The sequence below is a fragment of the Heterodontus francisci genome, chromosome 17, assembly GCF_036365525.1.
Source record: "Heterodontus francisci isolate sHetFra1 chromosome 17, sHetFra1.hap1, whole genome shotgun sequence".
Taxonomy (NCBI): Eukaryota; Metazoa; Chordata; class Chondrichthyes; order Heterodontiformes; family Heterodontidae; genus Heterodontus; species Heterodontus francisci.
Window position 1 is genome coordinate 27,720,165 of NC_090387.1, and position 288,358 is coordinate 28,008,522.

The 288,358-nt window shown below is 42.2% G+C and overlaps 1 protein-coding gene across 6 annotated transcripts; it reads right to left on the minus strand.

Moving 5' to 3' along the window:
* Positions 1-35,232: 35,232 nt before the first annotated feature.
* Positions 35,233-147,631, minus strand: vps9d1 (VPS9 domain containing 1). Of its 6 annotated transcripts, XR_010976659.1 has the most exons (16): positions 147,516-147,631; positions 137,512-137,584; positions 137,252-137,344; positions 134,026-134,185; positions 132,442-132,553; positions 120,219-120,281; positions 118,513-118,565; positions 112,412-112,499; positions 111,866-111,951; positions 107,068-107,660; positions 93,885-94,014; positions 88,144-88,349; positions 84,841-84,925; positions 59,107-59,211; positions 40,174-40,324; positions 35,233-39,305 (listed from the first exon to the last, which is right to left on the minus strand). XR_010976659.1 is itself a non-coding variant. In XM_068049192.1 (15 exons), the coding sequence occupies exons 1-15, from the start codon at positions 147,606-147,608 to the stop codon at positions 40,243-40,245; spliced, it is 2,022 nt and encodes a 673-aa protein (XP_067905293.1). In that variant the 5' UTR covers positions 147,609-147,631; the 3' UTR covers positions 35,233-40,242. The 6 variants fall into 6 exon arrangements, 4 of the variants coding, with proteins under 4 accessions (XP_067905293.1, XP_067905296.1, XP_067905294.1 ...); XM_068049192.1 differs by having other exon boundaries at positions 35,233-40,324; XR_010976660.1 differs by lacking the exons at positions 35,233-39,305; positions 84,841-84,925 and having other exon boundaries at positions 40,239-40,324.
* Between the last annotated feature and the right edge of the window lie 140,727 nt (positions 147,632-288,358).

The window sequence follows — 288,358 nt, forward strand, 5'->3', positions numbered from 1 at the left end:
CAAGGTGCCCTATCAAAATTGAAGTCAATGAGAATCAGGGAGAAAACACTCCACTGGCTGGTGTTATACCTGTCACAAAGGAAGATGGTTGTTGGAGGCCAATCATCTCAGCTCCAGGACATCACTGTAGGAGCTCCTCAGGGCAGTGTCCGAGGCCCAACCATTTTTAACTGCTTCATAATTGATCTTCCTCTATCATAAGGTCAGAAGTGGGGATGTTTGCTGATGATTGCATAGTGTTTAGTCACAATTCTTCAGACAATGAAGCAGGCTGTGCCAGCATACAGCAAGACCTGGACAACATTCAGGCTTGGACTGATAAATGGCAAGTAACATTTATGTCACACAAATTGCCAACCACTGACCATCCCCAAGGCCTTTTACGCGTATGTCAGAAATATGAGGATGACTAGGGGGACCATAGGTCCGGTCAAGGATAATAGCGGGAGACTGTGTGTTGAGCCGGAAGAGATAAGTGAGGTTTTGAATGAGTACTTCTCTTCGGTATTTACGAATGAGAAGGGGTGTATTACTGAAGAGGACGGTGGGAAGCAGACTGGTAAGCTCGAGGAAGTGCTCGTTAGGAGGGAAGATGTGTTGGGGTTTTTGAATAACTTGAAGATAGACAAGTCTCCCGGGCCTGACGGGGTATATCCAAGGATGTTATGGGAAGCAAGGGATGAAATTGCAGAGCCGCTGGCAATGATCTTTTCATCTTCTCTGCTGACGGGGGTGGTACCAGGTGATTGGAGGGTGGCAAATGTTGTGCCCCTGTTCAAGAAAGGGAATAGGAACAACCCTGGGAATTACAGGCCAGTTAGTCTTACTTCGGTGGTAGGCAAGTTGATGGAAAAGGTGCTGAGGGATAGGATTTCTGAGCATCTGGAAAGACACTGCTTGATTCGGGACAGTCAGCACGGTTTTGTGAGGGGTAGGTCTTGCCTCACAAGCCTGATTGAATTCTTTGAGCAGGTGACCAAGCAAGTGGATGAGGGTAAACCAGTGGATGTGGTGTACATGGATTTTAGTAAGGCATTTGATAAGGTCCCCCATGGTAGACTTATGGAGAAAGTCAGGAGGCATGGGATAGTGGGGAATGTGGCCAGTTGGATTAAGAATTGGCTAACTGATAGAAGGCAGAGAGTGGTCTTAGATGGTAAATACTCAGCCTGGAGCCCAGTTACCAGTGGCGTGCCGCAGGGATCAGTTCTGGGTCCTCTCCTGTTTGTGATTTTTATTAACGACTTGGATGAGGAAGTCGAAGGGTGGGTCAGTAAATTTGCAGATGATACAAAGGTTGGTGGAGTTGTGGATACCGAGGAGGGCTATTGTCGTCTGCAAAGGGACTTGGATAGGTTGCAGTGCTGGGCTGAAAAGTGGCAGATGGAGTTTAACCCTGAAAAGTGTGAGGTCGTCCATTTTGGAAGGACAAACATGAATGCAAAATACTGGGTTAACGGTAGGGTTCTTGGGCATGTGGAGGAGCAGAGAGACCTTGGGGTCTATGTGCATAGATCATTGAAAGTTGCAACTCAAGTGGATAGGGCTGTGAAGAAGGCATATGGGGTGTTAGCGTTCATTAGCAGAGGGATTGAATTTAAGAGCCGTGAGGTGATGATGCAGCTGTACAGGACCTTGGTAAGGCCTCATTTGGAGTACTGTGTGCAGTTCTGGTCGCCTCATTTTAGGAAGGATGTGGAAGCCTTGGAGAGGGTGCAGAGGAGATTTACCAGGATGTTGCCTGGAATGGAGAATAAGTCTTACGAGGAAAGGCTGAACATTCTAGGCCTCTTCTCATTAGAAAGGAGAAGGATGAGGGGTGACATGATAGAGGTTTATAAGATGATCAGGGGAATAGATAGGGTAGACAGTCAGAAACTTTTTCCCCGGGTGGAGCAAAGCGTTACAAGGGGTCATAAATTTAAGGTGAAGGGTGGGAGATATAAGGGGGATGTCAGGGGAAGGTTCTTTACCCAGAGAGTGGTCGAGGCATGGAATGCCTTGCCCGGGGAAGTTGTTGAGTCAGAAACTTTAGGGACTTTCAAAAGGCTTTTGGATAGGTATATGGATAAAGGAGAATGATGGGGTATAGATTAAATTGTCCTTGACAGAGGACAAAGGATCGGCACAACATTGTGGGCCGAAGGGCCTGTTCTGTGCTGTATGTTCTATGTTCTATGTTCTATATCTCCAATAAAAAAGAATCTAACCATCTTCCTTGACATTCAATGGCATTACTATCACTGAATTCCCCACCATCAACATCCTGGGGGTCACCATTGACCAGAAACTTAATTTGATTTGCCACATAAATACTGTGGTTTTGGTCGGCCCCAACCCTGGCATTAAAGTCCCCCAGCAGGAATAGGTGTTCGGTGTTGGGGATGCTACTAATGATATTATGGAGTTCCTCACAGAACTGGTCTTTAACTTCAGGTGGGGAGCAGAGTGTTGGAGCATAGATGCTGAGTAGGTGTACTAGACCAGAGGTGGTGAACAGTCGGATGGACAGTATGCGTTCCGAGCCATTTGAGGGTTGCTCTATCATGTTGAGCAAAGAGTTTCTGATGGTGAAGCCCACTCCGTGCTGTCTTGGGTCTTCAGGATCCCTACCCTGCCAGAAGAAGGTGTAGTCTTGCTTTCTTAGAGATCCGCTCGCAGGGAGGCGTGTCTCATGAAGTGCTGCAATGTCCACATTGAGTCTACTGAGCTCGTTGTTGATGATGGTGGTCTTCCAAGAATCGTTGATTTGTGTAAAGTCTTCCGACAGGCCAGGACACATAGTTCTGACGTTCCAGCTTGCAAAACGAAGGGCTGGTACCTTCTTTCCTTTTTTGGTCGTGCTGTTTGGTACGGTGTTACAGTCCACTTGTCGGGCAATGACCCTGAACTCCAAGAACCCATTGAAGCAGGTGGACTGTGGCGGGACAGAACCTTACTGACCGGGGGCTGCCCGGTTTGAGGCAGGCGGTAGCTGTCCAGTGAGATGCGATGACCTCTCCCACTGACAAAGGCAACTCGTGGCGCCCAATCTCTATGCCAATTGAGCTGGACTTATAACCTGTAACTGCTGCCTTCCGTGTTGATTTGGTCGGTGTGAGGCGACTATGGAGTGAACTCTCCATGGCGCATGTCTGGGCGGATGTATGGAGGTTGTGAGTTGCCCAAGCGTCAAAACCCACCTCTCGGCCTTCCTGGTGGGGTCCAAAGGAGTGCAGAGCACGACGATGAATGAGAATGGACAGAGACTGCTTGAGTTGTGTACCTATCATAACCTCTGCATCACCAACTCATTCTTTCACACTAAACCCTGTCACCAGGTTTCTTGGAGGCACCCAAGATCACGTCGTTGGCACCAGCTGGACCTCATCATCACAAGGCGGGCCTCTTTAAACAGTGTTCAAATCATACGCAGCTTCCACAGTGCAGACTGCGACACCGACCACTCCCTGGTGTGCAGCAAGGTTAGCCTCAAACCAAAGAAGCTGCATCACTCCAAGCAGAAGAGCCGCCCGCACATTAACACGAGCAGAATTTCTCATCCACAGCTGTTACGCAAGTTTCTAAATTCACTTGAAAAAGCCCTCCAAAACACTCCCACAGGGGATGCAGGGACCAAGTGGGCCCACATCAGAGATGCCATCTATGACTCAGCAATGACCACCTATGGCAATTGTGTGAAGCGGAATGTAGACTGGTTTCAATCTCACTTTGAAGAGCTGGAACCTGTCATAGCCACTAAGCGCATTGCACTGCTGAACTACAAGAAAGCCGCCAGCGAGTTAACATCCATAGCACTTAAAGCTGCCAGAAGCGCTACACAAAGAACAGCCAGGCGCTGCGCAAATGACTACTGGCAACACCTGGCAGTCATATTCAGCTGGCCTCTGACACAGGAAATATCAGAGGGATGTATGATGGCATTAAGAGAGCTTTTGGGCCAACCGTCAAGAAGATTGCCCCCCTCAAATCTAAATCAGGGGACACAATCACTGACCAACGCAAGCAAATGGACCACTGGGTGGAGCACTACCTAGAACTGTATTCCAGGGAAAATGTTGTCACTGAGACCGCCCCCAATGCAACCCTGTCTCTGCCAGTCATGGATGAGCTGGACGTGCAGCCAACAAAATCGGAACTCAGTGATGCCATTGATTCTCTAGCCAACGGAAAAGCCTCTGGTAAGGACGGCATTACCCCTGAAATCATCAAGAGTGCAAAGCCTGCTCTACTTTCAGCTCTGCACGAACTGCTTTGCCTGTGGTGGGATGAGGGAGCAGTACCACAGGACATGTGCGATGCCAATATCATCACCCTCTATAAGAACAAGGGTGACCGCGGTGACTGCAACAACTACCGTGGAATCTCCCTGCTCAGCATAGTGGGGAAAGTCTTCGCTCCTGTCACTTTAAACAGGCTCCAGAAGCTGGCGGAGCGTGTCTACCCTGAGGCACAGTGTGGCTTTCGAGCAGAGAGATCCACCATTGACATGCTGTTCTCCCTTCGCCAGCTACAGGAGAAATGCCGTGAACAACAGATGCCCCTCTACGTTGCTTTCATTGATCTCACCAAAGCCTTTGACCTCGTCAGCAGAAGTGCTCTCTTCAGACTACTAGAAAAGATTGGATGCCCACCAAAGCTATGAAGTATCATCACCTCATTCCATGACAATATGAAAGGCACAATTCAGCATAGCGGCACCTCATCAGACCCCTTTCCAATCCTGAGTGGCGTGAAACAGGGCTGTGTTCTCGCACCTACACTGTTTGGGATCTTCTTCTCCCTGCTGCTCTCACATGCATTCAAGTTCTCAGAAGAAGGAATTTTCCTCCACACAAGATCAGATCGCAGGTTGTTCAACCTTGCCCGTCTAAAAGCGAAGACCAAAGTACAGAAAGTCCTCATCAGGGAACTCCTCTTTGCTGACGATGCTGCATTAACATCTCACACTGAAAAGTGTCTGCAGAGACTCATCGACAGGTTTGCGGCTGCCTGCAATGAATTTGGCCTAACCATCAGCCTCAAGAAAATGAACATCATGGGACAGGACGTCAGAAATGCCCCATCTATCAATATTGGCGACCACACTCTGGAAGTGGTTCAAGAGTTCACCTACCTAGGCTCAACTATCACCAGTAACCTGTCTCTCGATGCAGAATTAAACAAGCGCATGGGAAAGGCTTCCACTGCTATGTCCAGACTGGCCAAGAGAGTCTGGGAAAATGGCGCACTGACACAGAACACAAAAGTCCGAGTGTATCAAGCCTGTGTCCTCAGTACCTTGCTCTACGGCAGCGAGTCCTGGACAACGTATGTCAGCCAAGAGCAACGTCTCAACTCATTCCATCTTCGCTGCCTCCGGAAAATCCTTGGCATCAGGTGGCAGGACTGTATCTCCAACACAGAAGTCCTTGTGGTGGCCAACATCCACAGCATATACACCCTACTAAGCCAGTGGCACCTGAGATGGCTTGGCCATGTGAGCCGCATGGAAGATGGCAGGATCCCCAAGGACACATTGTACAGCGAGCTCGTCACTGGTACCAGACCCACCGGCCGTCCATGTCTCCACTTTAAAGATGTCTGCAAACGCGACATGAAGTCCTGTGACATTGATCACAAGTCGTGGGAGTCAGTTGCCAGCGATCGCCAGAGCTGGCGGGCAACCATAAAGGCAGGGCTAAAGTGTGACGAGTCAAAGAGACTTAGCAGTTGGCAGGAAAAAAGACAGAAGTGCAAGGAGAGAGCCAACTGTGTAACATCCCCGATAACCAATTTTATCTGCAGCACCTGTGGAAGAGTCTGTCACTCTAGAATTGGCCTTTATAGCCACTCCAGGCGCTGCTGCACAAAACACTGACCACCTCCAGACGCTTACCCATTGTCTCTTGAGACAAGGAGGCCAAAGAAGAAGAAGAAGACTGTGGTTACAAGAGTCGCTCAAAGGCTGGGAATTCTGCCGCGAGTAACGCACCTCCTGACTCCCCCGAGCCTTTCCACCAGCTACAAGGCACAAGTCAGTAATTGAATATTCCCTTCTTGCCTGGATGAGTGCAGTTCCACCAATACACAAGAAGCTCAACACTATCCATGACAAAAATTAGCTGCTCGATTGGCACCCCATCCACCAACTTAAACATTCACTCGCTCCACCACTGGTGCACAGTGGCAGCAGTGTGTACCATCTACAAGATAGACTGAAGTAACTCGCCAAGCTTCCTTCAACAACACCTTCTGAACCTGTGACCTCTCCAGTCCAGAAGAATAAGGGGAGCAATATGGGAACATCACCATCTGCAAGTTCCACTCCAAGTCAGACACCATCCTGACTTGGAAATATATTGCTGCTCCTTCACTCTTGATGGTTCAAAATCCTGGAACTCCCTCCCCTACAGCACTGTGGGTGTATCTACACCGCATGAACTGCCGCGGTTCAAGAAGGAGGCTCACCACCACCTTCTCAAGGATAATTAGGGATGGGCAATATATGTTGGCCTTGCCAGTGATGCTCACATCACATGAGTGAATAAAAAGGAGTGTCTATTTCAAGGAGTTTGAAGTATAAGAGTATATAAAGTCTTACTGCAATTAAATAGGGCTTTTCTGAGAACATACCTGGAGTACTGGGTACAGTTTCAGTCTCCTTACACTTGGAAGAACGTACTTGCCTTAGAGGAGGTGCAACAAAAGTTCACTAGATTGATTCCTGGGATGAGCGCATTGCCCTATGAGGAGAGATAGAGTAGAATGGGTTATATTCTCTGGAGTTTAGAAGAATAAGAGGTAATCTGATTGAAACACATAAAATTCTTAGATGAATTGGCAGGATAGGCGCTGAAACGCTGTTTCCTCTGGCTGGAGACTCTAGAACTAGAGGTCATAGTCTCAGGATAAGGGTTTGGCCATTATGCACTGAGATGAAGAGAGATCTGTTCATCAGAGGGTTGTGAATCTTATGAATTCTTGACCTTAGAGGACTATGGACGCTCAGTCATTGAATATATTCAAGACGAAGATCGATAGATTTTTGGACCCTAAGGAACTCAAGGGGAATTCTCACATTGTAGATCTGCTATTGTACATCTCCGGAAGAAACACACAGCACGAGCTTCTGGATTGTTGCTGTAAACTGAAACTTTATTATCGACTTCCTCTCGTGGCTCATTGCGCATGCTATACCAAGCTTGTACGGTGGCCTCAAATGAACAGTATATATCAAATGAAGAATAAATGAACAAACACCACATTCCTCCCCTTCTTAGTAAATGAGAGTTTCAATAGTTTTCTCACATTGTTCTGTTTGGACATTACTTCAGTTTGTAACATAATCACTTAAGTATGGCGGACGCTTCCATTCACGATACTGATGTGTGACATCAGGTCTTGTTGCATTTAACCATTTGCTTCATCTGAAGTCTCAATGTCTGGATCAAATGTAATGCTTGTGAATGGTGTTTGCAACACTTTGAAGAATGACGTGTTTTGTATGATGATTTGCAAATCACACTTAGCAGTGATTAGTGATCCATTTGTGTTGGTCACAACAAATGGCTGGATGTCAGAGGGGGTTGTTTGCTTTCCAACATAACCATCAACTTTTACAAGCACTTTGATCTTTCTGTCCTCGATCACGCTCGCATACTTGTTGTTCATTAGCTTTGCAGGGTAGCTCAGAAAGACATGCGCACAGAGGATGTGCGATGATGAGCAGAGCTGGAGGCTTTCCAGTGGCCAAGTGAGGAGTAATTGTGAAGAAAATGATACAGTTCCTGCTTCCACAATTAGCTGTCAGTATTTGTTGTATGTACCATTATTTTTCGAGGTAAGCATGAATCTCTCAGCTTCTCCATTAGCCCTTGGCCAACAGGGTGTGATTTTTCAGTGAGTGAAGCCCAGGTTGTTCGCGAATGTACTGAACTCATCGTTATTAAATGTGGGTCCATTGTCGCTTCTCACCATTTGAAGAAATCCAAACAAAGTGAAAATCTGGTCCATCTTTGGGATGACTGCTTTTGCTGAGGTAGATATAACAATTTCTACAACTGGGAATCTGCTGTAGTCGTCTGTGACAACAAGCAAGTGCTCGTCAGTGGGCAAGTCTGCAAAGTCTATGCTAACTTCTGTCCACGCGCCTGCAGGTAGCTCAGACATGTTGAGAGGATCCCACAGGTTTGACATTATGGTTGCTTGACAAGGCAAACACTGATTGATTTTGTGATCCACCATGCAATCGATTTCCGGGAACCATACCTTTTCCTGAAGAATTTGCTTGGTTTTGACAATTTCCTGGTGACCCTCATGAGTTATTTCTTCAACACATTCTCTCAATGACAGTCAAATGACAATGCAGTTGTCGCATAACACGAGATCAGAAATGGTTGCAACTATGAGCTCATCTCGAATATTGTGAAGACCTTGAAGCGTGTGAGAAACTTTGTTTGCAGACACTCTCTCAATTACGTCTTTCCAGTTTTGTGATTCTGTAGCTGTCATACATAGTTGCCATGCTTCATCTTGTTTTGTTGCCACTTTGATGTCAGGTAATTTTAGCGACTTTGTCAATGCGTTTACGGTCACATAATTGAGATGTTGATTGGCAGTCTGTTCTTTGCGACTAATAGAACTGATTATTGGTAAAGGACAACACAAAAGGTAGTCCGCTGGGTTAAGCTTGCCCGGCTGATACTTAACACGGAACTCGTGCTTATGTAGTTTGAGTATCCAACACTCCATTTGAGCTTGGTATGTGGATTGTTGAACACGCTCACTAGTGGCCTATGATCGATTATAACTTCAAACTTACTTCCATACAAGTAGAGATGAAAGTGTAGGATGCTCCATGTGATTGAAGTGCTCGCTCTCTGTTGTGAATATCGTTGTTCTACGGGCTTTAACGATCTGCTTGCCATCGTGACGATTGATGCGTGACCTGCTTTGTCTTTCAGCACGAGAACTGCATCTAAGCCCACCGGGCTTGCATCTATGACTAGCTGGGTGGTTTCCTCAGGGTCGAAGTAGGCATTTGTACAACTTGTTGACAACTATTGTTTGATCTGGTGTACAGCTTGTTTGTGCGATTTAGTTCACTCCCACTTGGTGGTCTCTTCTGTCAGATCGTGTAGGGGAGCAGGAAGTCTAACAAGGTCAGAAATGAAACGATTACCGTATGTGATGAGCCCAAGCAGACTCCAGACTTCAAGCACGTTTGTAGAATCTGCAGCTGTTGCAATGGCTTCGACTTTCTGTGGATCAGGTGATAATGCTTCACTGCTGAATACATGATCAAAAAATCCGATTCTACTTTCATTTAACAGGCACTTGTCTTTGTTCAGTGTGAGTTTCAATTCTCTGAGATGTTGTATGCATGCATGTAGGCATGTCTTGAATTCACTATCAGTACGACCTTAGATGAGAATGCCATTGCTGCTATTGAGCATGCCCTCAAGTCCTTGCAGTGCAGACTGAATCATGTGCTGAAATATCTCAGCTGCTGAGTTGACTCCAAAGTTGAGCCTCATGTAACGAAAGAGAGTGCAGAACACTGTAAGATACCTTGATTCTTCTGCAAGCTCAATTTGATAGTAGCATTAAGGTCAAGTTTAGCAAAACATTTGGCACCATTCATTTGCTCTATGATATCATCAATTGTCAGTGTTAAATGTCTTTCTTGTTGTATTGCTTGGTTTGGTGACCGCATATCAATGCAGATTTTGATCTTGTTCTTGCTCTTGGGTTTCTTGATGACTTGTGTAGGCGAGATCCAAAGGGTAGGTTCATCCCTACCATTCTCAATGATGGCGAGTGCAAGCAAGCACTGAAGTTCTTTCTCTGTCTGTTTTCTGGTGTGGAATGGTAATCGTCTATGTTGACACATCTTGGGATCTACATGCAGCTTGTATATAGCATCCTTCAGTTTGCCGATACCTGTGAAGCAGTCAACGTTGTTGGTATATATTGGAACTGCGTGTGTGATGGCACTCAAACACAGATCTGTTGCTGTGTGGAAATTGATGAGCGTGTCACTTTCTCCAGATATGATACAGAAGCCAGCATTTGTTCTGGTGTCTTTGAATGTTTCTGGAATTTCAAAAGTCCCAAGAACTTTCAATAGCTTGTTCCTGTTGTAGGGGAAGATTTTTGTATTCCTTGGTTTGCAAAGGATGGGGCAGCCCTGAAGTTTGTTGAATATTTTATCTCCCATGACATTGGAGCATCTACTTTCGAGCAGCCAATGGTCACTGTCACACATGGCTGGTTGCTGTGTCTGAAGGAGAGCACAGAAGTATATTCAGGGTCATCTATCTTTACATTGGCTACATTCTCTCTCCCTTTTGGTGTGATATGCATATGTGGCATCCTTTTAGTAGGAGTGGTCTTACCAGTTAATTTTACTGATGTATGGCAAATGCAAGCAAAATGGTTGAGTTTCCCACAAGCTTTACACTGCTTGTCAGCAGTAGGGCATACTGTCTAGTGTGGATAAGCACCATCCCAGTGGAAGCATTGCTTGGACAATTCATGATCCTGTTTGCGAGATTGCTGTTGTTGCGTGGCAGGTGGTTGCCTGGTATATGAATGGTGAGCATTGTTCACAGGAGTTGAGCTTGAAGTGTGGCAGTTGCTGTTGGCAGCCTCAACTTCAGCAGCTCTGGACTCTGAAAGGGACAATGATCTTGCTAACTCCAACAGCTCTGACAGCTTTCTATCTTTCTCAAGTGGTTTTCTGCGTATTTGACTATTCAGGCAACCTTCAAATATTTGTGTTCTGATTTCCCGCTCGACATGTTCGACATCACCAAAGTTACATTTGCTTGTCAGTTGTCTCAATCATGTACAATATTGATCAATTGTCTCATTTGCTTATTGCTTGGTTCACTGGAAAATAATTGCTTCATATATTGTATTCTTCTTGGGCATGAAATAAGTTTTCAGTGCATTTTTTTGCTGAGTTGTAGTCATCTTAAGCAAGCATAAGTGTCTCAAAAATATTTTCCAATTCTTCACCTCCATAGTGGAGAAGTAAGTCCTTTTTACTCTTATCATTAGTGATTCCAAAGCCCAACATTGTGTCTTCAGATCGTTGCAGCCACTTCTGCCAATGAGGGAACACAGATGAGGGCTCGGAGTGCACATCAAAATGTGATAGGTTAGGCATAGCTGTCGCCAGCATACAAACATATGACCATACGAATTAGGAGCAGGAGTAGGCTACTCAACACTTCAAGCCTGCTCCGCCATTCAATAAGTTTATGGCTGAACTGATTACTCCACATTTCCACCTACCCCCAATTACCTTCCACCCCTTGCTTATCAAGAATCTATCTACCTCTGCCTTAAAAATATTCAAAGACTGCTTCCACCGCCTTTTGAAGAAGAGAATTCCAAAGACTCACGACCCTTGAAAGAAAAAAATTTCTCCTCATCTCTGTCTTGAATGGGCGAACCCTTATTTTTAAACAGTGACCCCGTTCTAGATTCTCCCATAAGGGGAAACATCATTTCCACATCCACCCTGTCAAGATCTATCAGGATCTTATATGTTTCAATCAAGTCGCCTCTTAATCTTCTAAATTCCAGCGGATATAAGCCTAACCTGTGCAATCTTTCCTCATAAGACAGCCCGCCGATTCCAGGTATTAGTCAAGTAAACCTTTTCTGTACTGCCTCCAATACATTTACATCCTTCCTTAAATAAGGAGACCAGTACTGTACACAGTAATCCAGATGTGGTCTCACCAATGCCCTGTATAGTTGAAGCATAACCTCCCTACTTTTGTATTCAATTCCCTTTGCGATAAACGATAACATTCTATTAGCTTTCCTAATTACGTGCTGTACCTGCATACTTATCTTTTGCAATTCATGCACTAGGACACCCGATCTCTCTGCATCGCAGAACTCTGCAATCTCTCACCATTTAGATAATATGCTTCTTTTTTATTCTTTCTGCCAATGTGGACAATTTTTCATTTTCCCACATTATACTCCATTTACCAGGTCTTTGCCCACTCACTTAACCTATCTATATCCCTTTGTAGCCCCCTTATGTCCCCATCATAAGTTACTTTCCTACCTATCTTTGTGTCATCAGCAAATTTAGCAACCATGCCTTTGGTCCCTTCATCTAAGTAATTTATATAAATTGTAAAAAGTTGAGGCCCCAGTACAGATCCCTGTGGCACACCACTCATTACATCTTGCCAACCAGAAAATGACCCATTTATGTCTACTCTCTGTTTCCTGTTAGCTAACCAATCTTCTATCCATGCCAATATGTTACCCCCTACACCATGAGCTTTTATTTTCTGCAATAATCTTTGATGTGGCACCTTATCAAATGCCTTCTGGAAATCTAAATACAATACATCCACTGGTTCCCCTTAAACCACAGCATATGTAACTCCCTCAAACAACTCCAATAAATTGGTTAAACATAATTTCCCTTTCACAAAACCATGATGATTCTGCCTGATTACCTTGAATTTTCCTAAATGCCCTGCTATATACCGTCTTTAATAATAGCTTCGAACATTTTCCCTCAGACAGATGTTAAACTAACTAGCCTGTAGTTTCCTGCTTTCAGTCTGCCTCCCTTTTTGATTAAAGGAGTTACATTCACTATTTTCCAATCTAACGGAACCTTCTTGAGCATCAGAGCAGTGATAGTACATGATCAAGGATCCGGGATAGCGTTTCGCAGATACTATCACACAGATGTCCTCAAAAGTAATAATGGCAGGTGGAAAAAAACAAATACACATTTTGTGGGTGCTACAAATCCTGCAATATATACTTCTCAAAGGCTTAAGCAGACCAAACGACCCTTGCATTGGTGTATGAAACAAAATGGCTGTCCTGCATTAGCTGCACAAAGATACAATTAAAAGGCCTGCTGTGCACAAACCCCAACACTCCATATTTTACAATCTGCATTACTTGGAGTTCACGACTGAAAGCACAGCGAATTATACCTGGCTATAATGTAAATTGCAGATTCCGTCCTCATAGCCATTGTAAGATCTCACATTGTAGATCTACGATTGTAAATCTCAGGAAGAAACACATGACACTACCTTCTGGATTGCTGCTGTAAACCTTTATTATCAACTCCCTCTAGTGGTACACTGTCCATGTTACACCAAGCATGTACAGTGGCCGCAAATGAACAATACCCTACAGATACAAGACTCAGGCGGGAAAGTGGAGTTGAGGTTGAAGATCGACCACGGCCCTATTGAATGCTGCAGCAGACTCAATGGGCTGCATGGCCTACTCTTGCTTCTATTTATGTTTTTATGAAATTTGTGAGCTTGTTTTTTTACCTCACCAAAGCTGGATACTAACTTGTTCCTGTCTAGTTGGTAAGTGGGATTTTCCACTGCTGTTTCTGAAACTGCCTCTCTTGGGAATTTTTGTGCATGTGCATTTCTGAGATAAGAATGTTGAGCTATTGATACATTTTTGGACTTGACTCTATATTTTGGCATAATTTAGATCCTCTGCTGAACGCAGGGCCTCTTGCTGAAGAATATTTCCACAGGCACTACCACCATTCTGGTACCTGAAATTCTCCATTTCTAAGCCTACACAAGGGGCGGAATTTTAAATTGATAGTCCCTGTCCAAATGCAGGACCTGTAGTGGGTCAGGAACCCACTTGCTGCAGGAACGGGTTTTGCCGTGGCTGTTTAACTCAGCCAAAGCAATAGAATCCTGCTTCTGTGTTTTCTGCCCAATCAGAGAGGGCAGGCGAGATCACGTGAAGGATCTGAAAATGAAAGCTCTCTATTTAGAGGGACCATGGCAGGGGTCTGACAGACTGCAGGAAATTTTGCTGGGGAATGAATCTGAAAGCTGCATAACAGAAAGAAGATGTGGGAAAGCTTCCCCCTCCTCCTCCTCCTATCCCCCAGTTCTCAGACTCATCACTGGAGGTCATGCTGGATGCAGTCAGAGCCAGGAAAAAAGTCCTCTTCCTTGAGGATGGGAGAAAACCAACCAGCCTTACGAAGCAGGTGCAGCTTGAGATAGCAGCAGGAGCATGGTGCCAAAGGCATGGATACAGTGCCATAAAATATCTAATGACCTCATCAGGACTGGCAAGGTGAGTCTCACACCACTCTCAGGTGGCTGCCATCACTCCATCACTAGCATTCTCCTGCACAGCACTCCTCTAATCGACACACCTTGCAGTTACACGCATTCCTTTCTCTCCAGCCACCTCCTCAACTCTCCATCTCAACAGACAGCATTCACAATCATCCTATTGCCCTCTCGCACCCATCCCTCACAGTCACCCTCAAATGTTCTCATTCCATCCTCAACAGTCATTCCACTTCTCACATTCATAACTCTCTGCTGCCTTCTCTCGTTACAGGAGAAGAGAACCCACAAGTTCAGGGAGAGGCAAACCGGGTGGGGGTGGTATACCTGTATCCATGGCCACCGTGATGACATTGGAGGAGGACACCCTAGAGATTGGCAGGGTGGCACAAGCACAGGACATTGGTGATGGAGAGATTGGGGAGGCCCAGGGACCTGGTGACAACACTAGATGATATACTGCCACTTGGCACTTTAACAGTCACTCCTGTTGAATCGATGTCCCCAATACCTAACTGTCATGATAGGCACAATGCTGAGTTTGCACCCTGTTTCTCTTTTTCAGCACTAACTCACGTCTTTCATCTCTCACAGGTCCTGGAGGGTGAGCACTTGGAGGATGCACTGTCACATGACTCCTGCAAACCCTCCACCAGCCGAAATACACATGCCTTGGTGGCTCCAGATTCTCAGTTAGATAGGTTGTCACGTTGTGAGGAGAACATCACATGTGAGCTGGAGCAGGTACTGAAGACAGGGACAGCAGTGGAGAGTCCCGGTCAGAGGGTACAGGGCATTTCCAGCTCTAATCAGCTGGACCTAGAAACTGACCCTCGGAGGTCATCCATGAAAAGGGAACTTGAGGAGCAGCAATAGGAAATGTGTATGCTTCTATTAGCATTTCCAGAGGCAGTGCGCACCCTCAGAGAGAGATTGGAGGAGTCTATTGCTAGTGTGGGTGCCATGATGTCTCAGGCCTTTGCCCTGATGACCACCTCCATGGAAAGAGTGGCTACTTGCACAGAAAATCAGACATGGCTGGTCACCAAGTGCATGCTGGCCCAGACCAATGGCCTGCACATAGGATGGAGCAAAACTTTGCCTTGGTGGCTAAACGCCAGCCACACTGACAGGCAGCCAAGTGCTCTCCCGCTCTTGTCTAGCAGAGAAGTGCAGGTGGGCACTGAGAGGGAAGATGGAGAAAGGGCACATGGCAGTGAGGGCTCTTCTCAAGGCGCCTCCACTTCTCAGCCCTTGTGCCACCTCCCTCTCCCCAGACAGAGCCCACAAGCTGCCTCGTGCCCCAATGGCCGAGTCTGCCCTGAAGAGGTGCAGGTGGGGCAGTCTTTGGCAGGGCCCTCTTGGGCTCCAAAACCCAGAGAACGTCCTCTACGGGCATCTCATGCCTCAGAGTAGGGGAACAAGCAGCCTGCCTCTAGCTCAACATAAGCCACAGGGGTAGCACTACATAGAGGAAATAGAAAGCGCAAAAGGAAGACATAAGAATATAGGAAATAGGAGCACGAGAAGACTAAATAGTCCCTCTAGCCTGCTCCACCATTCAATACTTTCATGGCTGATCTTTTGCCTCAACTCCACTTTCCTGCCTGCTCCCCATAGCCCTTGATTCTCAGTCCTAAATAATTGACCACCTATTCTGAATTTATGTCTGTGTTCTCGGTTCTCCAACCAAGGGAAACAATCTTTCAGTGTCTATTCTGTCAAGCCCTTCAGAATCTTGTATATTTAATTCTTCCAAACTCCAGAGAGTACAGGCCCAATTTACTCAGACTCATGCAACAACACTCTCATCCCAGGAACCAATCAAGTGAACCTTCGCTGTAACGTCTCCAATGCAAGAATATCCTTCCTTTGACATGGAGACCAATACTGCACATAGTACTCCAAGTATGGTCTCACCAAAGCCCTGTACTATTGTAGCAAGACTTCCTTACTCATGTCCTCCAATCCCCTTGCAATAAAGGCCAACATGCCATTTGCCTTGCAAATTGCTTGCCGTACCTGCAAGCTAACTCTTTGTGTTCCTTGTACGAATACATCCAAGTCACTCCTAAGATCAACATTTACACGTTTCACACCCTTTAAAATATTCTGCTTTTCTATTCTTACTACCAAAATGAAGAACCACACGCTTTCCCACATTATACTCCCTCTGCCATTTTGTTGCCCACTCACTTAATCTCTTTGCAGCCTCTTTGTGTCCTCCTCACAGCTTCCACAAGGGGATTCACTTGGGTGCTTATAATGCCACAAAAGGTTTTATTTTTGTACTAAAATCTTGGACTTCTATGTGTTTTAAAAAACTGAAAAAAGGATCTTCAGTGGACATATAGGATATCTGCAAATAGTTGGAATTTCTGCAATGATTTGAAAGGAAATTCATACCGAAAGTTGAACTTTATGGGTGTTTTGAAAAGAACTTGTACAAGGACAGGAAAGCAGGAACTTTCAAGGAAACCACAGGGGTTTGACCTTCCTCATAGCAGTTTTTTTTGAATGACAAGAAAGACTGTGTCTCGACATGTGACTATGTTCAGGAAGATTTTTTCACTTTCTCTTCCCTTCTCTCTTTGGCCTCCTTATCTTGAGAGACAATGGGTAAGTGCCTGGAGGTGGTCAGTGGTTTGTGGAGCAGTGCCTGGAGTGGCTATAAAGGCCAATTCTAGAGTGACAGACTCTTCCACAGGTGCTGCAGATAAAATTAGTTGTTGGGGCTGTTACACAGTTGGCTCTCTCCTTGCGCTTCTGTCTTTTTTCCTGCCAACTGCTAAGTCTCGTCGACTCGCCACATTTTAGCCTCACGTTTATGGCTGTCCGCCAGCTCTGGTGATCACTGGCAACTGACTCCCACGACATGTGATCAATGTCACAGGACGTCATGTTGCGTTTGCAGACATCTTTAAAGCGGAGACATGGATGGCCGGTGGGTCTGATACCAGTGACGAGCTCGCTGTACAATGTGTCCTTGGGGATCCTGCCATCTTCCATGAGGCTCACATGGCCAAGCCATCTCAAGCACCGCTGGCTCAGTAGGGTGTATATGCTGGGGATGTTGGCCGCCTCGAGGACTTCTGTGTTGGAGATATGGTCCTGCCACCTGATGCCTAGTATTCTCTGGAGGCAGCGAAGATGGAATGAATTGAGATGTTGCTCTTGGCTGACATTCGTGATCCAGGCCTTGCTGCTGTAGAGCGAGGTACTGAGGACACAGGCTTGATACACTTGGACTTTTGTGTTCTGTGTCAGTGCGCCATTTTCCCACACTCTCTTGGCCAGTCTGGACATAGCAGAGGAAGCCTTTCCCATGCGCTTGTTTAATTCTGCATCGAGAGACAGGTTACTGGTGATAGTTGAGCCTAGGTAGGTGAACTCTTGAACCACTTCCAGAGTGAGGTCGCCGATATTGATAGATGGGGCATTTCTGACGTCCTGTCCCATGATGTTCGTTTTCTTGAGGCTGATGGTTAGGCCAAATTCATTTCAGGCAGCCGCAAACCTGTCGATGAGTCTCTGCAGACATTTTTTAGTGTGAGATGTTAATGCAGCATCGTCAGCAAAGAGGAGTTCACTGATGAGGACTTTCTGTACTTTGGTCTTCGCTTTTAGACGGGCAAGGTTGAACAACCTGCCATCTGATCTTGTGTGGAGGAAAATTCCTTCTTCTGAGAACTTGAATGCATGTGAGAACAGCAGGGAGAAGAAGATCCCAAACAGTGTAGGTGCGAGAACACAGCCCTGTTTCACGCCACTCAGGATTGGAAAGGGGTCTGATGAGGTGCCGCTATGCTGAATTGTGCCTTTCATATTGTCATGGAATGAGGTGATGATACTTCGTAGCTTTGGTGGGCATCCAATCTTTTCTAGTAGTCTGAAGAGACCACGTCTGCTGACGAGGTCAAAGGCTTTGGTGAGATCAATGAAAGCAACGTAGAGGGGCATCTGTTGTTCACGGCATTTCTCCTGTAGCTGGCGAAGGGAGAACAGCATGTCAATGGTGGATCTCTCTGCTCGAAAGCCACACTGTGCCTCAGGGTAGACACGCTCGGCCAGCTTCTGGAGCCTGTTTAAAGTGACACGAGCGAAGACTTTCCCCACTATGCTGAGCAGGGAGATTCCACGGTAGTTGTTGCAGTCACCGCGGTCACCCTTGTTCTTATGGAGGGTGATGATATTGGGAGAGAGTGAGAGAGAGAGAGAGAGAGTGAGTGAGTGAGTGAGTGAGTGAGTGAGTGAGTGAGTGAGTGAGTGAGTGAGTGAGTGAGTGAGTGAGTGAGTGAGTGAGTGAGTGAGTGAGAGAGAGAGAGATCTCATTAGTTGTTAATACCTCTTATTTCTTTTCGAATAAATTGTTAATGTTGTTGTTTAAAGAAACCTGGTTTGGTGTGCTTTATTCTGGGGGACAAATAGAGTGTCTAATTTGGCTATTCTTTGGTAGGTGAAAAACTTTCTTGATATGCTGTGATCCATGGTGAAGCTGGACTGAATTAACAGTGCATTACTCCCACCTTGGTCGTAACAATAACAATGTTAGTGTATTAATAATGACCTTTAACTCAATGAATGGATGACTTCATGTCTACTTCTTATGCTAATGGCCTCCACTTTGTTGCATCCCCCATTCACCCTGCCTTCCAGTGAATGGCATGCTCAGCTTTGATGTGGAGGAATGGGTGTTAGTGTTATACTTGGCTGGTTGACTGTTGGATTTAGGTTTGTTGGGTGTGGGGGTGTGGTGGGGTCACAGGATTTAAGATAGAACTCTCAGATGGCTGCATGCATACACATTAAGTGATGTGTGAGTCTGTTGCAGACTTCTCTGGCACCCAGCTGTGCAGTTGCGGGAATCATGGGCCCCTCTAGCTCCTGCTCCTCAGAGGTCCAGGCATAGGCTGTGCCTATGCTGCAGTGAAGGCTGACAGCAAAGGAGTTGAAATGCACATGAGTATACTTCAATGCACTTGAAAGTAACTCCAAAATGTTGCACTTGACTCTCAAAGCAGTGATTTAATCCTGTAAGCACAAGCCTTTCACTGTTACTAACCACAAGCTTGCTTATTTCAGTCTTTGAAGCCTTCCCAGCATGTCAACTTTAGTAAGCAATCACTCCCTGCTGTGCTCTTGTCTCTTGCACCCTGGCAAGATGCAGAGAGATCGTTGAACCCGTGTGCTGGTTGTTAAAGTCAGAATGCAGGATTAAAGACATACTTAGTCGGGTCTTTGAATATTTTAATGAGTTTCCCGACAGCTGCACAGGGGTTCTCTGCTCACTTCTGAACCCGCTCGGATGAAACACGGAAGTGGACAGGATGATATCTGGTTCCCAACCAGACCCCGCTTTTTGGGGAATTAAATCCAGTGCGCACACTGCCTCCCCTTGCCCGTTAAAATTCCTCCCAGTGTGTCCCATGGGATTAGACTGGGTAGCATTACAGGTTTAGTCAAAGCTGCCCTCACCTAACATGAATACATACACAGCAGGTCACTGGGTAACAATCAGACCTGGAAGCCTCTCCCTAACTTGGGAACACACCAACAAACTGAAGGTCAGAAAACAAACATGGGATTTTCTGAGTTCCTATGCCACAGCACACTTTATTACTAAACCAGTAGGGGATCACTTAGTTCAGATTTTCCTACAGCTAAGCAAGCTAGTATTCAATTGGTGGGGAAGGCTTTGAGCCAACCAGACTGATCATAAGGAATTTTATGGGTCAGCTCAATTAAATTTTTTGGGTAGGCCCCAATGGGAAGAAAAATGTAGGTACACCCATATTACACACATCAAAGGGCCACCTTAAGATCATTTTTTTTGTAAATGGTAAACCTTGGAGATTCAAAGATACTTCTAGGGATTAGAGGAGATAGGAGAGGACGGTGCATTTACTGCATAGTCGGTCATGCTGTACCCAGTCTTACCCAACAACAGATGTGTAGAGAACAAAGCACACTTGCCTTGACATGCCAGAAGCGATCTGCCTCAGCAGGCTACGATTCATGATAAAAATATGCAGTTTCTGGAGCCAGACCCTCAGACCCATTCAAGGACGAGAGATTGGGACAAAAATGAAACAATGTCTTTGTTAACCTTTTTATCAGATTCTTTATTTCCAATCACACCGCACACACAGTTAAGTTGGCAATGGCCAAATGTTTTTACAAACTGCAGGAATGTACATTACAGCCTGGGATGCACAAGGTACTACTTCGAAGCACATTGTGACACTCTCTAATTAGATGTCTCGAATTGGTTGTGTCTACTGAAACTGTTTTCTGTTACATGTTAAAGGAATTGTGATTTCATCCCACAAAACAGACTATGATTGTGGAAGCTACCAATTTTGGTTACATAGATTCCTTTAAGGGTCAGGAATAATTGAGGAGGTAGGAGGCAGAGTAATGATAATGGGTATGCACTCAAATTGACAGCATGTGAATTGTGGTGTTCCCCAGGGATCCCTACTGGGGCCTCAGCTTTTCACTAAATTTATAAATGACTGCGATGAAGGAATAAGGAGTCAGCCATCCATGTTTGCTGACAGCACCAAGTTAGGGGGCACAGTAAAGACTGCAGCTGGGAGCAGAAAGTTGCAAAGGGGCATCAATAGTTTAAGTGAGTGGGCAGAGCTGTGGCTGATGAAGTTCAATGTGGAGAAGTCTGAGGCCTCAACTTTGAACCTTAGAAAGATAGATCAGAGTATTTTTTAAATGGCGAGAAGCTAGGAACTGTGGAGAAGTAGAGAGATTTATGGGTTCAAGTACAGAAATGATTAAAGGTTAGTTGACAGGTACAGAAAAATAATTTAAAAAGCCAATGGAATGTTGGGCTTTATCTCGATGGGGCTAGAATACAAAGGGGTGGCGTACTGGTATTGTCACTGGACTAGTAACCCAGAGACCCAGGTATTGCTCTGGGGACATGGGTTCGAATCCCACCACAGCAGAAGGTGGAATTTGAATTCAATTAATAAATCTGGAATTTAAAGCTAGTCTAATGATGGCCATGAAACCATGGTCGATTTTTGTAAAAAATCCATCTGGTTCATTAATGTCCTTTAGGGAAGGAAATCTGCTGTCCTTACCTGGTCTGGCCTACATGTGACTCCAGATCCACAGCAATGTGGTTGACTCTTACATGCCCTCAAAACGGCCTAGCAAGCCACTCAGTTTAAGGGCAATTAGGGATGGACAATAAATGCTGGCCTGGCCTGCGACGCCCACATCCCATGAAAGAATAAAAAAATAAAGTTATTTTAGAGTTCAATAAAGCTCTGGTTCAACCCGGTTTAGGGTACTGCATTCAGTATCAGGAACTGCATCTCAGGAAGGATATGTTGGCTTTGGAAGGAATGCAGTTCTGATTCGCCACAGTCATACTGGAACTAAAATGATAAAATTATGCAGACTAGTTCCAGAGAATAGGCTTATATTCCCTTGAGTATAGAAGATTAAGGGAGGGATGCAACTGAGGTGTTTCAGATAATTAAAGGAGTTTATTGGGTAGACATAAAGAAACTACTAGGGGCAACATTTTAAAGTAAAATGTTATATAAATTAGAGCTAGAATGTTCCGAGGTGATGTCAGGAAGCCTTCTTCACACAAAGGGTAGTGGAAATCTGGAACTCTCCTCCCCAAAAGCTGTTGAGGCCAGGTCAATTGAAAATTTCAAAACTGAGATTGATAGATTTTGTTCAGTATGGATTTTTAAGGGATACAGAACCAAGGTGGATAGATGGGGTTAAGATATTATTTACACACAGCCACAACAGAAGTATTTTTGAAAAGATGTGCGATAACGTCATGCTAAGGTTTATTGTCACGCATGAGCCAGAGTCAGCTGAGGCTGTACAATATCACAGAAGTCGCTTCCAGAGATGGGGAACATTTTATAAACCACAAACGATACAAAACAGAGAAGCAAATGGTTTTGTGGTTTGGACAACATATTCTATGACCATGATTAGTCTGAGCTTCTACCACAAAAAAACAGTTAAAAAATAAAATAAACAGAACATCTCACCAGTAACAGTGGTTTCAAAGAATCATTTTGGGGTAAAACTTACATAAGGAGACAGAAGGGTCTATTACTGCAGAATCAGAATTATTCCAATTATAATTTTGTTTTATAAAATAAGCCAGGCTTTACTTGACTTTATTTTGACTCATTTTGAATAGGTACATACAATAATAATAATGATGGTGCTTTCTTATGAATAATGCTTTTTATAATTCTTATTTCAGAAACTAGCTTTAAGTAACAAAGACACAATTTCAATAATCCAAAAGGAAATTTGGTCAAATTGCAATTCATGTTACCAAGCTTAAACCATGGCATTGCAAAACAAATCAAGTTTCTGCAAAACGGATGAGTTGACATGTTGTATTAAAATAAGGAATTCACGGGTATATCATCACTTTTCCACTATCGGTGAGATTGAGTCTTATGTCATTTTTTAAATGGCAAATGAAATATTTTTAAGTTTTGAAGATGATTAGGGATCAAAGTTGCCTGTATTACACACATCACAAATAATCGAATTAAATCAGTCTGTCTCCGACTAATATATAAATAGAGAATAAGGGACTGAAAGATCTATGCTAAACTGTGTATGTGAATGTTTTTTGATTACTCAGTCTTCTGTACATGATGCAGCGTGGCATGTTTACTCAATTGTTGATGGCATTTTGACAATCCAACCGAATGCATTGTCTGCCTGCCTGTCACTTGCCATGTTTGCAATTATCAGGGGCACTACATGCTTTCATAGCCATCAGATCTGGTCAGCATCTTGCACTAATAAAGTGCTTTTTTTAGGTTTCAGGCCAGGACCCTCAGGTGAATCAAATTAAGATACTCTCAACTGTATTTTACTGTAACCTTCCAAATACTTTTACTCGTAGCACAAAGATTTTTTAAACATGAACTATAAAAGCATAAATAGGATTCCAGATTCTTGTGTGCACAGAAGAATGTCTAAACTTGTTCTGCATTAAGCTAACTCACACCTCGTCCAGGCCACTCTCACTTCAGCAGATGCAAGCACTCCAGCTCCAAAGCAAAGCAGGGAAGTGTTTTTCAGTGTAAATTAACTGTGAATAATCACTAGCTACAAGACAGACAGTATTTATTATTGAGCAAAATAGCATGACAACTGTAATGTTTCTAACCATTTTTGAATACTGTTTCGTTTTGACAGTAGACAAATAATTGTTTAAATCTACACAAAGATATGTGTGGTAAAAGAGTCATCAAAGGCCAAGAGCCTTTCAAATCCATAATTCAAGCTAAAATTCATTCAAATTTGCTTTAACTACAAAATAGTTGACAACAAAATTTTATTCAGTGATCAGGATTTCACAACAAAGGACTTGGAAGTTTATTTTTCAGCACAATTTCTTTCTTCCAATTGTACATTCAATTTCAAGTATGGCCCAGGTTTGTGAGAAATCTTGAAATACATAAAATATTTTATGTGCAGATTTGAATGTGTAAGGATTCCATCTTGCAACTTATATTTGGTTGATGGAGTAATATAGCAGAAAAATACATAGGGTGTGAATTTCTGCAGGAGATCAGCTGTGGAAATCCCCCCTCATAGTATGAGGTTTGTAGATGAATATCTTTGGAATCCAGAGCCTTTTTGAGCCTGACCCAGCACCTTCCCAAGGCCTCCTCTCTTGTCACCCACTAGGTGAAGAACAAAGGTTTGATAACTTGATCCGTTCAGAAGGAAAAGCTAAGGTTCAGAATGGGGAGCGAGCTATATACAGAGACTGCTGGAATTCATTCCCACATTTCTAATATGTGAGATATAGAAAGGTGAGGTCATAAATCCAAGTGCTCTCCACTTGGATTCTTGAATTAAACATGGGGGAGGAGAAGAAATATCTGCTTGTGTATTTTTTTTTAAATTTTCGTAGTGTCATGGTCCTGTAGTTTTTTTTCTCCGGGGAATATGCAGTTTGCCTTTAAGGCTTGCAAAGGATCAGTACTGCTTTAAGAAGCAGCAAGCCTCAGGAGTTATAGAAAATGCATTTTTGGTTTCAGTTGGATACACCGATATGGAGAGGGAACCAACCAGCTTCAGAAAATGTATCTTGGTTACCCAGCAACAGCCATTCGGAGACTGTGATTCAAAGGATGCATTCTCGTTACAGCCACTTGGACTGAGTATCACGCGATACATTTGTTACAATTCAATTTTGAACTGGCTTTTTAGTTGGAGTCAGTTTGTTCTAACAGAGAACAGAGAGAGACAGCTAATGTTAGCACCTGAAAGAAGAGCTCTCAACCATTTAAACTGAAGGGAATTTGGTCTGTTTAATTATTATCTCTCAAAATTCTAAAATAAGTCAAGCCAAAACAGAGATCTCTGGAACGTTAAACTGAAGGAAGGGAAATTAGACTGTGACAATCTTTTATCCCTCAAAAACTCTAAAGTCAATTTGATTCATTTCAAAAGTGTTTGCAAGTCGCTAATTGTTGAAATTCGCTGAAGGAAGGAAAGCATCACTTACTGCTGGAATTAAACTACCGTCTGTTCTACTGTGGAAGAACCTTTCTCTCCCCATCGGACTGTGAGGACTTCAAGCAACATTGGACTGTAAATTTGTAAGGACTCTAATTTTTTTCTATTTTAATTGTTGTTTATATCTTCATAGTGTTTAAGAATTTAGTTTTTCTGATTAAACAGTTAATTTGTTGATTTAAAGACACCTGGTTTGGTTAACTTCATTCGGGGGTTAATAGATGATACAATTTGGCTGGGTCTTTCTTTAATTTGGAAAGTTTAAAATGATATGTTAGGCGATCTGTGGAGCAACGGGATTGGATTATCAGTGTGTTACTCCCACCACAATCAGAATCGTATATTTTGATTGGGGGCTTTGACTGGAGTGATCGTAACAATAGGATGTGGGCGTCACTGGCAAAGCTAGCATTTGTTGCTAATCCCTAATTGCCCTTGCCAACTGAGTGGCTTGCTAGGCCATTTCAGAGGGCAGTTAGGAGTCAACCACATTTGTGTGGGTCTGAAGTCACATGTAAGTCAGACCAGGTAAGGACGGCAGATTTCCTTCCCTGAAGGACATAGAATCACAGAATTGTTACAGCGCAGAAGGAGGCCATTCTGCCCATCATGTCTGCACCAGCTCTTCAAATGAGCGATTCACTTTGCTCCATTCCCCCACCTTATCCCCATAACCCTGCACATTTTTACTTTTCATATAATTGTCCAATTCCCTTTTGAATGCTTCAATTAAACCCCTATCTACTCTGTCCAGACCTCTCACGATTTTGCATACCTCAATCAAATTTCCTCTCAGCCTTCTCTTCTCCAAGAAAAACAGTCCTAACTTCTCCAATCTATCTTCATAACTGAAGTTCCTCATCCCTGGAACCATTCTCACAAATCTTTTGTGCACTCTCTCCAATGCCTTCCCATCTTTACCAAAGTGTAGCGTCCAGAACTGGATGCAATACTCCAGTTGAGGCTGAATGAGCGTGGTATGCTCATTAGTGAACCAGATGAGTTTTTATGACGATCGATGATAGTTTCATGGCACCATTACCGAGACTAGCTTTTAATTCCCAATTTCAAATTTTTGTTAATTAAATTTAATAATTGAATTTAAATTCCACCAGCTGCCAAGATGGGATTTGAACCAATGTCCCCAGGGCATTAGCCTGTGCCTCTGGATTACTGGTTATATATAGATCATAAATTTACAATGCATGGCAAACAAATGTTTAGCCTTCAAGTCAACCTATAATCTGTTGCTGTTTTTGCAGCGTCTGGCCATTTTGATGAGGTGTAGGGTTGATATTTGGAAGAATGAGATAAAAAGGGGTGCCTTCTTTGGAACTTGTTTTGTAATCTGCCATGTTTGTCCACCGGGAAGTAAACAAAGTAGACCAAACTAATAAAGCAGTAGTGCAAATGAATCTATTTCTACAGTACCAAACCACCCAGATCAGATAAAAGCTAAGAGATAGGATGTTGGGCAGAAATTAACAACTACCATCTATACCTACTTAGGACATCCTCAGAGCAAATGGCAATGGAATTGCCATATACTCCAAATATATGTGGGTTTTTGAACCAGTGATGATTAATTAATGAAACTAAGGCAGAAAATAGGCATCAACAAAGGTTAAATTGGGACAAAAATTCCTATGAAGACAATAGGGCAAATTCAGCACGACTATCCTCTTGGAGGGGAGTTGTGTGAGAAGCACATGATTCAGAGAAAAGGCTATAAAAATGTAGCTGTGTCTTCCTGTCTGGAAAAGCTGTACTTCAGGAACATAGCCTTGCTGAATTTGTCCTCATTACAGCACCAAAATCAAGAGTCAAAAAATCAAACCATAATTATTTCTGGGGTTATAATAGCATGGCGTTCAGAAGTGGTAGCCTTTGGTAATTGAAACATTCTAAACTAACACAAAAGCAACATTGTTATTTTTGTGGCTTTACAAGTTGTGGGAGATGAAATAATCAATATTTTTTGAAAAATAAATGCTGAAAATGTTCCAAGTTTAAATATTAAAAGCAAAATAGGCTTTTGACTAAATGTTTCCTCCTTCCAGATTAAAAGAAAAATATTCAAATTAGCTAGCCAAAGACCAAACTAAAACTAGAACTAACTTCTTAAAATTAAAGCTGTGCTGTAATTAATAATTCTGAAGAGAAAATATTTGCAGGAGTACAGGGAAAAGGCAGGGGAGTGGGACTAGATGAGTTGCTGTAGTAGAGAGCTGGCACAGACACGAGGGGCCAAATGGTCTCCATTCTCTGATCCTAACAGGGGTAGGATTCATCTTGGGCACTACCGCCGAGGAACAATATGGAGTCAGCAGCCTGTCCATTGGAAAAGAAAGACAGGCAGAGTGTGGAATAGGTTATCTGTTTGAACTGAGAGCTGCTGAGTCTGGTGAGAAGGAGTTTTAAGTGTTAACTGCTAAATTGAAGAAAAAAAATCCGGATAGAAATTAACTACAAATTACTCCTTGAGTTAAGAGAAGTTAAGTTTTATTTCAGTCTTAAACCAGGAGTATACAAGCTCTTTCTGGGAGCAGCTGCTGCTAGTTACTTAGGAGCTGGCTTAAACTGGTTTTCAGAAACTTGAATCAATTGTTTGTCAGCAAGTATACAAACAGGGCTTCCTTAGTGCACTTTTGTTTGCATAGAGTGTGTTGCTCCTTTTTTCAGCTTCCAAGAGCTGGCTCTTACTTCAGTACAGGGTAAGAAGCTGATTGGTGAGTAACTGGTACGTTATTCTACTTATTCTAATTGTAATAAATAGTTTTTCAAGTTATGGCATGACAGGTCAGCTCAGCCAAGTGGAATGTACATCCTGCAGTATGTGGGAAGTCATGGATGCACCATGTGTCCTAGAAGAACACATCTGCAGGAAGTGATACCAGCTGCAGAAGCTTGAGCTCTGGGTTTTGGAACTCGAGCGGCAGCTAGTCACTGTTGTGCATCCGCAAGGCAGAGAACTACATGGATATCATGTTTCGGGAGGTGGTCACACCGCAGGTTAGGAGCATGCAGGCAGAGAGCAAATGGGTGACTGCCAAGCAGTTTGAGAACCAGGCAGGCAGTGCCAGTGTCCCCTGAGTCTATCTTGCTTGCTAATCAGTTTTCCATTTTGGATACAAGTGAGGGCGATGGTTCCTCTGGGGAGTGCAGCCAGAGTAAAATCTGTGGTACCACGGATGGCTCAGTTGCACAGGAGGGAAGGAAAAAAAGTGGAAGAGCAATAGTGATAGGGGATTCGATTGTCAAGGGATCAGACAGGCATTTCTGTGACTGTAAATGTGACTCCAGGATGGTGTTGCTTCCCTGGTGCCAGGGTCAAGGATGTCACGAGGTGGCTGCAGAATATCCTTCTGGAGGAGGGTGAACAACCAGAGGTCGTGATCCACATTGGAACCAATGACATCAGAAGGAAGAGTGTTGAGGTCCTGAAAGCAGATTTTAGGAGTTAGGAAGGAAACTAAAAAGCAGGACCTCCAGAGCAGTAATCTCCAGATTACTCCCAGTGCCACGTGCTATTGAGCATAGGAATAGGAGGATTGATTGATTGAACACATGGCTGGAGGGAGGGCATCAGATTTGTGAGGCATTGGGACCAGTTCTGGGGCAGATGGGACCTGTACAGGATGGACAGGCTACACCTTAACAGGACTGAAGCTAGTCTCCTTGCAGGGAGATTTGCTAGTGCTTCTGGGGAGTTTAAACTAGCTTGTGAGGGGGATAGGAATCTGAGGGGTAAATCAAATTGGAAGGAAGTAAAGCTGGTAACAGAAGGTAGAAAAATAGTAAGCAACATTAGAAGGCAGGCGAAACAAAAGTAAGCATCATCTAGGCTTAGAATGCAGCATCTTGTTAAGAAGACAAGGTTAAGGCCACTCGAGCTGAACGCATGCAGCATTCACAACAAGGTAGATGATTTAAAGGTACAGATAAAGGTAAATGATCTAATTGCCATTCTGGAAATTTGGCTATAGGATGACTAAGACTGGAAACTGAATACTCGAGGATATTCAACATTTACAAAGGACAGACCTAGAAAAAGGAGGTGGGGTTGCACCGATCATAAGGGATGGGGTCAATACATTAGTAAGGGAGGATCTCGATGGAAGAACAAAATGTGGAATGTGTTTGGGTGAAGCTAAGAAACAGGAAGGGGCAGCAAACATTGGTAGAAGGAGTTTATAGGCCACCAAACAGTAGTGGTAATGTGGGGCATGGTATTAATCAGGAGATGAGAGAAGCATGTAGCATGGGTAATACAGTAATCATGAGTGACTTCCATCTGCATATAGGTGGGTAAACCTAATGAACACTGATGCAGTGGAGGACGAGTTTCTGGAGTGTGATGGATGGTTTTCTAGAGCAGTGTGTTGAGAAACCGACTAGAGAACAGGCTAATTTAGATCTAGTATTATGCAATGTGAAAGGGTTCTAGTATTATGTAATGAGAGGGTTAATGAATAATCCTGTTGTAAAAGAACCTTTTAGGGATGAGTGACCATATATGATAAAATGTTATTGTTTGAAAGTGAGGTAGATCAATCTGAAGCCAGGGTGTTAAATGTGAACAAAGGAAACTATGAAGGTATGAGGGGCAAATTGGCTGAGGTGGATTGGGAAAAAAGAAAAGGCAGTCAACCGTCAGCAATGATCATATTGAATGGCCTACTCCTGTTCCTATTTCGCTACTGCTCACAGCAAATCTAACCCTCAAAGAGGCTAGTCTAGAATACTTCTAGCACTGAAAAAACAAGGATAAAAATCCATCTGGTTCACTAATGTCATGCTAGGCCCCCAGCTGCCAAAATGAGGCACATTAATTTTGTCATGAACACTGATTTTAACCTGTTACTGGAGTGAAAAAAGGACTTGTTAAATGGATCAGTTGTGGCTGGAAAATATATTTGCATATTAACAGATGGTGATTGGAAGGACAAAGGATCATTCCCTGACACATTGAACTCACAATGGACCTTGATCACCAGGTATTGTGTGTAAGAGGAGCATTCCAGAGACGGATCAGGTGATACAAGCCAAGATGTGGTCAGACCAGTCAGTCACATGACTAACCTGCTTGGCAACCTGTTTTTGTTTTTCTGGATTGTACACAGTTTGAACGAGAAAGTCTGTTTGTTTCTGAACTGAAGAGCTTTCCTGTCTACTTCGATCTCTTACTCAAGCCTCTGAATCCACTGAAGACACATGAACCCCAAGAGAGCAAAGTCTCCTACAGCGAATAAGGTTTAAGAAGAATACTGGGCCCCAACGAAAAGCAAGATCTACCTACAATCAAGGACTGTACAGTGAGCTCGAAGAACTGTAACAAAAACCCTCTTCAGATATTGCCTCAAACTTTTCCACTTTATTTTTCTTCTACTCTTTCTGTCTCTATTTACATGTGTATTGCATATGTGTGTCGTGTATTGGTAGGCATTAACTGAATTAGAGTTTGTTTAATAAATATCAATTTCTGCTTTAAACTTAAGAAAGCCTGTTTGTGCTGGTTTCTTTGCCTTACAATTGGAAAGCGGTGAACAAAGATTCACCAAGAGGGAGCTTAAAAACAGTGTGTTTAAAGTTAAACTCTGTTATGGTAAGACCAGGTGAAGGATGAGAGGGACCCCTAGACACCTTTCTCACCAGGTTGCAACAATGTCCATTATGTAAGGAAATATTATCCTGAATTGGTCTGGCCTTACCACTCCAGACCCACTGTCATATGGCTGACTCTTCATGTCCTCTGAGATGGCCTAGCAAGCCACTCTGTTGTATTAAACTGCTACAAAGTCAATAAGGAATGAAACTGGATGGACCACCCGGCATCAACCTAGGCACCAGAAATGACAACTGCAAACCAGCCCTGTCGACCATGCAAAGTCCTCCTTAATAACATCTAGGGGCTTGTGCCAAAGTTGGGAGAGTTGTCCCACAGACTCATCAAGCAGCTGCCTGAAAGTCCTATTCATGGAATCATCTCTTACAGACATTGCCATCAAAGGGTATGTCCTGTCCCACCGCCAGGACAGACTCAGCAGAGATGGCAGCACAGTGGTATACAGTCAGGAGGGAGTTGCCCTGGTAGTTCAACATTTACTCCGGACCCCATGAAGTCTCATGGCATCAGGTCAACATGGGCAAGGAAACCTCCTGCTGATTACCACATACCGCACTCCCCCACCCGCTGATGAATCAGGACTCCATGTTGAACACCACTTGGAAGTTGCACTGAGGGAGGCAAAGGCACAATGTAGTCTGGGTGGGGGACTTCAATGTCAATCACCAAGAGTGGCTCAGCAGCTCCACGACTGACTGAGCAGGCCAAGTCCTAAGGGACACAGCTGTTTGACTGGATCTGCAGCAGGTGGTGAGTGAAGAACATACTTGACCTTGTCCTCATCAATCTGCCTGTCATAGATGCATCTGTCCATGACAGTATCGGTAGGATCGACCACTGCATTGTCCTTGCAGAAACAAAGTCCCATTTTCACATTGAGGATACCCTCCATTGTTTTGTGTGGCACTATCACCATGATAAATGGGGTAGTCTTTGAACAGACCTCTTAACTCAAAACTGGGCATCCATCAGGCGCTGTGGGCCATCAGCAGCAGCAGAATTGTACTCAACCACAATCTGTAGCTTCATGGCCTGGCGCATCCCCCACCCTACCATTACCATCATGCCGGGGAATCAACCCTGGTTCAGAGTGCAGGAAGGCATGCCAGGAGCAGCACCAGGCATACCTCAATGAGGTGTCAACCTGATGAAGCTACAACCCAGGACTACTTTCGTGCCAAACAGCGTAAGCAGCATGCAATAGAAAGAGCTAAGTGATCCCACAACCAAAAGATCAGATCTAAGCTCTGCTATCCTGCCACATCCAGTTGTGAAAGGTGGTGGACAATTCAGCAATTAACAGGATTAGGTGACTCCATAAACATCCCCATCCTCAATGATGAGGGGGGCCCAGCACATCAGTGCAAAAAGATAAGACTGAAGCATTTGCAACAATCTTCAGCCAGAAGTGTCGAGTGGATGTCTCTGACTCCTCCTGAAGTTCCTAGCATCACAGATGGCAGCCTTCAGCCAATTTGATTTCACTACACGTGATGTCAACAACAGCAGGCGCTGGATACTGCAAAGGCTATGGGCCCTGACAACATTCCGGCAACAGAACTGAAGACCTGTGCTCCAGAACTTGCAGCACCCCTAGCTGAGCTGTTCCAGTACAGCTACAACATTGGCATCTACCTGGCAATGTGGAAAATTGCCCAGGTATGTCCTGTACACAAAGCAGGACAAATCCAACCTGGCCAATTACCGCCCCATCAGTCTACTCTCAATCATCAGTAAAGTGATGGAAGGTGTCTTAGTGTTATCAAGCAGCATTTGCTTAGCAATAACATGCTCAGTGACGCTCTGGGTTCTGCCAGGGCCACTCAGATCCTGACCTCATTACAGCCTTGGTTCAAACATGGACAAGAGCTGAACTCCAGAGGTGCAGTGAGTGACTACCCTTGACATCAAAGCAACATTTGAAGAGTATGGCATCAAGGAGCCCTAGCAAAACTAAAAATTCTCCACTGGTTGGAGTCATACCTAGCGCAAAGGAAGATGGTTGTGGTTATTAATCATCTTGGCTCCAGGACATCACTGCAGGAGTTCCTCAGGGTAGTGTCTCAGGCCCAACCATCTGCAGCTGCTTCATCAATGACCTTCATCATAAGGTCAGAAGTGGGGATGTTTGCTGTATGCACCATTTGTGACTCCCTCAGTCAGTGTAGAAATACAATAAAACCTGGACAATATCCAGGCTTGGGCTAATAAGTGGCAAGTAACATTCATGCCACACAAGTGCCAGGAATTGACCATCTCCCCTTGACATTTAATGGCATTACAATTGCTGAATCCCCCACTATCAACATACTGGAGGTTACCATTGAGCAGAAACTGAACTGGAGTAGCCATATAAATACCATAGCTACAAGAGCAGGTCAGAGGCCAGGAATCCTGTGGCAAGTAATTCACCTCCTGACTCCCCAGAGTAAAGGCCTGTTCAGGTCAGGGAAAATAAACCCAACCCGAACCTGACAAAAACACATCGGACCTGAGCCTGACCCAGCCCAAGTCCCTCCATTTCTTTTTCCTGCACCCGACCACCAGAATGTTCCCTTTACCTACCTTGCGACTTAAGCTGCAGCATGAGTGTGATGACGTCATAGAGACGCTCACTGCGCAGACTCAGTTTCCCTCCTTGATGTCCCGGACTCCCAGCTCAAGTAGGATTTTTCCTTTAAACACTTACCACCAATACTTACTTTGTGCATCTGAACTGGACTGACCCGAACCCGACACGTCATTGGGTCCCGTCAGATAGCAGGCCTTTATCCCAGAGCCTGTCCACCATCTACAAGGCACAAGTCAGGAGTGTGATGGAATACTCTCCACTTGCCTGGATGGCAGCAGCTCCAACAACACAAGAAGCTCAACAGCATCCAGGACAAAGCAGCCTGATAGGCACCCCATCTACAAACATTCACTCCTTTCACCACCGACATAGTGGCAGCAGTGTGCACCATCTACAAGATGCACTGTAGCAACTCACCAGGGCTCCTTTGAAAACACCTACCAAACCCTGACCTCTACCCCCTAGAAAGATAAGGGCAGCAGATGCATGGGAACAGCACTTGCAAGTTCCCCTCCAAGCCACACACCATCCTGACTTGGAACTATATTGCCATTCCTCCAGTCGCTGGGTCAAAATCCTGAAACTCCCTTCCTAACAGCACTGTTGATGTACCTACTCCACATGGACTGCAGCAGTTCACAAGAAGGAGGCTCACCACCACCTTCTCAAAAGCAATTAGTGATGGGCAATAATTGCTGTCCGAGCCAGCGATGCCCACATCCCATGAATGAATTAATAAAGCTTACCAAGTCACTCAGTTGTGGTCAAGAAGGTAGCCTTCATATGGGCAAGTAGAGATGGACAATAAATGCTGGCCTTGCTAGCAACACCCACATCCCATGAATGAATTGTGCTCTTTCAAAAGCTGGGGGGGGGGGGGTGGGGGGTGGGGAAGGGTTCTTCATCAGCAACCCAATCAAATTTTAACTGGTGGATGTCGGAAAGTACTCAGAATTCAGTAGCTGACCCTGCCAAGACACTAACAACCGTATATGTAAAGGCTGACATACCTACTTGGTGGGAGAATGTGCTACAGACTGAAGCAGCAGGAAGTCAAGACCTAGAGCTATGCAAGGATACATGCAGCAATGGTCAGCTGTGCTATGGACTCTGCTTCCACCTCCTTCTTGTCATCCTACTATGTTGAGGATGCCCTGGAATGTCCATTCAATCACCACCGGCTATTAAATGATACTTGATGCTGGCTGCTCCATCATTTGTCTGTAGATTCAGTTTCATTTCTCTACACCCGGTTTCCTTCCAATTTAGCCAGAATTGAGTGATGTTGTGCAGATACTTAATACACTTTTAACAGATTATCCCTTCATAAATCTCAGCAGAGACCTTGACCCATGTACATTAAACTAATAACTCTTATGTATATCACACCCCATGCCCCAAATTTTCCATGAGCAATAGCGTGGGGGATCTACTTAATTTCTAAAATGTATTTTAATGACTAATCCATCATTATTTCACACATTCATGCAATTAGTTTCTGTAATCTCTGGTACAGCAGATTTATAACATGCTGTAACTATAAGGATCTTTAACATGCTCAATTATTTTTTCAACTCCCCTAGATTTCCCTTTTTATTTACACAAAGAACTCCTCAATCTGCCCATACATACATATGGGTATTAATTGGCATCTGGATTGGTGAGACTCACCAGAAGAGAAGCCCTCACCCTGAAGTTCATTTGGATAAGCACAACACTTATCTGTATACCCTGCCAAATAGATCTACCCCTCTGATTTCTACCAGTCTACCTACCATTCTAGCATTACTATTATGTCTCACTCATATGGTTCCCCAAATACTGCTGATATAGATATAATAGCAGCATCATATTTCCAATTTCCCTTCCTGTAGGGAAATGCCAGGAAGTTGTAAACAGAAACCAAGCAACACAAAGCAGGTCACAAGTTAAATACATGGGAATTCACTCTGAAGCTTAATACACCAAAACGATCATACACTGGATCAGCAAGTGCTCTGAAGAGACATTTTGGCCAGCTGACCAACACTCCCTGCTCCTTTCATTTAGGCTAGATTCTACTGGTAATCTGAGTATTAGACATGTGAACAAAAATTGTCGAGGGTTTTCCAAGACTACTGAATTTCACACAGAATATGCATTTCAAGGATATCTTGGAGTGTTGTGGCATTTCAAAATCATAGCAAGCACCAATTTAAAAAGATGCTTTAATAAGACTAAATTATAGGTGGTATCAATTACCCTAAGAAATTTTATTTCTCAAAAACAGTTTTGATTTATAACTTTACCATTATAAAACACAGCTTAAAATTCAAAGAAAAATACGAGAGCCGGGTTTAAAGTGACTTTTCAATGAAGAAAGTTCAAAGCCAGGATCTGCCCATCACCAACTTTATTTTTACTTCTCAAGAGAACGAGATCACAATCCGTAGATGCACCTGTGTCTATTAATACATTCATACCATTACATAAATACGTATCTAATTCAGGCAGAACATTCATGTTTTTGTTTTTACAGAAGAATTAGCAATTTCATTTGTTTGAGCATATTCCGTAAATAAGCTTAAATATCATTGAAAAATCACTGAGGTTACATTCCAAACGTCCATAATTTATTGGACAGTTACCATAGAATTCCACCACTAAAGTAAATTAATCTAATCAGCACAACTCCCCTGTGAACACATGCAAGCTTTTCTCATCACTGAAGATCCATGGACCACAGCACAGGGGGGAAAAACAAAACCTTTTAGCAACAGGCTAAAAAGATTCAATGCTTTGTACAAATATATGCAGTTTTATTGATCCTATAACTTTACTTTCTCATCTTTATCCAATACCATTATTGATCTAAAGATCCATTTGAAAATAGTGTTTCAAATACTTGTCAGAAATCAAAATAGATACAGACCTTCCCTTTTATGAACTGGAATTTTAAAAGTAATCTAAAAGCAGATTTCACAATTAGCATGCCACATGGAAACTTAACTGTTTTAAAAGTTGAATTGTGAAAAAAAAGAATTTCTCTTCTGGCTTTATTTTAGTTAAGTCAGATCAGACATAGATTGAAAAGATTATCAGGTTTGCACTTCAAAAATCACAGTAATTTAATTGTCTATTTGCACTTATTCCGTGAACTTTCAAATACTATACAAGGATCTAAAATTTAACTTAAAAAAACTCTTTCCAACATAGCAAACCTATAACTACCTTGAGTGACTAACATGATACAGTTGCCACCTAACATCAATCGCCATAGCAATTTGCCCAATTTTACTTTAGATCTCATGTTGCTTTCAATGACCTCATTTACAAGGTTTTACTACTACTGACACTTACTTTTGAAACTTTTTTTGATGTATAAAATGATCAACTTCATATCATCTATTTACTTTATCTTGCATCAGAAAGGGTATCTGCTTCAAAATATACATTCAAAAATAAAACATTCATATTGTCAATAAAAGTGAATTGATTCAACTCAAATAACCAGGACAAGCAATTAGTTTATAAAACAAAGTTTTGTACATTCTTCAGAATACAAAAATCAAAGATTATCAGAGCACAACATTAAGCGGGACTGGAATGGAAGCAGGGTATTGAACTTCTCTTCTTAGGGATATCCACAGTATGCTTTACTGGAATTACTCTGGGCTCTGCTAAAAACAAATTTTCCTGACATCTTATTGCAAGCAATTAACATTAACATGAATTACTTAGCTTTCGGGAGCAATACTTTGGTTTAGTGCCAGCATTCCCAGCTCTGAGTAAAAGGATGAAGGGTTCTCGGCCTTCATTCCAGATAGCCCCAGTGAATGGAGCCTAGAGTGTTATCTTTTAATAATGGGTTGATCCCCAGGAAAATACTCAAATCCAAACAGAGTGAACACGAGCTCAGTGGTAGTATTCTCATTCACATTATACAGCCCTAGTGAGTGAAGACTGCAGCATCGGCTCTCAATACTGGGAGATGTGCAGCAGGGGTATCTGTGTCCGATAGGTGATGGTGCCCACACCCCATTGCAAAGGATAGTAGGGTTCTTTAGGTTTGGTTGCAGCCCACCTAGGAGAAGGTAATTTGAAGACAAAAACTGAGGGAAACAATGGGAAATCACCTTAACTACTCTTCCTTACTAAGTGGTTCAATAATGTGACGTGCGAGTTTTGATTTAGGACCAGCCGAGAGCAGAGCAAAATAGATGGCTGAACTGAGCTTTCCTGATCAATTAATTATGTAACTGCAAATTTTAATAGCAATGATTAAATCTAGTGGGATTCAGAAAACAGTTGCATTCAGTTCCAAATGTCAGTGGAATTTAATGTTCCTTAAATTACCATAAAATATCTCTGATGTCTGAAGTAATTTAAACATTACAATTCTTTCTGAATTAATTTGTGGAGGTATAGTACGGCAGCAGTCATTTATCAAACTAGTCCACAATCGACTGAAGATCACAGCAAATCACAAATCAATATTTCAGCAGTCCTTCTAATTGGCAACTGAGAATCTTCAGTAAGTTTCGAACTTTCACAAATGAAAATAAATAGAAAATATTTATTCGATTGAGTTTTTAAAATACATCTTCAAAGAGGTTACAGTGACATTCAGATGCTGTTGCCTCAACTTTGCTTTCATGAGATTTTGCACAAGCTTCCTTTGGTAGGGAGGAATAATTTGTTACAGATTACTGTTGATGCGACTCAATTTTCCAAAAAATCTCATCAAATTTTCCTCCTCCAAACTGGAGGGAATGGCTAACGCTGAGGAAGAATGCAACATAACACTGGAAGACATTAGAAAGCTTGCAGACTGGTCAGTTAAGTGGCAAATAGATTTTAACAGACAAATGTGCAGTGATGCACTTTGGTAGGAAAAACAGGAACATAACCTATACCTTAGAAAATAAGCTGAATTGAGTAGAACAGCAAAAGGATACAGGTGAACAAATCATTAAAAGCAGCATCTCAGATCAACAAAGCAATGAAAAATGCTGAAACGCACGAGGATTTATTTTTAGGGGTTTAAAAGTAGTGAAGCTATGTTGAACTTGTATAGGATCCTGGTCCAGCCACACTTAGAGTTTGGTCTTCATATTATAAAAAGGATGTAAATGCACTGGAAAAGGTACAAAAAAGATTTACAAGGATAGTGCCAGAACTGAAAGATTACAGCTATCATGAAAGGTTGAGCAGGTGGATTCTTTTTCTTTAGAAAAATATTAGAGGAGACCAGACAGGTTTTTAAAACTATGGATGGGTCGGATAAGGTAGATGTGGAAACAATGTTTCCACTTGTGGGAGAATTCAAAACTCAGGGCCATAAATACAAGATAGTTACCAGTAAATCTATTGGAGGAAATAAGGAGAAAGTTCTTCACTCAGAGAGTGGTTAGTATGTGGAACTCGTTACCAGAGGAAGTGGTTCAGATAAATAGCTTGGATGCTTTCAATAGGAAGCTAGAAGAGTACATGAGAAAAGGGAACAGAAAGATATGCTGAAAGGTTGAGATGAGGTAGATGGATGGCAAAGACTTGTGTAGAATATTCGCACCAGCACAGACTCGTTGGGCCGAATGGCTCGTTTCTATGCTCTATGTAATCTCCCTGTGCTGTCAAGATGCCACCTATGAGCGATGGACAACCTAAGAAACAGCCAGGTTTGAAGGCCAGTTTTTGACCCCAAGTTAGCAGGTAACTTTTTAACTGCATTCTTCTTTTCTAGGAAGCAGACACAGTTTGGAAAATATGCTAAGATTTCATTTTCATACTAAAATCAACTTATGGATTCCAAAGTAATCTAATTCCATTTCATGTTCTATAATATAACTGTGTATTTAGTGAGTCAAAGCAAAGAAAACCTTGATTCAATACGGATTTTTCTCTGGTCTTTACTGTACTCGTAACATCTAGTCATATAAACATACAAAACATTCAATGTTTTAAAAATTACAGGAATCAACTACATGGAACCTTTTTAAACAATCCAGCCAGTAGTATTTGTTGAATGGGTAAATATAGCAGTGCTGAATCTGAATGTAAGTGGCTGGTTCGGTGTAAGGGAAGGCAAAAGGGTATAATTAAAAGTAGTTTCTCCTGTATGGATCCCGTAATGCTTGGTTTAAAAAGAGATTGCTGCCTTTCTTTTATGGATCTGATAAAGGATTACGAAGCAAAACCTTTCTTTTCTATTTTCAAACGCTAAAAGACCTGCCAATGTTTTTCATTTTGATTTCCAGCAGTTGTTATTTTTTCTGAAAGCTTATTGGAAACATGGTCAGCAGTTGAGTGGCTACTCCATGCAGCCCATCATACCATTTAAATAAAACAAATCCATAAACATCACCATAGCACAATCATGTGCGAAAAAACAGAGGGTAATCAACTCACAACTTCCAGAGGATTCCCAGCATAGTGTCAGCTGTGTGCCTCCAACAGTTGATTCACCAGAATCTGGGTTCTAATAGCAGCAGAATGATATTTGACAATTACTTTTCCTTTTCCCATACATGCGCTTTAAATTTTTTTTCCAGAGAAGTTACAATAAATTATTTCTACGTTGGCAAACAGCATCTACTTTGCATTGGTTTTTACACACACACATATATATATATATATATATATATATTACCAACGTAGAAATAATTTATTGTATATATATATAAAAATTGTACAAGATAAAACATGAAAAAAATCATCAGAAACTTAAAGCAGGCATTAATCACAGGAACAACATTTGAAATCTTTATGATCTTAGTAAATGTCTTCCATTTACTTAGGTGTGTACTCTAAGTTTTGGAAAGCAGCATTGGAAGACACAGTGCGAGAAGGCTGGTTTACAGTTCCTGTTAAAAATGTTATTTCCTTCCATTTTAAATAACTTTGACAAAATACAGAATAACCAAATCTACCAACTTCAAACTTAAATCATTATAGAAACCACTTTTTAAAAGACTTAGTTTAAATATATTAAAATACAGTGGAGGATCGAACTCAAGAACAAATCTAAACTCCACAGAAAATGCAATATCTGCACTGGTGCAGGATAGGTGCGCACTTGTGTAGCTCTTCCCAGTGTGTGTGATGGTGTTCTCCAACATTTGCATTGGATATTGAATTTTCTTAGCTTCCCTTAGTGCAGTCTTACAATACGACCCTCAGTCACAATATTTTACCCTAACAATCCTGTATACAGAGATTAATTTTATAGTGAGATTATTCTGTGCAACACCAAGATGATTGCCCCAAATATTATAATGCTTTAACTTATTTTTTATATCTATGAAAAACAGTGCCTTGAATCCAGTGAATTTAATATAAAAATAAACCTTTAGTAAATGTAACAAGAAGCCATTCTTGAAGATTCATAGTGATTGTATGGATGTAAACTATAGGATTCATCCTTTAGATAAAGATTCCACGTATGAGACAGCACTCTGCATAGATGTCAAGCAGTAGCCTTCCTCACCAATTAAATACCTAAAGAAAGAAAAATTGGCATGAGCATTCTTTATGATCATTTATCTGAAACAGCATGAGACAGTAGAATTTCCCAGTGCGAAAGATAGATCCTTTAAAGTTTTCAATTGTTACAACAGGATGAAAAAGACACACCTAGGTGTGTAACCATGGAGTACATTTTTCCCAGAGCCTCATCAGGGACTGTTAATGAACATTTCATTTTCTGCAGTACATGGAGATATTAGGTAATAAAAAGATAGTCAAGACCTTCACAAGCCAAAATAGCAAAGATGAATGATTTATTATACTACAGGAGTGTCCAAATAATGACCATGGACCATAACTGATCCATAGGCCATAAGAATATGACCCTTGCAATTTAAACAGTTCTATATGTACTTATATTTCTTATTTATTGGTTTGAATTTCATGAGCCTGGATTTTAAAAAACTCATTAAATGCTAAATTATAACACCAGAATCTATTGGTAATCATAGCTTGAAATATATGTAAATTAATATGAACATTGATTTAAACTTAGTGTGCGGTCCACAAGGAATATGTACTCAAATGATTTACAAAGCCAAAAAAACTTGGACATCCATTATCAGTGTAAGCAACATACATTCTACTTGCTTTGAGAAATGTACAGTATATTAATATTTTACTTCAGCTGTAGTTAACTAGGAAGCTCAGTAGGAACTGGAGAATGCTGTGAAATAGATCCCTCTTCATCATTCTTCTTAAGATATGTTTTCCCTCCCAAAACTGACAGCGATTAAAATGCTGGCTGTGTTGCAAGAACCCAGTCGCTGCAGGATATGGGCATAGTGGCAGACAGTTCCTCAGGGCAAACTGTGACCTATATTATGTGGTGACTGTTAGATTTTAGGAAGTTACAACTGAGAAAAGGAGCAGTTCATTTGAAAGTAACATAATGAGCTGTACAAGTCTTTATGAGAAAGTAATAAAAAGTGACATTCAAACTTTACAGAATGCTTTTTAGATGCTGAACACCGATCAGTATTTAATTGTAGATTTTTTTCTGAAAAATGTTTAGGAAAGTCAACCACGCCAGCATTATTTTTCCTATTATATCGCACAGTAAAGTTTCTCTTTAATATGGTATGTCGCCGTTTAATTTCAAATTGAAGGAGATGGAGTTCATCAATGTTAATTATCCGCATAATCATAAACTCGAAAATCCATAACTTTGGAAGCAATTTTCATATGCCAAGTATATTTTTACAAGTTCAGATTTAATGAAGTGTCTGAACATTTATGATCATTAATAAGCAATCATTTTGTAAAACAATTATTTATTTTGTCGGTTATTAATTTGCTCAAATTGATTCGGTCAGTTATTTAAAATGTGTTTTTATTGTCATGATTTTGGTCCTCGTCTTGTGAAGCAGAATGAGTGTAACCAGGCTTCTGAGACAAAGTCAAGGCAACACTTTTGTATTCTCCACTGAACTCTCACTATTTGGGTGTGAAGGTGAGAAGTAGATTCTTGGGGGAAAAAAGTGCATAATTTCATCTAAAATCATTAAAATATTACATTTGTATCTTCAGTTTCTACCACCTATGGGGAAAGAATGAATGAAACACCCATCTGAACATATGCTACCATACAGCACATTGCATGCTAGGGAGTTGTTTTAATATATATTTCTGCACGTCTTCTCACAGCTTAACTTTCATCCAATATATAATGCATTCTCCTCTTTTGCTTACCTCCAGTTTACCCACTGTGGGCTGCTTCAACAATCTCCTTCATGTATCACTTGCCCCAACCCACCATTGTTCCTTTGGACTCTGCCGAGAGATCAGCAATCACCACTGTTCTCTGCATATCCCTCCAGAATAACCATTTGCACATTAACAGGCACTTGCCATGTACAATCTAATTATCTAGAATATGTGGTACCTAAACAGACCATTTAGCCCAACTAGCCCCTGCCGGTTTGTGCTCTATTTTTGAGTCTTCTCCCGTTGTTCCTTATCTAACTCTATTGTAGCTGACTGTATTGAAATCCTGGTTTTGGATGATGACATTTTAGCCTTACTGAAGCCTCTCCAGCTGACTGCACTTCTTACCACCTCCCCTGTTGAGAACATCATGGTTGGTCATCATCACCAAGTTGCACCTTGCACTCTCCTCTACTTCTTTAACATCTCTTTTGTCAAGCATTTGACTGCTCCACCCCTCTCGCCTATCCTTTAAAATCCTTGTTGTCTACTGTCCCTCAGCCCATTCCTCAATCTCTACACTGAGCGACTCATCATCCTCATTGATTTCAATCTCCATCACAACTGAACTCACCACCCTCATGCTCTCCCTGAAACTCCCCCTTCATAAAAACTCTTTCACCCATATCCATAGTCCTTTAACCTTTGCCATCTGCTGTGGTCTTGATGACAGACAAGGCTATCGCTAACCACTTCCTTTCATCCCTCAGCACACATATCTTCCTACCTCCTTCCAGTCCCACCTGCTTCTGCTTCAGTCTCTGAAGAGGAAAACTCTCCCAAGTCGCTTACACCTGCACTTTCCTACAAATCCCAAATGCCTCGTCCCCAGAAAACCCTTCACTGCCATCCATCCTGGCCACCAACCACCACCCCACCCCCTCCCCCCTCCCCGACTATGGCTCCCTCAAGTCCAAAGGGCACAAGCTAGAGTGAATCTAGCACACAACAAGCTTTACCTTTCATTGCTAGATCTGGTTGGTCTACATCAAGCTCTCCTGGTTCTCACTCTCTTCTCCAACTATTGACTCTAGGATCATGCTGAAGAGCAACGATAACCCTGGGCTCTTATTATTTACTACCAGCTCCTTAAATTCCTCTCCTCGGTCCTCTCCACCACAATTCTAATGATATGTGCAAAGACCTCATGGATTCCTTCATCACCAAAATAAAACTCTGCTCAGGAAACTTTGTTGCCTTCCTACTTTTCCCTGGTCCATCAAGCCAAATCTTCCTACAAACGACCCCCACCCTAACCATGAACTCCCAGCTTTTTCTAATTTCTTTCAACTTCCCCATGCCTTCTCCAAGCTCATTTGACCTATGACATCTTCTCTCCTTTGATGTCCTATTCCCACAAAATTACTGATCATCAAACTTCCCCTACTGGCCACTTATATTGTAAATTATTCTCTACCCTCAGGTACTGTCCACTCACCTTTCAAAACCAGCCATTAACATCCAGCCCCCACCCCCCCACCAACCCCATCAACAAAGTCATCATCAACTACTGTCCTTGCTGCCATCTCCTCCAGCTAAACATTGGTCCGGGCCACTAACTTTACTCTTTTCACCAATGTACCCTCCAACTATTTTTGTAGTACGTGGGTGATTTGCTTAAGTGCGTGGGCCCTTTAACCTTTATGTGTGGCCCCACACGCGCGCTAACTTAAGGACTTATGCCTGGCTTGTGCGGGAACGTTTGGGTTAATGCGCAGCCAGGCACCTTAGAGGGAACGTTGCTTATTGCCTCTCCTAGATCATTGTTTAAGGCTAACCAAGAACGTCTGCAACCTTAGCTCTAATTCGACCGAACTGGGCTTCTGATTATCCTCTCCACCACAAAGATTCCTTCTACTTTTTCCTCTGTAACATCACCTACCCCAGCCCATTTATTATTGTAACCCTCATTCATGCCTTTATCACTTTGAGACAATGACTCACTGTTGTATTGCTCTCCTGGCTAGTACTCCAACCTCCACCATTCATAAACTTAAGCTCAGTTAAGACTTTGCTGTTCTATATCCTATTTTGCACCAAGTCTCATTTGTCTGTTTCTATGAGCTACATTGGCTTTTGGTTCCTTCAAATTCAATTTCATATTTGGTGTTTAAATTTCTCCATGACCTCATCCTTCCCTATATCTGTAAAATTCTTAAACCCTTAACTCCCCTTGAACTCTGTCATTAAGACTCTGGTCTCCTATGCATCCCTCCCACCCCCTGCCTTCTCGTGTCACTCCAGCTTCCAATTTTCCTTCAGACCTTTGTGATGGAAATCCCATGTCAAGTGGAAAATATTAATTTCGTAGTATGGAAGTTTGCCTGAGACTTTTACTGGACACTATTACAAATAACTAAAGATGGCCACCCACAAACTTGCACATGAAAAGCCAAAGGCTGACTGGAGACAGAGGATTACCCAGTCTAGCCAGAACAATGGGGGTGCTCTCTGATTAAATTACCTGGAATGGTTTTGTCAATGTTGATCGTCAAAAACCATCAACACCCATTGACTCAGAAATAGCCAAACCCCCCTACCAAGTATGTCTGAACAGCCTTGAACTTCAAAGATCATTCCAGAAGGTGCTGTTTCAAACAAAGAGATGGTCACATGCCATGACTGCCTGTGTAACTCCGGGTTTGTGAATTGTGCCTCAGAAAGCAGACAGTAACTGAACTCCAAAGAAGGAACTCTCCCTCTCTAGCAAAGTCTCAGGGGAGCCTCGGTTACAGCTAAACCTCAAGTCTACAGATCCTCACAGCCAGCAACAAATAGGATGGATAAAGCCTCTCTTCGGTCTTCTGGAACGAGAGAAGCAAGCCTGAATTGTGCACGTGGCCCAGCGAGGACTTCAAGATTTCAATCTCAACTAAGGACACTGGGAATACACTTCTGTATTTAAATTCCATTTTCATTAAGGACTCTACTCCAACCTCTCAAGTCTGTTTTTTCCCATCTGTATCTTTGTGTGTGTGTGTGTGTCTCTTGTATGGATGTATCGCGTATTTTAGTAATTTTAACCGGTTTAGAGTGATAAGGTTAATAAACTTACATCTTTCTTGTTTAAACTCAAGAAAACCTGTCTGATTGGTTCATTTGCAAGTATGTATTAGAGTAACAATAGCAGGTCCTCACTGAGTTGGTAAGTTAAATCGGTGTTAAAAGGATAAACCCTGTTGCGGAGAGGGAGTGAAAGGGGAGCCCGAGACCCGTTCCTCACCTGGTTGCAACACCTTCCTTAAAACCCAACTTCTGGTCAATCTCCTAATATTACCACCTTTAGCTTTTCTTTATGCCTCTGTGTTTGCCTTTGGGTATTTTTCTATGTTAAATACACCACATAAATGCAAGTTGCTGCTGCTGTTATTGAGGATAAAGTTATCAGAAAGTTATCTCACCCTTTGCTTAAACAAGCGATGATCCATTTATTACCAGAATGGTAAGCAAAAAAAAAACTGTACAAAAAGTAAATAAAAATGCTAATCGAGGCAACAGAAACATTTTGTGTGTTACTTAACTGACAAAAATAGAATCAATCTTGCAAAAGTGTTTAATGGGATACTAGCACAAATTAGACAGGATTACCACAGGAAAGAAATCACGACACTAACCAAGCTAACTCACAAAAAAAACACATTATTTCAATTTCTGACATAAAGATAGGCAGGCAATAGCTTTGATGTCCAATACCTGGGATTTTATGAGTGTTTTTCCCTCACTCAGCATCTCTTTTTGCTCTCTCTCTCACCCAAAGTACAAAATTTACTGAAAATCACTGGCACAACTGCATATCCTATTACATCATAGAAATGTAGTGAACAAGCCTTTGAACATCAAATATCATTTTTTCTTTTTAAAAACCTTTACATTATGTGAAGGTTACCTTTTGGAAAAAAAGGCAGGTTAAGACCTGTAAAAAGTATAGATTTTAGATTAATCATATTAGATTTCTCCTAGCTCAGGGTCAACATTTGCTTCCCAGCAGCTAACTCGCATTCTTATGCTTACTTGCATCATTGCTCTTTTGTGTATAGATAATTTTCAATTAACCACAAGTACAATCTCAGCAAAAACATTCAACTACACAGCACCTCTGCACATTGTTAGAGGATAACTTCATGAGGTCCCTGTTAAGCAGCATGCTTATAACAAAGGCATAACAATGCGCGGGATTGGAATTAGCCAGCTGTCATCAGAAAGAAAAAAAGTGATTCATGTACATTCACAATAGAGTGGTTGAGGAGGAAGGGGAAAGTATATATGTCTCCAATGTTTAATGTTCAATATGTTTAAACTTTGGACGTATTTATAATGTGCACTCGACAGTCTCTCAAATGGAGGATGAAATGGGCAATTAAAAAAAACAAAGAAAAATTAAGACCAAACTAAAACAACCACAACTAAATGGATCAATGTGCCCTCGTGGAACAAGTGGTGTGTCCAGAAGAATCAGCATTTCTTCTATTTCACAGGTGATTGAACTCCAGATGTTGTAGCAGTCAAACAGTTAAAGATCTTCCAACTGACATGATAAATGTGGTTTGCAAACACTGGAAACTTTAACATTGCGTGAGCTTATGGAATAATTAGTTCAAGATCCAAAGACATATTCTAATTTCAGCCATGTACTGTCATTTGATTTTTTTTTATTGCAATTTTGTTTTGCTCATTTTCTTCATTTTTTTTGGCACATGCACAAGTTCAAAGGGAGTAAAGGACCAAACTCCATGAGAGACAACTGTGACTGAGAAAACTATTATGTGGTTCAGTGGCTAAGCCGCATGAAGACTTGGATTTTACTTTATTTATGCAGTGTTATGCCAAAACTAAATATAGTTCGGGTGTCTAATTTCTATTTAATTGGGGAAGAAACAGAAATTAATGCACACAAGTATTGAAAATGTCAATACAGTTTGTGTTTTTCATGTTATAAGAACAAACAGTAGCTGGATAACAGTTATTAATTTCCTTCCATAGGGAAGAAAAATGACAAGGTAGCTTTTGTTTGGTATTTTGCTTGGTGTCAAATTTGACCCTGAGATGAGCTTCTGACCACATATTCGTGCCACCTCCAAGACCGCCTATTTTCACCGCATAACATTGCTCAACCTCACACCTATCTTAACTCATCTGCTGCTAAACCCTTATTCATGTCTTCATTACCTATTGACTTGACTATTCCAATGCATTCCTGGTTGGTCTCCCACATTCTACTCTCTGTAAATTTGAGGTCATCCAAAACTCTGCTGTCCATGTCCTAACTACCACCAAGTCCTGTTCCCCTATCATCCTTGTGCTCGCTGACCTACATTGGCTCCCGGTCAAGCAATGTTTTGATTCAAAAATTTTCATGCTTGCTTTCAAATCCCTCCATGGACTTGCTCCTCCCTATCTCTGTAACCTCCTCCAGCCCCACAACCCTCCTAGCTATCTCCCAGACATCCTCTCATTCTGGCCTCTTGTGCATCTCTGATTTTAATCGCTCCACCATAGATGGCCGTGCCTTCAGTTGCCTCAGCCCCAAGCTCAGGAATACCCTCCCTGCACCTCTCCGCCTCACTTTCTTTCTTTAAGACACTTATTTAACACCTACCTCTTTGACCAAGTTTTTGGTCACCTGACCTAATATCTCCTTTTGTGGCTCAGTGTCATATTTTGTTTTATAATGCTCCTATGAAGCGCCTTGGGAGGTTTTATTATGCTAAAGGTGCTATAAATATAGGTTGTTGCTGTTTTATGGACTATCTCTTGGAGATATTCAGCACAGGTTGGCTTTTGTAGATTATACTGCAATTTGGCACTGCTGACATCTCAGCAGAACACTGGCACCAACAGTGCAGTATAAAAAGAGCACAACAACTTTCACTCCAACAGTCTCCTTGGGGGACTGCCTCCATTCACTATTCTCCATGAATTCTAACTTCTGCAAAACTCTGTCACACACAGCCTGTCTTGCAGTCAGCCCTAATCAGTCCTATCCTTGCGAACCTACACTGAATCCCTATCTTCTAACATATTCCGTTCAAAATCTTTGTCCTCATCTTTAAATTCCTCCATAGGCTTATCTCATTTCGTCTTTGCATCCTCCTCCAGCCTATACCATCTGCCTGAGTACTCAATTCTTCTGAGTTTGGCCTTTTGTGCATCACCTTTCATTGGAGACAGAGCTTCAGCCACCTGGGGGTCCACTAAATGTGCTTCCTGTATTTTATGGAATTCCTTCCCCTAACTTCTCTACTTTCCTCTTCGATAAAAATTTCCCCCAAACCCTTCTCTTTGATCAATTTTTTGTTCATCTTACCTAATCTCTCCCTTCCTGGCACAGTGTGCACATTTCTTATGCCATGAAGTTGGGATGTTTTTTACATTAAAAGACACTGTATGAATGCAAATTGTCATTTTATTAAAGCACCAATCAATTCAATTGAATTGGGAACAAATGTAAATTCATCACATTTTGTAAAATGTAGGTTCCGATAATTTGAGATAAAACCAATAATTGCAAAACTACAAAGGACAGCCTGGTCTACAGGTCAATGTGTTTTCAGGAGCTTTTATGAGGGCTTTTGTTACGACCAGGTAAGAAAGGGGTCTAAGGGTTCCCTCTCAGCCTTCACCTGGTCTTACCATAACAAGGTTTAATTTTAACCACACTGGGTTTTTGTTTAGCTCTCCCTTAGAGAATCCTTGTTCACTAACTTCCAGTTATGAGGCAAATAAACTAGCCAAACATATTTTTCTTAGGTTTAAAGAAAAAAGGTCGAATTTAATTAAACTTAAAATCTAATTCGGTTAACGCGTACGGATACGTGACAGGCACATGCTAGTATGCATACACGATACACATTTGCAGATAGAAACAGAAAAGAGAGGAAATAAAGAGGAAAAGTTTGAGGCACTATCTAAAGATGGTTTTGGTTACTGCTCAAGATCTCTGTAAAGTCCTTGATTGTAGGTCGGTCTTGCTTTTTGTTGGGGCCCAGTATTCTTCTTAAACCTTGTTCGAGGTAGGAGACTTTTCTCTCTTGAACTTCATGTGTCCTCAGTGGGTCCAGAGGCTTGTGAGAAAGAGATGGAAGCAGACAGAAGAGGTCTTCTCACTCCAGGAGCAAACCGTCTTTCCTGAGTTCAAAAACTCTGTTGCTAGTTCAAAAAACCCTGCACCAGCCAGTTAGTCATGTGACCAGCTTGTTTAGCCAGTCCTGGCTTTTGTGGATTGTGTCACCTTAGCAGGCTCTGGAATACTCTTCATTACACCTTCAATGTCTGGTGATCAAAATCAATTGTGGGTTGAATGTGTTAGGGAATGGTCCTTTGTCTCCACAAGCACCGTCTGTTAGTATGCAAATGTTTTTCAGCTAAGGGTCTGTCAGCCCTTGTAGCAGGCCTTCTCTTCTTCCCGACAACAGTTTAAGATCAATGTTCATATGACAAAATTAATATGCCTCATTCTTGGCAGGTAGGGGCCTGCATGACAACTTCGCTCAGCTAATTTGCTTATTTCTTCAGACAGAACTCAAATTTTTAATGCTATTTAACGAATGTCTACGCCAAACAATCACCCTCACTGTTGCACAATGCTTTTTAAAAAGAAAAATCCAACATTGCAGTTGTAATGGTTGCATCCACAGTAAAAGTACGTAGTTATGGTAGCATTAATTCTCACTTAAAATATCAGATCTCTGCAAACTTCGATCGGGTTGCAGAAATTCAGATGTCAAATGGGATCTCTAATGTATCTTCAGAAATCTACACAATAAATGAGTTCTACAGACAACTGCCAGTGAAGTTGCTTCTCTATAAAATCAGGCAATATGGTCGCAAAATGGAGATAATTAAGATACAATTCTGATATATTGAAGTATTTGCATATTTTGAGATTTCTTTGCCCATTTTTACATAGTATTTGAACAGTTATGTTTAATGGTTGTATTGAAAGGAAAGTGCACTCATAAAAGTTTTTAAAAAAGGCACCAAAGATTAAATGCTAATAGATGACGCTTTGAAGCTATTTCCCCAAATATTGTAAACAATAAGCAATCAGTAACCAATAAATACCTCACACCCGTTGGGGAGGTCCCCATTCCTGGGCACTCAGCAGAGATTGTTATCATAAAAAAGGGAGACCACAACCCAGACAATGAGGGTTTAAAAAGAGAGAGACATGGGGCTGGATTTTTCAACAAAAATCTCTTCAAAGAGAATGCAGAAAGGAAGCTCAGATTTATTTTAAGTAAACCAAAAGAACTTAATAAGGGGGAGAACTGTAACATGTTCATTATTTTGTATTATTATGCATAGACCAAACTGATCAACCAATACTGATCAAACTAAATGAATGTAATCATAATTGTTGCTCTGCATATTTACTTGCGATGAATAAAACATTGCCTCTTAACAAGTGTTTTCTCAATCGGCCTTTGAAAAGGTTGCGGCTGCAACTGTAGGGGGCCACAGAAATGAACATCCAGTTCGGATCATGAGGTCTGGACTCGTGTCACAGAATAACAGAATTATTACAGCACAGGAGGCCATTCGGCTCATCATGTCTAAACCAGCTCTCCGGATGAGAAATTCACCTAGTGTCATTCCCCTGTCTTCTCCCTGTAACCCTGCACATTCTTCCTTTTTAGATAACAATCCAATTCCCTTCTGAATGCCTCAATTGAACCTGCCTCCACCACACTTTCAGGCAGCACATTTCAGAAGCTTTTGCTTCTTTTGCCAATTACTTTAAATCTGTGCCCTCTTGTTCTCGATCCCTTCACAAGTGGGAACAGTTTCTCCCTATCTACTCTGTCCAGACTCCAAATGATTAAGAATACCTCTATCAAATCATCTCGAAGGAAAACAGTCCCAACTTCTCCAATTTATCTTCATAACTGTAGTTTTTCATTCCTGGAACCATTCTCGTGAATCTTTTCTGCACTCTCCCCCTGTGTACAATTTAAGGCTCTTTGTTGAAAGAATTTGGATATAAAGAATAATGATGATTTTAAAATTGGCACACTTAAATAATGATGAAAGTGATACAGAAACAAACTATCTTACATTGCAGAAAAGACTGAGGATTGGGGTTATACAGTATTTTAAAATATTGGTGAGACATACTTCATATAAACATAAACAAGACACATAACGTGGGCTGTGAGCAAAGAACAGGAAAAACCCCCACAAAATTAACATAAAAGCAAAATACTGCGGATGCTGGAAATCTGAAACAAAAACAAGAAATGCTGGAATCACTCAGCAGGTCTGGCAGCATCTGTGGAAAGAGAAGCAGAGTTAAGGTTTCGGGTCAGTGACCCTTCTTCGGAACTGACAAATATTAGAAAGGTCACAGATTATAAACAAGTGAGGTGGGGGTGGGGCAAGAGATAACAAAGGAGAAGGTGCAGATTGGACCAGGCCACATAGCTGACCAAAAGGTCACGGAGCAAAGGCAAACAATATATTGATGGTGTGTTGAAAGACAAAGCATTAGTACAGATTAGGTGTGAATACACTGAATATTGAACAGCAGCAAGTGCAAACCTGAAGAAAAACAACCTGAAAAAAACAGTGGATAAGCAAACTGAACAAACTAAGATGAAATGAAATAAATGCCAAAAAAGATTGTAAGAAATGTAAAAAGGAATGTAAAAAAAAGGAAGAAAAAATAACTAAAAATGAAAGTAAAATGGGGGGCTGTCATGCTCTGAAATTATTGAACTCAATGTTCAGTCCGGCAGGCTGTAGTGTGCCTAATCAGTAGATGAGATGCTGTTCCTCGAGCTTGCGTTGATGTTCACTGGAACACTGCAGCAATCCCAGGACAGAGATGTGAGCATGAGAGGAGGGGGGAGTGTTGAAATGGCAAGCAACCGGAAGCTCAGGGTCCTGCTTGCGGACTGAGCGGAGATGTTCCGCAAAGCGGTCACCCAGTCAGCGCTTGGTCTCCCCAATGTAGAGGAGACCACACTGTGAGCAGCGAATACAGTATACTACATTGAAAGAAGTACAAGTAAATCGCTGCTTCACCTGAAAGGAGTGTTTGGGGCCTGGGATAGTGAGGAGAGAGGAGGTAAATGGGCAGGTATTACACCTCCTGCGATTGCAGGGAAAGGTGCCCTGGGACGGGGACGAGGTGGTGGGGGTAATGGAGGAGTGGACCAGGGTGTCGCGGAGGGAACGATCTCTTCGGAATGCTGACAGGGGAAGGGAGGGGAAGATGCGACTGGTAGTGGCATCACGCTGGAGGTGGCGAAAATGGCGGAGGATGATCCTTTGGATATGGAGGCTGGTGGGATGAAAAGTGAGGACAAGGGGAACCCTGTCACGGTTCTGGGAGGGAGGGGAAGGGGTGAGGGTAGAGGTGCGGGGAATGGGTCGGACACGGTTGAGGGCCCTGTCAACCACAGTGGGGGGAAATCCTCGGTTGAGGAAAAAGGAGGTCATACCAGAAGCACCGTCATGGAAGGTAGCATCATCAGAGCAGATGCGTCGGAGACGGAGAAACTGGGAGAATGGAATGGAGTCCTTACAGGAGGTAGGGTGTGAAGAAGTGTAGTCGAGGTAGCTGTGGGAGGGTCAGTGGGCTTATAATGGATATTGGTAGACAACCTATCCCCAGAGATGGAGACAGAGAAGTCGAGGAAGGGAAGGGAAGTGTCAGAGATGGACCATGTAAAGGTGAGAGAAGGGTGGAAATTGGAAGCAAAGTTGATAAAGTTTTCTAGTTCGGGGCGGGAGCAGGAAACGGCACCGATACAGTCATCAATGTACCGGAAAAAGAGTTGGGGGAGGGGGCCTGAGTAGGACTGGAACAAAGAATGCTCGACATATCCCACAAAAAGACAGGCATAACTAGGACCCATGCGGGTACCCATAGCGACACCTTTTACTTGAAGGAAGTGCATGGAGTTGAAGGAGAAGTTGTTCAATGTGAGAACAAGTTCAGCCAGGCGGAGGAGGGTGGTGGTGGATGGGGACTGGTTGGGCCTCTGTTCCAGGAAGAAGCAGAGAGCCCTCAAACCATCCTGGTGGGGGATGGAGGTGTAGAGCGATTGGACGTCCATAGTGAAGAGGAGGCGGTTGGGACCAGGAAACTGGAAATTGTCAAAATGACGTAGGGCGTCAGAAGAGTCACGGATGTAGGTGGGAAGAGACTGGACCAGCGGAGAAAAGACAGAGTCTAGATAGGAAGAAATAAGTTCAGTGGGGCAGGAGCAGGCTGACACAATGGGTCTGCCGGGACAGTCCCGTTTGTGGATTTTGGGAAGGAGGTAGAAGCGGGCTGTCCGGGGTTGTGGGACTATGTGGGACAAAATTAACATGCCTGGAGTACAATGAGAAATTAGAAATCTCCCCCACATCAAAAAGGCTACATTAGGGCTTACATGGGCGAAGGTATGGCCAGGAAGGTGGGGTTAAGGAACTGGAGCATGGACACAATGGTAGAGTTGGAGAAATACAGACCTCTCTGAGGGTTGTAAGGCTGGAGGAGGTTACAGAAATAGGCAGGGTGAGACCATGGAGAAACTCAAATATGATGATGATAATTTTTTTTAAAAATCGATATGTTTGGGAACTGGGAGCCAATGTAGGTCAGCAAGGACAGACGTGATGGGAAAATGTGACTTGGTGTGAGTCAGGATAAGGGCAGCAGAGTTTTGCATGAGCTCAAGTTTATGGAGGATGGAAGGTGGAAGGTTGGAGGCTGGCCTGGACAGAATTAGAACAGTTGAGTCTGGAGGTAATAAAAGCACGGATAAGGGTTTTGGCAGCAGATGGATTGAGATAGGGGTAAAGACAGGTGAAAACGTGACGCATCATGTTGTCGGTAGCTTTTGTTGTCTGCAAACTTTGAACCTCCGTACTGAAAGTTGGGCTACAATGCATTGCAACAGCCCCATCAGATTAAACTATTCATGAAAGGGCATAAATGTGACATTTGGCTTGCATTATCATATTAAAATGTATTTAAAAGTACGACACAAATTGTACACATTATATTTTAAAATTATAATAAATCCATAATGGCACAAAAAATATAAATTATACACCACAGGTACCCTCAACAAATAAAAAAACTCTTGGAAACTCTCAGCTGGTATCATCACTCAATTCATTTTGTAAGTACAGATATTAAAACTAGCATCTTCATCTTGGCTCTGTAATGATTCTTTCACTTGGAATAATGTCTTCTGATTCTTATATCCTGGTTTTGCATAATATATCTTACTACCTAGAAAACTTAAGTCATGCATGTAAAGGAGTAGAACATCCTGAGGTGTACACAAATTGCGGCTGAACCAGACAACTAAAGATCTAGGGTAAGTTGCTGTGGACACAGTTGAAGAGGTGTGGATTAAATTAGGCTTTTAAAGTTGGGGAGGTAGTGAAGAAAAACTGTAGCAAAGTAAGGATATGGAAAGCTTCTGTCTGCCACTTAAAAACCTACGCTACTCAATATTTTGTAGACATTTATAACACATTAAATATTTCTGCAGTCAAATCGTAGACACGGATTGGTTTAAATTTAGATTCAAGATAGCAGTAATTGTTTATGAAGCAATGTATAGTAGAAACGCTCCAAATATACAAATATGGATTACTGTGAACACTGTGCCCTTTATAATACACGAGAATCTCACCCATGTTGGAAGAGCTTCTTACCATGCCACTGAATAGTATTTCCATTCATTCAGGACCTTGTGGCATACAAATGCCAATATTGTGGTGGAAGTTTATATTCGTTGCAAATTTGATGGATGGCTGCTTGTTTCCAGCTCAGCTGTCATTCTTAGTCATTAATGGAATATTGCTGTCTTTGATCTTTGCCAGTTTCAAACCCAGACTCCAAAGTTACTGATTTTAAGTTTCCCTGACAGTTGTGCTTCCCTTCCCTTAAAATAACATTTTCATGTGTCATAACACATAAATCCATCAAGTAGATTAACACTTTCCACCTGGGCCCCGAGTACTGTTCAAACTAGCTGGAAAATTGCATCCCCTCCTCAATTTTCATGATGCATTTTGGATTTAAAATTATATTTACATTTGCAAGTGATAAATCACAAATATTGTTAAAAGGTTTCTTGGAAGATTAAAACAATTAAAGAAAAATAAACAATTATGAACATACGAACTAGGAGCAGGAGTAGCTATTCGGGCCCTCGAACCTGCTGCACTATTCCATAAGATCATAGCTGATCTGTTTGTGGACACAACTCCACTTTCCCACCTACCCCCAATACCCTTTGACTCCCTTGTTTGCCAAGAATCTGTCTACCACCGCCTTAAAAACGTAGGGGAGGCGGTGACGTAGTGGTGATGTCACTAGTCTAGTAATCCAGAGCCCAGGCTGATGCTCTGGGGGCATGGGTTTGAATTCCCAATTTGATGATGGTGAAATTTGAATTCAATTAATAAATCTGGAATTAAAAGCTAGTCTAATGGTGACCATGAAATCACTGTAGATTGTTGTAAAAACCCATCTGGTTCATTAATGTACTTTCAGGAAGGAAATCTGCCATCCTTACGTGGTCTGGCCTACATGTGACTCCAGACCCACAGCAATGTGGTTGACTCTTAAAATGCCCTCTGAAACAGCCTCGCAAGCCACTCAGTTCAAGGGCAATTAGGGATGGGCAATAAATGCTGGCCTAGCCAGCGAAACCCATATCCCACAAACAAATAAAAAAAAATTCAATGACCCTGCCTCCACCGCTCTGCAGGGAAGAGAGTTCCACAGACTTATGACCCTCAGAGAAAAAATTTCTCCTCATCTCTGTCTTAAATTGGAGACCCTTTATTTTTAAGCTGTGCCCCCTTGTTTTAGTCTCTCCCACAAGGGGAAATATCTTTTCAACATCAACCCTGTCAAGTCCCTTCAGGATTTTGTATGTTTCAACAAGATCACCTCTCATCCTTCTAAACTCCAATGAATACAGACTCAACCTGTCCAACCTTTCCTCATAATATTCATTGATCACTGCACCTTTAAAAAAGGACATAAGCTTCAAAATAAATCCATACATATTTCAATAGTTAATTCACAAATTTGTCTTATTTTGAACCATATGCACCATTATGCTGACATCCAACATGCAACATTGTACTGTTCTATTTGAGAGTACACAACTTTCCACAATAATCAATCATAGAAATTTATGGCACAGAAGCTGAACATGATCTATCCAGCCTAATCCCACTTTCCAGCTCTTGGTCCATAGCCTTGTAATTATGTCACTTCAAGTGCATATCTAAGTACTTTTTAAATGTGATAAGGTTTTCTGCCTGTACCACCCTGACAAAAGGTCATTGATATGAATTGTTTCTCTCTCCATAGATGCTGCCAGATCTGCTGAATATTTCCAAGATTTTTTGTTTTTATCACTATGCCTAGTCTGTGCTCGGCACCAAATTTTGGCTAAACAAAATAAAAGCCCACATTTCAGCCTATAAATGCCACCCCTTCATAGTTTATACATGATTTCCTTTATTAATATGCAATCTTTGGTTCAATATTGATCACTTTGTCAAAGAACTCATAAGAAAAAGTTTCAATATTAAAGAAAGCACTCCCCTCCAAATCACATAATAGATTGAACAGGAGCAGACTGCAGCAGAGATCACGACCAGACAAAAACTATTATTGCCAGATTCTGCTTTGTGCTGCTAAATCAGTTTTCAATTGAGTTGGCTAATTCACCATAATTATATGATCAGAAAAATCTAAGCAAATATCAACCATTACAACTGTAGTTCATTTTTGATCTTCAAAATTATCCCCACCAGAAATGACATGGTTCTGACAGTCATTTTATTTCAGGTTATCAAACCAAAGTGTTGCAGAAGTTCACAAATCAGGATCACGACAGCACTTCTGATAGGTCTTCCTTTTTCCTCAACCGAGGATTCACCCCTAATGTGGTTGACAGGGCTCTCATCCGTGTCCGGCCCATTTCCCGCACCTCTACCCTCACCCCTTCCTCCCAGAAACACGACAGGGTTCCCCTTGTCCTCACTTTCCACCCCACCAGTCTCCACATCCAAAGGATCATCCTCTGCCATTTCCTCCACCTCCAGAGTGATGCCACTACCAAACGCATCTCCCCCTCCCCTCCCAGCAACATTCCAAAAGGATCGTTCCCTCCATGACTCCCTGGTCCACTCCTCCATTACTCCATCACCTCGTCCCCTTCCCACGGCACCTTCCCCTGCAATCGCAGGAAGTGTAACAACTGCCCATTTACCTCCTCTCTCCTCACTATCCAAGGCCCCAAACACTCTTTTCAGGTGAAGCAGCGACTTACTTTTACTTCTTTCAATTTAGTATACTGTATTCGCTGCTCGCAATGTGGTCTCCTCTACATTGGGGACATCAAACGCAGACTGGGTGACTGCTTTGCGGAACACCTCCGCTCAGTCCGAAAGCATGACCCGAGCTTCCAGTTACTAGCCATTTCAACACTCCCCCTGCTCTCATGCCCAGTTCTCTGTCGTGGGATTGCTGCAGTGTTCCAGTGAACATCAATACAAGCTTGAGAAACAGCATCTCATTTACCGATTAGGCATGCTACAGCCTGCCGGACTGAACATTGAGTTCAATCATTTCAGAGCATGATGGGCCTCCCCTTTCTATTTTTAGTTATTTTTTCTTTTTCTATGTGTTTATTTTATTTTAGTTTGTATAGTTTGTTTATACTGTGCCTACCCACTGTTTTCTCATGTTTGGCCAGGCTGTTCAGTTTTCTGTCAATTAGCACCCTCTCTATACTAACACTTTGTCTTTCACCACACAGCATTAACATACCGTTTGCCTTTGCTCCATGACTTTCTGGTCAATTATTCTCTGTGACCTTGTCCTATCAACACCTTCTCTTGTTTTATCTCTTGTCCGGCCCCCGCTTTACTTGCTTAAAACCTATTACATTTCTAGCCTCTGCCAGTTCTGATGAAGGGTCACTGACCTGAAACGTTAACTCTGTTTCTCTCTCCACAGATGCTGCCAGACCAACTGAGTATTTCCAGTATTTCTTGTTTTTATTTCAGTGAGGTTGATGTTCTATTCCCGATAGACAGGCGGTTTCCGCCGGGTACTCCAGTTTCCTCCCACAGCCAAAGTCTTGCAGATTGATAGGTAAATTTGCCATTGTAAATTGCCCCTAGTGTAGGTAGGTGGTAGGAGAATTGAGGGAAGGTGGGGATGTGGTAGGGAATATGGGATTAATGTAGGATTAGTATAAATGGGTGGTTCATGGTCAGTTCAGGTGGGCCGAAGGGCCTGTTTCAGTGCTGTATCTAAGACTCCATGAAGCGTTCTTATTTTGGATTAAAATGTTCCTATTTTAAGAATGCATCTCCCTTTGAACAACAAACACATCTGAGTGTAAAATGGGCTTGCAATTGTCTAATTTCTTCTGAGCATGAATTTCTTCACTCCTGACATTTACCTGATGTTGGTATGTTTCTAACTTTGCACTTTAAAAAAATCAGCTACCTTGTATGTTCCAAAATTTTCATAGCGCCACCATTAGGCAGAAATTAAGTTTCATTTTACACTTAACCTTTTTAACTCAAAATATACAACACATCATACAAGGGAAAACATCATAACAGATTCCTTTCCTTAGCAGATGGAAACACGAAAAACGAAACAGCACTATCTTCTAGTTATAGCACTGGCATTTTGTGTGTGCACAGGTCAGGAACATTGGAATTTAAACCAGGTAGTTAAACTCCATGTAGGTTTTCTGTTTAAATTGTGCTAAAAAGTAAAAGTTTGGCACTGTTGATTTGGTTGAGTCAACAAATAGCTGAGCCATATAGACCAGCGAGGTCCCAGGTTTGATCCGTAAGCAGTGCTGTATTAGCTGGTCTCAGCCAGGCTGCAGGGGTGCTATAATTACTCTCAATGCTGCTGAATTAAGAGAAGGGAAAATTGCAAAACTTTCTCTACATTTACAGACTTCAGGTTAGTTGGAAACAACAGACAGTTAGATATTTTTAAAATCATATTGCCTTTTAACATTACTGCAGTTCTTTAATGAGGATCTTACCCTTCATGAATAAATTCTTCCAGAGCTGCACATTCTGATACGAGCTGTGTTAAGTTGCTCTTCAGCACCACATAAGACAAAATGGGCAGAAGATCATCGGCACCACTACAAGAAGTCACAAAACACAATCAGAATAAATAACTGACATTAAACAGGTCAATCAGAAGAATTTTCACAAATATTAAACCTAATGGTTTGGAGTCAATTCTCTTGCATGCCTTTTAAATAAACCCTTCCCTACAACTTTTTAAGTGTTATTTATGAGGAACCCAGCAGTGGTCAAAGATATTTAGTTTAGTTATACAGCACTGAAACAGGCCCTTCGGCCCACCGAGTCTGTGCCGACCATCAACCACCCATTTATACTAATCCTACACTAATCCCATATTCCTACCATATACCCACCTGTCTCTATGTTTCCCTACCACCTACCTATACTAGGGGCAATTTTTTTTAAATGGCCAATTAACCTATCAACCTGCAAGTCTTTGGCATGTGGGAGGAAACTGGAGCACCCGGAGGAAACCCACGCAGACACAGGGAGAACTTGCAAACTCCACACAGGCAGTACCCAGAATTGAACCCGGGTCACTGGAGCTGTGAGGCTGCGGTGCTAACCACTGCGCCACTGTGCCGCCCCATATTTCTCCACATCCAACCCTGATCCCACCCTCTACCCCCCGCAACCACACACACACACACACACACACACCTGTTAATTTTATGTACAAAAGGAGTTAGTATCTTCAACTTGTTAGCAGACTAAGGGGTTGGGAGAAGAACAGAGAGAAATATACCAAAATGGTTGAGATTCCATACATAGCAGATCGAAATTGCTATCGAAATCCCCAGTTTAATCACTTTATTTTCTGATTGCAGGAAGGTATTCAGCAGTTCCAATTTTTTGGGGAATGCGAGATGAGTTGGACCATTTCTGTCCAAATTATAGCAGTTGCAAGTGACAATAGTTGTTACAGCTTGCCGTGCATTAAGATTGCACCGACACATTTATGAAACTAACACACCTCGAAGATTATTGTTGTACTTCTGTTCATTGTATCTATTTTTAAATCATAGGCTTCCTGAATTGCGAGACTGGTTTATCAAGAGAGTAACTGATCTGTACAGACCAGGAAGATTTCTGGTTCAATCCCTGACTGTATCCATCAAGGTCTTGCCCTTCCAATGACTGATAATACTGTCGGGGGCAGGGGTTGTTGTTAGAGTGCTATTATCAATACATTTGTAGACATTCCTTTCATAACAATGGATTTATCTCAACTGCCCGTGCTAAGTTAGCTGTTCTTAGCGAAATACAGGTTGCCTCAGAATGCAACTGAGTAAAGCTCTTCTGTGAATATACGGCCACACGACTGACATATGAGGAAATAAATATGAGGTACCCCATCTAATATAAAAGTACAAACTTTAGCTGCACAAGCTGTCAGAATATCACATACTCTTCATCCCACTGCTTTGAAAGCTCTTTGAAGAGGTGGTCAATGTCAGGCTGTTATCTTTCTGTGTTTTTGCTATCAAATATTTGGTCACACTCTGCAATTTCCACCATATTGTATGTTCTGATACCTGTGTAAGCAAAGTGTGCAGCGAAAGAAACATGAATGTTGCTAACCTCTGTTGTAATCTTTGCCTTTATGCATGGTTAGAGAGAAGATAGACACAGTCCTTAAACAGATGAGCTGTTTTCCAAACTTGTTTTGAGTTGCTATGTTTTTGAATTTAAATACATTTGTCATTGTTGATTCTTAACACTGCACAGAAATTTAGAATATTTCCTTAATGCCAATGTTGTCTATTGGTGGAATAGTTGAGATAAGTCCACCAGTGTGAGAAGATTGTTATAATTGTACCACTAACTGACTGCCACCCTCCCCATTTCCAAAACCGTTAGTCATTGGGAGTTGGGGGTGGGAGTGGCGGTGGGGAAGAGCTGGTAAAATGCGGTGGGGCCTCCTCAGCGTCAGGGGTCGTGGCGGGCCGCTCCTGCATGTATGTACAGGCCCCCCTGCCATCATCCACGACGTCGAGGAGGTGGTAAAATTCAGCCCATTAGGTCAGATAACCAACAGCTTGGTCCAAAAAGTAGGTTTTAAGGAGCACATAAAGGTGGAGAAGCAGACAGATTTAGGGAGGGAATTCAAGAGCTTAGGGCCTTGGCAGATGGAAGCACGGCCGCCAAGGGTGGAGCGATGAAAATCGGCAAATCTCAGGAGGCCAGAAATGGCACTGCAGAGTTTTCTCAGGGAACTATAAAGCTGGAGGACATCAGAAAGACAGGGATTGGCGAGGCCGAGGAGGGGTTTGAAAACAAGGATGATAATTTTAAAATCAAGGCATTGCTTAACCGGGAGCCTACGTGGGTCAGTGAGCACGTGGAAGATGTAAATGTGAGAAACTTAACATTACACGATGATAGGCTAAAATGCAGGAACATATACACAGGTTTGTGGGGAAAAATGTCAAGATCCCATAATGCTGTCAAGATTGGTTCAAGATTGCCTAATTTTCCAGACATCTCCTATGAGCCGACATTAGGGATAGTCTATAAGTCTATAACCCATGGTAGGCTCCTATGGCAACATGGTGATCTCTAACGAAAGCCAGATTAAGATTGAGTTAGTTAAGTTTATATAAAATTCATCAGAATATCAGTTCAACAGGGTATCACTTTTAAAAAAAAAAGCGAAATATCTTCCATTTTAGACTATCTGCATCAAATATTTAAGAGCTGGCCAAAAGCTTTCAAGCTTTTGAATGTCAGTCTTCTGTATTCCAAGAACATATCTACTGTAGGTAGAAATTAATGCTCTGCCCCTTTCAAAAGTCAAACTGTCAGTTTCATACTTAACTGTTTGTTAAATTTGACTGTTCATCAGAAATGCAGATGTGATCTTTGAGGAACAACCAAATATAGACAGACATTCAAATATAGCAAAGGGATCAAGTAAGTATTGGTTATTATAAGTATGGTTTCCTTCATTCTAACCTTTTGCAGAACTCGCTGAAATAGAAAGAATGGAGAGAAATCTTGCATTGTGTCTCCCAGCAAAATAAGAGACCAAAATGGAGGGCAATATGTAGAGAATAACGTGGATTTTCACAAATTTCTTCAAAATGACACATGACTTCTCAACATACAGAAACTGATACGTAGAAGAAAAAAAGAATGCTGTTTAACAAACCAGACTTATTCTGTGTTTAGACTGCCACAGATGTACTTAAAAATTTATGGAAGCTTGATCAAGGGCTGTTAAAGGTTAGATAGGACTCCCTTGCTGAAGAACTGTGCCAAGTAATCTAATAGCCATTTACTACAATTATTGTAGCAGCCAAAGTATTTAGACATACAAGCACAGATGCTTGATAAGCAAACATTGAGAAACAATGACAACAATAACTATGCGTGACAGAGGGTGAAGGTTTTACATTTCTATTTTAATTTGTGGTTAGCGAGTTACTCACGCACATTCTCATTCTCGTTGTATCAAGCAAGCAGAGGTTTGTTTGTTTGAGCAAGTACCGATTCAAGTTTTATACAATGAGAAATCAATTTATACATCTCAAATAATAACAACTCAAAATATCCATGGATAGTGTAGGGATGCACCAGTTCTGCACAAAAACTGGAGAACTTTTCCCAAGTGTTCTAATTTGATCAAACTTCCCAGTTTCAGCAAGTTTTCCTGCTAGCTATTTATAGATATCCATGCCAAGTGAAGAATGTACATGACAATATGCTACAACTATTCTGAGAGCTAATGGGGAAAAATACAATCACATTTTTGCTTATAACCACTAAACAGTAATCCTAGTTGAAAAATGAGCAAAGACATTGAGCGAGGACAAGATCGGGGCCAACTGTGATTATTTTCTTAATCAAACTGCCTGCTGGCACTGACTAGATGCATGATGAATAACTGTAGTGCCAATAATGGGCGAGGTACAAGAGGTTACTTGCACTTATGAAGCTGTATTCCAGCATGAATTAATGCAGGGAGGAGGTGAAAACACAGCACGCAAACAATAATTTGAAGTTTACATTTGATCTCATTGGCCTGTACTAGATTTGAATCAAGGTTTGTGAGGTTGAAAACAACTCAATTGGCTGGGATTTTACCATAGGCAGACGGGAGTCGACCACCGACTGTAAAGTCGGCGAACCCACTTCCGCCTTGCCTGGGGTTCCGACCTGTATTTTGCGGGTTGGTGGGCTTCAACTGGTGTGAGGCAGGACTTTCACCTGCTTGAAGTAGGAAGTCCCGCCTAACAGAGCTGCCAGCCAATCAGCGGGCTAGCAGCTCTTAGTCCCAGCAGTGCCACTGGGTGCAGTGGCCACTGTTAGGACAATAGCCCAGTGTGACGAAAAGATGGGGAACCTGGAGCAAAGGGAGTTTTGGTTGCCTCGTTGGGGGTAATTGGTTGAGCCCCAACGAGGCAAGGGTGGTGGGTGGGGGGGGGGGGGGGTGGGTGGTAAGGGGAGCGTGTTGGGTGTTGTTGGGGTGGCGAGGGCAGCCCTCCATTGGGCACAGGGATGGGCTTTTCTCAAAGCTCACTTGCCATGCTTAAAATCTGCGTGGAAGTGGGGCTGAAGAAAGGTCACTGACCTGAAACGTTAACTCGGCTTCTCTCTCCACAGATGCTGCCAGACCTGCTGAGTATTTCCAACATTTCTTGATGTTATAGGATATACTGTTCAGTACATCCATTTCACTGAATTGGGGGCATTTATTAGTCAGTTACAGACAATAATCTAGATAAATTATGTTCATTTCTCCAAACCTTTGTTTAGGATTAGCTTATCATAATGGAAGCTAGGTGCAAAGCTCGATGGTTATGTACAGTAATAATAATTCTCTGTAGAGTTAGCATCCCATTTACATTTAAACTAATATGATGTTAATACATTATAACTAGCTGGTGAGTGAGCACTACTTCCTAGTAGTCCCACTTCACAGAAAAGTCACCATTGCTTATGACAGTAAGCTCTCTTCTCTTCAAGTAAAATGGGTTTCGACATTCACCATAAAGTTTTGCATGAACTTTTGTTTACAATAGAAAAGCACTTAAGCACTCTGCTCACAGACCACAGGATGGCTGTTGCCAGACATAGTAAGTTCAGCAATCTCATCGAGAATTACAGATTGTTGGAAATAGAAATGCAGATTCACCAACATTCTTGCATTGGCAGCAGTCTTATATTTCACAGAAGACAGACTTGCATTTATATAACGTCTTTCACAATCAGTGGATGTCTCAAAGCCTTTTAAAGCCAAAGGAGAACTTTTTTTTTTGTACTGTAGTCACAGTTGTAAGTTAGGAAACCTGGCAGCCAATTTACACACAGAAAGCTCCCACAAACAGCCATGTGAAAATGACCAGATAATCTGTTTTTGTGATGTTGATTGAGGGTCAAATATTGGCCAGCACACCAGGGATAACTCCCCTGCTCCTCTTCTAAATAGTGCCATGGAATTTTTCATGACCACTTGAGAGGGCAGACAGGGCCTCAGTTTAACATTTCATCCAAAAGAAGACACCTCTGACAGTGCAGTCCTCCCTCGGTACTGCATGGGAGCATTAGCCTAGATTATTGTGCTTAGGTTCTGGAGTGGAGCTTGAACCCACAACCTCCTGACTCAAAGAGTTGAGAGTGCTATCAACTGAGCCACAGCTGACACTTGAGATGGAGATATCCATTCTTTTTTTTGAGAATCATAAATCACATGCTAATTGGCCTGGTGTTTGTGGTCAACGGCAAATTAAGGGCATTTGCTGCTGACCATGAAGTAGGTCTTGCTGAGAGATCTAGTGATCTCGGGTAAGAATTTCATCTTTATCGCTGTGCAGTGGTACTGCAACTGATTGCAGCATTCTTTACAGGGCATTCACAGTGTGGAGCTGCAGTGATGTCATCAGCTGTCCAAGCAGTCAATCATATCAAAGGATTTTCACAGACACTCAACCAGGAAAGGAAAAGCAATAAAATAAAATCACAATTTTTTTTTTTTACACAGCAAATTAAAAGATTGGGCCATGTACATGTGATGAAGGTAGAAGGTAAAATATTCTGAAAAAACATATTTTTAAAAATTCATTAAAAAAATTAGCTTAAAAAAATCTAATTCATCATTTAACAGCACTCAATGAATATAAAATTATATTTTCAGGGCCAGTTCTGTTGTACATCTTTATTAAAAGCGTCACTGTCAAAAACCCAGTTACACCTGATTGAACATGGTAGAAATTTTTTGTGGGGCTTCTAACAGCAATTCGGGAGCGAGAAAGTTGAAATTCCCACTGGTGGGGGATTGGCGGGAAGGGGGTGCTGCCGACAGCGCCGCCTGTATCAGAACCCTATGTGACAGACCACAACTTGAGGATTAACTTAATAATCTGCACGTGCCCACCACCCTGAAGTTGCAGTCAGTTTCAGAAGGGTAATGATGGCCAGTGTTGACAGTTCGCTGTCAAACAATGCCCCCTCCCCCCCCACACAACCTCCTTGCTCGTTCTCTGCAAAATCCGGCCCATTCTTGTCAGCATGAACAGAGCAGGCAGTGATGTTGCAAAGGCTTCCGTTCCTTTACCAACATACGAATTAGGAGCAGGAGTAGGCCACTCGGCCCCTTGAGCCTGCTCCATCATTCAACAAGATCATGGCTGATCTGATTGTAACCTCAACACATTTCTGCCTTCCCCCAAAAACCTATTCCCCCCCTTGCTTATCAAGAATCTAACTACCTCTGCCTTAAAAATATTCAAACACTCTGCTTACACTGCCTTTTGAGGAAGAGGGAGTTCCAAAGACTTACGACCCCCGGAGAGAAAAAAGTTCTCCTCATCTCGGTCTTAAATGAACGACCCCTTATTCCTAAACAGTGACCTCTAATTCTAGATTCTCCCACAAGAAGAAACATCCTTTCCACATCCACCCTGTCAAGACCCTTCAGGATCTTATATGTTTCAATCAAGTCGCCACTTACTCTTCTAAACTCCAGTGGATTCAAGCCTAGACTGTCCAGTCTTTTCTCATAAAACAACCCATCCATTCCAGGCATTAGTCTAGTAAACCTTCTTTGAACTGCTTCCAACACATTTACATCCTTCCTTAAATTGGGAAACCAATACTGTATACAATACTCCAGATGCAGTCTCACCAATGCCCTGTATTACTGAAGCATAAGCTCCCTACTTTTGTATTCAATTCTCCTTGTAATAAACACTAACATTCTATGAGCTTTTCTAATTACTTACTGAACCTGCATACTAACTTTTTGAGATTCATGCACTAGGACACCCAGATCCCTCTGCAATCTCTCACCATTTAGATAATATGCTTCTTTTTATTCTTCCTGTCAAAGTGGACAATTTCACATTTTCCCACATTATACTCCATTTGCCAGATCTTTGCCCTATCCCTATGCTCACTTACCCTATCTATATCCCTTTGTAGCCTCCTTATGTCTTCTTCACAACTTACTTTCCGACCTATCTTTGTGTCTTCAGCAAATTTAGCAACCATACCTTTGGTTCCTTCATCCAAGTCATTTATATAAATTGTAAAACGTTGAAGCCCCAGGACTGATCCTTGTGGCACACCACTTGTTGCATCTTGTCAACCAGAAAATGACCAATTTATGCCTACTCTGTTTCCTGTTAGCTATCCATGCCAATATATTATCACCTACACCATGAACTTTTACTAACTGCTTATCAAATGCCTTCTGGAAATCTAAGTACAGTGCATCCATTGGTTCCCCTTTATCCACAGCCAATGTTACTTCTTCAAAGAACTCCAATAAATTGGTTAAACATTATTTCCATTTCACAAAACCCTGTTGAATCTGCCTGATTACCTTGAATTTTTCCAAGTGCCCTGCCATAACATCTTTAATAATAGCTTCCAACATTATCTCTATGACAGATGTTAAGCTACCTGGCCTGTAGTTTCTTGCTTTCTGTCTCCCTCCCTCCCTGTTTGAATAAAGGAGTTACATTTGCTATTTTCCAATCTAATAGAACCTTCCTTGAATCTAGGGAATTATGGAAAATTAAAACCAACGCATCAATTATCTCACTAACCACTTCTTTTACGACCCTAGGATGAAGTCCATCAGGACCGAGGGACTTGTCAACCCGCAGTTCCAACAACTTGCTCAATACCACTTCCCTGGTGATAGTAATTTTCTTGAGTTCCTCCCTCCCTTTCATTTCCTGATTTACAGCTGTTTCTGGGATGTTATGTGTATCTATCCTCTATGGTGAAGACCGATGCAAAATACGTGTTCAATTCATCTGCCATCTCCTTATTTTCCCTTATTAATTCCCCAGTCTCACCTTCTATAGGACCAAGCTCACGTTGTTCACTCTTTTCATTTTTACTTTACTGTTTGCTTTTCTTTACTGTTCAAACATTCCTTGTGGTTTTATAATGCTTGCTACTCAGTTTTTATTTGTGTTTTTCAAATTGAGTAATTTGCTGGGAATGAAGATGCTTGACCATGCATTCGGAAACTGGGAAACTAAAACTGTTAAACTTTACACAGACTTGTACCTCTTACACTTTGGATATATACAGCAAGCAGATCATCATCCGGCAGAGAAAGAGCTAACAGTTTTTCACAAGAGTTTTGTTTTTTTATTTGAAAGCTTAGTGTTCTGTGTATTTTAAAAGACTAAGAAAAAGGATTTTCTGTAAACACTGAATGCTGAAACTTGGTGTTTGAACTGAGTGGGACAGCCTGCAAGACACCTGTTCCAAACAACAGCAAGTGAAATGACAGGTCACATGACTTTATTGTGAGAGGATCAGTATCATTTTTGCATTGTCGAGATCAGTAAGCTGGACAGGCTGGCGGCAAAACAAACTGGCTGGGACCTGTTTTTGCAGACCAGAGGAAAAAACTTCTTCCTGGAAAAGAAGGCTTGCCTCTCATCTAAAAAGAAATTCTACATTTGAGGTGGTGATTGTGGTCTGCCTGGAGAAAAAAAACACCCCTGGAGAAGGACCCAGGAAAAAAGGAGTTGCTGCTCTCTGTAGAGAAAAGCTCCTTTCTGAGAGGAAGCCCTGCATTTAAAAGGTAATATATTCCATTTCCTCCAGTCTCTGAAAAACGTCTGCCTCAGGTGTGATTCCTGTTGCCTCTTATGTTTTGGGAGAGCCTGAAAGCTCAAGAAAGCTTCTATTGCTAGTCTGCTATTTAAAATCCCAAATAGACCTGTTGCTACACCTTTTGCTGAAAGATCGGTGTGACGCCTGCTGCAGACAAATTGCTGAAAACCTACCCATCACAGACTGTTCATCAACCTCGCCTGGCGATAACTTCGAGTGGCATCCGACTATTCGACTCTGGGACACCTCACCGACCCTTCTCTGTTCCAAGGAGAACAACCCCAGCCTATCCAATCTTTCCTCATAGCATCATTTTTCCAGTCCTGGCAACATCCTCATAAATCTCCTCTGTACCCTCTCTAGTGCAATTACATCCTTTCTGTAATGAGGTGACCAGAACTGCAGACAGTACTCAAGTTGTGGCCTAACCAATGAGTTATACAATTTCAGCATAACCTCCCTGCTCTTGTATTCTATACATTGACTAATGAAGGAAAGGATTCCATATGCCTTCTTAACCACCTTATCAACCTGTCCTGCTACCTTCAGGGATCTGTGGACATTCACTCCAAGGTCCCTTACTTCCTCTACACTTCTCAGTACTTTTCCATTAATCGTGTATTCCTTTGCCTTGTTTGACCTCCCCAAATGCATCACCTCTCACTTCTCCAAGTCGAATTCCATTTGCCACTTTTCTGCCCATCTGATCAGACCATCAATATCTTCCTGCAACCTACAGCTATCCTCCTCACTATCTACCACATGGCCAATCTTTGTGTCGTCCGCAAACTTCTTGATTATGCCCCCTACATTTACGTCCAAATCGTTAATATACATCACAAAAAGCAGGGGACCCAGTACTGAGCCCTGTGGAATGCCACTGGAAACAGCCCTCCAGTTGTGGAAACAGCCCTCCAGTTGCTAAAACAGCTGTCAACAATTACCCTTTGTTTCCTACCACTGAGCCAATTTTGTATCCACCTTGCTGCATTTCCCTGGATCCCATGGAATTTTATTTTTCTAACCAGTCTGCCATGTGGGATCTTGTCAAAAGCCTTGCTAAAATCCATGTCAACCACATCAACAGCATTACCAAAAAATTATCTTCAAAAAATTCGATCAAGTTGGGCAAACAAGATCTTCCCTTAACGAATCCATGCTGACTATCCTTGATTTATCTGTGCCTTTCTAAGTGATAGTTTATTCCATCTCTCAGAATAGATTCCAATAATTTGTCCTCTTCTGAGGTTAGACCGACTGGCCTGTAATTATTCAGTCTATCCTTTGCTCCCTTTTTAAACAGAGGTACAATGTTAGCATTCTCCAGTCCTCCAGCACCACACCTGTATCCAGTGAGGACTGGAAAATGGTCACACCCTCTGCTATTTCCTCTCTCGCTTTTTTTTTTAAAACAGCTTAGGATACATTTCATCTGGCCCTGGTGATTTATCAACCTTCAAGGATGCTAATCCCATTAATACTTCCTCTTTCCCTATGTTTATCACATCCAATACTTCACACTTTTACTCCTTAACTGCAATATCTGTATCGTCCTCCTCTATTGTGAAGACAGACGCAATGTATTCATTAAGAACCATACCAATATCTTCTGCTCCTACACATAGATTACCTTTTTGGTGTTTTATGAGCCCTACTCTCTCCTTAGTTATCCTCTTACTCTTAATGTCTAGATAAAACATCTTTGGGTTCCCTTGATTTTGCTTGCCAATATTCTTTCATGCCCTCTCTTTGCTTTCCTAATTTACTTTTTGATTTCACCCCTCCACTTTCTAAATTCCTCTCGGCTTTATGCAGTATTAATTTCTCAGTGTCAGACATAAGCTTTCCTTTTCTGCCTTATCTTACCCTGCAGGCTCCTTGACATCCATGGGGTTCTAGATTTGGCCGCCTCACCCTTTTTCTTTGTGGGAACACGTTTACCCTGAACCCCTTGAATCTCCCCTTTGAATGCCTCCCACTGTTCTGACACTGATTTACCTTCAAGTAGCTGTTTCCAGTCCACTTTCGATAAGTCACTCCTCAATTTAGTAAAATTGGCCTTGCCCCAGTGGAGAACTCTTAACTCCTGTTATATCTCTGCCCTTTTCCATAAAACTGACTGAATTATGATCACTGCCACCAAACTGCTCTCCCACTGCCACTCCTTCCAGTTGCCCAGTTTAGCAGTAACTACCTCAAAAGACTTGCAATGAGTATTTGCTGCTGAATAAAAGTTCACTGTTTCAATCTTGCTTCTTCTTTTGTGTGCCTTCCTGGGGGATGGGGGAGCCAGGAGGCATCTTGCCACTCTCATTACAGCCCAAATGCATAGCAGCTGCTCTCTGTCCACAATGCCCACTGAGGCCATGGCTTCCTCAGGTGATCTGCAAAGTAGAGGCCTGCTCAGGTCTGGAAAAAGGAACCCGACCGAACCACAACGGGCCCGACCCGACCTGAACCCACTCCGACTCAACCCGACCATCCATTTACTTACCTTTGGACTTGGGACCTCCAGGAAGCTGCAGCGCATGCGTGATGACGTCACAGTGATGTCACTCGCTCACTGCGCAGACTTAGTTTCGACCCAGACTCCCAGCTCAGGTAAGTTTTTTAATTTCAATACTCACCGGCAGAGCACTTACCATGTGTGTCTGGCCTGACCTGACCCAACCCGAGCCCGAAAGCCGGACCCGACCCAAACCATGTCGTCGGGTCCCGTCAGGTTCGGGTCGGGTAGAAGACCTCTACCGCGAAGCACAGCACCAGCAACATCCACGTTGGGATCCTTCGTGTTGTACATTTCCACCTGAATCTGCCAGGTTAAGGGTCAGTCCTTCCCATAGGGCTAAGTGCTGCAATGTGTACCAGTCCAGTGACAGTTGAGTACTGCAAAACCTGCCCAAGAACCGGAAGCGTGATTCAGCACTCGGATTGCCCTCTCCACCACTTGACACATGCACACATGTGCATGATTATACCTTTTTTGTGCTTCACTATTGGTACTGTGGTAGGGTGTCCTTGGAGTGCTTCAGCGGGTAGCCCCTGTTACGTGGTATTCATCCAGATCCTTGGGTGCAATCTACTGAAGGTGATGCAGGACTAAGGCATCATGAGTACTTCCCTGGTTATCTGCATCGATATTCAGGACCCACAGTCAAGCATCACAAAGGATCATTTAATGAATGAAATCACTTTGGGGAAGCCATAAATCCTATGGAATGTGACTGACCTTTCTCCTTGCTGCGTTGGGAGCATGTCAAAGTTGATGAATGCAAAAGCTCTATGGAATAGGGCATCTGTGACCTGGGAAATGAAGGCCCTTGCAGTGATGTTGCATGTCAAAGATGTCTGACTGAAATGACCCACAAGTGTAAAACTTGAGTGCTGTGGTTCCTTTCAACAAGGCACTGTGGAATTTGAGTGTGGCTGAAGGTCCTCCTTTAACTTCAACATTGTTCGCAAAATCAGAACAAGATTTGGCAAGTTGTTTCCTTGGATACTGCTTTCCATGCCATTTGAAGTTGCTTCTCAATTCCTATTGTGGCTCAGTCCTTCCTACACAACATCCTGGCAAAAGGTCTCTTTTGGTACTTTATGACCAACAACGCATTTCATACTTGCATGAGTTGTTTCCACATGTCCTATTCTGCTCTAACCATTTTTCTAGGTAGTTAAGCGTAGTCTGCACACACACAACTCCTCTGATATCATCGCAAAAGATAGTCTGTCTGGGGTGGGCAAAAGCTCCTTCTGATCAGCACAAAGGCATGACTTTTTCATTGTTCCCTGCATCGGATTCCCATTATGTGCAAAGCCTGCAGCACTGGGCCTATGAATGGAAAAGGCATTTTCCTCCCTCACAGGCTTTCTCTTTAAGCGGTTCCAGTACATGAAAAAAAATCTGATAAAGTCATACAGATGCAAACATTTGAATGTCAATATAAAAGTGAAAAAACATGAAAAAAAATCAGATACCTGATTTCCCAATCTTTTTGTGTAAATTTCTTCTCTATGAACATTTCCTTCCAGTGGAATCATGTCTTCATTCAATATTCACAAATGGCAAACAGGCTCCTTGCTTCTCCTCAGATAAGCTAACATTTTTTGGTGATTTTAATTCGTAAGAAGTGGACATTTATCCCAAGTTCAAGCCACTATGTTTATCTCAGTGTTAATTTCATCATTTGAGGCTTCAACAATGCAAAATCATTGACAGTTGCTTCTGGATTTCCACATTTAACTTCTGTATGTGCAGGCGTCAGAAGTTGCTGTCAGTTTCACAGAGTAATGATGCCAAACGCTGGCAGTTTCACTGTCATTACAGCCGCAAAGTCCAGGCCTTTGTCTCCTGGTTTTGTTATTGGATTAGTAATTCAGAGACTTGGACTAATAAGCCAATAAGTGAAAGGTCAAATTCCACCATGCCAGTTTGAGAAATTGAATTCAATTTTTTAAACATCTGGGAATAAATCATTGGTATCAGTAGTTCAGTGATCATGAAATGATCCAATGGTGATAAAACCCCAACTTGTTCACCCTTAGGGAAGGAAACCTAATTTCTGTAGCTTGCCTGGCCTATTTATGATTCTGGTCCTGGACCAATGGTTTACTCTTAACTTCCCTTAGGCTTGTTAGCCCAATTCACTCAGTTGTACCAAACCACCAAAAAGAAAAACAGCAGTTCAAGAATGCTGCCTACCATCTTCTCCAGACAACTAGGGATGGGTGATGCCCATATGCCAAAAATGGATTTTAAAAAAGGAAGCTACATTGACATTTAATTAGGACAGATTTTAAGTACCTTGAAAATGAAAAAAAGTGTCTCTTTTCCATTAAACTGAATTGCAATTTTTTCCGAAATAATAGTGGTAATGACTGCAAACAATAACTTGACTTGGTAGCTGGAGATATATTGTTTGTAGATCTGCCCAGTCAAAGGCATTTGGATTTAAAAATCTAGTTTATTTTGACATAAATCATTCTGAAAATAAACATAGGTCCATATATTTGAATAGGCTAGCAATTTGTCTCACTCTTGATCACAAACCTCCACATGGAAATTTTCCTGAAATTGTGTTTGGGATGTCAGTGACAAGCTACTAAAAATCGCTCACCTGGAATTCGCTCAATATTGGCAGTGCTGGGAAATATTAGTGGTATGAACTGGTGGGTTTTCCAAGGTTTGGGGTTAAAACACATATCCGGTGCAGAAGTAGGTGTGGTGCCTTTACCGTGCCTCTAACTTGCAGCATACCTGATGTGAGCAAAACTGATATACAGATTACATGTTGTCACACTCACGCGAGGAGCAATTATGAACTATTAAAAAAATGAACTGATGAATTAACCTTCCAAAAAATGGACACAATTTTGCTACCAGATGAAATGGAGCAAGAGGTCAGGTAACCTCTCTTGTACTGCGGTAATACGTAGTGACTGCTGAAGACTGAAACCATCATGATGTCTGGATCAGCCTTGAAGAAAGCATTAGAAATGCTAATGGACCCTGTTAATGGCTACCTTTTCAACCAGTTGGACTAACAATGCCCTTTGCAGACACAGCGGGGGAGAAATAGCCCGCCTGCCAGAGGCCAATCAATGCCCTTAAGATAGCTGCCGGCCTTTCCGCGGACTGGTTGGAGGAGGGGCCATGGCATTCAGACACAGGGTGCCCGATTGAGGGCCGCCCGCGCCTTCCAACCCAACCCCGGGGCCCAAGACACCACCCCCCCTCCACCATCCCCCCTCCCCCCCCCCGAATGCCCACTCCAGCCTCACCAGGGAAGGACCGATCTCCCTCATGAGGCATGCCCAACTTACCTTCACTCATGGCTCCATCTGGTCGGTTGGGCTGCAGGCCCAGCAGTGGCCACCACTACCAGTGGCACTGCTGGGACTATGAGCTGCCAGCCCACTGACTGGCCGGCAGCTCAATGAGGCAGGTCTTCCTCCCTCAAGTGGGTGGAAGTCCCACCCGTAAAATACGGGACAGATCCCCAGGCTGGGCGGAAGTGGGTTCTTACGTCAGTGGCGAATTCCCGTCCGCCTACGGTAAACTCAAGCCCAGTGTTTCGAGGCCCAAACTCTGGATAATAGGTGTGACCAAACACCACTTTAAGAAGATGAGCAACATTCAAACACCATTGTCTAACAATGGCCACACATTCAGAGGCATTGTATGAAAACACCACAGTGCAGCAACCTGACAGGAACCAAGTATGATAAGGTCTTCTTTAAATAAGAGACTTCTCTGTGCAGAAAGCCCGAGACCAGAGTACAGACAGGAAAGCCAGCAGCCAGGAGGCTGAGAAAGGTGTATTTCAGCCAAGAAGGAGACCCTGCTGAACACTATCTTTTAAAATCCAACCTCAAGGCAACGGACTGTAACTGAGATTTAACCAAAGAAGTCAACGGCAAAGCATTTGTCCACTGGAAACTCGACAAAGCTTGACTCCAGTGAACCAGGAGAAAAGGAAACAGGCCTGCACCGTTTAAATTTTCCTCCCCAGAAAGCAAACAAGGTTTCACAAAAAACTCTTTTTAAAAAACACCAGACCTAATGCATGCTATCTTTTAACCTCAATCATTTCTTGTGTGTGTGCGAAGTTGCGAATTTTCGGGTTTTTGTATAATAAACATTTATCTTTCTTTAAACTTATGAGAAAACTTGTCATTTATGTTTACTGACCATTAAGACACTCAAGGGGTTAAAACATAATTCTAATAAAACACTGTCTGTGGTCAGTTGAGTGGTGAAAAGGGAAACCACCCCTATCATGTCCTTCCTGTCTGTAATAATGTCAATAATGGAGCACAGTGTTACTTGATTTGCTACTGGACTTGCCCTCTGGAACAGGCATATTTTCCTAGAATTCTTTGGTTTTCTTGTGTGGCCAAAAAAGTGAAAACACACCAAGATGATGATGGACTGATGAAAAAAGTGATAGCTGTTACTGAAACTGATGTAACCTAAACAGCATCGTAAAATGCATCCAATAATAAATATTTATTGCATTCGAAGATACTAGTTTGTTGACAGTTACATCCTCAGAGAATGTATATATCCCACCCGTCCCTTGTCACATATAACACATAGCTCGATTTAAATACTTGCAGAACCTTTTAATAGGGTATTAACAGGTCATCAGAATGCAAATTTCTTTCTTCATCTTCCTGGTTTCTGTCAATTACTCGCTTCTTATATTTCTTCTCGGTATCTAGTCATATTTTTCTGAATGGACAAGAGCAACAACACATTTCACCTCGAAATACTGAAGGAAAAGAACAAAGATCATAGGTCCGAAACGTTAACTGATTCTCTCTCCACAAATGCTGCCAGACCTGCTGAACATTTCCAGCACTTTCTGTTTTTAAACTTCAGATTTCCGACATTTGTAGTAATTTGCTTCTGTAATTTTTTTTTTAGTTATACAGCACTGTAACAGGCCCTTCGGCCCACCGAGTCTGTGCTGACCATCAACCACCCATTTATACTAATCCTACACTAATCCCATATTCCTATCACATCCTCACCTGTCCCTATATATTTCCCTACCACATACCTATACTAGGGGCAATTTATAATGGCCAATTAACCTATCAACCTGCAAGTCTTTGGCATGTGGGAGGAAACCGGAGCACCCTGAGGAAACCCACGCAGACACAGGGAGAACTTGCAAACTCCGCACAGGCAGTACCCAGAATCGAACCCGGGTCCCTGGAGCTGTGAGGCTGCGGTGCTAACCACTAATACGGAACCTAAAAATGCTTTGCAAAGAACTTATTAAAAAATCCTCCCCATTTTTACCACATTGTGATGCATCTTAGTTCGAGGTTGTGATGACAGTGATTGGAATGACATCTGCTGGAGTGTTGCATGTTTAGCAATTTCCAGTAGCTGTTGTGAAGGCTTCAGTTCATAGTAGGCTGGACCATTTGTTTTCATTCCAAGCCAAGCCATGTCCTGTACACTGCAACCAGTGTAGTGGGCCCAAGGCTGGTCTCACCACCCGGCACAGGGCCACTGCTCTGCCAGGGCTGCAAAGGAAACCTGTGCAATGAGTGCCAGCTCCAGAGCCACTCCAAGTGCAAGTTCCCACTGGCCAGCTGCCCACACAGCCTGGGCCCGGCCCCAACCCCAGTCTCGAAGAGCAGGAGCTGCCAGTGGGAGGCCAAGCATGTAATGCTGAAGGACAAGAGACTGGCCAAGGCTGCCAGCAGCTTCCTGTTGGTGGTCAAGGAGGAGAAGATCCAGGTAAAGGAAAGGATTAGTGAGGGTACATCCTGCACTATCCCAGTGCTTTTCAAACTTATTTGATTGAGGGACCCCTTTTCAAATAGATCATTAAACACAGATAGTCCATCTAAATTATACGATATAATATTCATAATATCAAAATGCTGCATTTAAAGAGGGATTTGATAATGCTTTTAAGAAAACAGGTATTTGCTTGCAGATATCTAGATGAAGTTGTGGATAAAGATATTCCACTATTTTCTGAACACTGATCAATCTGCCCTCAAATAAAGGTGGCGCTGGAACACAAAACTGGCATTAGTTGGTCAGCGACGTGTGCTCAGTCCAGAGCACAGCATGGGCAGGAGGAGAGCAGAACTCCGGGAGGGGGTGGGGGAGCGTGGCTGGGAAAGGGCAGAGCTCCAACAGGAAGGTGGTAGGGGTGGGATAAAGAGGACAGAGCTCCAGCAGGGGGCAGGAGGGAGGGCAGAGCTCGAGCAAGTGGGGGGGGCGGGGGGTGGGTGGAAAGGAGGGCAAAGCTCCAGTGTGGGGGGAGGTCAGAGCAGAGCACAGAGAGCAATTAAGAAACAGAGGAAAAGCAGGAGCAGGGGGAGGAGCAAAGCATGCCTCTGGCTGCTGTTCACCTGCCTATGCCTGACCAAGGCGCTCTGCGTAGTTGTCCACCCATAAGGCCAATCCAGTGTCACGAACGTCCTGGAAAGTCTCTGCGGATCCCAGTTTGAGAACCACTACAGTAGTAAATTCACTCTCCACCGTCAAGTCTCACTGTGTCCTCGGCTTCTTTGCTTTTTCTCCTCCATCATTTCTCTATTGGCTGAAGCAGCTGCCTCCTCATAGGATGAAACCTAACCCATGTATCACTAGCAGCAGCCAATCACAGGAGGAATAACAAAGATTGATATTTTAGCAGACCAATCAATACAATAGAAAAAAAGTCACGAGTTTTGAGAGATCACGAGTGAGGTTAAGTTTTCCTTACAAATTGCATCTCTCCAAATAACCTTGAGAGAGTTGGCAATTCTATAATCCTATCATAAGAGATCTGGACACAGCAGATAGGGAGAAACCATTCCCATTGGCGAAAGGATCCAGAACCAGAGGACACTGATTTAAGGTGATTGACAAAAGAAGCAAAGGCGACAGAAGGGAAAATGTTTTTTATGCAGCAAGTGGTTCAGATTTGAAATGCAGTGCCTGAGATTGTGGTGGAGACAGATTCAATCGAGGCCTTCAATAGAGATCTGGATAATTATCTGAGGAGAAAAAATTTGCAGGGCTACAGGGGAAAGGCAGGGTTGTGGGACTAGGTGAGTTGTTCTTGTCGAGAGCTGGCACAATGGGCCGAGTAGCCTCCTTCTATGTTAAAGCCATTCTATCATTCTACACAAAATCTCTCTTTGCTCGAACAACATATTACAAGTTGAAGCTGTGAAAGCTTTAACATCTTCAAATTAAAGTTGCAGTGATACTGCTACTTCTGTGCCAGTGAGATGAAGTTTTACATGAAAACAGAAGCGTACTTTAGGAGTCATAAGTGAATTAAAGTCAACTTATGCAAGAACCTTCCAAGAAATCAATCTCGGATCATTTGGGTTTCACCACAGGTGGAAAATAATTCTACTCTGGAGTGTAGCCAGATGTTGAAAAGAGCTAGGGGAGTTGGTTGACTCTAAAGCACTCTATAAAATTCATGTTATGAGAAAGTGGGCACTGCAACCTGCTCTCATATGAAGAAATAACCACGGGGAATGGAGCACAGGTAAGCACAATGTGCAGACTAAAAGAGGCAGCCATGGGTAGCATCATGCTTTAATGTGCGTTTTGTCAATGCATTTCACTCGAAAACTACCGACCAAATGCATACATCTGGAGCCTACGGGATAGATCATCTGGCAGTAATCTGGTGCAACAGATCAACTGCCCATTGTTAAACCCTTTGATTCAGCGGAATAATAATCATATGGATTCCACAACACTTTGTCAGGGGGATAGAGGAGGGGGCGGGGTGGAATTATCATCGGGTCCACAAGATTACCAACCAGGTTGGAAAGATGATGATACCTTCCCTGTTTGTCTACACTATTGGTTATAAATTACTCAAACCAAACTGTTAATCCATCCAGCAGTGGATCTTCAACTTACTAGGGATGAGTTTATCCACCCATAACTGACACCTGCAGTGAATGTGGAAATCCCAGAAAATACAACATACATGGAAACCATTTACACGCCTGTGCTAACTGTTTGGCTGGACTTATTTATTCCACTACAATTTCCCTACTCGTTTTCAGTATCATTTATTATTTTCCCTTTTGAAATACTTCAGAATGTTACCTAAAATTGAATTGGATAAGTATTGACTATAAGTATGGTAAAGCATTCCATGTTATAATAACCCTTTGTGCAAAAACAGTTCAGAATTTTTAAATACAGTTTTCAATCTCCCTTAACATTCTCAAATGCAATTAGTTCTACATGTCTCTAATGGAGATTATGATTACATTGCAATAGTTCTGAACAATCTTAGGGAATCCACAAAAAAAAACTACTCTAGGACTGGCATTAACTTTCTGGCTGGAGAGCAAAATTCCATGCCAATATTTCTTAGTACTTTGTGGTTTGCATTGTGTAATTCAAATATTTGTCTGAGTGATCAAGATTTCAGCTGATGCAATAACTGGTGTTGAATTAAAGATCAGCCACTTCAAGCTAAAACCTTTTAGTTAATCTACATGCTGGACCTCTGAAAACCAGAAATGTAATACAGATTACTCTGAGCACAATGCCTTTTATGACATTCTTCTTAGTTTCAAGGGAGCTTAGCTACACACAAATACCTGAATGTCTTTGAAGGTATTAGCAAGCACTAAAAAAAAATTAAGCACTTTATGATCAAATTAAAAAATCAATTGTTATTTTTTGATTACGGTAACTTTAAAAAACATGCATACCACTGGCTTAACAAAAATGCATTCCCATTAGTTTAACTTTTAAGTATATTTATAAACTGATAAACTTTATTACAAGGGAAATTCGAGGCTTCTTTGGTTGAACATTTGTTTTCCAACAACATGCTCAGCTCAGACACTACAACTGATAGTAATGAAGTTTCACAAATGCCAGGACTAGTTTTATCATTGTAAATAGCATCGTTCTACAAAACACCACTTAACATGCAATTTAATTCCCACTTAGTATTCCCTTCCGTATTCTCTCGCCTTTGATTCTCTTACTTTAATTTTACTGCCCCTGTTATAACTTATTCTAATTTACCTGTACTGTTTTCCTTTAAAACGTAACTTGCCAGGAGTTTATTCAGCTGTTTATTCCACCAAGTGGGTCACACAATTTGTTTGGAGCTGGTAGCCACAACTAAAGTTGACTTCTGGCTGAAAAGTAACTACAAAGATTCAGCCAAATGAAGTAATTTTAATTCTTTAAAAAGTTTCCATTTTTGGTGAAATGTTCTCTGACATAAAGCCATATGGAGAGGCTAATTTACCAGGCATATGTAAAACATATACTCCTTCCTTCCTTTTGGCCTTTGTCTACAGAAACAATGGGTAAGCGCTTAGAGGTGGTCAATGGTTCGTGGAGCAGCGCCTGGAGTGGCTATAAAGGCCAATTCTAGAGTGAGAGACTCTTCCACAGACATTGCAGGTAAAGTTGGCTGTCGGGGCTGTTACACAATTGGCTCTCTCCTTACACTGGTGTCTCTTTTCCTGCCCACTGCTGAGTCTCTTCGATTCGCTTCTCTTCAGCCCTGCCTTTATAGCTGTCCGCCAGCTCTGGCGATTGCTGGCAACTGGCTCCCACGACTTGTGGTCAATGTTGCAAGACTTCATGTCGCGTTTGCAAACGTCTTTAAAGAGGAGATATGGACGGCCGGTGGGTCTGATACCAGTGACGAGCTCGCTGCACAATACGTCCTGCCATCTTCCATGCAGTTCACATGGCCAAGCCATCTCAAGCGCCGCTGGCTCAGTAAGGCGTACATGCTGGGGATGTTGGCTGCTTCAAGGACCTCTGCGTTGGAGATACGGTCCTGCCACCTGATGCCAAGGATTGTCCGGAGACAGCGAAAATGGAATGCATTGAGACGTCGCTCTTGGCTGACGTACATTGTCCAGGCCTCGCTGCCGTACAGCAAGATATTGAGGACACAGGCTTGAAACACTGGGACTTTTGTGTTCCATGTCAGTGCGCCATTTTCTCACACCCTCTTGGCATAAAAAAAACACATTCCTACTCTGCACAAGTTTACACTTGTGTTTCTTCCAGGCACCATAGTTATGCAGGTAAAAGGCTGCAAATGGAGTGGGGGAGGGGTCAGGATGCGGGGGTGGTGAGGACTGCGACCTCTACTGGTTGGCGAATGAAATACAGTAGTACAAGTGTGACATGAGAAAAAAAATGGGGTGGGGTTAATTGAAATATGCAAGATAAGAAAAAGTTGAAAAATTGAAAAGCTGGAAATTCATCAGCATTTGACTAAAAAAGAGACATTAACGTTTGGGTCATAAAGATCTCCACCCAAAAAGTTAAACAGGCAAGATCTTTTTGGGACTTTAATTTTAAAGCCTCACCATACATATCTGAATTTAACTACAGTAAAACTTGAATTTGGTTTCAGGCCACTTCCACCACCATATACCATGGCACCATTTTATTAACAGTTTAATGAACTTAGCTAGGGTATCAATGGTTGGTCTCAATGCCCCTGCTTGAGAAGAAAGTAAACAAACTGCCAAGGTTGCCGATCCAGATTGCTATGCAGCAACCTGTCAGAAATGGGCCATGCACTAGTATCAGGCAGGGACAGGAGAGAGTTCTGCTGTCACTGCCTCTTTTGGCTGACGGATCTGCCAACACTCATCATCATAGCTTACATCGGGCAAGAAGTTACAGGAGGGTGGCCAGCAGCTGCGGAACTGTAATTTAGCAATAAACAAATGCCTTCAGAAGACATCAGGCAACAATAAAAAGGGAAGGACGAAAAATAGTAAACAAGTGAATTGTAAATACACTCATTATTATTTTATTAAGATTTATTAGGTTTGAAATAAAATATTAGAGTTCCACATGATCTGAAAGAAATATATGCCCTAACCAGTAATTACCTGACATAGTTAGCATTCTGCTTACAGAAAGAATGCTAACTTTGTGAGCAATCAAACACATATCTTTCAACCAGTCATTAAAATACCTGTGTGGGGCCCAGGAAACGGCATTTAAAAGAAAGCCAAGAAACTGCATTTAAAAGAAAACCAAGTCTTAAAGGTATATTGTTACAAAGATTTCTGGCAAAAATTCTAATGGGGGTATCTTTTGTGTGTGTTATATTGTTCTACCCAACATCAAGCACAACAATTATGTAAGTAATAATGAGCAGACTGGCACATTAGGAGGTAGCAAAGTGAGGAGTACACCTAACTAATTTTCAGAGAGAAATTTTAGCTTAGTATGTTTATTGCAATAATAAATAATTACAGTTTAGCAAGCACAATGCATTGCACAACACAGTGAAGTATTGTTCCTGTACTTTTTGCAAAACGTCAGCATATACAAGATCTGAGAGAAGAGAATTTATACAGATCTGAAAGAGAATTTGGGACATCAATGTAAGTGAAAGAAACCAGAAGCTACAACATTACTTAAGAAGAAGAAATATCCCTGGTTTACTTCTTGTTCTGGATGAGTTCTTGGATAGGAGAAGTTAATATACATGAAATTGATTTCATGCTTCGTGAAAAATTTGAAGTTTTCTTCCTGGCATGAATAGTGACTCCATCCCTGCTGGAACACTCAGCTGATGTCTATGATGAGGAAGTATCGTTGTGTGTCCCCGAGTTACTGCATTGAAATGGACAATTCCAAGCCTGATGCACTGTTCCAAGGGGCCTGCTGCTGGTCAGCATTTGGGGCCACTACTGTCTCCTTTTGACTACTGTACACCTCGGATCAATATCACTACAAGACCATTCTATGCCTAACTGACAGATTGCTATACAGCCCCTGTACAAACGTAATTCACTTTGGTACAAATCTCTGCACAGTAAAAAGGAAACAAGTTCAGACACCTAAAGGAAGACTTCTACCTCAGTGAGTGGTAATGGATTTGCTAAAATTTTCGGCAGGGTATCTACATCTACTTTAATACTGAATTAAACAACAGAGTGTTTCCTGACAACGCAGAGCATGCGCAGAGCGATCGCCGATATCATCAGTGCGTCCAACCATTTGCCTACTTGCCAGCAGGATCTGCGTATGCATGCGTCAACGTCACCGCGTAATGACGTCTGACTGCTGCTCCACCCCCTCAATGGCCGTGATTGCTGTCTCCATCTCAACAGTACCCCACTCCTTCCCGCAATTGGCGCCTCAATCGCCACTTCTCTCCCCCGCTCCCTTTCACAATCGACGTCTTAATCGCCACTTCTCTTCCTTGTTCTCTTCCGTTGTTCTCTCCTGCGCCTGCCTGCTCGCCGCTCCTGACTCTGCGCCGCTCGCTTCCCACCTCACCGCTAGCACTGTGCTAGCGTTTCCCCTCCAGGTGGCGACGCGGGGACTGAGCGGCATGATGGGGCGGCAAGAAGGTGGGCACGGGGAAGAGAAGTGGCATTCGCAGGAGGGAGAGGGAAACTGAATGTAGTGATTGAGGTGGCAATCGCTGGAGGGAGTAGGGAAGAGAAGCTGCGATCGCGAGAGGCAGTGGGGTTGGGGAGTGGTGGGGAGGGCAGTGTGGAGGCAGCGATCACGGCCATTGAGGGGGGAGGGGGCTTGGGTTCAATTTGTTTTTGTGTCAAATTGAGCAGCTGCCTGAGACGTCGTAGACAGTGATGTTTCTGTCAATGAGACTGCATTTGCCAATACTGAGCCACCTAGTAGTTGGGTTGTCAGCAAACGCAGCCTTAAAACAAAGATTTGAAGGAGATACCAAATGTACTTATTACAAAAGGGAGAAAGAAATAGAAAGATTCACTGAGAGGGTAAAATGCACTAAAATCTAAAGAGGGAGGAGGCTTTTGAGCATATAACAGTTGTGCAAAATGATCTGTCTCAGTGTTATACAAATCTACATAATAACCCATATAAGAAGGAACATGTAGCAAGTGGACAAGTTATAAAGAGAACACAAAACTTCCCTCCATATAGAATTACTGAGAATATTATTGAGTACAATTGTCAGTTTCAGATTATATCTTCATACATCTTGACAGTTGAACTAATGGCAGATTAAGGTTTGCTCTTTCTGCTATTAAGCGGACTACTCTATTTCACTGCAGAACCACTATTGGTAAGAGGGTGTAATTACAGTGTGATAAGTTTACATTGACAGTTTCCATGATGATAAGTTTACATCGATAGTTAGCATGATGAAAGCAGGCATAGGCATTTCTAATTGAAAGTGCGGAAGGCACAAGATTTTTATTATTATTAATGCCGATCGCCCAGGGCATCACAGAAGATCAACTTAAATCTTCAAATGAAGTATGGGTACAGGGTGGAGGATAATTGGGTTAGGGCACACAGACATAACTATATCCCAAATTTAAAATCATACATTCTATCCTTATTCTGAATAAGTCTGTTATAAATTCCCATGTCGAAATTTACAATGGAAAAAGTTGACAAAATACATGTCAAAAATGTTATTACAAACAATGGTACAGTATTTAAAAACAATTGTGGATGTTTATTTTATGTGTGTAAACAAATGAATGTAATTTCTATGTATTTGTAGTATCATGCATAAAAATATAGGTATTATGAAAATTTAAATCTGTGCCTCGGTTCCTGTGGTGATTCCAATAGAAGCATGAAGTTCCACGTTTAACAGTTAAAGGAGTAAGCAGGGACGTTATAGTGAGGAGGCACAAAATGTTAGGGGAGAGAGAGATTGCAGTGTTAAGTAGGTAGTAAGGCAGGGATTGTTAAAAAGTTTACAAAGAAAATTTAGAAGCTTCCAAAGAATTTGGTGGCAATGAGTTGTGAACACCAAAAAAGTTGGTGTGGCAAGTTCTGATCAGCATAGCGGTTGTTAGGCCAAATACAATCATTAGCATGGTGAGAAGAGAGATGGAAATGAATGACAGAAATAATAAGTATTGCACAGGGGAGTCTAGGGTGTTTTATAGGTTTGTGGAATGTGGAAATAAAAGCACAAAACCAGGAGGAGGCTGAGTAAGCCCTTATCAAAATAAAGGTCCAATTAATAAACAGGAAGTATTGCAATAGCAAGTCGGTAAATTATATTTGGAAGATTACATAAAAAAGTTAATAGATTACTAAGCAATGTACTGCTTTATAAAAGCCCACTAAACTGCAAATACACAATACTTACATTGCAGAAGCAACATGCAGAGTACCAGCCTCCCTAGAATTGCAGTAATGTTCAGCACATTCACAGATAAGACGCAGTGTTCTTACTGTAGCAATAAGATACAGTAATTAGAAATTGTTATATTTAAATCAGCCATAAATTTTGCATCAGATGGGAGAGGTACTAATGGCTACAACTTGTATTTATATACCATCTTGTACCGCTTTCAACAGAGTAAAATGTTCCAAGGTGTCTCACAGGAGCTTTATCAAACAATATTTGACACCAAGCCATATAAGGAGGTATTAGGAAAGATGACAAAAAGCGTGGTCCAAGAGGTAGGTTTTAAAGAGCACCTAAAAGGAAGAAATAAAGGTGGAGCGACCTAGGGAGGAAATTCCAGAGCTTAAGGCCTTGGTAACTGAAGGCACTGCTGTCAATGATAAGAGTGATTAAATCGGGGATGCTCAAGAGGCTAGAAGTGAAGGAGAGCAGAAATCGAGGGTTGTGGGTTTAGAGGAGATTACAGAGATAGTGAGGGGCGAGGCCAAGAGTATATTTGGAAACAAGGATGAGAATTTTAAAATTGAAGCATCGCTTAATCGGAGCCAATATATGTCACTGGGCACAAGAGTGCTGGGTGAACGGGACTTGGTGCAAGTTAGGGTGCAGGCAGCAGAGTTTTGGATGACCAAGTTTACGGAGGATAGAAGGTGGAGGCTGGCAAAGAATGCATTGGAATAGTCCAGTCTAGACGTGACAAAAGCATTTGAGAGAGTTTCAGGTGCAGCTGAGCTGAGGCGGGGCAGAGTCGAGCAATGCTACAGAGGTGGAAACAGGCAGTCTTAGCAGTGGCGAGGATGTAGCCGGAAGCTCCACTCAGGATCAAACATTACACCAAGATTTTGAACATTGTGGTTTAGCCTCAGTTGCAAAGGAGAGAGATGAAGTCAGTGGCTAGGGAACGGAGTTTGTCACTGGGACTGATGGCAATGACTTCAATCTTCCCAATACTCAGTTTGAGTACAGGATGTCTGACAATTTAGAGAAAGTGAAGGGTCGAGAGAGGTGGCAGTGAAGTAGAACAGGGTGTCATCAGCATTCATGTGGAAACTGGTGCTGTGTTTTTGGATGATGTCTCTAAGGGGCAGTATGCAGATGAAAATAGGAGTATAGATCCTTGGGGGACAGCCAAGCTAATGACGCAAGAGCGGGAAGAGAAGCCATTGCACGTGATTCACTGGCTATGACCGGATAGTTAAGAATGGAACCAGGTGAGTGCAGCTAGGTGATGGTGGAGAGGCGTTGGAGGATGGTGTTGTCAACCGTGTCAATGGCTGCAGATATGTCGAGAAAGATGAGGGATAGTTTACCTTTATCACAGCCAATGGCACAAGCAACGAAAAATATGCTACCACCTCAGCCTTTAATGTACCCCTCAGGAGATGCACAAAAACTGAAATTTGAAAATCAATGTTATGCTTTGTGGCAAGGCTTTTTTTCCTGTCTGCTTGAATCTTGTGCTTTAAAAAATTGTTTATTTATAGCAACATTTGAGAAAAGGTTTAGCCTTTGTGGAATGACTGTGACAGTAGTGAGGTAAGGTGTTGCAAGAATTGTTGCTGGGGGAGAAGAGAAAAACAAAAGTAGTCATTGCAGTGTTATGACCATCAACTGCCACTTTGTAGACTGGCCCTGCACCTTCAGAGTGCCATAAGTAGCATTGTTCAACAGGACTGCAGATGAAAGGGAATTTTACATTTGTAAGTCGCACATTAAGTCTCTCGAAATGTCTCAAAATGCCAGGAGGAGATGGAAAATTAAGTTGTCACCATCTCAGGTTCACATTAGTGGAGAAATCACATATATCGCACAAAAAGGAATTAAAATATTACAACCAATCCCAAAAGAACAAGCAGTCAGGACCTTATGCATGTTATATTAGATTTATGACAGTTTACAATTTTACAAGTAAAACAGAAAATGCTGGAAACACTCAACAGGTCAGGTGACATCTGTGAAAAGAACAAGTTACAGTGGGGGATAGATGTGGGTTTGTGCTTTAAATGGGGACTATTCCATGCCCATTCCCATAGGAACGCCATGCTTTCAAGTTGATCTGCGCCTTGGGTTTCCATCTGATATTTTCTTTTCTCAGGCTCCTGAGTGTTAGAACTCAGTTAGGCAGGTGGTGAAGGATAGAACTGGAATTAAGTCTTTATACACTCACAAGCTTTTATTTACAGAGACATACATTGTATATTGTGCACCAACAACCCAGAGTTTCAGCCGGCTCCGATTTATGAGCACAGGTGAGTGTCCCAATTAATGCCCATCACCTGAATACAATTAAACATCCAACTAATATACAATTAACACTGGGCCACTAGAGCATGTTTTTCATGTTTTCCTTTTACATGTCTATTCCTTACCCCTTTATTGACTTGTACATTATGTATTGTAAATGTTGTTTATTTCTTTGATTTCTCTCATTTTGTCTATTACTATTCCACTTGTGCTGTTTAACCATCTCATGTTTTCTACTCAAGCACTTTACAGGTTGTTCTATTTTTCTCCTGTGTGTGAATGTGTTTCCCCCCCACCCCTTCTTTTTATCCTTTTCATCTGCAAGGTCTTCTAGTTCTTACGAAGAATGAAATGTTAACTTGTTCTCTCCACAGATGCTGCCTTATTTGCTGCGTAAGTGTTTCCAGCATTTTATGCTTTTATTTTAGATTTCCAGTATCTTCAGTAGAGCATGGCTACCCGACCCGAACCCAACGACATATGTCAGGTTCGGGTCTGGTTGGGTCACTCTTCCGGGTCCGGCATTTGGGCTCAGGTCGGGTTGGGTCGGGTTGGACACACACTATCACCACCTCCAGTGCGTGGCTCCAATCTTAACGTACTTTTTAAACAACCTTTCAAGTCCAGTTACAGTTTTTGTTGCTTATCTGCACAAGCTTAAAAAGTGAAAAACTGAAGATAGGTTAACTGAACGTTCCGGTGGTCGGGTTGGGTCAGGCGTGGGAAAAAGTGAAAGGACTCGGGCCGGGTCGGGCTCGGGTCAGATGTGGTTCTGTCGGGCTCGGGTCGGGTTTCATTTGCAGACCCGAGCAGGCCTTTAATCTTCAGTATTTTATTTTTAGCTACATTTTATAAACAGATAATTTGAATTTTCAAAGAACGAATGTGACATTTTTGCTAATATAGAACACAGACAATAGCAAAATCAATCTAATTCAACCATCGGGAGGGTAGCAGTCCAGGAAGATAATTAGATTTCATGAATTTCAGTATATATATATATTTTTACATGCTTACCAATACATTCAAGCTTTTTTTGTGGACAATATTCTTCAGTTATTAACCTTAACTCTTGCACTGCCACTTCATAAGGGTAGGAGTCACTTGAGTAAGCAGATTCCTTAGGGAAGAGCTTAGGTGCAACACCAACATCTGCTGGGCCAGCAGTCTTGTACAACATCATGCTCTTTTCGAGAGCTACTTCCCTCTGTACATTCACTTTCCTAAAAGAAAACAAGAATGGATGTTATACACATTTCACTGTGCGCAATCAAACTCCTTAGTTTCTCAATCCAGATGTCCAGATTTGTTCGCACACTGTTGAGTTTTAACTTCACAGTGAGAGATTTTTTTTTGTTTGCCAGGATCCCTGTACGCATGTTAGCCTGATTGACAGGCTTGGCTTCCCGTCAAGCAGCGAGGAATCAAGAGCAAGCCACAGGAGCAGATAGGTCCAATGTTATGAACACTGGACTTTGTAGCTTGATTATGTTTTAAAAACTGTGATTTTCAATGTAATTTAAGATGGAGTCAGAGAAGTCAGCTGACCTCACACCGGCAGTGGCGCAGTGGTTAGCATCGCAGCCTCACAGCTCCAGGGACGCAGGTTCAATTCTGGGTACTGCCTGTGCGGAGTTTGCAAGTTCTCCCTGTGACCGTGTGGGTTTTCGCCGGGTGCTCCGGTTTCCTCCCACAGCCAAAGACTTGCAGGTTGATAGGTAAATTGGCCATTGTAAATTGCCCCTAGTGTAGGTAGGTGGTAGGGATAATGGGATACTGCAGGGTTAGTATAAATGGGTGGTTGTTGGTCGGCACAGACTCGGTGGGCCGAAGGGCCTGTTTCAGTGCTGTATCTCTAAATAAATAAAAATAAATAAACTCCGTTTAAAGACAAAACAGGGATCTTGGTTACCAGGATAACAAAGAACCCAGATCTAAGACCTTTTTGAAAAACAGAGACTGCAGAGGTATGATATCTGAATTATAATGGGTTTCACCCTCCCAGACTTTCAGATCATAAACAAGGAGTCAGTGGTTCTGAGAATGTGAATGTGAATTGCCATTGCTAACACCTGGAAACAATGGAAAGCCCGGGTGGCTCTGCTGCAGCCAAACTTGCAGACTTTGCACACTGGAAAAGACAATTGGCTGTTGACTTTTCCCGATACTACAACATCCCACCAGAAGTGGTTAGCAAATTCTACTACCTTGGGGCCATAGTGACAGACAATCTGTCTCTTGACGCAGAGCTCGATACAAGCATAGAGAAAGCAGCTACTACCTTTGGCCAACTCGCAAAATGCGCATGGGTCACACCAAGCTGATGGTTTATAAGGCCTGTGTTCTCAGCACCTTGCTATATGGCTGTGAAACATGGGTAACTTGCAACTAACAGGAAAAGAAGCTCAATAATTTCCATTTTTGCTGTCTGCGGCACATTATGGGTATATCCTGCGAGGTCAAAATTACAAATGCAGCAGTCCCAAAGGCAGAGTTCTCAAGTGTGTTGGCATTAATTAGAGGCGGCTTCGGTGGATCCGACACCTCTGCAGGATAGAAGATGATCAAATTAGGGGCGGCACAGTGGTTAGCACCGCAGCCTCACAGCTCCGGCGATCCGGGTTCAATTCTGGGCACTGCCTGTGTGGAGTTTGCAAGTTCTCCCTGTGTCTGCGTGGGTTTCCTTCGGGTGCTCCGGTTTCCTCCCACAGCCAAAAGACTTGCAGGTTGATAGGTAAATTGGCCATTATAAATTGCCCCTAGTATAGGTAGGTGGTAGGGGAATATAGGGACAGGTGAGGATGTGGTAGGAATATGGGGTTAGTGTAGGATTAGTATAAATGGGTGGTTAATGGTCGGCACAGACTCGGTGGGCCGAAGGGCCTGTTTCAGTGCTGTATCTCTAAAACTAAAAACTAAAACAAAAACATATCCAAGGACCTTCTGTATGGTGAGGTAGCTGGGGCCAGACGACCAGTGGGGTGCCCAAAGCTCCAGCTCAAGGATGCTTGCAAGTATGACACGACATAAATGTCGACTATTGCACTTAGGAGACACTAGCTGGTGAAAGAGGGAAATGGCGACACATCCTGTGGACTGGCGTGCACTACCACGGCGACCAGTGGCTCCAGCAGCTTGGCAACAGGCACCAATGCCGAAAACAACTCACAGTGTCATTTGACAGCTTCAGGTGCAGCACTTGTGACACAACCTGCCTCTCAAGGAACAGCTTTCCCATCCATCAACAAAGGTGCACCGAGAAGGCACCCCCAACTGAATGGATTATTTACTGCATGATCATCATCTTTTGTAGATGGAAGGATGCCAACCAGCCTATTGACACTTGATTCTGGATAAATTCAACAGATTTTCAGAAGATAGGCAGGTTGTAAGGAAAATTGAAAGACGACCAGCAGGGGCAGCCTCAAAGAGAGAGGGAACACCTGCTCTCGGAAGACTGATACAGCTAAAGGCTGCGAAGACTTGAACGTGTTTTGAAGTTTGCAGAGAAGTAGAAGACCAACAGGATCACCAGGAATTGCCTTATTCACAGACGTTCAAGTCAAAAGTGCTCGGAGAAGTGAGCAAAGAGGACAGTGACTTTGAAAAAGGTATGGGAGATCCAACCCATTGCAACTAGCAGGAGTTTGGGACTTTTACTGTAAAGATTTCATCATCAAAGAGGACTGTGTAATGTAGAAGTGTGGTGTGAGGTTTTCAAGTATTTTAATAAGTAAATACCTTTCCCTGTAACTTGGGGTATCAGCTACTTGTAATGTACTATTTAGCTAATGAGGATTTTTAGTCTAATTGATTGTTATAATAAAAGTCTTAAAACATGAAATCTTCTCCTGTACTTCTTTAAATTGGTCTTGGGAGTTCATATCTTGTGTTTTAATGTTAACGACCTCCCTGAGGCTGTAACAGCCATCTACAATCTCGCGATGGGGGGAGAGGGGGGTGGGGGGCAGGTGGGGAGTACAAGTGCTGTAAAGGACTTAACCTCTCCTCAAAGCTGTCCTTACATCCCTTCAGCTGCTGGATTTCCCGAAACCTGGTCGTCCATTGTTAATTCAGCAAAGGAGTTTAAATCAGAGGCTGCCAGCTTCATCAATATACTTAAATTGCCAACTTGCTTCCTTGTCCTGCCTCCGTTCAGTCTGGAAGAGGGGCAGGTTGGGGCCAGGTTTGAGATTTAAAAAATTTTAACATTTGATCCAACCCCAATCCGATCATTATTGGGTGTTAAAATTCACCCCAATGATTTTTTTGATCGAGGCTATTTTCAGAACATCTAGATTTAAACAAATCATAATGGCAGCCATGCTTGGTTCCAAGTGACTAAAATGCAGCTTTATGCTGCACGTAGAGATGGTCAATAAATGAAGCAGTTTGGGATCCATAAGAAACTCCATTTGGAATTCAGAGTAGCGCTTATTCCACTGGACACTTGCCATACTAATAGTAACTCAACTAGTCTGGAGCTGAACAAGTCAAGAAGATGTGGACGAGCCGACCAGATCCTTCAGAGTATTTCTAATACAAGCAACTTTCAGGTATGAACATAAATAGTTGCATGAGACATGCATTATTTTAGTTGTTCAGTAGGCAAAGGCAGGTTAAGAAATAGCTTCACTGCTCATACAAAATGTGACAATCAAGATCTCTTTCTTATTGGAAGGTGGTTTGTCTCAAAAAAGGACATTTTTCCTTCTCCGGACAAAATCGCTGAGTTGGCAAAACTCCTGCCAAATATGACACTTCCAAGACAATTTGCTTGATTCGCACTTCATTCACTAGCCTAAATACCCAGCCCCTTTACCACTGGCTCACTGTAGTTTTAATGTGTACTATCTACATATGCAATGCAGCAACTGACCAAGGCTGCTTCAGCCTGCAAATTCCACCACCTAGAATAGGGGTCCACAACCCTTTTTACCTGACGAGCCCTTTTTAAAAAAAAAAATTGCTTAAAATAAAAACTACTGGCAGCCACAAGATGAAAAATCGCGTTTCTAAACCAAATACTAGGGCAAATTGCCAAGCGTCTCTCACAGAATGTATAATTTGCATATATAAATAAAATATGCATTGAATTTATGCATCAATAGAAAACTTTTTTTTAAATACACCAAACTCTGAATTATGCCTTTTTTTAACTTTTTCTGCTATAATTTTGTCTGTGAAGTCATATTTAAAACAAACTTCAACTTGTGTAGAATTAAGACAATTTTTCGGCTATTGATTCTCGTGATACAAAAATAGCTTTGACTAGCACATTTCGAATAACTTATTTCAGCTATGTTAGAAACAATAATGGTCGCAACCAAAAACCTGTTTCTTGAATAAAAGATATTATCTATAACCATCGTGTAGCGATACCGATCAAACAGGTTTATTTAGAGAATTAAGATGTTTTTGTTAATCATTTGAAACCATAAAGTGTAGCATAATGATTAGCCTTTTATTCCCACATTACATTTCTTGGCTTAATTATTTTTAGGCTTTTTTTCATGCTAATGCGATCCAACTGGATAAGGTTGGGAGACACAAATGAGATACTGAAGAGCTGCAGGTTGCAAACCCCTGACCGAAAATGGCAAGAGCAGCAGGCGCACGGGAACATCACCTCCTCCAAATTCCCTTCCAAATCACACACATTGTAACTCAGACTTTCATCATTGCTGGGCCAAAATCCTGGAACCTTCACCACACTGACAGTAATGGTTTAAGAACAAGAGTTATATTTGTCTTCTCAAGGGCAACTAAGGGAATGGGCAACAAATGAAGGCCTTGCTAGCAATGCCCACATCGCAAGAATTTTTTCACCACAGATGAAAAGAAATTTTACTACAATGAATGCTAATGATTCCTACATTGCAATGTACATAGCTGCTTCAGATGGGTGGGCCTGTTGGGGTGGTGTGCAGCACAGGGAGGCTAGTACAAGTCAATTCCAAAGCACTGAAAATGTGGAATTCATTTAGAGAAGAATCTGATTTTATTTTCTCCTCTTTTGTTTACTGCAATATAAAACAAGCAGTGCAATTAAAAGCAGAAGAAATCACAAGTGTCTGAAAGCAGTTGACATGACAAATCCTGAAATCTCAATGTTGTAGAGGCACCTATGCAGTAGGAAATACCCTTGCCACAGCTTATCCTCAAAGAATTCTGTAACTACATTTGTTCCTTCTTCCGCCTCGTCATCATCATCTTACGTTTGTATACCGTGTCTTAAATGTCGAATAAAGTTCCCAAGATGCTTACAAGGTGCAAGGAAAAACAGACTCAAGGGCAAAGATGATCAGGTAGGGTGGCCAAAACCTGAGCATTAGGTGGGTTTTAAAGAAGATGCCAAAGGAGGGGCGATAAGGTGGGAGATTTTGGGATGGACGTTCAAAGTGTGGGGCCGAGGTAGCTGAAGCATGGCCACCAGTTAAGGGGCAACTAGATTTTAAATGCAAGAATTGAGGCTAAGAAATCCTGTATGTACTATTACCATTTTTGTAACAGAGCATATGTTACCTTTCTTTGTTGAAAAAAAGTCATATAATCATTCTTTAAGCTATAACTTGCACAGCAGATATTATTGTACATAGCATTTTAATAAGAAAACAATTTAGTAACCGCGTTCATCTCAACTTCAATACCAAATAAGGTATACCAAAAGTTTGCTTTCTTCTTTTCAAATATGTCTTTCTTTCCAAATTAAAAATTCAGATTTCCAGTCATTTTAAGATTTACATGTAATACAATACCTAAATAGAGCCAAAAGGAACGTCCAGATCGGCTGGAACAAAGTCTCTTCAATGCTGGCCAAACACTGGTCTTTTCCAGTAGCAGTGTTGAGAGGTTCAAAAGCCAGAATACACAAGGACAGTAACCTATCTGTAAAAAATAAAATAGCAGACAAGAATGTTAAATAAAAATGGCATCCACTCAACCTGAAAAGATAATGATCTCAGAGGTCGTAACAAATTAACGTTAAAAATGAGATATGTAGCCCCCAGATCAAGTTAAAGAATTACACAAGATTTCACATGTTAAGACTTTTATTATAACTAAACTAAAATAAATCCTCATTAACTAAACAGTATTTTGTCAGTAGCTGATACCCTAAATTACAAATAAAGGTATTTTCTTTACTTATTAAAATACTTGAAAACCTCACACCATACTTATACGTTACACAGTCCCCTCTTTAATGGCAAAATCATTGCAGCTAAAAGTTCCAAACTCCTGCCAGTTGCAATGGCTTGGATCTCCCAGACCCTTTCACAATCAATATCCTCTTCGCTCACTTCTCCGAGTACTTTCCACCTGGACGTCTCTGAATGAGGCAAATACTGGTGATCCTGTTGGTCTTTTATTTCTCTGCAAATTTTAACTTTCAAAACTGGTTCAAGTCTTCACAGCCTTTCACTGTATCAGGTTTCTGAGAGCAGGTATTCCCCCCATCTCTCTCTCTCACTCTCGAGGCTACCACCAATGGTTGTCTTCCTTTCTTGCAGCCTGCTCTGAGGCTGCCACTGTTGGTTTTCTGTACAGCCTCTCTGCCTTCAGAAGATCTGTTAAATTTATCTGAAATCAAACGTCAATAGCTTACTGACCTTTTCCAATGTGCAAAGTCCAGAAGTTTGGTTTCACAGAGTTGGCTGGGCCTTCCATTGTTTCCAAGTGTTAACAGCTGTCTGGTACATTTGCATTCTCAGAATCACTGACTCCTTGTTTATGATTCAAATGTCTGGAAGGGTGAAACCCATTGTTCTTCAGGTGTTACCCCTGCAATCTTTGTTTTTCAAAAAAAGTCTTTGATCTACATTCTCTTGTTGTCCTGGTAACCAAAATTTCTATCTTGTCCTTAAGCACAGTGGATGTGAGGTCACCTGACTTCTCAGGCTCCATCTTAAACTTTAAAAAAATCACAATTTTTAAAACATAATCATGTTACAAAGTCCAGCGTTCATAACACGTCCCCTCTAAAAATAGAAAATTCATTACTGCAGTAATGATTTTTCTTACAACATTATCACATACAACACTGTAAACATTTTCGTTATTAACATTTTACATTTTACACAGGTAATAACAATATTTTTATATTTCTGAGTTGCTTTCCTCTATTACACCCCTTTAAATTCTGGATCAAGCATCAGCAATTACATTGCTCTTTCTTGCAATATGTACAATCTTTAGGGTAAAAGGTTGTAACATTAAATTCCATCAAAATAAACCTTAATGGATTATGATTGGTGTAAACTGTTATTTCCCCATGGCCATTAGTTACGTATACTTCAAAATGTTGAAGGGCCAATAAGAAACCTAAAGCCTCCTTCTCAATAGTGGAGTACTTCTTCTGGTACTTTTTGAGTTTTGTGGAAAAATAACTGGTCGTTTGATACCAGTGACATCATTCTGGAGTAACACTGCTCCTCCTCCTACACCTCTGGCATCAATAGCTACCTTTAGGGGCTTGCCAAAATTTTGTGCTGCTAAAATGGGTTCATTTATTCAAATAGCCTTTAACTTTTCAAATCTGACAGGATTCTGTCCACTGGATCTTCACGCATTTGTTAAATAATTTTGTCAGTGGAGTTACTACTGTACTGGAGTTAAGAACAAACCTCTGGCAGAATCTACACATTCCTAGGAATCAGGCTCTGCCTGTTGTGCCTCAATCAAAGACGATCTGCTAAACAACTCATCATTGCTAGCCTTGGAGTCTTTTTCACCAACATCCTCATCCAAATTCTTGAAAAAAGTCTCAGCCAAACACCCAAGCTGTCCTTCACAACAACTGGCACCGTCTCATCTTATTTCATCTTATGAGCCTGGTGTCTTATCACTACACAATCTGGGAATATTCCAGGAAGTTCGTCCTGCAAAACTTCAGCTTCCGCAACCTCAACTGGCTTTTCTGAAATACTGGAGATGCCAATACCTTATCCCCAGCTAAGTCATTCCCTAGTTACAAATCCACCCCTTCAATATGCAAATCTGTGACAATTCCCATGACAACTGGACCAGTGACGAAATCACATTGCAAATTAACTTTATTGTTAATGGTTAATAAAGAGCTAGTCAGGAGATTAGGGTTGAGGCAAAAGGACCAATGTGTTATTTTTGTAATGAAAGAGGGTATATAAAACCAGAATGCTGGAAGTTGAAAGGCAACTTCAACTTGCCTGGAAGTTGAATGGAATGGATAAATAACCCCACCTCAATGCCCTGCACCATGACTTTCACAATCATAGCACTATCTGGGGGAAGATCCTTTGCTACCATTAATGATTGAGCTGCCCCTGTATTGCTAAGAAGCACAATTGACTTGCTTGCTTCATCTAACAAATATGGGAACACCGTACCCCTGAATGCAAAACTTCTATAACCTTCAGGGACCTGGCTTAATTCATCAGCACACAGGGGAGAACATTTCTGCTCACCATCCAACATCGCCAAAGCCACTGGATTGTCAATAGCACCACCGACTGGGTCATCCTTTTCAGGACAGGCTTTCAGTAAACCTACTCTTGCCAAAGCTTGCCTTTCAACTTCCAGCATTCTGATTTTATATACCCTCTTTTATTACAAAAATAACACATTGGTCCTTTTGCCTCAACCCTAATCTCCTGACTAGCTCTTTATTAACCATTCTGAGGGTTGCCAATATCCTCTTTGTTACCCTTTTCTCACTAAAACCAAATCTCCTCTCATTATCCACCCTCCTATCTTGCCAACACCTCTGCAAGTTTCCAAATTGGGGCCTGTAACTACCACTTTAGTGTGTCAATACATAATCAGCTGCCATTTCTGCAGCATTCCTTATTTTAACAACTTTATGTTCTTCCAGATGGGACTTTATTCCTGAAGGGATACTATTTTTAAATTCCTCCAGTAGGATTACTTCACTAAGGCTTTCAAAGTCTTGTTCAATCTTTGTGGACCGATACTAATGATCAAACAGCACTTATTTCTCTCTCGTAAATTCCATAAATATCTGGCCCTTTAAAAAAAAAATTCCCGAATTTTTGCCTGTAAGCCTCTGGTACCAACTCACAAGCATGGAGAACTGCAGTTTTAACCACTTCACCATTCCTCGGAAAATGCTGAATATACCTCCAACGCTTGTCCCACTAACACACTTTGCAATAAAATTGCCCAACTTTCTTTGAGCCATTGCAACTTTGTATCAATTTTTTCAAAGGACACAAAATACATTTCAACTCCTTCCTCATTGAATTTAGGCACGAAGCTAATATTCCTTACCAAAATCAAAACCAGGACTTAAATCGGATTCATCCTCAAACCTTCCTGCCACTCTCTGTTCATGTAATCTAAGTTTTTCTCTGTTCACTGTAAATTTCCTGGCTTCTGTTTCTTTTTGTAATTCTCTTTTTCTTTCGCTTCGAGTTCAAGCTTTCTCAGTTGAAGTTGTAATTGCCAGTCCCCTTCTCTTTCTTTTCCCCTTTCTTCTCTTCCTTTTCTCTTTGCGTTCCAGTTGCCTCATCTGTAACTGAATTCTAGCTAACTCAATCTGAGAGCTACCAGGTTCACCCTTTTCTTCCTCAAGGTTAAAATGCTGGACCAACACTTCAAAATTTCTGCCTTTTTGACTTTAAACGAACCCTCACTTACTCTGCTACAGCTATTAACACATTCACTGCTAACTGTGTTATATCATTGAGTCAAATCTTCTCTCACCACAAAGCCTTGAGCATTAAAAGTAGACATGCTGACATTTCTTTCTGAGCATAGCAAAATTGTGAAATCTTTTTGTTTAAATCCAGCAAATTGCAATGTATCCGTTTTACAACCTCTGAATTCATAACCCGAACCCTCAATTTGTTACGGCCTCAGTGAGACCGTTAACATTAAAAATATGAGATATGAACCCCCAATCCAATTTAAAGAATCACACAAGATGATTTCATATTTTAAGACTTTTATTATAACTAAACTAAAAGAGATCTCCATTAACTAAATAGTACTTTGGCAGTAGCAGATACCCCAAATTACCATGAAAGGTATTTTCTTTATTTATTAAAGTACTTGAAAATCTCAAACAACAGTGAGGCTGTGAGTTGTGTGTGAGGGATTTTACTGACTAGGGGAAGGAGGTGCTCTTTGCAGTCTTTTTTTTCTTTTAAAATATTTAATATTCAAGTTAATTAATTAAATAGAATAGGCTGGGCAGCCAATGTGTTACAGCTGTAGTATGTGGGAGCTGGTAGACGCCGGTGCGATCCACGGTGATCACATCTGCAGCAAGTGTTGGCTTCTCGAGGACCTCTGGCTCAGAGTTGATGAGCTGGAGTTCGAACTGCGGACACTGTGACACATCGGTGGGGGGAGTGTTACCTGGACACTGTTCAAGAGACAGTCACACCCCTTAGATTAATTACATCAAATTTGGACCGTGGACAGGGACAGGAGGGTGTGACTGTGAGTGAGGCAGGTATGGGGGATCCAGAATTTAGCTTTGGGAGAGCCTCAGCCAGTGCCCTTATCCAATAGGTATGAGGTTCTTACTCCCGGTGTGGACGAGGGCACAGACTGCAGGGAGAACGAGCAAACTAATCACAGCATCATGGTTCAAAGTGCCAGTCAAGTGGGGGGCGAGAACAGAAATGTAGTCGTAATAGGGATAGTTAGGGGAATAGATACTGTTCTCTGCAGAAAAGACAGGGAGTCCCGAAGGCTGTGTTGTCTACCTGGTACCAAGGTTAAGGACACGTCTTTTGGGCTGGTGAGGAACTTGGTGTGGGAGGGGAAGGATCCAGTTGTTGTGGTTCACGTAGGTACGAACGACATAGGTAGGACTAGGAAAGAGGTTCTGCTGAGAGACTATGAGCAGCTCGGGGCTAAATTAAAAAGCAGAACCACAAAGGTAATAATCTCTGGATTACTACCTGAGCCACATGCAAATTGGTGTAGGGCAAATAAGATTAGAGGGGTAAATGCGTGGCTCAAAGACTGGTGTGGAAGAAATGGTTTCCGATTCATGGGCACTGGCACCAGTACTGGGGAAGGAGAGAGCTGCTCCATTTGAACCATGCTGGAACCAGTGTCCTGGCGAATGGTATAACTAGGGTTGTAGATAGGCCTTTAAATTAATTAGTGGGGGGGGGGGGGAGGGTTCAATTGAAGGGAAGTTTAAAAAATCAAAAAGAAACGAGAGAGCAGAGGTGCAGGGTAGTGATGAGGTGAACAGTAATTAAAATATGACAGGAAGGGGCAGAAAATACAAGAGAGCAGCAGAAATTAAAACCGGAATGAGTAATAATGACAAAAAATCAAAGCTTAAGGCTCTTTATCTGAATGCACGCAGCATTTGTAACAAGATAGATGAGTTGACGGCACAAATAGAAATTGAGTATGACTTGATAGCTAATACAGAGACGCGGTTGCAGGGTGACCAAGATAAAAACTCAATATTCAAGAGAATATTCCAGAAAAATAGGCAAAAAGGAAAAGGAGGTGGGGTAGTTTTGTAATAAAGGAAGGTATCAGTGCAGTGGTGAGTTGTGATATAGGTGTAACAGATCATGATGTGGAATCAGTTTGAGTGGAAATAAGGAATAGCAAGGGGAAGAAGTCACAGGTGGGAGTCGTCTATAGGCCCCCGACGAGTTGCCTCACTGCAGAACAAAGTATAAATCGGGAAATAACGGAGGCATGTAAGAAGGGCGCTACAATTGTAATGCTGATTTTAATCTGCATATTGACTGGACAAATCTGATTGTCAGAGGTAACATGGAAGACGAATTTGTAAAGTGCATCAGGGATTGTTACTTAGAGCAATACATTGCAAAACCTACCCGGGAACAGGCTATTTTAGGTCTAGTAATGTATAATGAGGTAGGATTAATAACAGATATCGTAGTTAAGGATCCTCTAGGGGGTAGCGATCACAACATAGTAGAACTTCAAATTCAGTTTGAGGGCGAGCAACTCGGGTCTCAAACCAATGTCTTCAACTTAAACAAGGGTCTGAAGAAAGAGTGGTCTAAAGCGGGCTGGGAAAATAGACTAAGGGGTCAGTGGATGAGCAGTGGCAGACATTTAAGCAGCTATGTCACAATGCTCAGCAAAAATGTATCCCGGTCAAAAAGAAAGACTCGATGAGAAGGATGAACCACCCGTGGTTAACAAAGGCGGTCAAGGAGAGTATCCAATCAAGGTATACAAAGTGGCATAAAATAGTGGTAGGCCGAAGGATTGGGAATTTTTTTATTTTTTAGGAACCAGCAGCAGATGGCTAAAAAGCTAATAAAGAGGGAGAAAGTTGTTTATGAAATTAAATTGGCAAGAAATATAAAAACAGACAGCAAGAGCTTCTACGGGTATATAAAAAGAGAGTAACTAAAGTAGCTAAAGTCCCTTGGAGGAGGAGACTGGAGAATTGATAACGGGGAACAGGGGAATGCAGATAATTTAAACCAATATTTTGCATCGGTCTTCATGGTGGAGGACACTATAAACATCCCACATATATCAGATAAATGGGAGGAAAGATCTTATAACAGTCTCTATCACAAGGGACAAAATATTTGACAAACTTATGGGACTAAAGGTAGACAAGTCGCCATGACCTGATGGCCTACATCCAAGGGTTTTAAAAAAAGTGGCTGCAGAGCGGAGACATTGGTCAAAATATTCCAGAACTCACTAGATTCCGGGAGGGTCTCAGCGGATTGGAAAACCGCTAATGTGATGCCCCTGTTCAAGAAGGGAGGGAGACAAAAAGCAGGAAACTACAGGCCAGTCAGCCTAACATTGGTCATTGGGAAAATGCTAGAGTCCATTATGAAGGAAGAAATAGCAGACATTTATGTCTTTATTTATTTATTTAGAGATACAGCACTGAAACAGGCCCTTCGGCCCACCGAGTCTGTGCCGACCATCAACTACCCATTTCTCCTAATCCTACATTAATCCCATATTCCTACCACATCCCACCACCTATTTATACTAGGGGCAATTTACAATGGCCAATTTACCTATCAACCTGCAAGTCTTTGGCTGTGGGAGGAAACCGGAGCACCCAGCAAAACCCCACGCGGTCACAGGGAGAACTTGCAAACTCTGCACAGGCAGTACCCAGAATTGAACCTGGGTCGCTGGAGCTGTGAGGCTGTGGTGCTAACCACTGCGCCGCCCTAGAAAAGCTTAACGCAATCAGAGTCAACATGGTTTTATGAAAGGGATATCAAGTTTGACAAATTTGCTGGAGTTCTTTTAGGATATAACAAGCAGAGTTGATAAAGGGGAACCGGTATACGTAGTGTATTTAGATTTCCAGAAGGCATTCGATAAGGTGCCACATAAAAGATTATTGCACAAGACAGGAGCTCACAGTATTGTATTAGCAAGGACTGAGGATTGGTTAACTCACAGAAGGCAGACAGCTGGGATTAATGGTTCTTTTTCAGGTTGGAAAGACGTAACTAGTGGACTGCCACTAGGATTAGTCCTAGGGCCTCAATTATTTCCTATCTATATTAGTGACTTGGAGGAGGGGGCAGAGTAAATATATCCAAATTTGCTGACGATAGAAAAATAGGTGAGAGGGCATGTTGTGATGAGGACATAAGGAATCTGCAAGGGATATGTTTAGTTTAGTTTAGTTTAGAGATACAGCACTGAAACAGGCCCTTCAGCCCACCAAGTCTGTGCCGACCATCAACCACCCATTTATACTAATCCTACACTAATCCCATATTTCTACCACATCCCCACCTGTCCCTATATTTCCCTACCACCTACCTATACTAGTGGCAATTTATAATGGCCAATTAACCTATCAACCAGCAAGTCTTTGGCATGTGGGAGGAAACCGGAGCGCCCGGAGGAAACCCACGCAGACACAGGGAGAACTTGCAAACTCCACACAGGCAGTACCCAGAATTGAACCCGGGTCGCTGGAGCTGTGAGGCTGCGGTGCTAACCACTGCGCCACCCCTATATAGTTGAGTGAGTGAGCAAAAAACTTGGCAGATGGAGTTTAATGTAGGAAAGTGTGAGGTCATGCACTTTGGTAGGAAGAATCAAAAGGCAGACTATTATTTAAATGGAGAGAGATTTCAAAAAAGTGCAGCACAGAGGGATCTGGGTGTTCATGTGCATGAAACACAAAACGTTAGCATGCAGGTACAGCAAGTAATTAAGGCGGCAAATGGAATTTTGGTCTTTAATGCCTGGGGGTTGGAGTTTAAAAAAGGGAAGTCTTGTTACAACTGTACAGGGTGTTGGTGAGGCCGCACCTGGAGTACTGTGTACACTTTTAGTCCCCGTATTTAAGAAAGGATATACTAGCATTGGAGGCAGTTCAAAAGAGGTTCATTAGGCTGATTCCTGGGATGAAGGGGTTGATTTACCAGGAATGGCTAAACAGGTTAGTCCTTTAATCATTAGAGTTTAGAAGAACATGGGGTGATTTTATTGAAACTTACAAGATTCTGAGGGGGCTTGACAGGGTAGATGTTGAGAAGATGTTTCCACTAGTGGGGGAATCTCGAACTAGGGGACAGAGTTACAGAATAAGGGGACTCGCATTTAAAACTAAGCTGCGAAAGAATTTCTTCTCTCAGAGGGTAGTGAATGTCTGGAATTCTCTACCCCAGAGAGTTGTGGAGGCTAGATCACAAAGTATTTAAAGAGGAGGTAGATAGATTTTTGAAATATCGCGGAGTTGAGGGCTGTGAGGAGCTGGCACGAAAGAGGAATTGAGGTCTGGGGCAGATCAGCCATGATCTTATTAAATGGCAGGGCAGGCTTTAGAGGCCGAATGGCCTACTCCTATTCCTTATGTTCTTAGGTATATTTATACGTTACACAGTCCTCTTTGATGGTGAAATCTTTGCAGTTAAAAGCCCCAAACTACTTCAAGTTGCATTGGGTTGGATCTCCCAGACCCTTTCAAAAACAATGTCCTCTTTGCTCACTTCTCAGAGCACTTTAGACCTGGACGTCTCTGAATGAGGTGATTCCTGGTAGTCGCATTGGGCTTTTACTTCTCAGCAAACATCAACTTTCAAAACAGGTTCAAATTTTCACAACCTGTTGCTGTAACAGGCTTCTGAGAGCAGGTGCTCCCTCTCTCTTGATACTGCCACCGCTGGTTGCCTTCCTTTCTTAGAGCCTGCTCTGAGGCTGCCACTGCTGGTCTTCTGTACAGCCTTTCTGCCTTCAGAAAATCTGTTCAATTTAGCTGGAATCAACTGTCAATAGCTTACTGTCCTTTTCCAATATGCAAAGTCCAGCTGTCTGGTTTCACAGAGCCACTTGGGCCTTCCATTGTTTTCAGGTATTAACAGTTGCCTCATACATTTGCATCCTCAAAATCACTTGTTTACGATTCAAAAGTCTGGAAGGGTGAAACCCATTGTTCTTCAGGTGTTACCCCTGCAGTCTCTGTTTTTCAAAAAAGGTCTTTGATCTGCGTTCTCTTGTTGTCCTGGTAACCAAGATTTCTGTCTTGTCCTTAAACAGAGTGGATGTGAGGTCAACTGACTTCTTGGACTCCATCTTAAACTTTTAAAAATCAGGTTTTAAAACATAATCAGGTTATAAAGTCCAGCGTTCATAATACAATATCTGGCTAATATGCAATTTTTAGCATTCCAATTTGCTTATTCATACCATCAATACTTAATTGTAATTATAATGGTTCCCTGACATCTACGAAGATCCATAATGGATTACTGCATGTGAATAAGGCAGTAACAACTTGTATTTGGATCACACTTTTAACAGAGAAAATCTTCCCAAGACACTAGGACCACTATGTACCGGAATTTCAAAGAATCATTTCATAAAATTTTCTGAGAAAAGGCTACTAGTTAAGCTCAAGGCTCAAGAAAAAAAAAGTATGATAATTTGAGCTGTTACATCAGGAATGGGCAGAGGGGCGTGGTTGGCACCTTATTGCTTCACATCTTGGCTTAGTAATATCAGAGGGCTGTGGGTTCAAACCCCAGACCAAAGACTGGAGCGCATTATCTGGGCTGGCATTCCAGCACAGAACTGAAGGAGTACTTCACTGATGGAGATATTATTTTTAATGAGACGTTAAACCAAAGCCCTGTCTGCACCTGCTGGTGAATGTACATGGCCCCATGGCATTATTTGAAGAATAGCGGGGAAGTTCTCCTAGGGTCCAATATTTATCCTTTATCAACATCACTGAAATGGACTGGTCATTTATCTCATTTCTGATGAGAGACATTGTAAACAAATTGGCTGTGAAACATTTTAAGATGTTTTAAAATTGCGAAAGGTACTATTTCCACTTTTTTGTGTATATGAGCAATTCAGAAAGTTATATTGCAATTCATGAATTATTAAATATGGGAAATTAACATGGGGAGGTGTAATGTATTGCAATAGGAAAAATAAAATGGGCAGCATAAATACTCAATCAATGTTGCCAAACCAGCTAAGGATTAAGTTGAAAGAAAACTAGAGGCCCTAACAGGCTCAGTGTGCATTTTGTCCAACCACAAAGCAAAAAGAATGCTGGTATAGCCAAAACAACAGAGTACAAGGTGGGCTTAAGACCCAAGCTCTGGAATATCCTCCCTACAACTCTTCACCTTGCTTTCCTCCTTTAATACACTCCTTAAAACCTACCTCTTGGACCAAACTTTTGGTGATTTGATCAAAAATCTCCTTTTGTAGCTCAATGTCATATTTGTAAAGCACCTTGGGCTGTTTTATTACATTAAAGGTACTATAAAGTCATGGTCAAACTGTATACAGTGCTCTGGCCAGATCATCTTCCTTACCATGTCTAGTGCGGGTTACCAAATCAGATATTTAATTCCTGGACAAAGTTCAGAGAACAGTCATGAGGCTGATTCCTAGATCAGAGGGCTAAGCTATAAGAAAAGACTAGAGAAACTTGGGCTTTACAGCCTAGAACTGAGACATGATCTTGGAGTTGTACTAAGACAGTAAACAGTACAGAAAAAGTAAATCCATAAATTTACTTTAAACTAAACCTGCTAGGAGCACAAGACAATACAGGTTCAACCCATATAAAATGTAAATTTTGGCCTAATCTTGGGAAGTTCTTCACATCAAAGAATGATCAACAGGGTTGTAATGGGGATGTACTGAGCAGGAGGTGAAAATCCTGGCATCATTTGAAACAACTGGATGACCAAGTGGGAGAGAAATATCTGTAAAATCTTTCTGGATGAATGAACTGCAGGGTCTGAATGACCTTCTTCATCCAGATTTATCTCATGAAATACAATTTTTTGTCAGCATTTTATTTCAATCCATAGAGGTAAAAGCACACTGACACCTGGTGGCTGGTGGTGTTTCACATTTAACTTATGTAATTCAAGTATTTCCTCAGAGCACCCACCTTGTATCTGACAGACCAACCTCATCAGCAAAACTGGTTTTTATCAACACTGCTCATATCAAAAACTCTCCTCTTCAAACCCAGTTCTCTTGATTAAAATAAAAAGTTTAACTTTAAGTTAAAGGAAACACATTTCCATTCCAATCTATATTTTAATTCAACACATAGCAACTTCCAGCATAAAACCTAAGGTTGGAATAAATTTACATTGAGCATATATAGAACATTTTAATTAAAAACAGAAGGTGTTGGAAATACTCAGCAGGTCTGGCAGCATCTGTGGAGACAGAAACAGAGCTAACGTTTCAAGTCTGTGACCTTTCATTATTTTAAAACATTTTAATATTCTCTCATTGTCCCATTTCCTGCTTGAGCCTCAATGGCCCAAGTATATTCCCAGAACATTAGAAAAATCAGACCCAATAACTAAAAAAATCTTATCTCCCTGACCTAATTGGCAGCAAACGTACATCCATCTAGATGGCAAAAAATTGTGTCTAATACCTTTAATACTGTGAGCCTGTAAAACATGAACCGATCAGATCTCTTAAAAATGCACAGGGAACTATGTTTGCCCCTACCCTAGTTATTAGCTGGGAAAAGGTAAGTTAGGAGCATGTTGCAGCTCCTGGCGATTTCTGACTCATTCATTTTTGAAGGTTGCAGTTGTGCGTGGTAAAGGGTGGCAACTACACGAGCTGTAGAGGTGTATAGAAAATGCCATTACAACACAGCAAAGTGGAAGTGAGGAATTAATTAGAGAAAAAGGAGAGAACAAGAAAGAGAGAGACAGGAAGAGAAAGACAAGGAAAGACTGAGAACACAAAATAAATAAATTGCATTTAAATACGTGCCTTTCACAACCTCGGGATAGCACAAAGCCAATAAAGTACCTTTGAGGTGTAGCCACTATTGGAATCACAGCAGGCAATTTTCATACAGCAAGGTCTCACAACTGGAAATGAGATAAATGACCAGAGAATGTTTTTGTTGATTGAGAGTGATGAGAAGCCCCCTGCTCTTCTTTGAACAGTGCCATGGGATTTTTACGTCTACCTCCAATGCCAGATAAAATGCAGTCAGATCTGGAGTGGAGTTTGAACCCATGGGAGTGGTCCCCAGGAGTCAGTTGTAAGGAGGGGGGGGGGGGGGGGGTGGGAGGGGAAGGGGTGAAAGTGGGTAAGGCTCTGGGCACAAAGGTGAAGGCTCCAAGCACAATCAGGAGAGGGGGGCAGCCCGGCATAAAATCAGGACATGGCAGAAAGGCAGTGGGATAAGTGATGGTTCTAATTTTAACTGCCACTCCTTTGCTGGCTTCTGCCAGGCGTGGCAGTTAAAAATCAAGGCCGTAGTGTATATTCCAATTGAACAGTATATTATGAAACTGTGATGTAAACCTGGTGCTTTACGCTAGTGACAATTCAAAACTATATGCCAGTGTTACCTAGTAGCAGAATACACAGTGACTTTCCCCATTTTGACCAACAAATCCTTTCTCCACACAGCAAGTACTGGAACTACTGAATAGTTATTCTTGGTAAAGGTTGTGGAGGGAATGAGTACATTACCTATTGAATTATGTACATCTGTAACAATATTCTTCAGATGATTCTGCAATGGAATATCTTCTATTTGGTGAAGATGGTCAGTGTTTGTCACCTGCATCAGGTTATCTGTGATGTTTCCCGGTTGTTGCTCAAACTTCATTACATAGTGTTCCAAATCTTCAAAAGGGCTGTCTTTGTCAGCCATCAGATCTGACGTAACATTCGTTGTTGAGTTGATTTGTTGATCTGTAATGTCATGTGCCAGTCCACTCTGCTCGGTTATATTTGAGATTGCATTATGATGTTCAGTGAATGCCACTGAGCAAACAGAGGAACTATGTCTTAATCCACTATTATTTATTTTATTGTGATCTTGAACAGATCCCAAGCAACATGCACTTTTGGAAGACTTTAACCTGCTTCCCTTGTTGAGTGATGATGTTACATCTGTCCTCAGTGAATACTGGGAAAGGGATGTGTACAAAGCAGTGCCTGCACCCAGTTCATCGACATTAGCCAAGTCTGAAAAATGCTCATTCACAATAGGATAGATCTTGCTGTAGATCCGACACTGCAGTTTCTTCAGAAGTTGAGAGACTGGATATTCCGAACAGCTAGAGAATGAAACAGATTAACCAAAAACAAAATTAATTCATAACTCTTTTGAGGAGAGGGGAAGAAATATATACCTGATCTAAGCTCAGAATTTAACAGCATAATTTCCACTTCACAAAATCTTGAACCCTGCAGACTTTTTATTTAGAACTACATTAAAAACAAAAAACTTCGAATTAACAACCCTTTTAAAATGTATGCGGAAAAACAGTTATAAAATCTTTGAATTAAATCACAGTTGACTTCATATGAATTGCATTAGTATTGGAAATAAAAAATGAATTTTCAGTCATCCATTTACGTGACTTCTAAAATCCATTTGCTAGCTCAAAGATTTTTTTCTTCATTCTTCAGGTGTGGGTGTCGCATTGCCCTTGAGAAGGTGGTGGTGAGCCGTCTTCCCGAACCGTTGCAATCCATGTATTGTAGGTACAACCACAGTGCTGTCAGATAGAGTTCCAGGATTTTAACCCAGCAACACGGAAGGAATAGCAACGTAGTTCCAAGTCAGGATGGTGAGTGACTTGGACAGGAACCTGTAGGTGGTGGGGCTCCCATGCGTCTGTTGCTCTTGTCCTTCCAGGTGGTAGAGGTTTGGAAAGTGCTGTCGAAGGAGCCTTGGCGAGTTGCTGCAGTGCCTCTTGTAAATGGCACGCCCTGCTGCCACTATGCACCGGTGGTGAAGGAAGTGAATATTTAAGGTGATGCATGGGGTGCCGATCAAGCGGGCTGCTTTGTCTTGGATGGTGTCAAGCTTCTTGAGTGTTGTTGGAACTGCATTCATCCAGGCAAGTGGAGAATATTCCAACACACTCCTGACTTGTGCCTTGTCGATGGTGACCAGGCTTTGGGGAGTCAGGAGGTGGGTTGGTTGCCGCAGAATTCACAGCCTCTGACCTGCTCTTGATGATTACTGATTCAATTATATTCAAAAAAATATTGAGCTATAACAGTTGTGGAGTGGGTGCAAAGTTTCCCAAAATATCTAAAAGTTGATCAGATTTCTATGAGATGTAAGTTTGTTGAAATAACCCAAGAGAGGGTCCAGAAGCAAATCTTAAATATATAAAGAGTGAATTCTACGACATCATCATAGTAATATTTCATTATCAATATAAAAATGAGTTTGTGTGAACAAATCTGAATCAGAGAATGTTCCACATAAACAGTTGTTTTAAATAGATGGGCAAAAGTGGATCATTCAGAAACTTCAAAAAAAAAATCAGTGTTTTCATCAACATCCACCAACATTTCTGGAAATGGCATAGCGATACAGTTTTCAAACAAATGATACATAATCTTTCTATGCCAAGAAGAATTAAACATTATACATTCTTGTAGGAAGGATAGCCTTCCATCAAATGAGTCCTTGTGCTGAAATTGGAGGTGGTTTCACACTTTAAAAAGTTGTGTGACACTAGGCAGTGTTAAGAATTTCCAGTCAGCTCCCGGGTAGAGTCAGCCCTTGGCAATCATCAGTAAAATTATAAGCAAATGACTAGCATTTGTGAGAAGACAAAGTAGGAATCAATTGCACAAGATTACACCACAGTCACAGTAAGATCACCACTCAAAGGTTTGTGGAAAACAGTAAAAGACCTCGTAGACTGAAGCAATAAATCCCCATCCATTCCTTTCTAGCAAAGTATTCAGGAAATTTGTTTTGCTGCCTTTGTTCAGCAAATTAAGTATCGCACTCTTAAGTAATCTAGTTTTGAAGTATTGCTTACAACACTTTAAAAGTAAAATTAGTTTACCTGATCATTCCTGATGCCTAGTGTGGTACTAAGACATGCAGATCAGAAGACCTTGGACTCAAACCCCAGTTTTAGATTAAATTAATTAATCTCAATGCCACTAGACTAAAGGGGAGAAATTTCATTTGGGAGCCTGCTTCTGATCAGCACTGCATGATTCTTACTAGAAAGCATGTGTGAATGTGTGGGAGTTGAAGACAGGATCAAGCTTGCCTCTGGTAGAATATATGTTTGAACAGCTTGCTGATAACAATCATCTTGGCTCACATGTTAAGGATGACTGCTTAGTAAGATATCAGAGACTGACAGCATCCCAGCAAGAGCCAAAGACAGGAGAGAAAAAAAAATTCTTTTCGACTGCAACATAATTTATTATGTGTATTCTGAGGTGTCTAAAATATTGTGGAAAGAAATTATTTTATTCAACTCAGCAGGATGGCGAAAAGGTTTATAATGTTGCAGAAAAATGCTGCAATTGTTCACTATGCTTTACAAAGAGTGTCCCAGAGGACCCCAGGCTTACAGTAAGAAATTTCAGGAGGGCACCGAACTAATCATATTTCAGCATTTGTCTATATTTGGTGACTCACGAGCACATTATTTGTTGGCAAATAAAAAATAATTTTTCCCTTGATAGTTGATATGATCTTTCTGAAATTAGGGTCGCAGACCCTCAAAAGTGTGCCAATATTTGCAACCCCACAGAAGAAACTATATTTTGAAAAACATGGTGGTATAAATGGCAGAGGAAAGTGTAGGCGAATAAAATCAGAAACATCTTTAATTCACCTGATGTGAAGTTTACTAGATACAATGGGCTGAAATTTATAAAGCGAGCTTGAAAGAAAGCGCAGTGCACGCGCGATTTGCGCGCCGCTGAGCCCCCGCGATATTTCGAGCGGGGGTTCATTTAAATGGAATGGGCGGAACGGCCGCCTCAGATGACGTAGCAGGGGCGGCCACTCCGTTCCCAGTAATGGTGTCCAACGCTACTGCACGGGTGCCAGCACCATTTTTAAAGGGCTTCAAGCCCTTCACTAGTATTTGAATTTTTAAAGGAAACTTACATTTAAAGTTACACATTAAATAACATCTTCACTCCCCTCGTCCACACCCCCAAGGAATAATGGATTCATTTGTAGCCCATTCCACCCCCAAAAAACTTTTATTCAGATCCTGGCCTTTAATAATTTGAACCCTCAACCCCCCATACCATCTTCCCCACCAATCGAAAGAGTTTTCCCCCCCCCCCCACCAGAGTCACGCCTCGGAACTCCGAATGGAGATCCGAGGGTTCGGGGGGTCCGGCCAATGGCCGGAATATCGGCGTGGGACGGTCATCAGGTTAAGATTAAGTTTATTTGCATGCATTAACCTTTATTAACGTTTTGAAATGAAGGCGCCGCTGCCGAGCATCAGGGGGGCAGTGGGGGGGGGGGGGGGGGCTGGGGGCGGCTGGCTGCACCAAGGCCTCGCTGCCGCCGGTAAAATGCGGCGGGGCCTTCACAGTGTCAGGGGTTGTGGTGGGTCTTTCCTGGAAGAATTCAGCCCAATATGTCTGCAGCATGCTGGCTCAAAATTTGCACGCTGTAATACATCTGTGAAAATTAGTTTGGAAAAAAAAATAGATTTGTTGCAAAATTCTCCATGTAACAAACGAAATTTAAAAAAGATGAATTGGCAAACACTTGATGGGCACTTTTGCAGGATTATTCTGAGCTTATCTGTTCCATTTAGTGGTCTGCCTGAGAAAAGGCCAACTCAAAAGCAAATTAGAAGCTGGAACTGAAACTGCCTAAGGCATGACTAAGCAACTTGAGTTTCATATGGTCTTGCTATGTGGAGGCTGGGTGACTGAAGGTGTGAATTCATATTTAGAGTTTGGAAGGCTGCAAGAGTGAAGATCAAGCACAGTGGCTAGCACCGCAGCCTCACAGCTCCAGGGACCCGGGTTAGATTCTGGGTACTGCCTGTACAGAGTTTGCAAGTTCTGCCTGTGTCTGCGTGGGTTTTCGCTGGGTGCTCCGGTTTCCTCCCACATCCAAGACATGCAGGTAATAGGTAAATTGGCCGTTGTAAATTGCCCCTAGTGTAGGGAGGTGATAGGGAATATGAGATTACTGTAGGGTTCGTATAAATGGGTGGTTGTTGGTCGGCACAGACTCGGTGGGCCGAAGGGCCTGTTTCAGTACTGTATCTCTAAATAAAATAAATAAAAAGCACGAACACCAAGGCTTAATTACGGACATTCAATTCACTGAGCCCTGCTATGATCTATTCTTCCAGATATTGGCAGTAATCTTGCATCTATAGGCTATTTATAATCATAAGTTATAAACTGGTCTTATCTTCAACAGTCAATTGCAGAGAAATCACTCGCTATGAAGCTGCAACATTTTCAACATCTTCAATGGTATCTTATCACCCAAAAAAAAACAAATCTGTACCTCAGTATTTGGGATAAAAGGCCAGCCACCAGTACATGATCATTAGGTTGTGATCTTAATTTCATTTTCCATTGCTTGGGCCACTCCTACAAATGAAAAGATTAAAAAAAAGCTTCAATGCAATTGTCATTGGTTGTGAGAGTTTATTAAATGTTACTCATTACAGTTGCTGTGAACATACAATTGAGGTTAAAAACAAAACTATCTTAACAACAACATGATCACAAGCTGTTGTTTGCTGAGCTAGCCAAGCCTTGATTAAAATCGAATACTAAGCGTGTTTCTTTAAGAAGCCTGCACATCCTACATAGAATTTTGTGTATGCACTCAAGACTTATTTCATTTCAAATGTTTATAGATTTCTGAAGTAGTAAAATGTATAATGATGCCTTAAAAAGGGACTTTGGAGAGCTAGGACTACTTTCGATTGTTGAAAATAAGATTATTCTTCTTGATTGGCTAAATGAACACTACTACAGGGGCACAAAACCCTTATTTTGTTTCAGTACATCTGAATAGAATCAGGCCTTTTCTTTTGGTACTCACATGGTCTTGCTCAAACTCTAAAATGCTTGTGTACACATTTCTCTGTTCCTCCTCTTCAGGGGTCAGTGCGGCACTGTTTGAAAACCTCCTTAAAAAGGAACCAAAGTCACTGGATGCATTCTCTCTATTTGCTGCATGACATACAGTTATCATTACAGTGATCAAATCTTTGAAAAAAGGTTATACCCCTCACCAACCAAACGCAATATGTTTAGGTGTGAGAGAAATCCAAAAAGAGAAGACTTTTAAAAGACTTAAAAGCATCTACAAACAAATATTTTTACATCATCACAGAATCGTTACCATGCAGGAGGCCGCCATTCGGTCCATCGTGACCGCACTGGCTCTCTGAAAGAGCAATTCCCTCAGTTCCAGTCCCCTGCCTTCTCCTCGTAACCCTGCACATTCTTCCTTTTCATATAACTGTCTAATTCCCTTTTAAATGCTTCAGTTGAACCTGCCTCCAGGACATTCTCAGGCAGTGCATTCCAGACCTTAACCACTCGCTGCGTGAAAAAGATTTTCCTCATGGAACTTTTGCTTCTCTTACCAAATATTTTAAATCTGTGCTCTCTCATTCTCGATCCTTTCATGAGTGGGAACAGCCTTTCTCCACCTACTCTGTCCAGAACCTTCATGATTTTGAATACCTTTATCAAATCACCTCTCAGCCTTCTCTTCTCCAAGGAAAACAGTCCTAACTTCTCCAATCTATCTTCATAACTGAAGCTCCTCATCCCTGGAACCATTCTTGTGAATCTTTTCTGTACTCTCTCCAATGCCCTCACATCTTTCCTAAAGTGTGGCACCCAGAGCTGGACGCATTGCTCCAGCTGAGGCCTAACTCGTGTTTTATACAAGTTCAATATAACTTCCTTGCTCTTGTACTCTATGCCCCTATTAATAAAGCCCAGGATACTGTATGCTTTATTAACTGCTCTCTCAACCTATCCTGTCACCTTCAATGACTTATGCATGTATACACCTTGGTCCCTCTGCTCCTGCACCCCTTTTAGAATTGTACCCTTCATTTTATTTTGTCTCTCTCTGTTCTTCCTACCAAAATAAAGCTCTTCACATTTCTCTGCAGCGAAGTTCATGTGCCACCTGTCTGCCCATTCCACCAACTTGTCTATGTCCTTTTGAAGTTCTGCACTATGCTCCTCAGTTCACAATGCTTCCAAGTTTCGTATCGTCTGCAAACTTTGAAATTGTGCCCTGTACATCAAGGTCTAGGCCATTAACATATATCAGGAAAAGCAAGGGTCCCAATACTGACCCCTGGGAACTCCACTATAAACCTTCCTCCAGCCCGTAAAACATTCATTAACCACTACTCTTTGTTTCCTGTGTCATGCTAGGCCCCCACGTGCCAAGAATGAGGCACATTCATTTTGTCATGAACATTGATTTTAAACTGTTACTGGAGTGAGGGGAGGACTTGTTGAACAGATCAGCCATGGCTGGAAGGGACATTTGCATATTGACAGACAGTGTTTGGAAGGACAAAGCAGCCATTCCATGACATTCAACCCACAATGGACTTTTGATCATCAGACGTTGAAGGTGGGGGACCTCGCTTTCCAGGTTAACTGCTAAGATGGCCAAATACACAAATGGACATGGTCAAACCACATGACTAACCTGCTGGACAACCTGAGTGTTTTGAACTTGTACTAACAGTTTGGGCAGAAAATCTGTTTGCTCCTGGACTGAGAAGATCTCTCTCCTGTCTGCTCCCATCTCTTTCTCACAGAACTCCAAACCCACTGAAGACACACGAACCCCAAGACAGAAATGTCTCCTACTGTGAACAAGGTTTAAAAAGAATACTGGGCCCCAATGAAAAGCAAGATCTACCTACAATCAAGGACTCTACAGCGAGTACGAAGCACAGTAACAAAAAACCCACTTCAGAGATTGCCTCAAACTGTTCCACTTCATTTTTCTTCTGCTCTTTCTGTCCCTATCTGCATGTGTGTATCGCGTATGCATGCTAGCCTAGGCGCGTCATGTATCCGTAGGCGTTAACCGAATTAGAGTTTAAATTTAAAAATTTTTAATCTTTCTTCTTTAAACCTAAGAAAGCTTGTGTGTGCTGGTTTATTTGCCTTATAATTGGAAAGTGGTGAACAAGGATTCACCAAGGGGGAGCTAAAAGCACAGTGTGTTTAAAATTAAACCCTGGTTCAGTAAGACCAGGTGAAGGCTGAAAGGGAACATTAGACCTATTTCTCACCTGTCGTAACACCTGTCACTCAGCCAATTTCGTATCCATATTGCTACTGTCCCTTTTATTCCATGAGCTGCAATTTTGCTCACAAGTCTGTTATGTGGCACTGTATCAAACGCCTTTGGAAAGTCCATGTACACATCATTAACAGCATTGCCCTCATCAATCCTCTCTGTTACCTCCTCAAAAAACTCCAACAGGTTAGTTAAACATGATTTTCCCTTCGGAAATCCATGCTGGCGTTCCTTAATTAATCCATGTGACTACTGATTTTGTCGTGAATTATTTTTTCTACACTTTTTCCCACCACTGAAGTTAAACTGACTGACCTGCAGTTGCTGGGCTTATCTTTACACCCTTTTTTGAACAAGGGTGTAACGTTTGCAATTCTCTAGTCCTCTGGCACCACTCCCGAGTCTAAGACTGAACAATTATGGCCAGTGCCTCTGCAATTTCCACCCTCACTTCCTTCAGTAAGTATCTCGTCTGGTCCTGGTGCCTTATCCACTTTAAGTGCAGGCAACCTATCTAATACTTCCGCTTTATCAATTTTAAACCCCTATAGTGTCTGACTTACCTCCTCTTTCAACATTGCCATGGTTGCATCTTCTTCCATTGTAAAGACAGATGCAAAGTATTCATTTAATACCTCAGCTATGCTCTCTGCCTCCATGTGTAAATCCCCTTTCTGGTCCCTAATCGGCCTCACTCCTCCTTGTACCACCCTTTTACTATTTATATGCCTATAGAAAACTTTGGGATTTCCTTTAATGCTAGCTGCCAGTCTCTTTTCATGCTCTCTCTTTGCTTCTCTTATTTGCTTTTTCACTTCCCCTCTGGACCTTCTATATTCAGCCTGGTTGTCAATAGTATTTCCTACCTGGCAACTGTCATAAGCACACTTTTTCTTCTTTTATCTTAATCTCTACCTCTTTTGTCATCCAGGGAGCTCTGGATTTGTTTGCCCTACTTTTCCGAATCAAGGGAACAGACCTTGACTGGGCCCAAACTCTCTCTTCTTTGAAGATATCCCATTGTTCATCTTCCATTTTTCCTCCAATTTATTCGCCCCAGCTCCATTCTTACCCCACTGAAGTTGTCCTTCCCCCAGTTAATTATTCTTAACCTGGATTGCTCTTTGTCCTTTTCCATATGATACAATGATCGCAATCCCCTAAATGCTCTCCCACTGATACTTGATCCACTTGGCCCACCTCATTCCCAAGAACCAGACCTAGCAGTGCCTCCTTTCTCATTGGACTAGCAACATACTGTTGTAGAACGTTTTCCTGAACACACTCTCGGAACTCTTGCCCCTCACACTACTATTATCCCAGTCTATGTTTGGATAATTAAAGTCCCCCATTATAACTATCTTATAATTTTTGCACATCTCTGCAATTTCATTGCAAATTTGTTCCGCCACGTCCTTCCCACGAATTGGTAGCAATGTAACCGCACCATTTTTGCTCCTTAGACAACACCGAGCAATGTAACCGCACCTTTTTTGTTCCTTAGTTCTTTGCAACACTATTAGTAAGCTACAAGGATCCTTACACCACTGAGTAGATCATTCAGTGCCAAACATGTGCACTTTCCTACTGGAACTTAATGGAATTAGAGAACCATTTCAGCATGACACCCTCTACAGGGGATCTGGGAGCTGTGCGTTCAGGGAAGAGAACTGTGTATCTTCTTAACCAATCAGATTGAAGAATCATTAATGAGCAGTGCAGAGTCTGAATCAGAAACTGTCAGTTAGAATAGTGAATTCAAATTACGTATAGAATGTGAATTAAAAAAGAAAGAAAGATGGGGTTAGCAGATGGAGACAGCTCGAAGAGACAGAAAAATTTACAAAATACTTTTTATAAATCTGCAACAATAATTACAATTTGAAGGAATGAGACTCCAATAAAAGTTAATTTTCAGTGCTAGAGGGGTCAACTGGCAGTGATTAAGTTTTATCACACCATTAAATATTTACTTATACGGAAATGGACAAGCTCTAACTTTATTTGGTGAGTTTTGCATGTATCTATCATGTAAGCACAACAACTTTGTGCATTCCATCGGTTTCAAAGCAAAGTCTTCTGGTACCAGTATAGAGAAGTTTGTGGTGGAGCAAGGAAACTCAGGCTGCCACTTCCTGATTTTTTTCATTTAAGTGTGCATGTGCAGTCGCCAGAAGTTGCTGTCCAATTTAATTTAATAATGGCGAGTGCTGTTAACTTCCATTAACTTGAGCTCGACCAAAACCCAGCTGCCTGAACCCGAACTCACACCAAGTCTTGTTCACCCATCGCTACTATGCTCGCTGACCTACATTTGTTGCCAGTCCAACAACACCTCATTTTAAAATTCTCATTCTTGTTTACAAATCCCTCCATGGCCACGCCTCTCCCAACTCTAACTTCCTCCAGCCCTACTACCCTCCAAGATCGTTGTGCCTCTCCAATTCTGACCTCTTGCACATCCCTGATTTTAGTTACTGCACCATTGATGGCCATGTCTTCAGCTGCCTAGGCCATGAACTCTGGAATTCCTTCCCCAATCCTCGCCACCTCTCCCTCCGCCTTTAAAATGTTCCTTAAAACCTACCTCTTTGACCAACCTTTTTGTCATTCTGTCCTAATATTTTCTTATCTGGCTTGGTGTCAACTTTTATTTGATAATTCTACTGCAAAGCACCATGGGACAGTTTACTATGTTAAAGAGGCTATATAAATGCAAGTTGTTGTTGTCGTCTCACCATTACTTCTACACCAGAATCCGGCCCAATAAACTTAATCTAAAAAATGACTTTTGTGCAACATGTACATGAATATCTAAAACACAAAAAGTACTCTTTTAACAGATTATTAACCCAACAGATTGAGAGACGGGAAGGAAGATGGTACAAGGATTTTTTTAAAAGATCAAAATATACATTCACACAATCGATGGGAGCCATTTTCTTGATCAGCAAACTTTGGAGAGGTGGTGGATGGAGTGATGTCACCATCCATCCCGTGTCACCAGCAGGAGCAATTTTGGTGATTGGGCCCGATTTGAATAAAATCGGTGACCAGCCAGTGCTAAATGAGTGACGGCAGGCAGATCAGGGGTGGAAAAGACAGGGAAAATCCAGCAGCTGCTCTGCAGAACCGGGCCAGCAGGGAGACTAGGGTGCGGGGTACAGAAGAGCTGCTGAGGGACCAGCAGCAGCTTACTATCAATAATGCATTGAAAGTTCACCTCAAACAGTAGCACTTTTTAGTAAACTCCACTGGTTCCTTATTTTTCCTCAGATGATATATATGGGATCTTGACAGAATTTTAACCCAATCCTGAACGTGGTGCAGAGTCATACTGCCAGGTAAAACCTGTTGGGAAACCAGCTAGCTCCTCTGGGCCCATTAGGAAAGTATGGGTTCTGCTGCCTTAGGGTCTCTGCCCCTTACCCAGCTGCAAGACCCTCACCCTTTCAGGATTGGTTTGCTGCTGGCAGCATTTCCTCAGCGTCAGAAGGCAGTCTCCGGGCCCCGCAATCTACATTTCCCTGCCGCAGGCCGACTGATTTCCAGTGGAATACTGGGTATCTGACCAGCAGCGTTCAAATGAGGCCCAACAGTTAAAATCTGCTGAGCCTCCAACCAAGATTCCCATACGGTATTGCCATCTGCGCCTGCCAAGAATTAAAATTGGTCTTCTAGTCTCCATTCATGATCTCTTGCCAATAGATTTTAGAAAACATTTAAAAGAATTTTCCATACAAAAAAGTTATTAAAAGTAACAGAATAAGGTGTATGGACATTAGCTGAGCAATTTTGGGCGGAGGTTGGTGGTGACAAGTCACATTGATGTTGCAGTTTTAAGGCTTTATCACCTGTTGGCTTCTTCTTGAAGTCTCAGCCTCCGTTCTTCCATCTTTCTTTGCAGCTGTACAGTACATTGTTACGGATATTTGTTCATTTTCTATAATTTTTACAACTACTGGGTTACCAGGATATTTAAAGTTAGGCAGAAAGACAGCAATAAAAAAGCTTTTAAAAAGTGCACTATTATCTTTTTTTCTTAAATGCAAAAACAAATAAGTTAACCAGATGTTAACCATTCAAGACTGCAAACATTACTTCTGGGTTCTTTTGAAAGGCAAGAGTGTTGAGAAAGGAGTGGAAAAGTTTACACTGCTGATCAGGTTTCTTGTCATAGGCCCTAAATCAATTGCTTGACCCTTTCAAAGGCAGGGTCAATCTCTCAGAGCCAAGATAAAACCACTGTTTGTACATTGCTGTACTCAATAAAAGGACTCTTCACAAAGCACTAAAAGTTTTTTAATTGCACACTGTGTAACTTTTACATTTAAAAATATCACATGAAGAGTCTTACTACCTTGATGTGAATACTGGGGCTGGAGGGAGGGTGCCGAGATAGGGATGGGAAAGACCATGAAGTGATTTGAACATGAGTGTGAGAATTTTAAATTAAAGGCGTTGTGTACCAAGAGCAAATGTAGGTCCGTGCGCATAGAGATGAAGGACAGCAGGACTTAGTGTGGGTTAGGATACAGCTATCAGAGTTTTGGGTGAGCTGAAGTTTAGTAAGGGTGTAGGATAGAAGGATGGCCAGGAAAGGATTGGAATAGTTGAGTCTGGATGTGGCAAAGGTGTAGAGCAACATGAGGCACAGCTGACTGATGTTACAGAGATGGAAGTAGCCGGTCTTTGTGAGAGAGAGGAAATGGGGTCCAAAATTCAGCTCAGGGTCAAATAGAACACTGAGGTTCTGAACAGTTAACATCAACCAGTGAGAGTGGCCAGGGAAAGGTATGGAATGTTGGTGGGGGCTGGTTTAATTGGAGGAATTTTGACTCAGCTGCAACGGGATGACAGACAAGCAGGCTGACAACAGAGAGTAGGTGAAGGGGTTGAGAGAGGCAGTAGAGTGGCAGAGCTAGGGATCGTTGTGCTCGTGTGGGACATGCCACGTTATCTTTGAATGGTGATGTCAAAAGTCAGATGTGGAAAAGGAGACCAAGGATAAATCCTTGAGGGATTTCAGAGGTAATGATGCAGGGTGGGAAGAGAAGCCATTGCTAAAGATGCTCTGGCTTTGATTAGATCGGCAAGTGTGGAACCAAGAAAGGATTGTACCACTCAGTTGGACAATGAACAAATGTTGAAAGCAAAACATGAAGATAAAATTTTACTGATCCAAGACTTTAGAATTCTACAGATTTCTTAATGCAAGATGAAATTACTGCTTGCATCTTAGTGATGCTTGCCTCAAGTAATTTCTTCAATATCTTGTTTGTCACACCTAATGTACAAAATGTTGTATTTGGCAATATTTTTAGTTCAAATGTAGGGGTCATTTTTGTTACTTTTCCTGCCTAATGGGTTTTAGCAGAACAAAGAACTCAGCTGTGAATTAACCATTCTCAGTGCTATAACCTTTACAGTGAACACTGTACTGATGCACAGTCACCATTTCTAGATAGCAATTTGCCAAAGATAAGATCAAAATGTGCACTAAACATTTAACCAGACCAATCCAAAATTCCTAAAGAATGTCACTATAATAAAAGGATACTGCTGCCTGTCTTGCCTGTGCAATGATCAAGTTCTCCATCATCTGCCGTTGAAGAGACAATGTCTGAAAATAAAAACAAGTTTTGACAAGAAAATTCTATTTAAAAATGTTGATGCTTTGCTCAGGTGATTGCTATTTCAACAAAGTCAGAAGTGAAATGTAACTGCATCTACGAGGGTGACATGAGGCAGCTGCACTTTTATCTTATGTGATTTGCAGGTTTCCACTTCTCTACACTTTGTTTTTATATAGAACATAAAATAAAATTATGGGAAGCAAACTTTTGAAGTCCTGTAAGCTACTGCTCAATTCATAAAAATAAATGCATCACCATTTATTTTTCTACATCTTACTGAATTTTCGTTTTGGGGTTCACAATGATGCCAATTTAAAATAAGCATGACAGAAAGTTTAAACATTTTGAAAGATGCAAATTAATCCACTACACCTTTTATTGGACTTTGTAAAGACCATTCATTATTTTTAACTCTTCTCTCACCCACCAGTATTACGTTTGAAGACGAATGTCCATCAGTTTGACATAAATTGGAAATATCTAGTTATTTATTGAAGGGGTAAGGGGAAAAGAACACCACTAGCAATTCAATACTATGTATTGAAGAAACTGAAACTGAGCAAAAATACAAAAAATACAACCTTCTATACTGAAGTTATCTTCTACAGACTTATAGTACAGCAAAGATTCTTTCAGCTAGCAAAGCAGAAAGATTTTTCAAACATGGGTCCAAGCACTACAACAACCGGGTGCTCCGGTTTCCTCCCACATGCCAAAGACTTGCAGGTTGATAAGTTAATAGGCCATTATAAAATTGCCCCTAGTATAGGTAGGTGGTAGGGAAATATAGGGACAGGTGGGGATGTGGCAGGAATATGGGATTAATGTAGGATTAGTATAAAAATGGGTGGTTGATGGTCGGCACAGACTCGGTGGGCCGAAGGGCCTGTTTCAGTGCTGTATCTCTAAACTAAACTAAACTAAACAAAGTCAAAAGAATACCTAGAAACAAAGAACTTATAATTATACAGCGCCTTTCACACCTAAGGACATCCTAAAGCGCGTTACAGCTTATGAACTGGAATGACTTTTGTAGCTCACGATCTAACAGCACTGTGGGAGTACCTTCACCACATGGACAGCATTGGTTCAAGACCACAGCTCACAGTCACCTTCTCGTGGAAACTAGGGATGGGCAATAAGCGCTGGCCCAGCAAGCGATGCCCATATCCCGATGAATTTAAAAACCTCCACTTTCTTTAATATCTAAACAGGAATGGTTGTCCGAATGTTTAACTGCAAACAATAAGGTAAGGAACTCAGCACCAACTCAGGGAGGCATCTTTCAATGTTGAAGGAAGGAAGGAAGGGTAAATCGGCAACATCAAAGCACTCCAAAAAGAAACTTTTTCTTACTGTCAACTAGTGGTCTAGTCTTGTAGTAAAGAATGCCAATGCATATTTGGGGTTTATAATGCAGGGTCTCATAGGAGAGCTTCAGGAATATGAAGTTGGCCAAATAAAGTTTACTTGCTTACTTTTTTATATTACATGGCTTTGAAAAATTGTAAAATATAACAACCCCTGTGTACAATTTCAATCCTCATCTCAGTCACTAAATTATTTCCCCAAATGATTTTAGCTTTTCCTTTCTCCCACTCCCCCAGAAAACAGCAAATATCCTCCCACATCTCTCTCGCTGCTTATTTTAAACTGATCACTTGAAGACTCTCAAGTTTTGGATGACTCAACCTTCAATTTTCCATTCCTTATATCATACTGCAGCTCAAACTATTTACAACTAAAAAGCACAATATTAATTAGTACCAAAACCATTGTAATAAGTTACTGTTTACAATTTCATTTTACCAGGCATCCAAGTAACAAAATATATTGAGGCAAAACTTCAAATTTCAAAAAATACATTCAAATACTAAATAATACAAATCAGAATAATACAAGCAGAAAAAATTGCAGTTTTCAAATTTTGGTGATTCGTAAAAAAGGTAGACTTAACAAAAACACTGCAATCATCCACTGTACTGCCAACCTTACTGTACCTGAAAGAATGTTTTCAACCTCTCCCAATGATCACGAAAAGAAAAAGATAGAGCAGAAGCAGCCATTTAATTTTCGCACCATGTATTACACCAAACTAAAAAAAACTTCTCAGTCAGAATCAAGTAAGTTTGACAATGAAGACACGAAACGTTTACTGGGAACTGCTGCATTGTAATGAGATCCCGCTCAGTCAACAAACAGCATTGAGTGGTTCTCTAATCCTTTCAAAAAAAAAGCCACTTGGACTTTTTAACTGGTTGAGAATGAATGATGTCAATACCTCGCTCTAATTAGATGCTAATAGATCACTAAAGCTTCTTAATGATCTGACAGCGTTGAGTTAAATAATTACTTTATTAACCAAAAATATCTGTAAATACTTTCAATAGCCAACCAGGTGGCGAATAAAACAAACAAAATAAATGTGATTTTTAATTATGAAAATGACAGTGCTGAAAAGAACTGCAGACTACAACATACTATGAGATACGTGAACTAAGTTATAAAAATTCTGAAATCATTTTTAACTCGCCTTGTCGCTGTAAATGGTTCGTCTGTAGCCCTTCAGATTGCATATCAACACTTTACATAAGAAACTAATGAAAATACATGCTTCAAATCACTTTTTTAAGAAAGGCAATCCAATTACTTTTACATTGAAATTCAAAAATATGAACGTAACACAAAACAAGTCCAAGTAACACTGTTCAATATAATACAGTAGAATAAACGTAGTATATTTTCAAATTTTAGTCTAACTTAGGGCGAGATAATATAAACATCATACTTCAAGAGGCAACAGAAGTAGAATAACTGCATAAGGATCAAAGAAGTGGATAAGTATTGCTGATTATCATCCTTTTAGATATAAATATTTCAAAAATGTCAAATGTCAATGAGTTACGCATGGGGGTGGGGTCGTGAACTCACTTGAACAGGATTTTTGAAGCATGGAATGCTTTGCCATGTGAAGTGGTTGAGACAAAGGCTCAGTGCAACTAGTTTTGAACTGCTCCAGCAAAGAATCGGCACAATCACGATGAACTAAGTGACTTCCTAATGTTCATTAACTTCCAAGGTTCCATGGGTGCATAATGAACATTAATATGTTGAGCTTTTTTTAAATAAAATTTAATGGCATTGTCTCTTCTATCACAAATCGACATAAGGTAAATCCACATAGATTTTGAATATTAAGCCCAAGTTACAAGTGCCGTTTGCAGCAGAAATGACATCACAAAAGTGCTCAACTGTTAAACTGACTCATGCTACTACTACTTGAGTTTTTTGTTAATTCATCCTTACACAAGTACCCAAATTTTGTGGAAATAATTATAAAAATATAAATGTGCTATTTGCTGACTTTAAAGACCTCTAACACCACAATTTATTTCCAAAAAAGAATGGTGGCAATGAATGCAAATTTGGTTAAGTCGGTTATCCGCTTTGTAAACTAAACAACATGAACTCAAATTCTAAGCTGGCCCAGATCCTGACCAATCCTGAGATGCAAAGGGAAAAAAGCTTTGCAGACTTGGCACCCTTCACCTCTACTGTTCTCTCCTTATCACTACACAGGAACTAGTTGAAGGATATAGGCAAAATAAAATGATAGAAAACAAATTACATGTTTCAGCATGTGAAGTGAAGTTTATCTTTTGACTTTTATTTTGCTTTTTCATCTAATCAGAAAGTGCTTTGAAAAGCAAGCAAACCATGACAACAGCTGGCTACAATCAAGCTGCAAACTGTCCAAGCAGCAACTATTTTTTCTTTACCTGCAGGATTATGTAATCTAGTTAACATATTGGTACAGTATGCTGGTGCGAAAACTGCACTTAAACCAAGCATTTAATTTTATTTAGAAAAGTATGTTAATTTCTAGGAATATCCTATATAGGAATTCACCAAAATCATCAAGTTAAATCTTATTGGGACTACATAAATATTGTATTCGGGGCAGTGACTGATTGATGATGCAGAAAGAAGGAAGGTGCAACTGGAGTCAAAAAACTGTATATTTTGGAAAATAGCAATCCCTAGCAATCCACTTCAACCAATATACATATTTAAAAATGCCAACATAGCGATCATGTTGTTGTGCACCTTGAAGAAAAAAGATAAACAATTTAAAATACGTTAGACCTTTTTTTACATTTAATTGTAAAGGCCAATATCTATATTGCAGAATACCCTCACCTTACTCTCCCAAAGTTTACAAGAACGAATTAAAACAAGCTCCATCAGTGATAGCAATGGAAAAGATGTGGGAATTCTGTTCAGTTCCAATGAAAGGTCACCGACCTGAAGCATTAATTCTGCTTGTCTCTCCATCGATGCTGCCAAACGTGCTGAGTATTTCTGTTTTTATTTATGAAAAGATGTGGGAATTCCATTTAAGATCAGAGGGGATAGTAAGGCCAAAAATGTCAAACTTGAAAGAGAATCTATCAAATATAAGGCACAGAAGTTGACTCGGTCTGGAGAAACTCAAATAAAATGTGCCTTTAAAGAATTGAAAGCAGCAAGGTTAGTAAGCAAAATTAGAGCACATGGGATACATACGAATTAGGAGCAGCAACAGGCCAATCAGCCCCTTGTGCCTGCTCCTCCATTCAATAAGATCATGGCTGATCTGATTGTAACCTTGACTCCACATTCCCGCTGACCCCGATAACCTTTCATCCCCTTGCTTATCAAGAATCTATTCTCCTCTGCCTTAAAAATATTTCAAGGCTCTGCTTCCATTGCCTTTTGAGGAATAGAGTTCCAAAGACGCAAGACCCTCAGAGAAAAAAAAATCCTCATCTGTCTTAAATGAGCAACCCCTTACTTTTAAATCATGACCCCTAGCTCTAGATTCTCCCACAAGGGGAAACATGTTTCCACATCCACCCTGTCGAGGGCCTGCAAGATCTTAGATGCATCAATCAAGTCGCCTCTTACTCTTCTAAACTACAGCAGTTACAAGCCCAGCCTGTCCAATCATTCCTCATAAGACAACACGCCGATTCCAGGTATTAGTCTAGTAAACCTTTTCTGAACTGTTTCCAACGCATTTACATCCTTCCTTAAATAAGGAGACCAATACTGTACACAGTACTCCAGAAGTGGCCTCACCAATGCCCTGTATAACTGAACCATAACCTTCCTACTTTTGTATTCAATTCCCCTCACAATAAATGAGCTTTCCTAATTACTTGCTGAACCTGCATACGAACCTTTTGCGATTCGTACATTAGGACGCCCAGATCCCGCTGCATCTCAGAACTCTGCAATCTCTCAACATTTAGATAATCTGGTTCTTTTTTTATTCTTCCTGCCAAAATGTACACTTTCACATTGTACTCCATTTTCCAGATCTTTGCCTATTCACTTAAACCTATCCATATCCCTTTGCAGCCTCCTTATGTCTTCTTCACAACTTACTTTCCTACCTATCTTTGTGTCATCAGAAAATTTAGCAACCGGACCTTCGGTCCCTTCATCCAAGTCATTTATATAAATTGTAAAAAGTTGAGGCCCCAGCACTGATCCCTGTGGCACACCACTCGTTACATCTTGCCAACCAGAAAATGACCCATTTATGCCTAATCTTGGTTTCCTGTTAGATAGCCAATCTTCCATCCATACCAATATGTTACCCCCTACACCATGAGCTTTTATTTTCTGCAATAACCTTTGATATGTCACGTTATCAAATGCCTTTTGGAAATCTACGTGCAGTACATCCGCCAGTTCCCCTTTATCCACAGCACAAGCTACTTCTTCAAAGAACTCCAATAAATTGGTTATACATGATTTCCCTTTCACAAAACCATGTTGACTCTGCCTGATTACCTTGAATTTTTCTAAGTGTCCTGCTATAACATCTTTAACAATAGCTTCTAACATTTTCCCTCTGACAGATGTTAAGCTAACTGGCCTGTAGTTTCCTGCTTTCTGTCTCTCTCCTTTTTTGAATAAAGGAGTTACATTTGCTATTTTCCAATCTAATGAAACCTTCTCTGAATCTAGGGAATTTTAGAAAATTCAAACCAAAGCATCAATCACCAGCCACTTCTTTTAGGACCCTAGGATGAAGTCCATCAGGACCCGAGGGCCCCGCAGCTCCACAATTTCCTCAGTACCACTTCATAGGTGATTGCAATTTTCTTGAGTTCCTCCCTCCCTTCCATTTCCTGATTTACAGCTATTTCTGGGATGTTACTTGTATTCTTTGTAGTGAAGACTGATGCAAAATACCTGTTCAATTTATCTGTCATCTCCTTATTTTCCCTTATTAATTTTCCAGACTCACTTTCAATCGGACCAACGCTCACTTTTCTTTTTTTAACTATCTGTAGAAACTCTTACTATCAGTTTTTTATATTTCTAGCTAGCTTTCTCTCGTACTCTAAATTTTTTCCTCCTGATCAATCTTTTAGTCATTCTTTGCTGTTTTTAATAGTCTGTCCAATCTTCTGGACTGCCATCCATCTTTGCGCAATTATATGCTTTCTCTTTATGTTTGATACTATCTAACATTTTTAGAAAACCACGGATAGTGGGTGCTCCCCTTGGAATTTTTCTTTCTTGTTGGAATGCATCTACTTCGTGTATTATGAAATATCCCCTTAAATGTCCGCCACTGCATTTCTATTGACCTATCCTTTAACCTAATTTGCCTTTGGGGGTAATATACCAGCAAGGATTGAGAGTTGGTTAATGGACAGAAAACAGTGAGTAGGAGTAAACGGGTCATTCTCAGGTTGGCAGGCTGTGACTAGTGGGGTACCACAAGGATCAGTGCTTGGGCCCCAGCTGTTCACAATCTATATCAATGATTTGGATGTGGGGACCAAATGTAATATTTCCAAGTTTGCTGATGACACAAAACTAGGTGGGAATGTGAGTTGTGAGGAGGATGCAAAGAGGCTTCAAGGGGAGTTATACAGGCTAAATGAGTGGCCAAGAACATGGCAGATGGAATATAATGTGGAAAAATGTGAAGTTATCCATTTTGGTTGGAAAAAACAGAAATGCAGAGTATTTCTTAAATGGTGAGAGATTGGGATGTCCTCATGTCCAAAGGGACCTGGTGTCCTTGTTCATAAGTCACTGAAAGCTAACATGCAGGTGCAGCAAGCAATTAGGTATGTTGTCCTTTATTGCAAGAGGATTTGAGTACAGGAGTAAAGAAGTCTTGCTGTAACCATATAGAGTCTTGTTGAGACCGCAGCTGGAGTATTGTTAGAGTTTTGGTCTCCTTACCCAAGGAAGGATATACTTGCCATACAGGGAGTGCAATGAAGGTTCACTAGACTGATCCTTGGGATGGCAGGATTGTCCTATGAGGAGAGAGTGAGGAGACTGGGCCTATATTCTCTGGAGTTTAGAATAACGAGAGGTAATCTCATTGAAGCATACAAGATTCTTACAAGGCTCGACAGGGTTGATGCATGAAGGCTGGGGAATCTAGAACCAGGGTATACAATCTCAGAATAAGAGGTAGGCCATTTCGAACTGAGTTGAGGAGGGATTTCTTCATTCAGAGGGTGGTATATCTTTGGAATTTTCTACCGCAGAGGGCTGTCAAGGGTCAGTCATTGATCATGTTCAAGACAGAGAGTGATAGATTTCTAGATATTCAAGATATCAAGGGATACAGGGATAGTACAGGAAAATGGCACTGAGGTTAAAGATCAGCCATGATCTAGTTGAATGGTGGCACAGGCTTGAGAGGCTGAATGGCCTCCTCCTGCTCCGATTTCCTATGTTCCTAATGTGCCATCAAGAGATATTACAACTTCGTGATTCAACCGTTGCACTACAAAATGAATATATAGAATTATACAGAAATTCAAACATGAAAACAGGCCAATCAGTCCAAGTTCATGTTCATCTTCCACATGAGAAGGAGTCCTAATCCCATGTTCCAATATCTCATTTATTCTCCTTCCTTTCAACCACCTGTCTAATCAATTTTTAAATGTTGGCGTGCTTTAATTTCTCTGCTTTAATTACAATTTAAAAACTTCTGTATAACAAAGCTTCTCATGCACTTTGTCAGAAATCACTTAGATTCAATTTTTTCTCTACGTCCCCTTGTTCTAGGCCCCTCAAACACTGGACATTTCTTTCTATATACACTGTCTCAACCTTACATAATTTTAAGTACTTCTATCAAATTACCCCTTAATCTCCTCAGTTCTAAGAAAAACAGCTTCAATTTTTCTTTTTTTTTTGTATTTGTATTTCATCATACCAGGCAGCATCCTAGTGAATCTGCATTGTACCCTCTGTTACCTCAACATTTTTTCTACAGCATGCAGCCCAAAGCAACACACAATATTCCAATTATGGTCCTACTAAGTTTTCCTATAGATTCATCATTACATCTAAGTGTTTATGTTCTATACCTTTTGCCATAAATCCAGTATTGCATTAGTTTTCTTCATGACCTTATTCACAGGAGGTGGTCTTTTCAACATCATGAGCCTGAATGCCCAAATTCCTCTTTCTTTCAGATCTGTTTTCCCTGTTCTTATTCATTTGACTGAATTTTTTTGAAGAAGTTATTTAGTTGGTGAATAAGGGCAATCTTATTGACATTAACCTTTCTGATGATAAACATCGACCTGAAACATTAACTCTATTTCTTGCTCCACAGATGCTGCCTGACCTGTTAAGTATTTCCAGCATTTTCTGTTTTTAATTGTTGAAGTGAAAGATCGGGCTGCTACAATGCATCACTTTCTAAAGGTTCACGACCGATACGGTGAAGCTATAGCCAGAGCAAACAGGGTATTAAGTTATATTCACAGGACATTATACTACAAAACAAAACATCCCAGGTTATCCTTGCATAAAATTTTAGCTAACTCTCATTTCATGGTGGGGTATACTGAGGCTTTGGAAAAGGTATAAAGGAGGGCCACAAGACTGATTCCCAGTTTAAAACACCTTAGCTATCTAAAAAGGCTTTAAGAGCTTGGTCTGTATACTTTTTGGACTCAGGCAATTTGCTCAAGGCTTATAAATAATGAAGATACTAAGTTTTGTTTACATGGACAAGTTATCTTAACTGGATAGGTTAGGAAGGACTGGTATTTGGAATGAGGGGTTGTTATTTCTATATTCATTGTGTTTAATTGTATGCAGGTGGTGGGCATTAATTGGGGGGTTTCACTTGAGAACATATAAAGAGACACTTACTGAAACTGTGGTGTGGCTGAGTTAGGAGGTGTATGCTTGCAGTGTTTCACTCTGTAAATAACTGTACGACAGAATAAAGATTGGCTCCAGTAATATCCTTCACCAACTGGCTTTCCAGACTAGAACAGGGATCACTGTTACAAGCTAAGTGAGGGAAGAACTATGTTGGATGTTAAGTGGTTCTTTTTCCAGAGAATTGTATCATTATGGAACAGACTGCTAGTTTGCGTAGTGAAAGCTGATTAGTTGAAAATGTTGAAGAGAGAACTGTACCTGTTTCTAGCTAGGGTGAAGACCATGTTAAACAAGAGGCTGGTACCTGTCAGGGTCAATTAGGTCGCCTGGACTAGTTTCAATTTCTTGACGAGGTCAGAGAGTAATTTTCCAGATTTTTATTTGCTAATTGCCTCCGTTTTTTTTTGCCTCTCCAAGGGATTGCGCGGCTCCAGGTGGGTGTGGAATGTCTGTATTGTGATGCACAAGGCATCACAACTGTATGGGACAGACTAAATGGACTGGCTAGTCTTTTCCTGTTCAATATTTCAGGGTGTTGGTATTAGATTATTTTTTAACCAAATGTACCACCTCACAGTGACTGACCCTGAATTTCATCTATTATTTCTCCACCCCATCATCTGAACAACGTTCCTTTGCAGCTGCCTCAGAACTATTTCTTATGCCTCATTTTAGTACTGTCTGCTACCCTTTCGCCCTAAATCCAAAAGATTGATATACAATGAAAAGAAGTGGTTCCAGAAAATAACCCTGTGGGACATTGCTACTCACTTCCAACCCAGTCAGAGAAATTGTACTTAACTCCTACTCTGTTTCCTCCCTTCTAACCAGTTTTTCATTCAGTTGGCTACTTTGCCCCTAATTTCATACTCCTTAATCTTCTCCAACAGTCTCATGTTTGCCACCTTGTCAAAGGCTTTCTGAATGTCCATGTGCACCACATCCATTGCATTGCCCCAACCACCTTAGGTCTTCTGAAATAACTCCTATTAGTTTGACAGGTAGATCTTCCTTTCTGAGATCTGTGTTTCATTTTTAAAGAAAGACTCCCAAATTTTCCCTCTCCCAGAATTAACTGGTCTGCAATTACTCAAGTTCACTTGGTCTCCCTGTTTAAAAATGAGTGCTGTATTAGTCAATCGCCAGTCCTGTACCACAAAGCAACTTTCAATAGAATACAAATATAATTTCTAGGGTACTGCCATTTCTATCCAATTCCCTTTCAGGATCCTTGGGTGTATCCCAATCAGGTCTGGTATGTTGTCCTCCTTTGCCTTAACTAACTTCCCTAATAACAGAATCTCTCAATCATTAAATAAGTGGATCAGGTTGAATGATAATTGGAGCCTGTGAGCAGGAGCAACACGAGTGCATGCTAGAGGATGAACCATCAACAACAGCAAATATAATGCAATGAGAGAACCCTTAATAGTCATGAATATAATAGAGTCAGAGAGATACAGCACTGAAACAGGCCCTTCGGCCCACCGAGTCTGTGCCGACCATCAACCACCCATTTATACTAATCCTACATTAATCCCATTTTCACTCACACATCCCCACCTTCCCTCAATTCTCCTACCACCTACCTACACTAGGGGCAATTTTTACAATGGCCAATTTTACCTATCAACCCTCAAGTCTTTGGCATGTGGGAGGAAACCGGATGTTTGATGGAAGTATGATAGTAAACTTGCTTAGAACTGCACAATGTTGTACCCTGTCAAAGGCTTTGTCCATATGATCAATTTCCCAAATATTTCTTTTGGTGCTTTGCAGCTCAGAGGAATTAATGTGGTGATATTTCTCAGTCTCCTTTACATTTGTTGTTTTGCAAATGGACGTGCAGATAAATTAATAGTCTCTTTCACAATACAAAGTATAACTAAAACTGATAATTAAAACAGTCAATAATTCATTTTTGCAACAAAAATCTAGCAATTCACACTTCTTTTGTGAGAATTGCTGTGGACCCTGCTGTGGAATTATGTGGACATCATAGGCTAATTATAATGACAACACAGACATAGAAATTATATTCATCCTGCAGCTCAGACACTTCCTACACATTTGAGTTTAGTCCCAAACATGATCTGGCTCAGTGCTGAAGAGATAAACATTGAGCAGATCTGCATTGACATAAATCCATTGAGGCCAAGGTAACCAGTGATGTTAGCACAAGCTGGCTCTGCATTTAATAGTTCCAGAGCTTTGTTTGACATATTCATGATGAAAATTATTTCCTAGCTTCTGCGTTCTCATGCAATTTTTTAAAAAAAATCCGTAACAGGATGCTCCATTGGGCAAAACTAGCAAAGTGTCTCTTGGGGACATGGAGCTTCTGTTTAATATCTTCTTCCTTGCTTGATAATTAACAGGAACATCTCTGTAATTCTGCTGAAAGAATGTTCTTGATACATCACAAATGATCGCTTTAGAGTGAACTAGGTATCAAGTTCAGCATATATGCCAAAATAAAAATACTTCACTCCAAGTAAAGCTGAGCAAACAGTGAATCTCAAACCTTACTGCATTTCTAAATATTATGCAGACTTGAATTGTTTTTGCTTCTCCATATAATTGAGGGTTGGAGAAAACAAAATTGTGTATCTAGAGGACAGAGTGGCAACCAACAGGTAGAAAAACTTTCCGACCTTTTGGCTATATCTGACAGCATCAATTGTTTGTGGTGCGTTCTGTACTAAAATGGGTATTCACATTCTATACAAGTCTCATTCTGAGCTCCAATTTTGTTTCTACAAACCTATTTTGCACAAGACTTCACTGCACGCACACTGGTTTTGATACTAACGTGTTATGTACAATAGGATATTACTGTTTGCACAGTGATTGTGACAACATTTCAGTTTCTTTGTTTCCGATGCATCTATTTTTCTGCCATGTTGTTAGAATAAAGTACAGAATTTCACTCACCAGTGATGTTTTCTGCATGCCCTGCTTAGGATTCAGCCGTGCCATCCGTGCCTCATAAGCAGCCTTTAACTTCAGGTTCTGTCTCGATGCTTCTTCCAATGGAGTAAGCTCTCTAAATTGGTAGTTATAAAACGTGTTTTAGTTGTCACAAATTAGTGCAACAATGAGGTAGATCTGCAGATTTGAATTCTTAGCAGAAGGGGAGAATACTTTGCAAACCTCCTTCTGTTTTTAATTATGAAGCAGCATATTTTCTAGTAATTCAAAACAAAGTGCAACTAAAATATCAGGTACACATTTAATATCTGATTTAAAAAAAATCTTTATTCTGTATTGTGGAAGTTAAGGCAGAGCAAGCCATTTAAAACAAGGTGGAAATGTCAGTAATTTATAAATGTTACCTCAACTTTTTAAATATGGGCATGATTAAAATAAAAATACACAGTATATATAGCTAGATTCTTCAAACATCTGAGCTCCATGTGTGGACAGTTGTTCACCTGCTCACAACTTTATCAATGTATTTAAGAAACTTGGCAACCTTTCAGAATTTGCCATCATGTCTATTATCAGCTACATGGCTTTGGCAGTCATAGAGAGATATAGCACTGAAACAGGCCCTTCGGCCCGCCGAGTCTTTGCTGACCAACAGCCACCCATTTATACTAATTCTACATTAATCCCATATTCCCTACCACATCCCCACCATTCTCCTACCACCTACCTACACTAGGGGCAATTTACAATGGCCAATTTACCTTTCAACCTGCAAGTCTGTGGCTGTGGGAGGAAACCGGAGGACCCGTTGGAAATCCACGCGGTCACAGGGAGAACTTTCAAACTCCACACAGGCAGTACCCAGAACCAAACCTGGGTCGCTGGAGCTGTGAGGCTGCGGTGCTAACCACTGCGCCGCCCCAGTGTTTTAAACATTTCCACAGAATGTTTGGCCCATAAAAATTCAACTATCTGATTTGTTTAAAACCAGCTGCATATTATAAATGGTAGGTAGCCTCATTATAATCTCTAAAAAACTGTTTCAAATCCAAAAATTAGGATTTGGAGGAAATTAAATAGCAGCTGGGAATTCAATATATTTCATGAACTATGCTGCAGCTTTAAAAGACCCCAGAAACTAGTATCCCCAAACATTACTGGTATTCGAATTTGAAGCTGGAATACAATAGTCCCATGGTGCTGAGTCGATTGAGGATTTTTTTTTTATTCCCACCAAGATTTGAAGGCACAGAGGAAATTGCCAACAATCATTCCGCTCCTGAAGCATAGAAGATGGAGGACTATTTCATTGGCGTATATTAGATTAAGCACAGAATTTTATGGATAAAACACTTGAAAGTGGTTTTGATAGCAATATTATACCGTATCCAAATAACATGCTGTACTTTCAAAATTTAAATCACATGGGGTGATTTTGAGATCCTGCTCTGCCAGCAGGAACCATGGTCAATGGGAGCTTGGGCTGCAGAATTAGGACTAACTTGTAACCCTGGCTCTGACCTGCTTCCCTTGGATGTGGCAACCCTGCTGAGAGTGTGGAATATCCTCATATTCGCTGGTTCTAACCTTTTTGTTATTAGCACTTCTGAAATCTGCATTTTGTGGAAGGCTTCGGGAGGTAAAAATGATGCACTAGTGCCTCCCCCATCAGAGGCGACTCTACGATGACCTGGTGTGTATGAAGGCTTGGTGACTTGGCTTGCTGCAGGCTTATTTACCACTTTACCTGTGAGACAGACAGCAAACAGCAATGACTAATTTCAACAGCTCTCTGTAAGGTATATTTTTCTCCGTGTATAAAATAAAAGAAAAACAATTAAACTGAACAGTCCCTGGTTTCTAATAGGAATTTAGTATATAAATTATTTTTTAACTTTACACATAGTGTAAATTTACTCTCTATCATATACAATAACCATATAGAAATCAAAGCAACATTTACAAGCTTTTGAAATATCAATATAACTGACAATTTGTATGTATTGTGTGATTGAGGGAAAGGTTTTGTTTAAACAATGTGCTAAACACAAAAAAAAAATCAATCGTATTGCAGCATTTAAGTTGTATCTGCTGTAACGGGAGCAGAATTTCCATTCTGTACTAAGCAAGGAAAAATTTCTGCATTTTATACTATGCAGCCATGAAACAACTGAAGTCAATCAGGAAGGTGACTTGTTTTGCCCAAAATTCAAAATGGAGACTACAGCTCATCAATCTCAGAGAACATAAGCATGTTATTTTATCTATAGATTAGCTTGGTTCTTGCTGCTATACAAATTATTGGTCCTTCAAACAATAATGGGTATTTTATATGCCACTTCAGCTCACCTCAATCGGACACAAGAACAGATTCAATTCTTGGCAGGCATGTAAGGTTGCAGATAAACAAGTCACAATGTTCCCGGTTCAAGGCCTACGCCAGGACTTCAGTGCAAAAATCAAGGTTGAAATTCCAGTGCAGAACTTAGGGAGTGCTGCATTGTTGGAGGTTCTGTCTTTCAGTTGAGATACTAAACCGAGGCCCCGTCGCTCCTCTCAGGTGAACCTGAAAGATCCCGGAGCACTATTTCGAAGAGGAGTAGGGGAGTAATCCCCGGATCCTGGCCAATATTTATAACTCAAACATCATCATAAAAACAGATTATCTGGTCATTACCACATTGCGATTTGTGAATGTTTGCAGTGTGCAAATTGGCTGCCACATTTCCTACATCACAACAGTGATGACACTGCAAAAGTAATTCATTGGCTGTAAAGCGCTTGAGATGTCCAGCAGTCATGAAATGCACTATACTAATGCCAGTCTTTACTTCTATCCTTAATGGCTGATTTATTAAGAGAGCTTTGTTCCAAGAGAAGCTCAGGTTGTACACTATTTAAAAACTTTGACATGACTATGAGAACTGGACATGAGTTGATTTGATTTTGATTGCACAGCAGATAGGCTGTAAAGAGCCTAGCTTTACGTAAAACCAAAGTCAGTTCCATTTTTTTCAACTGACTGTTCTGCACGGCCTATAGCATGTGAGGTAGCTAACAGCTGTCCATGGAGTTAACTCCCAAATAACGCCCCTCAGGGACTCAATCAGAAGCTGCGGGAAAATAACAGAGAGATTTTGTATGGTCTCCTTTGTTTTGAAACAATTTATACAGTGTGTAGATCGAGCATTATACTTTTTGGTTGCTTGCTGCATTTAAGATATACCTGTTCATAATTCTACTTGTAAATTAATCTGTCCATTAGTTTCAGCCTTACATTTTAGTCTGGTGCTGTGGTATTTACTGGCTTTTGGACAGAGGGTAAAATGTTGTGGCCATCCCTCATGTTCTGTGGTGTGATATCCTGTATTTAAGGGTATTTAGTTATTATGTCTTATGTTATTCCACTTCTGGCATAAAGACTGTGGGTTTTGGCTCATGGGGAACTTGCTCTGCTTATAGAATCTTTTTTGCTGTGAACACAACTTAAAAGTGTTAGGAATAAGCCCAGAATATCTTCTTCCTTTTCAAGTTTTTCTCTGTATTCAAATTGCAAAATTTATCCAAATGCAAGGCTTTTGAAACCAAATAAAACCGAGTTTCAAATGTAACCTTAAAATCACTTCCTTTTGTTGTTTGTCACTTATGAATGATTACATTTGGTTTTCACTAAGTATACAATATTTACAATTTTCAGTGGTGATCCTGTATCTGGAAGGCTTGTGAGGCAAGAACATCAGATTAGCACCTATTGTCTTGTTAGCAATATGAATGAAGCCAGGTTTAACAGAAGCCAAGGTTAAGCTTGTTTTTAGGCACGATGATTTCACAGAATCGCATAATTGTTACAGCACAGAAGGAGGCCATTTGGCCCATCATGTCCGCACTGGCTCTCTGAAAGTGAAATTCCATGAGTCCCATTCCCCTACCTTCTCCCCATAACCCTACACATCTTTCCTTTTCATAGAACTGTCTACAGAATCACAGAATTGTTGCAGTGCAGAAGGAGGCCATTTGGCCCATTTTCCTATTGTTTGTGCATTTTTACAATAATAGCAGTGTGGACTGAGAAGTCCATTAATGCCCCTCCGTCACAGGGATTGCCTACTTCCACCTCTGTAATTTCACCCATCTTCATCCCTGCCTCAGTCCCTCTGCCACTGAAATTCTCATCCATGCCTTTGTGGCTTCCGGACTCAAGTATTCCAAAGCTTCCCTGGCTGGCCTCTCATTCTTCACCTTCCGTAACTTTCAGATGATTCTACAGCCACATTATTCCGTCCCACACTAAGTCTCGCTCACCCATCACCTCTACAGTCACTGACCAACACCAACTCCCGGTCCTCAATTACACAAAATTTTAGATGTTCAGCCTTGTGTTTAAATCCCTTCATAGTCTTGTCATTTCCTATCTCCAGAACTTCCTCCAGCCCGACAAATCCTTTCCCCAAAACTATCTATTCCTCTTCTAGATTCCCTCTTCACCCCACCATTGGCAATTGTGCTTCCAGCTGCCTGGGTTCCACCTCCACAATTCCTTCCATAAACCACCCTGTTTCTTCACTGCTCTAAACTCCAATAAGATCCTCCTTCAAACACACCTCTTCAACAAAGCTTTTGGTCACCCCTCCTATATCTCCTTCTGTGTCTTGCCATTTATATTTTTGTTGCACTTCTGAAGTGCCTCAGGTTATTTTGTCTGTTAAAATTATATAGATTAAATTTGTTGTTGTTTGAGATATTATTGCAGAGAAGTTGTCTTGTTTCTTGAAGATAAATAAGCACCCTTGAAATATAAAATACAAGCACCCACCGAGTTTAGCAGCTGTGGTTTTAATTCTTTCTAAGCATTGTTCAGCCAACTTTAGCATCTTCTGCACTTCAGGCGTTACCAGCTCCATCTCATCTGCAAAAAGCACATGATCAACTTTAAATCCCTTAGTATTTGTTTTTGTCGGGTGTTCTGTATTTACATAGAACAACAACTTGATGCTGACGTTAACAGGGAGCTAAATCTTTCAACCAAAAATGTAAAGAAAATGTACAATATGCAAACATGACAAACACCTTTACCTTTTGTTTGGGCATCTTCTATTAAAGCTTGTGAAATAAAGTTTATGCTCTTCAGGTACTCACAATAAGCTTCCTGTTAATAACAAAAGAAAATCAATCCATGATTTTATGGCTTCAGTATAACTGCAATACAGCTAGTGACAACAGAGAAAAAGACATTTTTCCAAGTTAACTTGCATCCAATATTATTGCCATGAGGCAAATCAACTGGCACCTATTAAAACTACTGGCTCAGTCACCCACAAACAGAATAAATCACCAACAGCACCACTGCAGAGTATAGAATAATTCAGCAGACTATCTCAAATATCCTGGTTCAACAAGTGGCATTTGTTTTGGTGTGGACACATAACAGATGTCGTTAAGTTGCTCACAGTAACTTAAAGGACAGAAGCACTATATTACAGAACACACAATGTATTATTCTGTTGGCTGGACTTAGAGAGTTCATAGTGTGAACAAGAATGTTTGCACTTACAAGGTGATGCTATGCCCAACTGCTTTGTACTTTTAAGGCCATGAGACTGAATTGCAGTAAAAAGGCAGAATGCGAGGTCAATTACAAGGAGTTTTTGGTTATGAAACATAGGAAGAATTTAGTGTAATGAATATGTCTCAACTTTTACTTACATACGAGTAGATCTCCTGTTGCACTTCTTTACATTTGTCAGAATTTGTCACTGCTGTGCCCACTTACATATTTTATCTAACTTATTCAGTAACTTATATGTCACCTCCTCTGATTCCTGCTTGCTTGGTATCCTCAGCAAATTCGATCACTTTTCACTGAGCAGCTGAATCCAAGTCACTTAAGTAAATTAGAAAGAGTAGTGGTTCCAGCACCAAACCTTGGGAACCACAGTCAGTACTTCCCTGTCTACCCCTTGTCTAGCAGGAAGTCATTATTTTATACCATTCAACCAATGTCTTATTCAATCCAGGGTTTACTCTGAGTCTTTACATTTTGAGTTGAACTAACAGTTTTGCATGGAATTTTATCAAATGCCTTTGGGAAGTCTAGGTACACAACATTGTTTTCACAAAAAGTTTCTTTAAATTTTTGTTACACTTGAAATTTCTTCTATCACAGTTTAATAGACAAATGATGGGCAGGGAAGAGAATCACAGAATGGTTACAGCGCAGGAGGCCACCATTCGGCCCCTCGTGCCTGCCTGCATCAGCTCTGCGAATGAGCAATTCACCTAGTGCCACTCCCCTGCATTCTCCCCACAACGCTGCACATTCTGCCTTTTCGTATAACAGTCTAATTCCCTTTCTGAATGCTTCAATTGAACCTGCCTCCACCACCCTCTCAGGCAGTGCATTCCAGACCTTAACCACTCACTGCGTGAAAAAGTTTTCCTTATGTCACTTTTGCTTCTTTTAGCAATTATTTTAAGTCTGTGCCCTCTCGTTCTCGATCGTTTCACTCGTGGGAATAGTTTCTCCTGAACTACTCTGTCCTTGATTACTCCTCATGATCTTGAATACCTCTATCAAATCTCCTCTCAACCTTCTCTTCTCTAAGGAAAACAGTCTCAACTTCTCTAATCTATCTTCATAACTGAAGTTCCTAGTCCCTGGAACCATTCTCATGAATCTTTTCTGCACCCTCTCTGATGCCTTCATATCCTTCCTAAAGTGCGGCACCCGAACTGGACACAATACTCCATCTGAGGTCAAACTAGTGTCTTGTACAAGTTCAACATAACTTCCTTGCTCTTGTACTCTATGCCCCTATTAATAAAGCCCAGGATACTGTACTCTTTGTTACCAGCTCTTTCAACCTGTCCTGCCACCTTTAATGACTTATGCACAAATACACCCAGGTCCATCTGCTCCTGCACCCACTTTAGAATTGTACCCTTTATTTTATATTGTCTCTCCCCTTGTTCTTCCTACCAAAACAAATCACTTCACATTTCTCTGCATTGAGAATACTGAGATACAGACTACTAGGCTAGATGGGATTGAGGTTCACAAGGAGGAGGTGTTAGCAATTTTGGAAAGTGTGAAAATAGATAAGTCCCCTGGGCCAGATGGGATTTATCCTAGGATTCTCTGGGAAGCCAGGGAGGAGATTGCAGAGCCTTTGTCCTTGATTTTTATGTCGTCATTGTCGACAGGAATAGTGCCGGAAGACTGGAGGATAGCAAATGTTGTCCCCTTGTTCAAGAAGGGGAGTAGAGACAGCCCTGGTAATTATAGGCCTGTGAGCCTTACTTCGGTTGTGGGTAAAATGTTGGAAAAGGTTATAAGAGATAGGATTTATAATCATCTTGAAAAGAATAAGTTCATTAGAGATAGTCAGCACGGTTTTGTGAAGGGTAGGTCGTGCCTCACAAACCTTATTGAGTTTTTTGACAAGGTGACCAAACAGGTGGATGAGGGTAAAGCCGTGGATGTGGTGTATATGGATTTCAGTAAGGCGTTTGATAAAGTTCCCCACGGTAGGCTATTGCAGAAAATACAGAAGTATGGGATTGAAGGTGAATTAGTGCTTTGGATCAGAAATTGGCTAGCTGAAAGAAGACAGAGGGTGGTGGTTGATGGTAAATGTTAATCCTGGAGTATAGTTTCTAGTGGTGTACCGCAAGGATCTGTTTTAGGGCCACTGCTGTTTGTCATTTTTATAAATGACCTGGATGAGGGGGTAGAAGGGTGGATTAGTAAATTTGCAGATGACACGAAGGTCGGTGGAGTTGTGGATAGTGCCGAAGGATGTTGTAGGTTACAGAGGGACATAGATAGGCTGCAGAGCTGGGCTGAGAGATGGCAAATGGAGTTTAATGCGGAAAAGTGTGAGGTGATTCACTTCGGAAGGAGTAACAGGATTGCAGAATACTGGGTTAATGGGAAGACTCTTGGTAGTGTAGATGAGCAGAGAGATCTTGGTGTCCAGGTACATAAATCCCTGAAAGTTGCCACCCAGGTTAATAGAGCTGTTAAGAAGGCATATGGTGTGTTAGCTTTTATTAGTAGGGGGATCGAGTTTAGGAGCCACGAGGTCATGCTGCAGCTGTACAGAACTCTGGTGCGGCCGCACCTGGAGTATTGCGTGCAGTTCTGGTCACCGCATTATAGGAAGGATGTGGAAGCTTTGGAAAGGGTGCAGAGGAGATTTACTAGGATGTTGCCTGGTATGGAGGGAAGGTCTTACGAGGAAAGGCTGAGGGACTTGAGGTTGTTTTCGTTAGAGAGAAGGAGGAGAAGAGGTGACTTAATAGAGACATATAAGAAAGATAATCAGAGGGCTGGACAGGGTGGATAGTGAGAGCCTTTTTCCTCGGATGGTGATGGCAAACACGAGGGGACATAGCTTTAAGTTGAGGAGTGATAGATATAGGACAGATGTCAGAGGTAGTTTCTTTACACAGAGAGTAGTAGGGGCGTGGAACGCCCTGCCTGCAACAGTAGTAGACTCGCCAACTTTAAGGGCATTTAAGTGGTCATTGGATAGACATATGGATGAAAATGGAATAGTGTAGGTCAGATGGTTTCACAGGTCGGCGCAACATCGAGGGCTGAAGGGCCTGTACTGCGCTGTAATGTTCTATGTTCTATGAACTTCATCTGCCACCTGTATGCCCATTCCACCAACTTGTCTATGTCCTTTTGAAGTTCTACACTATCCTCCTCACAGTTCACAATGCTTCCAAGTTTCCTATCATCCGCAAACTTTGAAATTGTGCCCTGTACACCAAGATCTAGGTCATGAATATATATCTGGAAAAGCAAGGGTCCTAACACCGATCCCAGGGGAACTCCACTACAAACCTTCCTCCAGCCCGAAAAACATTCAATAACCACTGCCCTTAGTTACCTGTCACTCAGCCAATTCCATATCCATGTAGTTACTGTCCTGTTTATTCTATGAGCTATAAGTTTGCTCACAAGTCTGTTGTGTGACACTGTATCAAACACCTTTTGGAAGTCTATGTACACCACAACAACTACATTGCCATCATCAGTCCTCTCTCTTACCTCTTCAGAAAACTCCAACAAGTTAGTTAAACATGATTTTCCCTTCAGAAATCCATGCTGCCTTTCTTTAATTAACCTGCATTTGTCCATGTGACTATTGATTTTGTCCCGAATTAATCTTTCTATAAGTTTCCCCACCACTGAAGTTAAACTGACTGGCCTGTAGTTACCGGGCTTATCATTGCACCTTTTGTTGAACAAGGGTGTAACGTTTGCAATTCGCTGGTCTTCTGACACCACCCCCGAGTCTAAGGAAGCCTGAAAAATTATGGCCAGTGCCTCTGCAATTTCCACTGTCTCGTCCCTCAGTTTCCTTCGATGCATCTCATCCGGTCCTGGTGCCTTATCCACTTTCAGTACAGACAGTCGGTCCAACACCTCCTCCTTAACAATTTTAAACCCTTCTCGTGCCTGCATTTCCTCCTCTTTCACCATTGCTTGGGTTGCATCTTCTTCCTTGGCACAGACCGATGCAAAGTATTAATTTAATACCTCAGCAATGCCCTCTTCCTCCATGCACAAATCCCTTTGCTGGTCCCTAATTGGCCCCATTCCTCCTTTTACCATCTTTTTACTATTTATATGTCAATAGAAAACCGTTGAATTCCCTTTTATGTTAGCTGACAGTCTCTTTTCATGCTCTCTTTGCTTCTCTTATTTGCTTCTTCATTTCCCCTCTGGCCCTTCTATATTCAGCCTGGTTCTCAATAGTATTTTATACCTGGCATCTGTCATAAGCACACTTGTTCTTCTTTATCTTAATGTCTATCTCCTTTGTCATCCAGGGAGCTCTGGACCTGTTTACCATACCTTTCCCCTTTGAGGGAACAGATCTTGATTGTGCCTGAACTATCTCTTCTTTGACAGGAGCCCATTGTTCAACTGTTCTTCCTGCCAACCTTTGACTCTAATTTATTCGTTCCAGATCCGTTCTTACCCCATTGATGTTGGCTTTCCCCCAGTTAATTATTCTTACTCTGGATTGTTCTTTGTCCTTTTGCATAGTCAACCCAACCATTATGATACAATGATAAATATTCTCCTACTGACACTTGATCCACTTGGCCCACCCACACTCCCAAGAACAAGGTCTAGCAGTGTCCTCTTTCTCGTTGGACTGGAAACACATTGTAGAAAATCCGTACATGCTGGAACTAACTTTTTAAATAGTATTTGACTGAATGTCCTGCATATTCTCCTGCAAATCACCCTTTAAAAAGGATTTGTATCGGGACACAAGTACAGATGTGGCATGGACAAACAGGCAGAAAGGTTAAGAGATGTCATTACTGTAAACAGTACTCAGAAAAGTGGTCATTCTGTGGTAGGACTCAAATGTGTTGTTGCCTCAGATCCACTCGGATTTTTTTTTTTGAGTGACTCACTCTTCTTTCCTCTTTCCCCACTCCAAGAAAACATTTCTGACGGTAGAAGCTTTCCTGTTACAAAAATGCTTATTTGGAATTCTTGTGTAATCACAGTGACCCTTATGTTTTGAAGGCACAGCCAAACAAGAGAAAAAGATAACCCACTACTCTGAAATATGCCTTAATTTTCAATAAAAAACTAACAAATGTGACAATATCCAGATAATGGAGATTGCAAAACATGAGTAACAAAGCTATCATTTTCACAACCTGTATGGGGCGCAGACCGGTTATTCAATATTTTATTTGAATAATTTATTTCACTGGGAAGATTGGGAATCTTTTTATACTTCCTGTTATCCCAAAACTTCCTCAAACCTCGATGTCCATATTTTAATACCTTTGTTCTGGTTTTAAACATTGCAACATTCGAAATACAGTTTCAGACTGCAGCCAGACAAATAAGGAGCCATTCTCAAATTCAGGAAAACACAAGAAAACTTGGAATGACAGAAGTCTATTTGGCCAATGAAGGATCCTCTTTCTTCAGCCTATACATGACAAAAACAACATTGGAATCCTCTCCTAACCACCCAAAGATTCTATTCTCTTAACAACACATCAAACAGAATCCTAAGTGTGATGCAGCAGAGAAACAGGCTATTCAGCACATCGTCTGTTTTGCGGATAATCTTTAAAACCTTAAATGCTCTTTCACAATAGCACTTAGTTCCCTATTCGGCATTTCTGAGACCTAAAATGGAAGTGAATCAATATTACTGGTACTTAGTCACTAAACCACATCTCCACACTTTGAAAATACATTTATACCCTCTGTGCTACCTGCAATGCCACTCAGTAATTGTGCTAATGAACAAGACAAATTAAATATATTTTAAGAACTGCACTTGCTCCTAAAGTCAACTTCAATGTTTGCTAATATTTTCACAGTGGTGAACGAATATCGCTGGAGACAGCTGAAAGCCAGTTCATGTAAAGGCATCTGTAGTGTTGAAGGAAATGCTCTGTTTTTATGAAGAATTGTGTTCAAAGATTCTAAACCTATTGCTTGAGATTACCTCCTGCTATGAAACTGCACTTCAAATGGATAAAACACCAGGACCAGATGAGATGCATCCAAGGATACTGAAGGGAGGGAACCCTTATTTAAAAGGCACTCTAATGATTCTGTGAAATTGGTCCCTCGGTCTCAGATTTTGCTTGGACCATTAACTTTGCAAATTACTTAAATAAAAAGAGAATGTGCTGGAAATAATCATTAGGTCTGGCAGCATCTGTGACCTTTCAACAGAACTCTACTAAATTCCATTCAATTAAAAATGTGAACATATGAACTGATAATAGGATTATAAAAATAAGGATAGAATGTATATATGGTAGCACTGGGTCTGAATTACATCTGTGTGTTCAGGTCCAAATATCGCTGGCCTCTTATGCAGCAGCTATAGAATACAAAAACAAAATACTGTGAATGCTGGAAATCTGAAATAAAAACAGAAAATATTGGAAACACTCAGCAGTGCTGGCAGCATCTGTGGAGAAAGAAATAGAGTTACCGTTTGCTAGACTAATTTGCTAGAGTTCTTCGAAGCTGCAACAAGCAAAGTGAATAATGGGGATCCTGTAGCTGTAGTTTATCTGGACTTCCAGAAGGCATTTGATAAGGTGGCGCACAAAAGGTTAATACACAAGGTAAGTTCACATGGGATTAGGAGCAATTTATTAGCTTGGATAGAGGATTGGCTAACCAACAGAAAACAGAGAGTCGGGATAAATGGGTCTTTTTCTGGTTGGCAAGATGTAACTAGTGGGGTGCCACAGGGTTCGGTCCTTGGGCCCCAACTATTTACAATCTATATAAATGACTTGGATGCAGGGATAGGAGGTACTATAGCCAAATTTGCAGATGACACTAAAATAGCTGGGACAGTTGCAATAAAGAAATAAGAAATTTACAAATGGATATGGATAGATTAGATAAATGGGCCAAAATTTGGCAGATGGATTTTAATGTGGATAAGTGTGAGGTTATCCATTTTGGTCAGATGAATAGAAAAGCAAATTATCTAAATGGAGAGAAACTTCAGAGTGCTTTGGTGCAGAGGGAGCTGGTTGTCCTTGTGCATGAATCACAGAAAACTAGTTTGCAGGTACAGCAGGTGACAAGGAAGGCAAATGGAATTTTGGCATTTATTGCTAAAGGAATAGAGTATAAAAGTAGGGAAGTGATGCTGCAACTGTACAAGGTATTGGCGAGACCACACCTGGAGTATTGCATACAGTTTTGGTCCCCTTACTTGAGAAAGGATGCAGTTGCATTGGAGGCAGTTCAGAGGAGGTTCACTAGATTGATTCCAGAAATGGGGGGCTTGTCTTATGAAGAGAGATTGAGCAGTTAGGCCTTTACTCTCTGGAGTTTAGAAGAATGAGAGGCGATCTAATTGAGGCATATAGGTGATCAAGGGGATTGACAAAGTAGACATAGAAAGGATGTTTCCTCTTGTAGGATAAGGGGTTGCAGATTTAAAACAGAGATGAGGAGAAATTACTTCTCTCAAAGGGTCGTGAGTCTGTGGAATTCACTACCCCAGAGTGCAGTGGATGCCAGCACATTGGGTAAATTTATGGAGAAGATAGACAGATTTTTATTTTGAAATGGGTTGAAGGGTTATGGAGAATGGGCAGGAACGTGGAGTTGAGGCCAAAATGAGATGATCGTATTGAATGGCGGAGCAGGCTCGAGGGGCTGAATTGCCTGCTCCTAGTTTTTATGCTTCAGATCGATGGCCTTTCATCAGAACATTTCTGGCAAGTGGTCATCGACCTGAAACGTTACCTCTGCTTCTCTTTCCACAGATGCTGCCGGACCTGCTGAGTATTTCCAACATTTTGTGTTTGTATTTCGCCAGAAGAATACACTTTATTTTAACGCTCTGCGTGCAATGCCATAGGAAACTGGCCAGTATGGCATTAAATTGCCCAACTAGCTGTCCCTTTAGAGCCATCTGATGACAGTGCAGTCACGGTGCGGACAATACAGACCAGCTCACAGTTCTGTTCCCCATCTGCTGAGTCTCAGGATTTGAACCCGGTCAGCGATTAGGGGAAAAACAAAGTTCCCAGCCTTCCAATGCAGATATTCCACAGTAACAAGGGAAGCAAATAGCAAATGAGGAAGTCGAAGGGTGGGTCAGTAAATTTGCAGATGATACAAAGGTTGGTGGAGTTGTGGATACCGAGGAGGGCTATTGTCGTCTGCAAAGGGACTTGGATAGGTTGCAGTGCTGGGCTGAAAAGTGGCAGATGGAGTTTAACCCTGAAAAGTGTGAGGTCGTCCATTTTGGAAGGACAAACATGAATGCAAAATACTGGGTTAACGGTAGGGTTCTTGGGCATGTGGAGGAGCAGAGAGACCTTGGGGTCTATGTGCATAGATCATTGAAAGTTGCAACTCAAGTGGATAGGGCTGTGAAGAAGGCATATGGGGTGTTAACGTTCATTAGCAGAGGGATTGAATTTAAGAGCCGTGAGGTGATGATGCAGCTGTACAGGACCTTGGTAAGGCCTCATTTGGAGTACTGTGTGCAGTTCTGGTCGCCTCATTTTAGTAAGGATGTGGAAGCCTTGGAGAGGGTGCAGAGGAGATTTACCAGGATGTTGCCTGGAATGGAGAATAAGTCTTACGAGGAAAGGCTGAACATTCTAGGCCTCTTCTCATTAGAAAGGAGAAGGATGAGGGGTGACATGATAGAGGTTTATAAGATGATCAGGGGAATAGATAGGGTAGACAGTCAGAAACTTTTTCCCCGGGTGGAGCAAAGCGTTACAAGGGGTCATAAATTTAAGGTGAAGGGTGGGAGATATAAGGGGGATGTCAGGGGAAGGTTCTTTACCCAGAGAGTGGTCGAGGCATGGAATGCCTTGCCCGGGGAAGTTGTTGAGTCAGAAACTTTAGGGACTTTCAAAAGGCTTTTGGATAGGTATATGGATAAAGGAGAATGATGGGGTATAGATTAAATTGTCCTTGACAGAGGACAAAGGATCGGCACAACATTGTGGGCCGAAGGGCCTGTTCTGTGCTGTATGTTCTATGTTCTATGTTCTATGGTGTAAAGCTAATACTTTCAATGTTAATTCACAATAAAAAGGTTAAATCTTGGCTATATATTAGTTACTGAAAATTGTGTCAATTCTGGTGCAGTCAGACCTGAAAGGTTTCAAATATCTACTTGAATGTCAATGGGAGAGGAAGGTTAATAATGATGTCCCAATATGTTTGAGGATTGTTGTCCAACACTGAGGTTATTCCAGTGGATGATCCTGGCGCTTTAGCACATCCTCAGCTTGATAAAGTCTCGATATTATTTCAATCTAATTTGAATGCTGTGAGTAAAACGATGTTAACACATTAAAGCTTTGACTCCTGCAGTCTACCCGGGCCGATTCACCCAATACCGGTTGTTATTCCTGCCGGGGGCCTGTTTGCCCCCACCCCACCCCCAGTCCCAGGCTCGCAGCACCGGCCCGAGTGCGAACCGAGCCTGGGGGCTCCGGCTGGGCCTCGCTGTCGGGGTGTCCGACTCTCTCCTCTCTGGTTGGGAGTGGGGTGGCCCCAGTTGATTCTTTCTTACCTTCTGCCTGCTCTCCGTGTCCAGCTGGATCGCGACTCTCGCCAACTTCATGGCGTTTTGCAGCGCATTCGCCGCTGACTCTGTTAACGCCATGTCGCAGTTGGCCGGAACCTTTGATCGGAGTGTCGGAAAATACCCGGACGATATCGTGTGACGGGTTTCGTTGGCGCCCGGACACCTAAACAGTAGGACAGTACGGGACACGGGCTGTGTCCGAGCGCCCTCTAGTGGCGGCTGCTGGGAGTCATCTCAGGGCAAAGAGCTTCCAAACCACACTAAAATAAAAGCAAAATACTGCGGATGCTGGAAATCTGAAATAAAAACAAGAAATGCTGGAACCGCTCAACAGGTCTGGCAGCATCTGTGAAAAGTTAAGTAGAGTTAATGCTTCGGGTCAGTGACCCCTCTTCGGAACCTAAACAGTAGGACAGTCCGAGCGCCCTCTAGTGGATGAGGAGGGGGAGGAGGGGGGGTGAGGGGAAGAAGGAGGAGGAGGGGGGAGGGGAAGAAGGAGGAGGAGGAGGGGGGAGGGTGACTGGGGGAAGGGGAAGAAGGGAGAGGGGAAGAGGGAGGGCGATACGGGGAAGGGTGAGTGTGACTGGGGGGAGGGTGACTGGGGGAAGGGGAAGAGGGAGGGCGAAATTACTGGCAATTACTGCAGGTCTCCTTCAGTGCGGTCCATGGACCAGAAGTGTTGCCTAAGCACTCCAATGGTCAGCTCGATAACATTTCGTATGGCAGCATGGCTCTCATTATATGCATACTGGCCATGTGTACATGGGTTGCACACCTGGATCATGAACCTGGTGGACAATGGATATCCCTTGTAGCCCAGAACTGTCTATTTTGCTATGTGGCAAACTGCTGTAGAACGAAGGCATCATGACTACTGCTGTGATACTGGGCATTGATCTGCATGGTATGCTGATTATGGTCACACACCATTGAGGGAGTGGAGTCCCTTCAGTTATGGTGCATCACAGAGTTTACATGCAGTGCCTACAATGCGATTGCGCGTGTACCATATAGGAAAGCCTGCAATCCTAGCGAAGCAGCGTGTTTGCTCTGCCTGCTTCTCTCTGGCAAAGGAGAATGAAACAAAGTCAGCTCTCTGAAAAATGTTGCAAATATCACCTGCTCCAGCTTGGAAGGAACCCGCGCATCTTGGCCATGGTCACCTTCACAGCCACTGATAATGCTGTCCTCATCCTGCTCTAAGCTTGCAGTGTGGGTTGCAACAAATGGCAGATTTCACTCACCACTGTTTCTTGACGAGTTTAAGATAAGAGGATTGTTCACTGTTATAATGTTGTGAAGAATTGTAGTAAGCTTGAGGACTGGGAGAGTTTCAGAAATCAGCAAAGGATGAACCAAAAATTGATGATAAGAGGAAAAATAGACGAAGAGGAAACTAGCATAAAATATTAAAAACATACAGCAAGAGCTTCTACAGCTATGTACAAAAAAAAGAACAACAAACTTAACCTTTGGTCCCTTAGTGGCTGAGATGGGAGAAATTAAAATAGGGAATTAGGAAATGACAAAAACATTAAACAGATATTTTTTGTTTGCTTTCACAGTAGAAGACACAAAAAGCAAAAATAGTGGGGAACCAAGGGCCAGATTTTTGTTAGAGGTGGGAAACAGGAGCCGTGCCTGGTTTTGGGTCAGAAACCTACCTCTGGTGGAAAACTGATGGATTCAGGTTCAGATTTTCAAATGGGTAAGACCTTACTTGGTATGGAGACAAGTTTCCCGTCCATTTAGAGACAGTAGAGTCGGGAATGGAGGTGGGCCAGATCAAGTGTGGGGCTCATGTAGACGCTCCATGGCAGCCATCACTGAGGCTACTGGTTGTCCTAAGAGAGACATCTGTGTTTTGTGCCAAAATCTTCCACAGCACCAGAGGGAAGTGAGATGTCACAGGAGCTGGAGGCCTGGCACTTGGCGCAGGGCAAACCCTCGCTTCATCGATGCCGATTTGGATCTAATGCTGAAAGCTGTGAGTGAGAGGAGGAAGGTCCTCTTCCTTGAGGGTGGCAGGAGGAGGCCACCTCATGCAGCAGGGGCCCCTCTCTGGCGTTATCCCCCTCGGCCTCCACTTGCTCTTCCTCTCTTACCTCCTGCTCCTCCCCCAATGAGCTGTCTCCTTCCAGGGCCTCACTGTCCTCAAGGTCCACACCTCTCTGGAGGGCCATGTTATGGAGAGCGCAGGAGACCACCACAATGAGTGAGACCCTTGCAGGAGGGTATTGGAGGGTGCCACCCGACCGATCCAGGCACCAGAATCGCATCTTCAGAAATCTGATGAATTGCTCAATGGTTGGCCTGCTGAGCAGGTGGCATTGTTTGTTTCACCTCTCTGCCTCTGTCTGGGGCTCCTGTAGAGGGGTCAGAAGCCACCTCTTCAAGGGATTTCCCTTGTCCCCTTGGATGCATCTATGTGCTTTGGGGATGGAGTGAATATCTGAGGCAATTTGGACTGGTGGAGGATGAAGGAGACATGGCAGCTGTCAGAAAAAAACGAGTGCACACATAGAGGAAGTTCTTGTCGAGGGCTGAAGGGCCTGTACTGCGCTGTAATGTTCTAATTCTTGTGATCGCAGACCAGTTGGACGTTGAAGGAGTGGAAGCCTTCCAGCTGATAGATCACACTGGCTGGTCGCTGGGTGCCTTGATGGCCACATGGGCGCAATCAATGATGGCTTGCACTGGGGGGAAATCCAGTGATGGAGGCGAAACCCAATGCCCTCCTGGCCCTGCGAGGCCCAACTGACCCTCCTCAATATGGCATCCGTGACCTACCTTATGCATTCCAGATCCGCTCACTGCATAAAGTTTTTCCGAATTCATTGTCAAATCAGGTACAGGAAGAGAAATAAAGGGTGGGACTTTTATTCACTCATGAGAGTGGGAAAGGAGGTGCGTGGTCACTTAACCCGTCTCCAGGTCAGTGTGCCAGGAGCAGGAAGATGCAATCAACCCATTCTGTGCAAATGGCCACTTGAGAGGTGGATTGACAGTAATGAACACTTAGTACATCATTAGAAGGTTAAGGAATTGACAAAACTGAATTTTCTGTGGTGAGCTTAATTCTTATCTGCCTCGCAAATACAACTTCATGCCATTCAATGCATTTCAATGGTGATGTAGACAGCTGGTGGAGTGGCACAGCTTGGACAGCAACTTTTGGATATTGGTGTTTAACTCAGATCTGCCCCTTGTCTGAAGTCGCTGTACTTTTTGCACATAAATAATGGAGAGCCCCATTAGCCTCGCTGTTATTTTGATCCAGGTTTGCTCTCAATGTACTCTGAAAGAAGAGGGCAATTTGAATAAAGCTTGAGACATGCCACAGAGAATATTCTGAATTGTTCAAATAGGCTTCAAACCATTAAGATCTTGGTTTTAAGTGAATTTATATGAAACAAAATAATTACACAACATCATAATTTCACTTTTACAGAAACTTCATTGACAATAACTGTCCTTGGAAGATTTCTTAATGCATTTTCCTTTGTCGGTCACCTGATCTAAACCCAATTCTCTGTAAAGGGAAAATGACAGGGAATTCTCACGACATTTCCCTTTTTCTTGAGCTGGTAAAATAGTCACATCCCAATTGGAATTAGACAACTCCCAAGATTGACAGCAAACACTTGGGGTTATATCTGCTACTGCAATCATTTGCTGTTACTAATCATTATTTTTAAAATAAACTTAGATCTCAAAATAATAGCAATTTCTCACCAAAAGGCAGTAAAGTTACAATCTTACAACACTGCTCAATCATAGAATCATAGAAAATTTAAGGCACAGGAAGAGGCCACTTGGCCCATCATGTCTGTGCCGGCTGAAAAACGATCCACCTCTTCTAATTCCACCTTCCAGCATTTGGTCCGTAGCCCTGCAGCTTACGGCACTTGAGGTGCATATCCAGACTCCTTTTGAATGAGTTGAGGGTTTTTGCCTCAGTGTCCTTTCAGGCAGTGAGTTCCAGACCATCACCACCCTCTGAGTGAAAAAGTTTTTCCTCATCTCCCCTCTAATTTTTCTACCAATTACTTTAAATCTAATTCCCCTCATCAATGACCTCTCTGCTAAGACCCTTCACCTCAACTCGATCCAGGCCCCTCAAAATTTTGCACATTTCAATCAGATCTCCCCTCAGCCTTCTCTGTTCCAAGGAGAACAACCCCAGCCTATCCAATCTTTCCTCATAGCTGCATTTTTACAGTCCTGGCAACATCCTCGTAAATCTCCTCTGTACCCTCTCTAGTGCAATTACATCCTTTCTGTAATGAGGTGACCAGAACTGCACACAGTACTCCAGTTGTGGCCCAACCAATGAGTTATACAGTTCCAGCATAACCTCGTTGCTGTTGTATTCTATACCTTGACTAATAAAGGAAAGGATTCCTTATGCCTTCTGAACTGCCTTATCGAGCTGTCCTACCTTCAGGGATCTGTGGACATTCACTCCAAGGTCCCTTACTTCCTGTACACTTCTCAGTATTTTCCCATTAATCATGTATTCCTTTGCCTTGTTGGACCTCCCCAAATGCATCACCTCTCACTTCTCCAAGTTGCATTCCATGTGCCACTTTTCTGCCCATCTGACCAGACCATCAATATCTTTCTGCAGCCTACAGCTATCCTCCTCGCTACCTACCACACAGCCAATCTTTGTGTCATCCGCAAACTTCTTGATCATGCCCCCTACATTTACGTCCAAATCGTTAACATACACCACAATAAGCAGGAGACCCAGTACTGAGCCCTGCGGAACGCCACTGGAAACAGCCCTCCAGTCGTTAAAACACCCGTCAACAATTACCGTTTGTTTCCTGCCACTGAACCAATTTTGTATCCACCTTGCTGCATTTCCCTGGATCCCATGTGATTTTATTTTTTTTATCCAGTCTGCCAGGTAGGACCTTGTCAAAAGCCTTGCTAAAATCCATGTAGACCACATCAACTGCACAACCCACATCTATCTTCCTTGTTACTTCTTCAAAAAATTCGATCAAGTTCGTCAGACAAGATCTTCCCTTAACAAATCCATGCTGACGATCCTTGATTAACCTGTGCCTTTCTAAGTGACAGTTTATCCTGTCTCTCAGAATAGATTCCACTAATTTGCCCAATACTGAGGTTAGACTGACTGGCCTGTAATTATTCGATCTATCCTTCACTCCCTTTTTAAATAGAGGTACAACGTTCGCAATTCTCCATTCCTCCGGCACCACACCTGTAGCCAGTGAGGACTGGAAAATGATAGTCAGACCTTCTGCTATTTCCTCTCTTGCTTTTTTTAACAGCCTAGGATACATTTCATCTGGCTCTGGTGATTTATTAACTTTCAAGGATGCTGATCCCATTAATACTTCCTCTCTCCCTATGTTTATCACACTCTTCCTCCTTAACTACAATATCTGCATCGTCCCCTCTTTTGTGAAGACAGACGCAATGTATTCATTAAGAACCATACCAATATCTTCTGCTCCTACACATAGATTACCTTTTCGGTCTTTTATGGACCCTACTCTCTCCTTAGTTATCCTCTTACTCTTAATGTACTGATAAAACATCTTTGGGTTCACCTTTATTTGGCTTGCCAATATTCTTTCATGCCCTCTCTTTGCTTTCCTAATTTTCTTTTTGATTTCATCCCTCCACTTTCTATACTCCTCTCGGCTTTCTGTAGTATTGGGTTCTCGGTGTTGGACATAAGCTTTCCTTTTCTGCCTTATCTTGTAGGCTCCTTGACATCCATGGGGCTGTAGATTTGACCGCCTCACCCTTTATCTTTGTGGGGACACGTTTACCCTGAACCCCTTGAATCTCCTCTTTGAATGCCTCCCACTGTTCTGATACGGATTTATCTTCAAGTAGCTGTTTCCAGTCCACTTTCGCTGAATCACTCCTTAGGTTAGTAAAATTGGCCTTACCCCGATTGAGAACTCTAACTCCTGTTACATCTCTGTCCTTTCCCAAAATGATGTTAAACCTGACTGAATTATGATCACTACCACCAAAATGCTCTCCCACTGCCAATCCTTCCACCTTCCCATCTTCATTTCCTAAAACTAAGTCTAAAACTGCTCCCTCTCTTGTTGGGCTTGCTGCATACTGGGCAAAAAAGTTCTCCTGAATGCACATCAAGAATTCTGCTCCCTCAATTCCTTTCACACTAAAATTATCCCAGTGAATATTGGGGTAATTGAAATCCCCTACTATTACTGCCCTATTGTTCTTGCACTTCTCAGAGATTTGCCTACACATCTGCTCTTCTATCTCCCTCTGACTATTTGGGGGTCTATAATACACGCCCAGCAGTGTGATTGCCCCTTTTTTGTTCCTTAGCTCAATCCATATGGCCTCATTTGATGAATCTTTCAACATATCATCCCTCCTCGGAGCTGTAATAGTTTCCTTGACTAAAATTACTACTCCCCCTCCTTTCTTATCCCCCTCCCTATCACGTCTGAAAACCCTGTAACCAAGAACGTTGAGTTGCCATTCCTGTCCCTCCTTAAGCCATGTTTCTGTAATAGCTATGATACCATACTGCTACACGTCTATCTGTGCCCTCAGCTCATCTGCTTTATGTGCTATACTCCTTGCATTGAAATAGATACCCTTGCACGCTGCCAAACTTTTTCTAACCCTCGTTTCCTCTGTTTTCCAGACTCATCCATTAATTTTCCGCCTTCCATTTTCATTTCTGATTTCATCCCAGCTGAGTCTACCCGCAGGTCCCCATGCCCCTGCCAAACTAGTTTAATCCCTCACCAACAACACTAGCAAAACGTCCCGCAAGGAACTCAGACCCAGTTCTGTTCAGGTGCAACCCATTCGGCCTGTACAGGCCTCGTCTCCCCCAGAGCCAGTCCCAATGTCCCAGGGATCTGAAGCCCTCCCTCTTGCACCATCTTTTCAGCCACGCATTCATCTGTCTTATCCTTCTATTTATATACTCACTTGCACTTGGCATTGAGAGTAATCCGGAGATTACTTCTTTTGAAGTCCTGTTTGCTAATTTCTTCCCTAGCTCCCTAAATTCTGACTGCAAGACTACATCCCTCTTTCTACTTATGTCGTTGGTTCTAATGTGGACCATGACTGCTGGCTGTTCACCCTCAGCATCCTCTGCAACTGCTCAGTGACATCCTTGACCTTGGCACCAGGGAGGCAACACACCATCCTGGATTCATGTTTGTGGCCACAGAAACGTCTAACTGTTCCCCTAACTATTGAATCACCTATCACTATGGCTCTTCCAGTCTTCCCTGTACCCTACTGTGCTGCTGAACCACCTGTGGTGCCATGAACTTGGCTCTGGCTGCATTCCCCAGGTGAAACATCACTTTCCTTAGTATTCAGAATTGAATGTCTGTTGGAGAGTGAGATGCACTCAGGGGTCTCCTGCACTACCTGCCTGATTCTTTTTGACTGTCTGGTGGTCACCCATTCCCTCGTTCCCTGCATACTCTTATGTTGTGGGGTGACTACTTCTTTAAACGTGCTATCCACGCAGCTCTCATCCTCATGAATGCACCTCAGTGTCGCCAGCTGCCGCTCAAGTTCCAAAACCCAGAGCTCAAGCTGCTTCAATTGACAACACCTCTTGCACGAAAGTTTCTCCAGGATACAGGAAGCATCCTGGAGCTCCCACATAGCATAGGAGGTGCACTGTTGAGATTGAAGCAACCCTGCCATTCCTTTATTTATTAGTTGACCCTTTGCTATTGCTAAAGGAAAACCTGAACAATACTACAACACCTTAGAATTATTAATAAAACTTTACTAGTACTGATAAATCCTACTAAAAATCAATACAATTCACTAGTTAAAATAAGCATTAGTCAAAAAAACAGCTACTCACTTGTTCCTTATAATTAAGCTATTTACAAACACACACCCTAACAGTTGTGTACTCACCCAGCTATTTAGAGTTATTCCCTAACAGCAGTTACCCACCAACCAATCACCTTGCAGCTTTGCTGTGACATCACTGCTCACTTTGTTTTCAAACTCTGGCGTGCCTGGACTCCTCTCCGTTGCTGTCCCGGAAGGTAAGTGCTGTAGACCGCGATCCTCGGGCTCCATTTATCCGCCCCTCGCTCAGTGTTCTTCCCACAGGTCCGCTACTCTCCCAGAAGGTAAGTGCTCCCGGCCGCGATACTCGGGCTCTATTTATCCGCTCCTCACTCCGTGTTCTTCCCACAGGGCTGCTCCTCTCCACTGCTCTCCCAGAAGGTAAGTGTTGTAGGCCTTGATCCTCGGGCTGTATTTTACTGCTCCCTGCTCTGTGTTCTTCCCGCAGGTCCACTCCTCTCTGCTGCTCTCCCTGAAGGTAAGTGCTGTAGGCCGTGATCCTCTGGCTCTATTTATCCGCTCCCCGCTCCGTGTTCTACCCGCAGGTCCGCTCCTCTCCCAGAAGGTAATTCTGGTATCATTGGCTAGTATTTTACCTGCACATTGGAGACAGGCTGGTAGACGGAAGGGGTGGTAAAATGTCATTGGGAGGGAAGTCCGACGTGTTCCTGCTGCCAGGGGATATTCTCAGTGATGGGAATGGCAGTGGCTCGGCCTCCTGCTGACTGGAGGCGAGCGGCCAATTAATCCAACTAATTGGCCTATTGACGGCCATTTTACCAGGCTTCCAGGATTTTGCAAGCGTTGGAATGGCCCACCCTGCCGCACGATGAGTCTGCAGCTGCTTTCCTGGGTGGGGGGGGTCTTCCATTCTGGGTGCCCAGCCCCCGCCACTCCCCACCGCAGCCTCGATGTCTCCGCTGGAGGGTTCACCCCTCCAGTTGCCGGGGCCTGCCTGCTGCAGCAACACATCAATATTTTTTCTCCCGCCCTTTCAAGGGTGCTTCCACAGAGAGGTGCCCTCTCTTTCCCCTTGCAGTCTCAGCAGCGGCCACCTCTATTGGTGCTGCATAGCTGCTGGCCCTCCGATTTGGCTGGCAGCTTGGAATGGCAGGCAGCTGTCCTTAATGGGATAGCAGTCCCGGCGGCGGCTTCTTAATTGCTGCCATGGTCTCGCCATTTGCGCTTCCGACATTGGGAACTACAGTGTGCTGATAAAATCCCGGCAAACATCTGCACAAAATAAGCATGGAAATTATAGAATAAAAGCAAAATATTGCGAATGCTGGAAATCTGAAATAAAAACAAGAAATGCTGGAAACACTCAGCAGGTCTGGCAGCATCTGTGGAAAGAGAAGCAGAGTTAACGTTTCAGGTCAGTGACCCTTCTTCGGAACTGGCAAATATTAGAAATGTTAGAGGTTATAAGCAAATGAGGTGGGGCAAGAGATAACAAAGGAGAAGGTGTAGATTGGACAAGGCTACATAGCAGACCAAAAGGTCATGGAGCAAAGGCAAACAATATGTTAATGATGTGTCGAAAGACAAAGCATTAGTACAAATAGGGTGTTAACAGATTGAAGATTGAACAGCAGCAAGCACAAACATGAAAAAAAACCAGTGGCTAAGCAAACTGAACAAACTAAGATGAAATGAAATAAACATAAAAAAATTGTAAAAAATGTAAAAATGAAAAAAAGAAAAAATAACTTAAAATAAAAGTAAAATGGGGGGCCCGTCATGCTCTGAAATTATTGAACTCAATGTTCAGTCCGGCAGGCTATAGTGTGCCTAATCGGTAAATGAGATGCTGTTCCTCGAGCTTGCGTTGATGTTCACTGGAACACTGCAGCAATCCCAGGACATAGATGCGAGCATGAGAGCAGGTGGGAGTATTGAAATGGCAAGCAACCGGAAGCTCGGGGTCCTGCTTGCGGACTGAGCGGAGGTGTTCCGCAAAGCGGTCACCCAGTCTGCGTTTGGTCTCCCCAAAGTAGAGGAGACCACATTGTGAGCAGCGAATACAGTATATTACATTGAAAGAAGTACAAGTAAATCGCTGCTTCACCTGAAAGGAGTGTTTGGGGCCTGGGATAGTGACGAGAGTGGAGGTAAATGGGCAGGTATTACACCTCCTGCGATTGCATGGGATGGGGACGAGGTGGTGGGGGTAATGGAGGAGTGGACCAGGGTGTCGCGGAGGGAACGATCCCTTCGGAATGCTGAAAGGGGAAGGGAGGGGAAGATGCATTTGGTAGTGGCATCACGCTGGAGATGGCGGAGGATGATCCTTTGGATATGGAGGCTGATGGGGTGGAAAATTAGGACAAGGGAACCCTGTCACGGTTCTGGGAGGGAGGGGAAGGGGTAAGGGTAGAGGTGCGGGAAATGGGCCGGACACGGTTGAGGGCCCTATCAACAACAGTGGGGGGGGGGGGAATCTTCGATTGAGGAAAAAGGAGGTCATATCAGTAGCACCGTCATGGAAGGTAGCATCATCAGAGCAGATGCATCAGAGACGGAGAAACTGGGAAAATGGAATGGAGTCCTTACAGGAGGTAGGATGTGAAGAAGTGTAGTCGAGGTAGCTGTGGGAGTCGGTGGGCTTATAATGGATATTAGTAGACAACCTATCCCCAGAGATGGAGACAGAGAAGTTGAGGAAGGGAAGGGAAGTGTCAGAGATGGACTATGTAAAGGTGAGAGAAGGGTGGAAATTGGAAGCAAAGTTGATAAAGTTTTCCAGTTCGGGGCGGGAGCAGGGAACGGCACCGATACAGTCATCAATGTACCGGAAAAAGAGTTGGGGGAGGGGGCCTGAGTAGGACTGGGACAAAGAATGCTCGACATCTCCCAAAAAAGACAAACATAACTAGGACCCATGCGGGTACCCATAGCAACACCTTTTACTTGAAGGAAGTGAGTGGAGTTGAAGGAGAAGTTGTTCAATGTGAGAACAAGTTCAGCCAGGCGGAGGAGGGTGGTGGTGGATGGGGACTGGTTGGGCCTCTGTTCAAGGAAGAAGCGGAGAGCCCTCAAACCATCCTGGTGGGGGATGGAGGTGTAGAGCGATTGGACGTCCATAGTGAAGAGGAGGCAGTTGGGACCAGGAAACTGGAAATTGTCAAAATGACGTAGGGCGTCAGAAGAGTCATGGATGTAGGTGGGAAGAGACTGGACCAGCGGAGAAAAGATAGAGTCAAGATAGGAAGAAATAAGTTCAGTGGGGCAGGAGCAGGCTGACACAATGGATCTGCCAGGACAGTCCTGTTTGTGGAAATTATAGATTCTGGTATGGTTGGATTACATCAATATCAAACCTGTAGCAGAAGTTAGATCCAACTGGTGTTGTAGTATCTTTTGAAGCTCTGTGAAGGAAACGAATGTAACAGCTCCATCCAGTTGCAGGACATGAGAACTGCAGCACTATTTAACCTTCTTTATGCCTTAATGAATGCTCAGTTGGTGAATATGTACATGGTTGGATTGAATCGAATTTGCTATTAATCTCTCAGCTGGAAGTTTTATAGTCATATTATGTGTTCTCATTCAATGTGTGCATGATTGTTTGCAAAGCTTTTTGATTCTATTTCTTATATATGGCAGACTGACTAGCTACTGTGAAAAATGCAGCCATCATTGAGTCGCTCCATTTTCAGATGTGGCTGTCATTGGCAAGGCTGGCATTTATTGCCCATCCCGTTTTGATGCTCCCATTTTGTTTTCTTTTTCTTTGCATGTTTTGGTTTTACTCTTATTTTCTTTTGCAGCTTTTCAGGATCCTGCCATTCGCAACTCCTCTCGACACATCTTTTGTTTCTTTACTTGTCCCATTACCACTCTCTTTTGTCTTGTACCATGAACCCTTTTATCATTTAATCTTTCCTGCCTTCTGCCTTCCACCCTATCACTGACCTTCCATTTGTTCTTTTTCCGCCCTCTGCCGCACACCACCGCCCCCTGCTTTCACTTGAATAAAACCTATTACATTTTCCAACTTTTCCCAGTTCTGATGAAAGGTCATTGACCTGAAACGTTAACTCTGTTTCTCTCTCCACAGGTACTGCCTGACCTGTATTTTCTGTTTTTATTTCAGATTTCCAGTATCCATGGTATTTTGCTTTTGTATGGATGGGATGGTGTTCCCTTGCCTGCTGCAGAGGTTGTTGCTTTCGGAGGTGCTGTTTTTAAAACAAAAGCCTTGGTGAGTTGCAGCAGTTGATCTTGTAATGCATCGTTACAGAATGCATGCAGTAGAGAAGGTAAATATTTAAGCTAGTGGATGAGGTGCCCGATCAAGCAGACTGCTTAGTCCTGAATGGTTATTAAACGTTGGTGTTCAGAGGGATTTGGGTGTCTTTGTACAGAGAACACAGAATGTTAACATGCAGGTACAGCAAACGATTAAGGCAGCTAATGGTATGTTGGCCTTTATTGCTAGGGGGTTGGCGTATATGAATAAGGAAGTCTTGCTGCAATTTTAGATGGCTTTGGTGAGACCACACCTGGAGAACTGTATATAGATTTGGTCTCCGTACCTAAAAAAAAAGGATATGCTTGCCTTAGAGGGGGTACGACAAAGGTTCACTAGATTGATTCCTTGGATGAGAGGTTTGTCTTTTGAGGAGAGACTTGAGTACAGTTGGCCTGTACTCTCTGGAGTTTCATCTCATTGAAACATATAAATCCTGAGAGGGCTTGACGGGATAGATGCTGAGATACTGTTTTCCCTGGCTGGAGAGTCTAGCGCTAGGGGACAAAGGTCTGAGAATAAGGGGCCAGCCATTTAGGACTGAGATGAGGTTGTGAATCTTTGGAATTCTCTACCCCAGACGGTTGTGGATGCTCCATCATTGAATATATTCAAGGCTGGGATTGATAGATTTTTGGACTCTAGGGAAATCAAGATATATGGGATAGGGCAGGAAAGTGGAGTTGAGGTTGATGATCAGCCATGTTCTTATTGAATGGCGGAGCAGGCTCAAAGGGCTGTATGGTTGACTCCTGCTCCTATTTATTATGTTCTCTACTTCATAGCTACTCATACATGATATCAGGGCAATCTCAATTTGGTCATTTTCAATAGATTGATTTACAGCTTGATTATAATGACTGAAATTTTGTGCTGCAATATGTCATGGTCCTGTAGGTTTTTTTCTCCGGGGGATATGTAATGTGTCTTTAAGGCTGAAAGAGGAGCCGTACTGCTTTAAGAACCAGCAAGCCATTGGATACAGCCATTTGGAGACTGTTATTCAAAGGGTGCATTCTTGCTACCTTGGATGCAGCCACTTGGACTGAGCATCAAGCGATACATTTGTTACAATTCAATTTTGAACTTTCTTTAGTTGAAGACAGTCTCTTCTAACAGAACATAGTCCGATGGCTGGTGTTAGCACCTGAAAGAAGAGCTCTCGGCCATTTAAATTGAAAGAATAGAATTTAGTTTGTTTAATTATTATTATCTCTCAAAATTCTAAAAAAAGTCAAGCCAAAACAGAGATCTCTGATAATTTAAACTGAAGGAAGGGAAGTTAGACTGTACCAATCTATTATCCTTCAAAAACTCAGATTGATTCTTTTGAACGTATTTGCAAGTTTGTTAATTGATGAAATCCATCGCTAACGAAGGAAAGCAGCACTTATTGCTGGAATTGGACTGCGGACTGTTGAAGACCCTTTTTTCCCCCATCAGATGGCTATGAGGACTTTAAGCAATATTGGACTGTAAATTTGCAAGGACTCTAATTTGTTCTATTTTATGTGTTGTTTGTATCTTTAGTGTTTAAGTATTTAGTTTTTCTAATTAAAGAGTTAATTTGTTGATTTAAAGACACCTGGTTTGGTTAGTCCCATTTGGGGGTTAATAGATGGTACAATTTGGCTGGGCCTTTAATTTGGAAAGTTTTAAATGATATGTTAGCCGATCTGTGGAGGGATGGGATTGAATTAACAGTGCATTTCTTCCACCACAATCAGGATCATATATTTTGATTGGGAGCTTTGACTGGAGCGGTCGGTCATAACAAATATACCACAAAAAAAAGCCACTAGAGATCATTATGGTTTTAAGAAATTGTCTTGCAGATAAGAATGTATGGGATTTCATGGGCCATAAGAGAATTGAGCAGCCACCGAATACATTTTGAAATGGGAATACATGCTTCAACTAAGCAACTTAACACTATTTCACAAGTTTTTAATTTGGTCAACCCAATTGGTCAGATAGCTTGTATTATGCAAAATGTAATAGCCTTTGAAGCTGCATGGTATGTTAAATACACAAATTTGGTCAGGTCTACCACATAAAACTGTGGACTGAAATTGGGCTGAAATCTGATCCTTGTTCTTCCCGGACAACCAAGTAACATCCAAGCCTAAACTCCAATGGAGTTTGGCACGCTGCAGCAACACATTGCCCTTGCTGTCCACATTAGTTTATTATTCCTGAGCAATGGAATGTGTAGAAGGGAGAACTGCAGGAACACAGTTCATGAATACGCACAGGCAATATCTCCTTCCATAATCTTAATGGTTTATTTAAGAGCTTCCCATTCATCACTGCCTGCATGCCCAAGAAACAATTGTCCCTTTATATCTGCTAGTTTTCTTAACCAGACCATCAAATAGCTGAGGGTTTGATCTGGTCATATTCAGTATATCCTGATAAGTGGAGCTGTAATTGACATGACTAAATCACAAAAAAGAACTGCTTAGTGTCCAATTAAATGCAACAAGATTTTCTGTCTCATCCTCTCTATCTGACTTTAAGCTACTATGAACTCTCTCTTTTCCAATCTAACTTTTTTCTATGTGCATTGGGAGGTGACATTCAAGGTAGATATAGTACATGAACAACAACCAGTTAGGCACTTCACAGGAATGTTACAAAGCAAAATTAAATACCAAGCTACATAAGGCGATATTAGGACAGATAGTCAAAGAGATACGTTTTAAAGAGCATCTTGAAGGAGGAAAGTCGAGAGTTGGTCAAGTTTAGGGAAGGAATTGCAGATCTTAGGGCCTTGGCAGTTGAAGGCATGCCCACCAATGGTGAAATAATTAAAATCTGGGATACTCGAAGCCAGAATTGGATGAACGCAGATATCTCGGAGGGGTATGGGGCTGCAGGAGATTTAAGTGATGAGGAGGGGCAAGGCCACAGAGGGATTTGAAAACAAGGATAAGAATTCTAATATTAAGGTTTTGCTTAACTGAGAGCCAATGCACGTCAGCAAGCACATGGGGTGATAAGTAAATGGGACTTGGTGAATGGGATTTGGTGCATGCCACATTTCACCAAGTTTGCTTTTTGACTGCAGTTTCCAGTTGGCTTATTTTCACACCAAATAACTACTTAGTTTGTGTCCTTTTTTTAGACATTTGTTGTTTTAGGGACATTGGGAATAGGAGCAGGTGTAGGTCATTCAGCCCCCCAAGCCTGCTCTGCCATTCAACAAGCTCATAGCTGAACTTCTACCTTCACGCCATTGTCCCGCACTATCCCCATATCCCTTGATCTCTGTCTTGAATATACTCGATGACTGACCTCCACAACCCTCTGGGGTAGAGAATTCCCAAGATTCACCACCCTCTGAGTGATGAAACTCCTCCTCATCTCAGTCCTAAATGGCCTATCCCTTATTCTAAGACTGCATCCCCTGGTTCTAGAACCCCCCCAACCAGGAGAAACACACTTGCTGCATCAACCCTGTCGAGCCCTGTAAGAATTTTGATAGCTGAATAGTCCTATGCTTGCACAGTCATTGACAATCCCAGCTGTTGAGTAATGTGGGTGACTGCAGGCATGTTTGCTATAAGTAGTTGTCTGCTAACCCAGTAAACTTCACAAAGGTGACAGTTTTTCATACATCAGTAAAAGGTGGTAACTGATCGGTAAGCTTGCACTTTGCATAGACAGTGTCATGGTCCTGTAGTTTTTTTTTCCCTGGGGAATATGCGGTTTGCCTTCAAGGCTTGCAAAGGATCAGTACTGCTTTAAGAACCAGCAAGCCTCAGGAGTTAGAGAAAATGCACTCTCATTATCATGGATACTGCCACTGGGATTGAGCATCATGCGATGCATTTGTTACAATTCAATTTTGAGCTGGCTTTTTAGTTGAAGACAGTCTGTTCTAACAGGGAACACAGACAGACAGCTGTGGTGTTAGCATCTGAAAAAAGAGCTCTCAGCCATTTAAACTGAAGGAAGAGAATTTTAGTCTGTTTAATTATTATTGTCTCTCAAAATTCAAAAAAAAAGTCAAGCCAAAATGAAGATCTCTGATAATTTGAACTGAAGGAAGGGAAGTTAGACTGTGACAATCATTTATCCTTCAAAAACTCTAAAGTCAGATTGATTCTATTGCAAGTGCTCGCAAGTTGTTAATTGTTGAAATCCATCACTGAAGAAGGAAAGCATCACTTACTGCTGGAATTAAACTACGGTCTGTTCTACTGTGGAAGAATCTTTTTTCCCCATCGGACGGCTGTGAGGACTTCAAGCAACATTAGAACGTAAATTTGCAAGGACTAATTTTTTCTATTTTAAATGTTGTTTATATCTTCATAGTGTTTAAGAATTTAGTTTTTCGAATTAAAGAGTTAAATTGTTGATTTAAAGGCACTTGGTTTGGTTAGGCTCATTCGGGGATTAATAATGGTACAATTTGGCTGGGTCTTTCTTTAATTTGGAAAGTTTAAAGTGATGTTTTAGTCGATCTGTGGAGTGATGGGGTTGAATTAGCAGTGTGTTTCTTCCACCACAATCAGAATCGTATATTTTGATTGGGGGCTTTGACTGGAGCGGTCGGTCGTAACAACAGTTGTACATATAATACAATTTATAATAAAAAGAAGTGCTGGAAACTGGAATCAAAAGCAAAAATTGAATGCTGCAGCTCCTTCAATGTTCACTTTGATGAAAAATCTCAGTCCAAAACATTAATCGTGTATTTTTGGTTTTAATGATACTGGGCCATGGCCTTTATAATAATTTTCATAGCCTGAGCGTTCCTGTTTTATTTGAGCCTGAAACATTTTCTTACAAAAGTACTTAGCATTATGGATACCAGTATCCAACCAATCAGGTTCACTCCACATGACATCAAGAAGGGGCTGAATCCATTGGACAGGCAGTCCATGTCCATGGTGATGAGGCTGACAACATATGGCTGTCGTGCTGAAGATCTGTGAACTAAAACTAGCTGCGACGCTGGCCAAAGAGTTCACATGTAGCCATGCTATTAGCATTTATCTGACAATATGGGCGATTACCCAGGTATGTCTTACCTACGAAAACAGGATAAAGCTAACCAAACAAATTACTGCTATTTCAGCTTTCTACTAGTCATCAGTAAAGTGGCACGTACTCACCAACAATATGCTTCCTGATGAAAGGTCACTGACATGAAATGTTAACTCTATTTTTCTCTCCACAGATGCTGCCTGACCTGCTGAGTATTTCTAGCATTTTCTGTTTTTGTTTCAGATTTCCAGCATCCGCAGTATTTTTGTTTTTGTATGCTTCCTGATGCTCAGTTTGGGTTCATCAGAACCACAGCTCCAGACCTCTTCGCAGCCTTGATCCAGATATGGATGCACAAGCTGAATGTGAGAGAAGAATAACTGCCTGCTATGTCCAAAACAGTATTTGATTATGACACTATGGAGCCCTGGCAAAACTGAAATCAACTGGAGTTAAATTGAAACCCTCCAATGGCTGGAGACATATCTGAAGCAAACGAAGATGATTGTGGTTGCCAGATGCTAGTCATCACAATCTCAGAACATCACTTCACGAGTTCTTCAAGGAAGAGTGTTCGACCCAAGCATCTTCAGGTGCTGACTCTCCCTCCACTATAAAGCCAGAAGTGGTGGTGTTCGCTGACAGTTCCACAGCAACAAGCTCTGTTTGAAACTTCTCCAATATTGAATACCCCATTCCAGCTTACAGCAGGAACTCGATACTATTCATGAATGTGTGACAGGTAACATTTCCACCATATAAGTACAAAATAATGACTATCCCCAACAAGAGAAAGTCCAGTCATCTCCCCTTGGCCATTGCTGAGACCCCCACCATCCTCATGGGAGTCACCATTGACCAGAATCCAAACTGGGGCAGCCAATTTATTTCACTGTGGCTGCAAGGACAAGACAGAGGTTAAGTCTCCTAATGGATAAGTCCCCTCATCACTGGTACCATCTTAGTCACTTGATGTACTGGAGAGTGCCTGGGCACCTACAGAGACATTCTTCAGCAAGGACACCACACTTTGAGTAGGCAAGGGGAATAAAAAAAAACACAACCCTCGTGATCCTGTATATTGTGTTGGCATGCCTGTTTGCAAGCTCATTCTGGGCTTGGGGGTTAAATGTGGTTATACATATTTTAAAGTTTGGTAATCCTCTTTCCATATATTCAATATTTATCTCACCCTGCACTACATTTCTCTAACTTACAAATTATTTGCCTGTCACAAGCCCAATCACCCAGCCTGTATAGAGACCTGGCTCTCTCATATCTTAGTATCATCTGCAAACTTACAGATCATTCCCCCAACGCCTACATCTTGATCATCAGTCAAAATAGTAAATGACAATGGTCCTAACATCGATCCCTGTGGGACCCTACTGGTGACTGGGTTCCAAGCAGATCCAAATCTATCTACACCCACTTTCTGCCTATAGGCGTTCAGCCAGTTGTCAATCCAGTGTAGTGGATTGCCACTGATTGACGAGGCTCTAATTTTGTAAAGAAGCCTCTTGTATGGTACCTTTAAGTAGACAGTGTTTGTTACAGCTCTTTGATACCCTTTCACTGCAGCCATAGTGGTATAGATATAGAATTTGTACGGTAAATAACTATTTAATATGTGAAAATGAGAGTATGAAGCATGCTATGAAAGGAATTGTTCATGATAACTATCGAAAAGCCATCAGATCTGAAAGAAAACACAGATTTGAAAGTGGATTTGTCATCAAATCCCTGGTTATGTGCAGAGTTTTGACATGATATACAGGAAAGTCTGTTTTCTCTGTTTAGGGAGTTTATTTATGAGGAATTATCAATTTAAATTCCTCACCAGGAATGAGGAGAGTGATGAGAAGAAATTTCTCTATATGGAGTTATTGGACCTTTGGGGTGCTGTGCCATAGAGAATGTTTGAGGGAAAAATAACATTCTGGGTTAAGGGAAAATTTTATAACAGCTGAAAAAACAGGGCTATGGGGAGAGATCAGGAGAGTAGGATTAGTTTTGGATTGCTCTTGCAAACAGTCAATACAGACATATTGGCCTCTTTCTGCACTGTAAACATCAATTGTTCATCTCCTTTTGACTCATCACACAAATCAAACTGAACATGCTGGTTAATTTAAAATGCCCAAAAACATCTTAGTGCAGTTAATAATGTTGAATCTTCAAAGTGTACGAGATGGTTTCTCTGCCCATTTGTTGCCATGTTGAAATTGTCAAAAGACCAAAAGTGGCAGCCATTTTGTTTTATGTGCTTCATCAATTCCAGTATAGAGTGAAATAATTACTGACACAAAAATCAGACTTCAAACTTTTTGGTGTAGAATTGCAATCTGCAAGAGTCTTCTTGCAAATGCAGAGTAATTCACAGAAATGTAGAGTTCACAGACGTTGAAAAGCAGCAACTATCTTGAATTACTTTACATTTGTTTTGAGCTGTGGTGCATAATGGGTTGAAATGAATAAAAACACAGATCCACATTACAGTACCCACAGTTGCTAGATGTTGTAGGTCAACTCTTGGGAATGTTGTGAGGATTCCATTTCAAATACAAGAACTACTGAAACCTATTTTTCTGTTTGATTTTCAGTCAACATTCAAGTATGAAGATTGTATCCTACTGAAGAGAATAAAGTAATTTCTATTTTAGTTACTTGATTTGATCCAAATCCCTGTTCTCTGCTCCCCTTCCATTCCAAGCAAAGCTAATTGAAGGTGGTGTTTGGAGGAATCTTTGTACAACATAAACAAATTTTATGAGTCCTGTTAAGCCCAAGTCCCTTAAGAATGTGTAAAATCTCAGTTTCTTTAGGGACAACAAACAGAGAAATGAAAAACAAAATAGCTTGAGATCCTGCATTAAAACTTGATTTAATATTAAATTTTCCCTAGATAATTGAAGAAAATCATTCATTTGCTGATGGATAATATTTGGTGGAAAAGTAATTTCCCCTTTGTCCTTTCTCTTCATCTTGGCATCATCAAATATCTTTGCCATTAGAGGATGTCTTAGACGCTTGCTAATAAATAACAGAATTCTCTAAATTACATCCATTGCAATTAAATTAGGATGGTTGATGCAGAGGAGAATTTTTACTTCTGCGCTGCTAATAATCTGACTCCGTTACTGAAGAAATTGTTGGTCTCCTGTTGGGATTTCTCAAAGAAGTGAACATTTTAAAATAATGTTGATTTATTGTGGTTTATATTATGTGTGTTTATACAAGTTGATATTGTATATTATTTTAATATCCTTTCTTGCTTGCACTGCATTTGATAATGATCATAAATCATGTATAATCTTTTGTTATCCTTTGGCTACTTTTCTCTAATACACCATTCACAAGGAAAGGCACCTTTGACAAGGCAAAGTGATACTCAGTCTGCACTGATTGCTGCTGGAGGGCACAGAGTGTGGAGAAGTAAGTTTGGTAAGTGAATAGATTTTAAGGGTTATTCTCTCAAGTCTAGTTTTTGTTTTGTTTACATTTAGCAATTAACCAAAATTACTGTTTAGGTTAAGAGGCAAGTTAGGTTTCTTAAAGTTTTAAACAGGGGTATACAAGCTCTCTGAGAGTGGTTGTAGCTAATTAATTAGCTAACTTAAACTGGTTTCTGAGCTCTAGCAAAGCTGACACATCATTGTTCTCAGAGTATAAATTCAGGGAAGACTCAGTGATGCTTGTCTACACTGAGTGCCGCTGGAGGGCACAGAATGTGAAGAAGGACGTTTGGTAAGTGAGAGAGTTAGGTAAGGAAGGAAAACATAAATTAATTAAGAGAAAATACATTTAATTAAACTAACACAATAAAAATGGCAGGACAGGTGATGTGTCAAGGCTGCAGTATGTGGGAGCTCCTGGATGCCATGGCAATCCATGGCAACCACATCTATAATAAGTGTCTGCGGCTTGAGGAGCTTCGGTTCAGAGTCATTGAGCTGGAGGCCGAGTTGCAGACACTGCGATGCATCAGGGAGGGGGAAAGTTACCTGGATGCTTTGTTCGAGAAGGCAGTCACAGCCCTTAGGATAGGGTCATCTCTTTTGGTCAGTGGTCAGTGACAGGAGGGTGTGACTGTGTGTCAGGCAGGTAAGGGGATCAAGAAGGTGGGAGTGGAGGAGCCTCAGCCCTTGCAATTGAGCAACAAGTTCAAGGATCTTGCAGCTTGTATGGACATGAGCAAGGGCTGTAGTGTGGATGAGCAGACTGACAATCACACCATGGTATAAGAAGCCGTTCAAGTGGGGCGAGCAAAAACAAAAGTAGTGGTAGGAGGCGACTATAGTGAGGGGGATTGACACTGTTCTCTGCAGCAAAGAACGAGAGTCTAGAAGGCTGTGTGCCCTGCCCGGTGCCAGAGTTTGGGACAGCTGCTCAGGGCTGGAGAGGAACTTACAGTGGGAGCAGGAGGATCCAGTTGTCGTGGTCCATGTAGGTACCAACCACATAGGCAGGACAAGGAAAGAGGTTCTGCATAGTCAATATGAGGAGCTAGGCACCAAATTAAGAAGCAGAACCTCAAAGGTAATAATCTCTGGATTATTACCTGAGCCACATGCAAATTGGAGTAGGGTAAATAAGATTAGAGAAATGAATGGGTGTCTCAAAGACTGGTGTGGTAGAAGTGGGTTCTAGTTCATGGGGTACTGGCACCGTTGGGACGGTCTATACCTGAACCATGCTGGGACTAGTGTTGTAGCGAGTTGCATAACGAGGGAGGTAGAGAGGGTTTTAAACTAAATAGTGGGGCAAGGGATGAAATTTGGGAAAGGTGGTAAATCAAAGAGTAGAGACAAGGCAAGGGAGAAAGATATTAATATGGGAAAAGATAAACAGACCTTTTCAGGAAGGGACAGTGAGTACAAATCTAAGAGTAAGTCAGCAGACAAGGCTAGAGGTTACAAAAATAATAAAAGGACAAAACTAAAGACTCTGTATCTGAATGCATGTAGCATTTGAAACAAAACAGATGAACTGATAGCGCAAATAGAAATAAATAAGTACAATCTGATAGCCATTACAGAGACATGGCTGCAGGATTGCACAGATTGGGACCTGAATGTTGAATGGTACATGACATTTAGGAAGGATAGGAAGCTAGGAAAAGGTGGAGAGGTAGCTCCATTAATTCATGATGGAATTAGCACAATAAAGAGGTGAGGGCTTGCCCCAGTACCTAAAAACGCCTCATGAGTTGGATGTCTTGTTCAACCAAGCGAACTTTATTATGAGCATGTAAAGAGAAGTCCTACTCTCATGAATGATCGTAGGCGTTCTACTAGTACAATGTTTGAGCAGTCAATTTATACAGTTGCAAGAGATTTACTTGACAAGCCGTGTCTTTAATTACATCATCTTCCCACCTTACTCTCTTCCCTGATCTAATTTTTTCTTAATCACATTATCATATAACTCCCCTGACCTCGTCTACCTCTTGATTAGATTATTCATGTGATACTCTGTGTCTCACAGACAAGCTTTTCTCAAGTTTCAGAGGCCTAAGTTTTACACCAAGTTTCCTATGATGCCCATATGCCAATCTCCACTTACAAGAGGGATGACCTAAGTTCAGGAAACCAGGATGTAGAAACGTTTTGGGTTGAGATGAGAAATGATAAAGGCAAGAAGTCACTTGTGGGAGTGGTATACAGGCTCCCTAACAGTAACCACATGGTAGGATGGGGTATAAAGGAAGAAATAATGGGTCCTTGTCAGAAAGGTATGGTGATAATTATGGGGGATTTTAATCTACATATAGATTGGAAAAATCAGATGGGCAAAGTAGCCTAGATGAGGAGTTCATAGAATTTTTTTGGGATAGTTTCTTAGAACAGCACGTTCTGGAGCCAACCAGAGAGCAGGCTATACTAGACCTGGTATTGTGCAATGAGATAGGATTAATTTGTGACCTCATAGTGAAGGTGCCCCTGGGCAGCAACGATCATAATATGATTGAATTTTACATTCAGTTTGGGGGAGAGAAGAATGGGTCTAAGACTAGTATTTTAAACTTAAATAAAGGCAATTATGAGGGCATGAAAGCAGAACTAGCACAAGTGAACTGGCAAAGTAGGTTAAGGGATAGGTCAACAGAGATGCAGTAGCAGGCACTTAATGGGATATTTCAGAATACACAGTATAGATACATTCCAACAAGAAAGAAAAAGTCCAAGGGGAGGACCCACCATCGTGGTTAACTGAAACAGTTAAAGATAATATTAAACTTAAAGAAAAAGCATACAATTGCGCAAAGATGGGTGGCAGGTCAGAAGATTGGACAGAATATAAAAAGCAGCAAAGAATGACTAAAAGATTAATAAGGAGGGAAAAATTAGAGTACAAGACAAAGCTGGCAAGAATTATAAAGACAGATAGTAAGAGTTTCTATATTTAAAGAAAAGAATAAACAAAGTGAGTATTGGTCCTATAGAAAGTGAGTCTGGGGAATTAATAAGGGAAAATAAGGAGATGACAAATGAATTGAACAGGTATTTTGTGTCGGTCTTCACCATAGAGGATACAAGTAATATCCCAGAAATAGCTGTAAATCAGGAAATGGAAGGGAGGGAGGAACTCAAGAAAATTACAATCACTCAGGAAGTGGTACTGAGCAAATTGTTGGAGCTGTGGGCTGACAAATCCTGATGGACTTTATCCTAGGGTCTTAAAAGAAGTGGCGAGTGAGATAATTGATGTGTTGGTTTTGATTTTCCAAAATTCCCTAGATTTGGGGAAGGTTCCATTAGACTGGAAAATAGCCTTTATTCAAAAAGGGAGGGAGACAGAAAGCTGGAAATTATAGGCTAGTTAGCTTAACATCTGTCATAGGGAAAATGTTAGAAGCTATTATTAAAGACGGTATAGCAGAGCACTTAGAAAAATTGAAGGTAATCAGGCAGAGTCAACATGATTTTGTGAAAGGAAGTCATGTTTAACCAATTTACTGGAGTTTTTTGAGAAGTAACATGTGCTGTGGATAAAGGGGAACTGGTGGATGTACTGTACTTAGATTTCCAGAAGGCATTTGATAAGTTGCCACATCAAAGGTTATTGCAAAAATAAAAGATCATTGTATAGGGGGTAACATATTGGCATGGATAGAAGATTGGTTAGCTAACAGGAAACTGAGTGTAGGTATAAATGGGTAATTTTCTGGTTGGCAAGATGCCACAGGGATCTGTGATAGGGCCTCAGCTTTTTACAATTTATATAAATGAATCGAAGGTACGGTTGCTGAATTTGCTGATGACACAAAGATAGGTAGGAAAGTAAGCTATGAAGAGGGCATAAGGAGGCTACAAAGGGATATAGATAGTTTGTGAGTGAGCAAAGATCTGGCAAATGGAGTATAATGTGGGAAAATGTGAAATTGTCCATTTTGGCAGGAAGAATAAAAAAGAAGTATATTATCTAAATGGTGAGAGATTGCAGAGCTCTGAGGTGCACAGGAATCTGGGTGTCCTAGTGCATGAATCACAAAAGGTTAGTATGCAGGTACAGCAAGGACTGAGAAAAGCTAATAGAATGTTCTTGTTTATTGTGAGGGGAATTGAATACAAAAGTAGGGAGGTTATGCTTCAGCTATGCAGGGCATTGGTGCGACCATATCTGGAGTACAGTGTACAGTATTGCTCTCCTTATTCAAGGGAGGATGTAAATGCGTTGGAAGCAGTTCAGAGAAAGTTTACTGGACTAATACCTAGAATGGGTGGTTTGTCTTATGAGGAAAGGTTGGACAGGCTCGGCTTGTATCCGTTGGAGTTTAAAAGAGAAAGAGGCGACTTGATTGAAACATATAAGATTCTGAGGGGTCTTGACAAGGTGGATGTGGAAAGGATGTTTCCTCTTGTGGGAGCATCTAGAACTAGGGGGTCACTGTTTAAAAATAAGAGATCGTCCATTTAAGGGAGAGATGGGGAGAAATTTATTCTTTCAGGATTGTGAGTCTTTGGAACTCTTCCTCAAAAGGCGGTGGAAGCAAAGTCTTTGAATATTTTTAAGGCAGAGGTAGATAGACTCTTGGTAAGCAAGGGGGTGAAAGGTTCTTGGAGGTCAGCGGGAATGTGGAGTTGAGGTTACAATGATCTTATTGAATGGCGGAGCAGGCTCAAGGGGCCAAGTGGTCGATTCCTGCTCCTAATTCATATGTTCGTATACTCTGGTCCAAGATTTGCTGGAGTGCAGCATCTCGCAGTGAGCAGCATAAATTGGATTTTTTTCCCCATACCTTTCAACTCGAATTAATTTTGCACTTCCAATTGTTGCAAATGTGAATTGATAATGACATGGTCAGACCAAAGGGCATCTCGGACCTGGCGAATGAAGGGACCAACAGTCTATCTCCTTAACCAATGAAATTTAAAGATAAAGAAATAAACCATGAATGACAGAGAAAGGAATAGGGTAAATTAGAGTCAAACTGGTTGCAGAAAGAGAAATAGAGATGGAAAGAAAGATTGGATGATGAGAAAAGAAAAAAGAAAGGAAAAATAAGATTTTTATTCCCAAAAATCCCTCGAGGGACAAATTGTTGTTTGCAGGAGTGAGACTCCACAGTTTCAGTTGTTCACTTTCTGGGCCTCCAAGGTTGAATGTCATTTTAGGAACATAAAGGATCCATATGTCTTGAAATACTTGCTCTCACTTTCTGCGTCAAATTTAATTTGTATTTACAGCATAGGTCCAAGAATTTCTTGAAATTTTATTGCAAGATCCTCTTTCTGCAAGGCTAACTGGTGCAGTGCAAACCACCCAGTAATTCCTATCTCCAAGTGTGTCTGTGCCTTGCCACAATTTGCTGGATTTTCTATGCTCTCATAGAGGCATGCACCTTTAACTCATTATTTTGCCAGCAAATTTGGGCCCATTATGTGAATCTTGAAGTTGTTCTAAGATTTTACTCATGAAATGCTGCCAACATATGTTGAATTGTGGAAGATTTTTTGAATCCCTCCCTAGCCTCAGCTCTTCCTATCTCTGTAATCTCTTCCAACCCTAAAACCCTCCAAGATACCTGCGCTTCTCCAATTCTGGACTTTTGTCCATCCCTGATTGTAATCACTCCAAAATTGCTGACCATGCCTTCAGTTGTCTCGGCCCTCAGCTCTGGAATATCCTCCCTCAACCTCTCTGCTTTTCTATCTTGCTTTCCTCCTTTAAGACACTCCTTGAAACCGACCTGTTTGACCAAGTTTCTGGTCATCTGCCCTAACATCACCTTATGCAACTCGATGTCATAATACTCCAGTGGTGCTCTTTGTTTTATTCCATTTTAGGCGCTATATAAATGTTTGTTAATGAGTATAGATAGCATTTGAAACTTAAAAGATTCCTGAATCCTGTAAGAGATGAGATACATAAAAGACACCAATTGTTAATTCAACTCAGGAAATAGATATACCCAACATGTTAAATTAATTTGTTATTTGGGCTACAAAAATTTGAACCAATTGATATTTTAATATTTGACATTGGAGGACCTCCAACAAGCAGCACATCTGTTTCTTTTAATGGTTTTATGTGTGGTGGCACTGGTGTATCAATTGTAACTAGAGACACTTCAGGAGTACAGATATCACAATAATTTTATTGTGGTAAGGTTTGTGGAAGTATATGAATTCTTGGATCTGTCGATAAATAGAGAGATCGATAACAAGCTTAAAACTAATGCATATATTAAAGTGAGATCCAACAATACTAAAGATAGTCACGAGGAATATGGAAAGTATTGTATGGCGATGGAAGTGATATTGGAAGGGCTAAAACAAGACTTTCAGAAAAGATAAAAGTAAGGATAAGGCCTCTAATATGCATATAAAATGTCAAGGAATAGTAGAGGGTAGGACCAATCAAGGAAGGAGACTTATTGTGGAGGATGTAGGTTTGGCAGAGATAATGCCTCAGCTTTTACAAATGGTGGAATGAGAGGTATTGATGTACTGGGGGAGGATATGGAACTATTGGTAGAGGTAACTGCAGAAAGTAAATTGTTCTAAAAAAAAACTCATACCCTTGATGACAAGCACCCCAGGATGTTGAAATAAGTGACAAAGAAGACAGCAGAGGTCTTTGGCCACAATTATTCAATTTTCCTTAGATGTGCCATTGGGCTGGAGAGTAGTAAGAAAATGAGAGAGGAGGACATACTGGTTCGCTCTAATTCATCTCGTCTCAGTTGAGGGAAAACTCGTAAAATTCATGATTTGAGATAAAATTAGTGAGCATTTAGAAATGCAGAGTTTCATCAATGATGGCCATTACAAATTTGTTGAAGGCCAGTCACAATTGACAAATTGATGAGTTTTTTTCCCCTAAGATCTAATAAATGAGATAAATAAAAGAAATGCAATAGAGTTAGCGTGTCTGGATTTTCAAACGATATTTGACAGTGTCTCAAGAGGCTGTTCGAAAAGCTTGGGCATATGAGCTTACTTTTTAAGTAACCTGCATGATGGGTTCAGGTTGCATGCCTGTTTTACTGCCTACCTGATTTTCCTCCTCTCAACTTGGATGGAGAGTAAAATCATATGGGATGTAAGACAAGCATCTGACCCTTACATTGGTATTCTTGCAGATTGTCCTGATGAATGCAAGATGAAAAGCTTCGACAACATGTCTCTATTTTCAGCAATACTCAAGTTCTATATTACCAAACGACCATCTTGTAGGTGATACACACTGAAGCCACAATGCACTGGTGGTAGAGGGAGTGAATGTTTGTCATAGAGAGATACAGCACTGAAACAGGCCCTTCGGCCCACCAAGTCTGTGCTGACCATCAACCACCCATTTATACTAATCCTACATTAATCCCATGTCCCCTACCACATCCCCACCTTCCCTCAACTCTCCTATCACCTACCTACACTAGGGGCACTTTACAATGGCCAATTTACCTATCAACCTGTAAGTCTTTGGCTGTGGGAGGAAACTGGAGCACCCAGCGGAAACCCACGCGGTCACAGGGAAAACTTGCAAACTCTGCACAGGCAGTACCCAGAACTGAACCTGGGTCACTGGAGCTGTGAGGCTGTAGTACTAACCACTGCACCACTGTGCCACCCTTTGAGGTGGGGGATTGGGTGCAAATCATGAGGGTTGCTTTATCCTGGATGATGTCGAGAGCTTGAGTGTTGTTTGAGCTGTACTCGTCCAGGCAAGTTGGAATAATTCCATCATACTCTTGACTTGTGCTGCAGTTGTGGAAAAGGTTTGGGAATGTGGAGGGGAATCACTTGCCACAGAACATCCAACTGCTGACCTGCTCTTGTAGCCTCAATATTTATGTGGCTGGCCCAGTTAAGTTTTTGTTCAGTGGTGTCCTGTAGGATGGTGGTGGGGAAGTCTGTGATTATATACTATATTATAATTATTAAGAGGAGATGGTTACACTCTCTCTTGTTGGAGATGGTCATTACCTGACACGTGTGGCGTGAATGTTACTTGCCACTTATCAGCCCAGGCCTGAATGTTGTCCAAGTCTTACTGCATGCAGGTACTGCATTTCTGTTTTCAGGTACAGGTACTATTTTCAGAGCATGACAGCCCCCATTTTACTTTCATTTTTAGTTGTTTTTTCTTTTATCTTTTTTTATTTTTTACATTTTTTACAACCTTTTTTTTGCATTTATTTCATTTCATCTTAGTTTGTTCAGTTTGCTTAGCCACTGTTTTTTTTTCATGTTTGCACTTGCTGCTGTTCAATATTCAGTCCGTTAACACCTTTTCTGCACTAATGCTTTGTCTTTCAACACACCATTAACATATTGTTTGCCTTTGCTCCATGACCTTTTGGTCAGCTATGTGGCCTTGTCCAATCTACACCTTCTCCTTTGTTATCTCTTGCCCCACCCCCCGCTTTACTTGCTTATAACCTGTGACATTTTTAATATTTGTCAGTTCCGAAGAAGGGTCACTGACCCGAAACGTTAACTCTGCTTCTCTTTCCACAGATGCTGCCAGACCTGCTGAGTGGTTCCAGCATTTCTTGTTTTTACTGCATGCAGGTACTGACTGTTTCATTATTTGAAGAGTTGCGGATGGTACTGAACACTGTGCAATCATCAGTGAACATCCCCACTTCTGATCTTATAATGGAGGGAAGGTGATTGATGAAGCAGCTGAAGATGGTTGGGCCTAGAACACTGTTGTGAGGAACTCCTGCAGCAATGTCCTGGGGCTGAGATGATTGGCCTTCAATAACTATGACCATCTCTACACCTTCCCCATTGCAATCACATCCTTCCTATAGAGTGGCGACCAGAACCATACACAGTACTCCAGCTGTGGCCTAGCTAGCGTTTTATACAACTCCATCATAACCTTCCTGCTTTTATCTATAGCCTCTGCTAATAAATGCAAGTATCCCATATGCCTTCCTAACAACCTGTGCTGCTGCCTTCAGTGATCTATGGACAAGTACACCAAGATCCCTCTGACCCTCTGTACTTTCTGGTGTCCTGCCATCCATTGTATATTCCCTTGCCTTGTTAGTCCTCCCAAAATGCATCGCCTCACACCTCTCAGGATTAAATTCCATTTGCCAGTGCTCTGCCCATCTTACCAGCCCATCTATATCGTCCTGTAATCTAAGGCTTTCCTCCTCACTATTTACAACACGACCAATTTTCGTGTCATCTGCAAACTTAATGATCATACCTCCTATATTCACATCTAAATCATTAAGGTATACTACAAAGAGTCAGGGTACCAGCATCGAATCCTGCAGTACACCACTGGTCACAGGCTTCCAATTGCAAAAGCATCCCTCGACCACCACCCTCTGTCTCCTGCCACTAAGCCATTTTTGGATCCAATTTTCCAAATTTCCCAGGATCCCATGGGCTCTTACCTACTTGACTACACTCAGTCAAATGCTGCCTTGATGTCAAGGGCACTCGCTCTATTGTCACCTCTGGAATTTAGCTCTTTTGTCCATATTTGGACCAAGGCTATAATGAGGTCCGGAGCTGAGTAGTCCTGGTGGTACCTAACCTGAGCATTGGTGAAAAGACTATTGGAAAGTAAGTGCTGCTTGATAGCACTTGTGCCAACACCTTCCATCACTTTTATTTATTTATTTTGTGGGATGTGGGCATCACTGGCTAGGCCAGCATTTAATGCCCATCCCTAATTGCCCTCCAACTGAGTGGCTTGCTAGGCCATTTCTGAGGGCATTTTAAGACTCAACCACATTGCTGTGGGTCTGTTGTCACATGTAGGCCAGACCAAGTAAGGATGGCCGATTTCCTCCCCTAAAGGACATTAGTGAACCAGATGAGTTATTAAAACAATCGACAATGGTTTCATGGTGACCGTTAGACTAGCTTTTAATTTCATATTTGTTCATTGAATTCAAATTTCACCATCTGCTGTGGTGGGATTTGAATCAATGTTCCCAGAGCATTAGCCTGCTGAAGATTGAGAGTAGACTGTTTGGGCGGTAAGTGGCTGTATTGGATTTGTCCTGCTTTCTGTGGATGGGACAAACCTGGGCAATTTTCCACTTAGTCGGGTATATACTAGTGTTGTAGCTGTACTTGAACAGCTTGGCGAGAGGCGTGGTAGTTCTGGAACCCGTCATCAGCACTGCAGCCTTGCGTTGTCAGGCCCCCAGCCTTTGCAGTATCCATTGTGCTCAGCCGTTTCATGGCATCAGGTGGAATGAATCAAATTGGTTGAAGACTGGCTTCTGTGATAGGGAGGCCTTCCAGTGAATGGATCATTCACTTAGCCTTTCTGGTCAAAGATGGTTGCAAAAGCTTCAGCCTTGTCTTTTGCACTCAAGTGCTGGGCTCTGCCACCACTGAGGATGTGAACGTTTATGGAGCCCACTCCCCTTATGAGTTGTTTAATTGTCGTTCATTTAGCCACCATTCACAACTGGATGTGGTAGGACTGCAGACATTTGATCTAATCTGTTGGTTGTGGGTTTACTTTGTGCTCGCTGCTTCTGTTGTTTCGCAAGCATGTAGTCTTGTGTTGTAGCTTCAACAGGTTGTCGCCTCAATTTTAGGTACACCTGGTTCTGTTCCTGGCATCCTCTACTACACTCTTCTTTAAACCAGCGTTGGTCCCCTGGCTCGCTGGGCCATGAGTCTGCAGATTGTGGTGGAATAGAATTCTGCTGTTGCCGATGGCCTAGAGCACCTCATGAATGCCCAGTTTTGAGCTGCAAGATCTGTTCTGAATCTATCCCATTTAACATGGTGGCAATGTCTCAGTGTGAAGACAGGACTGTCTCCAGAAGAATTGTGGGATAATCAGTCCTACCAATATCGTCGTGGACAAATGCACCTGTAAAAGCTAAATCAGTGAAGACTACCTACTGCAATTCTCGTCTGGCAGTTTGGTCCTTCAGGACTCACTCAGTCAGCTCAGTCAGTAGTGGTGCTTCTGAACTAGTCTTGGTGATGAACATGGAAGTTCCTCACGCAAAGTTCATTCTCTCCCTTTGCTGCCCTCAGTATTACTTCATGTATGGAGAAATACTGATCCATCAGGTGAGGGAGGGCAGTAGATAGTAATCAGCAGGAGGTTTCTTACCCATGTTTGACCTGATGCCATGAGACTTCCTGGGGTTCGGAGTCAATGTTGAGGACTCCCAGGCCATTCTCTCCTGACTGTATACCACTATACTAGATTCTGTCCTAACGGTGGGACAGGACATACCCAGGGATGGTGTGTGAGGAAATAAAAACAGACAGTGCTGGAAATACTCAGCAGTTCAGGCAGCATCTGTGGAAAGAGAAGCAGAGTTAATGCTTCAGATCTGTGACCTTTCATCAGAATTTCATCAGAACCATTCTGATGAAAGGTCACAGACCTGAAATGTTAACTCTGTTTCTCTATCCTAAAGGCCTGCTTGGGTCTGCAAAAAACAACCCGACCCGAGCCCAACAGAACCACATCCGACCCGAGCCTGACCCGACACGAGTCCTTCCATTTTTTCCCGCACCTGACCCGACCCGACTATCAGTTAACTTACCTTCTGCTTTTCACTTTGTTGCTGATCTGCACAAGCTTAAAATAGCTGTAAAAAAAACCCCCACCTTTCTGGTCCAAATATTAAATTAACATTGGAGCCACTTACCTTTTTACAGAGCGTGTCCAACCCGGCCCGACCCGAGCCCGAATGCCAGACCCGGAACTACGACCCGACCCTAACCCAACACATGTTGTCGGGTTGGGTAGCTGGACTTTACTCGCTCCACAGATGCTGCCTGACCTGCTGACTATTTCCAGCATTTTCTGTTTTTATTTCAGATTTCCAGCATCTGTAGTATTTTGCTTTTATTATAGTGATTGAGGAGTCTGTGACATTAGCTGATAAGTATGTTTCTATGAGTATGACTATGTCAGACTGTTGCTTGCCAAGTTTGTGGGGCAGCTCTCCCAATTCCCAGATGTTAGTGAGGCAGACTTTGCAGGGTTGACTGTGCTGGGTGTGTCTTTACCAGTGCCTAGATCGATGCTGGGTGGTTCATCCAATTTTCTTCTTCTGATTCTTTGTCATCGTGGTTTGGTACAACTGAATGTCTTGCGAGGCCATTTCAGAGTTAAGAGCCAACCATATTGTTGTGGATCTGGAGTTTGTATATGAGCCAGATTGGGTAACGATGGAACCAGATGGGTTTTTACAAAAATCCGGTAGTTTCATGGTCATCACGACTGATCCCAACTTTTTATTCCAGATTTATTTAATTAACTGAATTTAAATTCCCAGCTGCTGTTGTAGGCTTTGAACTTATGTCTCTGGATCATTAGCCCCGGTCTCTGGATTAGTAGTCCAGCAACATAAGCATTGTGCTACTGTTGTCGTTAATTTAATTTGATTGTGAATAAATGTGTGGTAATACATTTCAGGAGGATACACAACGAATGGGAGTGCAGAATGGCAGGATAATGAGGGTGTGGGTCAACAGAGATCTATTTTGTCTTTCATAATTTTTTGTTCTAGTACTGTAATCCTTTGGTGTTAGAAATAAACCAATTTACACAATGGAGTTTTTTTTTACATTTGAATCATCAGTCACTAGAATTGTTCTTTTCAGCTTCAGCTTAAACTATGCTGAGAAAAATGCAGGTTCTGTTTTGTATTAATACAGTTAGAGGGTATTCAGACACACTAGGATTTCATTAAAAACACTGATGTAAAAGAAAACTGCAGGCTTTAATTTCATTGACTTTTTGTAATTATGATGAACCACACAAAATGAATGTGACCAAAGTTTTCACCTTGAAATGCCATACTCGTTTTAGCTGTTCTTTGCAGGTTATTTGTTGTGCCATTAAAAGCATGTTGAATACCTGTGCTTTATGACTGCGACAACAACAATCGAAATGGATTTTTTTAAATCTGGGGAATGTGAAATGTGGTATTAAAATTAAACCAGTTAAAACCTCAGTGCAAGAGGTCTAGAATATATGAAGCAGATGTAGAAATCTTGTTTAGCTTAATTTAAAATTCATCCCATGTAGACACCCCAAAAGGGGTAATGCAGTTTTAATCCAATTGCTTTTCTTGGTTTACTCAAATTGATGTCAGCCCTGCAGTGTTAATTTGTATGGATTTTCATCACATGGAGAGAAGGACTACAGGTAAAATTGGAAGCTAGGACACAAATTCAGAACACGGATTTTAGTGCAAGTTGTTCTGTGACGTGAATTTGTGAATTTTATTTTTTAAACACAAGTACACAAGAAATAGGAGCAGGAGTAGACCATATGGCCCAACCAGCCTGCCCCCCCCATTCAGTGTGATCATGGCTGATCTTTGGCTTTAACTCCACTTTCCCGCCCACTCGCCATATCCCTTGATTCCCTGAAACACCAAAAATTTGGATCCCAGCCTTAAATGTATTCAACAATAGAGCATTCACAACCTCTCGGGTAGAGAATTCCAAAGATTCACAGCCCTTTGAATGAAGTAATTTCTTCTCATCTCAGTCCTAAATGATTGGCCACTTTTGCTGAGGATATGCCCCCGTGTTTTAGATTCCTCGACTAGCGGAAACAATCTCTGTGTCTACCCTATCCAGCCCCTTCAGAATCTTGTATGTTTCAATGAGATCACCCCTCATTCTTCTAAACTCCAGAGAATATAGGCCCAATTTACTCAGCCTCTCATCATCGAAGAGCCCCCTCATTCCCAAGGACCAATTTAGTGAACCTTAGCTGTACAGCCTCCAATGCAAGTATATCCTTTCTTAAATGTGGAGACCAAAACTACACACAGTACTCCAGATGTGGTCTCACCAAATCCCTGTCCAATTGCAGCAAGACTTGTTTATTCCTGTATCCAATCCCCTTGCAATAAAAAACAACATGCCATCTGCCTTTCTAATTGCTTGCTGTACCTGCATGTTAACTTTCTGCATTCTTTGTACAGGCACATCCTAGCCTCTTTGAACATCAACACTTAGAAGTTTCATACCTTTTTAAACAAAATCTGCTATTCTATTGTTATGATCAAAGTGAATAACTTCACATTTCCCTACATTATACTCCATCTGCCATCCTGTTGCCCACTTATTTAACCTGTCTATATATCTTTGCAGCCTCTGTGTCCTCCCCACGGCTTACCTTTCCACCTACTTTTAGATACATTATACTCGGTCTCTTCATCTAATTCATTAATATAGATTGTAAATAGCTGAGGGCCCAGCACTGATCACTGTGGCACTCCACTGTTTACTGCCTGCCAACTTGATAATACCCTGTTTAGGCCCACTCTTTGCTTTCTGTCTGTCATCCAATTCTCTATTGATGCTAATATATTACCCAACTCCATGAGCCCTTATTTTGCCTACTAGCCTTTTGTGTGGCACCTTATTGAATGCCTTTTGGAAATCTAGGTAGACTACATCTGCTAGTTCCCCTCTATCTACCCTAGTAGTTGCATCCTCAAAAAACTCTAATGAATTTGTCAAACAAGATTTCACTTTAGTAAAACCATGTTTATTTGTTCTAATCATATTGTGCTTTTCTAAGCACATTGTTAAGACTTCCTCAATAATAGATTCCAGCATTTTCTCAATGACTGATGTTAGGCTAACTGACCTGTAGTTCCCTGTTTTCTCTCTCCCTCTGTTCTTGAAAAGCAGTGTAACATTTGCCAACTTCCAATCTGATGGGACTGTTTCCAAACCTAAAGAATTTTTGAAAATCATAACAATGGCATTCAATATCTCTGCAGCTATCTCTTTTAGAACCCTGGAGTGTAGGCCATCAGGTCCCAGGGATTTGTCAGCTTTTAGTCCCTTAACTTTCTCCAATATTTTTTCTTTGCTGGTATTAATTTCCTCAATCTTTTTAGCCCCAAGGTTACTGTCTATTTCTGGTTGAAACTTGTGTCTTCGGCTGTGAAGACAGACACAAAATATTTGCTCAATGCCTCTAACATTTCCTCATTCCCCATGAGGATTTCTCCTGTCTCTGCTTCTAAGGGATCAACATTTACTTTAGCTACTCTCTTCCTTTTTATGTACCTATCAAAGCTCTTAGAATCTGTTTTTATGTTGCTGGTTAGTTTACTCTCATGTTCTATTTTTTTCCTTTTTTATCAACTATTTGGTAGCCCTTTGCTGGTTTCTAAAACACTCCCAATCCTCAGAATTGCTACTCTTTTTTGCAACATTATAAGTCTCTTCTTTTAATCTAATACTATCCTTCACTTCTTGAGTGAGCCTTCTTGCTGAATTTTCAGCACTACTGATAATTGATTATAATTCTGAAACAAGTTTCTGGAACATAAGGGCAATATTTTAAAAAGCAACATTATGTCGCCTTGGCAAATGGTTATGCCGCATAAACGGGTGTAAGTCATTTAGATGTTCATGTAGTTTCCCATCAGTTTATATTAGTAGACCAACAAATCTGCAAATCCTCCTTACAAAATAAGCACCAAAATTGTTATGGGTTGTGTTGAATGTGAAAGCGTATTTAAAGGAACATATTGGAAGAATTACCACTGCTGTTTATGGCTTCCTTCTTTGGATTTTTTAAAATTTTGTTTTATTTTCCTCCTCTTCGGTTGCATCACATAAGCTTTCGTTCAGTGGTAGCACTCTCACTTCCTGAATCAGAAGGTTGTGTTTCAAGCCCCATTGTAGAGACATGAGCACCTAATCCAGGCTGGCACTGACTGCAGTACTAAGGAAATGCTGTACTGTTGGAAGTGCCATCTTTCAGATGAGACATGAAACCTAAGACCCTGTCTGCCCTCTGAGGAGGACATCATAGATTCTATGGACCTGTTGGAAGAAGAATAGGGGAGTTCTCCCTGGTAGTTCTTGCCAATGTTTGTCCCTTTATCAACATCAATAAAAAACAGATTACCGATCATTATCTCATTGTTGTTTGTGTGCAAAGTGGTTCATTGGATGTAAACTAGCTTGGGACAACCTGAGGTTGTGAAAGGTCCTATGTAAATGCAATTCTTTCAATCTTTCATTCTTTGGCTGTGAAATTGGTTAACTCCCAAAAACAGGCGTGGGAATCGCGATGCACGACTAAACCACATCCATTGCTTCCGATGCAGGCAGAACACAGTTTATTCTGACTGCTAATTTAAATTAGCTGCCTGAGCAAGGGGCACAAAATTGTGACACATACCTAACGTTCATGTCTTCACCTCAACCTCACACACTTATCACTGCTACATGTCTTACATCTACATCTCACATCTTGTACTCACTGATAGCCACTCAGTCATGATAGCCACATCACCCAAACACATTGCACCTCACTAACTGAAAACATTTCCCCTCTGTCTTGCAGGAAAAGGTGGTGCAGCATCTAACTGGCAGGAGACAGGCACGGCTGCATGTCCTTATCCCATGGAGGAGATGGTGGCCACTCATGTTGGAGTGGCAACGACTGAGGCCATGGCAAGTGGCAATTAAAGATGATGTTATGCTCATACCTACTCCTGCTTCTCACATTCTACTTCCCCCTCATCCTAAAATCTCTTCTAATTTACAAGTTTCAGATGGTAAGCATGAACCTCTCACTTCCTCCCTTCCCATGACCAGAACCCCACCCTTGTGCCTTTCTCCTTTCAGATACCCAACAACTGCAGCGTGTCCAGGCTGTGGTGGAAGAGAAAGAGGAGGAAGAGCAGGAAGACAGTGATGAAGGAACACCGTGAGTCATTCTCACACTCACAGCCATCAGCACAGATACTGACACTCTGCATACTTTAGAGGATAACTTACAGGCAAAATCTGCACATGATGAGACAGTGGACACAAGTGGCCTGCAGCTGGGACAGGGGTCAAGGGTACCACAGGTGCCAGTTTGCTGGAGACTAAGGTCAAACAGTTCGTCTGCACAGGACCCGGGTGAGCACTTTGATGGGGTGGTCTTCAGAAAAAAGCTGTGATGGCTATGCACAATAAAATGCTTGGTGCATTGGCAGACCTGCCAGAAGGCCTGCTGTCACTGTCAAGGAGCATGGAGAAGTCCGGCCCCAAATTGGTACAGGGCTTTCCACAGAGATTGGAGCCCATCCTTTCCTCCATGGAAGTGGTCGTCAACTCTGTTCGCACACTTGTGGATCCAACCATGGTGCAGAATCTGATGTCTCAGCTTTCATTGCAGCACAAGCAGAAGCCACACAATATCTGGCAGTCACAGTGGAAGCTAAGACTGAAGTCATGCAAGCTCAGACTGCTGCCATCATGGCTGTGAATATTAGTGTTCAAAGAGACTTGCAGGGTATCACAGCAGTTGAGCAATCTATCCTCCAACTTATTGCGAGGATTGCTCAGGCACCGCCTTGGGGAAGTGGCAGTGGCTTTGTGCAGCACAAACCTGCTATAGTCTAAGGATGGTAATAGTCGTCCTCGCACCACTGTCATTCTACCAGTGCTGCTGTCAGTCCAGACTGAATACCATGCTGGTATGGTGCAGTATGAAGCCAGGCCTTCTGAGGCCATAGAAACATAGAAAATAGGAGCAGGAGTAGGCCATTCGGCCCTTCGAGCCTGCTCCGCCATTCATTATGATCATGGCTGATCATCCAACTCAGTAGCCTGTTCCGGCTTTCGATCCATACCCTTTGACCCCTTTAGACCCAAGAGCTGTATTTAACTCCTTTTCGAAAACATTCAATGTTTTGGCCTCAACTGCTTTCTGTGGTATGAATTTCACAGGCTCACCACTCTCTGGGTGAAGAAATTTCTCCTCATCTCAGTCCTGAAAGGTTTACCCCGTATCTTAGACAATGACCCCTGGTTCTGGACTCCCCCACCATCGGGAACATCCTGCATCTACCTTGTCAAGTCCTGTTAGAATTTTATAGATTTCTATGAGATCCCCCCTTGCTCTTCTGAACTGCAGCAAATATAATCCTAACTGACTCAATCTCTCCTCATATGTCAGTCCTGCCATCCCAGGAATCAGTCTGGTAAACTTTCGCTGCACTCCCTCAATAGCAAAAACATCCTTCCTCAGATAAGGAGACCAAAACTGCACACAATATTCCAGGTGTGGTCTCACCAAGGCCCTGTATAATTGCAGCAAGACATCCCTGCTTCTGTACTCGAACCCTCTCACTATAAAGTCCAACATACTATTTGCCTTTTTTACCGCCTGTTGCACCTGCATGCTTACCTTCAGCGACTGGTGTACGAGAACATCCAGGTCTCGATGCATATTCCCCTCTCTCAGTTTATAGCCATTCAGATAATAATCTGCCTTCCTGTTTTGCTACCAAAATGGATAACCTCACATTTATCCACATTATACTGTATCTGGCAGGCACCAGCCCACTCACTCAACTTGTCCAAATCACTCTGAAGCCTCTCTGCATCCTCCTCACAACTCACCCTCCGACCCTGTTTTGTGTCATCTGCAAATTTGGAGATATTACATTTAGTTCCCTCATCTAAATCATTAATGTATATTGTAAATAGCTGGGGTCCTAGCACCGATCCCTGCGGTACCCCACTAGTCATTGCCTGCCATTCGGAAAAAGACCCATTTATCCCTACTCTTTGTTTCCTGTCCGCCAACCAATTTTCTATCCATCGCAATACACTACACCCATTCCCATGTGCTTTCATTTTACTTGCTAATCTCTTATGTGGAACTTTGTCGAAAGCCTTCTGAAAGTCCAAATAAACCACATCCACTGGCTCCCCCTCATCAACTCTACCAGTTACATCCTCGAAGAATTCTAGTAGATTTGTCAAGCATGATTTCCTTTTCGTAAACCCATGCTGACTCTGCCCAATTCTACCACTGTTCTCCAAGTGCTCTGCTATAAAATCTTTGATAATGGACTCTAGAATTTTCCCCACTACCGACATTAGGCTGACTGGTCTATAATTCCCTGCTTTCTCTCTACCCCTCTTTTCAAATCGTGGGGTTACATTAGCTACCCTCCAATCTGTAGAAACTGTTCCAGAGTCTATAGAATCTTGGAAGATGACCACCAATGCATCCATTATTTCTAGGGCCACTTCCTTAAGTACCCTGGGATGCAGACCATCAGGCCCTGGGGATTTATCGGCCTTCAAACCCATCAATTTTCCCAACACCATTTCTCTACTAATACTGATTTGTTTCAGTTCCTCTCTCTCACTAAGCCCTGTGTTCGCCAACATTTCTGATATGATATTTGTGTTCTCCTTTGTGAAGACAAAACCAAAGTATGCATTTAGTTGGTCAGCCATTTCTTTATTCCCCATAATAAATTCCCCTGTTTCTGACTGTAAGCGACCTACATTTGTCTTCACCAATCTTTTTCTCTTCACATACTTATAGAAACTTTTACAGTCTGTTTTTATGTTCCCCACAAGCTTGCTCTCGTACTCTATTTTCTGCTTCTTAATCAATCCCTTGGTCCTCCTTTGCTGAATTCTAACTTGCTCCCAATCCTCAGGTCTGTTGTTTCTCCTGGTGAATTTATATGCATCTTCCTTGGATCTAATGCTATCTCTAATTTCCCTTGTAAGCCATGGTTTGGCTACCTTTCCCGTTTTACTTTTGCACCAGGCAGGGATAACAATTGTTGCAGTTCATCCATGCGCTCTTTAAATGTTTGCCATTGCCTATCCACCGTCATCCCTTTAAGTAACGTTTCCCAATCTGTCACGGCCAACTCACGCCTCATACCTTCGTAGTTTCCTTTACTAAGATTCAGGACCCTTGTCTCAGAATCAACTACGTCACTCTCCATCTTGATGAAGAATTCTGTCATATTATGGTCGCTCATCCCCAAGGGGCTCGCACCACTAGATTGTCAATTATTCCTCTCTCATTACACAATACCCAGAGCTGGTTGCACTCATCCTGTAAGGCCATGTGCAGTCTCCCCTGCTGAAAGTCATCAGCCTTCCACCCCCTATGCTGCAGAAACTGGGGTGTCACAATTAGGAGAATTAGAACAGGCAAAAACACTTGGAAGACAAGTACTAAGGGAATGCACATGGGTGGTTTATTGGCATTTGTATGCAATATGGTATGATTTATAAATTCATTTGGAATGTTTATTTTGTGGTAGCTTTTTTTCAACATTCTGACCAAGCAGATGCTGTGATGGTCAGTAACAGAGGGAAGATGTGGGACTGTTGGTGAATGGGCAGTTGGGGATGTATTTACTGGTATTGCAGTCAGATGAGTCGATTGTTACGACTGGATGAGGAAGGGGTCTCAGGCTCCCCACTTGCCCCGTTCCTGGTTTGGCCGTAACAGGGTTTATCTTTTGAAAGAGTATTTTTAGCTTCACCTCATTGAGTCCTTGCTCACTGCTCTCTAATTGTAATTGTAAATGAACCAACCAGACAGGTTTTCTCAGGTTTAAACAAGAAAGATGTAAGTTTATTAACATTATTACTCTAACTCGGTTAAAATTACTAAACTACGCGATGCAACCACGTTGGCAGGCATATGAGATAAACACATACACAAATAGATACGGGGGGGAGAAAGAATTAAGGCGGGGGTAGGAGTTGTAGTCATAAATGGAATTCAGTCACTGTATTTAGTTTTGCTGCAAAGTCCTTGATTGGTATTGCGGTCATGTAGTTCTCACTGGGGCCCAATGCACACTTTCAAACTTGCTTCTCTGGTACCAGAAGGCTGAAGAGGTCATCTGTCTTGAGGCTTAAGCTGCTTCCGTGGGTCCCTGGGACTTTGCTTGAGAGAGAGAGAGACAGGGAGAGAGAGCTTCCTTCTCTTTGGTCTTCAAATTTCAGTCCGACCCAAACCTTTCTGTGAGGCACAATTCAAACAGTTCCTAGTCTGGCCATCAGGTAAGTGATGTGACCAGCTCTTTGTTTGAAACATCATTGTCTGCGACTGTTGTTGATTCGCAAAGTTTTCCAGTCACACTCGGTGGGGTGTGGAGCTCTGGCTCTTACAGAGACAAGGAAGGTTGAGTATTATGATTGCCCAGCCCAATCTTGTTAATTGAATCAGTGAGCTCTTCCATTGTCTGGCTATTAAACTGTCTATCAGAATGCAAATGTGCAGCCATGTTTCAGCTGTCCAACTCTGTGGTCTTTTTTAAACAAGTTCAGTGCAATGTCGCGAAAAAAGGTTCAAGTAGTGTTCCATCTGATGGAGGGAATATGTTTCGATTTGACAGGTATGGTTTCCATCACACAATCATAGACAGTCTGGCCAGACAGGGGCTGTGTTGGTTGCCTCCTTCCTTCCGCCTCCTCCTCAGCTTTCCTGGTGGCAAGGTCAAAGCCCTCATGGTGGCAAGGTTGTGCAGCATGCAGCAGACCATGACAAATCTTGACAAATGCTCTGCCGAGTACTGCAGGGCTCCTCCAGAGCAGTCCAGCTAATGGAAGCATTGTTTAAGCACTCCTATGGTTCATAGCTTTCGTTATATGCATGCTGGCCACGTGTGTGTGAGTTGCACATAGGAGTCATGAGCCACATCATCAAAAGATATCCCTTGTTGCCTTTACTCATTCTCCCTGTCATGCTGTCGGCCAAGGGGGATGCATACTATTGTAACCATGTCTGGGAGAAAGTAGTTTTTGCAGAATTCTGACGTCAGGAAATTGTGCTACATCACTTCCAAACCCACGACCTCTATCACCTAGAAGGACAAGAGCAGCAGATGCATGGGAACACCATTACCTACAAGTTCCCCTCCAAGCAACACACCATCCTGACTTGGAATCACATCACCAATCCTTTGCTGTCGCTGGATCAAAATCCTGGAACTCCCTTCCTGTTGGTGTACCTACCCCACATGGACAGCAGCGGTTCAAGATGACAGCTCACCACCACCTTCTCAAGGGCAATTAGGGATGGGCAATAAAGGAGGCTTCGCCAGCGATGCCCACATCCATGACTGAATAAAAAAGAAGAGTTCAGCAACTTTAAACACCTCTTGAAACCACCAAACACTTCCACAGTCACAGCAAAAGCAAATAGAAGGCAATCAGCAACTAACCTGAAAGTGGTTGATCTTTTTAAATAGCACAGGTGGGGTTGGAAGGAGGGGCCTTTCCTGTTGCTAAATGCTGTTGAAATGTTCAACTATGCGTGTTTAAGAGAAGGTATGAGTTGGAGCATTGAGCTCCAAAATGATAGCACTGCTGTAAAATCAGCATTACACGCTCATTGATGTCACGACTGCCTACTCTGCATACTTCCCTGCATGCGCACCATGCCCTCACCAAAATGCCATCCAATGCAGCTCGCACTAGAAGTGTGTGCATATGCCACAGATGCCATTTTGATGTCAAAATGACTCCTGTGGTACTGGCAAGAAACGAGCACTAAGGAACCAAATTTTTTGGCTTTTCACTGCTATTTTTCAGATACACATGATCTTACATGATGGGTTTCGCAAGGGAAATTTTACTGTACATGCATTTTGTGGAGGCGAAGGAGCAATGGACAGATGTTTGGTATTTCAGCTTGCAACAGAGGAGGACTACTCTCCCCCTTCCCCCCATTTCCATATTCCTAGACTAAGGAATACCAAATCAGAATTTCATTACAGATGCAGTGATGAGCATTGTGATGCATGCTGCAAGCTGAACATTGCTGAGCAGTTCCATGGGCACAGCAATGCTAGTGCCTTTGATGGTTATTTTAAACCTCAACCTCTCTGCTTATGGCTTATTTCAGATAGTCATGCGGGAGATATGCAATGTTTGAAGTGTCACCTTGGCTCAGTTGGTAGTATTGTCGCCTCATTTCAGGATTTCAGATCCAGCAAACATTTTAAAGCAGTACTCAGGGAATGCTGCATTGTTGGTGGTGTATTTCAGCCAAGTCATTAAACAGAGTCCTTTTCCTGCTTCCGGATAGATGCAAAAGTTTTCATCGCACGATTTTAGGAAGACCAAGGAGTTCTCCCAGTGTTGTGTGCAACATTTTTTCCTCAACTAACAACACTAAAAACAATTCCGAAGAAGGGTCACTGACCAAAAACGTTAACTCTGCTTCTCTTTCCACAGATGCTGCCAGACCTGCTGAGTGATTCCAGCATTTCTTGTTTTTGTTTCAGATTTCCAGCATCCGCAGTATTTTGCTTTTACTAAAAACAATTACCTGGTCATTAATCACATTTTTCTTTTGTGGTACTTTGCTGTGCACCACTTGGCTGCCAAGTTTCCTTTTCTACCAGTGACTACACTTCAAAAGCATTTTATTGGTTTTGGATATCCAGACAATGTGCTAAGGCAGTGTATAAATGCAAATTCTTTCTCTGACTAGTCAATCTACTGTACATTTATGTATAAAGTAGGTGACTGAAGCTCTAATTGCCACAACAGGAAATTTTATAAATCTTCCCAAGGACAACAACCAGCAGCAGCACTCGAAGGGCAGTGCAGTTTCTTCAGAATGCAGGATTCCCCTAAGTACAGGGGTCATTTATTGACCCCCTGTGGTCTTTGTACCCTTTTGCGCAATACCACTTGCTTATGTCAATCACAAGGGATTCTGCACAATTCAGCTTCTATGTGGCCAATAGCAGAATTCGTATTCTATAAGTGAATGCTTCCTACGAAATAAGCAACTTTTTTAAGTATGTCCCATGAGGTTCAGATTGCTGGGTTCAGCTGCTGAGGCTGAACATGAGCAGGCTTTCCAGGCAGCATGTTTATGTTTGTCCTCTACTGCCAACACCTGTTTCTGCTCACTGGTGCTCTATGTCTCAGCCAATGCAATCTCCACCATCATCCTCCAGAAATCTATTCGGGTTGATGTACCTGAACTGATGTTTCTGAGAAATGCTGATTATTGCTGTATGCTGTGAAGTCTGGATGTGCTTAATTGAATTGAGATATGCTTAGGCTTTCTTTCGAACACCAAGAGAAAAAGAGCAACCGCTGTCCTTATGCAACCTTTTCATATATCGCTTTTCGTAGAATGAATGACTTGGTACAGTACTAAAGTATATGTTGGTTGCTAGTGAATCGGATAAGAAGAAAGGGCAGGAAAAGCTTGAACTAGGAGCTGACCTCTGAATTTTTTTTGCCCCTTCTTGGCTTCTGTAAATGCACACTTTGTTGAAGCAGAAGCTAATGTATAGTAAAATTAGTACTCTGTTGAGCAAGGGAGATTTTGGAAAGGGAACATGCAGAGATATAATCTGCTATTACCACTGAGTTTACTGTACCCACGGGTGCTTGATCATTGATTCAGGTGAGACTATAGTTTTCAGTAATCATATCCTTGTGACCTAAGCTGAGCTTTCATGTATAATTGCATGCCATCACCCTTAATTTAATCCTCACATGGTCATTTTCCAAACCAAAAACAGATTGGTACTATGGCTGCAATTAAGATTATAAAGACAAAGGGGAACATTACTATTACATTCAGATACTTTTCTCATAATAGCTAACTCACATTACTTTAGAAAAACAGAGCATTAGATGTAGTAAGATATGAAGGGATGTTTGTATTCTTATAAACAGGTTTACTTTTTTGCTTGCATTTGATGGTGAATCTAAGTGTCTTTCATCTGTATCACCATGTTGTATTTCATTATCAGGTTAAACTGTTAATGCTTAGGAGCCTTCCATCTACTGCCCACCAACATTGACTGTACAATTCAGTAGTTATATGACTTCTTAATGCTTTCAGAAATCCATCTTTCTTTAAACTCCTAACGATTTCATACATTCCTAACTCCCTCTCTCTTATGAGGGGCATGGACATGGTGGATAGGGAGAAGATGTTCCCCTTAGTTGAAGGGTCAGTTACAAGGGGTCACAAGTTTAATGTGAGGGGCGGGAGGTTTAAGGGGGATTTGAGGAAGAACTTTTTTACCCAGAGGGTGGTGACGGTCTGAAATGCCCTGCCTGGGAGGATGGTAGAGGCAGATTGCCTCACATCCTTTAAAAAGTACCTGGATGAACACTTGGCACGTCATAACATTCAAGGCTATGTGCCAAGTGCTGGCAAATGGGATTAGGTAGACAGGTCAGGTGTTTTAATGCATTGGTGCAGACTCGATGGGCCAAAGGGCCTCTTCTGCACTGTATTATTCTGTGATTCTGTGATTCTGTGTAGACTATGATTATGACAGAATCAGGATGCTCCTGAATATTTGTGTTCATATTACAGTTTATGTAAAATTATGGTACTTACTCATTACAGTTAGCAAATACTCTGGCTCCTGAAGAATGTGCTTTGATGTTTGTAGACTGCTCTGTTGTAATTTTGATGTAATTGGTTTATTTTTTTCTCTCTCTATTTAAATTATGTTATTTAGTTACTTCCCATTCTGATGGCTGGATCTTACAGTCAGCAGTGAAGGGATGGTGCTTGCCATTGACCTCGAAGAAAGCTACTCACCAAGATTTAGCAGGCATCCATTTAGCATCGATCGCCCTTATTTCGATGTGACTTTCAATCTGGCACCATCTATAGGGAATCTGTGGTGTCCAGCAATAGTGATGTCATCATGAAGCTGAGCAGCAATTGGGTTTGAAGAATTGTCACAAATAGTAAACCAGAAAGTAAAAAGTGGGGATTATAATTTACTTTTTAATCATTTTACAGAAAACAAATTAAAGATTGGGACATACAGATGGGAGTAAGGTCGAAGTTGAAATATCATAAGCAAACTTTAACGTTTTTTTAATTTATTTTTTATTATTTTAAAAATCGTGGTTTTTATCATGGATTTGAAGGAAGTACATTCCACACTTCTAAAATTAGTTTTTCAGGGCCAGAGAGGTTGTTCAGCAATATTTATGACATAGTATGCTGCTCAAAAACTCAAGTACACCTCATTAAATAAGGCTTAAAATTTTTAGTGGTTTTTACAATGAGAATCATGTGTAAAAATTTGAAGTTCACATCAAATCACTGGTTCTGTTTGATTGCATCTGTGGAGACTGCAACAGTGCACCTGTAGAGGAGCAGGGTATCACTGACCACAACTTCCCAATTTTCATGTTTAACTGCTCATGTGCAGATACCAGAAGTTGCTGTCAGTTTTGCACAGTAATGATGGTGAGCGCTGACAGTTTTGTCATCATTGCAAATTCCAGGCCATTGTATTTGAGACTAGATTCAGCATTAGAATTCAATGAAATATGTAAATGTTGTGAAAAGTGGCATTCTATATTCCAACAAAATAAATGAGCATTAACAATTTAGATTTTAACAGTCTGTACAATTTAGAATGTTAAATACTGCTTAAATTGTTATGTTTCCAATCTCCCTCAGTGGTAATGTGATGCTAAACAGGAGCAATTATAAAGCCACTTGAGACAAAGTACAAGCAACATGTCAACTCAAGGAAAAGGCAATGTCAACATTGTGACATATACATCCTGGTTTGTTTTTTCAAATGCACAATTACATCATTAAGCTTTCTTATGCAGTGCAGTAATTCTAAAAATCCATCCAGTGTATTTTTAGTGTAATTGTTGCATGAATTAAACTCTCACGATTGATTTTCATGATAGATTCCAGAACCTTATTGTTGGCATGCACGATATTTATAATTCTTTGCGTGTGTGTGTATGTGTGTGTGTAAAATTTAGGTTATTCTTGGATAATTACTGAATGTACCAATAAATATCTTGTTTTCTTCAGGTACTTTATCCTTCTTTAAATCTGCAGAATATATTTACAGCCTTTATGATCCCCTAGCTGAGATTCCTGATTAAGTACAAATACACCACTTGAAATACATGTTTTCTCAAATCAGTAATTGTTATACATACCTATGCTAGTGACTAATAAGTTAATTCTTTTTTCTAAATTCTCTTTAGAAAGATTCTTTAATTTTTGAAATTAGTTATTAACATGCTAAAGAAAGGTTTTTATTTGTCATGCTTATACTAACTAGAGTAAAAGCAGAAAATGCTGGAAATACTCAGCAGGTCAGGCAGCATCTGTGGAGAGAGAAACATTTAGACAATTCAGACATTTAACTATCCACTGATTTAGAAACCACAAGCAAATGTCTCAAATGATGCATCTTTGTATTGTTGTAATTGTAGTATTTGGAGAATCTCTTGAGGGAAGTCCGTAAAATGCTGAGGAATGCAATTCACACATGCCCTATGTAATGAGAATAGCATCCTGATGTCATATTGATTGGACTGACAGTTTTAATGATTATTCTATTCCTCTGGTGAAATTCATTAGATTGGAGCAAAGCACTCTCTAGACTTAACATATCCAGTCAAGATTGAACAAGGTAACAAACTGGAGTTGGTGCTCCAAAAATATCCCTGTCCTTAATGCAACCCAACTCCAACCCAACATGTGACTGCAAAAGGCATGGCTGAAGTTGCAAGCAATTTCAGACAAAAGTCTGAATAGACAGTTCTACTCTGCCACTTCTCAAAGTCTAATGCACTGACATTAAGAAGTAACTGAATGCACTGGAGCCAGCAAAGACTGAGTATTCTGCAACAAGTGGCTTACCTCCTCAGCCCTTAAAGCCACTCCACCATCCACAAGGCTTAAGTCAGGAGTTTGATGTAATATACTTGCCACATGTCTGAATGGATGAAGCACAACACTATCGAGACCTAATAGTGCATTTGACGAATGCCCCTGCTACTGGACTCCATATCCATTACTATTGTACTGTGATGGCAATATGTACTGTCTACAGGATATATTGCAGTAACTCATGAATGTTGCTTCACCAGCACTCCCCTGCATTGCAACCTAAACTATTGAGAAAACCAACATTATTATTCTGGGATAAAAGCAAAATACTGCGGATGCTGGAAATCTGAAACAAAAACAAGAAATGCTGGATTCACTCAGCAGGTCTGGCAGCATCTGTGGAAAGAGAAGCAGAGTTAACGTTTCGGGTCAGTTCCGAAGAAGGGTCACTGACCCGAAACGTTAACTCTGCTTCTCTTTCCACAGATGCTGCCAGACCTGCTGAGTGAATCCAGCATTTCTTGTTTTTGTTATTATTCTGGGAACTGTCATCACAAATTTCTCCTCCAAGTCTCTTACACATATATACTGCTGTTCCTTTATTGTCATTAGGCCAATATCATGGAATTACCTACAAAACATCATTGTTCAAATGTCATCACTATACAGTTAGCAGCAGTTCATGGTAAAGACTCATTACCATTTTGTTTTGGGTGGCAGCTTGGCATAGGCAATATATTTTGCCTTCCCTGGATCGTCCACAACTAAGAACAAATAAAATAAATGAAAAAAGTGACACATGAGCTTAGGATCATAATCTTTCAAATAGACACCAAACCAAAGATTCTATGGTTATAACTGTCATTAATATTTAATGAAAAGTTGTATTAGAGATGAAGATGGCTTGCTTAGTTTTCAGACATATTGTACTCCTGGTTAAAGGGCAGTAAATCGTATGAACAGACACCACCAGAGTGTGAAGTCCCCAAACCACCAGGAATAGGCAGAATATGTTATCCTCTTCAACAATGTGCTACAGGTTGAGAATTAGCACAAAAATGTGTCCAAAATATTGCAACACACACATGATATTCCAAAAATGGAACTACCTAACAGCACACCTATTTGATACAAACAGAACAATAACAAAAAGAATGATGTTAATACCTCAGAGTCTTAAGGCTAGGCTTGCTATAGTGTGGGTGTTTCCGTTATGGTTTTGTTCCTATTCATTTAACACCAGGGTATGAATAAGTTGAGGGAAGAAGGATGACTTTAATTGTGAAATGAGATGCACAATAGAACAAAATCTCTTTTAGATCCTGGAGGTATTGTCACTTCCTCTACATGACTGAAGCACCCGATAACTGAAAGTTCCCAATACCAAGCAGTGCAGGGAATTGTCATCCTTTTGGTACCAATGAGCTATTGCACGACAGTTAAACTTCGCAATGATGAACCCTCTCATGACTAGTAGAAAAGATTGATATATAAGGATGTTCATTGTAGTAGAGTTTGCTGATTTGCTGCAACAGAATAATGTAAAAATGACCAATTTGAATGGAATATCATTTTATTCAGTTTTTTTAAAAGTAAACTATAGTGCATAGCTTATTTATGCTTGTTCTCAATGCACACTGTTTTTGTCTTGATAATAATCGAAAAAAATCCTCAGTTCCAGGAATGACTGACAATTTTTTTGGCCTTTGTGCCTAATACATTGTCTGAAATTGGAATTTTGCTCTTTGGCTGTTCTAAAATAATAGATGGCTTCATAAATATCTTAATGAGTCGCAGTACTGACTTTTTTCACTGGATCAGCATTTCATCTTCAATAGAAGACTTAATTTTTCCTCTGTTGACCTAAATGGTTGCAACATGTGCAGCATCTGTGCTAAGTCAATTGCGGCTCACAATTTTCCTTTATGGTCCAGATCATTGATGATTTGAAGTATAGTTTCCAGAGACTAAGATCATCTCTTACTTGTCACCTTCACATATGTTGCCTTGTGCTGGTTTTCTTGTTGCAGTTCTCTCCTCACACTGGTCTCAGTGCAGTTTGTGGAATGAAACTAGTGAGCCCGCGTGGGTGCCAGTGGTGAACCCGGAAATGGGCGCCAGTCCCTCTAGTCACATGGGTGGCGACCCGTACAATCATGTGGTGGGGGCAGGATGTGGGATGCCAAATACGGTGTCAGATGACTCCGGAGCGGATGCTGGTGCTATATTTAAAGGCCTGCCAGCCCTGCTTGCATTGCCTCCTTACATTCATTTGCGGCTAGCTCATCAATACTGAGACCCGTGTTGCATTGACTCTGGACCCCCCACCTCCCCGAGGCAGACCCCACAGGATGGCAGAGGCAAGACAGAGGGTGGCTCCATGGTTTAGTGATGCCTCCCTCCAGATTCTCCTCCAGGCTGCAAGGGAAAGGTGGCAGGTCCTCTTCCCCAGCGATGGCAAGAAAAGGTCCTCCCGTACGACCAAGCAAGCCTGGATGGAGATCGCTGAGGAGCTCAACAGCCGTGGAATCACCCCCTGAACTGGATTCAATGCCACAAGAGAGTCAACAACCTCCTTCATTCTGTCAAGGTGAGTGCTTCTCACCTCTCTCCTTTTTAGGGATTGCATGAGGCTACACAGGAGGAAGCGGGACATGGGGAGGGAGGCACCAAAAAGGCACTGGCAAAGGGGGTTAGGCATCCCCTCATCCTGACAAATGCACGGCTGCATCTCAGCCACAGGCCACCTTCTTTCACAACTCACTCCCATTAAGTCCCCTGAGAACGGACAGGAGCATGAGCTATATGTGATACCCCAGTAGGGGACAAGGGGCTGCCACTATGAGAACTGTTATGTTGATCTCTGAAGTATGATTATCTCCCTCTTTCCATTTTCAGGATAAGAGGACCCATAACAGAAGGGATTCCTGATTCCTGTGATGGCGGGACTGACATATGAGCAGAGATTGAGTCGGTTAGGATTATATTTGCTGCAATTCAGAAGAGTGAGGAGGGATCTCATAGAAACCTATAAAATTCTAACAGGGCTTGACAGGGTAGATGCAGGAAGGATGTTCCCGATAGTAGGGGAGTCCAGAACCAGGGGTCATAGTCTAAGGATACGGACTAAACCTTTCAGGGCTGAGATGAGGAGACATTTCTTCACCCAGAGAGTGGTGAGCCTGTGGAATTCACTACCACAGAAAGCAGTCGAGGCCAATGCATTGAATGTTTTCAAAAAGGAGTTAGATATAGCTCTTGGGTCTAACGGGATCAAAGGGTATGAGGCAAAAGCTGGAACAGGCGACTGAGTTGGATGATCAGTCATGATCATAATGAATGGCGGAGCAGGCTCGAGGGGCCGATTGGTCTACTCCTGCTCCTATTTTCTTTGTTTTTTGCTATGTAAGGGAGACAGCCTGGACTGGTGGAGGAATTCCAGACATCCGGCCGCTCTCCTGGTCATTGGCAGGGACATGGGGCGACTGTTCCATATCGGATGGAGGGACTGAAGTCTCCGCGCAAAAGAATGATGATTGGCTTCCATCAACATACAGTTCACTTCTAGAGACCCACGTCACATAGGGACAGGTGGGGATGTGGTAGGAATATGGGCTTAGTGTAGGATTAGTATAAAAAAAAATGGGTGGTTGATGGTCGGCACAGACTCGGTGGGCCGAAGGGCCTGTTTCAGTGCTGTATCTCTAAACTAAACTAAACTAAACTAAAATCTAAACTAAACATATGGTTGGCATAATGAGATCTGCACAACCTGCTCGTGTGCTCTCATGTAGGTCGGTGCCCGCAGGAGATTCAGCAGGAAGCGGGACAGCCGTTCACCTCTGAGGAGGAGGAGCACTCAGAGGATGCACCATCCCATGACTCTCCTGCGCCTTCCACCAGTGCAGATACTTTAATCTCAGTTGGTTTCTGCTCAACTGTAGAATCAGGGTCACATGCTGGTGAGAGCACTGCATGCACCCAAGCAGCTGACTGACGCTGAGACAGCCGAGGCCTCTGATAGTCAGATGACTGTGGGTGGCCAGCCCCATGTTGAGTACACGCTGATGATGAGCTTCTGGTGTTGACAGCACAGGGCATGCTAGAGTTGGAGAAAGAGGTAAGGCAACATCTGGTGGAGCTGCCAGAGGCAATGCACGGCCATGAGCGGGCGATGGAGGAGTCCATCCATGCCATGAAGTGCTGCAAGTCTCAGGCATGTGAGCACATGGCTTCCACCATCGAGAGATTGGCGACCCTCATGGAGTGCCAGATCCCACTGACGCGTGCAGACCCGCACACCATTGCCTTGGCCATGAGCTCAACGCAGCAGTGGCAAGGTGAAAGAAGGACAAGGCGCCTGGAGTCTTCTCCTGCTCCTCGTCCTTCTCTGGTGAGCAGGGAGGTTCAAGTGAGCCTTGAAAGGGAGGAAGAGAGGCTGACCTCCACATCAGTGGGCTCCCCTTAGGGCATTACGAGTGTGGACAGGGCCCCTCCGTCCCTCTGCCAGTGAGCCCAGCCTCGACACCTGAGGAAAGTCCTGAACCTGTGCAGGAAACCCTCAGCCAGCCGGGGCCCTGCATGCCACAGGCGGCCACCAAAGTCATCCCAGGCCAAAGGGCAGCCTGATCAGCAGCCTGCCTCCAGCCCAGTTGCTAGCGATGGGTTCACACCGTGTAGAAGCACTTGTAAACATCTAAAGAAACACACCTAGACACACATGGGGGTCATGGCTGTTTAAAATTTGACACGTGCTGCATCGTATGGATTTCTTTTGTTCAAGCATTTACCTTCATTGTGTAAAAGTGATTATTCTATCATGCCTTAATTGTGAGCTGCTGACTTCACCCTTCTCCCTTAGTGGGATGCCAATGCAGGCACAGCCCTTACTTGAATATTACCTCCCTCGAGCACTGGTGCCTGTTTCAGCTGGACACGAGGCACAGAACACAAATAAAAAGGTGGCAACAGACTGCATGCATTGAGGTGAGTCTTTATTGGTTTCTCTATGAGTGGCTGTCAGGGTAGCCGGAAGTAAGTAAATATGAGATTGTCCCTTTCCTCCGTGGCCCGTCACTCAATCTGCTTGGCTTTCAGTGCAAGGAGCTCAACATCCAATGCTGCTTGCTCATCTCCCTCCTCATCGTCCTCCTCGTTGGTGGAGCAGTGTTGTTCAGTCATGTCATCATCATGCAAGGCCCTCTGCAGTGCTAGATTGTGCAGAGCACAGCAGACCACCACGATATGTGAGACCCTAGCTGGGGCATACTGCAGGGCTCCACCGGATCAATCTAGGCAGTGGAATCTCATCTTCGACAGCCCAATGGTCTGCTTGATGGTGGCAATTGTTGTCTCTCTCCTCTGCTGCATTGTATGGGTTCATCACAGGCATCAAAAGCCATGTCTGCAATGGGTAGTCCTTATCCCCAAGAATCCATCCCTGAAGGCGAGCAGGGGGCCTGAAAAGCTGAGGGACCTGGGATTGTCGAAGTATGTAGGTGTCGTGGCTGTGTCCTAGGAAATGGGCACATTTCTGCAGGAAGCACTTGCAGTGGTCGCAGACCAGTTGAACGTTGATTGAATGGAAGCCCTTCTGTTGATGAAGGCGGCTGGCTGGTCCGTGGGAGCTTTGATGGCCACATGGGTGCAGTCGATCACATCTTGCAACCAGAGAAATCCAGCGATGGCCCCGAGTCCGATGGCTTTCTCAGCCTGACTGTCTTGGTCAGTCCTGTATCAGCCCTCTTGAACAGGGCATTGGTCAACTCCTTCATACAGCGTTGGGCTGCTACCTGGGAAACCCCACACATGTCCCTGGTGGATCCTTGGAATGATCCAGACGTGTAATTGCGATCTTCAGGGTCACTGGCATAGGGTGACCCCCAAATTGCAACTCGTTCTGCAGCAGGGCACATCGGTTGGTGACAGCCTCCCTGGTGATCTGTAGTCTTTGCTAACAATGCCACTCGGAAATTTGACGGAAGCTGATTCAAGTCCAGTACACTCTCTGGCACAGGTGAGCCCTTCTTGGCATGGCTGGCTGCTGCTGCTGCTCTCATCATGGAACTTCACGGACAGGCACAGTTGCCTCCTGGCCCTCCTTGTCGGAGTCATGCCATGGGGGTCCAAAAAGGCATGGTGTCTAAGATCCGTGCCAGGTGACCAGTGGGCCTACAGATGGCTGTCGATGCAAAGACGATCTTGCCTTGACAACTGAGCTTTTGCTACTTCTCCCAGCAGACTCCCTGATGACCCTTATTGTCCACCCTTGCTGATAGCCAACCCTCTCATCCAGCAGTATGGGCAACCACATATCTCATCCAACAGTTTGGTCACCCGATACAGCCGCCTAAACACAAACCCCCACCCCCAGAAGAACACCTGAGACCCCGACACCCTTGCAAAGCACCCGAGAACCCGAACCCCCTTGCATGGTGCACAGCACTGCAGGCCGACAGTGGTCTTCACACCCCTGTCTTCTCCTGTGCAGTGCTGGACATGGCTGCCTACCCATCGCGGCACTGAAGCCTTGCCTCAATGCCATCAGCTTTTAACGGTCGGGAATCCAAAGGCACGTGAATGCCGCCCTCCATCCACATAATCCCAAGCCCCTCAATAATCGCGATGAATTGGATGTAAATGTATTTGAAGTAAGTGCTCAGCAATTTAAAATATATTTCTGTCATGCCAGTGCTTTCCAACTGCTGACTAAATCTGAAACCAACGTCGCGATGCTGTATTTCTGGGCGTACGCTTTTGATGCAATTCTCCGTCACCCCACACCACCATCTCCACTCCTAACAGCCGCACTAAATTCAGCCCCACGTGTGCATTATGTTGTGGAGGTGGAAAGAACTTCATTATTGTACAGGCAGAGAGTGATAAGTGATAGAATATAAATCCGCCGTTGTTTGTGCTCCATCGAAGCAAAACATTTGGGAAACATGATCAGCTGATAAATTATCCTGCCAAGATTAAGAAACCTCTCCAGCCATCACATATGTACTTATGCATTTATTTTAGAAGCAGATTGTTTTTGTTAGCTGCATTATTTTTATGCTATGGCTGCAAGTTGTAGCCAAATTGCTTCATTACATTCACCCCGACATTTGTGCTTTTTCTTGGTAATTGGGCATGAGAGGAAAAATGTAAAAACAATTGTGGACTAAAAATTCCTATTGTCATCATTTTGGATATTGGTCCGTGTTCCTACTTATCATTATGTGTAAAAGCCTATTTGGACGGAATAGTTTCTTAAAGGCAAGAAAATAATTTAACCTGTTGTGTAGAAAAAATGAAAAGAAATTGGCAGAATTAGAGGAGTAAAACAAAGATTGAATTGTATACCTAATTCAAGTCCATAATTTTTCTGCTGTGATGCAAATTTTGTTTTAAATACTGATAGAGGATATTTATAAAGGGCCTTTTAACCTGAATAAAATTCTTTGTTTGGATCTGACTACAAAGAAAGTAATACATTTTTGTTAGCGCATCTCATCAGATGAAGAAATAAAAGTTTGTGATTCACTTCTGGCAGCATATCTTGTAAACCATAAGAATAGTATCTGTTACGTACTGAATTTCCCACCTTACCTGTTTCTGAAACATTTAGTATTTGTTGGATTTTCACTTTGGATTCTGATTAAACTCTAAAACATGCGAAGTGTATTCTGTTTATTCATGTTTCACAAATTTAGGATACAGATCATTTATGCATTTTTGTTCAACTTTCTTTGCCTAATTAATACAGCTACAGGAAATGGTGCTAATACCTGTATTCCTATCATTATGGGAACTGCTTCACTTAAAAGCTCTGGAAAGAATATATTTTATTTCATCTTGCACTAATGGCTTAGAACAATCAATGGTGTTCTTTCTTGCTCTTTTTTGAAACCTATCCAATTAAATTAAGCCCTAGGATTTATTTTGTTTTGTTTTTTCATTCTTGGAGTAAGTCCTTATTCAATACTTACTATTAAGTATCCCCTACATATGAACCTTTTTAGCTTTGTTTCAAAATTAACTTGCCTCATCTCTGGGCATCATTCCTTCAGTAAACAAACAAGCTTTAAAAGCATCATTTCTTTTGCAAGGGACAGCGAAATAATGAGAGTTATTCAAATTTGTTATTATTTTTATATTGATGATGGGAATCTTGCAATGAAACCTGAGGACTGATGAAATTGGCTTAAAAATGGTTGTTGGCATTCAGTATCAGCAACTGGTTAGGTTTAAACTGCAGCCGTAGTGAGTTTCTGTCATCAGGCTGTTAACATAAAATCAGTGTTAACATTATGTGAAAATTCTCATAAAATCTGCTGTGTGGTGCAAAGCTCTACATCAAAGTGTTAGAATTTGTTTCCAGAAATATGTGAGCAGTAAGATTTTTAACATTTCATGTATATGATTACTGTTTCTGTATGGGATATTTCCTAATGAAATCTGGATCAGTAAATTGTAAGATCCAGGAGGATCCATTTGAATGCATGCAACTTGGAAACCAATTGGATTAGGACACATCAAATTAATTTCACGGAGGACTCTTACAGCACTAATAGCAAAGTTCAGTCTGTGTTGCATTTGAATCCAGGTTGCAGAAGTGAAAGGCCAGTATCTAGCCCACTACATCACCTGGCCATCTTATTGAGTAGCTTTATTTCACGTATGTGAACATTTGTACTGTTAAATCTCCCATTGAAAAATAGTTTTAAATATCAAGGTTATACACGGTAAGCAAGTAATTGTGGTCTAGAATTAAATCTTGATATTTAAAAGCTCCTTAAAATTATATTTGTGTTCATTAAGGTGAAGCTGTCGATGCTGGGAAAATGGAACTCTTTTCCATTGTGAGCACCTGTTTGTCAGCATTGAGCATTCCCAGGTCAGATGTGATATGGACAGATACAGAGGAAACCATCATTTATTTTGCCCTAGCAATATGCCATGACCATATTTTCCATAAAGCAACCACTTTTATGCAAGGCTGAAATTAACACTCTGAGACTAACCAACTTATAGTTGAAGTTATATCTTCTAGAGTATAGCAACCAGGTGAAAGTTGCCCAACTCCATTTATATAAGATTTTTGCAAGGAAAAGATTTTCACTCAATGATGTAGGCTGAAACAGGTCCTCGTGGAGAAAGTAAATATGTTCTTACTCGATTACACCTTCTTATGTCCCACCCCAAAAGTTTCTCTTTTACTTACATTTTCCCTTGTTTCTGCTTTTTATAATTTGTTCCTTAGTTATTTATGCAGTGTTTTAGTTTATATATTAGTTTTTTCTTTATTCTTTGCTGTTATTTATTTATTCAGTGTTTTAATTTATTTCTTTCAATGATTGTTTCTCATTCCTTTTATATTCTTTTGTTCTATTGTTTGAGGCATGTTTCTGTACGCATCTCTCTGTTTCTGTTCCAGATATGTAAAGGTTTTTCTGTGCGAATCTATTAAGAACTTGGGTAATGCTTTGTTTGCATCTATATCTGGTGCATTTAATAAATCTTGCAAGTGTTGAGGGGTGGATATTTTATTCCCTTTGTGTGGACGATCTTTTTTTTAGTGGCTGACTGGATCACCTGGTCCCAATTGAAATTCTTTGGGAGTCAAATTCTGTTTTAATTTTTTGTTTCTCTAATAAGGCCACTGTGTTTTCTCCAATTTTCTCATCGCTTGTCCTGCAGGTGCTGATTCCAAGACTGCCAGCTGCTTCCAGTAACTTGCCCAAGTGGCTATTCACCACCATTAGGCAGCATGTTTCAGGCTACTTGAACATGGAGTGCTTTTTGGTTGAACTTGAGCCGATGATCCACTGATATCCGCACACATGCATTGTGGACATGTGGCACTGGACAATGCCTAGGCTTAGGAGGCCTTGCTGACTTCCCTTCTTTGTCTTTTCTGGCCAGAGGACACCAGACAGTTGTGCCACCCTGAGTATCACACTGGCTGCAACCAACCGATTCAGCACAAACCCTTACTGGTCTGTTTGCTTAGGTCTTACATTGTGCGGTGCATATATCCACTCAGTCACTGAGGAAGTTACCTGCTGTGTTCAGTGCTCGACTTTTTGCCAGAGATTTTTACAACATAGTGGTCTGTAATATGGATCTTTATGTTGGAGCGATTACTGCTGCCTCAAGTACGTGAAATGGCCAAATTACAGAAGGGCGTGATCTTTTCCTCCCTCCTAAAGTTGCAGCAAGATCTTTTCCTTTGTTATTATTTGTTCTTAAGGTGTGTGTGAGATACTGGCAGGACAGTATTTATCCATCCTGAGCTGCCTTGAGGTCATTATGAATCAACCACATAGGGCTGGATTTTACTAAATCCACAATGCCGGGCTGTGTGGCAGGGGTGTGGGGGGGGGGGACGGTGCGGGGTGCCAGAAGATGGCTACGGCAGAGGTTTGCCACGGAACTCGACACTGGGAGGGCCTGGCCCGATCCTCCTGGCGGCGGCAAGGCTCCATGACGCCCCGCCCCCACACCCCCTGCTGCTGGGTGACGGGACTTGCATCTACATATTTATATCAATGAAATGAATAAATTTAAATGAACTTACCCGCGATCTTTCGGGCTTGCTGCGATCCACAGTGCAGTGGACGGCACTCCCGTGCCTTAATTTCCCCGTCTGGGGAAAGCTGGCGTGACACTGGTGGGGAGGGGGGAGGAGTTAAGATTTCCGGTGCGGGGGGTGGGGTGGATGGGGTCAAATAAACGTAATGAGTGCAGGGAATGGTGGGAAGGGGTGAATTTTAAACTTTGTGCAGTCTGGTGGAGGGGAAAGGTCAGATTTAAAAGGTAAGTGTTTTGGGGGGAAAGAGAAAATAGTTAATGTAATTCTTATTAGGGGGTGGGAAAGGGGGATTAGAATTTTATTTGATAAATTTTGGGGAGGGGGGTGTATGTAATGAGTTCTTTTTATGTTGTTACAACCAGGTGAAGAAGGGGTCTCAGGCTCCCCTCTTGGCCCTTTCCTGGTTTGGCCGTAACAGGATTTAACCTTTAAAACAGTGCTTTTAGCTTCCCCTCAGTGAGTCCTTGCACACTGCTCTCTAATTGTAAATGAACCAATCAGACAGGCTTTCCTAGGTTTAAACAAGAAAGGTGTAGTTTATTAACCTTAACACCCTAACTCAGTTAAAACTACTAAAAATACATGATGCAACCATGCTAGCATGCATATGTAATAAACACGCACTCAAATATATACAGAGGAGGGGAAAGAACTGAAGGGGCAAGGTTTGAAGTAGTAGATGGAATTCAGTTATTGTGTTTGGTATTGCTGTGAAGTCCTTGATTGAAGTTAAGTCTTGCAGTTCTCTTTGGGACCCAGTGCACACTTTCAAACTTGTTTCACTGGTACCAGGAAGCTGCAGGGGTCTTCTGTCTTGAGGCTTAAGTTACTTCTGTGGGTCCCTGGAACTTTGCGAGAGAGAGAGAGAGACCTTGCTTCTCTTTGGTCTTCAAAATTGCAGTCTGTCCAAAACTTTACTGTGATGCACAATTAAATCAATTCCCAGGTTGGTCAGCAGGTTAGTCATGTGACTAGCTCTTTGCTTGAAACAGCATTACATGCGAGGATTGTTGATTCTTCAAAGCTTGCTAGACACACTCGGTTGTGGGCGGTGGGGGGGGGGGGGGTGGGTGGAGGGGTGGACTGCTGGCTGTTACACAGACAATGACTCTCAATGTCTTTTGATCATCACTATTGACAAAACCCATCTGGCTAATTGAATCAGGGAGTACTCTCATTGTCCCTCCAAGCAACTGTCTCTCAGAATGCAAATGTTTTCAGCCACTGCTCTGTGGTCTTTTTATACAAGTTATGCTCAATGTCCAGTTAATGTTCAAATAATGTTCCATATACCAAAATTAATATGTTTCCATTTGGCAGGTGTGGTTTCCGTCACAATGTTGTCTGATGCAACATAAATGAGATGCGTGGAGTCCGGTTGGTTGAAGATCTCAAACAGGTTTATTAAACAATTAAACTATTATATACAGTACAGAGTGAACTATTTAAAGAACCTTCCTCTCGGTGTTATAGTTACGGAGTGAGACCAGCTTTGAGTCACATGACTATATCCTGGGATTTAGTACATTAGCATACTAAGATCTTAAAGGGACATCACTCTTAAAGGCAATCATGCAACAGTGTATCTTGCAAAATTTAAATATGCTGGCAGGTCAGGCTGCCCTTTAAAAATGGCACCAGCGCCTGCGCACAGGCAGCTGATGCCATTGCTGGCGTCAGACAGGCCACTCCCTCCATGTGATTGGGGGGTGGCAGGCCGCCCCAACTATTTAAATGAGCTGCCGCATGGGAGATTGCTGCAGCTCCTCGGTGTCCTCCTCACGTGTGAGGGCCTCCATTTTTTGAGCTCACCGCCGGGAGCGACGGCGGGGTCTTAAAATCCAGCCCATAGTATGGGATTGGGAGTGTATGTTTGTCAGACCAGGGAGAGATCCAAAGGACATCAGTGAACCAGTTGGGCTTTTACAATTCAACACACATTAGGCCTCAGCTAGAGCATTGTGTCCAATTCTGATTGGGAAGGATGTCAAGGCCTTGGCAAGAGTACAGAGGAGATGTACTGGAATTGTTCCAAAGAGGAGGGACTTCAGTTAGAGACTAGAGAAGTTGGGGTTGTTCTCTTTCGAACAGAGAATGTTAAAGGGAGATTTAATGGAGGTGTTCAAAATTACAAGGACTTTTGATTAGCACAGACTATTTCCACTGGCAAGAGGCAACCAGAGGACACAGATTTAAGATAATTGGGAATAAAATCCTGGAGACAATTGAATTTGTTTTTTACGCAGCGAGTTGTTGTGGTGTGGAATGCAATGTTTGAAAGGGTGGTGCTATTTCAATAAAATGGTTCAAAAGGGAATTGAAAAAATATTTCAAAAGTAGAAATTATCAGGGCTCTAGGGAAAGAGCAGGGGAGTGGGATTATTTGATTAGCTCTTTCAAAGAGCTGGCACAGACATGGTGGGCCAAACCACCTCTTTCTGTGCTGCGTGATTCTATGATTGCATGTTTGTGCATGTCTCTCAATCTGTATGTTATCAGTTTCTCCATTGCCCTTTTTGATTTGAATGCTTAAAAATCAATCCAAAAATGTAATTATATTGGAGCATAAGTTTTTTAAAAACATAATTGCAACTGCAGAATCCATTTTTGTAAAACAAGTGGATGGTTTGATTGCTGTCCGAATATTTTAGCCTTTGTACTTTTGAAGTTGTATGTAAGATTGTCGTTCTCTCTTAAAACATCTGTCGAATTAAAGTGATTGCATATTTGTATGTTAACATACAGTACTGCAAAATTGTAGAGCGTAAGGGTTTACCTGGGTACCGGGAACACAATTTCGAAGTTTACAGATGATACAAACCATTGCAATAGTGAGAAATAGTGAGTAGGATAGTAGCAGACATCAGGAGGACATAGGCAGACCGATGAAATGGCAGACACATGGCAGCTGCAATTTAATGCAAATAAATGTTAAGTGATGCACTTTGGGAGGAACAGCATGGAGCGGCAGTACAATCTAAAATGATACTATTTTGAGGAGAGTGCAACTTGAGGTTGCATATTTAGACATCCTTGAAATTGGCAGGGTAAGTTTATTTATTTAGAGATACAGCACTGAAACAGGCCCTTCGGCCCACCGAGTCTGTGCCAACCAAGAACCACCCATTTATACTAACCCTACAGTAATCCCATATTCCCTACCACCTACCTACACTAGGGGCAATTTACAATGGCCAATTTACCTATCACCTGCAAGTCTTTGGTGGTGGGAGGAAACCGGAGCACCCGGCGAAAACCCACGCGGTCACAGGGAAAACTTGCAAACTCCGCACAAGCAGTACCCAGAATTGAACCCAGGCCCCTGGAGCTGTGAGGCTGCGGTTCTAACCACTGCGCCACTGTGCACTAATATGACAGTTCAAAAGCATATGGAAATCTTGGCATTGTAAGTTGGGGCATTGAATAGAAATATAAAGAAGCCATGTTAACTCTTTACAGAATCACTGGTTAGGCCTCAGCTGGAGTATTGTGTACAATTTTGGCACCACACTTTAGGAAGGATGCTCATGTCTTAGAGAGGGTGCATAAGATGTTTAACCAAGATGATACAAGCGATGAAGGTATTGTTACGATCAGGTGCGAGGGGTCTAGGGGTTCCCTCTCAGCCTTTGCCTGGTTTAACCATAACAGGGTTTAATTTTTTAAAACCCTGTGTTTTAGCTTCCCCTTAGTGAATCCTTGTTCACCGCTTCCCAATTGTAAAGCAAAGAAATCAATTCAGATAGGTTTTCTTAGATTTAAACAAGAAAGGTAGAAGTTTATTAATCTTAAACTCTAATCCGGTTAATGACTATGAATATGCGATGTGACCACGCGAGCATGCATACGCGATAAACACACAGAAAAAGTAGAAAGAATAAAGGGGAAAAGTTTGAGGCAATAGATGGTTTTCTATCTACTGTCCTTTGAGTTCAATGTGGAGTCTTTGGTTGCCAGTAGGTTTTGCTGTTCGTTGGGGCCCAGTTCACACTTCAACTTGTTTTGATGTCGGAGTCTTTTTTCTCTTGAGGTTTACGTGTCTTCCGTGCGTCCGGTAGCTTGGGAGAATGCGAGCGAGAAAGCCAGGAGAGAGGGGCATCCTTGTTTCAGCTTCAGTCGCAAAACTGCCTTCTGTTCCTTTCTGTGTGGCACAATTCAAAAAACCTCAGGTTGCCCAGCACATTAGTCATGTGACTAGCTTCTTATTTGAAACAGACTCTCCTGCGAGGTTTGTGGATTGTATTACCTTAGCAGGCCCTGGAATGCACTTCCTTATACTTTCAATGTCTGGTGATCATGAATTGGATCAGGGAGTAAGTCTTTTGTCTCTACAAGCAGCATCTCTTAGTATGCAAATGTCTTTCCAGCCCAAATGTCTGGTGATCGTTAACAAGTCATTTCTTTGCTCCAGCAACAGTTTGAAGTCAATTTTCCCCTCATTCCTGGCAGGTGGGGGTCTGCATGACACCTCCACACCCAGCTGAATGAAATGTGATTTCAATTTCAGTAAGTTACAAGTTAATCCCTTTTTTGTTTCGGAGGACCGGGGACTGCTGGGTAGGGGAAAACTATTTATTTGGGCAGTGGCAGTACCCGAGACACTACACGTGTAGTGTCTCCCACCCACCCTCCTCCTCTAACCAAAAAAAAAAGGACTCTAGGGTGTTGATAAGGTAAGCTTTTTATTTAAAACTTCAGTACGTCGGATTGCTAAGCGAACAAGTTTTGACTTTTTTTTTCGTTTGGTTTTTCAGTAGATTTATTGGGAATCTAGAATAGTGGGAATGGAGGTAAAGGCAGTTGTATGTTCCTCCTGCAGAATGTGGGAGGTAGGGGTCGTCAAGAGTGTCCCTGCTGACTGCATCTGCGGGAAGTGCACCCAACTCCAGCTCCTCGCAGACCGCGTTAGGGAACTGGAGCTGGAGCTGGATGAACTTCGGATCATTCGGGAGGCGGAGGGGATTATTGACAGGAGTTATAGGGAGGCAGTCACACCTCAGGTAAAAGAAGTAGGTAGATGGGTTACCGTCAGGGGAAGGAAAGGGAACCAGCAGGCAGTGCAGGGATCCCCTGTGGCCGTTTCCCTCAACAACAGGTATACCGTTTTGGATACTGTTGGGGGGGACGACTTACCAGGGGTAAGCAATGGGGTGCAGGTCTCTGGCACAGAGTCTGTCCCTGTTGCTCAGAAGGGAAAAGGGAAGAGGAGCAGAGCATTAGTCATTGGGGACTCCATAGTTAGGGGAACAGATAGGAGGTTCTGTGGGAACGAGAGAGACTCACGGTTGGTGTGTTGCCTCCCAGGTGCCAGGGTACGTGATGTCTCCGATCGTGTTTTTGGGATCCTTAAGGGGGAGGGGGAGCACCCCCAAGTCGTGGTCCACATAGGCACCAACGACATAGGTAGGAAGAGAGATGGGGATTTAAGGCAGAAATTCAGGGAGCTAGGGTGGAAGCTTAGAGCGAGAACAACCAGAGTTGTTATCTCTGGGTTGTTGCCTGTGCCACGTGCTAGCGAAGAGAGGAATAGGGAGAGAGAGGAGTTGAACACGTGGCTGCAGGGATGGTGTAGGAGGGAGGGTTTTGGTTTCCTGGATAATTGGGGCTCTTTCTGGGGTAGGTGGGACCTCTACAAACAGGATGGTCTTCACCTGAACCAGAGGGGTACCAATATCCTGGGGGGGAGATTTGTTAGTGCTCTTCGGGGGGGTTTAAACTAAATCAGCAGGGGAATGGGAACCTAAATTGCAGTGCCAGTGTACAGGCTGTTGAGAGTAGTGAGGTAGGGGATAAGGTTACAGGGACGCAAGAGGGCACTGGCAAGCAAGAACTTGGTTTAAAGTGTGTCTACTTCAACGCCAGGAGCATCCGGAATAAGGTGGGTGAGCTTGCAGCATGGGTTGGTACCTGGGATCCTGATGTTGTGGCCATTTCGGAGACATGGGTAGAGCAGGGGCAGGAATGGATGTTGCAGGTTCCGGGATTTAGATGTTTCAGAAAGAACAGAGAAGAGGGTAAAAGAGGGGGGGGTGTGGCATTGTTAATCAAGGAAAGTATTACAGCGGCAGAAAGGACGTTTGAGGACTCGTCTACTGAGGTAGTCTGGGCCGAGGTTAGAAACAGGAGAGGAGCGGTCACCCTGTTGGGAGTTTTCTATAGACCTCCGAATAGTTCCAGAGATGTAGAGGAAAGGATAGCGAAGATGATTCTCGACAGGAGCGAGAGTAACAGGGTAGTGGTTATGGGGGACTTTAACTTTCCAAATATTGACTGGAAATACTATAGTTCGAGTACTTTAGATGGGTCTGTTTTTGTCCAGTGTGTGCAGGAGGGTTTTCTGACACAGTATGTGGACAGGCCAACCAGGGGCGATGCCACATTGGATTTGGTACTGGGTAATGAACCCGGCCAGGTGTTTGATTTAGATGTAGGTGAGCACTTTGGCGATAGTGATCACAATTCGGTTAGGTTTACCTTAGCGATGGGCAGGGACAGGTATATACCGCAGGGCAAGAATTATAGCTGGGGGAAAGGAAATTATGACGCGATTAGGCAAGATTTAGGATGTGTAGGATGGGGAAGGAAACTGCAGGGGATGGGCACAAACGAAATGTGGAGCTTATTCAAGGAGCAGCTAATGCGTGTCCTTGATAAGTATGTACCTGTCAGGCAGGGAGGAAGTTGTCGAGCAAGGGAGCCGTGGTTTACTCAAGAAGTTGAAGCGCTTGTCAAGAGGAAGAGGGCGGCTTATGTTAGGATGAGACGTGAAGGCTCAGTTAGGGCGCTTGAGAGTTACAAGCTAGCCAGGAAGGATCTAAAGGGAGGGCTAAGAAGAGCAAGGAGAGGACACGAGAAGTCATTGGCGGATAGGATCAAAGAAAACCCTAAGGCTTTCTATAGGTATATCAGGAATAAACGAATGATAAGAGTTAGAACAGGGCCAATCAAGGATAGTAGTGGGAAGTTGTGTGCGGAATCAGAGGAGATAGGGGAAGCGTTAAATGAATATTTTTCGTCAGTATTTACAATAGAGAAAGAAAATGTTGCCGAGGAGATTACTGAGATACAGCCTACTAGGCTAGATGGGATTGAGATTCACAAGGAGGAGGTGTTAGCAATTTTGGAAAGAGTGAAAATAGATAAGTCCCCTGGGCCAGATGGGATTTATCCTAGGATTCTCTGGGAAGCCAGGGAGGAGATTGCAGAGCCGTTGTTGTTGATCTTTAAGTCGTCATTGTCGACAGGAGTAGTGCCGGAGGACTGGAGGATAGCAAATGTTGTCCCCTTGTTCAAGAAGGGGAGTAGAGACAGCCCTGGTAATTATAGACCTGTGAGCCTTACTTCGGTTGTGGGTAAAATGTTGGAAAAGGTTATAAGAGACAGGATTTATAATCATCTTGAAAAGAATAAGTTCATTTGCGATAGTCAGCACGGTTTTGTGAAAGGTAGGTCGTGCCTCACAAACCTTATTGAGTTTTTCGAGAAGGTGACCAAACAGGTGGATGAGGGTAAAGCCGTGGATGTGGTGTATATGGATTTCAGTAAGGCGTTTGATAAGGTTCCCCACGGTAGGCTATTGCAGAAAATACGCAAGTATGGGGTTGAAGGTGATTTAGAGCTTTGGATCAGAAATTGGCTAGCTGAAAGAAGACAGAGGGTGGTGGTTGATGGCAAATGTTCATCCTGGAGTTTAGTTACTAGTGGTGTACCGCAAGGTTCTGTTTTGGGGCCACTGCTGTTTGTCATTTTTATAAACGACCTGGATGAGGGTGTAGAAGGGTGGGTTAGTAAATTTGCGGATGACACGAAGGTCGGTGGAGTTGTGGATAGTGTCGAAGGGTGTTGTAGGGTACAGAGGGACATAGATAGGCTGCAGAGCTGGGCTGAGAGATGGCAAATGGAGTTTAATGCGGAGAAGTGTGAGGTGATTCACTTTGGAAGGAGTAACAGCAATGCAGAGTACTGGGCTAATGGGAAGATTCTTGGTAGTGTAGATGAGCAGAGAGATCTTGGTATCCAGGTACATAAATCCCTGAAAGTTGCTACCCAGGTTAATAGGGCTGTTAAGAAGGCATATGGTGTGTTAGCCTTTATTAGTAGGGGGATCGAGTTTCAGAGCCACGGGGTCATGATGCAGCTGTACAAAACTCTGGTGAGGCCGCACCTGGAGTATTGCGTGCAGTTCTGGTCACCGCATTATAGGAAGGATGTCGAAGCTTTGGAAAGGGTGCAGAGGAGATTTACTAGGATGTTGCCTGGTATGGAAGGAAGGTCTTACGAGGAAAGGCTGAGGGACTTGGGGTTGTTTTCGTTAGAGAGAAGGAGGAGGAGAGGTGACTTAATAGAGACATACAAGATAATCAGAGGGTTAGATAGGGTGGATAGTGAGAGTCTTTTTCCTCGGATGAGGATGGCAAACACGAGGGGACATAGCTTTAAGTTGAGGGGTGAAAGATATAGGACAGATGTCAGAGGTAGTTTCTTTACGCAGAGAGTAGTAGGGGCGTGGAACGCCCTGCCTGCAACAGTAGTAGACTCGCCAACTTTAAGGGCATTTAAGTGGTCATTGGATAGACATATGGATGTAAATGGAATAGTGTAGGTCAGATGATCGGCGCAACATCGAGGGCCGAAGGGCCTGTACTGCGCTGTAATATTCTAATTCTAAAAAAAAAAAGACCATTTCATTTAAATGGACCGGAGAGAAGATAAGGACAGGAACACACACATGCATCTCTCTCATTCATTTAGAACCCTAACAATTGTTGCAGTCTGTCTTTTCTTGGTAGCTGTGCTGCTTTAAACTGCCTTTTTTGACATCCCAATAAACATGTGGTTTTGGTGAAGTTTGTTTTCCAGTTTGCACATTTCCATGACTGCCTAAGGTCTCTTTGTTCTTGTTGAGGTCTGCAGGGGAATGGTTTGGTTTAATTAGCCCTAACTTGGAGTTCTGCTCAGGGGTGGCGGCAGTGGGCAGTTCTACCTGTACTCTCAGTGCTTTGATGAGTCATGCAAGGGCTTTTCACCTTAGGGGATGGCTTGTTCCCTTTTTCCTGACTGTGGGGAAGGATTCTTGGCTAATCTTCCCTTTGTCCTCTGAGACACTCCGACTTGCAGGTATTTTTCCAGATTCTGCTTCAATCCACTGCGGCACTTCGACTAGGTGATGCATCACCCTCATGGTTTCTCTGCCCCCGGAGGACTTTTGTTGTCTCTGCAGGTTCCTGTTCTTGCTGTTAGCCTGTCTGGTGGGGTGCTTCTACTGTCTGCATTTACGTAGGAGGATGTGGGGTCTAACTTTTCACATTTTTTGGGGTTAGCTCACCGGACAGTAGGAGTTTTGATCGGTGATTCCTCCCGGGCTTCCTTTAACCTGCCCTCTTGGTCCCTTTCTCCCCATTCCTTTCTAACCTGTTGCCAGCCTTGTACCTGCCCGTCCCCTGTTGTTCTCAGCAGGGGTCCATTACAGTTCACCAACCCTCTGCTGGAGGGTCCTCCTAACACCGATACAGGACTTAAGGGTGCAGATTTCAATGTAGGTTGGGGTTTCCCCTCAACCTGGCACATGTGGCAATTCCTACAGTACGCCACCACATCTTTGTGGAGTTTTTGGCCAGTCAAACTGCTGTCTTATGCAACTTCAGTTTTTCGTATACCGACATGTACAGCCACTGTAACCTCATAGGCCATTCGTAATATTTCTCTCCAGTGTCTCTGCGGCAGCACTAACTGGTGAACTACCATCCACTCCCTGCTCTCAGGTCTGTGAGGAGAACTCCATTTCCTCATCTACCTCATTCTTTAAATAGTAGCAATCAGGGACTCCCTCTGCTTCAATTTCAGTCTGGGCAGCCTGTGCTAACTCTCTCAATACTGGGTCAGCTCGCTGAGCCTCAGCTTGGGAAGATCCATTTAACTAATTCCCTGGGACTTCTAACTTTCCAAAGAAAGTCTCAGATAGACAGACCTCATGGTCGTCTGCCTGCAGTGCCAATTCGGTCTCCTCTGGGGGAGCTGGTTTGATCATGGCCTCATTCATTACACATTCAGGGAAACTGCAGGGGACCGTCTCCTGCCACTGCCCTGTCTCTCTGACCTCCTGTGGTCTCTCTATCACTACTGGGGAAGCTACCACCTTCATCCCCACCAGATCATTACCTTGGAGCAGGTCAACCCGATCCACAGACAAACTAGGGACAATCCCTACAGTCACCTGTCCCGAAACTAGGTCACGCTCCTAGTGCACCTGATGTAATGGGACAGGCATACGCTGCCCGCCAATACCATTCACCACCATTCTGGAGTTTACTGCACTCTCTGGGGGCAAGGTCAGGCCTTTTCCCAGTAAAAGGGATCTAGTGGCCCCTGTGTCCCTGAGAATTACTATGGGCTTGCTTGCCCCACTCAAGGGGTATGTGGTAACTCTCCCTTCACACAAAACCCTGATAACTTTCAGGAATCCTATTAAATTTTCCTGCACTTGCAGCGGTAGACTTCCTGGGTCTCACACTGACTGCAGTTAAAGCCACAGCTTGTTCTGCTGTGCTTCCCATCACTGAGCGGGTGTGCCCTGATTAACCTTACAGGGGGTTTTCCCTTTAGTTTCCAGCAGTTAGCTCTTAAATGCCCTGCTTTATTACAATGGAAACACACAGGTCCCTGGTTCTCATTCCTACTTACAACACCTTCCTTTTTGGCTGGAGGAGGGCCTCCTGTCTCTCCTGCTTTTTTTCCCCTCCCTGGACTGCTTGGGTTTCTATCACCTTCCCACCCTTTGTCCTTTTCGGATTTCTGAGGGTGATTAGGAAAGGCTTTCCCCTGGGAAACTGACTTATAACTGACAGCAAACTCATCAGCCAGAACTGCTGCCTGCCAGGCTCTATGAGCCTTTTGTTCCTCCACATGTGTCTTTATGGAGACTGGGAGAGAGTTTTTAAATTCTTCTAGAAAAATTACTTCTCTGAGATTTTCATAGCTGAGCTGTACTTTAAGAGTCCCCAGCCACTGGTCAAAAGCCAGCTGCTTATTTCCCTCAAACTCCAGATAAGTTTGATCAGCTTGCTTCTTGAGGATTCTAAACTTTTGGTAATAGGCTTCTGGTACAAATTCATATGTCCCGAGGATAGCATTTTTTGTCTGTTCATAATCTGATGAACTCTCATCTGGCAACATGGAATAAACTTCATGGGCTTTTCCATTAGCTTGCTTTGTATTAAAAGAGACCAGGTCTCAGCTGGCCATTTTAGCTGCTTGCCAGTTTCTCAAAAGACACAAAAAATGTTTCTACATCTCCCTCATTGAATTTTGGGGTCAGTTGGGAAAGTTTTAACAATCCTGTCCCCAGCCCTGAATTACGCTCCTCCATATTGGCCATGCTTTCACGAGGGTTACTCTGTCGCCCCCTAGTTTACTCAAGCTGCCTTAGCTCTCTTTCTTCACATTCTTTCTGGAAGGTTCTTTCTCTTTCTCTCTTCTTCCTCTCTTTGTCTTCACATTCCTTCTGGAAGGCTCTTTCTCTCTTTCCAATCTTGATTTTTCGCTCTCCTCGCTCTCTCTTTTTCTTTCTTTTTCCCGTCTTCTAATTTAAGTTTCCTCTGTTCCAATTGTATCTTTGCTAGCAATACCCTGTCGAGGTCTACTTCTAACCCTGCTTCTGCTTCTTCAGATTTAAGGGAAAAATGGTTGGCCACTAGTGTTAGGAGTTCAGACTTCCTAGCCTTGCCATGTACAGTGATCCCACACTGCTCAGCCATTTTCTTCAATTCCTCCATAGACAGTGCTTTTAACTTATCCCAAGTTACTTCACCCTGGCTTGGGGAGCTACTAGCTTCAGTCACAGACATGTTAGTATTCAATCACACACAACTACAAGAAAACCTGTATTGAAATCTCTTCTTTTTGTTTGGGATCAATTTGTCTTCCCACTTCCAATTTCCTGTTTGTCTGTAGGCCAAATCCAGGACGCTGGCCCCCAGATTTCTGTTACGACCAGGTGAGAGGGATTTAGGGGTTTCCTCTCAGCCTTTGCCTGGTTTAACCATAACAGGGTTTAATTTTTTAAAACCCCGTGTTTTAACTCCCCCTTAGTGAATCCTTGTTCACCGCTTTCCAATTGTAAAGCAAAGAAATCAATTCAGATAGGTTTTCTTAGATTTAAACAAGAAAGGTAGAAGTTTATTAATCTTAAACTCTAATCCGGTTAACGACTACGAGTATGCGACGCGCCCACGCTAGCATGCATACACGATAAACACAGATAGAGACAGAAAAAGTAGAAAGAATAAAGAGGAAAAGTTTGAGGCAATAGATAGTTTTCTATTTACTGTGCTTTGTGTTCAATGTGGAGTCTTTGGTTGCCAGTAGGTTTTGCTGTTCTTTGGGGCCCAGTTCTCGCTTCAACTTGTTTCGATGTCGGAGTCTTTTTTCTCTTGAGGTTTACATGTCTTCCATGGGTCCGGTAGCTTGGGAGAAAGCGAGAGAGAGAGCCAGGAGAGAGGGGCGTTGTTGTCCCAGCTTCAGTCGCAAAACTGCCTTCTGTTCCTTTCTGTGTGGCACAATTCAAAAAACCTCAGGTTGCCCAGCAGGTTAGTCATGTGACTAGCTCCTTATTTGGAACAGTCTCTCCTGCAAGGCTTGTGGATTGTATTACTTTAGCAGGCCCTGGAATGCGCTTCCTTACAATGTCTGGTGATCAAAATCCATTTGGGTTAATTGGATCAGGGAGTAAATCTTTTTTCTCCACAAGCAGTGTCTTTTAGTAGGCAAATGTCTTTCCAGCCCAAATGTCTGGCTATCTCTTTACCAAGTCATTTCTTTGCTCCAGTAACAGTTTAAAATCAAATGTTCATATGATGAAATTAATATGCCTCATTTTTGGCAGGTGGGGGTCTGCATGACAGTATCTTCTGGCAACTGAGTCATTGATTGAAAATGATTGGCAAAAAACCAGAGGGAAAATTAGATTTTCTTTCACATAAAGGGTTGTTAAGATCTGGAACTCAATATCTGAAAGATGGTGTAATCAAATTCCATTGGGACTTTCAAAAGACAATTGGACATGAATTTGAAGAGAACTAATTTGCAGGGTTATGGGGTAAAAGCTCAGGTGCGGGACTAAATTGGACAGATCCTTCAAAGAGTTGGCACAGCATGACAGGCTGAATGGCCCCCTTCTGAGCTATAAGATTCAAAGATTCTCTAACTCTCAATTGTCCTTTTTCATATTTTAAACCAGTGGACAGAAGAGAAAGGGGCAGTGTAATTAATTTTGGATTGCTCTAACAAAGACCTGGAATGGACACAATAGACTTGAATGGCCTCTTTCTACACTGTTAATATCTATAGTTCAATGGCATGCGGAGGTGATGTCTCACCTTCCCATTTTTCTTTAAATCAAGGATTATGGCTCCCTCTTTGCCCAACTCAAGTTTTAGAATTCAACTTAGGTCCTCCTCCACTAAACACTTGATACATGGTTGTATTTGTCCGCATTCTGCATTATTGAGGTTAGAGCTTGTTTTTGTTTGGGAAGGAGGGTGTTACTTGAAGATAAACCAGGCAATTTTTTTAAATGGGAAAATTGGAAGCCATCTCACACAATAACCTTAAAAATATTGTTTATTGATTTCTCTAAAGCGTCACAAGTGGAAATCTTGGAAGAGGTTTCTTGCCTGCCCTTTCAACTGGGAAAATGATATGTGATGTAAAGAATTTTTTTTTAAATAGGAAAAAGTGTAAACGAGGGGGAAAAAAAACCTCCCAGGGCCTGCAGGCATTGATTTTTCTTTTCCTTTTCAGGTACTCAGTGTTTCTGCTGGGAATCAATAACTCGATGTCTCGAGGCCATCCTTACAATGTTTTACTGGTTGTTGATGGTAGCATCCATACCAACATGGTAAGTGAAGAGTTGAGTGGCATTAATGCTTTTTAGGAAATATATGGGAACATAAAATAGCTAATACTATCTACTAAATATGATATTGTGTCACCTGTTTTAAATACTAGTTGCTGGATTTTCCCTTGATTCATACTGTAGGAAAACAAAGTAAATTATTAGACTTCAGTGATGCCTGCAATCTAAGATCAACAGGTGAGAAAATGAATCATTTGCTTTCATAAATAAAAACAAGAAATGCTGGAACCACTCAGCAGGTCTGGCAGCATCTGTGGAAAGAGAAGCAGAGTTAACGTTTCGGGTCACTGACCCGAAACATTAACTCTGCTTCTCTTTCCACAGATGCTGCCAGACCTGCTGAGTGGTTCCAGCATTTCTTGTTTTTATTTCAGATTTCCAGCATCCGCAGTATTTTGCTTTTATTTGCTTTCATTATCCTCTATTGCTATTGTGCTAAAACTGTTAATTTGTTTAGACCAGATGGATGAAGCCTCCAGCATGCTGCTGAGTATATGGATATCATTTAACCCCAAAAATAATGAAATCAAGAATGGAGAATATTTCCTTAAAGGTGTCTAGACCAGTTGGGTATAACATTATCCTTTCTTCCTTAGACATCTGGGATCTTGTTTCAAATCTAGCCCAAATGAAGATAAAGGTCATTTGTTTCTGGTGCCCGTTCGTGGTCCAAAGTGAAATGAATCTGAGTGCTTTTAATTCCATTCTCAGAGAACTTGAGTCTACAGGACAAAAGTGGCCTCACAGTAAACCATTCGTATTATAATGAATGGCCACAGATAACCATGAGTTTCCATTGCTTGATTTTGATTTTGCTCTCTGGGGAAATAAAGCAGAAGAGTGTTAATCAACTCTTGGATGTACTTTTGAAGAAACTTGTACGTGCCCTTTCAATGCTTTTTCTGAGCTACTAATATTAATAAATATATATATATATACATGTAATCTGTTTTTATGTTCTTTTGGTATAATTTAGCTGATGTAAATCATAATTTTACAAAGTCTAATAACTTAAGTCAGTATGTGGTTGAAAACATTATTTGGTGCAAGCTGAAAAACAAGTAGGGTACTCTGAAGATTAAAGCACATGTGCAGAAGGTTGTAAATCAAACAGCAGTTTATAAATTTACATTAAGGCTTCCAACATTTTTATATTGAGAAATGTCTAGCATGCTAATTATATTAGGTCATCATTTTCATCTGGAAGAAAGCAATCTCTGGCTGGATTTCTGTACAGATGGACTATAGAATGGTGGTATGCTGCCAGTTATTGTACTGAAGTCTTGTTTGAATTAGTGTCTGCTAAATGAATGCACCCCACTGTGATGTAAAGACTGTGCTCCTAGTGGTTTATACTATCTTTAGTGAAAGGCATATTTATATCTTCCAGACTGGTAATTAATCACTCAGTAGGTTTTTGGGTACGTGCATTCATAGATCTTTTTGTACTGCCAACAACCACAAGCATGGCCACAATTAAAATGCTGATTTAATTTATAGCATAAAGGCACGAAATGTGCATGTTTTAAATGATGCTGACTCAAAGAACCACCTAAGTTATAAATGGAAACAAATGCTAGAAGAAATTAAATAATTTTAATTGCATTTTTTAATCCTGGGGAAAAATAGATATAAGCAGACATTTGCAACTCAGTAATTCTGTAATGTATCTGGGTTGTCAAATTAATTTTTGCATTATGAAGATCGTAATTCTTTGGCAAATTTTGCATTATTTGCACATTTAAATATCCTTTTCTCTCTCTAATATTCAGGGTGTTTTAAGTAAGTTTATATAGTAGGCAGTAATAGTATGATCCATCAAAAAGGCATCCATTTCTATCTTTCAGTTATGAAGACTTCTCAGTTCAGAACCAGATTTTGTGATCTTTATTCAGAGGCTTAAATTACCTTCAAAGTATTTCCATGCATCTAAGACAAACATTTTATACTGTACAATGTTTGGCTTACTGGGAGGAGTTTAGGGTCTGAATGCCTTTTAAGTTTTTGTGGCAGCATATGACCTATTTTATGCTCAGTTAATTAAAAGAAAGAGAGGGGAAATGCCACAGAATATACTTTCCTTTTGGTTTAAAGTTCTCCAACAACAATGAATTCCGAAATGTTCAACAAATATGTTACCTTATGGCTTCAATGTAATATTTTGGGTTTATATGTTTACAGAAAATAATGGCTGTAGATTTGAAAGATTTGAATATTTTGAAAGCTGAAAGGATTAAGAAGGCAGACTCCAGAGTAATAGTTTATGTTATACCATGGAGCTGCAATGTACAATGTCATTGGGTGAGTAACAGAGGTTTGTTTCCATTGCATGCCTCTTTGTTCCCAACCTGAGATGAGTGTGCATGGAGTTTGAGTGGTTGCCAGGATTTCCCTGTAGTTTGGGGGGAGGGTGGATGGAAATAAACAATGTGGGTGCTTATTGGGATACTGGTGAATTAGCAACATTGTTGTTTGGCAACAGTTCACCGCTTGACCCTCAGAAGTAAAGGTGCGTAATTCACAAAGATCTATATAGGGCAGAAAGTGAGAAAAATGCCTAAGAATTTGCACACTTTGTTCAAGTACAAGTAGAAAACAAAATAACTTGAATTATAGTTTATTCATACGGACATAAAAGTCAAGGTCAAAAGAGCCAATTGAGTTCACTATTGCACTTTATCCAATCTACCATCCAACTGGATCTTGAACTCCCCAAATGACATTGACCTCCCTTATATGATTGGATTCAGAATCTTTCATGGTTGATTATTTTTAATGTTTTCAGTCTCTCACCAATGGGGTATAGGTATTGTAAAAGTAGTGTTTTTAAAAGTTGCAAAACCCTTCCTCCCCCCTGCTGACATTTTCAGACAACAATATCGCGCTACATTATTCAATGAAAATGTATTTCAAAGTTTAGAAATAAAGCAAACTATTTACTACTTCACTGATTCTAAAATTTTAATTTCTTTATCCGATGTGTAAGATGTAACTGCTGTAAAGTGATGACCAGTTCTGCTTTCTGTAGTTATGATGGGAAAATGGGCACTTTCAATATTTATGCCAGTGTTCATTTATGTACTAGATTAATGCTACAGATGTGGAAATTATTTAAATTTCTGCAGTTGCATTGAAATGTCAAAATATAAATTTTCACCATGAATATGAATTGTAATGCATATGTGCAGATATTAGACTGTTTTTCCATGATTATTCAGCCAAAGTTACAGTGGAAAAGTGGGAGAACTCCTGTCGCCATTCATCCCCTTAAACCTATATTTGTCCCTTATGTCCAAAAACTATATACAGTTCAATTCGTGTGGCTCATTAAGATTATTTCAATAATCCTTTTAGACTTGTTTATGTCCTGAGGTTTTTCTTTCTTTATGAATTAGGTTTTTACATTGCTACTCCAACAGAGTTCAGAATCATATTTTTTGAAAGATAATGATTGCTACTATCTTAATTTGGCCCATTAATATTGCATTACTGCATGTGACTGGGTTTTGTTTTATAGAATCTACAAGTGCGTATTAGGGATTTTGAATAGTTAATGACTTTTCAAAAGTTTTGTTTGGAAAATTATGTAAGTCATGAGGCCATAAAACAAGTACTTGTGTCAAAATTAGTAAACCTGTAGTGGATTTGTTGATATGAGCACTGAAAGGTTGAGCACTGTCTTAGGCATATTGTACAAAGGATTCCTTGCATGTTACCCAAATGCTAAATCACCCTTCTCAAAATGTGGAAGCCATTTTGTATTTAATGAGTGCCAAGGTAATCATAATTGTCATTTAAAATAAACTTAGAATATCATTATTACAGTGGCTTTGTTATTTTGAATAACATTCTAACTTCGTATTTAGTCTGTAACTTTCCATAATTTAAATTTGGAGATAAGTTTTGAAGTTCTTTGCCAAAGAAAGCAGTACAAAAGTATACAGCTGTAGGTAATTTCAAGTAAGCTTTTCTATGGCTGGAAATGCAAAGTAAACATGGATTCTATCCATAGTCAACAAATTCACAGATGTATGCCAAGGAAGCTACTGAAATTTTGAAAATGTGCTGCAGGAAAGAAAATACAAGCATGGAACAGCAGATGGCGATAATTAAATCCATACAGTGAAGTAAGTGCTGTCTATTTTTTGAAAAATAATGTCACAGAAAAGATAACTATTGTTTTAATAAGGTTGCTACAGGATTTGTAGTCCCTAGAGGTCTACCAAGCAGGTGACTACAATGTTGGGTTTTCAAATGAAAAGCTTTCTTCATATTTGCTGAAGTGTTCCAGTCATTATCACTTTTTTGTTGAGATGTTTTTGCTAAAGCCGGCTCTCTGTAGCTTGGCAGAACACACCGTCTGGAACTGCACAATTAACAACTTCCTCCCGTGTGGTCGTGTTGAACAGTGACTCCCTGTGCGGGAGGTAATTATGAATTGCACAGATGCCATAGAGTCATTGTGTTTTGAAATATCTTCCAGAAGTGTAACAAATTTGGATTTTTTTTTAAAAACGAGCCATGGCAGGATATATGTTAAATAGCTGTGACTGAACACTGCATCATATGAATTGTTGTCTTATCTGGAGCAGAGAAGTTTAAATGAGAAAAACCTTACTGTTTAACTTCTAATGTGAACCATATTTCAAATTGTTAAAGATTCCTTTTGTTTGTTTTGAGATAATGTTTATTGAAAAATATGATTCACGCATTTACATTTATATAAAGTATTAACCATTTGGACCAATTACAGTGCGTGCAAGCCGAGATGAGTTTGGGCCAACAAGCATGCAAATGTTTCAGATTTGACTAAACCCACTGTAGAACTCTGAAACTATCAAGACTCTGTTCAAATCTAAAATTTTTCTTTTGACCATCTGTTACTTTTTATATTGCATAAAAATTCCTTTTGTTCCTTGACTTTGAGAAAGATAGCTGGCTTTGTAGCTAGTTACATTAACTGTGCAGGCAATGAGACAGTGAAGAGCAATTGCTTTTTGACATCAAAAGGGACTGATGTCAGGAGGTGCAAAATTACAGGATTAAAGAATGATAAAAGATATATGAGTGAATGCACGATTGTAAAGCAACTGAAAATATATTGCAGACAGTTATCACAACTTACAAAATAACAATATACATGGAGATGGAGGAGAAATGGTACAGTATTCCCAAAGGGTGTTTTTACCTTGTGATTGCAGACACATTTATAAACAGCTTGAATAATTGCTGAAATGTGTTACCCAACTGTGCTCTGGTATTTGAGTGACAGCTGTTGGTATGTATAATCATCAACAGATGAGTTTTACCATAGTGAATAATCACTGTAGAAGTGAAAGTGATTAATTCTATTTGCTTTAAAGGTTGTAAAACAGTTTAGATTATAGAGACACAGTATTCCTTTCAAAAGCAGATCTAAGTTGAATTACAGAAGCCTAATGTACACAAGTGGGAATGCATAAAAGATTCTGATTCAACCAGCTGGTATAGGAAAAAATCTTTAAAGTTAATTTTTTCACTTACTTTTAAATGCCATTTTAAAGTTTTTTCTAGATCTTAATTGTCCATTATGCCATTTCCCAGTTGCGCGGGCAGGTGCATAGGCTGGAAACCTACTTTTGAACATTACCAGGCTCATTTTTGAATTGGCGGCAGAGAAGTGCACATTTTTGGGCTAGAATCTTTAGTAGTCCTTCCCTCCTTGTCGGGATCTCCTACGATGCATTTAAAATTGAGAAAGTGGAATGTATTCTGTTTCAAGAATTAAGTTTGTTTCTGCTCGGATACTTTTCTATAACTTGGGTTTTTTTGGTTATTAAAATTATTATTGTGAAAAGATTTGATTGGCAGGATCAGAAAAGTTGGTACTTTGAGATGTCCTGAAACCATATCCAAAATTATTTAAGCTAAGTTTCATTAATAGTGGCATCCCTAGACAGCAGATTACCAAGGTATGAAGATAACCGTGCATGCATCCAGAAAGTAAGTTCTGCCTATGGCCGACTCCATGATTGTGTCTGGAAACAGCATGGCGTTAAGCTGAAGATTAAAATCAAAGGCCCTTGTCCTTACCACCCTGCTGCATGGTGCAGAATCCTGGGTCTGCTATAAATGTCACATCAAAGCTCTGGAATGCTTCCACCAAAGACACTTGAAGTCCACCATGAGAATTCGATGGCAGGACAAAATCACAAACAACGAGATCCTCCATCGTGTTGGGCTCAACAGCATGGAGACCATCCTGCAGAAAAGTCAACTTAGATGGGCATGCCATGTCTCCCACATAAATGATTGCAGAATCCCCAAGCAGATCTTCTATGCGGGACAGTCTCGGGGCCAATGACATCAAGATAGTCAGTACAAAGGATGTAAGGACTCTCTAAAAAAAAGAGCCTGACAAACTTCTGCATGACAGACCACTGGGGAAGCATTGCAGCTAACCAGTCCACGTGGAGGCAAGCACTGAAATTTAGTTCAGCATGTTTCAAGGAGCATCTACGCAAACTCGCAACATCTGACGTGCCCAGAGGAAGACCAGAGGTAGCGCAGCTGCATAAGTTCCCCCAAGCATCAACGACAATATGAACTGCCAGTTCTGTGGACATCCATGTCGATTCTGCATTGGACTTTTCAGTCATAAGAGAACCATAGAAAACTATGAAATCATTTACTATACCTTGGAGATACTCAAACAATGAGGAGTCTATCATGAAGCTAAGTTTCGATGTGGATAATGTTCATCTACCTCACACCTAAAATTTCATCCCAAGACCTTTTTTATGTAAAGGTCAGTATATTTTTGATGCTGTGCTTCATGAAAATTTCTCCATGGGAAGTGAAAAATGATTGTTCCTAAATGTGAAAAAAAAGTCGGCTTTAAACACAATAATTTGAAGAATTATTGGACAGGAAACATTAAAAAGCTCAAGGAAAAGTTCTATACGTTTTCATCTCTGTTACTCAAGTATAACTGGAAAAATTTCACAATATGCAGCATTGAACTTTGGCTTGCTGTCTGCCACAGATAACTTTCATGCCCCTCTTCCCAACAGCCTGCCAAATCTAAGTGTTTTGCTTGTATCATTATCTTTCCAAGTTGAGTGATAAATTTTGATGGTAATAAAAGCAGATTGAAGGAAGGTGTCAACAGTAAGCAAAAACATAGCAAACTCTAAGCATTTTGTTGATGTAACAGTAGTTCACTTGCACAGAAATATATTCTTATTACAATACAGCAAAATCAGCATGTGATGTTTGAGGCCTGCTAACATAATTAATATGCTCCACAGGCATTTCAACAACGTTTCTGAAAGTATTTATCCTTTTGAAAATTATTTTGCACATGTGTATACTTTGCAAGTTCCCAATTCAACCCAAGGGCCCAACTCCTTTCTGTGCTTCTGTACATGTCTTTCTATGTATGCATTTTTTTTTTCTGGAGACAGCAATGCAAAAGTTAGATGAAATATTTCAGAATTGCATTCAGTGCTTTTGTTCCCAACTGAATTCTAGTTTATCCTTAAGCACTGGAAGAATGATCTCTGGAAACTTCCAGCATGAGGACATAGGAGATAGGAACAGAAGTGGGCCATTCAGCCCCTCAAGCCTGTTCCACCATTCTGTGAGATCATTGCTGATCTGTGTCTTAAATCCATCTACCTGCCATGGAGCGATATCCCTTTTCTACACTTGTCCAGCAAAAATTTATTGATTTCAGATTTTAAATTATTGATTGATCTAGCATCTACTGCTTTTTGTGGGAGAGAGTTTCACAATTCTACCACCCGTTGTGTGAAAAGGTTTTTCCTCACATCTCTCATGAATGGCCTGGCTTTGATTTCAATGTTATGTCCCCTTGTCCTCGACTGTCCCACTAATGGAAAAAGCAGAGCATACTCCTCTAAGAACTCACAAAGGGAAAAAAGGTCTGAGACAAAGGTTCCCTCTTTCCCATAGTGATTATCATTCAAGCATTTCTCTAAGAGACACCAATCTAGTCAAATGTATGTTGGCCTGCAGTCAATGTCAAAGTTTACAGGTTTGAATAAAACCTTCCTTATTTCTACATTTCCTTTCTTCCTTCTCCTTCTTTTTCAGCTGAGGTGCCTTCAAAACAAAAGGTTTCCAGAGTTTTCAGTGAGGCAGATATACTTGCTAAATGCTAATGCATTATGATAACTTGTTGCATTGCCTAGTTCCACCATGAAATTTGTAATTGGGTACACGACATATTTAGAATCGTACAAGTAGTATTTGCTTTATAATTTAGTTTTAAAAGTAAATATACTGTCGGGTTTACCTCCAGAAAATGAACAACTTTTCTTCTATGAAAGAACAACTTTGCAAGATTCAGGAAAAGTGAATTCAATTTATCCAAGATATATATGTTTTATTGACTGGGATTTTGCTGCAATAATGACAGCAGGTCTGTCAGTGCTTACCATTAATATAAGGTTACTCTGACAGCAATTTCTGGTGTATGGACATGTGCATACATGTTAATCGCGGAAATCCTGATTTTGCTGCTGGACATACACTGCAGCTCTACAGGATGCGCTGTGGCAATCCTTACCGATAGACCCAGCACTACCTGGTGCTGTAATGGCATGAACCTGGGGAATTTAACCACTATTTCCGCATGAAAGATGGTTGAAAAAAATTAGAGCGGTTGCACTTAGAAGTTAGTGAGCTTTTAACGGCATAATAAGTGATAATTACTGCTGAACAACTCCCTGGCCCTGAAAATTAATTTTACAATGGTGGATTCTCACTTCCTCAGAAGAAAATTAATGTTTCAGTTTTTTTTTATTACTTTGCTTTCACTTTTTTGGCTTGTCTGTTTTATCCATATCCCTTTATTCTATCTGTATTTCCTAATCATTATTTCACATTCTTTACATTATTTAAATGTAATATATATTTCTTGCTTTATACTTCCCGGTTTGGATTCTGCAGGGGCAGGAGCACTAGTTAAAGCTAGCCTACACTTCTTAAAGGGAAGGTGCATTGTGGCTGAAGCAGGTACTGGCAGTCCTGTGGGAGCTGAATCTGACCTGGGAAAGACAGAAGAATGACATCCACCACCTTAAACATTCACTCCCTCCTCCACCGAGGTGCACTGACAGCAGTGTGTACCATCTACAAGATGCACTGCAGCAACTCGCCAAGGCTCCTTTGACAGCACCTTTCAAACCTGCAATCACCCAGAAGGACAAGGGCAGCAAATGCATCGGAACACCAGCACCTACAAGTTCCCCTCCAAGTCACACACCATCCTCACTTGGAACTATATCACAGTTCCATCACTGTCGCTGAGTCAAAAACCTGGAACTCCCTTCCTGACAGCGCTGTGGGTGTACCTACACCAAATGGACTGCAGTATTTCAAGAAGGTGGCTCACCATCACCTTCTCAAGTGCAATTAAGGATGGGCAACAAATTGCCTTGCCGGCAATGCTCACATCCCAGAAACAAGTAAAAACAAAGATGGGAGAGAGTGTGCTCCAAGGTTTTTGGATGTTGCATTGGAGGCCTTAGTGGAAGAGGTGCAAAGGATGATGGAGGTCCTATATCTGCAGTGGGACAGGAGGCCCACTAGACACCCACTCAGAAAGCAGTGGGAGCAGATAGCCATGGCTGTCAATGCCAGGAGTACAGCCCTGAGGACTTGGATGCAGTGCTGCAAGAAGCTCAATGATCTCGCATAAATGGTCAGGGTCAGTGAATGCATCTTCAATTGCCATATCCCACCAATGCACAACTAACCTCACACACTGCTCACTTCACCACAGCCCCATGACTCACCTGACAACAATCTCGATCTATCAGATCAGATCCAATCAGCTGCCTCTGCCACTTCCCTCACTTGCCCTAGTCCACTGGGCCAGATTTCCTGCAAGGCTCCCCCTGCCCTAGTCCTGAACTTGTACCTTTCTCTAGTTTCTAGAGTGTGTGTGTATTCTGTGGATGCCATTTTGGACACCAAATGGCACCTGTAGTGCCTGAACAATGGATGCTACTGATCCTAATTTCATAAAGGGTGTGTTTCAATGAGTAGACTTCAATCTAATTGGATGAAGAGCCTTGCTGTTGCTTGCCCTGTTCACAGATGCCGCAGGTCCTCTGCAGCGGATGCCACGCTGAAAAAGGCACTGGATTGGTGGAAACCTTTGCTGACAAACTCGCAAAAAGTCTGTGGGCAGTTGTCAGTGAGGTGAATGTTGAAAGCTGTTCCTTTGTCACTGAGAGCAAAATCTGGGCCAATATGTCTTGCTGCAGGATTCATCTGTGATGGGCTGTGTAGTTCACTGTTTATTGTGGATACTGATAAGTGTTCCCCATAGCAATGGGAGATGGCTACAGTGATAGAAAAGGCCTACTAGCTGTATTTGGATCCAGCTAGGATGGACTTAGGACAGAACCAGGGTTTCTGGTACTGTAGTTGCAGTGGATTGTCACTTTCAGAGGCAGTGCCTTCTATCACTTGTGCAGACGTATGGAGCAGCACAGAGCTACTGTTGAAGCAAGTGCCAATGATCTAAGCCTGAGTTAATTCACTCCCGTCCCTGGTGGAGAACTTCTCATTGAGTTGCCCAGTTATCCATATGAGCCTGGAATACTATGTTTTTATTAGATTTTGAGTTGAAGTCAGTTGTTACGACTTTTCAGATTTTTGATCCCAGAGCCTTACAGTAACCATGTGAATATTCATGCAAAATGATCCTATGCCAATACGAGGTCTTCATTTGAGATGCCACTGGCATAATTGTGCAGTCAACCTTACCTAACCATATCACCTTCCAGTGCTTAATATTAACATCATGTTCTAATTCTCTTTTTGAAAGCCTGCTAACTAAAGTTTGTATCCACACTGTCAAAAAAAATGTTATGCCAAATAAGGAATCCTGTAATTAACTTTAAAAAAACTGGCAGCCAAGATGGCCACCGCAATTTGCATCTGAAACACCTTTTCATATTCCAAAGGAGACAGAGGTCTGAGGAGCATGAGCCTAGAACAATGGCTTGCTCAAAGTGATTGCTTCATGAGCAAGGCAATCCTAACACCTTGAATTGGAAAGAGCAAACCCCTCCAAGTCTAAATATTGGTATCCTGGTGCCTGGGGAGCCAATTCCAAACCTTGAATCTCATTAGAAGGTTACAGAGAATACACTGAAGTAGTCATGTGACCGTCAGTCCATCTCTGTGAAAACTGGGAGTTTCCTTGAACAACGGGTCAAGCCAGTAACTCAGACTGTGCAGCAGCAGAAAGACTGTGTGCCTCCCTCTCTCTCTCCAGATAACACCACAAGTTTGAAAAGTGTCTGCGACTGTGAATCGTCCAAGCCTACCGATTGCTACAGAAAAAGACCAGGGGAAGAGAGTCACCTACAAGTCTGCCTCCAAGAAAATCCTGAGTTAGGTGGGCCAGCCACAAAGTGCACTTTGACCAGCCAAAGACTTCAAGAATACAACTTCAGCCGGAAGACCACTGAATCATCCTGTGAAAGAATATAAGTATAATAGGCTTGATTAAGTAGAATTTGGAAATAGTTAGTGTATTGCACCTTTAGAGTTAAAGATTGAGTAAATGGTTAGTTGTCACAGCTCACTGAAATTCCCCTTTAAGATGGTAGAGTTAAACATTTCAAGGTCTCTGTTAGAATAGAATTGCTGTTACCAGGGACTTGGGAGGTAAACACATACATTGAAATATCCTGTGTGACCTCAGTAAGAGGTAGCAATAAAACTTAATTGGTTTATGGGGTTGTTGTTCAGACAGGTTAGCTCTGGAGGTTGCTGTGGATACCATGGAAAGGGTAATTAACAATAAATGGAATGTACTCACAGGAACAAGAGACATCAGGTAAACACAATTATGAATATTTTGACCAGATAAAAGCTCACAAACTTCAAATTCCAGTAAAACATTAAATTAAAGATATAGATTTTAAAAGGGAACACAGAAAGGTCACAGTTAATGCAAAAGTCATATGACACCTTAGAAATAGTATAAAAATACAAGGTTCTGCAGCAGACACTTAGAAATGTTGTATCCTCAACAACGCTTCTCATCCCATGCCTTATTCGGGGATTTAAGGTACAAGTTTACTTTAAATTTTGATGGATATTCTGGATATTCTAAGATAATTTTGCTGTGATATTAGCAAGGTTAAACTTTTGGATTCTAGGTTAGAAATAATAATATGTGTTACATCTCTCAGTAATATTTGATATTGTGATATACTTATCCACGTAAGTTTATTGCATGTTAAATTCTTTCATAAATATATAAAAGTTAATAAATCGTCTTATGTAGTATTCTGTTTACAACTACAAGAACCCCCTCTCTGTGTCTCTTTGGAAGTGGAGAGATACGTATTGAAAAGAGTTTCCCAGACCCTTATAATATCTGGGATATTTATGACTTAGCCATAAAAATATTAAAAGTTGGCTATCTGAAAGATGGTAAAATTCTCTATTGGTTTTCTTTCTTTGAGGGAAAGCTAGTGCAATTCTTTGGACCCAAATAAGTGTCTGAGAATTTGTCTGGTTTGAACTTGATTAAAAGAGATTCATGGGGATGTGCTCCTGATTTGGTTTAGTCCCTACAAGGAGTTAAAGTCATAAATCACTTCAATCCAACCTCACAGACTGTGTATTTAATTTCCATTTATTCGGATTCTAATCCAACCACAAAATCTACTTTTCTCTCTTATCTATTTGTGTGTGAGTGATTCTCATGTGACTGTGTACATGAATGAGTAACAATTTTTTTATTTTTTTAGTTGTGTTTAGATTGTAAAGTATAATAAATTCACCTCTTTCTTGTTTAAACTCAAGAAAACCTGTCCGATTGGTTCTTTCATGATCACATTAAAGGTAAAGGGTAAAACACTCACTGAGATGGTAAGTACAACCACTGTTGAAAAAGGAATAAACCCTGTTGCGGTCAAATAAGAGGAAGGGCAAGAGGGGAGCCTGTGGTCCCCTCCTCACCTGGCCATAACAACACCCCGAGTAGGATGGGCACCCAGCATCCTGGGCTTCTGTTTATTAGGTGGCCCCATATCACCCATGATCATTGCTTCTCGTTCGCAGTGTTGTGGGCACATTCGTGGAACATCGTGTGTAAATCATGAATAGATAATTGATAAATAGTTCAGACTTGAAACTAGTACCAGCATGGCACAATAGATCCATACTACTTTTTGTATGTCCAAGACCTTCTAAATTTTATGTCATTTTGAATTTTGTCAGTGATTTGACATCTGAGGACCTAGAGTCTACCGTGATGTATTGCAGACTAGCATTTCTTCTAAATTTAAAACTCTGGGGATTTAGATACAGTAATTTACTCCAGATACCTTATTACATAATGTTTATCCATTTGGCTTATACAATGTAATTTACATAAGCCTGATGCTTTCTGTTTTGGTTGCTTACTTATTCTGACTTGATAGTTTCAATTGTTACATGTGCACATATATTCAGTGCTGCTATTGTTGTGTGATTATGAGTGATATCCCTTTAAGATCCTAGTATGCTAATGACCTACGTGCCGGGATGTAGTCATGTGACTACTTGCCAGTCCCACTCTAACTGTAACACCAAGAGGCAAGACCTGTAAATAGATAGCTCTGCACTGTATATGCTTGTTAGCTGTTAATAAACCTATTTTGAGATCTTCAATCAACTGAACTCCATGCATTTCACGTAAGTTGCATCAGACAACATAAAAAGCTTCTCATTACATGGTGGCAGAAGACATAATCTGAGCTTGAAGACCACAGGAAAACAGCTTTAAAAAGTACCTACAGTTAAAAGAGAGAAAGTTAAAAGAAATGCTGGCCCAAACAGTGTAAAGGAAAAAAAAACTCACCTCCAGCTGTAGAAGACAGAGCTGAACAACAGGCTGCAAATCAATCACTATGATCGGATGAGTCAGTGTGTCGTCGATACAGGACTCTCAGTTTTAAAATAAAGGCTTTGAAGTGCTTGCAAAGTAGTTTTTTTTCAGAAGGCTCAGTAAAATTTTAAAAAAGGGAAAACCCAATCCCAATCTCAGGCTGATCAATTGTTTTCAAAGGCTCTCCCAGGCTGATCAGGTTCGCGCCATTACAGTAGGCGCACGACAGCAAAAAGCACGGGAATCTTCCAGTCACACAGCTTGCAGCTAGAGCTATAAAAAGAAACCATGAAATCATTCGAACGCTGAAGAACTTACACTCACATCACCAGAGTTTTAAAAAACTCATAAAACCACTCAACTGTGAAGAATTGCCTTTTGAATGGCTGTATAAATAAACTCAAAAAAGCATTGGCTGCAGTGTTCCAGTGAACATCAATGCAAGCTCAAGGAACAGCATCTCATTTACCGATTAGGCACACGACAACCTACCAGACTGAACAATGAATTCAATCATTTCAGAGCATGATGCCCCCCCCACCTTTTTATGTTTGCTTAGTTTTTCCTTTTTTCTTTTTTATTTGGTTATTTTATTTTAGTTTTTTTAGTTTGGTTAGTTTGTTTCGACTGTGCCTTCCCACTGTTTCTGTTTATTATAAAAAAATAATGTTGTGCTTGGAGTGCTTTGTGCTTTACAGTCAATTCACACCCTCTCTGTACTATTGCTTTGTCTTTCAGCACACCATTAACATACCGTTTGCCTTTGTTCCATGACCTTCTGGTCAGTTATTCTCTGTGACCTTATCCGATCAACACCTTCTCTTTTGTTATCTCTTGCCCCACCCCCGCTTTACTTGGTTAAAACCTTTTACATTTCTAATATTTGTCAGTTCTGAAGAAGGGTCACTGACCTGAAATGTTAACTCTGCTTCTCTCTCCACAGATGCTGCCAGACCTACTGAGTATTTCCAGCATTTCTTGTTTTTATTTCAGATTTCCAGCATCTGCAGTATTTTGCTTTAACTTGAAATACCTATTGCACAACTGTATAAACAAACAGACTAGAATGTTGGAAACTGGACAAACAGACAAACACTGCTAAACACCCGCTGCTGTCAATCAAATAATTTTTTTTAAAGGGAAGCAGTACAAAGTCACAGAAGCAGGTTCTTAAAGCAAGGTTAAAGCAAAATAACAGCATACAAATGCAACATACAGAATCAAAAGCTCAGGATTTTCTAACAAAGACCAGAAAGATCCCGCAAAGACATAGAAAGTGCTGGAAGATCAACTCAGATTGAGTGAATTTTCAAATTCACCGCCTGGAATTGATGTCCTACAGGCAACAACTGCAGGAATCAATAGACCAGTTCATCAGTCGATGTCATAGCAAGGGCAACGAGTGTGATTTTTCAGAAGATGAGGTGTCAGACCGAATAATGGAGCTGGTGATTGTATCAATATCCATTGAAGCATTTCAGAAAGACCTCTTGGGGGAAAAAGGAAGGTCACAGCATCGATGCACTGCTGATAGATGGCAGGAAGTATGACGCTATTGCAGCTGGACAACAGAACCTCCAAGCAGTCGGCACAGCCAATAGTATCGACACCATAACCAGGTCGAAAAGAGCAAGCAAGCTGTGTGGCAAGTGCGGTCTGCCCCACTCAAGGCGAAATTGTCCTGCATTTCGAGATCTGTGCAAGACGTGTAGTGAAAAAGGAAATTGGACCAGCCTATGCAAAAATTCTGGCTCGAAAGACACAGCCAGAAGCCACGGTAGGACATGAGCCAACAGAAGACAGGCACAGCAATATGGCAACAGCAGCAAAGAAAGCACCAGAGACTGGTGTAAACGCAAGTCAATACACGAAATCCACAGCAAAGCAGACCTGAGACAAGACTCAGCGAGAAGTAGTTCTCAGACACAAGTCAGACAGGCATTCCACATTATGAACCTGACTCATCATGTCAGTGAAGCCAAACAACTGGAAGCTTTCGCCACTAGCAACATCACGTGCCCAAAGAAAGCTGGCAAACATACACTCAGGGTCAAGATTGACACTAGTGCTAGTGCAAATATCCTACAGACTGAATCCTGAAAGATATGTACCAAAGTTTGTGGAAATCAATGATACAACTTACAAATGCAAAGCTATCTGCATACAATGGGTCACCCATCCCTTGCACATTAACAATATAATGCAGATATGGCAAGTCGGTGTGAAAACCACAAACGTTCTACAGTAGACATGAGCGGACCAGCAGTGGCAGGACTACCACTGAGTGTAAGGACCTCAACATCATAACTATCCACGAGAGCATTGCCAAGGGGAAATCTCCAAGGACCGGAAGCAGCTTGCAGACTCTGACCAGCATCAAACAGTGCAGTCTGGAAACCCAGCAATGGCACACCTATGTCGTGCCTTCACTTCTGCTCTCTAGAGAACCGCCAGCACCACAATGAGCCAGAAAGGACAGGTATCTCCATGAGACCAAGTACAGTTCTCCCAACAAGTCCTCCACCTTGAGCCCCAAGCCTTCAGACATGGAGGATAAGGAGAGGCGAAGGACACGCAATGTCCTGAAGAGGCAGAGGAGGAATGAGTTGAAGCATTGCCTGTTGGTTCTTCAAGATGAAGTGTCGAACTTTCCAAGAATGACTAGGCCCCACAAGTGGTCATCTTGAGAAATGCAACAGAGTATGTTAGCAGACTGAAGGCAGAGCAACAGAAACTGAATGCAGAGAGGGAGAAACGTCAGAAAGAACAGCAATAGATGAGACGCAAACTCCCCAAGCAAGAGTTGTCAAACATCTGAGACGATATATGGACGTTTGAGCCTCTATATTTGTAAAGTTCATAAGCTCTATCCATGTGTAAATAATTTTGATATCTAATTTTATATGTTTCGTAATTTTAGCATAGACTTATCTTTGGAAAGAAGGGGGATGTTGTGTGATTGTCTTTAAGAGTGACATCCCTTTAAGATCCTAGTATGCTAATGAGCTACATGCCAGAATGTAGTCATGTGACTACTTGCCAGTCCCACTCTGTAACTGTAACACCAAGAGGCAAGACCTTGAAACTGATAGGTCTGCACTGTATATACTTGTTAGCTGTTAATACACCTGTTTTGAGATCTTCAATCAACTGAACTCCACACATCTCATTTATGTTGCATCAGCCAACATAAAAAGCTTCTCATCACATCTATTTCAGAATTTTAATGTACTTCAAAAAAAGCTTGTCATGAAGCTCCTTCCTGACTCTTCCCGGGTCCTTGAAATCACATCCACTGGGGTGAATTTTCCACTCCTTAATGACCATAATATCAGTGCAATCTGGGTCGAACCAGCACAAACGATTGAGGAAATTTAAAATACTTGTGTTCATGTTTTCCACAATCTTTTACCCTGGTACAGTGTTCAATTTGCCCAACTCAAGCCCTGCCGGCAAAACTGACCACTCTCCCAGGTCGACATTGATGTTTCCGCTGATTGCACTGGGTAGGGAAGACTCTTTAAATTGCACTCATTTTCCTAAATGCACAGACACGTTTCTAGTTTTATCATATCAAAAATATTTAATTTGCTAAGGAACCAAGTAGTGTGCACCGATGAAAGTACAAAGTGATTTCAGATCGATTATTCACAAGTAAAGGACTGAAAACTCATGCTAAACGGCTGATCTTTTGTGATATACTTATTTTCAGCTGTTTTAATGAAATTGCATCAGGTTGCCACTCTTAAATACATCAATGAATACTTTTTAAATGCGAAGAAAAAAATAAACTATTACGCTACCTACCTGCACTGATTCATGGATGATTTTACGTTTGTGATTATGCAAATTATAGCAGAAACTTGAACTGTAACCTAACCAGTGCATTTTGGGCACAATTTCTCAATTGCGCCCAAAGCTATCATTCTAACTCATTATTTCTGGGCTTTAAATGACATAATGTCATACCTGGGATCTCCTGTTTATACCGGAGTATTGGCTTCATTTGCATGTCCCATTCTCCCTCCCATTTATCCATTACAAAATCAACCAGGAGATGCTGATCCTTGTCGTTGAAACCAGTTTTATTTTATACCATTTTGTGCAAAATTGTGCATTTAACATATGACTCTCAAGCATTTCAAACTTTATAGAGGTCAAGTGACTCCTTAACTGTTTGAGAACTGTGAAGAGATAATTATTGTAGCTGTGTGTGATTGATACTTTTATGTTGCTGCCAATAAAATTACATTGCAAACGCTTTGAAAGGTAATATCCCCCGAGAAGACGTTGATCCTGATTTTAGTATCTGTTACGTTCCAGTTTTCAAGTACAGCTGGGATGTAACAGACAATAATATTTGGCAGAAATCAGTAACACCTGATCTCTACCACTTCCCGAACAAATTAGAGTCTCTAATGATTTGTGGGTTGGGTGTTGAAACTGCTTGTCCAAAGCAAGTGTTAGCTATATTATCGTATTCAGAAGGGAGTAGAGAAAGAACCTGCTATATTTCCTGGTTGGCGGGTATGTTTGTAGCCAAGTCCAATGCAACATAAGAAACTTGGCAGAAATTTGGATGGACCTACAGGCAGGGAGGCTGATACTAGTTTAAATAAATGTTTTAGATCATTTCTGGGCTGCCTGGCTATTTTTACCTCTTTCTTTCCTGCCACCACTTAAGCTTTTTTAGACTTTATGCCAGTTGTCCTTACTTATTCTTTTTCTCTCTCCAACTCCCTTTTCTAGTGCTGATGGATTTGCCAGTAAACACCAGCTGGCAATTTCAAACAAGAATCTATAGGAGGATGCCAGGCTGCCTGAGCAATCTGCCATGCTCGAGTGCTGGCACCCGCATACTTGCATTTGCAAATAGAGGTAAAATTGCCTCACTTTGGCATAAAGTGCATAAAGTGCTACTGAACGCTCCCCTTCCCAAAGAAAACTGCACCAAGAGACCCATTCACAACAATATGGTGATCACGAGCCAATGTTTGATAGGCTACAACTGCCCAGATACTACCAATCATTACTGCAGGATCTGGAACACCTACCTTCCAATGATTGTAGGACTTTCTTGGGATTATTTTTATTTTGTGTACAGATCACTGAAATTCATGTTAATATGCAATCTGATTCTAATATGTTGCTGTAATCCTTGAATTTGAGATTGTTGTGCATATATGGTAATTTAGATTCTACCAATTCACATAGATTATCAGACACCACTGGAAATGTAACACTACAATCCATTTCCCTAATCCTTTACTACAGTGTTTTAGATAGTTATACCTTTTGTTTTGTTGAAATAGATAGCCTTTGGGCTAATAATTTTGCATGACCTCTGATCATCACAGCTCAGTTGCACACTTTAATTAAAAAGTAATGACTTTATTTTAATTAGTCTTTTTGTTCTTGATATTTTGGTGAATACTACTTGGGTTTTGTAGTTTTATTCAACACACTACAGATGCATTTCACAGTAACGTGCTTTCCCAGATCATTTTTATCTGAATTGTCAGCTGGGGAATTGCTTGAAATCCTGGGCTCCACATTGAAGGAGTGGCTTGATACTGGATTGAAGACCACATCCATTTCTTGATTTCAAATCTTCAAAATGCAGATTACATCCACTGCTAAATTAGTAACTTAACTGCTTAAATTTTTGAAAACCATTTCTTAATCCGCTGTGCCTGGCAGCAGAGAGGCTGGTGCAGATCTTTGTTGTTTGCAAGCCCACTTGCAGCTACCATGCAGCAAAGGATTAGAATGTGGCATTTTAAGAATATGTTAATTTTAAGAATATGTTAATTTTGTCAGTTCAAGTGCCTTCTTGTACAGGGGCATGGATCAGGATTGAGGTTTATACCTAATGTTATACTAATAATATGGAATCTGTCACTACACTGTAATTGGAATAAAGAAACTCTCCGAACCAGACTCAACAGAACACTTGATGTACTACAAACTATTATATTTGACCTAGTACGAAACTACAGTAGTACATCGAAAGCTCCTCAGACAGGAAAAAGGTGGGAAGTGGTGTTCCACAAGGGTCAGTGCTGGAACCACTGTTGTTCACAATTTACATTAACGATTTGAACTCGGGAATTGGAAGTACAATTTCCAAATTTGTAGGCAACACCAAAATGTTGGGGGGGTGGGGGTAATGGGGGGTGTATTGTAAACACGAAGGAAGACTGCAACAAAATACAAGAAGACAGCAATAAACTTGCAAAACGGGCATGTAATTGGTAATCAACAGACTCTAAATCCCCTCAACACAGCTATAATCTCAAATTCTTGGATTACTGTGACACAGCGCTAGCTGTGACAAACAACTCAACATGATAGTCAGAGTGCATTATAAAATTAATTTCTGTGGTCTGTACAACAAGATGACAAATACAGATGTCAGTATTAATTGCCCACGCAGCATCATATTAAATTAAGATGTACAACTACTTTAATTGGATGACAGGCTAATTAATATAATGACACAGTTCAGGCACTGCCCAGCTTCTCGGTGGAGATCATGAGCAATCTGTCTTCTGGTTTGCTGCCATGTAATGAGTGTATCTTGGGTGGTTTAGGACTTGAATGTTAAATATATGAATACGTTTCTCATTCAAACATAGCATGTCTTTAATACATTGACAATTTATTGCAATTTAATTGTCAAGCGAGTTCACTTGTTCAGGAGTTGCTCCTTTCAAATTTGCTTTATAACACACCTGTGTGTATCGTTATTACAACAAAGGCACTATATAAATACAGGTTTTTGCTATTTCATTAATATAACTTATTAATTCACACTTAAATCCCATGAATGAATAAAACAAAACACTCTCCATCTTCCTTCCATGCTCATAAATCTTACAATATTTATCATTTATTTATTTAACCTTCATTGTATCTAATGTTTTCCATATAACCTCCAACATGAAAAACAATGTTCCAACTTAAATATTTCAAATTAAAATTCTATTTCAGGCAATCTGATGAATCTTAGTCAAAACTTCTCGTCATCAGTTTGTAAAGATCTAATTGAAGCTACATAAACGTGCCCTAGAAATTGCAACTGTCCAGTTAACCGTAACTCCATAAACTCTTTGCTTAGGCACTTTCCACGTCTGACAGTATTAACCAGGTTGCTTACTTTTGCCGATAAACCTGTCTACAGGTTATCTGACCATCAACAGCAATGAGAAGAAATCTCTTTTTGTCTTTCTTATACTGCTTGCTCATTCCTGTGTTCTGCAGCTTCAGTGCTTGCTTATATGATGATACCAATATTAACTAAAGGTATGTGAAATTATTAATAACGATACATAGGAAAATGTGGCTGTGAGCATTTCCACATTGATTTAGTTACCCTTTCGTCAAACATTTCACTTGAATTTTTGTTATGCGATTCATATCTTTTTTGTTTTGCTGCATCTGAATGGGCTTTGGACTCACCACCTTACTCAAACTAAGGTCAGCATAGGCTAGCTGCATACTTTAATAAAACAGAAATGACTTTATATTAGTATTTATAAATTCTGGTCAGCGCATGAATTCTGAAGTAAGTTTCTGTATGTCATAACAAGTACACATGTTCTCGTGCTGTTCGGAACAATCTGTGTATAAGAATATGTAATAGATTGCTGCAAGTATTGAATATGTATAAAAACAGAAGTTGAGTTTATAGTCTGGAGTTTAAGAGAAACACCAACCTGAAGGCTTGCTGTAAAAGTGTTGTGCTTTATTTTAAGTGATTCTGTGGGGAGTATGAATTGGGTATTGTAGTTCTATTCAACATGCTGGCCAGGATTTTATGAGTCCTGTGACATTCCCGACACCGGGATCGGAAGTTGGCGTAAATTACGCTTCTGCCATTTTTCCCTTTTCACACGTGATTTTATATGTAAGTGAATTGTGTGGCGATGGGCACGCAAGACAAATGGGATTATGCGGCAGGGAATGCCTTTCATTGGTGGAACTGGGACAAAGCACCATGATCGTCACAGCAGTAAACCATTCTGTGCTTGCAGCCTCAGGGATCAGCAGTCTTCCTGTCTCTGCATAGGAACCTAAAGTAAAGCTTGTACTTAATTCAGAATGATTTGATCTCTCAATTTTTGTAACCCAGCACCAACTTCACATCATTTAATTTTCTCTGCAGCAACAGCAAAGAAAATGTCAGCCAGTAGGCAGCATTCCCCCCATCCCCCATGGTTCAGTGATGCCTCCCTGCAAGTTCTCCTCCAGGCCATCAGGGAAAGGCAGGAGGTCCTCTTCCCTCCAGATGGACTCAGAAGACCTTCCCGCTTGACAAAGGTGGCCTGGATGGAGGTAGCAGAGGAGGTGTCGAACTGTGGGGTGTTGGAGCGAACCTGGGTTCAGTGTCGCCAACGTATCAATGACTTGCTCAGAACGGCGAGGATGAATGATCTTGGCAAAGCTGTACCATTGTTTTTCTCCCTGGCTCCATCTCTTTAAGACAGAAGGCAGACAAGGCATGCAGTGGAATGCATGAGCAGCCTTGGTGCCATACATTAAATGATTGTGCGGCAAGTTGATGATTGGCATTATTGATGTGCTTGGATGTGTCGTGCAAAAGCCAGTCCAGAATGAGTGATATCGATGCATGTTTACAATGGTTGTGATTCATCTTTTGACATGTTATTAAATCTGCACTGTCTCCTGCAGGACAAACGCACCCACAGCCAGCACAAATGGGCAAAGACAGGTGGAGGTGTCCCAGACATCAGAGACCTGAAACTGGCTGAAGAGGAGGCTGCAGAAATTATGAGAGAGCAGGAAGGCAGGGTAATTGCAGATGGTGAGGCAGGATCCTCAAGGTGCAAGGATGAAATGCCATCTTCTGTCTTGCAGTCATATGTGCACAGCAAAGGAAAGTGTGTGAACTCAGGCTCAGCTAATGCTTAATGTGCCTCTGTTTGTGTTTCCACTGTAGGTGCCCGCATTTATGTGTCTGAATGCCATGAGGCCCAAGACTCCTCCTCTGGGGAGGAAGATGAAGCCAATGCCCCAGAAAGGGCGCCATCACCTGCCTCTTCTTCCACTTCCACCAGCGCAGATACATTCACACGGTCTGTGTGGAAGTTTAAAATTCGAATCTGGGTCACAAGCTGGTTTGCACGGCACAGACATGTCCCAGCAGCTGAGGAAGCATATGCCAGCCGGGTCCACTGACAATGGGAGGACTGCTAGGGACCAGGCCCCTGCTCAGCTCCACGCTCATGATGATCCTCTGTTTGTTGCCATGGGAAGTCTGCTGGATGTGCAGCAAAGCCATGTGGAAAATATGTCAGAGATGCCTGAGGTCATGCGTGGCTTTGCATGCGCCATGGAGGAGTCCATGCAAGCCATGATGTCTGCCATGTCCCAGGTAGATGAGCATATGGCCTCCTCAGTCAAGAGTTTGGCAAGCTCCATGGTGAGTCTGGTTGAGCACTTGAGCCATATCCGTTCTGACCTGCACTCCATTGCTGTAGCCATGGGCTCTATGCAACAGAGTCTAAGTGAGAGGGGGGCGAGGAGCCTGGACCTCCCTACAGGTACTCCTTCCCCTCATGGAGACAGGCAGGAGACATTGTACACCCAGAGAGAGGAGGATTGTGTCCCAGCTCCCAGGGGCCATCCTCTCAGGACACCCCCAGGGTAAGCGGCATCTTGTCCTCACCCCCAACATTAACTCCCTTACTTCCAGCAGGTGACTACATGGAGATACTCACACACCAGTGCTGCAGACCCACAGCAGGATGGAGCCATCAAGGCCCGTTCCTCCAGAGGACGCCCACCACGGTCATCCACAGCACCGGGACAGTGCACTGAGCAGACTGTCTCCACCTCAGCTGCTAATGTCAAGGCAGCACCTAGACGTAGTGGGAGAAAATGTAAAAAGAAACAGTTTTGAGCACAAAGGTGGCACATGTGCTGTGAATATTTAAATACATCTTTACTTACTTTAATATTTGTTGCACTCACGTAAACCATTTGCTTTGTTTCAGATGAAAAGGAAAATGTTCATTGGAGGTCTATAGCAGGAATGCATTGATGCTTGCAAAGCATTTCAGAAAATTTCCAGTGTCCATTTATCATTGCTATTTCAGCCTTCAGTCTTAAATAACAGCTGGTTGTCATTTGATGATTATTCACTTTTTTCACAATCAACATACCTTACATTTGTGATTCTGTAGTCACACCTTTATTTTCCTTGCAGTGGTGTGCAGACCAGAGAAAATTTCTTCTGCTGGTCACATTAAAGTGCAGCAAATTTGTAGCTTCCTATGTGTGCTAGTTAATGCCTTGACGCAGGACAATTTTTTCCAGTGGAGATGCAGGTCTCTTTTAATGAAGTTGATAGCATACAGGCCATCAGGCGCACCCCCACTGCAGGTTCATGTGCTGTTGTCCAAAGTGCTGTTCTTTTTGATTACAGCAATGAATAAGACCTCAGGCATATGTGAACATATTTGGACAATATTTCTTGACTCCTCCCAACATTCCTTGATGAAGTGCCTTAATGTTGGCTGAAACGTGCAAATATGAGGTTCTCCCTGATGTCCCTTGCATGTCTCTCCATGGCCCTCATATCTATAATGGCATCGTTGGATTGTTGTCCTCCTCCTCACTCTCTTCATAGTCATCCTCCTGTTCCTCCACCTGCAGCATCTAATTGCCAGGTTGCGCAATGCACAGCAGACATTGATTATTCATGACCCTCTGTGGCATATACTGAAGAGCCCCACCAGACTGGTCAAGGCAGCAAAAGTGCATTTTTAACATACCAGTGGTGTGTTTGATGATGCCTCTGGTGGATGTGTGAGCAGCATTGTATCTCTTTTCAGCTGTGCTTTGGGGAAGACGCACTGGTGACATGAACAAGTCCAAAGGGGGTAACCCTTGTCACTCAGGATCCAGCCCTCTACTTCAGCTGGTTCATCAAAAATTCTTGGCGGCTGTAAATTCCTCAAAATGTATGAGTTGTGACAGCTCCCAGGGAAATGTGTGCAAACCTGCATGGCTCTTCTCCTCTGGTCGCAAACCAGTTATACATTCAAAGAGTTGAGGCCTTTGCAATTCACACCTGCAGCAGGCTGGTCCCAGGGAGCTCTAATGGCCACATAAGTGCAATCACCCCTTGCACTCCAGGGAACCCAGCGATGGTGCTGAAGGCCACAGACCTTGCTGCCTGGCTGTCCTCATTTACAGGTAAGTAGATTGGAATGTCGAAAAAGGGCATTGGTCACCTTTTTGATGCACCTATGGGTCACAGGCTGTGATGTGCCACATATATCAACCAGTGATCCCAGGACGGCCCCACGAGCAAAGAAATTGAGTGCAGCAGTCACCTTGAGGACAACTGGCATGGGATTCCCACCGAATCTAAATGGCTGCAGGTCATGCCACAGAATCTGACAAAGTTCTCTGATCATTTCACATGACATCCTTGGGTGTCTCTGGCATTGCATCTCTGACATTTGAAGGTAATTTTTCCTTGTCCTGATGATGCAATGATGTGCCAGCGTCCATCGTTGATAATGCTGTTCCTGGATGTTATCATTTGGAGCATCCTCACCTTCTTATTCTGTTGTTACTAGAGTGCAGGAATCATGCATTGAGGGAAAAGATCCCTCCGTTGTCGCTCCCTCTGTTCTTCCCATGGTACTAGACAAATTGGATGTATGAGACCCATGTCGCTGCAGTTTTTCTAAACATTAAATAAGCACAGCATTGCAATTCAGCCCACTGTTGCTAATCAGCTGAAACATCAAGGCTATAAGCAATTCACTTTTATGTGCCTGAGAGTTGCAACCAAGTGGAAGACACACCCACTATCATTTGTCTCCTCCCACTCTCCTTGCAATCCTTGAGTGTCCACATGCTTCCCATTATCGTTGGACAAAATGGTGCTGCAGAATTTAGGACAAGTCTCCCCAACTTCCAACCTCCTGCAAACTTCCAGCCTGAACCTATCACCCTTGACCCACCCAATGTAACCATAACCCTTCCCTCCTTTACCATTGAGCCTCCCCTCATTACCGTGCACAGTGTCACAATCAATTTATTCATGCCATCCCTCCCCTCTGTCCCTACTCCTGTTAGCATTTACATGCCGACCCTGACCCTTGATCTTCCTCAAATCAACATTAATATTGTTGCCGCATCCCGTTCCCCTCCCTATGATGTTGCTGAATATCCAACCATAAGTCTTGACCTATTCTCCTTGTTACAGAATCCAATTGGCTCCATTGACTGTGAGCATTTCCTCTACCAGCTGGTACCCTGAATTCACCCCACAGGTCTCTGACGTTGACAGGACTCATTCCTCCCTTTCAGCCCTTCCTGACCATCTGTTGACTGCAAAACTCAAAACAACCCACCACCCCCACAGCTGCCCACATCCAGCTTCAGCAGCAACAACAACCACTACACACCCTGCATCCTCCCCTCCTCCTTGCTCTGCTCCTCCATGTGACCAATCACCCCACCCTTTCCTCCCCAAGTACCCTCCCCTGCTTCTCCATGTGCCTTCACCACCATCTGCTGAGAAGAATCACCCTTGCTGGTGGCCTGGAGGCAAACATCCATTCCAATGGTGGCCTGGAGGTAAACATCCATTCCAATGGTGGCCTGGAGGTAAACATCTATTCCAATGGTGGCCTGGAGGTAAACATCTATTCCAATGGTGGCCTGGAGGTAAACATCTATTCCAATGGTGGCCTGGAGGTAAACATCCATTCAAATGGTGGCCTGGTGGTAAACATCTATTCCAATGGTGGCCTGGAGGTAAACATCTATTCCAATGGTGGCCTGGAGGTAAAGATCCATTCCAATGGTGGCCTGGTGGTAAACATCTATTCCAATGGTGGCCTGGAGGTAAACATCTATTCCAATAGTGGCCTGGAGGTAAACATCCATTCCAATGGTGGCCTGGTGGTAAACATCTATTCCAATGGTGGCCTGGAGGTAAACATCTATTCCAATGGTGGCCTGGAGGCAAATATCGATTCCAATGGTGGCCTGGAGGTAAACATCTATTCCAATGGTGGCCTGGAGGTAAACATCCATTTCAATGGTGGCCTGGATTTAAACATCTATTCCAATGGTGTCCTGGTGGTAAACATCTATTCCAATGGTGGCCTGGAGGCAAACATCTATTCCAATGGTGGCCTGCAGGTAAACATCTATTCCAATGGTGGCCTGGTGGTAAACATCTATTCCAATGGTGGCCTGGAGATAAACATCTATTCCAATGGTGGCCTGAAGGTAAACATCTATTCCAATGGTGGCCTGCAGGTAAACATCTATTCCAAAGGTGGCCTGGAGATAACATCTATTCCAATGGTGGCCTGGAGGTAAACATCTATTCCAATGGTGGCCTGGAGGTAAACATATATTCCAATGGTGGCCTGATGGTAAACATCTATTCCAATGGTGGCCTGCAGGTAAACATCCATTCCAATGGTGGCCTGGAGGCAAACATCCATTCCAATGGTGGCCTGGAGGTAAACATCCATTCCAATGGTGGCCTGGAGGCAAACATCCATTCCAATGGTGGCCTGGAGGTAAACATCTATTCCAATGGTGGCCTGGAGGTAAACATCCATTCCAATGGTGGCCTGGAGGCAAACATCCATTCCAATGGTGGCCTGGAGGCAAACATCCATTCCAATGGTGGCCTGGAGGCAAACATCGATTCCAATGGTGGCCTGGAGGTAAACATCTATTCCAATGGTGGCCTGGAGGTAAACATCCATTTCAGTGGTGGCCTGGATTTAAACATCTATTCCAATGGTGGCCTGGTGGTAAACATCTATTCCAATGGTGGCCTGCAGGTAAACATCCATTTCAGTGGTGGCCTGGATTTAAACATCTATTCCAATGGTGGCCTGGAGGTAAACATCCATTTCAGTGGTGGCCTGGATTTAAACATCTATTCCAATGGTGGCCTGGAGGTAAACATCTATTCCAATGGTGCTCTGGAGGTAAACATCTATTCCAATGGTGGCCTGGTGGTAAACATCTATTCCAATTGTGGCCTGGAGGTAAACATCCATTCCAATGGTGGCCTGGAGGTAAACATCTATTCCAATGGTGGTCTGGAGGTAAACATCTATTCCAATGGTGGCCTGGTGGTAAACATCTATTCCAATGGTGGCCTGGAGGGAAACATCTATTCCAATGGTGGTCTGGAGGTAAACATCTATTCTAGTGGTGGCCTGGAGGTAAACATCCATTCCAATGGTGGCCTGGAGGTAAATATCCATTCCAATGGTGGTCTGGAGGTAAACATCTATTCCAATGGTGGTCTGGAGGTAAACATCTATTCCAATGGTGGCCTGGTGGTAAACATCTATTCCAATGGTGGCCTGGAGGGAAACATCTATTCCAATGGTGGTCTGGAGGTAAACATCTATTCCAATGGTGGTCTGGAGGTAAACATCTATTCCAATGGTGGCCTGGTGGTAAACATCTATTCCAATGGTGGTCTGGAGGTAAACATCTATTCCAATGGTGGTCTGGAGGTAAACATCTATTCCAATGGTGGTCTGGAGGTAAACATCTATTCCAATGGTGGTCTGGAGGTAAACATCTATTCCAATGGTGGTCTGGAGGTAAACATCTATTCTAGTGGTGGCCTGGAGGTAAACATCTATTCCAATGGTGGCCTGGAGGGAAACATCTATTCCAATGGTGGTCTGGAGGTAAACATCTATTCTAGTGGTGGCCTGGAGGTAAACATCCATTCCAATGGTGGCCTGGAGGGAAACATCTATTCTAGTGGTGGTCTGGAGGTAAACATCTATTCTAGTGGTGGCCTGGAGGTAAACATCTATTCCAATGGTGGCCTGGAGGGAAACATCTATTCCAATGGTGGTCTGGAGGTAAACATCTATTCTAGTGGTGGCCTGGAGGTAAACATCCATTCCAATGGTGGCCTGGAGGTAAATATCCATTCCAATGGTGGCCTGGAGGTAAACATCTATTCCAATGGTGGTCTGGAGGTAAACATCTATTCCAATGGTGGCCTGGTGGTAAACATCTATTCCAATTGTGGCCTGGAGGTAAACATCTATTCTAATGGTGGCCTGGAGGTAAACATCTATTCCAATGGTGGCCTGGAGGCAAACATCTATTCCAATGGTGGCCTGGTGGTAAACATCTATTCCTATGGTGGCCTGGAGGTAAACATCCATTCTAATGGTGGCCTGGAGGTAAACATCCATTCTAATGGTGGCCTGGAGGTAAACATCTATTTCAATGGTGGCCTGGAGGCAAACATCGATTCCAATGGTGGCCTGGAGGTAAACATCTATTCCAATGGTGGCCTGGAGGTAAACATCCATTCCAATGGTGGCCTGGAGGTAAACATCTATTCCAATGGTGGCCTGGAGGTAAACATCCATTTCAATGGTGGCCTGGATTTAAACATCTATTCCAATGGTGGCCTGGTGGTAAACATCTATTCCAATGGTGGCCTGGAGGAAAATATCTATTCCAAAGATGGCCTGGAGGTAAACATCCATTCCAATGGTGGCCTGGAGGTAAACATCCATTCCAATGGTGGCCTGGAGGTAAACATCCATTTCAATGGTGGCCTGGATTTAAACATCTATTCCAATGGTGGCCTGGTGGTAAACATCTATTCCAATGGTGGCCTGCAGGTAAACATCTATTCCAATGGTGGCCTGGAGGTAAACATCTATTCCAATGGTGGCCTGGAGGTAAACATCCATTCCAATGGTGGTCTGGAGGCAAACATCCATTCCAATGGTGGCCTGGAGGTAAACATCCATTCCAATGGTGGCTTGGAGGCAAACATCCATTCCAATGGTGGCCTGGAGGTAAACATCTATTCCAATGATGGCCTGGAGGCAAACATCCATTCCAATGGTGGCCTGGAGGTAAACATCCATTCCAATGGTGGCCTGGAGGCGAACATCCATTCCAATGGTGGCCTGGAGGTAAACATCCATTCCAATGGTGGCCTGGAGGTAAACATCCATTCCAATGGTAGCCTGGAGGCGAACATCCATTCCAATGGTGGCCTGGAGGTAAACATCCATTCCAATGGTGGCCTGGAGGTAAACATCTATTCCAATGGTGGCCTGGAGGCAAACATCCATTCCAATGGTGGCCTGGAGGTAAACATCCATTCCAATGGTGGCCTGGTGGTAAACATCTATTCCAATGGTGGCCTGGAGGCAAACATCCAATCCAATGGTGGCCTGGAGGTAAACATCCATTCCAATGGTGGCCTGGAGGCAAACATCCATTCCAATGATGGCCTGGTGGTAAACATCTATTCCAATGGTGGCCTGGAGGCAAACATCTATTCCAATGGTGGCCTGGAGGTAAACATCCATTCCAATCGTTGCCTGGAGGTAAACATCTATTCCAATGGTGGCCTGGAGGTAAACATCTATTCCAATGGTGGCCTGGAATTAAACATCCATTCCAATGGTGGCCTGGATTTAAACATCTATTCCAATGGTGGCCTGGTGGTAAACATCTATTCCAATGGTGGCCTGCAGGTAAACATCTATTCCAATGGTGGCCTGGAGGTAAACATCTATTCCAATGGTGGCCTGGTGGTAAACATCTATTCCAATGGTGGCCTGCAGGTAAACATCTATTCCAATGGTGGCCTGGTGGTAAACATCTATTCCAATGGTGGCCTGCAGGTAAACATCTATTCCAATGGTGGCCTGCAGGTAAACATCTATTCCAATGGTGGCCTGGTGGTAAACATCTATTCCAATGGTGGCCTGGTGGTAAACATCTATTCCAATGGTGGCCTGCAGGTAAACATCTATTCCAATGGTGGCCTGGTGGTAAACATCTATTCCAATGGTGGCCTGCAGGTAAACATCTATTCCAATGGTGGCCTGGAGGTAAACATCTATTCCAATGGTGGCCTGCAGGTAAACATCTATTCCAATGGTGGCCTGCAGGTAAACATCTATTCCAATGGTGGCCTGGAGGTAAACATCTATTCCAATGGTGGCCTGGAGGTAAACATCTATTCCAATGGTGGCCTGCAGGTAAACATCTATTCCAATGGTGGCCTGGTGGTAAACATCTATTCCAATGGTGGCCTGCAGGTAAACATCTATTCCAATGGTGGCCTGGAGGTAAACATCTATTCCAATGGTGGCCTGGAGGTAAACATCTATTCCAATGGTGGCCTGCAGGTAAACATCTATTCCAATGGTGGCCTGGTGGTAAACATCTATTCCAATGGTGGCCTGCAGGTAAACATCTATTCCAATGGTGGCCTGCAGGTAAACATCTATTCCAATGGTGGCCTGGAGGTAAACATCTATTCCAATGGTGGCCTGGAGGTAAACATCTATTCCAATGGTGGCCTGCAGGTAAACATCTATTCCAATGGTGGCCTGGTGGTAAACATCTATTCCAATGGTGGCCTGCAGGTAAACATCTATTCTAATGGTGGCCTGGTGGTAAACATCTATTCCAATGGTGGCCTGGTGGTAAACATCTATTCCAATGGTGGCCTGCAGGTAAACATCTATTCTAATGGTGGCCTGGTGGTAAACATCTATTCTAATGGTGGCCTGGTGGTAAACATCCATTCCAATGGTGGCCTGGAGGTAAACATCCATTCCAATGGTGGCTTGGAGGCAAACATCTATTCCAATGATGGCCTGGAGGCAAACATCCATTCCAATGGTGGCCTGGAGGCAAACATCCATTCCAATGGTGGCCTGGAGGTAAACATCCATTCCAATGGTGGCCTGGAGGCAAACATCCATTCCAATGGTGGCCTGGAGGCAAACATCCATTCCAATGGTGGCCTGGAGGCAAACATCCATTCCAATGGTGGCCTGGAGGTAAACATCCATTCCATTGGTGGCCTGGTGGTAAACATCTATTCCAATGGTGGCCTGGAGGCAAACATCCATTCCAATGGTGGCCTGGAGGCAAACATCCATTCCAATGGTGGCCTGGAGGTAAACATCCATTCCAATGGTGGCCTGGTGGTAAACATCTATTCCAATGGTGGCCTGGAGGTAAACATCCATTCCAATGATGGCCTGGATTTAAACATCCATTCCAATGGTGGCCTGGAGGCAAACATCCATTCCAATGGTGGCCTGGAGGTAAACATCCATTCCAATGGTGGCCTGTTGGTAAACATCTATTCCAATGGTGGCCTGGAGGCAAACATCCATTCCAATGGTGGCCTGGAGGCAAACATCCATTCCAATGATGGCCTGATGGCAAACATCCATTCCAATGGTGGCCAGAAGGCAAATATCCATTCCAATGGTGACCTGGAGGCAAACATCCATTCCAATAGTGGCCATAAGGCAAACATCCATTCCAATGATGGCCTGGTGGCAAACATCCATTCCAATGGTGGCCATAAGGCAAATATCCATTCCGATGGTGACCTAGAGGCAATCATCCATTCCAATGGTGGCCAGAAGGCAAATATCCATTCCGATGGTGGCCAGAAGGCAAATATCCATTGCAATGGTGACCTAGAGGCAAACATCCATTCTAATGGTGGCCAGAAGGCAATCATCCATTCCAATGGTGGCCAGAAGGCAAATATCCATTCCAATGGTGACCTGGGGGCAAACATCCATTCTAATGGTGACCTAGAGGCAAACATCCATTCCAATGGTGGCCAAAAAGCAAATATCCATTCCAATGCTGCTGCTCATTTTGCTGATGAGTTCAAGAGAGAAAAACACTGATCTCAGATTCAACTGCACAGATCCAACTGTTGTGTTGCATGCCACGTTGAAGCAAATGTGAACCGGGTGGCATGGGAATAGCGCTCACTGTTCACTTAATCTCGCAGGTAGGACTCAATTGTAACTATGTGTAGGAGAATGAGTATTCATGGCATGTAAATGAATGAAAGCTGCAATCTACCACCAGGTGGGGGGAACCCCAGAACGCTGCAAACACGCCATTGACTTAATTTCGGAAAAAGATCCTGCTGTCGTGAATCCGAGAAAACATGTCCCGCTTAATGAAATCACCCAACACGCCAACAAATCCACTCTTGCAAGGCCCATAAAATTTCACCCGCTCTTTCACAAAGACTCGCATTCCCAGCTCATTTTATCTGAAGTACCCACAGGGGAATTGCCTAAGGTCTTGGGCTCCACGCTAAAGTACTGTCTTGATACTGGGTTGAAAGTTGCAACTCTTTCCTGACTTCAAGTCTTGAGATTGCAGCTCAAACCCACAAAGATTGACAAGCTCTTAATGGATTGGAAACTGAAGAGTATCATTTCAAAGTTATTGGACCACATCAACCTGTCTTCCACTGAACTCCAATAGGGTGTGGGGTGGGGTGGAGGGGCGGTGGTGTGCAATGAAGAAATGTGGAGAGGTTGTCCAGTTTCTTTAATTAGTGGTGAGTCCCAAAATACCTGCATCAGAAGTTGCATGATTGAAATGACTGAGCTGTGTCTGTTTATTCATTACAAAATATTTAAATGCAACATGTTACTTAATTATAACTTGAGAATGGTTTGAGCATATCAACCAACCACGTGCAGAATGTAATGGACAGAACGCAAAATGCCACAAATGATCAGAATGCGCGATACCTAAATAAGCTAAATTAGTGTAAATGTTGAGGCTCAAACAATGTTAAGTGTATTTGAACCTTTCCTCCACAAGTGCACCTCAAAAATGACTGCATAGAACTGTGAAACTGAAGGTGCCACTGAAGGTTTAGCAAAGTCGCTGCTTAGTTGTGGCTCATCTATATCAAATGTCTTGGGTACCACTATTGTATAATTATCCTCAGTTCTTTTTTGTTTCTGTTCTCCCATTTTATTTTGAGAAACTAAACATTATAGACCGATTACAAGCTGAAATAGGAAAGCATTTAACAAATAATGCCAAAATATAAACAATTCTATTGTTCTGCTGCCATTCTACTAATTTTGATTTGATATCATTCCACCATCTTATCATCTTGGAATTCTTGGTATCTGACCTGGCTTCCATCTAACTAACTCCAGCTTTACTGGAGAAAATGACTTTAGCAAGAGCTAAACTTAACTGGCGGAAATGCCATCTGTCTGGGGCTTATTAAATGAGCTGAATAAATATGGTGCTGCTCTTTATACATGTTGGTTATATTATCTGTGTGAGAAGGTTGATATAATCTTTGTTTTTAACTATCACAGACTTTTTGCAATGCTCACTCCTTACTTTTCTCTCATCTGACTGACGACAGTTCTTCTATGGGGAAGAACAAAGATAGATGCTCATCAATTTAGGATTACTCATGGAATATCAGCCACCTGGAACTACTTATGGTATTCCAGGTCTTTGCCTATCTTAAGCAATCATGCACTCAGCGACAAATGCTGAATGGCAATGACATGATTCAACCATGAAAAACGATTTGTTTTGTCTTCCTGCTTCAGATGTCAAATTAATCACAGAAAGAAAAATCTAGCTGTTGGCACCTCTCTTATGAAGGAACAGAAAGTGATATTTAGCCCCCTATCCAAGGAAATGTTTTTTTAAATAATAGCCACAGCAACCTTTTTCACATTGGTATCACATTGGAAGTTCCACAGATGAATCTGTCCTAGTGGATATCCAGGCACTAACTAGGGAACTTTGCTTTCAGGCTCCGATGAAGGGAGATTTAGCTGATAATAGCATTTCTTTCCTGTACTCCAAGGATTATCCTTTTAAAGCAGTTCAACTTGCTTTTGCCAAACTTAACACCAGTAAATGTGATCACAATTTTCGCCTTTTGAAATATTCCTTTCATTTAATTAACTTCTTTAACGTCCCACTTTTCTTATTTTATTAAATGCTTTTCTTTTCTTTTTAAACTACCATTCTTTGTTTTATTCATCTCATTTAATGCGTGCACCAGCAAAAAGTCCTGGGAAGGCCAGAAGGATAGTTCATTTCATCATGCCTTTGCAGAACATTGCTTGACTGTTGCTGCTGGGTTGTGCTGTACTAAACATCTCCACCGAAATGTGTTATATTATGTCTTTAATTATATCCAGTTGTTTAGTACACAGACAGTGCTATTTGTTGCAGTTCTGCTTCTTGACAGTGCCACCCAGTTGCTGGTGTTGGTACAGCACCCTTCAGCATAAAAGGTCACTACAGCACCATCCAGTGATAAGTATCAAGTCATGTAGCAAGGTGAAACTGCTCCCCAGTGGGTTTCAATAGAGCGTCTGCTGGCTGGAGCAAAAATTGCAAGATGGCAATTTTGAAAAGTGGTGGATATTATTTTCTTCCATGAAATGAGATTAAACCTTGAGGCCTATTGTATTCTGGAGATATAGACAAAAATGGCAAGTGCAGAATTTTGTATGTATCCTTTGTATGTCACCTGTCTTAAGTCAACATTCTGCTGCTAAAAGAAGAAAAAAAGAATTAAACTTGTTACCGGAAAAGCAAGCTCATTTAAAGTTTCTGGAATTAACTGAAATTTCTACGGAAAGCACAAATAGCTGCAAAGTTTCAGATAATTCTGATGAACTATATTACAAATTCAGCATCCAACAAAATAGTCTGTCAACTTTAAAAACTTGATCTTTCCAGCAATTGTAACTGTTAGCAGATCAAATCCTGCCAATTTATATTTGATAAGTCAATGTCCAACTGCAAAACTATGAAACAGTAGATTAGTTTGCCATTTGATTTTTTTTTCAGTCCTCTTTCCTCCCCTGCTTCTCCCCTAAAGGCATAAACAGATTCCTGTTGAACACTGCATAGATAACAGTTTCTCCTTATAAGTCTATATAGTGAGTGGCGGCACACTGTTGAACCACAAGGCCTATTGCAGGCATCCTTGGTTCTATTCACTTCCAGCAGTGGTCGCTGCATCATTTCTTTTCATTCTAATCACACATTCAACTGCTTTTGCTGCCCACATGACAGGTACAAACAGCGTTTTGCTTTTGCCTAGTAGCAATTGGAAAGCATTTCACTTTTCCTGCGAACTGCTTTCACATTTCATACTGGAATCTCTGCTTGGCATATGACACCTGCTTGCAGCTTTATGCATCTCCCTCTCAGCACGCACATTAGAAGAATCTGCCTTGCACATCTTCAAGAATAACACACAAATGCACTGCAATACATTTTGCAGGAGAAGTTGAAGGAAAGTTGAATTTCCCTTCCGAGCACCGCCCCCCCCCCCCCCCCTCCCCCAGGTAATGGAGGATGCCGTAGAATGGGAAAATGTCATCATGAAGCTATAGTTGGTCCCTGCTGTCCATTACTGTCAGCAGCAAATACTTCTAAACCCTCCCTCCCCAGGATCTGCAATGCTTCTTCCTCATGATTGGAGTGAGAGTTCTGGAGTTTAGGGGCCCAATCCCTGACCCCAATCTCTCCTAGCTGTATGGTCTGTCCTCTTAAGCAGTAAAACCTAGGTATCTGCATGCAGCTCATAATTGAGGGTGTGGGGGTCTGTGAAGGGAGAAGTTAGAGTTAGAATGTTGTAAGTACCATGTAATTAGATTCTATTTAACTCTTTGATTGGGGTGATTATATATAAAGTTGAGTGAAGGATACTGTCATTGAAAGCTTGGGCTGTAATGGTCACCCTTTCACTTTCTGGGGATATTGATGATAAACAATTCAAGCTGTTTAACACAGTGTGAGAGGAGATGCTCAGTACTATGCATTCTTAGGAACTGTGATTGACTTATTTGATGTTGCCTGCTCTGGTAATGTCATTAAGCCTTTTCCAGCACTGACTTTCCATTGTAAGGGGTTGGCACTACTGCCCAGGTTCCTCAAGCCACTGCTGCTGTTTTGCTCTTCTCTTGGGGTGGGGGAAGGGCTCACACTGATCCAAGCAGTGCCTTCCTTCTCTGCCTAACTTCATACAGAAGCACGTTCACTGCTTCGTTGATGAATCCCTGGGCTTTCTGCAGACTTCGCAAATCTCTCAGATATTCTTTAAGAACAAAAGTTTTGAGTCTGAAGGCTAAACAACTTTTGGTTGTGGTGTCCGCTAGTCTTCTGTAAAGCTTTAACTCCTGCAGCAGCGCACGAGTTCCTAACTCCACTCCTCCTCTTCCAAATAGCAGGCTCCCAATTAGATACTTTCGTAACACCAGGAGCTCACTATGAATATTGAAATTAGGCTAATCTCAAAACTATAATAGAGTCAGCTTTCCATTGAACAAGACAAATTGCGTTGTACCATACCAGCTTGGGATTTTGCCTAAGCTGAAAGCCTGATATTTCGAAACATGATCCCAAAGATGGGCTTTATTGTCTGTACCTACTTACTTTGATACAAATAGTTTAAATTTGCACTCCTAGTCCAGAGCTTTATGCTGACCTCTACTCTGATATTACTGTTATGTGCTTCTGTCACTTGAAGTTCTGTCCCAGTGAGCTAACACAAAATATCTTACCCTCATTATTTCATGAATTTTAAGATAACATTTGCCATTTCCTACATTTTATGACCTATCAATGATATTAACATTCACACGTAAGATAAAATAAATACATGTTATTTGCCATTAAATATAATATATTCTAGTTATAGACCTAGGAGGGTTAATTTTGCAAAGCTCCACTACTGGTACAGAACCTTGCGAGAAATGAGCACAGATTAAGAATTAATACTTTTGTGTTATAGTCCTATCCCTGACTCGCACTCTTACATCGCAAGGTTCTGTGTTGGCAGCAAAGGCCCTGTGAAATTGTCCCTGATTAGCAGTCTGTAATGGCCAGTCACACTGCCTTTCTTTCGATTCTTCCAAACTCTCTCATGACCAAATTACAATGTAATTATATTTATTTTTAGATGATTTAATCCATGAAGATAATTCTGTTTAACATTGTCTCATTTTACCCTTTTATCAGAAATTGGTTTATTGATATGAAGCTGACAATTGGCTAAATTGAAGTACCATATATAAATCAATTTACTCAACAATTCAGCATCAGCTAAAGGCGCATTCTTCTTGGTTTTGTAGAAAACAGAGGGTTGAATTTTCAGGCCCACATCTAAAAGCAGGAAGGGAGGGGAGGCCCCAAAATACCAGCGCTGGCCACGTGTCAGCTGCAGGACGCCATTCCTGGTGCCAGCAATGTTAACCAGAGCTGGGGGGCAGGGGTGGGGGGTCACGACAGGAATCCCACTCTCCTCCCGATTGAGGCCAAGTCAATCAGTTAAAAAGCTTGTTAAGAGCTTGTTGGGGGTGGCGGGGGTGGGGGGGGTGCTGGAATATTTAAAGGGGTACATGGGTTTTGGGAGCTATCAGTTTCTGATCAGCTGAAGAGAGGCAGGCATAGATTAGGAAGCCAATTAAGGCTGCCCCAGGGCATCACTCTGGCCCCATAAGAGGGTCAGTGGGGCAAAGGGGGCTTGGCACATAGCAAGAAGGTGCCCTTGCTGCTGCACTAGGGCATCAAATGGGGTCATCAGGCCTCCCCAACATAGTGGGGCATAAGAACAGAGGGCAAGGCTGAAGGCTGCCATTCACTAGGATGGCCACTTTCCAAAAGGAAGGCTTACAGCTGACATGGGGGATACGACTGTCAGATTTTGGGCCCAGTGCTGATGAGGAGCAACACCTTCCACAGGAAGGGCAGAACCCTGAGCATCAGGAGGGCACAGGAGAGGAAATGGGGCAGGAAGGCAACAGAGGCTAAACCCTCAACACAGGATCTACTGCCAAAGATGGAACTACCTGGAGATGTCCGAGACCCAGTGGCGCAGGAGGCTGCGACTGCCCAAGCAGATGGTCACAGACTCCTGTCACTAATGACCTCGCACCTTGCAGCACTGCTCACCATGTTCTGCCAGTGGCCATCAAAATCACAGTGGCCTTGAACTTCTTTGTTTCTGGATCCTTCTAACAATCAGCTGCAGACCTTGGTGGCATCTTGCAAACAGCTGCACACCACTGCATCTCGCAGGTCACTGCTGCCCTCTTTGCCATATCTATGCAGCACATTCATTTCATGACAGATAAGACCTCATAGGGACAGAGGACATTGGGTTTCGCTTCCACTGCTGTATTCCCTCAGGTGCTGGACATCACCGATCTCCCCCATGTGGCCATCATGGCACACAGCGATCGTCCATTCAGATCCATCAACAGGAAGGGCTTCCACTCCCTCAAAGTCCAACTGGTCTGTGAGCACAACAAGAGCTTCCTCCGTGTGCGCGCTCGCTTTCCTGGAAGCTGCCATCACTCCTTCATTCTCCGGCAGTGCAGGCTGTCTCAGGTCTTCACTCCAACCCCCCAAAGTGGATCCTAGGGGACAAAGGAAATCCCTTGAAGACATGGCTATTGACCCCTGTATTGGAGCTCCAGACAGAGGCACAGAGGTAATGCAACCAATGCCATCTGCTCATTAGGACAACCATTGAACAGGCCATCGGGTTTCAGAAGATGTGATTCCAGTGCCTGGAATGGTTAGGTGGTGCACTCCAATACCCTCCAGCAAGGGTCTCACTCATTGTAGTGGTCTGCTGCACTCTCCATTACATGGCCCTCCAGAGAGGTGTGGACCTTTAGGACAGTGGGGTCCTGGAAAGAGACAGCTCACTGGGGGAGGAGCTGGAGCAAGAAGTGAGAGTGGAGGGGGAAGGGCATTTAATACATAGATACAACATGGAGGACACAGTACAAAACTTTTGCTTAAAATTCTGCATAAAGGACTGTTAATAAATAATTATTTTATTTTGGAGATACAGCACTGACACAGGCCCTTTGGCCCACTGAGTCTGTGCTAACCAACAACCACCCTTTTATACTAAACCTACATTAACCCCATATTCCCTACCACTCTCCTACCTACACTAGGGGTAATTTACAATTTACCTATCAACCTGCAAGTCTTTGGCTGTGGGAGGAAACCGGAGCACCTGGCGAAAACCCACGCGGTCACAGGGAGAACTTGCAAACTCCGCACAGGCAGTAGCCAAACCGAACCCAGGTCGCTGGAGCTGTGAGGCTGAGGTGCTAACCACTGCGCCACTGTGCCTCTCAACTTCTACATTTTTAGTAATTTTGATTGACAGGTTCAGTATGTTACCAAAAATCTTTTGGAATGTTGGGTGACAGCCCAGGACTGCTAATGTAAATGATGCTGTCTGTTGAACCAAGATACATGCATTTTGTTTAGCTAGATTTGTTTTGGTGCAGATAAGATCTGAGCTGTTAGGTCTGTCATTCCATTTTGGGTTTGAATAAGCTAGTATTGTTTAAGTGTGTGTTACATATATTTTTACATCCCACTTTGCACAATCATAATTTCCAATGAGTAAGCACTGATTGTTTCTTTTATAGTACTAATGATAATATAGAGTGCAGTAATAAGCTGATGGACCCATTTTTTATAGAAATTATTTTTTCTTGACAAATTGTTGTTCCTATCAGGTGTCTGAACAGAGTCAAGTGAGAAATGTTCACATTATTTGTTCCTTGGAAAATTGAAGTGATTTGCATGCTCCCTGGTAATGTATTTTTCTAGCTCTTATCAATTTATCAAATATGTTAATTTGTCATGGAAGAAGAAATGAAATTAGACTGGAAATGCACAGCTGTCATTAAAAATATAATCAAACATAAAATGAGATCAGTGAGAGTTTATCTGGCATTTGAGGAAAAAGACATTCTGTCTGACAGAAGATTTAATAGACAGGATGTTAATTTAGTTAATCTGTAACAAAATTCCTTCAGGCAAAATAAAACAGTTTATCTGACAGCTATTGTAAGTCCAGCTAATTTTCTACACTGTTTTTTAATACCCTGCCTTATCATTTATTGCAAGAGTTGTTTGAATGGGTTTAAGACTTTTCACCTCGAACATTTGTCAATGCAGAAATTAATTTGCATGGTAAATATTCTTATAAATGGGAGGATGAAGTGCTTTATTTTGCTCTCAAAGCAACTCAGATTGACTAGATATGTTATCTTTGGATTAGTTGTGTTGAACATTTTGTATGTATTTAAATTTTGTTTTGCAAATTTAAGGCCTTTTTCACAGGTCATTCCATTTGCCAGAATGATGCCTATATCTCTGTACAAGTTTTAATTTAAATTTTCTGGCTTTCATACTTTTTATCAAGTGACAGTAAAAGAAAACTCTTCATATAAGGGTGAAGATTTGCGTAGTATATTTTGATTGAATGCAATGAATTATTTCTGAAGCTGTGTGTTTGGAAACTATATGCTACATGAATGTGTGCTGTGAACACTTGGACTTGTTCTTTCACTCTTTTATGAGTCCCTACCAATGCACTAGTTTTAGTTTTTCATAATAATTTCCCCAGTGTCAATGTTATTTCTTTAAGTAATTATCCAGTACCTTCTTGAATACTGTAATCAATTTAGCATCATTAATTTACCCATCATTAATTGCCATTTGTGGCAAAGCAATCCACACTCCGACAACTCATTCTCTAAAAGAATTGTTTCTGATCTCCCCCCTTGTATCTTGTGATCATGTCCTCTTGTATTCAATATACCTACTAATAGTAATATTCTATTTTCCTTATCTATTCCTTTTTAAAAAATCATTTTGAGCATCTCTGTCAAAGCTCCTTGATCTTCACAGTTCCAGAGAATACAGCCTTAGTTTTATAGCCTTTCCCTGTAACTCAGACCCCTCATCACCCTGGTATATCTGCAGTACATTTTCTCCAGAGTGAGAATTCTCCAATTAGTGAGGAGTTTAAAATCACAAGTATTCCAGATGAGGCCCAAGCTTCATATTGCAGTCATCATGACCTCTTTGCTTTTGTTTTGAATCCCCTTTGGCTATAAATTCCAAAGTTCTTTCTGCCTACTTTATTGTCATTTTGACCTGTTCACCCAATTACAATGATGTAAGTATTTGCAAACCTAGATCCTTTTCTCCCGCATTGCATAGATTTTACCATCTTTTATTTCAATAACTTTCTTTGTCTTTCTTCTTTGACTTTGGTGAGCATCACTAAAGCTTTGTTTTCCCTACTTTGCACTGAGGTGTACGTGCTTGCTGTTAACCTTTACTGATTCTTATAACCTCTTCTCTTTTCTCCAATCTTCAGTTCCTTGTCATCGCATCTTGATCACTGTGAGTGGCTTTGGGAATCTTCAACATTGACTCTGAACCCCATGAGTTTCATGGCTTCAGGTCAAACAAGGGCAAGGAAACCTCATACTGATGGCCATTTACTGCTCTCTGTGTGCTGATAAAACACTGCTGCTCCATGTAGAATGCCATTTGGAAGCATCATTGAGGGTAGCGAGGGCGTAATCTGGATGGGGAACTGCAATATCCATCACTAAGAGTAGCTGAATAATACAACATTGACTGTGCTGGCTGAGTCCTGAAAGACATAGCTGCAAGACTGGGCTTGTGGCAGATGTTGAGAGAACCAACAATAAATGATTATATACTTGACCTGGTCCTTGCCAATATTTCTTTCACCGATGCATCTGTCCATGACTCTATTGGTAGGAATGACCACTGCAGCTCAAAACTGGGCATTCATAAGATGCGATGGGCCATCAGAAGCAGCAGAATTGTGTTCCACCACAATCTCTACCCTCATGACTTGAAATATCTCTCATTGCTTCATCACCATCATGCCAGATGACCAATGAATGTAGAACAACAATCTGGAAGAAACAACAGGCTTTAAAATGAAGTGCCAACCTGGTGAAACTACAGTACGACAACAATAACTTGTATTTATATAGCATCTTTAATGTAATAAAACGTCCCAAGGTATTATAAAAGGAAATATGACACAGAGCCACGGAAGAAGATATTAGGGCAGATGACGAAAAGCTTGGTCAAAGAGATAGATTTTAAGCAGCATTTTGAAGGAGGAAAGCAATGTAGAGAGGAGGAGAGGTTTAGGGAGGGAATTGCAGAGCTTAGGGCCTTGGCAACTGAAGCCGTGGCCACCAACAGTGAAGCTGTTAAAATAGTGGATGCTCAAGGGGCCAGAATTAGAAGAGCACAGATATCTCAGAGGATTGTGGAGCTGGACGCTATTAGAGATTCAGGCCTACATGGATGCTAAACAGCAGAAGCAGCATGCTATGGACAGAGCAGCACTTGATTGAATGTGACAGCAAGGAGCCCTAGCCAAACTGGAGTCAGTGGAGATCAGGAGGAAAACTTTCCAGTGGCTGGCAGAAAGAAAGGTCGTTGTGGTTGTTGGAGCTCAATCATCTGAGCCCCAGAGCTTTGCTGCAGGAGTTTCTCAGGGCAGCACCCTAGCTCCAACTATCATCACATGTTTCATCAATAACCTTCAAAAGGTCAGAAGTAGGGATGATTGCTGATGACCGCATAGTGTTCAGCTCCATTTGCAATTGCTCAGATAATGAATCAGTTTGTGCTTACATGCAGCAAGACCTGGTGAACATCTAGTGGCTAGTAGCATTTGTACCACATGCAAGTGCCAGGCAATGGCCATCTCCAATGAGAGAGAGCCTAACAACCTCCCCTTCACAGTCAATGGTATAACAATCACTGAATCCCTCAACATTAACATCTGAGGGTGATATCATTGACCAGAAATTCAACTGGACCAGCCACATTAAATGCAGTGGCTGTTAGAGCAGGTCCAAGCTGGGGTATTTTGCAGCGAATGGCTCACTTCCAGATTCACAAAATCTCTCTACCACCTACAAGGCACAAGCCACAGGTGTGATAGCATATTCTCCACTTGCCTGGATGTATGCAGCTGCAAAAACATTCAAGAATCTTGACACCATCCAGGACAAAACAGTTTGCTTAATTTGGCACCCCATCCAACACCATAAAATGCAGTTCCCCCAACACCCATGTATCAAAGCTACATGCAGAAACGTGCCAAGACTTCTTTGGCAGCACCTCCCAAATGCATAATGTCCGCCACCTAGAAGGAAAAGGGCAGCAGGTGCGTGGGAAAACCTTTTCATTACCCTGACTTGGACATGTGTTGGCACTGCTTCATCCTTGCTGGGTCAAAATTCTGTAGTCTCTATCTAACAGCATTGTAGGGAACATCCTCACCATGCGAACTGCAGCAGTTGAAGAAGGAGGCCCACCATCACCTTCTGAAGGGCAATTAAGGATGAAAAATAAATAATGGCTTTGCCAGATATGTCAATATCCCAAGAATGAATATAAGGAAAAGCTAAACTGTTCATCTTTTCTGTCTGTTTCTTATTGTTCCCACATCTCTCTTTGATAATGGTGTCAGGGAGGAAAACAAAAAAAAAAGACATACAAAATTAACATCAAGACAAAATGCAATAAAAACAAAATAGAGCAAAAAGCTAGAATTAAAAAATTGGCAGTAAAGGAGAAAAATAAAAGCAAAAATGAGGCGGGGGCAGTATAGCTACCTGGAAGCGGCCTCCTGGTGACAGAACAGGGTTGGTTCTCCAGGCAGGCTTAGAGGCCCTCCCTGCCTTCCTGGGCTCAGCTGCAGTCACAGGCCACCCTTTGGAAAGGTTCTCCTCTGCTCCAGCTCCTTACAATGGTAGACCAGCTGCAAGGCCTTTTTTTATTGTAAATTTTTTTTAAATTGTCCAATTTGTGGAAAATAACAGGTGCGTGACTGTTCCCCACACAGTGACCGGGATTTTACAGAGCTTCCGAAATTGGTCTCCGTGGCAGGGTGAGGGGGGGTGGGGGGGTTGGTGGTGGAATGTCGGAAGATTGTTCTGGCTCTGGTCGGAAGGGCTGGGACCGATCTTCCCGGCGGCAGCAAGGCTCCGTGGCAGCCCCCATGCTGTTGGGCGATTGGACCCAACTTTGAATATTTAAATTATTGACATGAATGCATTTCAATAAACTTACCTCCAATCTCACCATTGGGCTGCGATCTTCTGAGTAGTGGCCGGCATTCACGCGCCTTCACTTTCCCGTCTGCGGAAAGTAGGCGCCATGTTGTTGGGAAGGAGGGCAGTTAAGATTCTTTGAGCATGGGTGGGGCTGAACAGGGTCAAACTTTCCTCACTAGTGTAGGGACAGTGTAGGGCGGCACAGTGGCGCAGTGGTTAGCACTGCAGCCTCACAGCTCCAGGGACCCGGGTTCGATTCTGGGTACTGCCTGTGTGGAGTTTGCAAGTTCTCCCTGTGTCTGCGTGGGTTTTCTCCGGGTGCTCCGGTTTCCTCCCACAAGCCAAAAGACTTGCAGGTTGGTAGGTAAATTGGCCATTATAAATTGTCACTAGTATAGGTAGGTGGTATGGAAATATAGGGACAGGTGGGGATGTTTGGTAGGAATATGGGATTAGTGTAGGATTAGTATAAATGGGTGGTTGATGGTCGGCACAGACTCGGTGGGCCAAAGGGCCTGATTCAGTGCTGTATCTCTAAAAAAAAAGAATGGTGGGAATGGTTGACCTGTGCACTTTGTTCAGTTTGGTGGGGGGCAGTGGGTGTAGGCCATGTTTGAAAGATAACTGTTTTTGAGGGGGAGAGGGCAAATACTGAATCTTACTGTTATTGGGTGGGAAAGGGGCAATTGTTTTTTGATCAGAACAGTGGGGGGGAGCTTTAACTTTAAAAATTTAAATTATCTGCCGCTCTCGGTGGCAGATGAATAAAATCCAGCCTAGTGCAGGCTTCTGACCCCCCATTTGAGCCCAACGGCAGGATCTGAAGCCCATCGGGAAAATCCTGCCCATGGTGTTGATTTGAATTCAGGCTTGGTAATAATACATATATATTATATATTATTATAATATTATTATACATTATACATGTATAATACATAATCTATAATGCATAACATGACAGGAAAAAATGAACAGCTTTTGTAACTGCCTCCAAGCTCATGTTCTTATTTTGGCATTCATTTTCTGTTTATGGAATCTATTTCACTCTTGACTTTTCCTATTTGTTTCTGTCTTCCCTTTTCTGGCCCCAATGTCTTGGTCCATCTGCTGTATATAATATATTTTAAGGTTTGGTATATACAATGAGATGATTGAAGGTGGAGAGAGGCTGTCAGAAAGGTACTGAGACATGTATGGTTGAGTGAGGTGGGGTCAGGTCAGGAAGAACTGGGGATCCCTGGATGGGAGTAAGCAGGATGTTTGGGATTAGAACATGGGCGAGGGGGCTTTTAACCTGAGGGGGAATGGGGGCAAACTGGACCTGGGAGTAGTCATGGGGAATGGCATTCAAGTATGTTGGGACCTGGGAATGCCCATTAGGATTGTGATTTGGGACCTAGGAAACTTTTTTTTAATTCTTTCATGGGATGTGAGCATCACTGGCAAGGCCAGCATATGTTGCCCATCCCTAATTTCCCTTAACAACTGAGTGGCTTGCTAAGCCATTTCAGAGTCAACCACATTTCTGTGGGTCTGGGGTCACATGTAGGCCAGACTGGGTAAGGACAGCCAATTTTCTTCCCTAAAGAGCATTAGTGAACCAGATGGGTTTTTACAACAATCAATGATAGTTTCATGATACCATTACTGAGACTAGCTTTCAGTTCCAGATTTTTTGATTAATTGAATTTAAATTCCACCAGCTGCCATGGTGGGTTTTGAATCCATGTCCCAGGGCATTAATCAAGCCTCTGGATTACTAATTCAGTGACATAACCAGTATGCCACTGTCTCCCCCAATTGAGAAGTTACTGGGCTTTGACATTGTTTGTGATGGGCGAACTTATGGGGTGCCATGTAAAGCTGGAGATCACGAGAGAGAGCAGAATGGGTAACTGGTAATAATTGGGGTGGAAGGCTTTAAGACATGGGGGGGAGACGGGATTCAAGGTTTGGGGAGCAATGGGATTCATGGGTAGTTAGGAGTTTCGGGGCTAGAGTACAGAACCATTTGGGACCATAGGATAAACTGGAGTGTGAAAGTACTGGGGTAGAGACAGTGGAAAATGGAGTTGAACTGAATTATGGGAAGACAACATGAGTTTTTAAAAAAAATTTATTTGTTCATGGGATGTGAGCATTGCTGGCAAGGCCAACATTTGTTGCCAATCGCTAATTGCCCTTGAGAAGGTGGTGGTGAGCTGCCTTCTTGAACCACGACAGTCCATGTAGCGTAGGTACACCTACAGTGCCAAGAGGAAGGGAGTTCCAGGATTTTGACCCAGTGATAGCGAAGGATTGGAGATATAGGGGAACTTGCAGGTTGTGGTGTTCCCATACGTCTGCTGCCCTTTTCCTTCTTGGTGGTAGAGGTTATGAGTTTGGAAGGTGCTGTTGAAGGAGGCTTGGCGAGTTGCTGCAGTGCTGTTAATAATTAATTTTAAAAATTGAAATTTAAAGATGGTGAATGCGGTGCCGATCAAGTGGGCTGCTTTGTCCTGAAAGGTGTCAAGCTTCTTGAGTATTGTTGGAGCTGCACTCATCCAGTCAAGTGGACAGTTTTCCATCACACCCTGACTTGTGCCTTATAGATGGTGGACAGGCACTGTCCAGTCAGGAGATGAGATAGTTGTCACAGATTAACCAACCTCTGATGTGCTCTTGAAGTCACAATATTTATATGGTTAGTGCAGTTAAGTTTCTGGTCATTAGTCACCCCCAGGATGTTGATGGTGGGGGATTCAGCGATGGTAATGTGACTGAATGTCAAGGAGAGATAGTTAGATTATCTCTTGTTGGAGATAGTCATTGCCTGGCACTTGTGTGCTGTTTTTGTTACTCAGCCTGAGCTTGAATGTTGTCCAGGTCTTGCTGTGATCAGAAATGGACTGCTTCAGTATTTGAAGGGTTGTGAATAATTCTGAACATTGTGCAGTCATCATTTCTGACCCTGTGTTGGATGGAAGGTCATTGATGAAGCAGCTGAAGATGGTTGAGTCTAGGACACTACCCTGAGGAACTCCTGCAGCAGTGTCCTGGGGCTGAAATGATTGGCCTCCAACAACCACAACCATCTTCCTTTGTGCTACATAAGACTCCACCCAGTGGAGAGTTTTTCCCCTATATTATGACTGACCGCTCCAGTCAAAGCCCCCAATCAAAATATATGATTCTGGTTGTGGTGGGAGAAACGTACTGTCAATTCAATCCCATCACTCCACAGATTGCCTAACATATCATTTTAAACTTTCCAAATTCAAGAAAGACCCAGTCAAATTATACCATCTATTAACCCCCGAATGAGGCTAACCACTCCAGGTGTCTTTAAATCAATAAGTTAACTGTTTAATTAGAAAAACTAAATTCTTAAATGCTACTAAGGTATAAACATTTAAAATAGAAAAAATTAGAGTCCTTGCATATTTACACTCCTGCCAAAGTGAAATCTTCCAATGTGGAATAGTCCAAGGTTGCTTGAAGTGCTGAAAGCCATCCAATGGGGGTAAAAGAAAAGGTTCTTCAACAATAGAATAGTCCGTAGTCTAATTCAGCAGTAAGTGATGCTTTCCTTCTCCAGCGATGGATTTCAACAATTAACAACTTGCAAATACTTTTTAATGAATCAATTTGGCTTTAAAATTTTTGAGGGATAAAAGATTGTCACATCTAACTTCCCTTCCTTCGGTTTAAATTACCAGAGATCTCTGTTCCGTTCCTGCTGGTCCAGCTGTCTCTCTATGTCTGTGTGATTAGAACAGTCTGTTTCCACTATAAGCCAGTTCAAAATTAAATTGTAACATTGTATCTCTCGATCTTTGGTCCTGAGTGGCAGTATCCCGGACAACGAGAATGCATTCTTTGAATCGGTCTTTGGAGCTTGCTGCCTTAAAACAGTATGGCTCCTTTTTCCAGCCTTAAAGGGACACCGCATTCTTCCCGGAAAAAAAAACTACAGGATCATAACATCTCCACCCCTGGTGGAATGAAACGCCATTCCTGAACTGTGTTTCATTACAATGTGCAAAAAATACAAATTGATTTTTAAAAAATGCTAACACATTTTCTTTCGCATTTACAGGCATACACTTTTCGAAAATGTTAAGACTACAGCAATAAGTTCCACCAGAACATTTTGGCTTTAAATTTTCAAAAGGTTGTTCCAATTAACCCATTTCAAATTTCCAAGTATTGTTCCAATTGTTTTATGTTTTCCTTGCAAGTTTCCCTATTGTCCATCACCTCAGCCAGGTGAACTGCACAGCTAGGAGCACTGACCACTATTGGGGTTCACTATTCTTTGAGAATTTTCTCGAATACCCCTCAACATATGTGGCATCACTTGACACTGGAAAACCCTGTCTGATATTACAGAAGTTGATTTTTCTTATCCTGGGGTGGGGTCAAAGGAATTTGACAATCTCCCTCCAACACATCTGTCTCTTCAAGACACATTGTATTGCCTACTCTGTCCATACAGTCCTTGAAATAATAATTTGGGTAGGAGTCTGCCTTCTTTACCACAGTGACTTTTCTAGAGTCTATGCAAGCTTGAGCCGACCCACCAGGTTTAGACATCAAGACCATCTGTGAATTCCAGCTGTCCTGACTAGGTTCAATTAAGCTGCCCTTCAGCATGCATTGTACCTCTGCTTCCACTTGGGCCTATCTGTCTGGACCTATGGTGACAAGGATGGTATTTTAAAGGAATGGTTCCCCCTATATCCACATCATGTTTGGCTAAGGTTGTACATCCTGGATTATCCCTACAAACTTTTTGAAACTTTATGAAAACCCTGGTTAGGACTTTACGCTGTTTTGCCTCTAAGTGTAAAAGCATATTGTTTTAATTTTCCTAGCCGTTCTATATTTACTAATTGGATAGTTGGAGGTTCAATCTGAGAATTTTCTAGGCCTACTTCTGCCTCATCCTCACTATCCTTTTCTTTCTCAACTGTCCTGATTACCTGACATACCTGTACTGTCTTATCCTCCTCCCTGTGGTAATATTGTTTGAGCAAATTAATGTGACACAACCGGTTCTTCTTCCGGTGATCAGGGGTGTCAATCAAGTAATCTACATTACCCACTCTTTTGATCACTCTATATGGGCCACTGAACCGTGCTTTTAATGGTTCTCCCTGTAATGGTAACAACACTAATACTCTATCCCCTGGTTTTATGGTAGGTTGTGGTTTTCCCACCATTTGACAGGTATGGCATGTCCGACAAAATTGTCTCACATCCCTTGTAAGACCTGGCCAGTAATAATAAAAGCAAAATACTGCGGATGCTGGAAATCTGAAATAAAAGCAAGAAATGCTGGAACCACTCAGCAGGTCTGGCAGCATCTGTGGAAAGAGAAGCAGAGTTAACGTTCCGAAGAAGGGTCACTGACCCGAAACGTTAACTCTGCTTCTCTTTCCACAGATGCTGCCAGACCTGCTGAGTGTTTCCAGCATTTCTTGTTTTTATTTCTGGCCAGTAATAATGTTTGCTTATGTATGATTTGGTCTTCCAAATTCCCCCATGTCCTGCAAACGGAATGTCGTGTGCTAACCTTTATAATCCTTGTCGATATTTAGGTGGTACCACTATCTGTTCAACAACTGTCCAGTCTTCGTCAGCAGGTCTATGACGCAGTCTCCATTTCCTCCTCAAGACCCCATTTGCCGTATAATAGCCTCCCGGAACTCCTTTCTGTCAGCTTCTGACAGAGCCGTCTGTGCTATTCGGTATATCTCTGGATCAGCTTGCTGTGCTGCAATGATAAATGACCTATTAAACAACTCATTTGGATTATCTAAATCCCCAAATAAGGTTTTAGATGCTTGGCTGTCTATTTGTGGTGCCCCTTTTACCTCTGACAATGGATCCTGTTTAGCCATTGCTCGGGTAACTACACACGCAGGAAATATTCCCGGAACTTGTTACTGTAATCGCTCCATTTCCTTAATTTCACTTGGTTCCTCTGCAACTGTAGGAGAAACTGATACTTTTGATCCAGCCAAATCATTCCCGAGGAGTAGATCAATTCCCTTTACTGGTAAACTGTGGACAACACATACAGTAACTGTGCCAGATATTAAGTCACTCTCTGGGCGTACGTTATACAAAGGTACAGGTATACACTCCCGAACAATTCCATTAACTAAAACTTCAGCGTTCAAGGCGCTTTCTGGTGGAAACCTCATATCTTTCCCCAGCAAGAGTGTTTGGGTTGCTCCTATGTTCCTGAGTATAATGATAGGTTTTTCTGCCTCACTTACAGGATAAGGAGTTACTCTCCCCTTTGACAAAAAATCATTATAACCCTCAGGTATTTTATTCTTAACCTCTACACTCCTCTTAGTTTTAGTATCTGGTTTCACATTCACAGCTGTTGTTAAAGCCATAGCCTGGTCTGCTGTACTCTCAGACAGAGTCTTTTCCTCTGCACTAATTTTGCATACCCGAATAAATCCTATGGGTTTACCTCGCAATTTCCAGCACACTGAAAGAAGATGAACCATTTTGTTGCAATGATAACACTTTGGCTTGCGCACTTCACTTCAACCCTCAGCACCTTCCTTTCTGACCCGATGAGGTGATCCTGGGGCATTCCCAACTGTTCCTTCTTGTCCCTGGCTACTTGCCTTCCTTTCACTCTCCCACTTTCTATCCTTCTCGGGTTTATGGTGGTGACGGACAAAATAGGTTGGCTTATTCACAAGCTCAAAATCATCAGCAATTTCTGCTGCTTGGCTAGCTTTCAGGTTATCTACATGAGTTCTCACTACTGAAGGAATGGAGTTTTTAAACTCTTCTAAGAGAATCAATTCTCAAAGGTTCTCATATGTGGTTTCTATCTTTAACACCTGTATCCAACGGTCAAAATTCATTTGCTTCACGCTCTCAAATTCTAAATATGTCTGCCCAGTCAATCTCCGTAAATTCCTAAACTTCTCACGGTAAGCTTCAGGGACTAACTCATATGCAGCGAGAATAGCCATTTTTTGCCATCTCATAATCTGCAGAAGCCTCTTCAGGAAGCATGGCATAAGCTTCATGAGCTCTGTCTACCAGCCTGCCTTGAATAAGCAATGCCCAGCTTTCTTTCGGCCATTTCATCTGTTTGGCTATTTTTTCAAAAGATATGAAAAATCCCTTTCCTCGAACCTAAGAAGAGCCTGTATAAATTTAAACAACTTCTCGCTGGGTCCTGATCTAAATTCAGATTCTTCTTGACCCGAATTTTCCCTGGATTCAAGACTACCTTTTTGTCTTAATTCCATCTCTTTTAATTTAAATTCCCTCTCTTGTCTTTCACTTTCACTTTCTCTCTGATATGCTCTCTCTCCCTTTCCTCCAATTCAAGTTTTTTCATTTCTAACTGAATCCTAGCCAATACCATTGCATCACTCTTGGACCTACTACCTTCTTATCTCTCGAATTCCCTTTCTTGTTCCTCGTATTCCCCTTCAGCTTCATCATCTTCTTCTTCTACTAATTCCAGATGTTCGACTATTATATCAATTATCCTTGCTTTTTTGGCACCTGATTTCAATTCCGACCCCAATTTTGCTGCAATTCTTTTAATTTGTTCTTAGTTAAAGTTATGAAGTTACTCAGGGAAACATTCTGCTTTCCCAAAAACTCTGCTATAACCACTAATGCCATTACAATGGAATAGACTATACCTATTATACAAGAGACCTGGTTCTTTTAATTCTTTGTAATTAGTGTCAAATTTAGATCCCAACTGAGTTTCCAATTGATATAATCCCAGATGTGAGAGAAATTAAATATGATGCCAAACGCAAGACCCCAATTTAAATCTGTTCTCTCAGAAACGAGTAATTAACATGATTCCGAATACGAGCCCTCCAGATTAGTCTGATTCTGATCCCAGACGTGAGCCACCAAATTAAATGTGATTCAACTGTGAGCAAGCCCCCAATTAATATGTGATTCAAATCCCGGATACGACTGACCGCTCCAGTCAAAGCCCCCAATCAAAATAGATGATTCTGATTGTGGTAGGAGAAACGTATTGTCAATTCAATTCCATCACTCCACAGATTGCCTAACATATCATTTTAAACTTTCCAAATTCAAGAAAGACCCAGCCAAGTTATACCTCTATTAACCCCCGAATGAGGCTAACCAAACCAGGTGTCTTTAAATCAACAAATTAACTGTTTAATTAGAAAAACTAAATTCTTAAACACTACTAAGATATAAACATTTAAAATAGAAAAAAATTAGAGTCCTTGCATATTTACACTCCTGCCAAAGTGAAATCTTCCAATGTGGAATAGTCCAAGGTTTTTTGAAGTCCTCAAAGCTGTCCAATGGGGGAAAATGAAATGGTTCTTCAACAGCAGAACAGTCCGTAGTCTAATTCAGCAGTAAGAGATGCTTTTCTTCTCCAGCGATGGATTTCAACAATTAACAACTTGCAAATACTTTTTAATGAATCAATTTGGCTTTAACATTTTTGAGGGATAAAAGATTGCCACGTCTAACTTCCCTTCCTTCAGTTTAAATTATCAGAGATCTCTGTTACGTTCCTGCTGGTCCAGCTGTCTCTCTATGACTGTGTGAGTTCAAACAGTCTGTTTCCGCTATAAACCAATTCAAAATTAAATTGTAACATTGTATCTCTCGATCTTTGGTCCTGAGTGGCTGTATCCCGGTCAATGAGAATGCACTCTTTGACTCAGTCTTTGGAGCTTGCTGCCTTAAAGCAGTATGGCTCCTTTTTCCAGCCTTAAAGGGACACCGTATTCTTCCCGAAAAAGAAAAAAACAACTACAGGATCATATCACCTAATTCCCAATCAGTTCAGTTTTGCTGGGGATCCTTTATGTCACACTCAGTCAAATGCTGCCTTGATATCAAGGGTAATCATCTCTGGAAGTCATCTCTTTCGTCCATGTTTTGACCTAGGTTATAATGAGGTCAGGAGCCGAGTGACCCTGGTGGAACCCAAACAGAGCATTGATAAGCAAGTTATAAGAACTTAAGAACAAAAGAAATAGGAGCAGGAGTCGACTATACGGCCTGTAGAGTCTGCTCCGCCACTCGATATGATCACTGCTGATCTTGAGCTTGAACTCCACTTTCCTGCCTACTCCCCATATCCCTTGATTCCCTGAGAGACCAACAATCTGTCTCTCTCAGCCTTAGACATATTCAATGATGAAGCATCTACAACCCTCTGGGGTAGAGAATTCCAAAGATTCACAACCCTTTGAGTGAAGAAATTTCCTCTCATCTCAGTCCTAAATGATTGGCCCCTTACCCTGAGACTGTGCCCCCGTGTTCTAGATTCCCCAGCCAAAAGAAACAATGTCTCAGTATCTATCCTGTCAAGCCCCTTCATAGTCTTGAATATTTCAATGAGATCACCTCTCATTCTTCTGAACTCCAGAGAATATAAACTCAATTTACTCAGCCTCTCATCATAGGACAACCCTCTCATCCCAGGGATCAATCTAGTGAACCTTTGCTGTACTGTCTCCAATGCAAGTATATCCTTCCTTAAATATGGAGACCAAAACTGCACACAGTACTCCAGTGCCAGGATTTACAGAGCTCCTGACGTTGGGCTCTGTGACGGGAAGGGGCCGGTAGATCGTTCTGGCAGCGGCCCGCAATGGAGCCCGACGCCAGGAGGACTGGGCTCGATCTTCCCGGCGGCAGCAAGGCTCTGTGGCAGCCCCTACACAGCTGGGCAATGGGACCTGGCTTTGAATATTTAAATTAATGACATGAATACATTTAAATAAACTTACCTCCAGTCTTATCATCGGGTCACGATCTTCTGAGTGGTGGCTGACATCATGTGCCTTCACTTTGCCGTCTGTGGAAAGCAGGCGCCACAGTAGTGGCGAAGGGGGAAGCTTAAGACTTTTACTGTGGGGGGTGGGGTGAACAGTGTCAAATTTTTATCAGTTGTGTAGGGGATGGTGGGAAGGGGTGACCTGTGCACTTTATTCTGTGTTAGGGTTGGGGGGGTGGTGTGGTCATGTTTGTAAACTAAGTGTTTTTGCGGGGGAAGGGCAAATACTTAATTTGATTGTTATTATGGGGTGGGAAAGGAGTGATAGATTTTTGATTGGAACGGTGTGAGGGGGGTTAGCTTTAAAATGTAAATTAGCCGGCTGCCCTTTAAAAACGGCGTCAACTGCCTGTGCACAGGCAGCTGACACCGTTGCCGGTGTCAGAGACCCTGCCCCCTCCATGTGATTTGGGGGGGGGGACAGCCTAACCGGGTCATTAGCATGGGCCAACGTGAGGAAGATCGCGGTGGCATGGCGGCGCATGGGCTGCCATTACGTTTGCCCGCCGCAGGTGTGGTCTCACCAAAGTCCCACACAATTGTACCAAAACGTCTTTATTTATGTACTCCAATCCCCTTGCAATAAAGGCCAACATACCATTTTCTTTCCTAATTGCTTGCTGTACCTGCATGCAAACTTTTTGTGTTTCTTGTATGAGTACACCCAAGTCACTCTGAACATCAACGTTTACAAGTTTCACACCTTTTAAAAGATATTCTGCTTTTCTATTCTTATTACCAAAGTTGAATAACTCACTCTTCCCCACATTATACTCCATCTGCAACCTTGTTGCTCACTTAATCTGTCTATATCTCTGCAGCCTCTGTGTCCTCCTCATAGTTGCATTCCTTTTCTTAATCACTTGTGTAGGGGATGGTGGGAAGGGGTGATCTGTGCACTTTGTTCAGTGTTGGGGTGGGGGGGGGTGGGTGGTGGTGTGGTCATATTTGTAAACTAAGTGTTTTTGTGGGGGAAGGGCAAATACTTAATTCGATTGTAATTACGGAGTGGGAAAAGGAAATAGCTTTGTATCATCAGCAAACTTAGATATATTACTATAATAAAAGCAAAATACTGTGGATGCTGGAAATCTGAAATAAAAACAGAAAGTGCTGGAAATACTTAGCAGCTTAGGCAGCATCTACAGAGAGGAACAGTTAATGTTTCAGGTCTGTGACCTTTCGTCAGAACATTAGATGATTACTCTCTGTCTCTTTGTCCAAGCCATTAATATAGAGTGTAAATAGCTGAGGCCCCAGCACTGATCCTTGCGGCACTCCACCATCACAGCCTGCCAACTTGAAAATGCCCAGTTTATCTCTCCTGTCTGCTTCCTGTCCATTAACCAATCCTCTATCCATGCTAGTATATCAACCCCAACTCCATGAGCCCTTATCTTGTGTATTAACCTTTAGTCTGGCACCTTATCAAATGCCTTTTGGAAATCGAAGTATACTACAGTTACTGGTTCCCCTTTATTTACCCTAATAGTTACATCCTCAAAAAAGTCTAATAAATTTACCAAACAGAACTTTCTTTTTGTAAAAACATATGATTTGTTCTAAACGTACTATGCTTTTCTAAGTGCATTGTTAGGACTTCCTTAATAATAGATTCCAGTACTTTCCCGACGACTGATGTCAGGCTAACTGGCCTGTAGTTTCCTGTTTTCTCTCTCCCTCCTTTCTTGAATAGCGGTGCTACATTTTCTAACTTCCAATCTGCTGGGACAATTCCAGACTCTTGGGAATTTTGGAAAATCATAGCCAGCTCATCCACCTTCTCTGCAGCTGTCTCTTTTAGAACCCAAGGATGTAAACCGTCAGGTCCTGGAGATTTGTTGGATTTTATTCCCTTGAGTTGCTCCAGTACTTTTTTCTCTGCCGATATTAATTACCTTAATTTCTTCACTTTAATGAGACCCTTGGTTCCCCTGGTATGTACCTTGTGTCTTCTACTGTGAAGACAGACACAAAATATTTGTTCAATGTCTCTGCCATTTCCTCATTCCTCATAATTTCTCCTGTCTCTGCTTCTAAGGGACCAGTGTTTACTTTAGCTACTCTCCTTTTTATATGTTTGTAAAAGCTCTAACCATCTTTTTTTTATGTTCCTGGCTAGTTTACTCTTATTCTATATTTTTCCTTTTTATCAACATTTTTGTGGCCCTTTGCTGGTTCTAAGACACTCTCACTCCTCAGACTTATTCCTATTCTTTGCAACATTATAAGCTTCTTCTTTCAATCTAATACTACCCTTAACTTCCTTAGTAAGGCATAGATGGGTCTTTCTTGCTGAGTTTTTGTTTTTCAACGGAATATATTTTTGTTGAACATTTTGAATTTTTTGATTTGATTTTTTTGATTTAGAGATACAGCATTGAAACAGGCCCTTCGGCCCACCGAGTCAGTGCTGACCATTAACCACCCATTTATACTAATCCTACACTAATCCCATATTCCTACCACATCCTCACCTGTCCCTATATTCCCCTACCATCTACCTATGCTAGGGGCAATTTATAATGGCCAATTTACCTATCAACCTGCAAGTCTTTTGGCTGTGGGAGGAGACCGGAGCACCCGGAGGAAACCCACACAGACACAGGGAGAACCTGTGTCTTGAAATGTTTCCCGCTGTTTATTTACCGCCATACCTTTCAGTCTATTTATCCAATCAACCTTAACCACTTCTCTCCTCATACCTACTTTTAAGTTTAAGATTCTTGTTTGTGTTTGGAGTGTGCCATTTTCAAACTTAATGTGGAATTCACTTGTATGATGATCACTATTTGCCAGTGGATCTTTTACAATAACATTACTAATTAACTGCCTCATTGCACAATACTAGATCAAAAATATTTTTATCCCTAATTGGTTGCACAACATTTTGCTCCAGGAAACTGTCATGAAATCATTCTGCAAACTCATCTTCCAGACTACCTTTGCCAATTTGATTTGTCTAGTCTATATGGAGATAAAAGTCCCCCACAACTATTCTGTTACATTGCCTTTGGTACAAACTCCAATAATTTCTTGTTACTGCTCTGTCCAACGGTATAACTACTGTTAGGGGGCCTATAAACTACTCCCACCAGTGTTTTCTGACCCTTGCCAATGCTAATCTCCACACATACTGATTCTACTTCCTGATTTTCTGAGTTAAGATCCTTTCTCTCTAACGTCCTTATGTCATCCTTTAATATCAGGGCTACCCCTCCTCCTCTTACATTCTGCCTGTCTGTTTGAAATATTGCGTATCCTGGAATATGTAATTCCCTGTTTTCGTCACCTTGTAACCATGTCTCTGTAATGGTGATTAGATCTAAAGCATTTATCTCTTTTTGTGCCATTGGTTCATCTATCTTATTGCAGATGCTTTGCACATTCAAATAAAGTGACTTCAATTTTTTTACTACAATTCCCTGCATGGATCTTACTATCTGATACACTATTACCGTTAAACTCTCTGTCCCTTCCTGTCCCAGTCAGCTTGTCTTTACCCACATTGATATACTTTACTATTGCCTCTACTTTTATCTTTGGATTTCTAAGTCTCCCTTCACCCGAACCCTCCTTCCCCTCTGTTAGTGTAAAGCCAGTTTTCCCGACTCTGACCATATTTGCTGGTGCACTCTTATGTTTATATGCTCCGTCACTTCCTGTCACACTCTGGTTACCATTACCCGTTTCACTACCCTGCAATATTGCCTTGTCCATTCTCTTTAACTTTCCAAATCTCCACTGACATCAACCTTCCCCCTCCACTATTTAGTTTAAAGCCCTCTCTACAGCCCTTGTTATACGGCTCACCAGGACACTGGTCCCAGCGTGGTTCAGGTGAAGACCATCCCAATGGTACAGCTCCCTCTTTCCCCAGTACTGGTGCCAGTGCCCCATGAATCGAAACCCACTTCTCTCACACTAATCCTTCAGCCACACATTCAACTGTCTGATCAAATTTACCCTATGCCAATTTTCTCTGGCTCAGGTAGTAATCCAGAGATTATTACCTTTGTGGTTCTGCTTTTTAATTTAGCCCCTAGCTGCTCATACTCCCTCAGCAGAACCTCTTTCTTAGTCGCACCTATGTTGTTGGTACCCAAGTGCACCATGACAACTGGATCCTTCACCGCCCACTCCAAGTTCTTCTCCAGGCTGAGGAGATGTCCTTAACACTGGCACTGGGCAGACAACACAGCCTTCGAGACTCATGCTCTGAACTGCAGAGAACAGTATCTACCCACCCCCCCCACCCCCAACTATACTGTCCTATAATACCACTTTATTCCTTTCTACTCCCGCCCCCCCGCTCCCCACCATTTGAATGGCCCCCTGCATCATGGTAATATAAAAGCAAAATACTGCGGATGCTGGAAATCTGAAACAAAAACAAGAAATGCTGGAATCACTCAGCAGGTCTGGCAGCATCTGTGGAAAGAGAAGCAGAGTTAACGTTTCGGGTCAGTGACCCTTCTTAAGAGGAATAGGTTGAAAGTGCTAGATGGGGTGCCAATCAAGCGGGCTGCTTTGTCCTGAATGGTGTCGAGCTTCTTGAGTGATGTTGGAGCTGCACCCATGCAGGCAAGAGGAGAGTATTCCATCACACTCCTGACTTGTGCCTTGTAGATGGTGGACAGGCATTGGGAAATCAGGAGGTAAGTTACTTGCTGCAGAATTCCCAGCCTCTGACCTGCTCTTGTAGCCACGGTATTTATGTGGCTGGTCCAGTTCAGCGTCTGGTTCAGGATGCTGATAGTGGGGGATTCAGTGATGGTAATGCCATTGAATATCAAGGGGAGATGGTTAGATTCTCTCTAATTTGAGATGGTCATTGCCTGACACTTGTGTGGCGCGAATGTTACTTGCTACTTAACAGCTCAAGCCTGGATGTTGTCCAGGTCTTCCTGCATCTGGACACGGGCTGTCTCAGTATCTAAGGAGTTGCGAATGGTACAGAACATTGTGCAATCATCAGTGAACATCCTCACTTCTGACATTATGATTGAAGGAAGGTGAAGCAGCTGAAGATGGTTGGGCCTAGGACACTACCCTGAGTAACTCCTGCATTGATGTCCTGGAACTGAGATAATTGACCTCCAACAACCACAACCATCTTCCTTTGTGCTAGGTATGACCCCAATAAGTGGAGAGTTTTCCTCCTGATTCCCATTGACTCCAGTTTTGCTCGGGTTCCTTGATGCCATACTCAGATCTGGTTGCCGTGGATCACACTGGTGTCCACCAGCTCCCAAATGCTACAGCTGCAACAGATCACCTGCCCTGCCATCTTTATTGTGTTTTATTTAACTAATTAGGTTTCAGCTTTAGAAATATCACTCAACTGTTATCTGTAGTTATATTTAGTAGTTTAACTAGTTAAGCTACATATTTAACGCAATATCTCCCTAGTACCAATATAAGCTATTGCCTCCATTTAGAGGGATAAAATCTTAAACTCACCAACCAATCACCTACCTGCTCACTTAATTTATGCCTTTGAACACTCACAAGCTACTGGAGGCAGAAAAAAAGCTGTAAAACTTAGCACCTCCTTCTTCCTCTGTACCGAATTGCCACTTGCACCAAATTCCCAAGTTAGCAGTCATTTCTCATCGCGCCCAGTCCTCCTCATCTCCACTCTGTGCAGTCACAAAATCTGTCTGTTTTTTTAGCTGAGTAAGTGCTGCTTGATAGCAATGTTGACGACACCTTCCATCACTTTGCTTATGATTGAGAGTAGACTGACAGGGCAGTATGGCCAGATTGGATTTGTCCTGCTTTTTATGGACAGGACATACCTGGACAATTTTCCACATTGTTGGGTGGATGCCTATGTCATCACTGTACTGGAACAGCTTGGTTAGGGGAGCAGTAGTTCTTGAGCACAAGTCTTCAGTACTACATCTGGGATGTTGTCAGGGCCCATAGCCTTTGCTGTATCCAGTGCTGTCAGCCGTTTCTTGATATCATGTGGAGTGAATTGAATTGGCTGAAGACTGGCATCTGTGACGGTGGGGACCTCAGTAAGTGGCAGAGATGGATCATCCACTTGGCAGTTCTGTGCTGAAGATGCTTGCAAATGATTCAGCCTTGTTTTTTGCACTGATGTGCTGGCCATTGAGAATGGGGATTGAGTTTGTGGAGCCTTCTCCTCTCACTAGTACTTCAATTATCTACCATCATTCATGACTGGATGTGGCAGGACAGCAGAGCTTTGATCTTATCCGTTGGTTGTGGGATCCCTTAGCTATGTCTATAGCATGCTCCTTCTGCTCCTAGCATGCATGTAGTCCTGTGTTGTAGCTTCACCAGTTTGGCATCTCATTTTTACGGTTGCCTGGTGCTGCTCCTAGCGTGGTCTTCTACACTACATTGAACCAGGGTTGGTCCCCTGGCTTGGTGGTAACGGTAGAAAAAGGGATATGCTGGGCAATGAAGTTACAGATTGTGGTTGAATACAATTCTGGTGGCCCACAGCGCCTCATGGATGCCTTGTTTTGAACTGTTAGATTAAAACTCAAGCCAACTCTTTCAAATTGAGCCCTAGGTGCCTATCATGGAAGTAAGCCTCTCTGAGAAAATGTTTTCCAGGTATTTAAAAAAACTAAATAGCCACCTTAATATCAGTTACTTTTTTCAGTTTCTTGTGTCATTATTGCTACTTAAAACAGTATGTTTTTCATTATGTGAAAAATCATGTTGACTGTTCAAACCAACTTCCTGAATTATTTGTGTAATATGATTAGATTCAGCTACTTGCCAGTTCAAGACTGGGAACTTTGAAAAACAAATTCAAAAATTAGATTTTTCAATTTTCTGATTTTTACTGATTCTTCATTGGCACTTAATGAGAAAAGAGGATTGCTTTATTAATGTTAATGTTACCACATTTAATTGGTAAACAGATAGGTTCTCATGTTAATCACTCACATTTCTTTCTTTGGGCTGGTGATAAAGAACAAAGAACAGTACAGCACAGGAACAGGCCATTCGGCCCTCCAAGCCTGCGCCGATCTTGATGCCTGCCGAAACTAACACCTTCTGCACTTCCGGGGCCCATATCCCTCTATTCCCTTCCTATTCATATATTTGTTAAGATGTCTCTTAAATGTTGCTATCGTATCTGCTTCCACCACCTCCCCTGGCAGCAAGTTCCAGGCACTCACCACCCTCTGTGTAAAAAACTGGCCTCGCACATCCCCTCTAAACTTTGCCGCTCGCACCTTAAACCTATGTCCCCTAGTAACTGACTCTTCCACCCTGGGAAAAAGCTTCTGACTATCCACTCTGTCCATGCCGCTCATAACTTTGTAAACCTCATGTCGCCCCTCCACCTCCGTCGTTCCAGTGAAAACAATCCGAGTTTTTCCAACCACTCCTCATAGCTAATGCCCTCCAGACCAGGCAACATCCTGGTAAACCTCCTCTGTACCCTCTCCAAAGCCTCCACGTCCTTTTGGTAGTGTGGCGACCAGAATTGCATGCAATATTCTAAGTGTGGCCTAACTAAGGTTCTGTACAGCTGCAACATGACTTGCCAATTTTTATACTCCATGCCCCGACCGATGAAGGCAAGCATGCCGAATGCCTTCTTGACTACCTTATCCACCTGCGTTGCCCCTTTCAGTGACCTGTGGACCTGTATGCCCAGATCTCTCTGCCTGTCAATACTCCTAAGGGTTCTGCCATTTACTGTATACCTCCCACCTGCACTAGACCTTCCAAAATGCATTATCTCACATTTGTCCGGATTAAACTCCATCTGCCATTTCTCCGCCCAAGTCTCCAACCGATCTATATCCTGCTGTATCCTCTGACAATCCTCATCATTATCCGCAACTCCACCAACCTTTGTGTCGTCCGCAAACTTACTAATCAGACCAGCTACATTTTCCTCCAAATCATTTATATATACTACAAACAGCAAAGGTCCCAGCACTGATCCCTGCGGAACACCACTAGTCACATCCCTCCATTCAGAAAAACACCCATCCACTGTTACCCTCTGTCTTCTGTGACCGAGCCAGTTCTGTATCCATCTTGCCAGCTCACCTCTGATCCTGTGTGACTTCGCCTTTTGCACCAGTCTGCTATGTGGGACCTTGTCAAAGGCTTTACTAAAGTCCATATAGACAACATCCACTGCCCTTCCCTCATCAATCATCTTCGTAACTTCCTCAAAAAACTCAATCAAATTAGTAAGACACGACCTCCCCTTCACAAAACCATGCTGTCTCTCGCTAATAAGTTCGTTTGTTTCCAAATGGGAGTAAATCCTGTCCCGAAGAATCCTCTCTAATAGTTTCCCTACCACTGACGTAAGGCTCACCGGCCTATAATTTCCTGATGTCCCGGTGACTACATTTTCAGATGTGATTACTGAAAGATGTAACACAAATGATGTGCACTAGATATAAGACATTGAATGAGATTGACTGAGGGAGAAAAAAGATGAAAACCACTTTTTAAAAAACTCCCATCTGGGCTGGAAAGAAAAGAACATAAAAGAGAACGATTTACTGGTAGAATTAAATACATGCAGTTAACTCGGGGAAAGTAGTTTTTCAAAATTTATAGCAATATGCTGAACAATGAGTCTGATATAAAGATCCCAATATTCCATTTTTTCATATCCTTTTTCCAGGTGCAGGGCAAATGGAACATACCAGATGTAAACAGAGAGAGATATCTGTGCTGAATTGTTTTAGATAAAATTCTATTTTTAAACTTTGTTGAGGCCTTTTCCAGTTTAAGTAGATAAACATTGGTGTGTACTTTTTGTAGTTTAAAACTACTTTTTACTGGATCGAGATAATGCTTTTTGAGGTGATACATTTTCAATATGTTTACAGCATGAACATTTCAACATACCAACATTTGCATTAATTCCAAGAAATAATGCTGTGCCGTTTTATTTTAATTGGAATTTTTTTCCCTATGGGTGACTCTTACCAATGATAACTGTAATAACAATAACTTTGCTCTGTTCATAAAATATAGGCTCCGACGAAAAGGAAATACTACCTATTCTATCCCTACCATGTACAGCATAATTAGACAATCAGATGTTTTCATTATTTTTCACATTTGCATTCATAAAGAAATTACACACCTACATGAGGCAGTGGATAGATTTATTGGTATTAATGCAATGTGTTTTGCTTCTAAATAAGAAGTATGTTGCTGCTGTTAAAGATAAAAGACAAATGGAAAACATTTCCTTTGAGAACATTTGGGAATCTGAGGGTTGTGGTGTGAACACTTCACTGGCTGGTGTCATACATAGCATAAAGGAAAATCATTGCAGTTGTTGGAGGCCATCTCAACCCCAGGACATTGGTGCAGGAGTTCCTCAGAGCAGTGTTCCAGGTCCAACTATCTTAAACTGCTTTATCAATGACCTTCCCTCTATCATAAGGACAAAAGTGAGGATATTCGCTGATGATTACACAGTGTTCAATTCCATTTGCAACTCCTCACATAATGAAGTTGTTCATATCTGCATGCGGCTTGGGCTGATAAATGGCAAGTAATGTTTGTGTGCACAAGGGCCATGTAATTACCATTTTCAACAGGAGAGAGTCTAACCATCTCCCCTTGGCATGCAATGACTTTACCATCAACACGTTTACTCACCATCAATATCCTGGGGGTCACCATAGAATAGAAACTTTATTGCACCAGCCATATAAATACAGTGGCCGGAATTTTACGCCACCCCTATGAGCGGGATGATGGCAGGTGTAAAATGGAGCGGGAGGCTCCAGGAGGCTTGCCCGACCCACTCCCGCCTCTGCCGCCCTTTACATAGGGCAGGGTGGGGTCGAAAAGTGGCCCGCCTGCCCAGGCCAATCAAGGCACTTAAGTGTCCACTTAACAGCCACTTAAGGGCCTTCGCCCGCCTCCACACGGATTTTACGCATGGCAAGCGGGTGTCCTGGAGCGGGGAAAAGCCGCCTGGGAAAAGCAGGTGGCTGCTGATTGTCCCGGTGGGGGGCCCTGCTCATTAGGCACAGGGTGCCCGATGGAGGGCCGCCCCCGCTATCCCAACCACCCCCAACACCCAACACGCCCCCTTCCCCGCAACCGACCACCCTCGCCTCACCGGGGCCCAATCGATTACCCCCGGCGAGACAACCAAAATTTACCTTTGCTCCAGGCTCCCCGACATCTTTTCTTCACGCTGGGCTGTAGTCCCAGCAATGGCCACCGCTCCTGGCCAGCAGCTCAATGAGACGGGACTTCCTTCCTCGAAAGGGGGGAGTCCTGCATGGAAACAATTAAAGCCTGGGGACCCGTAAAATACAGAACGGATCCCCAGGCGAGGCGGAAGTGGGTTCGCCACTGACCTTTACGTTGGAGGCTGGCTCCCGTCCACCCACCGTAAAATTCCAGTTTGTGGCTCCCAGAACAGATCAGAAGCTGGTGATTCTGCAGCAAGTGACTCACCTCCTGACTGCTCAAAATATTTCCACTATCTATAAGACACTAGTTAGGATTTGATGGAATACTAAAATAAAAACAGAAAGTACTGGAAATACACAGCAGGTCTGGCAGCATCTGTGGAGAGAGAAACAGAGTTAACGTTTTAGGTCTGTTACCTTTCATCAGAACTCCAGATCAGAAGTACTGTTGTCCAAGGTTGTATCATCAGAACAGATGCATCAGAGACAGAGAAACTGGGAGAATGAATGGAGTCCTTACAGGAGGCAGGGTGTGAGGAAGTGTAGTTGAGGTAGCTGTGGGAGTCAGTGGGGTTATAATGAATATCAGTGGACAGCCTATCCCCAGAGATGGAGACTGAGAAGTTGAAGAAAGGAAGGTAAGTGTAGGACCATGTAAAGGTGAGAGAAGGGTGGGAATTGAAAGCAGTTCTGATGAAAGGTCACAGACTTGAAATATTAACTCTGTTTCTCTCTCCACAGATGCTGCCAGACCTGCTGTGAATTTCCAGCATTTTCTGTTTTTATTTCGGATTTTCAGAATCCGCAGTATTTTGCTTTAATTTTGATGGAATACTGTCCAACTTGCCTGGATGAGTGCAGCTCGGACAGCACTCAAGCAGCTTAATATATCCAAGATAAAGCAGCTCGCTTGATTGGCATCCATTCACTACCTTAATTATTCACTCTCTCCACCACTGGCACCCCATCTGCAGTGTGTACCATCTACAGTATGCTCTGCACTAACTCGCCAGTGCTTGTTTGACAGCACTTTCCAAACCCATGACCTCTATGGCCTAGAAGGATACGGGTAACAGGTGCATGGGAACACCACCACAACAAGTTCCCCTCCAAGTCAAACTAACTTGGAAATATATTGCCATTCCCTCACTGTTGCTGTGTCAAAATCCTGGAACTCCCTACCTAACAGTGCTGTGGTGTATCTTCACCACACTGCAGTGGTTCAAGAAGGCAGCTCACCACCACCTTTTCAAGGGTTATTAAAGCTGGGCAATAAATGCTGGCCATGCTGGTGATGCCCACATCATGAATGAATAAGAAGAAAATTGTGCGACAATGTTTTGCTCCCCAAGGATGTCTGACAAACATCCAACCAAAAATTAGATCAGGCCATTTTTTAAGCTTTCCTGGTGGCCACCTAAAATGGGTGTTAGGTCTCTTAAATAAGTCCATGTGGGAGTAGCATCTCTTGTTGCATCAGCAGTGGAGGCCACAGTGCTGCAGGGTGTTGGTGCAGTGGCAACATATCTCATGAATCGTCACAGTGTTGCTAAAGGGCTTTTGGTTCTATCAAGAAATATACACACTTTTCTGAAGTAATACAATGAGGTTCAGTAAATAAATAATTCGAGGCATGGCAGGGCTTCTCACACCCTTCGAATGCACAGCCTGTGCCATGTGGGGATTCCAGGACCCTACCCATGTACTGGACAACTACATGTGCAGAAAGTGCCACCAAATACAAAAACTCGAGCGCCGAATCTTGGAACTCGAGGAGCAGCTGGGGTCACTGAGATGCATTTGCGAGGATGAGAGATACGTGGTAGCATGTTTCAGGTGGTCACCCGCAGATTAGGAGAGCACAGGCAGAGAATGACTGGATGGCTGCCAGACAGACAAGAAAGACAAGGCAGGTGATGCAGAGTACCTGGAGGGCATTCCACTTTCTAACTGGTATTCAGTTCTGAGTACTGATGGGAGAGAGGGTTCCTCTGGAGAATGCAATGAGAGTCATGACCAGAGCACCGTGGGTGGCTCAGCTGTGCAGAGAGGGAGGAGAAAAGACAGGAGAACAATGGTAGTAGGGGATTCTACAGTTAGGGGAACAGACAGGCATTTCTGAGGTCGCAGACGTGATTCCAGGATGGTATGTTGCCTTCCTAGTGCAAGGGTCATGGATATCACCAAACGGCTACTGAGCTTTCTGGAGGGAAAGGGTGCACAGCCAGAGGTCATGGTCCACATTGGTACCAATGATATAGGTAGAAAAAAGGGATGAGGTCCTGCAGGCTGAATTTAGGGAGTTAGGAAAGAGATTAGCAAGCAGGACCTCAAAGATAGTATTCTCTGGATTACTCCAAAGACATGAAATCGTGTGACATTGATCACAAGTCGTGGGAGTCAGTTGCCAGCATTCGCCAGAGCTGGCGGGCAGCCATAAAGACAGGGCTAAATTGTGGCGAGTCGAAGAGACTTAGTAGTTGGCAGGAAAAAAGACAGAGGCGCAAGGGGAGAGCCAACTGTGCAACAGCCCCAACAAACAAATTTCTCTGCAGCACCTGTGGAAGAGCCTGTCACTCCAGAATTGGCCTTTATAGCCACTCCAGGCGCTGCTTCACAAACCACTGACCACCTCCAGGCGCGTATCCATTGTCTCTCGAGATAAGGAGGCCCAAAAGAAAGAAAAGAAAGAAGAACTCCAAAGGCCACGTGCTTGTGAGTATAGGAAAAGGAGAGTACACTAGATGAATGCATAGCTGGAGAGATGGTGCAGGAGGGAGGGCTTCAGATTTCTGGGGCATTGGGACCAGTTTTGGGGAAGGTGGGTCCTGTACAAGCTGGATGACCTGCACCTGAACTAGTGCTGTAGGGGATGGTTTAAACTCGATTGGCAGGAGGATGGGAACATGAGGGCAATTTCAGATAGGACAAATTCAGAGCCAGGAACGGTATGCAGAAAATCAGCAAGTGACTCTGAAAGACAGAAGAAGCAAAGGTTAAAAAGTGTGCAGCACAGGAATTTGGCAGTGTGAAAAGGTATTTATTTAAATGCAAGGAGTATAGCAAATAAAGCTGATGAGTTGAGGGCACGGATAGACACATGGCAGCATGATATCATTGCTATAATGGAAACGACTTAAAGAGGGGCAAATATGGCAGCTCAACATCCCTGGATATAGAGTTTTCAGGCAGGATAGAGAAGGGGATAAAAAAGTAGGGGGTGTAGCATTATTGGTTAAAGAATCAATTACAGCTGTGAGGAGGGATGATATGCTAAATGAATCATCAAATGAGGGTTGAACTCAGAAATAAAAAAGGGGCAGCCACACTACTGGGAGTGTAGTACAGACCCCCAAATAGTAAGAGGGAGATGGAAGAACAAATATGTAGGCAAATTTCTGAGTGCAAAAATAATAGGACAATAATAGTTGGGGATTTCAACTACCCCAATATCAACTGGGATACAAACAGTGTGAAGGGCACAGAGGGCACAAAATTCTTGAATGACATTCAAGAGAACACTTTTAGCCAGCATGTAATAAGCCTGACGAGAGGGGGCGTGATTCTAGATTTAGTATTGGGAAATGAAGCTGGACAAGTGGATGAAGTAGCAGTGGGTGACCATTTTAGAGATAGTGACC

Bases quoted from the DNA above. Each gene is read 5' to 3' on its own strand.
- vps9d1 (XM_068049192.1), bottom strand. From the start codon at position 147,608: ATGGCGTTAACAGAGTCAGCGGCGAATGCGCTGCAAAACGCCATGAAG. The intron at 132,554-134,025 runs GTTAGAACCAGC...CTACCAATTTAG, and splicing joins GAAGTGCTAATAACAAAAAG to AGAGCTTACTCCATTGGAAG. The intron at 94,015-107,067 runs GTAATGTACTCA...TATTTTTTACAG, and splicing joins AGATGTACATAATTCAATAG to ATAGGTTACTGTCCTTGTGT.